This window comes from Mercenaria mercenaria, chromosome 15 (assembly GCF_021730395.1).
Source record: "Mercenaria mercenaria strain notata chromosome 15, MADL_Memer_1, whole genome shotgun sequence".
Classification (NCBI taxonomy): Eukaryota; Metazoa; Mollusca; class Bivalvia; order Venerida; family Veneridae; genus Mercenaria; species Mercenaria mercenaria.
In genome coordinates this window covers 23,843,356-24,131,713 of record NC_069375.1, presented here as the reverse complement: position 1 = coordinate 24,131,713, position 288,358 = coordinate 23,843,356, and the positions used below count along the sequence as shown (strand labels likewise).

General features: G+C 33.4%; 3 protein-coding genes across 3 annotated transcripts; all 3 read left to right on the top strand.

Annotated features, from left to right (window-relative positions):
* The first annotated feature begins 119,707 nt into the window (after window positions 1-119,707).
* Window positions 119,708-277,350, top strand: LOC123548479 (synaptotagmin-1-like). Its single transcript, XM_045335781.2, has 7 exons — window positions 119,708-119,848; window positions 163,629-163,711; window positions 228,758-229,487; window positions 267,653-267,846; window positions 271,232-271,669; window positions 272,371-272,482; window positions 275,222-277,350. The coding sequence occupies exons 3-7, from the start codon at window positions 228,956-228,958 to the stop codon at window positions 275,527-275,529; spliced, it is 1,584 nt and encodes a 527-aa protein (XP_045191716.2). The 5' UTR covers window positions 119,708-119,848; window positions 163,629-163,711; window positions 228,758-228,955; the 3' UTR covers window positions 275,530-277,350.
* Window positions 184,225-186,795, top strand: LOC123548414 (uncharacterized protein K02A2.6-like). Its single transcript, XM_045335702.2, has one exon. It carries the CDS (start codon window positions 184,225-184,227, stop codon window positions 186,793-186,795), a length of 2,571 nt encoding a protein of 856 aa, XP_045191637.2.
* LOC128548736 (heat shock protein beta-1-like) lies at window positions 213,172-213,651 on the top strand. Its single transcript, XM_053524130.1, has one exon. It carries the CDS (start codon window positions 213,172-213,174, stop codon window positions 213,649-213,651), a length of 480 nt encoding a protein of 159 aa, XP_053380105.1.
* Window positions 277,351-288,358: the final 11,008 nt, after the last annotated feature.

Below are 288,358 nucleotides of genomic sequence, written 5' to 3'. Positions count from 1 at the left end.
ATCTATAGAAATACCACTTATAAACGTGCATACAAGCGCTCATTTTTGTTAGAAGGTACACGTACAACAGGCAGAATTTCCCTTAATTTTGTAGCACAATCTTAACTAATATGCCTTTATAACTACTAGCATTTTTAAGAAGGAAAAACTGTTATTTGTTTTTTAAAACTTATTTGTTTTGTACACAATTTGGCACAGCCTTTATAGGTTACTTGCTGGGGGTCTTTTTATTCTGGGTATTCTTACAGATGAAACATCTGCACGTTATTCTCGTTGAAAACACTAGCTTGTGAAAAGGAAATGTGGAAGGAAAATTGATTTTAAACAGTTGTAATATTTAATTTTGTTTGTGTATTCGTATTTTGTGTTCTGCTGGTTTGTATATATGGAAACTGTGTTATGAACAATATGTTCGTTTGAATATTTTTCCTTTTTGTACTTTTATTTTGTTCACAGTTTAATGTTGTGTTTTTCTCTGACTTTCTGTTTTGTGTTTGGTCTTTCGAAATTTCGATTCGTAATATTGTAACTATTTTGAGCAGACGATGATACCATCAGAGTTATATTGTTAATTTTCCATGTTATTCTGTCAGTATGGCTTTCACAAATGTCGATAAAAGCCTTTTTATTTTTGCTATTAATGTATTACATTTACCAGGAAAATACTCTAAGCTATATGAGTGTATTTGAAAAGAAAGAAGCTCCAAAAAGATAATTGAGTTTGGTTTCCCTTCGTTCAGTGTAAAATTTCTACGATAGAAAATAAATTATTTATGTAGACCTAATGGAACCTTCAGCTAAAAGGAAGTTTTGTAGTTACTTATGGAGACGCAGACAAGACTGAAAACTTGGATTAATTTGTTTACATGATCGATGATATGCTGGAGGCAAACGCTTTAGTAAGTAGCTTACAAAAGTTCTCTTAATTGGTTTTACCGAACTTGTACAAAGCATTGAAATATAAAATATAGTTGAAAATATTTCATTATATATTCAATTTCAGCATCAAAGTAACATGAATCAGTGATTATCGAAAAGAAACTAGGGCTGTTTTTTTCTTGAGGCCAGTATAAGTCATTAGATGCAAACTGACATTTGCTATGAATCTTTTGACTACAATTAATTACTTGGACGCGGATAAAGAGTTCTCTGGTTGAATGACGTAGGATGGCGTATATGTGTCAAAAATTAACGAACGCCGACATTTACAATGATTGTAATGATGACCAGTGCTATCATCAAATGTGACATTCTTTATTGTCACTATAATTAGGTTTCACAGTAGCTTGTCAAGCAGGCTAATTGAGCTGACATTCACCATTTTTGTTGGATGTGTATATCAGCAATCTAGAATTTCAGACTGGTCTGCTCAGAATATAAAATGTCAACATGTTCTGATATCTTTAAACTAGTAGGTAGATTTTAAATGTCAGAAAAGTAAATCTATGTTAGTTCGAGAATATATAATAATATTTCATTAATCTGTCGTAGGAAGGATTGATAATTTAACTTTTACGGATACGAATTTGTTAAGAATTATAATTTGCTACGGGCTTTGCAACAGAAAAAATGCTTTCTATAGATTGGAGCGAAAGTTTTGTTTATCATTTTAAAGTAAAAACATTCTCTTCAAACCATTAATTGCCTCTTATATGTGAATTTGAAAGTTCACATGCGCGCCTCGTGAGACCCGACCTAGCACAATCCACTTGAGCCGAATACAGCATCCCAGATCGAGCTTCTGTTATAATAACCCTATTATCTGTCATAATATTTCTGTTCTATATTACTATATGAAGCTAATTACCATTAATGTGAAATAGATATCATTAGATGAAAACGCTAGCTTATTGGGTTTTTGTTATAATCAAAGAGAACTTTTTTTTCTAAAATTGGGTTCTTAGTGTCAAAGGATTAAGTGATGTTGAGGATTTGGACATTTTTTTCTCTTGGCATATGTCAATGTTTCTACTTTCAACTGCCTATTGTTGAATCATTCCCTCAAAAACGATATTGAAGCATTTCTTTGGCATGTTCTGGGCACACCGGTGAAACCGGCAATTTGTTTTAGCTTCCTGGATAGAGAAAGTCCTCATGTGCACTACTCTAGGTACGGGAGGGTATCATGAGAGTCAGAACTTTCAACCGTCCGCAGTCTAGCTGGATTACTTCTTATAAGAATTAACATAACTCCTGTTGAAGTTAGAATAGACATAGGTAAAGGCAAGTGTCCCTTGTTGACACTTTATTGGCTGGTACATTTTTTCACGAAATATACTTGTGACAAAGCTTGAACTTCGTATATCAGGGGATGTTTTTCGAAAGTTATATTAAGTAAGACTGTTTCAGTTTTAAGGTTACACTAATAACACATTTCATAAACAGATATTAAAATTCTGTTTAAAAGCTCTTAATTGTAGAAAGAGCCTTTCACATTAGCTTTCCAACTTGAAATACATCTACTAATATTTGCAAAGCCATTTCTTAGTGTTAAAAAATATGTTCCTGGCCTATAATTCGATTTGAGTAGCAATTTTGAATAACGGCGCTATTTATGGACATCCTTTCATATGTTGCTTGCAGCGTTGCTTAGTGATTCTCAGTACCGACACGTGAATATGTCAGTTTCTATATAAAATGTATGAAATGTATACATTAACAGTTCGTACATCTGCACAATGCCCTTTTATTTCATAAACATTTATAATCATATTTTGTGGTAACCTTAACATAGTTTCCTGTTTTACTGACATGTTGCTGTCACTTAATGTAAGTGATAGATAAAAGTTTTGTAAGTTGATCAAATGGTAATCCGACAAGAAATGTGAGTCTTTCCTACACTACAATGACAACAAACAACAGTATAGATTGCATGACCAGACAGGATACGTTTATTGAAGAGTAAACGAGTAGCCGGAATATGAACATAATCAATGCAAAGGCAATTTATCATACATGAAAATACATATTTCTTCTGTTCGCTTAGTTGAAAATAAGTTTGCCTGGCGACGGACTGAACCTCAAAACGACATTTGTACTATCAATCCAAATTCATATGCCTACAAGTACTAGTCTAGACCCTCCTACGAAATTAATAGCAACTGTCTTACACGATTAATAACAACTGTCAATGGGTTCACTACTTCCGGAGCAGACTGTACCTGAGAAATACACCCTTTGGCTAACAATATTTTTATCTCAGCAGACACAAATTCCAGATTATCTAAAGTAGACTTATTATTCTAATTTCAACAGGCGAGGGTATAGTTTAAAGTGGCAATTTGTACCCATGAACAATAGCGTCGAGAATATACTCAATTTACATGTCTTTTTCCAGTGTGCCAAATTATTCGCCAATACGGAATTTGGAGTTTTGCTCTGCTTTCCTTTTAGCTCACCTGAGCACGAAGTGCTCAAGGTGAGCTTTTGTGATCGCCATGTGTCCGTCGTCCGTCGTCAGTCGTCCGTCGTCAACAGTTTGACTGTTAACATTCTAGGGGTCACAATTTTGGCCCAGTCTTAATGAAACTTGGTCAGAATGTTACCCTCAATAAAATCTTGGACGAGTTTGATATTGGATTGTCGGGGGTCAAGAACTACGTCACAAGGTCAAATCAAAGGAAAAAATTGTTAACACCTTAGAGACCACATTTCTGACAATATCTCTATGAAACTTGTTCAGAATGTTAATCTTGATGATCTTAAGGTCAAGTTTAAATCTGAATTAGGTTGGATCAAAAACTAGGTCACCAGGTCAAATCAAAGGAAAAGCTTCTTAACACTCTAGAGGCCACATGTATCTCTGTATCTTCATGAAACTTGCTCAGAATGTTCATCTTGATGATTTTGTGCTCAAATTCGAATTTCGGTCATGGGGGCCAAAATTAGGTCACCAGGTCAAATCAAAGGAAAAGATAGTTAACACTGTTGTATCTTCATGAAACTTGGTCAGAATGATAATCTTAATGATCTTTAGGTCAAGTTTAAACCTGGGTCAGGTTGGGTTAAAAACTAGGTCTACAGGTCAAATCAAAGGAAAAGCTTGTGAACAATGTAGAGGCCACATTTATGACAATATCTCTATGAAACTTTCTCAGAATGGTAATCTTGATGATCTTCAGGTCAATTTTAAATCTGGATTAGATTGGGTCAAAAACTAGGTCACCAGGTCAAATCAAAGGAAAAGATTGATAGCACTGTAGAGACCACAGTTATAACTGTATCTACATGAAATACTTGGTCAGAATGTCAATCTTGATGATCTTTAGGTCAAGTTTGAATCTGGGTCATGTGGGGTCGAAAACTAGGTCACCAGGTCAAATTAAAGGTAAAGCTAGTTTACGCTCTAGAGGCCACATTTATGACCAAATCTTAATGAACATGGTCAGAATGTTAATCCTGATGTTTTTAAGGTCAAGTTAAAATCTGAGTTAGGAGGGGTCAAGAGCTAGGTCACCAGATCAAATCAAAGGAAAAGCTTCTTAACACTCTAGAGGCCACAGTTTTGGCCTTATCTTAATGAAACTTGCTCAGAATGTTAATCCTGATGATCTTTAGGTCAAGTTAAATCTGGGTTAGGTGCGGTCAAAAACTAGGTCACCATGTAAAATCAAAGGAAAAGCTTCTTAACACTCTAGAAGCCACATTTATGACTGTATCTTCATGAAACTTGGTCAGAACATTAACTTTGATGATTTTTAGGTCAAGTTCGAATCTGGGTCAAGTGGAATGTGACCTACTGAGCTACTCTCTTTTTTTTAAGATACAGCCTTGAAATTTGGAGGACATGTACAGTTTTGCACAACGATCTTAAAACTGACTTTCAGTGACCATGAATATGACCTACTGACCTACTTTCTTGTGTTTTTTTTAAGATACAGCCTTTAAATTTGGATGACATGTACAGTTTAGTACACCATTCTTAAATCTGACTTCCAGTGACCATGAATGTGGCCTACTGACCTACTTTCTCGTTTTTCAAGATACAGCCTTGAAATTTGGATGACATGTACAGTTTTGCATACCGGTCTTAAAACTGACTTTCAGTGACCATAAATGTGACCTACTGACCTATTTTCTTAATATTTTAGCATCAGTTTGACATTTGAAACTTGCAGCTCACATTACTCAGGTGAGCGATCCAGGGTAATCATGACCCTTTTTTTTCTAAAGTCTGGTTTATTACAAATATCTGTGTCTAAATATGTGCGTATTTGTTGAAAGCAAGCATTATAGTTGGGTCTTTGTTGGTGTATGTATATTTTGGTTGATATGTAATATTTTTATAAGGTTTTTAGGATGTACCTACGCCATTTACTTACCGTAATCAGCATTAACTCACTCTTATGTTAAAACAGTTGAGGTAGAGATCAAGCCAAACTCATAATATATATATTCATAGCCTGTTTGACCCACTGGCGCCAGATCAGAAAGAAAATGCCTCTGTACATATTATACCCTACCCCTATAGGTATTCTATAAGAACCATGGTCGTGAACGGGAAAATATACTAACCCGTTTCAATCGCGCATTTCATACCTAAAACACGCAGTGGGGTAAATGTGTACTATGGATATCAAACAAGTGTTAATTTATCTTCCATTGTGTACCGGTCACATTTTTCAATACATCTTATCTTAGAAAAACAACGCGTAGTTTATAGTAATTTCAACATTACACAAAAAAACTTGCTTGAACTTCCCTGGTGAAGTTCCGTTCTAGATTACAAAACCATTCTGATTGGCTGTTGTAAAAATGCATGTCAATCGTCATTTTACTTCACGTGTTCGCTAAAATGTGAAAATGCAGCAAAATGTGCAAAATTAATAAAATATACAGAACAGACGCAGACCAATGTAAGATTTCAAATCAAAGATCATATACAAGATGAATTTCATTCATCATTTCGAGTTTTAGTGTAAAATTTTGATTTTTTTAAAATCTGTTTTTGTTTGTTTACGTTTCGCCAAACATGTGCGCACTGCCGTGACCTCTAGACCGGATGTTCATTAGGGAAGTTCAAGCAAGTTTTTTTCTGTAACGTTGACGAAAGCATAAAATATGTTGATAATCTCAGCAATATAGAATATTGAGACAATGTGACTGGTGCACGATGGAAGATAAATTATCGCTTGTTCAATATACTAGGTACCCATTCACCGAACTGCGCGTTTAAGTTGAGAAATGTACGATTGAAACGGGTTAGTGCTCTTTCCCGTTCATGACCATGGTTCTTATAGAATACCTAGGGATAGGGTATAACATGTACAGAGGCATTTTCTTTCTGATCTGGCGCCAGTGGTTTGACCACTTATGTTGCAGTGACTGTTAATTTTTGAGTATCGAAATATATGATATAATACAATACATTATATCTAAGACTTAGAGTTATTGTCTTTTTATTGGTAAAAAAATCTACATATTTGTACATAACAAACTAACCAATTGGTAGAATTTCATTTTTCTTTCATGTTTTTCCATGAACATGTATTATCAACTCGTGAAGTTGTGTATCCGCACCCTGGTCACACCCACTCCCCCTCCCCACACCCCACCCAACTCACATTTTTGGTTTCATTTTTTTAAAATCTTAACTCTTCCGTGAATACTTATCAACATGCAAAGTTGTACCCTTCCCCACCTCGCACCTCCACCTAGTCACCCCCACCTCCCCAATCATGCACAGCTCCCTCTGCAACCTTTTTATTCCTTTTTTTATTTTCATCAATATTTATGTGAAGTTTTGTTCCCTCACCCGGTCACCTTACACCCCCTCCCCCACCGCCACCCTAAACTCCCAATGTTTTTAAAAATATTTATTTTTTGATTTTTCAAACCTTCCATGAATATTTATCAACATGTGAAGTTGTAAAACCCCACCCCCGTCACCACCCACTTTAAAGATTACTTACTTGATTGTGCTCTCTTAAGGACTTCTGTTCTTTTAAGTTCAAATGCAATGAAATTATTTGCTTCTTAGTAACATCCTAAACATTACATTGGATATATTTCTTTGCCATTTCTCAACACAAACCCATTCGGCGGGGGATACCAATTCATTGAATTTGCTTGTTAAACGTATATTTTAAAGAAAATATTAAAGTTATTCAAAAACATCAATACATGAAGCAACAATACATAGTTTTGCTCTGTTGTTTTTTTACAGTAAATGAAACTATGTAGCATTTGTTGTAACCGTATTAGAATAGATAAAACCAATGTTTTTGGTGATTGTCTTTTTGTGTTTTAGTCCATTTCGTATACAAAATATTTATGATGTCTTACATACTAGTCGTTAGCCTGACTCTTGTCGCGTCCGTGCTTCGTTACAATGATGGCCGTAGATCGCTCACCAGAGAATCAGAACTAAGATAATAAGGTAATACTTTCTGTAAAAATGTCATCTGGAAAACGTTCTGGCATGACTTAGAAAACTTCACTGATGATTCTAAAGAAAATATTAACAAAACCCAGAGAACTATGTAGGGAAAGTTAGCCTCGGCGTCAATCAGCCACGTTTTATGACAATTTAAAATTTCATTAACAGATTAACATTGTGAGAAGAGGGTCATCTAAAATATATTTCAGTGAAACTACTTAAGAATCCAAATGGCAAGAGAAGGCGATGGAAAAGTTTTATCAATTTTAGCTTTGATGGCCATGTTTTTTAGAAATCAGTATCAAAGAATATTACTGTTGCAATCAGCTAACAATAATATTTACTTGAAGTGTTAACAACACAAGCATATTTAATACCATGGTCTTTACACTGTGGAATTGCGCTCAGACGATTTCAATAAAATTTAATGATGTGTTAAGGTAGTTCTGCACGTTTGATTAACCGGAAGTGATGGCTTAACGTCATTTGTCCGGAAAACCTGGAATAAAGCCTGGATTCGGCGTACGGAAATGAAAATCATTTTATGAATTAATAGCAACCTATGAGTAAATTTATTACAAAGGCACTGTTACTGTCTTTCTAAAGTTAAAATATTATATTTAAATATCTAACACGTTAAAAAATCAAAATAATGTCGTAAAATTAGAGTGAAAAGTGCGGTTCACTTTAATCATGGTCAAATATCTCAAAATTAAGCACACGGACCTATTTATTTTATTTCACCACATTATAGGCCATATGTTTATTTACAACTGTGGGAAATTTCATTAAATTCTACATTTTAAAAAAATTTCTATTCGCGAAAATGTTAAGAAAGTTATGATTTTCCCATAGACTTCCATTATGAAAAATTGCGTGAGGTCTATTTTTTCATATCAGTCTAGCAAAAAATCAAGCACACGACCCTATCTTTTTTATTTGCTGAATTTTCTAGACATATTCTGAAGTTTTGAAAAATCAGAGTTTAATCAAAGTCTACATTGTAGAAAAAATTTCGATCCAAACGTGCAGAACTACCTTAATACTTACCAGCGTACCGTTGCAACGCTGAGAGGTGATTTTCAATTTTCTAGATATATATAGGATATTATAGTACATTTCATAATGGCAAGCAAGATGAATAATTCTGTCAGATAAGGAGTATTTCAACTTGCACAAAACTGTAAAGACCATTTTACAGGTAAAAGAGATTTCAAACATTTTATCAACAAAATGTTCATATATTTTTCGGGTTATAAACCGTGTCATCGCTTTTTGATTTCTGCTCTTACTATCGTTTCTAAGTATTAATAATAATTCATATAGGTTAAAAAGGTAACGTATTTCCTTTAACGATGACTATGTTATATGCTACGCTTTGTTTGCTTTTGCCAATAGAGATTTAAGTTGATATCTGGTCAAACTGTATCATCGCTTAATATTCGACGAAGAGGTTACTGCTAAGTAACGTCCTGCATATTTTATTCACGAGGGCGCATGAGTGTCCTGTGAATCCCTTTCCCTTTATGCACCGTGCGGCGAAAACCGATTTGGAGTGTATCAACATATAAACTGGTTTGATTCTATTATATGTTACATGACAGATGCTATCATCTGTGGTAACACCTTTTTGTCGTCTGAGTAAGCCTACGTGACGGAACCGTCGACGTGTATTGTTGTAATTTAACATAATTATACATATTTTAAGACTATCCAGGCAGATTAAACAGAAAAATACCATTACATGTCGCAGTATAAAGCCCGTATACTTCGCCTGCGACAGAAAACATATCTAATCCAAACAAAAGTGTAGATCAGAACTTCATAAAGATCAATTTATTTCATACTGATCTTTCTTTCCCTACTTTGCGTCACTTAAGTATCCAAGTCTAGTATTTTTCCAATTTCTTCCAAGAAATATTTCCTTTTTTTGGTCAGTCAATCAGTCTACAAAATCGAAATCTGCACATCTGTGTTGCGGAGAAAATATTTCTTTGTCCAGTTTGTTTGTTTTCATTTGCGATTGAAAATTTATTTTTCTGCAGTTACCTTCCAAGAAGCCCAAATGTGTTTCAGGGTCCAATGTTATTAAACGAAGTGAATAGCGCAGCCTGAGTTTGCATCTTTGTCATTGGTCAGTTTCAAAACTTAGTTTAGAGTCAATGTTCTATAGCACTGGATCCTAATACCAGTGAAGTGTGCATTAAAGTGACTACATTTTACCAGTTTAAACCAAAGACTGGAATGGCTGTAAATGTGTAAATTTTAATAAAAAATATTTTAACATATTTAGAATATATACGAACTATTCCCCACCACAATATACCAGACCAATTACGACAAAGTGCCTACCAGTACAAACGAACACGCAGATGCCACAGCAAGTCCACTAACCCAAAAAGAATAGTTTCGACGCTGTTTTATATACACGCCCGAATTGTACTAAACATTCATACTGGTTCAACATTTGCATATATATCCACAACTCTGTTTTCATGTCTCATAAATCAGTAGTGACATTTTAGTTTTTTTAACTGATTGGGACCAGAGAACCTATGTTTTCTCTCTCTGTAAGTTAACTGGATCTCGAGGATACATTGAATATATAGAGATAGTTTGCATTAAGGGATATAATAAAATTCAGAACAGCTGACTTTCCCAGACCTGAGATCCGCTAGGATACCAGTTTTAAATAGTACTATTTAAAACTAGCGGCCATTAAAAATAAGAAAAGCGTTATTTAAGCTTTGGTAGTCAGAACAACGTTTGAAGTAAAACTTTTCAAATTTGTATAATGAAAGGCAATTAATCTCCTACCTTGAACATAAACACAAATTGAATGTACACTTTAAACTGAGGGAAAACCTAACCCTACCCATTAGTCAGTATATCATACACTCGATGCGTACATTAAAATTAATTTATTACCGTAGCATGTTTGTTGTGTGTGTGTGGGATGGGGGGGGGGGGGGGGGGCGCGGGGGGCGTAAAATGTCTTCCCGTACAATTAGTCAGAGCTGTTATATTCCGATCACTTCATATAGTTCAGCATGACTTTTATGTTGTGTTAGTGTACAGTTTTTTTCAGATTCAACATTTCAGCAAGGTTGTTCCACTACTCTCCCTTAAATAGCTTTTGGTAATGTGTAATCGTCGCTTTGATATGGTGCCTGCATTATAATTTTGTCTTTGGTAGTTTCTGTGATATGCAGGCTCCATCACCTGAGGTCCTTTCTCTCATTTTTTTCTGCCTATTGCTTTCTCGTTAAAGGTACACATTATTTAACTAAGGACCATACGCCACTTTTCATGGATTTGAACTCTGTGTATCATTAAATATTCCATGTACACCGCCGTATGAATACATTTCATTTCCGGATGTGTCAAATTGTCTTGAAGATCCATATGATGTGGGATAAATTTACGAAAATGTTGACAATTAATCTTAATGAGCAAGTGTTGTCCCAAGTGTATGCCTATATTAGTGTTTTAATTGCACAAACTGTTTTTTTTTCAATTTTGGCTGATTGATTTGCTTTGACGTAGATTGGCATTGAATATTCATATGGTAACGGAAGAATTATCTTCTAATTAGTCTGATACTGAAAATTATGGTGAGGTGATCAAGCGTCTATCGTAGTTTTGATGCAATTTACAATGACAAGTCAAATGGTTTATCGCGGCCAGAAATTTGTACAAAACCGGACAGAAGTTGCAAAATTGTCATTTGTGCAGGAAAGAAGCGTTTACCATAATGTCCAGTACTGGACAGGTATAGTGACATACGTTTAAGATATCATGCTTTCTGTTTATGCAGGTAAACTTGTGTTTGGTTAAATCTCAACAGAGCACAGTTGTCTGAACAGTGTACAAACTCATTACTGTTTTTCAGGCAAGGGTGGAAAAAAAGTGGTAGACAATGAAAGCAGTAACATTTTATTAAAAAAAATAAACAATGAGACAAACATTTCCGACATCTTTGGACGGTTCAAAAATCCCATGTTAAACATACGATAAAGCCCGAAACGCGTGAAATGTTCCGAATGTAAATCGGGTGAAGTAGGCGCTCTATGTATAGAGTTAGATTATGCGTCTTGATACTGTACCAGAAGGGTCGGTCAATTGTGGGTTATTGATTACACTGGGCGAGTCTACTTACTTATTACTTGAGGATGAAAAAAACGTGTTTTTTAAATGTTGCTCTTAAACAAGGGTGGCGGTTGGACTACAAAAAGTACAACAACAGTTAATTCACAACAAATCGTACGGTATGTTTTATAATCAGTAGAAGCTAGTCGTATTTACGCTTATGAGACCTGTTTCACCCATAAGTAAAGAATTCATAGGTCCATCATGAAATATTTCCCCAGCGCGCATATACTTCACCTATTCAATATGATCAGGCCGCGATCAATAATTTGCTATGATTTGAATGTTGGAACATTTGTCGAATATAGTGGATTTCGTGGACATAATGCTCTTTTCAAAGGCTTTATTTGTTGTTATACATATTTTTACGTTTGGAGCAGTTGAGTTAGCAGTGTTAGGTAACATTTTATTGTACTGAATATTTTAGCAATTATTTTTGTTAAATTTCTGAACGAATATGAATCAGTTATAATATTGACATGTTTCTCTGGCTCTAGTGTATTGTTTGTTTTATCGTTTAAATAACCAGTTATATATTTTTGTATCAGAGAATGTTGCACTTCGAAAGAAAGCCTATCAGATCAATACTCTTCACGGTGCAGATGCCAGCAGAGCAGTGGATGGGGTTCGTCGTACAAGTATTTCAGTGGTTCATATGTTGAGCGCAAATAACCAATCTGCGCTATTTACCAAACGCGCAGCGCATATAACAAATTTTTGTACGTTGGTTATATGCGCAACGATTTACCAATCGTTGCGCGGGATAAATTTAACCTGCGCGATTTACCAAATGCGCAGCGCAAATAACAAATATAACTTTATATATCAGATATTTGCATTTCGTGTTAGATAAATCATGCAGTTGGTCAATTTATTAATAAATATAGATGTCAAATGCTGAATATCTTGGTACTTAATTATGTGTCATAAATTTGTTTCTACATCAGTAAATTCACGGCAGTCGGTCACCAGGTTTCAATACCTCCGATCTTATACAACATGCAATAAAACCCAAACATGCGTGAAGGTGTGATATCCTCCAGCTTGCACACGTGGTATGTTTTAGGCTATTTTTATAATTTTCTACTTCACCCGAGCACACACTTAGCAAAATATCGTTTTTATTATATTGAAATATCTTGAAATTTCACAATAATATTCTTTTTACCAACGGGAGCATATCTCTCAACAAGTCTAAGATAAAAGATGAAATAAAAAAGTCACAGAATTAAAAGAAAATTCTTACAGATCTTATCTCTATTATTATTATTATTATTATTATTTATAGTACAAAATCGATTGAATAAAGAGTAGGCCTAATTTTCATCAAAACGTAAACGAAATTTTATATTTTGTAGCTGCACAAGATATGTGTTCGGTGCCCTGCGCTAAATGAAAATCTCGCAATTACTCTGATAACTTGAATATCTTTTATAAATCATATTAACGTTTACTTAGATTTACGATTACAGACTAAAACTATAGTTTTTTTACAAATCTAAATGGATCTATAATGTTACACCTGTAACTTGCGTGGGAGGTCGGTCCTGCGCTAATAGCAAAGTTTGAAATTACACTGTATTTCAAATATACTTCATTCATAAAACACACTATTTATGTAACTTTCAAATGAATACTGTAAAAAATGATTAGAAAAAGAGTGACTTCTGTCATAATGAGAACGAAATATTACATTTTTTTTTATCTGCGCAAGATGTGTGTCTGCGCTAATAATAAATCTGGAAATTACTCTGATAACTTGAATATCTTTTATAAATCATATTAACTTTTAATTTGATTTACGATTACAAACTAAAACTATAATTTTTCTAAATGGATTTATAATGTTACACCTGTAACTTGCGTGGGAGGTCGGTCCTGCGCTAATAGCAAAGTTTGAAATTACACTGTATTTCAAATATATTTCATTCATAAAACATACTATTTATGTAACTTTCAAATAAATACTGTAAAAAATGATTAGAAAAAGAGTGATTTCTGTTATAACGAGAACGAAAACGAATAGAGAAGACGATGTGGCTATCCGAAGGAAATCACACCTTCACGCATGTCTGAGTTTTATTGCATATTGTATCATACTGCAGATATTGAAACCTGATGACCGACTCCCATGAATTTACTGATGTTGAAATAAATTTATGACACATTTTTAAAACCAAGATTTGCAATATCAGTCTTTAATTGTTAAACAATGTAAAAGTTAGCATGGTTTATGGCAGTTATTCATATTATCAGAGTAATTTCCAGATTTTCTATTAGCGCAGGACACATCTTGCGCAGCAACAAAAATTCGTTCACGTTCTGGCGAAAATTACTCTTTTGTACTAGAAAACATTAAAAAAAATATCAATACTATCTGTAAGAAATGATCATTATATATTTGAAATATCGGTGTCATTTCAGGATTTGACATTAGCGCTGGATCGACATCCCGCACAGGCTACGGCGTTTAAAAGTTGAAAAAATATAAAATAAATAAATAAAAAACTTGTGTTATTAAATATACTTTGGATATTTTGCATCATTTTAAAGTTTTTTAACACCTATGACAAATGACTCTTAATACCGTCGTCAACAGAAATTTTTAGTCCATAAACTACCAGGGACGCGAGCATCTCATTGAAATTACCGAATAAATACACTCATTTACTTTAAAAAAAAATATTTTTCTTGTTCTTTACAAATTAAGCACAGTCAATTCACACCTTTACGCGTGCGTGATTACCGTCAGTTTTAAAATTAAACAGTTTTATGTAGGCCTACAAGTCTAACCCTCTAATGATATTCAATTTATCGGGAGATATCATCCATATGTTAAAAGCGCAGACACATTTACCAAGCGCGCAAGACAGTTACCCTGCGCATATAAGAAATATATAAGGTTGCCCGATTTACAAATCGTTGCGCAGATAACAAATTGGTTATTTGCGCTGCGCGATTTACCAAATGCGCAGATTGGCTATATGCGCGTAACACATACACTCACACGCATAATACTACGCATGCCTACTGGGAGGTTGATTTGGATAGAAAATAGTTCATTGACCACGTGACCATCTACAACCGTGTCGATCCGATTAGTAATTTCCTTTTGTATACTTTTGTACTTTGAAATTCTAGTATAACAGGACTTGTTTATTCATTATGATATACTCAAACAGTAACGGCATGTTGGCCTTCTAATAGGAGACCAGGTATTTGATTTACTATATCGTTAAGAAACACAAATGACTCATTGCCTTAAAATGAAATATCATAGCACATTAGTAAAATGCTTTTATAGACTTCTTTTAAATCATTCAGTTGTCGTTCAGTCGGCTGTCTTTCAGAACACCGATTCTAGAGACATCAATTCATAAGATTTTAATGTTTTATGATGTACTAGTTACAAGATCTTTCATTTAATTACATGGATTGACGTGAACACTTTTCTCAAAAATGTATATAGGAAAATCTGAACGTAAGATTAAAATTATTTGCAGACTAGGTTTGACTCAGTATGTTCATGAGTGGTAATGAAGGGAAAATTCCGCTCAGATACCTCTCACTCGACTTCTTTTCTCGTGCGCACGAGATCTTATCTCAAGCGCTCGACATATTATCTCGAACGCTCTACATCTTATCTCGTGCGCACGACAACCTATCTCGTGCGCTCGGCTTCTTATCTCATTCGCACGGCATCTTATCTCGAGCGCGCGGCATCTTATTTCTCTCTATATATATTAAGGCCCTTTGTGTGTATTTAGGTCACGGACAAGTAGATAATTAGAGCCCCGCCTAATCAGACGTTATTTAACCTTCCAACAAGTACAAGTGTATCACATGTCATTTGGAAAAACAACGTACATAATTGGTCATCATTCTTCAAAATTAAACAAACATAATTAATGATACTTACTGCATGTTAGAATAGCAACAATTAGCCGTTCGAATGATAGCATCAATTCGCACATTGTCAGAAAAGTTATGAAACTGCATGCATGCATTAAGGGGAAACGGGGATATTCTTTGATATATACTAAATCATTATTTCGTCAGGGACTTAAATTTATTCCTTTGAGTCATTCATCAGTTTGTGTTTTTAAATTACTAACCCGTGAATAGGTTATAAGTAAAAACGAAACAAAGCAGAAACGGTGGCAGTCGTATGTTTTCACTGAATATCTGCATACACACAATGGACCTTAATGTACAAGAAGTCATACACTCTTGATAAGATGTCAAGCGCTCGAGATAAGATGTTGTGCGCACGGAATATGATGTCGAACGCTCGAGATAGTATGTCAAATGCTCGAGATAAGATGTCGTGCGCACGCGATATGATCTCAAGTGCTCGAGATAAGATGTCATGTACTCGAGATAAGTTGGCTCGGCTCGAGATAAGATGTCGTGCGCTCGAGATAAGATATCATGTGCCTGAGATTAGATGTCGAGCGCATGAGATAAGATGTCGAGCGAGCGCTCGAGATAATATGTCGAGCGCTGGAGATAAGATGTCGTACACACAATATAAGATGTCGTGCACTCGAAATAAGATGTCGTGCGCACGAGATAATTTAATCTTTAAAAAATGAATACATGTCTCAAACATACCACCGTAAAACATTTTAAATATTCCATCAGCTTTTGCACTTTGCCACTCGTTTTGTAGTAAAAAGATACAATTGGATTCACATAATAAAACCTCATCAAAGTTTTCAGCAAAGTTACGTAAATGTTTAGAAAAACAATTGAAAATGTACAATACCCTTGTTAAACAGTATTTCAAAACGACATTAAGACAATCGTAATATAATGAATACATTTTATCTTATAACTTCTCATTATATCTTCAAGTTCTGTTAGAATATTATACATTTTTATTCAGGAAAGATTTGTGTAGGATTACATCGGCATTAAATTGTCTTGTCAAACTTTCAAATGTGATATAATGATACTACTTATTATTGTGCATTTGGTTTATATATGCTTTCTGAATTCCAGCGGAAAGGTTAAGAGATGTAGAGCTATATGTCGGCGTGAAGAAAAGTAATTATCAACGGTATGGTTATCACAAGGGAGTTGGTTTAGTGTATACGTTCAGCTAGCAGAATCCGTCATTAGTCAGTGGGTTCGGATAACACGAATTCCGTCTGTAGTTGACTACTTGACACTTTGCAAGGTTCAGGTGTTTGTATTTAATGCTGCTCAGTGTAAGTGCAACTTTCATAAACTGCATATCAATTGATAATAAATAATTAATGTTTGCACCTTATTTTGTTAATTTTACTAATTATCTTATTTCAGTCTTTATAATAGAAAACTCCTTGAGTGGCACTGAGACATTCATACAAACTTCGACCGAGACGACATCAACCCAGCACTGCGCTTATATATGTCACAAAACAGAGGGATGTGAGGATGCAAGATATCATGAAGATACGCATATGTCTGATCTGTTGACGTCCAATATTACGCAGGAGGCTGTTGGTGGAACAATGTTTATCGCTAACTGAATCACGTTCTAAGATTCTTTAACCATTAGCCTGCTAAATTTCTAAATTATTAAATTTTGGCAATACCATATATTATTCGAAGGGGTGTTTACTTAAAATTTACTAACTGAGTAGCGAACAGTACAGACCATGATCAGACTGCACGGATGTGCAGGCTGATCTTGGTCTGCACTGGTCGGAAAGGTAGAATCACTTGTCACCAGCAAGCTAAAGGTTAAATAATGTTTGGAATGGATGCAGTAGATATTTGCGTTTACAAGTATATACAGTCACAAATATGTTAGGATACATAAGATTATATATAAACCAGACCTTGAAATCAAGTTTTGATAAACATGTGCATTGTACAGTTTGTTCCATGACGGTAATTAAATTGCACAGCCATCAGCTGGTGTATACGTAATAACTGAATATAACTAAATTAAGATATTGGTTTTCACAAAGGGAAATATGATTCGTACTGAGCGTTGCTAGCGTGACATGTCTTAAGGTGTATGTAAATATTACGAAATTTTAAAGTGCTTCTTGGGTTACGTAAAACTAAAAGTAATAAAATCGTTTTATTGTTAGATGTTAGTATGCATTTATAAAATTGCAAAACATATATCAAAAGTGTGTGTGACTGAATAGAAATGGGATGTAAAGGTCAAGGAATTCATTGCGCTTCAATTTTGTTCTGCAGCATTTTCTTTTATGATACTTCTTTCATTTCAAGTTTTAAACTTATAAAATCGCATGATTTTTAGATAGAATGTATTTATAAATTTGCAAAACAGATATCAAAAGCGTGAGTGACTGAACAGAAATATTAACATTTAGAAGGTATTTAAAGCAAAACATGGCGGCCATTTTGTTTTTCTAGATGGCCGCCATAAAAGTGATATGCATGGAAATTTGAGGATGATACTTTTCTTTCTCATGAGAGGTTATACTTTCATAAAAACCCACCTAGAAAATCCAGGAGGATTTAAAAGTCATCCACCATTCACAACCCTCTATATGATGTAAAATAGACAATTTTTATATGCACTATAAACTATACTCATAAAATAGTACTGATGTTTTTAGTATCTACCGTACTTGTATTGGTTTTAAAAAGAAAACATTGTTTCTCATCTAACGACCTATCCATTAAAGGAATATAATGACACGTTCTTTTGTGTTCATTTTATACCCCAACGAAGGCGGAGGGATATAGTTTTGGCGTCGTCCGTCCTTCCGTCCTTGCTTCAGTCCGGAGCCATATCTAGGAAGTGGTTTGGAATATTTAAATAAAACTTCATACACAGTCCACAACGATAGGGAAATGCAGCCTGTCAAGTTTCAGTCAGATTGCCCAAGTAACACTAGAGTTATTGCCCTTAGAAGTTGTTAGTGTTAACTATATAGGGTACTATAAATATGACATTTTCGGCTTCATAACTTGTGACATATTTGACTTAGAACTATGATACTTATATAGAATTTAGATCAACATAATGTGATAGTACACACTCAATTTCTCCAGGAACTCTTAAGTATCTTCAAGTAACTGTTTTTCTTTAATGTAAGATCGAAATTTTCTGAATGATGCAAATACCATACTGGAGTAATGATATATAAAACTACAAAAAATCTTGTACCATCTTACATATCTGATATTTTAACATTTTTCAGCAATGAAAATTATGGCCTTAGATCAGTTGTACATAATGATATTTTAATACCTAAACATCGCACTAATTATATGAAAAGGTCATTTAGCTATATTAGCGCTAAAGTATGGAATATCATTCCACAGAATATCCGTTGTGTGAATTCACTTACTTCTTTCAAAAACAAATATAAAAGATATCTTCTAGGATCTGAATAAGCTACAACTTCTCTCTGTCATTGCTATTTCTTATGCTGAGCTGTTGTATTTTTATTTTACAGAAGTCCACACTGAAACGTAAGATTTGTAATATGTTTTAGAACTGTTATATGTCTTTATGTGTTACCTTCTTTAAATAAAGTAATTATTATTATTATTATTATTATTATAACTATATCATAAATAATACCAGATGCAGTGTTTTCACGAGCTGTGTGGTCATGTGTTAAATTATTAGTTATGGCGCTCAAAAGAGAAAGATGTTTTGATCTTGCACGTTGAACAAACACGTTTTCTTTTCATTCCGTGACTTTTCAAAAGCTTCAACAAAATGTTGACGGTTTTTGTAGTTCGTTCTTTGATTTTGTGACAGTTCAGTTATCAGCTATATTTCAGTCTGATGTTAATTTTATTAATTCAACGAAACTCGTGTTATACAATATATAACGTAAAAATGGTACTAGTGGCGCTCAGCATGAAGAGGATAGTACTAGGACTAGTCAGCCCGGTGTCAGTATAATGTGACTGTGTGGTATCATGTCTCGTGTATACGGCGTGATATTTCAATGCGACAGCACTATAAAGTTGGGCATTGTGCTCACTGCTACAAGTAGACATCGTCGTTTATATGATTGAAACAAATGTCGAAAAAGATGTTAAACACGAACAGACACAGACACACATACTATACAATATATAGCCACTGTGACAGAATCATGATATTGAGTCAATAACTCCACATGAAAAAAATTGCTTATTTCGCTTTATATTTCCCCTAATTTGGCTAGACTTAATCATTAGACGACGCAAAAAGACCTTTGCTTTCAACTCTTAGTGGCAAGTAATTGATTGCTCTCTCTTATTTAGTGGCGTATAATGACATACGCAGCAAAAACCTGTGAATGCTGACATTTGAAACCATTGTAATCATGGCCGCTATAGTCATTATATGAATAGAAAATGTAGGAGTGAGGTCCTTTGTTGCAATTATTTTTAGATTTCACAACAACTAAAGAATGTATTTATGGTTGGAAGTAGGTTTATAGATGCCTTATTCTATGCAGATGATATTGTTTAAGGTATGACCCACCTAATGGTGAATATTTCAAATGTTCAAAACAATGACACAGCAATATACTGTATCCTGTGAGAGACCTGTATGCAAAATTTAAACAACATTTACCGTGCCGCTTTTTATAAATTTTGTATTATTCATATTTCCTCAAGGTCAAGCAGAGACAAAGTCCAAAATGATTGCCACTGTCCAAAACGTTTGCAGAGAATTCATTATACCATTAAGTTTGATGAAAGAAACGTCAAACTATTGGTAAACAATTACAAAACACAAAATAAACTGTGAATATCATTTTTCTAATGTGCCTCAAGTAAAAGGATTTAATGAGACAGAATTTGAACTCTAACATTGAAAAATTAAGGTTGAGTCCTGTGGGAATGTTTTAAAGTTTGCTCACTTCATTCAAAAATAACATTGGAGCAGAAGTAAAACCTACCTACATTTCTCCCACAATATGTAATCTAAAGAGTAAAGGCAAAATAGAGAACTTTTACCGCATGTAACTCAGTATTTTTAAACGTGTCTAACTCTGCCCCCTTCTGTTTCAGGGGTAAATACACTTTGAACAGAATGAAATCACTTATCAAATGAAAAAAATCACTTTTGTACAATAAAGCAATAAGAAGTCTGAACCAAAAAAAGTAAAAACTTACTAGGACAAAACGTAAATAAGGGATAAAAATTTGGTTCCAGTAGGGCTTTAACCTATGTCCCCTGAAAAATTTAAGAAGTAGGTTTATTGTATGAACTGAATACTCTTCAAAAGGTGGTACACTATTACATACCTTTAGATGGATTTCTAGGAATGATACGTCTACGATAATAACTGCAAACACGTTTTGATGTGATGTATATTATCTTGTTTGTTTGTGGTGTTTCTTTCCCTATCCCCTCCCGCCATCACTCCTTGCAATTACTTATATGATTGATGTTAGGTACCCAGATCTTTCTGACCACTGGTCATCCCTGGGTAGTAACCCCACTGAGTTGTTTTTTCATGCTAGTCTGTTTGTTTGCTTCTCAGTGTGTGTGTGTGTGTGTGTACGTGTGTGTACGTGTGTGCTTGTCTCGTGCACGACTGTGTTAGCGCTGCTGTGGTCTGCGGTGTAGGGGGACTGCGTTTTTGGGGCGTGGAAACCCATAAATGAAACAATGATGGTGTCACTTACCAAATCAAATACATTTTATTTTATAGAGACTGACTCGTAGACACATGTATGATTATACACACACTCCTATTGAAAACCTAACAAACTCAGCACCATATTCCAGATGGACCACATTATAAAATTTAACTGCATTCTCGTAAACCATTAGGCTGTCTGGTTTAGTAACAGTAACGTGATCATTCCGTGTCACCTGTAGATGTAGTAAAAACATAAATATTAAAATTTAGGGCGTGCTTTTGTTATAGTAACCGGTATATGGCTTTAGGTGCATAATAGATTAATTGCAATGTATAAAGAAATAGACTGTCCACCTGTCAGAATAAAATTATTGCCATTTCACTACATTAAAGATTGGAATATCTTCTCCATTCGCATGCTAAGTATCTCGAAAGTGTGATAATTGTTACGTTGAATTTGTATTGAAATGCCAAATCTCTTGATGCATCATTTATCTACCCGGGTGATTAAGTTTTCATGTACTAGAATATCTATAAATAAATGAAATGTCGTATCCGTATACTTTAAGTTTAAGTATAGACAATACACATTTGTAATTCAAAACTAGCAAATAAAAGTGCAGAATCTAGTAATGTAACGTTTTAACTTCAAAATTGAAGTGTCGTACCTTAACAAATCGCCAGCAGAAAAAAAATCAACGTTGTACCTGCGTGTTTGGTAAACAGTTGAAATTGTATTGATACGATACTTCTTTTTTTTGAGAAAATTACAAAAATGTTTTACCGTATAATAATGAAAACACAATTTCCACTGCAGCGTTGGATAAATTGTCAAACAATATTCATAATATACGAAAATTTCACCCTGCATTTATCTTTTAAACGTTTGTATAACAGAAAAGTTGTTGCAAGTTTCGTAAAAACTAAACATTCGTAGTTGCGACGTTTACTATTATCTTGTTAGAAATGTCTATTGTTCCGTAGAGCTGTTTAAAAATAGGTAAGTAATTTCCGTCATTTTTTGTAAACATTTTCTATTTCCAACAAATATACACGTACAGGAGCTTTGTTGTCATCAAGTTTACAAAACAGATTGGCTACTGTTGTTATATTTTCTGGTCCTTTGGGACCATGGAGTACAATCGAATTTACTCTTACAGGATATTTGGTTAAGTAAGTGTTACTGGGTGTGAGTGTGTTACGAGGATTGTTCAAATCTAGAACGTTATCTCGCTCAATAATGCGAAAATCACGAGGAAATTAAGATTATTGGGTAGATAAACATGTTAGCTTTACATTGATACCACACCCATTTAAATCCGTTCACTTTAGCTGTGTCTATCGCTCGCTAAACATTGCCAACTCGTGTATACTAATACAAAAATGGTTGGAAGAAGGTCAGCGTACGCCGTTGAAATACGGTCCTATATTAAGAATCGTTGTATTCTTGGCGTAGGATGTAAAGACATTTTTGATGAAATATGTTCTGTTTATGGGCATAATGAAATGTCTTTTTCGACAGTTATTCGTTGGTTTATGAAATTCAAATGTGGGTTAGTTTCAACAGAAAATGCACCACATGGCCGTCGGCCGAAAATAGCAACGTTTGCCAAGATGGTTGCTAGAGTGAAAGAAATAGTTGCTGCTGATGCAAGATACACCTCTAGACAAATAGCTAGTATGTTGTGCTAGATGGATACCCCATCTGTTGACAGATGAGCAGAAAAAGGCACGCGTGCAATGCGCAAAATTGTTGCTTAAACAGTTTCCAAATTACAATGCACGGTCTTTTGCAAATGTCGTCACTGGTGACGAGACATGGGTTCACTTTTTTGAGCCCAAATGAAAGATTCAGAACAAAATATGGGCAACAAACTCTGGCAAAAGACCATGCATTGCAAATCGCACCATGAGTGTCAAGAAGGCAATGTATGCCATATTTATCACAACTCAGGGTCCTGCCATTCAGGTTGCTGTACCTAAAGGCAAATCCGTAAATGCGAAGTTTTACAAGACTAAAGTTCTTCGAAACCTGAATAAATATATCAAAAATCGAAGACCCGCAATTGGTTTGGCCAATGTCAGATTGCTACATGACAATGCATCATCGCACAAGGCGTCTATTTTACAAGACAAGACTTTCTGAAGCAGGAGCCCCATGTGGTTCTGGGACGATCTGTGTCTGAAAAGAATTGGAACCACTGCCTTACCCTTGCATGATCGTAAGAGGCAACTAATAGGGTCTTAACACTTGGATTTGCTGTAACTCTGTGATTCCAGCAGGTATACAAATTTTGATTCCATACCTCATGTTTCTATTTCGATGTAAATGAGATGTGGAACCAAAATTTGTAGTCCTGTTTGGCGCCATATAACCTATACTGTGTTGGTGCGCCATAAAACCCAAATAAATAAATTCTGAAGCAGGAAAAGGTTGTTGTGCTCCCTCACCCTCCTTATTCGCCTGACCTTGCCCCGTGTGACTTTCTGGTCGAAAATTTGTGCAGCGCAAACACCTCGGTTCTGCAATATTCCAGTGTCTTCAAAGTATACCTAGAAAATACTATGAAAATGCCTTCAAGGATTGGATTAAAGACTGACACTTTGCATTTCTGTTGGAGGTGAATACTTGGAGGGGACCAAATAAAAGTTTCTTTGAAATCTATCAAGGATACATTTTTATGTGCTAAGATGCATTCATATTTGAACAATCCTTGTAACTTTTTTTTATAATTGCTCAATATCTCTCATGTCATTATGTTTATGACTTCATATCGTAGGAGGCTACGTTTTTGGTGCGTGGCATTCCCTGTTTGATATTTTTCTTTGTTTTTTTCGATATTTGAAACCTTTATAGAAGACTTTGTTTTATTAAAATAATTAATTTAGTTAAAATGTAAACACATACCATATATTCATTATAGGTACAAATGAATTCGTAGATCATATATCCGAATTTCGTTAAGACGTAATGTAAGAACAGAGTTTTACTAGGTTCGCTATTTTGTTCTGTTTGTTGAGAGTATTGTTATAAGAGGATGACAATTGTAGTGATGTATATCTTTAAACACTGTTACGAAGTCACTAACACCATTTTTATGTTAATCGATAAATAACTCATTCAAAAAAAAAAAGAAAAACAACGAAGTTTCACCAAACCGCTCCCCCGCCTCTCCCCTACACACGAGGACGAAACGAACAATAAAGCAACAAAGTTGGGCATCGGCAGTGGCAAAAGACCACTGGGGAACTTAAACCGGTCTATCTTACCTAAACTTTCCTTACCCCCACAATGTTGTAAAGTCACAGGACAATGTAAATTAAAGCTGCTCCCGCCAGGTGAATCTTTAATACCAGCAATGGCAACAGAAGACATGACATGTAAATTTATATAAAAAGCTACCCGTAACAGCCAGAAACGCATGTACCCAGTACCTTTGCAGAAGATTATGGGAACACCCTTTAGGTCCCAAGGAAACAGGGCAGAACACAGATATCAAAATAGCTCAGTCCCGGTTGGATTTAATAATTACCTATCATAGAGTCCTCCTCCTGTTCTGTAAGACACAAAGAGGCGTAGTGTCAACTGTAAAAGGGTTAAAAACTAAACATGCGGTCTATCTCAAAACAGTCGGGTCTTAACCTCTTTAAATAAGATAGTATTTATAATTTACAATAAAACCTTGTAAAAAGATTCTTAAAATAGTTATTAAACGACATCCATATAAAATTTGGTTTTGATATACCTTCTCGCAGAAATTTCTTTTAATAACTATTAAATTTTAAAACCACATCTGAATTACGACAGTAAAATTTTAAAATTTAGCATAGTATTTACGTAATTTACAACAACGATAGCCTTGCTAAAGAAGATTTTTTGTAATATATAGATTAAGTTCATTGAAAACATGACTACACCTGGCAAATCGAATGAATTGAGAAATATATATCCTATAAAATACATGTTGTCTGGGGTATATTCCCTTCCAAATGGGGAAAATTTATAATACTTAAATTAAAATATTCCCTGTTGTCATAAACTTTGGTAGAATAATATTGTCATAAAGATGGAGAGTTTTGAATCTAAAAATGAAGTTGCATTATTCAAATTGTTAGTTATATTATTAACTGGAGCTCCTTGAGACAAAAAATTATCCACTAACTGAGCTAAAAACGGATTCACTTTATAAGAATATCATCCAGATAGCGTGATGTATTATTTAATACAGTAATAATGTCTGCTTGCGTATCTGGTTTACTTCAGCCACACGCATTTCAGTAAAATGCCAGTAGGGGAATCGAAGCTTCCAAAAGATGTATTCTGTTTTCTTTATCTTTGTTCAGTGTAAAAGTTCTCGGAAAGGTAATAAATTATTTATCTGGAACTAATGGAACATTCGGTTAAAAGTACGAAAAGTACGTTCTGTTGTCTCGTATAGAGGTGATTCAGACTAGCTTAAGCTAGGAGTAGAGATTTATTTGATTGTTGGTATGTTAAAGCTCACCATTTATGTAAGTAGTTTCCTCTCAGCTGACATTTTATTTGATTTATTTATAGTCATAAGAAATTATATATGTTTTGATTTACAAGCAAACAGTGTGGTCCATGATATCTGAAACTGAAACTGAATAATTTGATTAAACGCCTATTTTTATACAATAACATATTCAATATTCAATGGCGTTGTACATAATGATAATAATAATAACAATGTACGACAATAATAATAATAACAATAATAACAGCCTTATTTTAACAAACAGTCATGACCGCAACCCTTCCCCTTGAGGTCAGTATACCCTATTGCGAATACCAGTGCTTAAAGCATTACATGGTACGCCCAGACGAGCTGCATATAGAGGTTCATGGTGCCATCATATACTATTTAAAAAAGAAATACTACACACTTACATACCCATAGAGCCTTACCAACAAGTGCGTTTAATTAACAAACCTTGGAAATATAAATGTTGAAATGTAAAACCTTTTACAAAAATTTAAAAGCTATCACCTGCTCTGTTATCACATAATAAACAGTTATCAAAAATTTTAAAACAATGCCACGAAATCTCTGAAATACAGTGTCTTAAGATTTTTTTTGAATGTGTTGTCAAGTGATTTACTTTTACGTAGTTCTAACAGCAGTTCATTCCAAAGTTTAGGACCAATAGTACAGAAACTTCTATCATTGAATGTTTTGCACGTGTTGTATGGAACAACAATTTTCAGACGATCTCAAACCTTGTCTACTAGGAATATACTCTGTAAGCAATTCTGTTAAATACATAGGTGCTCTGCCAGTGTGACAGCTATACATGAAAGAAAGTATCTTGAAACAAAGGTCTAACAACTGCTTGTTTGTATTTCACAGGGAAAACACCTTGTTGTAATGAGAGATTCACCAATTTAGTGATAATAGAGAGAAGTTCATCTACATGTGATTTCAGAATACGTGTTGGCAAAATATCTAACTCTGAAGAGCTAGTATTCAATTCATTGATGAGCTTTTTCACTTCATCTTGAGTCAATTCAGTAAATTGGTTTAAATTTTGTATATCCTTTACTTCAGGTTCAAAGTTTTGGTATTCACTTAGGGACTGACGTATTTTTTAGATTTTTGCCATGAAAAAGCCAGCAAATTTTTCGGCCAATAAATTATTAGACTCTCCCTGAGGCAGTGGGTTTTCAGATTTGGTACCAGTTAGTTCAGATACCAATCTATACAGAGTCTTGGAATCGCCTTTAGCGTTCTCTGTCTTTTTGCTGTGTTTCTCTTCAGACGTTTGATTTCGAAATTGTATTCATTTCTTACTTGTTTATACGGCTCAAACTGATCTGTTTTACCATAACGCCTCCATGTACGCTCGGACTTTCTAACTTGTTGTTTTAGATGTTGCAATTTTTTATTGAACCACAGTTTGGGTGCTCTCTGAATTATAGTATTTTCGAATTCTTTTAGTGCATCAATAAGCAGATTTCTAACATCACTGACCATGTTTAAAGCATAAAAAGTGCAGTTTTGCAACTTTTTGTTAAAAAGTTGAAAACATATTTTCCAAGGCCATAAACATCTAGGGTCGGGCCAAAAATTTAGGGTAGGTCGGGATACCGGAAACAAACATTTTTTTACGCCTTATCAATGGTTTTGAAGGAGACAAGAAATGCTTTAAAGAGACAAACGGCGTAGAGGTAATAAGGTTCGGCGCATTAGTCAGAATTAAACAGAATATACAGGCAGAAAAATTGGATATGCATATATGAACACACAATTCATTTGCAAATATTTCAACTAATATTTGATTGATCAATAGGTATCCTTTAGTGAATGAAGACGTCCTCTGCTGATTCTGAGATAATTTCGTGTTGGGTCAGAATCCCCGTTAGTAACCCTCTAGCACAATATCTCGGCCCGCATACAATTAGTTGGACAATAAGATGCTAGAGCAGTTGAATTCCTGAAATATAATTAAACCCTAGAAGCTTTTGTATCACTAGTGACCTTGACAATTCTAATTGCTCTATTAAGGTCTCAGTTTTAATAAAACTTAAAACAAAATATCAAGTTGAAGTCAGTGGAACATTTGCAGGTTGGGAGAATTTTTGTAACTGTAGAAATGATTTTTATTTGAGAAAAGTAATAGGTAAATACTTACATATATGATGGAATAGTGATTTTTCAATTTTATTTGCACACAGTTGCTGTTTGCATTATTATTATGAAATTTAAGATTTTTCTCAATTGACCTACTGGCCTAAATTGTCGTTGTTATTATTTTCGTCTGCGCTTACCAGAGCGAGGCTCCAGTGGGGAACGACTACTGGTGTCAAATAATGTAGGGAATGGCTCAGGTTTGGGAAATAATATCAAGGAATTGTTAAATTTTCTGTTTTACTTTCGCGAAGAACATGACTTTATGGGGTGTGCGAAACCGGGTACACTGACTATACAGTTACAACCACTCTAGCCACCACCACTCATTCACCAGTATGCGAGGTACGCAACGGGGGAAGAAGTTTTCTTCTTTTCGATTTATCTTACGATGATAAATTACTAAAGATTTTAAGATAAGAATAAATTACTTTAGTTTTGGGTAACAAAACTACTAAATATCGTTTAATATGTGCCTTCTAATATTCATTGTCATTAAAGACTCGGTTTTTCTTTTCAGCGCGCACCTATTCTGTACCTTGATTACTAAAGAATATAGGTCAAAATCCATGTTATACTGCTACGCCGAAAAAATACCACTATAATTTCGTTTTATGTTATTACACGTTGCAAACTGACCTTTGCTATTGGTAATTTGACGTAGTAATTGAGAACGGTTGCTTTTGTATTATGATGAACGAAGCAACATCTTGTGAACGCTGACATTTGAAATAATTGTTATCGCGGCCGGAGTATTCGTAATTTGAATAGAAAATGTAGGAAAAATATCCTCTATTGTCGATTCATTTTTACAATAAAACACAATAACATGTCAAGAATGCTAACTGAGCTTTCATTTACTGTTAGAAATAAATGTATATACGCAATTATCTTGCGTAGATGGTCTTTTTCGGCTTGAATTACTTTGAATTGTAAGGCAACGGTAATAGACTGACGCGTTTCAACACAGTCTTACAAACTAGTACTTACATTTTAGATTTTTCGAAACACATGTTTATCCGTGGTAGTACAAAATATACATATTACTTCAAATAGCATTAATCGTAGGAAATAAATGAACTGTAATAAAACCAACTACAGAAATATTCTTCCGTTGAAATGTAAAAGTAAGATCGTGATTGAAGTTGATAAATATACATAGCTTTTTTATTCGCCTGTTTACACAGAAAAGTTGTACGTTCTTTCCTTTATGTTATTTTAGTTTTAATCCCGTCTTCTATACAGATTATCGTATGGAAAATCTCTTTTCTTGAACACTTGTTTGGGCAATTTTTATCAAAGTTGAATCTTGACTGGAGTTTGGTTTTGGGTTGAAATGTGTAGATTTTTTAACGTTGAAAATTGTTTTATTTTTCATGAAAATAACAACAGTATTTAGATACTGGTGACGTTTAAATGATTCAGTGAGTGAAACAAATGGGCTTTTCTAAACAAAACTGCTTGTTCAACTTTACATGTTGTGTAGAAGTATTGGGCGTAGTAGTTTTCACTAAAATTAAAAGAAATGATTTATTTGTTATTTTTACTCTGACTGCCGAATCATTAAGCTTATATATATTAATATCAGTTCTTAAGTAAAGAGTTAACGATAACAATTAAATTGACGAATATAAAGTAAACGCCCGGCAGTATACTTTCAGATTATTCGAAATGGACGGCGTTTTAAAGTGGGAGAAATAGATTAAAGGTTAAATGCACCCGAATAGCTTATTCTGGTTTTTTTTGTTTGTGAATACTGCGATTAAAGTTAAGTAATGATAAAGATTCATTATGTCATGTGATGCTGTTCACTTTGTTTAGTTTAAAGGTCCATTACTAAGGGAAAGTGAGTTGGCAATTTTTTTCATAGCCAGTGCATAGACTTCTGCAAGACACTAAATAATGAAGATTGGCAGGTCAAAATTTACAGAAGGTCTTTGGAACTCAAAGAAATGTAAGTGTATTATGTTGAAATTTCAATGAATCGACAGAATGACCCCCAGGTCTTTTTAACTTTCTTCATACTTCATAGAAAAATAATTGTACATATACTGCGATTTATTTCGAATTTCTACATACCAACTTTCATATTCCAATAAAATGAAATAGTTTCTGTGCTTTTTAAAAGAAATTAAAATGTTCACTTTCCTTAGTATTGGACCTTTAAGCAAAAGTTATGTCAAAAGTGCAAATGTCCTCTTGCCTGAACTAGAAGCAAAGCTGGTGACTTGGAGATGTCTTACCAATAAACAAATACATTTTATGGTCATTTGCCACTAGATATAGAGGCTGACCCGTGGGCAGATTTATGACTATATAAACACGTGTGTCAATACACTTCATAAAAAGTTACTATTCCAATTTTGGTTCATAAGTTATTCATTGAACATTCTCACTGTCTGGTTAAGTAACAGTCAACTGATGGATCCATGACACCTATCGATGTTTTTACATATTAACAGTGACCCTGTCAAATCGTGTTCCTTTTGTGCGATTCGGTGGGGAAAACAACAACAAAAATATCAAAATGTGGGAATCTAAAAGTAGTTATTCAACTAAAATAGCCCAGGTAAAGAAAAAAGAAGTCCCGTGGGATTATTTCCTTTAAAATGCACGTTTATGTTGTTGTGAAAATGGTACTCATATGTACATGTATTTATAAGTTATTTTCAAAATGCTGAGAAGTTCTAGATCATTTTACCATCGCGATTAATCGATTTGCAAGTCCCAATGCAGTTTATACCCGCATAACGCACAAAATAGCATTCAATTCTTAAATGTTTTCAAACAGATATAATTAAGAATCTATTCGTATTGGGGGATGTTTTGATTTTATCAAGTGGAGTCCAAATATACACAACAAATACCATACTTGTTGCTCTCGAATGACAGATTGTGTCTTTATTTGAATTTTCGAGTAGGATGGCATGGCTTCAAGACGTTGTGCAAATCAAAACAAAAATGTAAAAGGTCTTGAATTACTTAATTTTTTTATTCGTCAGGGGGTTAAATGGATTTCCTCTTATCTTTACTATTACCGATGAACGTGAAATTCTCTTGATATTTTCTATTTTCCACTTTTCCCTATTTATTATATATTGCTTAACAGTTTTATTAGTAAGTTAAAGAAACACAATTTTGATTCTAGGATTCTCTATAGACTATTTGAATTAGGCTTTCGCAACATCAGATATCTGAAAGTCTTTAATACAAAATCGTGTTTGATTAATCGTCTTAAAAGACAATGCGGTTAACGCAAACGTTTTCCCTAATATCTTCACTTGAAGTGCTTTTCCGAAAGTTTGCGTATATTAAGACAATTGTATTGTGAATATCATAAACAATCCTTAGTAAGTTATGTCTGAGCATTGTTATAATTTTAGTCATTATACATGTGCAAAGGTATATATTTTTCAGCGAATTGTTTTTAAAAGGTACACATCTGTGTCAATTTAAGAAGATTCGCTCACTTAAAGTTACTCACATATACCTTAGATTTATAATGTGAAAATGTTGATACAATAAGTAAGAAAACGACTTTATTTCTAGAGGCTACACATTGGGTTGCCCCATCTACCATGTGGGCCTCAACATATATACAGTATATACACAACATTAAACAAACATTATCACATTATCAAGCATAGAATATCATCAATATAAAATGTACAATACAGGATTTAAACAAGCAAGCCAAAAAAAAAGATATAAAGATTAATTGAAATAACATATCACAGAAACAGCAATGATACAATAAATGGGGTGCTGAAATAATCTCATAATCTCATACTAACATAACAGTATGTTATCCCATACAAACAATAAAAATAGAATAAAAATAATGCATACTTATTTGATTTGGAATAACTGTTTGAGATAGCGATGGTTCCTTTAACTTTTTAAATGAAAAATGCCACTTAATGTATGAACTTTGTAATTTTTTAGCGTTTCTGATTTACGGGTGATAGGCGGTATTTCATTCCATAATTTTGGACCAGAATAGGAAAAAGATTTACGAAAGAATTCTACTTTAGGTTTTGGCACTTTTAGTTCATTATTACTCTTTGAGCGTAGGTTGTGATTGTAAATTTGGTTTTCATTTTGAATTTTTCTTTCAAATAGCCAGGAGTTGTTTCATCATTTATAGATTTATACATAAAGATTGCCTTTTTATATTTAATTCTGTGATCAAATTTCATCCAGTTAAGTTCCTTGAATAAAGCTGCAGATGGGGTGTCAAAACTTTTTTTATCAAGAATTAATCGACCAGCTCGTTTTTGGAATTTAATCATTTCTAAGATTGGATCGTTAGTGCAGTTTCTCCAAATTGTGCAGCAATAGTCCAAGTGTGGAAGTATAAGCATTATAAAATAGTTTTCTTGTATTAAGATCAAGATAGTGTTTGATTCGTTGCAGTAAATATAATTGTGTATTGCATTTCTTAAGTGTTTTTTCTACCTAGCAATTTTTTATTTTCTGTATATTCAATTGGTTGATTTCCTAATTTGAGAGTTGTAATAAGTGAGTTTACTAATTTTGTAGGTCTTGATGACTAGTTCATTGCCTTGGTCTTTTGAACATTTAATAGCATTGCGTTTTCTTAACATCAAATGTTTACACTGTCAAGGTCAACCTGCAGGTTTTCATGGACTTGTTGTGCTGTATAATCTGAATTTGATAAAGTTGTGCCATCTGCAAACATGTCAGTAATTGAAGATTTTACATGTAGCGGTAAATCATTTATGTAAATAACAAAACGGAGGGGTTTCAGAACAGATCCCTGAGGTACTCCAGGCAGGACCTCTACCGGCTCAGATAAAGTTCCTGATACACATACTTTCTGAGATCTGCCTGAGAGATATGATGAGATTAAAGCTACTGTTTCTTGAGATATATGGTAGTATTTCAGCTTTTCAAGTAGAATTTGGTGATTTACCAAATCAAAAGCCTTAGATGGATCAAGGAAATTGGTTCCAACAAGTTTACCATCATTTATTGCTTGAATCCAGTTGTCAGCTACATTTATTAACGTTGAAGGAAATTTTTGTGTCTGGATACTTAAATTGATAATTGTACATAAGGGTTTACATATAACAGGTGAAGCAGTGTTAAGAAATGTAGCACTAATACCATCCAGTCCCGTGGATTTAGTTACATCAAGCGAATCTAATGATTTTTTAAACAAATTTTTCTTCAATATGAGGGATTTTGAATTTTTGTGTGTTACTGCTATGTCTGACTTCCAGATTATTCTTTAAAGCAGATCTTATTCTTTCAGATAAAGATGTTATAGATTCTGTTTTTAAAGAGATTGCAAAGAAGGTATTAAAAGTTTCTGCTGTTAATTTTTGGTTTAATATTGGGTTTCCAATGTCATTTTTAACAGTCAAAGTCTAATGTAGAATGTATCTCTAATAATAGAAAATACCAACAAAAACTGAACTAGTCAGACATTCGCAAATATTTTGACAAATACGCGGGGGTATATAGTGTTTGATCTGTCCGTCCGTCCGTCTATCAGACTTTCTTGCGTACCAAACTACTCCTACACTTTCTTCCTAATTCAAAGGAAACTTGGAATTTATCACCAGTATGAAGAGGACGTGTGCGTATTATGCTTGATTTAAGAATTAATTTATACCAAAAGAGTGCTTTAACACTATTTACGCACGATGGGCGGTTATACGTCGGGCGTAATAATTGCACAAAGGCGCAGCCCGAGTGAAATTATTTGTACGACGTATTACCGCCCGAATGAATGTATAAACAGTGTTAAAACACTCTTGCTATAAATTATTTCGATTCTAATATGCCCTTAATCTAAAACAGTAGATAAAATATAGAAGCGCTCTTTCTTGGTCGCAGCAAAAACTTTGACGTCACCGCATGTTAACGTGACGTCATTCTAGCGTAAGAGTGTTTTGATAGAGACAAGCATATTAGAATTGGGATTTATTTCAATGTATGATATACTGTAAGTAGAATGTTCAAGATTTTATTCCAGTTGACTTTTATTGATCTGTAGTCATAAGCCATCTAATGTAGATTTACCTCATCGATGTGGGTTCGAAACCTCATTTGGGGCGTAGAATTCTTCACGTGAGGAAGCCATCCAGCTGGCTTACGGAAGGTCGGTGGTTCTACCCAGGTGCCCGCTCGTGATGAAATAGTGCACGGAGGGGCACCTGGGGTCTTCCTCCACCATTAAAGCTGGAAAGTCGCCATATGACCTAAAATTGTGTCGGTGCGACGTTAAACCCAACAAAATAAATAAATAAAACTAATGTAGATTTAAGACTTTCATTTTTATGATGTTCAGAGTATGCACTACTATAACTTAATCTTAATGTCTGGATGCAGTTCTGCAGTAGGTCTGCTGTCACGGGATAATGACTTGCATTTTTACATCTACTCTGCTGCGTAGAAAGTTAAGAAATGAAGGTCTAACGTTTAAACATTGGTGTCTTATTCTTGTCTTATATTCTCAACTCTTTAAAGGATTTTCATAATACTGGTGTTGAATTTTCTTCTTAACAGGAAAACAGTATTTTTCAATCTGTTATAGGCTAAGTTCAAGGTCAAGGTCCTGAATGTCAAAGTATGGGCGCGCTTCATTCTCTAGTATCTTCTTATACATTTTGTCACCTATCACAGCAGTTAAAGGTGAACTGTGAACTGTGTCGATTATTTTACGTTTCCTCGTACTTGGACTCATTGTATTATTTTTATGTTTTCTGGTCCTTTTGCAATCATGGAGCCCGCTATTTTTTGTATTATAGAATTCCGCTTAAGCTGGCATAATTGAGTATTACTGCTGTTGCAAACTTCATTACCTGCGATGAACAGAAACAGTTAAAACAAATCTGCTTTTGTTTTGCTTGAAATGTTAATGACTTGGCTTCCAAATGATCTTCTTAATGATTTTATAAACCACTTACCCACAAAAGTGTGAGCTGAATCACACCAACTGCGCATTTACAGTTCCTAATTCCTTAAAATTGTTCATGTAATATATCCTCCTCCTGAAAGTCTGACGACACGTAACTGACATATGCATCTTCATGGTGGGGCACCAATTCAAGGAATAAGCTTGATTCAATACATTCATTTTCCAGCCGCTTTCACTCGCAATCACCCTAACCAAAAAAAAAAAAAAAAAAAAAAATATGATAGGGACGGGGCCTGATTTGCAGTTCATCTAATTCTTCTCGTGAAAATGCATCCTTTCTCCATATGTATCACGAATGTCATAAAAAGGATCATTGTCAAAATAATGAAAGTACTGTTACATTTACTTTTTGTGTTAGAGTGCGTGGTTGTCTTTAAGATATTCTCCTTAGTCTAGAAATGCAACAGGGATATACACATATTTCCCGTATAAATCAGTGAGATTTTTTATCTGCGTGCCATTCTTTTTCGCAGTAATAGCAAATAACGATACTGTGAACTCTACAGTATGAACATTTTAATGGTTGATTTGTATTTCACTTGTCGAAATAAGAGAACATGACATTTTTGGAGCCTTTTCAGCTAAACGACACATCTCAAAATATTGTTTTTTGGCATTTGTATGGTTACATGTAAAAAGTATTAATGTTTAAAGGCAATACAGAAAAAGAAAATGAATCATCCTGTTATAAGCTTGACTAAATATGAGTTCTTTTACAGTAGTGTTGGTATCTTGAGATAATGAAAAACAAATACATTTGCCACGCAAGTATATAAACTTTGCTTTTACTACAGGCTTTGCGTCTGGATTTCCATTGTTTTCCCTGTGAGTTCGTTAAAAGTTCAATGTACACACTGAGCAAAGATTCTTACCGTGTCTTACTGAAAGCAAGCTATATATTTTTTTTTGATATTTTATTGACAATGCATCACAGGTATACTATTACTTTGAAATAATAGATACAATAAGATGTCTTCGTTTCCATTGTTTTCCCTCGTTCGTTAAAAGTTCAATGTACACACTGAGCAGAGAGTCTTGACGTGTCTTACTGAAAGCAAACTATATTTTTTTTTTATATTTTATTGACAATGCATCACAGGTATACAATTACTTTGAAATAATATATACAATAAGTTGTCTTCGTTTTATGTTTACACTTATTCTGGGTGGAATAAATCATTATACGTTGCAAACTGACCTTTGCTATTCATAAATTGAAGGCAAGTAATTAACGACACGCTAATAATGATTTCGCTGCTGTAATATGAACGCTACAACACCTCCCTGTGAAAGCTGACATTTGAAATCATTGTCGTCATGGCCGATGTATTCTTAATATGAATAGAAAATGTAGGAGAGATATTCTTCATTGTCAGTATTTTTTTTATTTCACAATAAGTTGTCGAGAATGCTAATTGAGCTTTCATTCATTGTTAGAAATGGATGTATAGACGCCATTATTCAGCGTAGATGGTCTATTTTCGGCTAGAATTACTTTGAACTGTGCGGCCACGATAATTAAATGAAGTGTTTCTGACAAAGTCTCAACGCAGTATTACAGACTATTACTTACTTTTTCGGTTTTTCGCAACTGATTGGATATAGGTTTTGTAGGTATTGCATTCACCCTTTCCGTAGAGAAGTTACATAATCTTTCCTTGATGATTTTACTTTCACTTTCATTTTATGTACTTTATGAATTATCGTGTGGAAAAGATCCTTTCAATATGTGTGGGCCATTTTTATTAAAGCTGAATCTTGATTGCAGCGTGGTTTTGGTTGAAATGTACCGACTGTTTAACGCTTTTTTTCATGCAAATATTTATATACTGATGACCTTCAAAAGCCCTTTTTAAAAAAGGTTTCCGCCTGTTTTAAAACTTGTTGAGTCGTGTAGGTATATTGGGTGAAGCAGTCTCTAAAACTAAATTAAAACCTTTTCTCGTTACAATTACATGTAGGTTACATTAGGCATAGTTTCCTTAAGGAAACGATGTTCGTTCTCTATACAAGTTCAACCTTGAGTATTGATCGAACACGACGGCTATCATAAAGATGGATATGGAACGCCGCAGCTGTCTTATGTCGGAACATTTGATGTTATCCTGTCATAGCGTGATGTTAACTTGTCAAAACAGTGTCTTATTATGTTTAAAAGCTATGTTATTATGTCAAGATGTGGTGTTAACTTGTCAAAACAGTGTCTTATTATGTTAAAACGCTTTGTTATCTTGTTAAAGTGTCGTGTGATTTTGTCTACTGAGCTTGCTATTATGTTAAATTGCTATGTTATCTTGTCAAATTGTGGTGTTAGCTTGTCTAAATAGTGTCTTATTATGTTAAAACGCTATGTTATTTTGTTATAGTGTCGCGTTATCTTGTCTACTGAGCGTGCTATTATGTTTAAAACCTATGTTATTATGTCAAAGTGTGGTGTTAACTTGTCGAAACAGTGTCTTATTATGTCAAAAAGCTATGTTAATATGGCAATGTGTGGTGTTAACTTGTCGAAACAGTGTCTTATTATGTCAAAAAGCTATGTTATTATGTCAAAGTGTGGTGTTAACTTGTAGAAACAGTGTCTTATTATGTCAAAAAGCTATGCTATATTGTCGAAGTGCGGTGTTAACTTGTCGAAACAGTGTCTTATTATGTCAAAAAGCTATGTTATTATGTCGAAGTGCGGTGTTAACTTGTCAAAACAGCGTCTTATTATGTTGAAAAGCTATGTTAACATGCCAAAGTATGATCTTGTTTGCAGAGTGTGTTACTATGTTAAAAAGCTATGATATCTTGTTAAAGTATCGTGTGATTTTGTTTACCGAGCGTGCTATTATGTAAAAAAGCTATGCTTTCTTGTCAAAGTGTTGTGTTAACTTGTCAAAACAGTGTCTTTTTATGTTAAAATGTTATGTTATCATGTCAAAGTGCGATGTTATCATGTCAAAATGTGGTGTTAACTTGTCGAAATGGTGTCTTATTATGTTAAGTGCTATGTTATTATGTCAAAGTACCATGTGATCTTGTCTACAGAGCGTGTTATTATGTTAAAACGTTATGCTATCATGTCAAAGTACCGTGTGATCTTGTCTACCGAGCGTGTTATTATGTTAAAACGTTATGATATCATGTCAAAGTACCGTGTGATCTTGTCTACCGAGCGTGCTATTATGTTAAAAAGCTATGTTATCTTGTCCAAGTGTGGTGTTAACTTGTCAAAACAGTGTTTTATTATGTTAATACGTTATATTATTATGTCAAAGTGTGATGTTAACTTGTCAAAACAGTGTCTTATTATGTTAAATGCTATGTTATTATGTCAAAATACCATGTGATCTTGTCTAACCAGCGTGCTATTGTGTTAAAAAGCTATGTTATCTTGCCAAAGTGTTGTGTTAACTTGTCAAAACTGTGTCATATTGTGTTAATATGCTATGTTATCATGTCGAAGAGTGATGTTAACTTGTCCAAATAGTATCTTATCATGTTAACTAGTCATGTTGTCTTGTCAAAGTGTTGTGTTAACTTGTCAAAACTGTGTCTTATTATGTTAATATGCTATGTTATCATGTCAAAGAGTGATGTTAACTTGTCCAAATAGTATCGTATTATGTTATTAGTAATGTTATTATGTCAAAATGTGGTGTTAACTTGTCAAAACAGTGTCGTATTATGTCACAAAGCTATGTTATCTTCTTAAAGTATCATTTAATCTTGTCTAGCTTTTGTAACATAATAATACACTCTATAGACAAGATCGCACTGTACTTTGACATATTAACATAGCTGTTGGACATAACAAAACACTATTTGGACAAGTTAACACCACACTTTGACATAATAACATAGCTTTTTGACATAATAAGACACTGTTTTGACAAGTTAACACCATACTTTGACATATTAACATGGCTTTTTGACATAATAAGACACTGTTTTGACAAGTTAACACAATACTTTGACATGATAACATAGTTTTTTAACATAATAAGACACTGTTTTGACAAGTTAAGACCACACTTTGACATGATAACATGAAATGTCCCGACATAAGACAGCTGCGGCGTTCCATAGATGGATCTTTAAATCTTTAAATCATATCAGTTACTTCTCTTCTGTAAACCGAAATGTTAAAGGAACACTATTGTGAATAAAAAAACCCGAATATCAATCGTACTCCAAGCATTTAACATACTGCACCAAGTAATAGAGGGAGATGTGAGATATGTAAATGAGGTACTTTACCATTAGGCTTACTGTGAATACTGCGGTTAAAATTTTATAACAATAAATGTATCACAGCCAGATATGCCCATAATAATTCATTACCTCATATGATGCTAGGTTAGTTTAGTCAAAAGTAAAGACAAAAGTGCAAATGTCATCTTTCGTTATTAATAGCAAAGCTGGTGTCGTTTATCATATCACTCATAAAAAAACAAATAAGTTTATGGTCATATGGCACTGAATATAGAGGTTGACTTGTTTGTTTGTTTGTTTTGGGTTTAACGCCGTTTTTCAACAGTATTACAGTCATGTAACGGCGGGCAGTTAACCTAACCAGTGTTCCTGGATTCTGTACCAGTACAAACCTGTTCTCCGCAAGTAACTGCCAACTTCCCAACATGAATTATCAGAGGTGGAGGACTAATGATTTCAGACACAATGTCGTTTATCAAATAGTCACGGAGAACATGCGCCCCGCCCGAGGATCGAACTCGCGACCCCGCGATCCGTAGACCAACGATCTTACCTACTGAGCTAAGCGGGCGGGCTAGGTTGACTTGTGGACAGATTTATGTCTATATACACACTTCTGTCGGCATACTTCATAAAAAGTTTTTATATCAATTTGCATTCATAAGTATTTCATTGTACAGTCTACTGTCTCGTTTAGTAACAGTCAAGTGATGTTTGACACATATCGATGTTGTATATATATAATACTTGTCCCTGTAACTGATATTCCTTACATGCTATTTTGTAAACAAAGAAATATATGAAATTAGAGGCTATAAAGGTGATATATAAATAAGGTAGCCCCTCCTTTTCGTAACAATTTCAAAAAGACCCATTGAATCAGTTACTTTAAAAAGCATGTTTATGTTGTAGTAGAAAAATCATATCATTATATGTATTTATTAGATATTTTCGAAATGCCGAGACTCTCTACATGGTTTTGCCACAAACATTTCTTTTTTTGTGATTTTGTTATCAGTACATATTGTTTCATTACAATACAATAGTTAAAGATTAGGACTGAAGTGATTATGCAGCTTGACTTGGAACGATCACGTGACTGTTACTAAACCAGACAGCCTGATGGTTCATGAGAATGCAGTGAATTAATATTGCTCTGCATGTTGCGTTCATTTTCAAAGAAATCTAGGAAATCACAACCTGCCCAAAAGTCAAAGTCTATATAAAGTACCAGGACATCCAATTATAAGCCACACTTGTAACGAATTGCTATATTAAGTTGGTTTCGATATGCGTGTATGCAATCACCAGCAAATATTTTCAATTCTTTGAAATAATCTATGCTATGTTTTACCATTGAATGATTTAAAAATAGATTACAGTTCGATGGTCTGTCAGTTTTTGTAAACGCTTACTTTGTCATATACAAGATCTGTTTTCCAACATACATAATTAGTAATCTATTAACACTGGAGCACATTTTGATTTTATGTGGAGTCTAAAAATACACACTAAATACCATATGTATTGCTCTCGAATGACAGTGTATGTTTTTACTGTTTGTTGTAGTTTGTGAATTTAGTGTTTCTGGCTTCAAGATGTTGTGCAAATCAAATGCAAACAGTGGAAACTCCACAGCTCGCTCAACACAACAAAAATGAAAATGTTGTAGGCTCAGTTTGATTAAGCCTGCTTATGGACTGTGGTGAAAATGCATGCTACCGACCACGCCCTCTAGCCCGGGTTGAGCAGTACTCAACATTTACACATGTTACAAGTATCAAAAACAATTTAGAGACATCCGCAGATGTGTTCATACGTGCATATGGAACCTTTAATGATACACTAGTGTGATATTCCATGAAAAGCGGCGTATGGTCCCCAGTTAAAATAATGGGCCTGCCCTTAGGCAGAACTAAACACACTGGAATTAAGAAAGGGGATCTAAGGTTACGGAACTTGCAAATCACAGAAACTGTCAAAAGACAAATAAAAAAAGCAGGCACCATACAATACCAAAAGCTATGAATGCGTGAGTATTGGAACCACTCAAGCCATACCAGTCGTACTGAAAAGATAGAAATATAACAGCTCTGACGAAACAAAAATGAAATAGGTCTCGAATTACTTGTCTTCTTTTTCTTCGTCTTGCGATATCAATTCAACGGATTTGCTCGTGACCGTTGCATGTGAGATTCTGATTTTTCAAGAATGACCTACGTATGTCACGTGAGTTTCTGTTTCTATATATTCCACTTTTCCCTTTCATTAATTTTACATAGCTTTATAAGTAAAAGTAAAAGATAATAGAATCTTCGGATTTTGCAACTTTAGATATCTGAAATTCAATTCAAGATTGTATTTTATTAAACGTCTAGAACATTTAACAAGGCTGCTCACACAAAATTTAGCAATTTGCGAATATCTTAATCGTTACTGGAAGTGCATTTCCGAAATAATGTATATATCAAGACAATTGTATTTTAAATTGCATCAAAAATTTTAGCAAAATATGTCTGAACAGGCTTACATTAAATTTTACTGTTACAGAATTCCGTTTAAGCCGGTGCTAGGGCGCGAGAAAACTGCTGCACAATTCATAACCTTTCATGAATACACAATCAAACTGAGTCTGTTATTATGTTGCATGGTTGCTTCCTGTGCTTCCAAAGTATATTTTCACAGATTTTATTTACAATTTCATTCATTTTACGACCAAACCTGGCATTAATGAGACACAAAACACATAAACGTTTTAATTTTTTTAAACAAGAAAATTCCATTTTAACTTAAACATAAATTTATTTTGTCAAAACAAAGTAAACTTTTTAAGCTTTTTTAAAAGTAACTATCCTTACTTATGTGCATCAATTAAATGATGATGTTTTGCAAATTTAAACATTAATACTGTAAAACTGTTCATATACTCAAAGTAAAAAGTATATCTGATGTTGAAATATACCCAAAAAAGTGGAATCCTTACCAGAAGACTTGTCAGACATACGTACATGTTCATTTTACTAATCACTGTTCAAAAATTATTTTAGGACGTATTGTTCCCATTTTTTAAAATATTTTGACATGAACATTTTCAACTTGCAGATAATTAGACCGGGATACATATTTCTCATATCACCTTCAAAAATAAATGCAGTTTAAAAAATGTTAGTCATAATTGTTAAGTGAGAAAAATGAGAAAGAAAGGTCAATTTTGTAACAAAATTGAACAAAAAATGTTTATGTATCTGTTTCAAAACTTGATATGTTTGTAGATATCTTAGTGGAATCCCTAAAATGAACTTAAATGATTGTTGTGAATCAATTAACAAATATAATCGCATTCCACGCTGTACACAAACAGCGTCCAGCGTACATATGTATATTGAACAGATGATGTTTGAAGATAAGGTATATCATTATGTTTCCTTAGACCCGAATAGGTAAGTTGCGCAAATTGTCAAGTTTTTATATCCAGAATAGTTCATTAAATCATGTGACGCTATTCTTTCATTTCAGTTTAATCCAAAATAAGGTCGAAAATACAAATATCTTCTATTCTTTACAAAGGTATGAGCAACGCCAGTGTCACTTACCAGGTAAGTCATAAATAATCATGTACATTTAATGGTCATATAGGCTGACTCGTTGACACTTGTATGACTATACACAGATTCCTGTCAACAAACTTCACACACAATTAGCACTATATTCCAATTAGACCGCATTATTAAATCACTGCATTCTCATGAACCATCAGGCTGTCTGGTTTAGTAACAGTCACGTGATCGTTCCAAGTCACCTATCGATGTAGCGCAAATATTTAATTGTCTCTTTAAACTAGTAACCGTTCGTTCGAGAACTGATAAATCTGTAATTTTGTTAAAAAGAACATTTTAGCGGTGTGGAAAGGAGAAATTTAAAAGTTGGTACTTAACACAGAATACACCACTATTTAAAAAGGAATTAAGTAGACGCATGGCATTAGTTACGTTAGACTATATGTCTGTGTTGTAGTAAAGAACGGTACAGAATAGACGAAATGAAAATGCATAATATGCATAATCGTGTATTTAAAGTCAATCCCAAAATTCTTGGAAAGGCTCTAGATAATATTTTATCGTAATCATTATCATCAGTATGCATTTTTAGCCCACCATCATCAGATGGTGGGCTATTCAAATCACTCTGCGTCCGTGGTCCGTCGTCCTTCCGTCCGTCCGTCCGTCCGTCAGTCAGTCAGTCCGTCCGTCCTTCCGTCCGTTAACAATTTCTCGTTATCTCATCTCCTCAGAAACTACCAGGGGGATTTGACCAAACTTTGTCAGAATGATGTATTAGTACCCTAGTTGTGTCCCCCTGAAAATCAGACTTGTTCAACAATTTTTTAGTGAGTTATGGCCCTTTGTTTATTTCTATAATTTACATAGATTTATATAGGGAAAATCTTTGAAAATCTTCTTGTCCAAAACCACAGAGCCTAGGGCTTTGATATTTGGTATGAAGCATCATCTAGTGGTTCTCTACCAAGATGATTCAAATTATTTCCCTGGGTTCTAATATGGCCCCGCCCCGGGGGTCACATGGTTTATATAGACTTATATAGGGAAAAACTTTGAAAAACCTCTTGTTCAAAACCGCAGGGCCTAGGGCTTTGATATTTTGTATGTGACATCATCTAATGGTCTTCTACTAAGTTTATTCAAATATTCCCCCTAAGGTCAAGTATGGCCCCGCCCCGGGGGTCACATGGTTTACATAGACTTATATAGGGAAAAAACTTTTAAAATCTTCTTGTCCAAACCACAAGGTCTAGGGCTTTGGCATTTGTAATGTAGCATCATCTAGTGGTTCTCTACCAAGTTTGTTCAAGTTATCCCTCTAGGGTCAAATATGGCCCCGCCCTGGGGGGTCATTGGTTCATATAGACTTATATAGGGAAAAGCTTTTAAAATCTTCTTGTCAATAACCTACAACATTCAAATTTGGACCACATGTATGGTTTTGAGTGGCAAGGTGAACCTTGACATGAGTTGACCTTGATTTTGACCTAGTGACCTACTTTCACATTTCTGTAGCTACAGCCTTCAAATTTGGACCACATGCATAGTTTTGTGCACTGAAAAAAACTTTGATCTTGACATTGATCTAGTGACCTACTTTCACATTTTCGAAGGTACAAGCTTCAAATTTGGACCACATGCATAGTTTTGTGTTCCAAAATGAAATTTGACCTTGATTTTGACCTAGTGACCTACTTTCACATTTCCGAAGGTACAGGCTTCAAATTTGGACCACATGCATAGTTTCGTGTTCCAAAATGAAATTTGACCTCGATTTTGACCTAGTGACCTACTTTCACATTTCTTGAGCTACAGCCTTCAAATTTGGACCACATGCATAATTTTGTGTACCAAAACAAACTTTGACCTTTACATTGACCTAGTGACCTACTTTCACATTTTTGAAGGTACAGGCTTCAAATTTGGACCACAGGCATAGTTCAGTGTTCTGAACTAAAATTTAACCTTGATTTAGACCTAGTGACCTACTTTCACATTTCTCGAGCTACAGCCTTCAAATTTGGACCACTTGCATAGTTTTGTTTACCGAAATGAACTTTGACCTTAAGATTGACCTAGTTGTCTACTTTCACATTTCTGTAGCTACAGGCTTCAAATTCAGACCACATGCATAGGATTGTGAACCGAAACAAACTTTGACCTTGACATTGACCTAGTGGCCTACTTTCACATTTTTGAACATACAGGCTTTAAATTTGGGCCACATGCATAGATTTGTGTTGTGAAGTGTAATTTGACCTTGATTTTGACCTAGTGACCTACTTTCACATTTCTCAAGCTACAGCCTTCAAATTTGGACTACTTGCATAGTTTTGTGTACCGAAATAAACTTTGACCTTAAGATTGACCTAGTGACCTACTTTCAAATTTCTCAAACTACGACCTTCAACTTGATGCACATGCATAGTTTTGTGACCAAAGAACTTTGTCCCTGAAATTGATCTAGTGACCTACTTTCACATTTCTCAAGCTACAGCTTCCGATATACCACATGCACATGAAATTTGACCTTGAGCTAGTCAATAAGTCTTGAAATTTGGAACACTCAAAAATGGCACATTGGTGGGCGCCAAGATCACTCTGTGATCTCTTGTCTTAATTGTAACAATGCCAATGTTAAAGATTAAAGTATAATGTATACCGCATATAAATAGATTTATATTAAGACATGCTGTTGTCATAGTAATCGGTATACGGCTTTCATTGTATGAGAAATGTACAAAGGAATAGACTGTCCACCTGTTAGAATATATAAAAGTATTGGACTTTGATTATTATAAAATAAAAACTGAAACATATTTGTATACATCTGGTAGAATGGTTTGGCATAATTCATAAATATATGAGTGTATGTAATTTGTATCTTCTTCATTCGCATGCTAAGTGTCTCAAGATTGGGATATTTATATCGAAATGCCCCATCTCTGGATGCATCCCATATCTACCTGGTGGTTTGGCTTTCACGTACTAATCCTTGCGTGTATCAGTGCTACACTGTGGGCACGTTAAAGAACCAGGCTGTCTATTCGCAACGAGCTAGGCTAAGTTAGCCGGACAAGCCTGTATCTGATTTCTGATCTCTCTGTCGTGGGGGCTTTGTCTCACTCTGTCCCTCTGGTCAGATCGCTCTGTGTCTGTACTAGTAGAGAATGAATTATGCGCCCTGTGTGGCTGCATTTGAACTATGTAAAGCGCCTTTGAACGTGAAATTGATCATGAAAAGGGCGCTATATAAATCTGGTATAATAATAATAATAATAATACTAAAACATGAATAAAAAATGAAATGTCGTATTTCTGTACTTTTATCTTACATATGAATTACACATAGTTATAATTGAAAACTAGCGAATGACAGTACAGATTCTAATAAAGTGGCAGCTTAAACTTAAGTTCTTGAAGTATAATTCCTTAATAAACCACGAGATGGGAAACAAAGTCGTGTCTGTGTGTTTGTGAACAGGTGAATTGTATAGAAGCGACAATTCGTTTTGTAGAAAATAACAATATTGTTATCCTTTAATAATGAAAGAAATCCTTTCAAAAGAAATATCTACTGCAGCGGAAACAAAACTAATTGTCAAACAATATTCACAATATACAAACATGTTAACTTGCATTTCAGGAATTATTAGATCCTCTATATCATACAATTTGAATCTGTGCATGTCTAACCGAAAACGAGATGTGAGAATTTACGACAACATATACGACAACACATCCTTTTCATATTCATTATTCTGGACAATTACATAAATCTGTCCCTGTTTTGATGCTAAATGGTTAAATAATGCTGACATAGTGAATAAATTACCGCAGAAGTATTAGTGCATTAAAATGACGTCATTAATGTCATGACGTTACGTGTCAGTTAACGCAAACATATTACATCTTTTATCTTCAGGGGTGGTAATGTACATCATCAACAGGTACACGTAACACTTCCCATTGCGGCTCTTTTGAGTCAAAACACATCAATTCAGTGAGTAAACATGCTGTTATTTCATTGATTACGAATCGATTTGGAAATGACAAATGGTCTAAAGTACCCGCATGTGTCTCAAGTTTATCACAGAAATTTGCATTTTTTCAAGAAGGCCTTCAGTTTAAGAGAATATTCGTGCATTTCATGGATGCACTTCCCCATCCACCACACGATGTCGCTTGAACTGCATATTTACTGCATTTCTACTGAAGCAAAGCCTTTTCGAGTGTTCTGTTATTCCAAGCAAAAGTCAGTGAATCCTTGAATAGTTATCGAAACTTAAATTTTTCATGAAATCTATACACTAAAAACTCGCCGTCTTGGTTCTGAATTGAATTGATGCACTTCCCGGCTAACGTCCGTGGGATGTGTGATATCGGCCAAATTGTATTTTATTTGGCATGAATCTACATTTAATAAACTATCAATTTAGTTTAACAGATGGTACTTATAAGTTGCCAAATATAAAATCTAATAATTAGAAACAAAGATTTTTGTCAATAATATGCATGGATGGATAATAGCATTTCCATATACCTTGCGAGTACTATCATAATCCCATATTCACATGGTCTTTTTTAGATCACAATGGAAACACATGAAGTATGACGTAACTGTTAATCATACAGGTAATATGAAGCTAGCAGCAGATGATCTTACTGTTTTCATGGAATACACATGTGTAAATCGCTTTCAGCTGATGTTGGTCAGAAACGTCCAAATGATAGGACAGAAGAAACCAAACCTGCTGTTTTTGTGGATAGATCTGTGCAAAAAATGGTCATAAATGAAGACCACATAAGGATGTGATAGTATGTGCAGACACCGTTTTAATCTGAGAAACCACAGTGAAAACCTTAAACTGCTCACTATTACGTGTGAACACTGCCGCAAAACAACTTGTAATCAAATTGACCTATCTAAATACGTGAAATGAATGGTTGCTGCTCCTAAGGAAATATGTGCTCTTTGCAATAAAAAATGCATCGAAACTAAGTACAATTAACACATGCGGGTACTTAAGACAATGAATGTCATTTCAAAACCTATCCGTTATCAATGAAATAATCGAAAGCTTACTCACAGATTCGGAGTGTTTCTTTCAAAAAGAAAAGCGCATCGGGAAGTGTTACGTGCGCCTGTTGATGATCTTGATTTTCAGAGTTTTATTTTATTTATCACTTTGAACAGCCACTTTTTGCCGAAAATGCTATAATACAAAAAACTGTCCATATTCAGTATAAAAAGTGGTATCGTGAACTAAATTAATGTTACCAAGGAAACGAACCCCACGACCTGTATATTTAACTTCAAAATTAAATGACGTTGACTCTGGCCGATTCAAAGAACACAGTTTTAACTTTGTAACTATATTTCAAAATGGTCTATTGAAATAATAATTGCAAGCACACCTGATTTTTCCATAAAAAGTTCAAACGAGGGATACTGCTGAAGGTATCTTAAGCTTTGATATTTGTTTAAGAAATGGGAAAAAACCTACATGTATTACTTACTTTAAAAATAAAATGCTCTGAAGTTACATGAAATGGGAAAGATAATTTTAATACGGTTTAAAAATAAGACAAAAAGCAAGATACAAGAACTTTTTAAACATACTTGTTGCCATGCTTAACTTTAAAAAAAACGATATGAAACAATGCAAAGTGTTTGATATTCTGTGCAAACATAAACCCTTATATTACATTTAGGTTATAAAGAAAATGGCACTGAAACCGTCGAAAACCCGCTATCAAACATAACTGCTAAAATATGTGAAAATGTGTTACCATGGAAACACCAGCCCGACGACACATACATTATAAACTTATATTAGAAAGCTTAAGCATATACTTACACAATTTATAACAACGCAGACTTCAATGGGTAGGAGTGAAATCGAAATAAGCTGAAAAGTGTTAATTTTTCATATTTTCTTTATTCCTTCAATATGAATTACCTTTAAGTTAGTGTTATTCAAACATGTTTAAAACTTCTACTGAAGGGACAGAAAAGAAACATGATACTTTAGCTGGTAAAAGATTTAATTACACAACGTATAAGGAATAACTATACTTGTGACAAAGTATTCTTCTTTACTGACCTCTTTAAAAAGAAGTTACTGCGAATAAAAACTTATACATTTTGTTTTTATCATCGAACAAACGTAACATGAAAATAATTCTTTGTATGCGATAATCGAAAATCAATATTAACAACTAAACGCATATGTGTTCGATTTTTTAACATAATATAAAAATCGAACATAGACACAAATCTAATGCCATAGCCATTGACTGCGATAATAACACTCTTGTATTCATTTTTTTGTAATGCTTCATACGTAATTTTTGAACACCCCTCGTACATTAGAATATCCGAGCCGGTATTAGGGGGGAGGGGGAGGGGCGTGAGGGTGTTGCACATTTTATTATCTCTCATGAACAGGTGAGTCAAACCGAGGCTGCTTTTATTTTGTGTTCTACGCTTCCAAAGGATCTTTTTATAGGTTTTATTTACTGCCATTTATTGCGATGATAACAATCTTGTATTTATTTCTTTTTGTAACGATTCCTCAGATTGATGTAACCCATATGTTCCTTTTTATTTGTTAAACGTATTGTTATCTGGAGTAAGTTAGATTTTTATGTCGAGATTCTTAATTGAAGTATTTATAATGTATGTTCACGGTTTCACATATTTGAAACATTTTAATTGTAAGTAATTTTCAGAAATAATTATCAGAATCTCAAGATGTAACGTAAAGTTAGCTTTTATCTAAGTTTTGCTATTTTTATTCTGTTTGAGTTTGCTTGTAAATTTTATGTTCTGTTTTGTGTAGGAGTTTTGTGTTCTTTGTACTTGAATTAGTAAATTAAGCTCTTTTCATGTTCCATTTTGTCATTGGTTTCGATTTAAAGCTACTCGCCCACAATTTGAGTGAAAGTTTTCAACATATCCATTTTACCAAGTTTAGTATAGGATGTATATATGACACTAAACAATGATAAAGTGGGTGAAAATAAAAGTTAGACATTGGTAAAATTGCAAGAAGAATGTAAATTTTCTGCATTATTTCAAAAGCGTTGCAACGGTTTACTACTTTCTGTACAATATTTTTGGTTATTTATAAGAATATCTTGCTAAACACTTATGTCAATAAGTTTGTACCACTAGTCACTTTCCGAGTACTCACTTTTAATGGATTTTTGAGAGAAATTAGTGTTCACCTAAAATATGTGGGTTAGTCACTTTAAGCTTTTTTTTCGATTGGTTATATTGTTTTACTTCATGTGAGATTATTGTTATAATATGATGAAAATGAAAGTGTTTATTGATAGTAATGTTTTCATCTGTTACATAAACGTGTATATTTACCAATAAAATACTCAGCAAAGTTTACACCAGCCACTTGCATGGCAATAGAAAATCGAAGCTTCAAAAAGATTTATTCAGTTTTCTTTATCTTTGTTCAGTGTAAGAGTTGTCGCTAAGGTAATAAATTATTTATGTAGAACTAATGGAACCTTCAGTTAGAAGAACGTTCTGTAAAGTAGTATAGAGGAAATTCAGACAAGCTAAGAGTGGGGATTTATTTCATGGATGCTATGTTAAAAGCTCACCATATTTGTAAGTAACTTTCCCTCAGCTGACCTTTTATGATTTATGGTCATTTTCAGTAAATATTGCTATATACATTGTTGTCCGTAATATCGTTATACATACTAAAGAAGTTCTACACTTTAACGTTTTATTGATTTATAGCATGTATATATTTACCTACAATATTAAAATTTCCTTAAAGTGTTGATTTTACAGAATATCCTGAAAATGACTTCTTTTTTTAAATTATTACGATCATCTACTTCTGATATTTTCAATTATTCATGTACCTGTTTCTACAGATATGCTTTGAGTTGTCATTAATTTTAAGTTTATTAATCAGAAGTTGTTACAAGTGTATATTTGTAGACACCAATTTCTCTTTAAAGATCAGATATGTGTGTGAACTTCGGAATTAGTGTAAAAGAATTTCTGTAACACGATACTTATACATATCGTGTTTTTCAACTGGAAGGTAAAAAGATACATGTGATATACCAATGGAATTTCTATGATTACATGTAAAAAGTGTAAATAGTTTTAGGCAATAAAGACATGAGAAAATGAATCACCCTGTATTAAGCTTGAATGTTATTGATTTCTTCTACCGTAACGCTATGAAAAAACATTTTATATCTTTTCACCACACAAGTATTGACTCTTTGATTTTAATTCCTTCATATCCTCCTATGAGACTTCATTTCCAGTGCTTTCTGTAAAGTCGTTAAAAGGTCAGTGTTAGCGGGTATTATTGCAAGTAAATTATAAATTCTAAATATTTTATTGAAGGTATATGACAGGTACACAACTGCTTTAAACAAATAAAAAAGACAAGTATTCTAAGAGTGATTATATTTCAGTTATATACGAAACACGAATCAATGACTTAAAAGGAGAAGTATCGCTACTCCGTTTGAATGTTTCCCGCAGTTGAGGTCAGAATGAACCATTACACGTTGCAAACTGACCTTTGCTATTCATAATATGACATTAGTAATTAATTGTACGTTGATAGTGATTTTTCTTTTGTATAATAATGATGTACTCTTAATATGAATAGAAAATATAGAAGAGATATCCTGTAATGTCGATATGTTTAGATTTCGCAATAATTCACTTTTAGGAATAGATGTATGCACGCCATTATTTACGTAGATAGTCTTTCTTTCGGCTTGAATGTTTTTGAATTATGGGGCCAAGATAATAAACTGAAGCGTTTCTAACTATGTCTCAACGCAATTTTACAAACTACTACATGTACTAGATGTTTTAGATTTTTTAAATCATGTGTTTATCTGAGGTAGTACAAAACATATATATCAAGTCATAAAGTTGGGCATTGTTCTCACTGCTACAAGCAGACACCGTCGTTTGACTGAACAATTGTTGAAAAAGACGTTAAACCCGAACACACACATACATACGCACGCACACACACACACACACACACGCACACGCACACGCACACGCACACGCACAGACGCACAGACACACACACACACACACACACACACAATATTCATCTGCATAAACATATATAAATTATGTTTTTTCCAAAATACATCACTTGGCGGTTTGCTTAACAGAGGTGAATTGAAAAGCATGACAGTTTATAACAAACGTTTATAACAAAGGATGTCATATTAACTTAAATTCATATTTACACATTGCAAAATATACGTATAACATATATACGTTGCAGTTATTTATGAATTTTACTACATGTGTTATTTCAGATTATTTCACACTTTCCGTAGAGAAATTTGCATTTTCTTTCCTTGGCCTTTTTAAACAACATTGCTAAATACCGCTGCTATATAAAACTGTTTGTTAGTCTGTTTTCAAACTTGATGAGACGCGGAGGTATATTTGATAAAGTATTACCTAAAGTTAAATTAAGGATTTTCTCATTAAAGTTAGCTTACATGTAACATATTTTCCTTAAAGAAACTATGTTTGTTCTTTAAATAGTATCTGTTGATGGGATACAAGTTAAATACTTAAGGATGTACGAGCGTTTTTTTCAGGATATCCGCTATTTTGAAAAATGTTTCTCCGAATAGTGCTTTCTAACAAATGTTTTGCCAAACATTAATGATAGATAATTAAAATATGGCTAATAATGTACCATTTAAGCAAATAGATTGTACTTTTGCGAAAAATAATTTTTTCACCCTTATTTTTGGCTGGTATTTGTCTAAAATTGACGTAAGATTTACAATGGGGTAGGGGTAGGTAATGTCAAATATCTATTAAAGTAGATTAGCTTTGGTTTTGAAATTTTCCTGACTGATACATATAATATTGAACTATAATTGTAATAAAAGTTTTCAAAGATAGCACATTATATTATCCAGAAAACATATATTAAAAGAAAAAGAACAAAAAATATCAAAATTCACCAATTTTTAGCAGTTTTTTCTTAATAAATCTCTTAGATGCACGGTGACCCCATTTTTTTTTCTTTCCATTTTGAAGCATTTTTGTGGGTCATTAAAGCTGCAAAATATTTTGAAAATCGTAACGTCAGATTTTTTTTTATAGATCTAAATACGTTTTTTTCCAATGACAATAAAGTGGGTGGGGTAATTATGTCAATATGTGAAAATGAAAGAGAATTGTTAGTGACATTTATGTTTATATAATACTGGCATCACCTTGTATTCATATTAACCTGTTACACCCGAAATCCCTATAACAGTAAGTGGGATGTTATATGTTTTATAAAGTACTACCATTTTTCTAATTTTACAAAATTTCAGAAATCCTTAAGCAGTGGGTGAAGAAAATGCCCTATAAAATTAAAACGAGTTCGGTGACCTATGTTTTTTCTTCTCTTGTTTGTCTTGGAAACAAATGTTCTTCAAGCTCACAGAGTATGAAAATAACTTTACGTTAGAAAAAATTCGCTCCTACATCCTTAAGTTTAATGATAAGATGGTCAGAGAAACGGATCAAACACCAAGGCTATCACAAAGGCTGTCCTAAAAGTACAGTATTGTGTCTTAGAAACAGCCCTTCAATACGTACTTGTAAGGTTTATATCAACAATGCATATTCGCCAGACCGCCAGTTTGAATGCAGTGTGCCCCAAGGCTGTTGCCTTGGTCCTTGGTTGTATCTCACCTATGCTGGAACTCTTTTTGATGTCATCCCCAAATCCATATCAGTCTACGGTTTTGCTGATGACCAAATAACAAATAAAAGATTTGGTCCCACATCTGCTTCCGTAGAATCACATTCGGTCGGAGACCTCGAACGGTGCGCAGTTACAGTCAATGACTGGATGAATAGAAATAAACTGAAAATGAACACTTCAAAAACTGATTTTGTTATGTTTGGTAGCAGACCTTAATTGAACAATTGTTTTACAAATTTGATTTACATTGCTTGTAATGATATCAAACGTGAACACACAAGTAGATATCTTAATGCATTTCTTGGTGAAACCTTAAACTTTAAAGATCATGTAAATCGCAATTAATAATTAATGTCGTACAGCCATGTTGAATTACCATCGAATTGAGAACATCCGAAAATATTTAACCAAAGCAGCCACTGAAATTTTAGTTTTGTCTCTAGTTATTTCACATTTAGATAACTGGCATACTGTATGGTGTAGCTAACGATGCGGTGCGTAAGACGCAACGTATTCAAAACATGTGTGCAAAACGTGTCCTTAACAGGAGGAAATTTGACAGTTACAAACAAGCATTGTATGATTTACATTGGTTGCCGGTGAAAGCAAGGATTAGGTTTAAGATACTTCTTTTCATGTAATGTATATTGGCAGAACGCCTATGTATTTAACAGAACTTAATACAGAGTATGTTCCTTGAAGACAAAGTTTGAGATCGTCAGAAAATTCTGAATGTCGTTATGTTGTTCCATAAAACAAGTGAAAAACATTTAATGACAGAAGTTTCTGTACTATTGGTCCAAAACTGTGGAATGAACTGACGATAGAATTGCGCAAAAATAAAATCACTTGATACATTAAAAAAAATCTTAAGACAGTGTATTTAAGAGACTTCATGGTATTGTTTTATATTTTTTATAATTGTTTATATGTGATAATAACAGGTGTTAACTTTTAATTTTTGTAAGTTATTAATTTTCATCATTGATATTTTAAGGCTTGTTAAATGAAATGTACAACGCCATTGAATATGTCATTGTACAGAAATAGGTGTTTAATCAAATTCATCTGTTTCAGTTTACAGAATTGCATGTTAAAATCTTTAAAAAACACAAGGTACCTCTTTTTGTAATATTTATTGTTAACGGAACAATAGTGTGAACAAAACTGACGAATATAAATCGTACTTCGAGCAGTATACAAAACTGCATCTAGCTTACTGAGTACCCGGACTGGATGGGAGAATAAAGTGGGAGATAGGTAAACACAGTTCTAATGGACCCTCAAAATCAACAAATACATTTTATTGTCATATGACACTGAATATAGAGACTGACTTGTGGACAGATTTATTACTATATATACACTTCTATCGACATATGTCATAAATAGTTATTATGTCAGTTTGGGTTCATAAGTAATTCATTGAACAGTCTCTCTCTCTCTCTCTCTCTCTCTCTCTCTCTCTCTCTCTCTTGTTAGTAAGTCAAGTGATAGATCTATGCCACCTATTGAAGTTGTATAAATATGAAAAAGAGTCCCTGTTAACTGGTATTCCTTGCGTTATATCTGTAAAAAAAAGGGAAAAAATATTGAATTATGAAATTCAAAAGCTGAAATATAAATACGGTAGCGCCTCCTTTTCGTAACAATTTCTTAAGAAATAATTAAGAAGAATCCTTAAAATATATTCTTATGTTGTGAAGATGGTTGTCATGTCATTGTATATATATATATCATTTTATAAGTTATTTCCAAAATGCCTATAGGCTATAGATCATTTTGCCACAAACTTTTCTTTTATATATTTCTACAGTTATTATTATTATTATCAGTTCGTATTGATTTAGTAGTCTAAAAGTTAATGAGTAAAATATGTGAGTATGCAGTATATGAATCGATTTAAGCTGAGGAGGAATGTTGTTATAATTACTCGAACACAGATTATTTCATTCTAAAAGAAATGTCAAAAATACAGACTGCCCAGAAGTCAAAATCTAAGCAAACATGCCAGGATATCCAGTCGATAAGATACACTTAAAGTGGATTTTAAGATTTAGTTAATTTCGATTCTCTAGCAGATAATTTGGTTAAAACTTTGTTGCTACATGTTAGATCTTCTGTCATTTTTTGTAAAAGTTTGATTATTATTCATTTTATAAGAGAATGTTTTCCAACAAACATAATTAAAAATCTATTCATATTAATAGTTATTCATGTTGATGCAATCTTATGATTTATACACTTTTTGAACAAACCCCTTTGAAATATGTCACAGGAAATGGCTTTTTTAAACAGGAAAATTTTAAAAATCGTAAAATATACGATAACACATCTATTTTTAACGAAACTATCAAGAAAAAAGTTAACTTTTGACCAAAGCAAGTGTCCTACACATTTATATCAATTTGATAAGGTTTCGCTCATTCAAAGGTACTCGCATATTCATAAGATGAAATTGTGAAAATGTTCATATATCTAAAGTTTGATGTTACAGTAATAAGTATCTGTAATATTAAAAAATAACAAAAAAAGAAGAAACTGTAAAAAGAAGACTTTTCAGACATACGCAAATTTTCATTTTATTTATCACTTCAAATGTTATTTAGTATAAGTCCCAGTTTTGAAATATTTTTGACATCAACGAGATCAGCTTGCACAACCTCATGCTTGGATATTTTCTCCTGTCACTTCCCGATTAGCTCAGTAGGGAGAGCGTAGGTCTACGCGAGTTCGATCCCCGGGAGGGCGTATGTTCTCCGGGACGATTTGATAAAAGACATGTGTCTGAAATCATTCGTCCTCCACCAGTCTGATTATTTATGTGGGGAAGTTGGCATTATTTGCAGAGAACATGTTTGTACTGGTACAGAATCCAGGAACACTGGTTAGGTTAACTGCCCGCCGTTACATGACTGAAATTCTGTTGAAAAAAAAACGGCGTTAAACCCGAAAACAAACAAAACAAATCTAAAAATGCAGTTTTATATAAATGTTTCAGATAACTAAAATTTACTATAAAATGTGGACGTTTTACTTAACGCATTTTATTTATCGATTCGTAATTTCAACTTTTTCAAAATGGGTTTGTGGTATTAAATTTTGATGATTGCATAACTCGAAATAATGTAGTTGTAATTGAGGCATTTTATGAACAATAGACTTTTACAAATGTTTTTCAATTTTCAAGCACTATTAGAAAAAAACTAAGTGTTGTGTTGGAAGATTGTTAAGTGCTTATGATTTATAAGCGAATTACCATTAGAGAGTATTTTTTTATGAAATTGTTGTCTATTGTTACATTTAAATAGTCATTTCCAAAGATAGTTTCATATTTCTAAAAAAAAATGCGCGATGTTAATAGTGTTTGAATTCTCCATTCGTTTGTTCTTCCGCTAGTATATTCATCCTACTTTATTCTTTACCCAACTACTCATACACTTTCTAAATAATTGCATATTATCAGGGCTTTCATGTTTTTAGTTATGACCCTTTGACTTTGAAATATAAAAATTACATTTGTAACTTTGGAATTCAACATCTCCTACAGTTTCCATCCCATTCAAATGAAACATGATATACATTATCCCCAGTTAAAAAAGTACTGGGAATAAGGTGAATGTATACCTGGGAACAAGGTAATGTTTGCCCGTTCTGATTGGTCAGTCATGTGAACAAACCCAAAAAATGATTTTTTTTTCATAATTGAATATTTTTACTGCATTTACAGTATTTTGTTATACATTTTGACGAAATTTGCTACATTTTGTGTGTATTGAAACAAGATTTACCAAACGAATTTCTCCCGCCATGCCAACGATGTAAACAGGGCGTCATCTCATTCACAGGAAAATTACTCAAATTAAGTGTCACTATTCATATGTTTTTCGTCCGATATTTTGGTGGAACTAAGATAGTTCTTTAAAAAGATGTGATAAAATATACATGTTTCGATTTAGTGAATGTCGTAACACCATAATGTTATAATGGAAGTCTATGGAAAACAATTGGTGTTCTCTTACCTATAAATTTTAACCCTAAAAAAGTGTTATGTATCAATGATATCACAGAAGTGTATGGACGTATTTGTTTAGTGTGTTACATGTGCGTATATAATTATAGAGAAGACTATTGGTAAAATGGAAGTTACAATACATATTCAGTGTTGGTTTTCTTTGTTTAGTGTAAAATATTATGAATTATTTATCTAGAGCTAATGGAACTAGTCTGTTTTATATATTACGGAGAGGCAGACAATGCTAGTATGGGATTTATGTTTATGAATGATATACTGTATTAGAATTTTCAAGATTTTTTTATTTCAAGTTGACATTTTATTGATCTGTAGTCATAAGGTATTATATATATATATATCTATGATGCACTTTTATTTTATGATGTTCAGAGTATGCAGTGCTATGAAACATTTTGAATGTCTGAATGCAATTCTGCAGTAGTTCTTGAGTCGCGCAGTTATAAAACAACAATGTATATCATTTTTACCTCACAGAAAGCTGAGAAACGAAGGTCAAACATTTCTACATCGGGTTTTATGTTCGTTCCTTATCTTCTTAACTCCTAAAAGGATATTTACAATACTGGTATTGTATTGAATTTTCGTCTCACCATAGAAAGAGATTTTTGTATTCCTACTGCGCTAGCCTAAGGTCAAGGTCGCCCATAAAGGTCAAAATATTGAAACGTTTCATTCATTTTGTGCTACACTATAATTGTTTTAAAGCGCTCATTTCACACTTCGTAGACAAAGCTCGACTAGAAATATATTTTATGGATGATATCCTAGGGACAAGAGAGGTGTTGCACATTTCATTACCTCTGATTAACAGATGCCATCAAACCGAGCCTGTATAATTTTGTTTGATTTCTTTGTATGCTTCCAAATTATCTTCTTATTATACTTTATCATTTATTGTAGCAGCAATCCTTAAGTGTCGAACGTTTCCGCTTTCTTGGATTCATGGTTGTTATATTTTCTGGTTCTTTGGGATCATAGAGCCGACTGATTTCTTTGTAAAATTCTGCTTAAGCTAGCATAAGAGATATTACAAATTATATAAGCTGTGATGAACAATCTCAATTAAATGGAGTTCGCTGTTATCTTGTTTATTTATTTCTATGCGCCGAAAAGATCATCTAAAAGATTTTATAAGCGACTTACCCACTATATTGTAAGGCAAGTCATTCGCTATCCTCCTTTCCTTAAAATTATTCCTGGAATATATTTTTCTTACAGGCTGATGACACTAAACTGACAAATAATAATTAACGTTGGAATTCAAGAAACAAGCTTGTTGGGATGTTATTACTTTAAAATCCCCCAAAATGGGTTTCTAGCTAAGGACATGTTTTTTCTGATACGGGGCGTGGTCTGATACTACAATTCATCCGATTCCTTTCCTCGGGAAAACGTATCATTTATGTAGCACGAGTGCCTTAAAAAGAACACTGTCTACATAATGAAAGCAAACGTCTTGCATTAGAAATCTTAGTTGTCACTAAGATATTTTACTGGTGTCAATACGCAGCAATGACATAGAGCCACATTTTAATTGTTGTTTTTACATATTTACATTTTCTCCCATTGTTTATTAAGAGTTAGATTTGCTAGAAAAAGTGTCATTACATTTGAATCCTTAACTACGTTTGAAATTGGGTTGAGTCTGCCTTTATTACATGCACAATTTATCCTAATATGTGGTGTTCCTTTGCTTTGATGTAAACATAAACTACTGGTAATTCCCTTTACACAGCAAATGAAAATAAGATGCATCTGATTATTGATATTTGCTGTCTGGTTTTGGCAAGCGAGGAGATGCAAACGGTTTACAAGATTCTTTTGACGACTGACCTTCCCGAATCTCCCTAGTGTTTGCCCCGTACAAAACGGTGAGACGATTAATCTAAACGTGCCATTCTTCTCCACAATACTTACCACTAATGACAGTCTCACGTGACCGTTAGCGCTACAATTCGAACCTTTAAAGGGTTGCTCATTCAGACCTAACGGGGCATCTGATAAATGATTTGCTTCCCTCGAACGCGAAATATTGGTGAATGAATTTTCTTTCAATATCGCTGGTAGCTCGATTTTTTTGTTTAGTACTTTTTTCGCTTTTGCCTTACCCGATCTTTGTTATAATTGCTTTTAAGTGACAAATTAGAGCATGTGAAGTAGAAATGATAAAGCATTTTTTTCAAACCAGAAGCAGATGTTACATCAGAACGAAATTTATTCAGAAATTCATGTTACTGGCACATATCATTGGGAGTAACAAGAAGTAGGCATATGACACCTTTACTTTCGTTGCTTCATATTCAAATAATGCACACAGATATACATTATCAGCCAGTTCAAGAAGTTGTCAAGAAGGCTCCATGTCAATAACATGCACCTAACGTGTTGGCGACTGATGATATAATTGTTGGTATACAAATGTATTGAATTATTAGCTGGCTGCCATGAAATTATTTTTGCGGTAGCAGTTGCACGCCTAGAGACGGCTTTTACCTGGTAATAATTTGTCTTGAAATCTGTATCGATGATTGCTTCTGTAGCATGTGATACTTCTTAAAGAGAAAACTGTTTCTTATATCAGAACGACAAACATTAAAAATGAAATATGATCTCATTTAAATTGATTAGTAACGTATTCACCAAAACTTGCACAGAATGTACACGTTTATTTCGTTGGCAGCGAATATACGAATAAAAAAGAAAAAAGTTAAGGAACACATTTTTACATTATGACCATTTACTGTAAAAGCAGACGTTTTCGCGATGGTTTAATTTTCGCTATATTCGCGAGGCCCTACATCTCGCGAAAATTAATTCTCGCGTAATATTCACCATTAATATAATTCAAATTCATGTAGGATACTATTTTTACAATTCCGCGAATATTTAACCTCGCGAACATTTTCAAAATTTCAAATTCGCGAAATTTTGACCCAGCAAAAATATGTGCTTTTACAGTATATAAATTGCCTTTTCATAGTTTATGCTGTTGACCGGTCGATAGTTCAACACGAACTTTTGTTAACCTAATTAAAAATTCTGATTCCATGTATTAAAACACATATTGAATTTCTTGTCGGTCCTTTGAGCCACGAGCAATAGTTTCAACTGTTGACCGGCAAACTGTTCAATAGATATATACTATAAAACTTTTGTCTGACTGTAACAAACTTATTGACATAAATCATTGAATGGCTTCGTAGACCATTATATCATACTGACGCAAAATAACTACTTGGGAAATTACAAAACACAGGCTGACATATGAGAGGCAAATAATGGATATTATTTACTTGAATCGGTACTTTAAAAGATCATCCTCTCAATTACCCATTTTAACATTCCAAATCGTCTGCATTTATAAGCGATCACTGCTTTTGCAAAGAACAGCCGCTCTAAAATGTCTCATTTAATTTGTATTTCTGTTGAGTACATTTGCAACAGACATTTGTGGGGCTGTGTTCAATATCTGTTAGGACGGTAAAATTGTTTAAGAGCTACAGATGATCTATAAAAATTTATATAACTTGGAAAGACAGTATATGTATCGTACAAATATATTTCAAGTAAGGTATTTTAATTTTGTTTTGAATCAGAATGTAAACGTTTCGTTTGTATAAATATTACGATATGGTTACAATAAACATACACTGTCAGTTTTTGATATTTTTAATAATATTTATAACTTGTGTTTTAACAGCAGTTAACGAACGATATAGTTGTATGCTTAAATGTCACAAAGTAGAAAGCTAACACAAGTTTGTATTTCTTCTGTAGTATCAACACAGTTGAAATGATTTAAAGGAGAGAAGTTCTTAAAAATAGCACAAAGTTTCCTTAGTTGAAATATAATAAAGCGAGTTTTTTTAGTAAAGTACAATGTTCATACACAGCAGAAAACTATCACTTAGAAACGTAACTTGTAGAAATAAATTTTTTCTGTTCGTCTTGTTTTACAAATACAGTTATCTTTATATACCAGACTTAAGAAACACTCCAGGCGGTGCTTGTCTTGGGCTATACTTCCTACTTTCAAAAGCTTCCCAATCAAAGGTGTAAAAATTGAAATATGACTGCGATCAACCAAGTTGTCAATATTTACTCTTAATGATATATGCCGACTGAGAAAACTTATGATAAAGTAACTACAAAAATGTAACAAGAACAAAGGAAATACTTCAAAATACTTCCCTTTAATCAATCAAAGGTACAATTTTTTTTTACCTAATATCTTATCAAGGCGAGACATGATAAAATCTGCCGTATGATTTATTTAATAACAATAAATACAAATATTGTCACAAATAAATACAGGAACCCTAAAAATAACGAAACAAAAAGAATGAGAAATTTCATATCGATCCAGACTTGAATAGTTCAGCAAAAATGTAAAACTTGATGCCCCAATTTTTGTATTTTCAAGAACCCTAGGAATTAGTCGTCTTGTTGTTGTTTTAGCTTTCGACGAGTGGAATAATATCTGTTTGTAAACATATCTTTGGGTCGTGGTGCCATGAGTACGATCCCTTTATGAAGCATATATTTCTCGAGACGAATTGACAGAAGACTTTGTAACTGAAAGCAGTTTCTTTTTAACTCTGATAAATATGGAGAAGTTGGCCGTAACTTGCTTAAAATAGGTTAGCACTGCAAAATAATCAATGTTAACTGATTAGATTCACCGTTACATTTGTTTGTTTGTTTGTGCTGGGTTTAACGCCGTTTTTTTCAACAGTATTTCAGTCATGTAACGGCGGACAGTGAACCTAACCAGTATTCCTGGATTCTGTACCAGTACAATGTCGTTTATCAAATCGTCACGGAGAACATACGCCCCGCCCGGGAATCCATCTCACGACCCAGCGATCCGTAGACCACCGTTCCATAATTGAGACTGTTCAAACTATGCGCTAAACCGATAACAATAAATTTCAATTGTCTATTCGTCTGATGGGGCTAAAGGTTTAAGGGCAGACTATTACTAATGTCAAACTTCTCCAGAATTTGACATTATAAGAAATCAACTAGCATTTTACAAAAAGTTCTAGAAAATTATTAGCCGTGAAGTTTGTGGGAACTGGCTCTGTAGTAGATGACGTGGGAATAGAGGAATTCAGTTTTTATAATGAAAGAATCCAATTTGCTTTATCAATTTTATTTAAGAGTGATTTTCACGATGTTGACAGTTGTACGAGGGGCATTTCAAAGTAATGCAACTGCAACTGGGGTAATAAAAACGCGCGTTTGATATATTTTAATTTATTTACGCGTCATACCCTCAATGTAATCACCCTTGCTACGTACACAAAGTTTCAAACGTTTTAAACGTTTTATCCAATTTTTAAAGGCATTTTATACTCATTTTGAGGTATACCTAGCGTACACTGATAAACAGCTGATCCCAGGGCCTGTCGGGACCTATAATGTCTACCAGCTAAATTTTTTTTTTTCAGTTTAGGGAAGAAGAAATAGTCACACGGGGCTAGGTCTATGGAATATGGGGCACGTGGAAGAACTCGAACCCTTTTCTTATTCAAAAACAAGGTCACAACAGCAGACTTATGCGCAGGGGCGTTGTCGTGCAGCAGGTATAGGTGCTTAAACCTAGTGTGTGGGCGTCGTTTAAAACATTGTTGTTTAAGTTTCTTCAGCATTTTCTCTTTATAAAATAATCAGTCACATATTTTCTAATGGTACACCTGTTTCATAATCGACCACGTATTAAGAAAATAACAATACATTGGCTTCTAGCACCATCAGCTTTTGGCAATTGAGAGACGGTGGCAGTTTTTGGTAGCCCATATTTTGTTGTCAATTTTCCTAGTAAGCTACATGTCTCATCTACAGAAATAATGTCAGAAAATTGCTTTCTATGGTATTTTGGAAACATCTAAAGCAGATTTCTGGTTGTTTCAAGTCGGACATGTTTCTGCTTGTCCGACAATAAATGAGGGATCCATCTGGCTGTAATGCGTCTCATTTTCAAATTACGTTTTAGTATGCGGAATACACTTTCGGCTGAGATACCAACTATACTAGCTACCTGTTGAACAGTTAGTCTTGCGTCAGACTTAACCACATCGCATACTTTTTCGACCATATTGTTAGAAGTGGCACTACAAGGACGTCCAGGTTTTGGTGCATCATTAATGGAGTCAAAGCCGCTTTAAACTTCTTAACCCACCGCGTGACTATGGCATACGACACTTCACTCTGTCCATGAACAGAACTCAGAAATCTCTTTCGCAGATACGCAAAGCTTGCAGCGAGTCTTTATATAACCTCAAATTTCAGCTGCCTTTACACTTTTCTTGTCAGCCATTTTTTACTATAGTGTCAATGACTATCTGTAGCTTTTATCAGTTTTAGCAATAATACAGTATGCACACATGCAAATGTGTCATATAATTATGTGTAGAGAATGGATTTATCGTTATACCGGTATGCTTTTTATGTGAATCCCGTGCAAAGCAAGGCGGCACTATAATCAGTTGCATTATTTTTTATATGTCGCTCGTAGTGTAACGAACAGACTGCCAAACCGAGGTAGCTCAGAAATTGGCGTCATCTATTCTTGGTTAGTGCGCAAATCAATATAAAATGCCTGACTGCTGATTGATCATGATAAAAATCTTATGTAACAATTCTGGCCAAAATAAGATGATAAAGCTTCTTTTGCGCACGGTATCATGCGCTTGACACTACCTGACCCAAAGCCCTTAAGTGGAAATAAATGCCAAACTAAATGGACGCAGACACAAGAATGCTTGTACTGCTATGATCAGTCTTATGACAGATAAACTCTGTAACTTTGCACATTAAAGGTTGTTTCTTACCTATAAAGCATTTAGCAAAATTGTATCTTTCTTGTGATAGCCAATTTTATAACGTCTAGACAACTTAATGTGAATATCTCATTTAACCCACCACTATTTTGTCCACCTTGCGCATTTGAAAATTTAATTAACCTTTTGAATAAAAAAGCAATATAAATGCAAAAATATCAATATAAAATATAAATAACCTGTAATTAAAATTTAAAACTAACTTTTGTTGAAAAAAGGTGTTTTGAAAATGTCCTTCATTTTACCCACGAACAATATATTATGTTATATTTTAACATAAAAAGCATCCGTAAGTAAAGCGGAATTGAATTTCTTCATATTTATTTTCTTTTGAAGAATATTATGGTATAAAAGCTACTTAAATATTGATAATTCAACAGTTTTACAATTTTCCTTAAATAGATAGCCCAACACATACACCCAATGACGAGAACAAGTTGCAAATAAAAAGTGCAACCTTGTCAGTATTCGATAGCTTTCATACAGTGATGCTGCAAGAAATTTATTTTTCGAGGATCTTGCCAACTTAACTTGCCAGCAGCAAGAATAAAATGATCGTGTTCTGGATATTAAATTGTGATATTGGACACATCTGATATTTTATTAGTATGTTTGTTAGTATGCAAACCACAAACAGAATCTGTAGTGGAAAGATATAGTAGAGTTACGGCTTCAAATTCAATCAATAAGATTATTTCAAGTATATAAAATATGTTGAAAATGGGGATTGGTTAAAAGTGTGTGTTATGTGTGTGTGGGAGGGGAAGGAGGTAAACATATAGGAAGGAGAGGGCTGGGAGGCATAAAAAGTGTAAGGTATTAACGGTATGAACGGAATTAACACTATCAATATTTAAGACGATATAGATGCCAACGGCAGACAAAGGCAAGATGAAAAGGAACACCACCTTTGAACGGCCATAAACCTATATAAAGGACACTGGTATGGGTGGTGTGGACGGGTTGGCAGGAAATAAATGATCAAAAATGAAACTTTAACGTTTTTGTCAATAAGCAATGATCAAACTTAACACTAGTCTATATAGCGAATTTTAACCATTCCACTACCGTTTTCACGGTTGACTGCTGAAAAAATTAGCTTCACATCCTTATAATTTCTCTTGATTAGGTGCGTCATTTTTATGTAAAGTGTTTATTTATTACATTGTCATCCCCTACTGCAATGGCCAGCGAGATACTATGATTATGCATTGAACAGCATTACTTCCCGGTACATATTTTTAAATGCCAGGCAACAGGCGAGTAAAGAAAGCATTGTGAACATAGGTGATTTTGCCTTTGCGAACTGTGCAGACCAAGATCAGACTGATCATAGTCTGCATTGTTCGCTATTAAGTCAGTAAATTTTCAGCGAACACTCTTTGAATAATAAGTGGTACTGCTGAAACAGGGTTAAGGTTAAATAAGCGGTAAAAGGAGCTTCATATTGAGTGGTAATCAATAGTTTCCAAAGAGTGTTATATCCTACGTATATTTACCAGCATATTTAATGCAGCATACGAAGAAGTATATTCTTTTCACGAGGCATTTCACTTTCAGTATACACACAAGGAACATTTATATCAATAATTAATTTCTTCTCAACGCGATATGGTAGAAATAATATTCAAAATAAGTGTGCGTTTGATATATCTGACTGGGAGAAATGTGTTATAGTAATGTAAAGCACCGCCGCAAAAAGCGTTCAGTAATTTTATACGATGTTGTTTGACACGTTAGGATTTGTTAAACAATTGCTAAAGCAGGTCATTCTACAGATACATGTTGAAGAAAACAGAGAGTATTTTAAGGAGAACAGTTGTTTAGGAAATGGTTTTGACGTATTAGGAACATAAAGAAAGTAACATTTGCAAGAAAGTGACATTTGCAATAAATCATTACTAGACAAGACTTTAAAAGGCATTAGTGACGAATAATTAAACGTATGGTGTGCTTGCACGCGGTGTCACACTACGTTCTTTTACTTGTTTTATTTGTTTGTCTTGTTGTATTTGTGTTATTCTTTGTCTATAAGTTTTATGTAACTTTGAGTATTTTGTCCATCATGGTATTCACTGATGTAAAGTTTCGTTTTGGACAGGCTGCAATATTGAAACATGGCTATTTCTTTTGGATCTGTTTTATTGTTGTTAAATTATAAAAATCATCGTTTTTAATAGATTATACATTTTCTACTGCAAAGTGTATTAGCAATGCCTGTGAATGTTTCGTTTTCGTTGTATAAATAAAGTCAGTCCTGATTTCTCTAATTAGTTAAATCGGACACACCAGACTGTTTATTGTTTTAAACGTACATTAAATAGTTAATGCTAATAATAATAAGCTGATCCGATCTTTGTTTCGTTGGAAATATATGTGCAACTTGGTATCTGACATTTGAGAATCTTTCGTCACCTCCAACAAGAGCGACACGAAACTTTTTATATAAGACGCAAAAATTGCTAGAATAGAATTTGTTAGTTCCCTTCACAAATGCTACTGACCTTTCAAAACAAGGTGTCCGTATTTTCAAATTGCTTTTTGTCCATACTATTTCATTTGTTATGTTTGTTGCTTTGCTTTTCCGCTGCGCTGGTAGTGTTTTTCTCTAGTTAGAGCTTTTCTTCTATTAATTCTACATGTATGTTGTAATTTTGATTTTACTGTGATATTTGAAAATTTCATGATTTGATGAGAGAATTTAGGAGGAAACAGGATTGATTGTCTGCTAGATTGATTCAGATAATGACTTTCAATAACTTCGTTGTAAAATTTGCAATTATAATGACACATTAGATGGTTTGCTTTGGCGATATTTCAATAACACTTCTTCTGAATGGCAAGACGGGTTTGTGAAATATTAAAGAATGTGATCAATACATACACCAGTTGTTTGCTTTCAGAAGTAAATGTGTATTAATCATTGTCCAGAGATTTGGTTTGTTTTAGGTTATATTCAGTAATGTGGTAGGTATTTGACAGTCCAGTGCGATCGTCTTATGAACGTTTGTATGATTAGGACTGCATTTCCAATCATGTTAAAAAGAATACTTAATTTTATTGCAAGGTTAAATTTTTCTCATGGGCTGGGGGTTTGGGGGAGGGGGCCTCCGTGGCCGAGTGGTTAAGGTCGCTGACTTCAAATCACTTGCCCCTCATCAATGTGGGTTCGGGCCTCATTCGGGACGTCGAATTCTTCATGTGAGGAAGCCATCCAGTTGGCTTACGGAAGGTCGGTTGTTCTACCCAGGTGCCCGCCCGTGATGAAATAATACATGGAGGGGCACCTGGGGTCTTCCTCCACCATCAAAGCTGGAAAGTCGCCAAATGACCTATAATTGTGTCCGTTCGAGATTAAACTCAACAAAATAAATAAATTAATTAAATTCTTCTCTATTAGCGAAAAGTACATTTTCTTCTCCAAACATATAAACAGAAACGTGTTCTTTGAAATACAATTAGAAGCTCGTCGTAGAGCCATCTGTGTCCTATACTAGCTTCCTAGTATATGTATATTAAGACATACAATAAAATAACAATATGGTATGGGTAAAATATGCACGTTCTATTGATGATTTGCTAATTTGGTCTGCACAGTAATAAAATTACAATGCTGCTATATAGTATTCAGTTATCTCAAGATCATACTTTCCCTGTAGTATTTAGTTTCGGTACTATTCTATTCTTCAAAAGACGATTTTTGTTCAGTAATTCATACATCGGTGTAATTTACAATAGTTTTTATTGTTGATAAGAATCGGATCGTGTTTACCAAATTGTTCATATTGTTTTTAATTTATAATGAAATTCGGTTATTTTATGTTATCTATATGCACATTAAGAGTATGATAAGAAATACCTTTTTTTCTGTTCATTAGCCAAAGGCAAACTAGTGCCAATTTTGCAAATAAACGTTTTCTTTTTGTTTTATATACCGATGTGATTGTTTTTTTTTTAATTTTATAACCGTCTGAAAAAAGTATTTTATAATGCTAATTGTCACAGATACTTCCATTTAACATTAAGGATATTAATTTCCTGACAGCTGTTAATTAAATATCCCCGACAACATAAAACTTTCCAAGAAACCGTGCAGATAACCTTTTATGGACAAGACGGCATTGGTAAAACCTCGTCGAACATGGAGAGTTCGACAGTTTTCATACAGTGACACTGTAAGGAATTGTGAAGGCTTGTTTAACTAATTACCTGGCAGTTTTTTGCTAAATCAATTGCAATAATCGAGAAAGATTTGTAAGAGGATGGGAAGTCAATATTTGACAGATAAGTATATTTGATGTTCATTTTTATATCTCCCACCACACAGTGGTTTGGGAGACATATTGATTTACTCCAGTCTGTGTGTGTGTGCGTGTGTCTGTGTGTGCGTGTCTATCACAAAGCTTGTCCGCACTCTAAGTCGAACATTTCTCATCTGATTTTCACCAAACTTGAACAAAATGTGTTTGACCATGAGACCTCGGCCAAGTTCGATAACTAGCCAAATCGGTCCAGGCGTCTTGGAGTTATGGCCCTTGAATTACCAAAAATCGGTCTTTTTACTCTTGTCCGCACTCTAATTCGAATATTTCTCATCCAGTCTTCACCAAACTTAAACAAAATGTGTTTGATTATGAGACCTCGGCCAAGTTCGATAACTAGCCAAATCGGTCCAGGCATTTTGGAGTTACGGCCCTTGAATTATCGAAAAATCGGCATTTTTACTCTTGTCCGCACTCCAAGTCGAACATTTCTCATCCGATATTCACCAAACTTGAACAAAATGTGTTTGACCATGAGACCTCGGCCAAGTTCGATAACTAGCCAAATTGGTCCAGGCATTTCAGAGTTACGGCCCTTGAATTACCGAAAAAATCCGTCTGTTTACTCTTGTTCGCTCTCTAAGTCGAACATTTCTCATCCCATCTTCACCAAACTTGAACAAAATGTGTTTAGCCATAAGACCTTACCCAAGTTCAATAACTAGCCAACTCCGCCCAGGCACTTTTGATTTATGGCCCTTGAATTACTGATTGGATCCACTCATCCAGACCATCTAATTGGATCCACTCGTCAAAAACATCTAGAGAAACTAACATTTTTCATAGGAGCAGTTGTGGGAGACATGCGCTTTTCTCAAAAGCATCTCTAGTTATGTATTAAAAACCGTAGGTTCTGAAAAATATCATTTGGTTAAGAACTAATAATTTTTATACGCCCGTTTGAAAAACGGGACGTATTATGGGAACGCCCCTGGCGGGTGGATGGGCGAGCGGGCGAGCGGCGTCCACAGACTTTGTCCGGAGCATATCTTCTACATGCATAGAGGGATTTTGATTAAACTTGGCACAGTTGTTCACCACAATGAGACGGAGTGTCATGCGGAAGAACCAGGTCCCTAGGTCTAAGGTCAAGGTCAAACTTAGAGGTCAAAGTTCAAATTCAAGAATGACTTTGTCCGGAGCATATCTTCTTCATGCATGGAGGGATTTTGATGGAAGTTAGCACAGTTGTTCATCATCATGAGACGGAGTGTCAGGCGCAAGAACTAGGTCGACCCTAGGTCTAAGGTCAAGGTCACACTGAGAGGTCAAAGGATACAAGAATGAAAACTTTGTCCGGAGCATTTCTTCTTCATGCATAGAGGGATTTTGACATAACTTGGCACAAATGTTCACCACCACGAGGCGGGGTGTCATGCGCAAGAACCAGGTCCCTAGGTCTAAGGTCAAGGTCACACTTAGAGGTCAAAGGATACAAAAATGAAAACCTTGTCCGGAGGATTTCTTCTTCATGCATAGAGGGATGTTGATATAACTTGGCACAAACCTTCACCACCACGAGAAGAAGTGTCATACGCAAGAACCAGGTCCCTAGGTCTAAGGTCAAGGTCACACTTAGAGGCCAAATGTCAGATACAAGAATGACTTTGTCCGAAGCATTTCTTCTTCATTCATGGAGGGATTTTGATGTAACTTGGCACAATTATACACCATCATGAGATGAAGTGGCATGTGCAGTTCCCTTCTTTAGAATTACTTCCCTTTGTTGTTACTATAAATAGCTTATATTGTAACTTTTTCATTACTAGTCGTAGGGAAAATTGGAGACCACTTTTCTGTAGTACAACATGCATCCTACATCCAATTTTGAGGTGTATTTTGACCAATCTCTACCTAGTAAAGATTTTTGTGTGGACTTACAATATTTTTTTTTGATTTTTGTTTTTAAGATTAACTTCCCTTAGTTGTTACTATAAATAACTTATATTGTAACTTTTTTATAATTGACCGTAGGGAAAAACCAAGACCACTTTTCTGTGGTACAACATAGATATTACTTTCAAATTTTAGGTGCATTTTAAGGTATCTCTACCTGGTAAGGAGGTTTTTTGTGGACTTAGAAAAACAAAAGACTTACAGTGATTTCTTAACAACCACAAAATTAAAATTCATTTACACATACAGGTGCTAGAGTAAAGAAATTTGCTGTGACGGGCGTATATTGTGACATTCTGGCACTCTTGTTATAGAATATTCTTAAGTCAAATGTCGCATGTTTGAATGCCATCAGGAATAGTTTGAAGATCGTTATTAATACTGTAACCATACAAAGCAATAGTTAAGCTTCGTATAAAATGTCACCAACGTGTTCCACCATTATGTAAGTCAATTCAGTCAAAGATTGTTAGATTTGCTGACAGCAAAGATAAGAACTGACTATTTGACAAATGTTCTGATAATGGTTATTATAATAAACAATAACTATCTGATCATTGGTTATCTGGAATTGAGTCAAATAAAATCTGATTGCTAATGAATAACAGATTTGTTTCTTAAAAATCTATACGCTAAAAGCAAATTGATTATCAGTCTCAAGGAAAACGTAGAAGATCAAGTAGATATAGTACCCGGATCACAAACTAAAGCAACCTCTCCAAATGAGCGGCTACTACACATTTTATGGATTATATTGTTGGACCGAGTTATTTATTTTTCCTTCTCGACATTACATATACACAACATCGAATAAAGTTAAATTGTTAAGAAAATATTACTCTTTCGAGCAAATCATTATTTTCTAATTAGATGAAAATTATTGGAGAGAATATACTCATATATTATCTTCAGTGGAAATAAAGGTACAGATAAAACAGCACGATAATTTTTTGTTATACAACTGATAGAGCGAAGTCCATTTTCGCCGAATACGTAATAAGCACGAGCAATATATGTCGTCGCGGATGAAGGAACAAGGTGAAAAGTTACAACGTATCAACAAGACATGAAACGATTTTGGAGAAGGCTTACCGAATTATATGCAATGTTCGACTGTTTTTATACTGTGTCGTTATGTAATCTGAGAAGTTTGTTTTAGCTTATGGCCTGAAAGTAGTGATTGTTATTTCCAGTGTGTGTGTGGGGGGGGGGGGGGTGCGTTGCGCTTTTACAGCTATTTTGTTGTCTGGCTTGTATTTTTTGGAACTATAAAGCGCCAGCAAACAATGAAATTGCTTCTCTATTTAATTAAGTCTGTTTATGACAGGTAATGATTTTAGAAACACCCCTGACGTCTCAGAATCTATCTGTTATATCATTGCTTGAGGGCGTTTTATGTTTCCAAAAGATCAAATTATATATATTCTTAGTTTGTTTATATTATTAATATGAATGAAACCTAATTCCACTACAAATGTCACAGAAAATCATCATTTCGAACCGAGATGCAAATGTATCTTGGTGACTTGAGGAAAATTATTTTGTTTTGCTTATTACATTTTAATATTTCCCTCCCTCTAGCAAAGATACCCGATATTTCATAATCCTGCTTTTGTTTCAGTTTCTATTAGCGGAATACACATTGTGCTACATAATGTATTCTCAGTTCAAGCTTGTCTTTTGTTGTTTGTAATATCACCGGTAAATCAAAACGAAAAGACGACGAAACATACTATTGGCATTGAATTTGCGTAACATTATATAAAACTGACTAATCTGTTTTGTGTTTTTTGTTTCTTTGAAAGTTAATATGCAATGGGATTTCTAGATCAAATACGAACTTGTAAAATCATTTAAATAATTTGAATAACATATTAAGTAACTGTTTATACTAAGACTTTTTGACTAAAGGATGAATGTTTATTATTATGGATCTTAACTCTTCAGTTGTTGTTTAGGAGAATTTAGTGATATTAAGATACTACTGTATTTTTCTTCAGAAATAATTTGATACACAGGATGTTTTATTGGCAGCAATATTTCAGTTACTGTATTCTAGCGACATGTTTATTTTAGAGTTTTTCTTTTATTCAGAGATAATATTTACTGGTTCTTTGGGATCTTTGAGTCCATGCAATGTATCTTTAAAACAAAAACCCGCATAGGCAGGTGCTAATGGGCGTGAGTGGTGTTGAACCATTTCATCGCCTCTCATGAACAGATTTACCCAAGCTGAGTCTGCTATTATTTTTCTTAGTTCCATTCTATGCTTTCAAACGATCTTCTTATAGATTTTATTAATTGTCACAACAACATTCGTGAAGTGTGGAATGGCGGCTATAAAAGGTCTTCCTGTATTTGACTTCAAAGTTGTTATATATTTTTTGAGTAGTCTTTGGGTGTGATGGCTAAAACATGACTTTTGCATATTTAAGCTCAAATTAATGATCACGCGGGAAGTTTAAAATGGACTAAACTGTTTTATAAAATGTAAAATGTTTGACTGCTCAAATACTGAGTTAAAATTAAGAAGCAAATGTTGCAGAGCTACAATGCATGGATACGCTGCATAAGTCAAAACATCTGTGAAAAGAAAAAAAATAATGAAAGGCTAAATCGAAAATTAAAAATTAATCAGCTTGATTGAATTGTCCTTCTAGGCACGTAAGTGATTTGATTGTTGTCATTGTATTGGCAATTTGCATATAACAATCTCCAAAAATGTCGCTTTTGATTTAAACTTAAAGGTGCCTTGTATGTACTTCTGCGACAGACATTTAATGCTATAGCGCTTAAGTGAAAAGTACATGCGTCTAAATGCTCCTAATTTGTAGGAATTTTTATCACCTTAGCAGTTCTAAACGGAATTACACATATAATAAATTGTTAAAACTTTTAATTATTTAAAAGCTTATGTTTACGTAGATGTGGTACATATCTCTTTGTGAAGACCTATTAGTTTTTGTTAGACGTCTTTTGAGACTATTCGGCAGGCAGAAGAGCTCTAAACTGAATTACGAAGTCAAGTTGTTGTATGAGCTTAATTACAAACGACATTCTAGACAATGGTGCTGTTTAGATCTTTTATATTTTGCTAGACTTACGTCTGTCGTAAAGGAATTAAGAAGCATGAACTATGGCATTTTATATTTAATGAAAATGTCCCGTAAGCTATTTGTTCATGAGGAAATTAAAACGCTGTCACGAGCTTTGCGATATGTTGCTGACAATATTGCAGAAGGGCAGAGGTTATGCACCCTTAGTTATCGATACATAAGGGTGCCCATAGATATCTGAAAAAAAGCGTGTCCCAAGATATAGGTACATATGCTTGTCTCTATATGTAGGGACAAAAGTATGTCCCTATATGTAGGTACATAAGCGTGTCCCTATATGTAGATACATAAGCGTGTCCCTATATGTAGGTACATAAGCGTGTCCCTAGATGTAGATACAAAAGCATGTCCCTATGTGTAGGTACGTAAGCGTGACCCTATATGTAAATATGAGCGTACCTATAGATATATAAGCGTTCCCGCAGATGTCGATACAAAAGCATTTCTTATAGAACCTCAGAATATTAAAAGAAGTAGTCTATATACATTTGTTGCCACAAGCTTGCAAAAAGGTTATGGTCAGACAAAGCATATTTATCTTTAATGTGAAAAAAGAGAAAAACAAACCTTTGAATGCCCATCTTTTGACAATTTAAATGTTTTTCAACTTCCTGCCAATAATAGTTTTATATAATTTATAACTTCAGACTTGCGTCATTTGCATCATAAGAGTTAGTAATTATCCAACTAAAGCTCACAAGGTAGGTTTAAAAAAGACTTGATAATAGGCAGAAGATCGTTACATACTTTATATATCGCGACTATTAGCTTTAAACTTTAAAGTGCTCCGACTTGCCTTTTTTCAAACACGGAATAAATATTCAAAACGCAAGTATAATATAGCTCAGGAAAAATGAAGTCTATCGAAACGGTCACCAGAGCTTTGTTGAATTGCTTCCCCAGAAAAATACTATTACCAATCAATTTGACACTGTACACGTAAGATAGTCGTATATTCTTTTGTGTGAAATTCCACTTTCAACAAGTGAACAACGCACGCGAGTATTAATAATTAATTTCTCATCACAAAAAGTCTCGCATACTATTGTAGAAGTGATTTTCTACATTAGTCTGGTCTGATATATGTCTGGCTGGAGGAGAAATATAAGAGTATGATGCATAATGAAATTACTGTTGAGAGGAAATGTATTGTGTTCTATGACATGCCAGGCTTTATTATGTACAAAATTATGTATCAGATACCACAATTTTTCAATCCGCTACATAAGTTTGTCTGTGCAAATAGATAAATAGCGTATTCTTATCTCGAATTGTGCCGATTGGAATGCTATCAAGAGTTTTGAAAGATTGTCTATAGAATCCTGAAACTCACGAAGCTATAACTGAAGATTTATTTCTTTATAAATCCATCTTATGCAAATCAATATAAATAATATAAACAAATAATCTGATATATGATTATATTAATGATAAAAATATTACAATACTGCGTATGAAGTCAAAGCTTCTTATAATAGATAAAAAAATGTTTGGTCGCTGTATATCTTGTTTCGATGAGAATAAGTGCGTTATTGTGGAATGTTCTAAGCTGAAAAAAATGTATGAATCAAAGGCCATTTACTGTCAGGGCCTCCTAAAGAATTGAGATGTTAAAGTATATTTCCTGGAAGCATAGAGTACATCAAACACAGCCAGAGTCACACATCACAAAGAATGCTACTACAAATAGAAACTAAAGTGGAAAAATAAAGCTGATATGTTACTTCAAATATTCATCAGCAAGTCCATTTTAATTGTATGAAATGTATAAAAATTGGGATAGGGTAAAGAAACAGGGTATTATGAGATGTAGAAAACACAAGGATGAATATTCATTTTGAAACCTACGTTTAACAAACAGTGCATCCCTAAACCCAAAACCACAATAGTACTAGTAATAGCACGCACAAGACCAAACACCATGCGCGTTCACAAATGCGCACACACGCAACAAATTCTACATTCTACGCATGCACGCACTCAATCAAACACATTCTAGTATATAAGCAGAAAAGGACTAGCAACCCACAAAAAATTCAAATAGGGGCACCGCTGCGGAACGGTCAGTAACCTAAACAAAGAAATTGGGGGTTTGATTGCTTTTGGGGCATGTCGGTGTCACACTTACCTCTTCTACAGTAAATAAGAAAAGTCAGTGTAGATAATAATTCTCCAGTACAGCTAAATAATAGTCAAATTTTCCAGGACATAGTGAGCGGAATCACAGATCAGATGTATAAAATAAAAATCTGTAGCATTGGTACCATTAAAATGTCAGAACGCCAAAAGACATTATTTTTTGAAACAAGACTAATCTCAAGTCACGTTCCGATCGGCGTATTGAAGCACTTTTGCAAGCAAATTCTACATTCTACAGATTGTTGTTTAGCTCCATGATCTTGGCATGGTGGCAAGGTACATCTCTTTTAATAAACAAAGTACCAGACACTACATTATCAGGTCTTTCTCACTTCTTGGTTTTTCGTATGTTTTGTCTTATGTATTTAAACGAGGATCGGGAATGTAATTCAAAAGGAAGTACTACATATGTATGTAACAGGAAAATCAATAATATATTTTTGGTAACAGAGTCAAAGGTACTGTCAAGGTGATCGGAGAAATTCTGCTTATTTGAGACAATGATAAGGTAGAAATATACATGCTCATCGGAGTTTATGTACAAACTTGTTTTTAAGATCAATTTTGTAAAGAAATGTTTTATTGCAAAGTGTATTCTTTACTACAGTATAACATTATTATTTCAAGAAAAACAAAACTACTGAACTAAACTAACTGGATTTGTGATAAAATGCTGCAGGTGTGGCCGTTCCAGTAAAGCTTTATTCATCAAATTTTATCATTCCGACGAATAAGTTTACATCATTGGTGAATCTGTTGATTTTACAGTTTTCTTTACCTATAAAAAACTTCTATAAAATATAATCCCTTAACACACGTATTTGAGGCAGTTGTATACGTATGTTGAATCCAGTTTCCTACATAAAACGCCAGTAAAATGTGTAATATATGCATATATCCCAAAAGTACTGTTGTTGAACAATACGGACAGACCGCAGGAAAAAGAAGAATGATAATTATATCTACCTAAAAAAAAAAAAAAAAAAGGTTTTCCTTAAGGTAGTTCTGCACGTTTGAGAAATCGGAAGTGATGGCGTAACGTCGTTTATCCGGAAAACGTAGAATAAAGCCTGGATTCGGCGTACGGAAATGAAAATCATTTTATGAATTAATCGCAACCTGTGGGTAAATTTATAACAATGGCACTGTTGCTATATTTCTAAAGTCAAAATATGATATTAAAACATGTGACACATTAAATAATTCAAAACAATGTCTTAAAATTAGCGTGAAATGTCCGGTTCAATTAAATCATGGTCAAATATCTCAAAAAAGATATTTCATCTAATTATAGGTCATGTCTTTATTCACAACTGTGTGAAGTTTCATCAAAATCTACATTACAGAAACATTTCTATTCGCGAAAAAGTTTTGAACTTTATGATTTTCCACTTAGACTCCCATTATGAAATATTACGCGAGGTCTATATTTTTCAAATCAGTCTAGCAAAAAATCAAGGACACGACCCTAACTTTTTATTTGCTGAATGTTCTAGGTATATTCTGAAGTTTTGAAAAAAATAGAGTTTAATCAAATTCTACATTGTAGAAAAAAATCAATCCAAACGTGCAGTACTACCTTAAAAATGTTCTGCTACCGGTCACATGAGTAAAATCACTTTCCGTAAGCCAGCTTGATGGCTGCGTTATATGAAAATTCTACAACTCAAGTTTCTAGTGGCAACTGATTCAAAGTCAGCGACCTTAACCCACTCGTTAACTGAAGACCCACAAAGTATTGTAATAGTTTCTCTGAGCAATATTGAACGCTTATTAGTAGCATTAAAAGATAAAGCAAGTGATTCCTTGAAATGAAATACAAGTGAAAATTCAAACAGCAAAACAAAAGATTATTCAAAATGCGAGTGGAAGTACGGTGATTAGAATGTGATAATATATGAAATTCCATTACATAAGTGATCATGTTAGCTTCATGTTGATTTGTAATCAACGGTCTCTGTGTTTTTCACTAGCAAAGAAGATGTTATTCCATATTTATACGTACCAGCACAGAATACCCAGGTTAGTCGTAAACGCTTTTTACATAGTCTTTCTTTGTCTAGACACGTACAAAGAGCATTATTGTTCATAAATAATTTCTCCAAAATATACTGTAGAAATAATAGTTAACATCCGTCTGCTTTTGGTTTATGTCTGGCTGGTAAGGAAAGATTATATCGTGTATATAATGACATTTCCCCCGCAAAAAATGCTTTGTAATTTCATTTCAAATGTTGTTCTGTGACACAGTTTGCTTTGTTGCCCTATTGATACGGCATGATTAATTAAGAAGAAGTTAGATGTTTGAGAAAATACACTCAATGATGTCGGAACAAAGAAAAAGTACTATTCGCAAGTAATTCTTGAAAACAATATATCGACTAGAACTATTGCAAGCCAAATCTTTAACCGGTGTTGATGAAGAATAACCAAGCTTATGTTGTATTCGAGTGCCTTTATTCTGTGCTGTTGTACAAAAACTAGTAGAAAGTTTGTTTAACTTTTCACATGAAAGTAGCAACTCGTATATCTTAGCAGCAACTTTTGTTGCTAACTTAATTACAATACGCCATCTGCACCTGCTCTAGTATGTCAATTAAGAAACAATGTAACCCAGACAGTGATTTTTCGTTCAATAAAATCAGATGCGAAGGAATTATATCAATATCACGAGGGCGCAGAACGAGTGAAGTAATAATAAGCATCTGAATGACAAACGATTTTATTCAAGAGAAGAATATTACGGTTTGATATATATAATTTTGATTCTTACATGTCGGTGTGACGTTAAACCCAACAAAAACAAAAAGTTAATCAGGAAGACCGACTACATGTATTATTTTTAATCCGACGACAAACAAATGACATAACAAGAGGGTCAGAATGACCCTGGATTGCCTGAGTAATATGAGCCACATATGTTTCAAATGTCAAACTGATGCTAAAATATTAAGGAAGTATATTACATTCATGGTCACTGAAAGTCAGTGTTAAGATCGGTGTGCAAAACTGTAAATGTCATCCAAATTTGAAGGCTGTATCTTAAAAAACAAGAAAGTAATTCAGCAGGTAAAGGTCACGGTCAAGTGACCCCTAACTACTTGGGGTCATTTGGTAATTATAATTAAACAGTATAGGAAATGTGATAAGATAATTTTTAAAGTGTTTTTCCTATATAACTCATATACAAGTGCCCCCAGGTGCGGGGCATCTTTTCACCCCAGGGGCATAATTGGAAAAATCTTGTTAGAGAACTAGTAGGCAATGCTACTCACCAAATATCAAAGGCTTAGGCCTTGAACTTTCAGACAAGAAGATTTTTAAAGTTCTCTAAAGTTCTTTCCTATATAAGTCTATGTAAAACTTGGGACCCCCAGGGCAGAGTCTCTTTTCACCTCAGGGACATAATTTGAACAATTTTGGTAGAGGACCACTAGGCAATGCAACATACCAAATATCAAAAGCCTAGGCCTTGCAGTTTCAGGCAAGAATATTTTTAAAGATTTTGTTCCCTATATAAGTCTATTTAAAACTCTGGACACCCTGGGTGTGGCCTCTCTTCACATCACTTGGGACCCCCAGAGCAGGGTCTCTTTTCACCTCAGGACATAATTTGAACAATCTTGGTCGAGAATTACTAGGCAATGCAACATACCAAACATCAAAAGCCTAGGTCACGTGCTTTCAGACAAGAAGACTTTTAAAGTTTTTCCTATATCAGTCTATGCAAAACTCGGGACCCTCGGGGCCTCTTTTCACCCCAGGGTAATAATTTGAACAAGCTTGGACCACAAGGCAATGATACGTACTAAATATCAAACGCCTAGGTCTTGTGGTTTCAGACAAGAAGATTTTTAAATTATTTCCTATGTTAGTCTATGTAAAACTTGGGACCCCCGGGGCGTGGCCTCTTTTCACCTCAGGGGCATAATTTGAACAATCTTCCTAGAGGATCATTAGGGGATGTCACATGCCAAATATAAAGGCTCTATGCCTTGCGGTTTTGGACAAGAAGATTTTTTAATTTTTTCCTTTCGGTTGCCACGGCAACCAGAGTTCTGTGTGGAATTCAATTCTTTGAATAACTTTGTAACCATTCAAGGAACATCCAGGCAAAGTTTCATTAACTTCCGCCAAATGGTTTCAGAGGAGATGCTGTATAAAGGAAAGTGTGGACGGACGGACGATGGATGGACGAACTCACACCGGACGGTGAGAGATCACAATAGCTCACCCCGAGCACTCTGTGCTCAGGTGAGCTAAAAATCACCACATTGGCTATTTTGACCCTGCTGCATATAAACATACCATTCATTAGGTAGGATATTTCGACTTGCCGGCAAACAAGTAAACTTTGCCATATGAAATGTTTCTAACCTAATGAAAAACTTCAAAACAAGACAAGCAGGAGTTATTTCAAACAAAACTTCTCTGATTGTGTAACAGATGACATATATATTTTTCAGAATATATGATTATAGTGCTTTTGGATAGCATAAAAAGTCCAGGACGATGGAAATGCATTGGTACGTAAATTGGATTCAGATAAAAGCTAGAAAACGTTAACATCATTACCTAGTAAAAGGTTTTCCAGCTGGAATACGAATAAATGCAACTTTTACAAGTTTATTTTTTCTTCTTTTAACCAGAAAGTAATAGAACTATGTGATACATGTATAACACGAATACATGGCTACAGTGAATAATTAAACAAAATGTAATATCATAATACTGGCTGAAACAATATTCAATATCGAGCATGTGTAAATAGAATGCAGATTATTCATAGTTTCTTAAGCCCATTTTGCATATTAATATCTGTTGGAGACAATACATGTTTATTAAACGTCTGTCAGTAGAATTTAAATGTTGTTGACTATTAAAGTAAAATAGATTGCATATGTTTCTAACATTCTGTCAGCATGAAAAAGTCAAAAGTTAACTAAGCTAACGTTAGCAACAACAAAAACAACATTAGTAAAAACAACAACAACACAAATTAAGTGCAAAACTAAAGCCTATTCTGCTATATCATGACATCAGGGTTTTAGCAGTGAGGTAAATATGAGAAACTGTGACAGCCACACCAGCTTCGTTGTTTTGGTGGATTTCCCTACGAAAGGTGTATATTATTTCATTTTAACTTACGCTTGTATCTGTAACAACAGTTCCACAAGATAAGTGCGATTCTGAACGCCATACATCTATACATCTTGAAGAACACATACATCTTGAAGAACCCATACATATTGAAGCAAGCTGTATCTAGGAAAACATATCCGAAATACATGCATACGTTTTCTAGATAACTACTAGTCCTAAGTAGTTATATATATGGGGTTTCTGGCGCAGTTTAACCTAATTTAACATTTAACCCTTGACCTAAACCGACCAATGCTGACCAATTTCAACAAATTTAAAACAAATTTTAACAAATTATTGTTAAAACCTATAGTAAAATATGATTAAAGATAATTTTAAACACTTCCACCAAATATTTGCCAAATCCTGCCAAGTGGCAGCAATGTGGCAGTCGCTGCCAACTTGACAAACTTTTGGCAGAACGTTGGCAAACACAAATTCAACCAATCAAAAGCCTGCCATTTTTCTGCCAAGTGGCAGCAATGTGACAATGTCTGCCAACTTGGCAAACTTTTGGCAAACTTTTGGCAGATTATTTTTATTGATAAAATGTAACTTATTTGATCTTATTTTGAATTAATAACTACATTATTAGTCTTTAAATAATTTTAAATACATTTGATATAGATGAGTTTACAAAATAAAATATATTGTTTGAAAGAAAGAAGATTTACTGATAATATAAATCCTCATTATGTTACAACAAAAAAACGGGAGAAAAATGATAAGGGCTACTTGTTCATCTTGTGGAAAAATGAAATCAAAGTTTGTTAAAAGTACAGGGGGTAATTTAGATATTCACAAAGCAATGTTACCTTTATTACCTAAGAAAGGTTTAACACTTCCAGGATATAATTATTGTGGGCCAGGAAATCCCCTAGATAATGGACCCCCTGTCAATGAACTGGATGCAGTATGTATGGACCATGATTTTTGCTATGACAGTGATGTAAAAAAGGGTACATGTGATAAACAAATGCTTTCCAATTTAAATAAAACTAAATCAAAAACATTTGGAGAAAAGATTGCAAAACATTTAGTTGTGAAACCTATAATTAAAACGAAATACACACTTGGGTTGGGACAAAAACAAAAATCAAAAAACGGGAAAAGGGGGTAGAGTATACCCCCGAAATAAATTGGAGCGATGAATTAGCAGAAGAATTACACAAACCAATTAAAAGAAAATTTAGGAAACGAAGAGTGATAGTTAATGATATTGATGATACTTGGTCAGCTGATTTAGTTGACATGCAAGCTTTTTCAAAATATAATAAAGGAGTAAAGTACTTGTTAACCGTTATTGATATATTTAGTAAATATGCTTGGGTTATTCCATTAAAGAATAAAACTGGAGAATCTGTTACTGAAGCATTTGAAAAAATAATTTCTGAAGGACGAATTTTATAATAAAAAGTTTGAATCATTTTTGAATAAAAATAAAATTAATATGTACCATACATTTAATGAAGGAAAGGCTGTAGTTATTGAAAGATTTAATAGAAGTTTAAAAAGAATAATGTGGAAATATTTTACAGCAAATAATACTTATACTTATTTAAATAATTTGCAGGATATGGTTGATAAATATAACAAAACAAAACATTCTAGTATAAAAATAACACCAACCGAAGCTAGTAAAAACTTAAATAAAGGTACTGTTTACTTTAATTTATATGGTGATTTAAAGATACCAAAGAGCAAAGCAAAATTTAAAATTGGTGATCGAGTTCGTTTAAGCAAACTTAAAAGACATTTTGAAAAAGGATATACACCAAACTGGACAGAGGAAATATTTATAATTTATAAAATTAATAATACAAATCCCAGAACATACACTATTAAAGATTTAAATGATGAAATAATTCAAGGTTCATTTTATGAACAAGAACTTTTACCTACTACACAAGAAGTTTTTAGAATAGAAAAAGTTATTAGACGAGACTATAAGAAAAAACAAGCTTTAGTAAAATGGAAAGGTTACAATGAAAAATTTAATAGTTGGGTACCATTTAGCGATCTTGAACAAATTTAATTTAGAAAATATATTATATAAATGAGCAATAAAAATCTAATTTCTAATAATAATGGAATAGAAACAATAGATCAATTAATTATTCACTTAACTAAACTAGCTGCTGCTTACAGAAAAAGTTATAAATTTTGTGGGAGAGTAAGTACTGGGTTATATATTACAGCAGGTGTTTTTGGTTGCTCAGCTGCATTAGCACTTGTTCCAACTATTCCTATATTTGTAGCAGTTGCTGGCGCTGTTCCATCAGTAATTACCATATTTACTAACAGACTAAAACTTGACGACAAGAAATTTTTTTTTAAATCACATCACCACAAAATAAAACAACTTATAACAAAAGCACGGATTGGAAAAGTAAATAAAGAAGATCCAAATAAAGTTATTCAGGATATTTTTACAATACTATTAGAAATGCAGAAAGAAAAAAATTATTCAACACCTCTTGAAATGCATATGAAGGAATTTAAACTTAACGGATATAAAAGTAAAAAAGATGAAGAGTTATATTAAATTTACGTGTGTTTTTAAAGAATTTTTTCTATAATTATAATTTATATAGATGGTTAATAGAAGGTAATAGAATGATTATGCCAAAATTATCTAGCACTTTAGGATAAAAAATGATCCTAGACAAAAATTCATATAAGAAAGTCTTAAAGAATAAATGTATATTAAATCAAAACTTGATCCAAATAGTTTACGATGAATATAAAAACACGTCATTGATAAATTACAAAAATGATAGATCCTTATCTCGTAAAAGGAACTTTATTTGAAATGGGACTGTGGTTGGTCTAGTTAACTGAAGAAGAAAATGCTGTACCCTCAGTACTAAAACCTCTAGTTTTAAAAAGTTATGTGATTGTCCCAGACCAAATATTATCGAGACAATCCTAATCTAAAATAAATGTTATTGGTAGTAACGTGACTGTGATACTAATGAAGAAAAAACATATAAAAGCACTACAAAGCATCTCAATAATTAGTATTAATGCTGGGTTAATAAAATGTGTTGTGAGGGACAAACAGCGTAAAATGTGGAATACAAAAGTTAATGGAAAAAGATATAAATTTAAATATTTTAATTTCTTCTTAAAGATAATTTAAAACTTTATTTATTTTATTATTTTTTACTTATTTTTTTAATTTATTTTTGCTGAAGATTTTTTTTCTAAAATAATATATGGGGGGAGGGGGGGAGATTGAATCGAGAGATATTCAAACATATTATAAGAAATTTGAAAAATAAAATTACATAAGACAAGATCCCAAAGAAACAATTATATTTCTAAACATAAACGCCTCTTAAGAAATACTTAAATCATGAACTTAAAACTTAAAAGTATAAAAAATAAACGTTTGATTTAAAATAACTTTTGCAATAAATGGATAAAACTGATACAATATAATAAATCAGCTTATTTTCCAATCAAAGGCATTAGAAATTCTTTACACACAAACAAATAAAAACAACTTTACATCAAGCTTTTGATGAAATACTAAAATAAATTGGTAATTGATTGCTACGGAAGGGGGGTCGGAGAATAGAGTCAGTTGATGCGCATTAATTATACATAGAATATAAATAAGTCCATTGGCTGCTTCAAGTTATTTAGAATTACCAAACCATTACAACATCCCATGAAAGGATAATAAATATAAAGAATGATGATAACGAATGTTTTTAGATGTGTCATTTACTTTATAAATTTCCTGTTGAAAAAGACCCTCATAGAGTTTCAAAATAAAAAAAACAATAAACGAATCTGATTATACTGGAATAAAGTTTCCTGTACACATAAATCAAATACCTAAAATGAAGTTTTAAATGCAAAATATCATTTAAATATTGGTTATGAAGAAATAGTATTTATCCATGTGTACCATATCAAAATATCATACGAGAACACTGTGACATGTTCTAAATTACAAATGATAAAATTAAATGATAAAAAAAATGAAAAATAACTGATGATGACTGTAAGCCCCTCAAACTGTAACCAACATTATGTTTGGATAAAAAGAACTTTAATAGATTAAATGTTTAACAAAACAAACATAAAGAAAAAAATATTTCTGTAAAAGTTGTAACAAACATTTTACATATGAAAGAAAATTAAATGAACACATACCAAATTGTTAGCTTTTAATGGTACCCAAGGTGTAAAAATGCCAGAAGAGTGGAAGTAAAGTACAATTTAAAAATTATCATAAAGGTTTAGCATACCTTTTGTATTTAAGCTGATTTAGAATCAATACCTAAAAAAGTTTTTTAACTGCTTTAACCATCAACTGAATCTTCATTTACTGAACCATATCAAAATCAATAGATTGTGGTTACGGCTATAAAGTTATTTGTTGTTAAGATAACATTATACTAAACCAACCCATGATTTATAAGAGGCCCTATGCAGTTTAAAAGTTTATTGAAAAAATGCTTTGAGGAAGTGGAAATTGTAAAGAAATATTTAAAATGAACATTTAACAAAGATTGAGAATGTCTAAAATGATTCAACCGAATTTAAAAAACAAAAGTTTTGTCTATTTAGGAAAAAGAATATATAGAAATTCAAATCAAAGTACTTGACCATTGTCATATAACAGGACAATTCAGAGGAAGTGATACTAGAAGTCATATTAAATTTAAACTAACACAAAAAATTCCTGTTATTTTTCATAATTTAAGAGTTATGACGTCATTTTATTATGCAACAAATAGGAAAAATTTAAAAATAATTAAATGTTATTCCTAACAATATTGGAATAGAATATGGCATTTATATTTCCGACTTGGTTTGTTTATTGATACATTCCATTTATGTCTCAATCATTGGATAACTTAGTAAAAAATATCCAGAATTTAAATATTTATTCAGAAATTGATAAAAATATAGAATTATTAAAAACAAAAGGTGTTTTATCCATAGATTACATGATTCATTTAAAAAATTCAAGAAACAGACATTACCTCTAAAGAAGAGTTTTTATTCAATTTTAATGAAACTAATATTTCTGATAATGAATACGATCATGCAAAATGTTTGAAATAAATTTAAAATTAGAAAACAATGGAGAATATCATTAATCTATATTTAAAACTGAGTAATTACTTTTAGCTGATGTATTGAAAATTTAGAAAAGTTAATGTTGGATACTACAAAGAAGTTAATTACTGGTTCTTGATTTTAGTAGCCCTGGTTAGCTTGGATGCTATTTAAAAATGACTGGAATTAAGGTTAGATTTATATAAACGGATATTGATATGTATCTTTTTTATTGAAAAGGGACTGAGAGAGAATCAGTTTTATAATTCAAACAGATACAGTAAAGCAAACAATAAATTATGGAAAGATTATAATCCAAAAGAAGAAAGCAAATACAGTATGTCCTTGACGCCAATAACCTTTACGGTTGGCTAGTGTCAACCTGTCACCCTCTGGAAACTTAAATTATATCCGAAAAACAATTCAAGAAATAATTGCAAAAGGTAAACTAACTTTATAATTTGAATGTGATCTTGAATATCCAAAAGAATTACTAAAAACCCACAATGATTATCCTTTAGCTCCTGAAAAATTAAAATACCAGACGAATGGCTTTCTGATTATAGTAAAAAATATTAAACCAGAATTTGAAATAGAAAAGTAATGTAAAGAAGTTAGTTCCCGACTTTAATGAAAAAACAAAATTTATGTAGTTCATTTTAAAAATCTTGAACTATATACACAATTAGGGTTAAAAGTAACAAAAATCATAAATATTAACTTTATTGATGAAGTCCTTGTTAAAAAAGTATATTGATTTTAAATACTCAAAAAAGACTAAAGCAAAAAATTCATTTGAAAAAAGGACATTTTTAAGTTAATGAACATTCTGTATTCGGTAAGACGATGGAGAATTTTCGCAAAAGGGTTTAATAATAAATAACACCTGATGAAAATATTTTAATTAAAATACATAGCCAAACCTTCATTTGTTAGTTCAACAATGTTTAACAAGAATTTGTTTGGTATTCATAAAATAAAAGAAAGTTTTTTATTAAACAGACCTTGTTTAAGTTGGAATGTGCATTCTAGATTTTTTATCAAAATATTTAATGTATGATTTTCATTATAATTACTTAAGGAAAATAAGAGTATATCGTAATTATTGTTTACTGCCCCTGATTCATTATGTTATGAAGTTTTATAAAACCAAAGATGCATATCAAGACTTTATAAGGACCAAAGATTTAATTGATAATATGATTACGATAGTAATTCAAAAATTTATTTTGATGAAAATAAAAAAGTAATTGGAAATTTAAAGATGAAGCTGCGCATTCCCATTAGTTAGACATTTGTCGGAATTAAATAAGTAAAATGTATTCTATTTATTAGAAAATGAAGATATTGTTAAAAATGGAAAGGAATACACACTTGTTGTGAAAAAAAACAATAGTTCATAAAAATTACAAAGATAAATTTGATTAAATTCAACCCAAAGTAATCAGCACTTTTAAATTATTCGTTTCTAATAAACACAATCTTTCCAGTTATGTTATAAATAAAACATCTTTATCATGTTATGAACGATAAAAGATAAATTCTTGATAATGGTATTGCTACATTAGCTTATTCTTAAAATTAATTAATTCTTAATTAACTCTTAAATTATTACTTAAAGGTAGGACGGATTTGTAATACTTAATTAATTCTTAAATTAAAACTTAATTAATCTTAAATTATAAGAACACATAAATTGTTAACTGACTATTCATAACCGTTTTTAAAGAGAGTGGTAATAACATAACATCATTTATTTTAAATTCCATTTGCATAATTAATAGAAATAGATTTCATTTTTTTCTTGTTATTTTTTTACATGATTACTTGAAGAATTACATTTTCTTTATTCTATTATTTGTAATTTAGCTTCTCCATTATCTAATTTAATTGCATCAACAAAGAAATAATTCAAATGCAATTAAAAATTAATTGTCACATATTACCATTTGAACTAAACCAGGACTAGCATTTACAGTTTTCCATTGAATATTCCACCATCAGTAGCCTTGTTTAACAAGTTAAAAACAATGGAGGTTTTCTTATTAATTGCTTCTATGTTATTTTACTTTTTCATTTATATTATTGAATATTCCCATTATATTAATATGCCATTAAAATAAAAACACAGTTTTAATAAGTTTAAATAAATGGCCTTATTGGTTTATAATACTTTAATAATAGATTGTTCGTTTACTCTTTGATATTAATTTTTAGTATTTATACAATAAATCATACACGGTACTTTACTTGTAACATTTTATGAAAAATAAACAATAATCTCCGCAAAGCATACTTTGTTTTTGTCTTGTTATTGAACCTTGTTGTATTTTACAATTGGTAAATACTTAACTACTTCTTTTTGGTGGAGGAAAGCCCAAATGATCGAAATACAAAGCATTTCGCAAAAACCTCTGGTTTTATCAAAGTATACAGTATTAAAGTAACAAACCCAATGTGTTTCCAGGACCACAAAGTCCAACCAAATTTATAATTCACACACTCGTCCTTTCTTTAATTTTTGGTAGACCTGTGGTCTCCAAGAGAGGTTCACGTCTTGGTAAGTTAATTCTACTAAATACACCCCTAAATGTTGTTAATTTAATTGGTTTACCCATTGTTCAATTTTCAAAGTTAGAAATTGGTTTGTTTATAAATTTTATTTTTTTTTTTTACTAAAGAATCGTCTGTAAGGTCTCCGTTGTGAATCAATCTGATACCCTGGCCATGTCCTTAACCACTTAACAAAGATGTGCTCAAAGGTATTCCAAGACTAGCACCAACATACCTAAATACCACCGTCTTGTTTTTGTTTTGTGTTTAATCTAATCACTCCGATCCTACTATTGTTTTCTTTGATTAGTGTAAGATATGTGATATCATATTTCTCTTAGCATTAGCAACTGAAAACAAACCCAGTCCAAGTATTTTACTGACACCATTACTGGCCATCCAGAAAGGGCTCCATGCTAAAGGGGCTAATATTTTTGGAGCTATTTTTGCTGCATTGGAAGAAATGTTTTTCACGTAACACACATCTAAAGCTCCTAAAAATCCACCAAATTTGACCTTGACTGGTTCCCCCCCCCCCCCCCCCCCCCCCACATAGGCTTTTTGAACATTGTAATTTTCTAATCCCTTATTATTTGCAACAGCTTTTTATTTGATTAATTGTGTTTTTGGTTAAAAGTAAAGGGAGTTTCCATGTAATTGTTCATGTTTTAATCTAAAAGTATGTGGAATATTTGTTTGTTGAAGGCTTGGGCTAAAATTTTTCTTTGTCCATCTGTAAGGTTAACATTATATTCAATATAATTTGATGTCATTAATATATAAATTAATTTATTTATTTAATTTATATTTATTTTTATTTAAACAATGACAAGTCATTTAAACAAAAACCAAGTTCATTTAAACAATACAAGTTCATTTAACAAAGACAAGTTCATTTAAACAATGACAGTTTCATTTCCGAAAGTATTTATTTCAACTGTTTCCTCATAAAATCCAATTGCGTAAAACACGAACATGTGCTGTCCGCCGAGCAATTAATTTAGCTTTAATGATATCTGCATAGGATCTTCTGTTATTACTTCCTTTTTAATCTTCTAAGATCTCAGAATGAACAAATCCATACAAACTTTTTGATAATTAAATCTAATTAAAAGCTTCCGTATTCTATTATTTTGTTACAAATAATAATTAATTACATCATCATATATTCTTGATATACTTGTGTATCTATTTCTGGATAAAAAACACCATTACCAACTTCAAGACGACAAGAGCTCAAAATACAAGTATTCCTCAGCTCTGCATCTTACTTTAATGTATCAAAAAAAAGTGATTCTGTCTTTGTTGCATTTACTTTTTTCAGGTCGTTGTACATAAACATATACATGTTGTGGTTTTATTACACGATCTGTTATTCTTAAAAGTATGTCCGTCTGTCGTTTAAGTCCGTTGACATGCGTCATCATTCCTAGGTTTGACCATCTCTTTTTTTTAAAAATTTTAAAGTTTTTATAAGTTTTTATTAAGTTTTTATTGAATTATAGAACCATAAATTGTTAACTGAATATTTTTAACGTTTTAAAGAATTAATAGAAATAACATCATTTATTTTAAATTCATTTGCATAATTAATAGAAATAGATTCATTTTTTCTGTTATTTTTTACATCGTAACTTTGAAGAATTACATTTTCTTTATTTTTTAATTGTAATTTAGCTTCTCCTTTATCTAATTTAATTGCATCAACAAGAATAATTAAAATGCAATTAAAATTAATTCTTACATTATTACCTTTTTGAACTAAACCAGGACTAGCATTTACAGTTTTCCATTGAAATAATCCACCATCAGTATCTTGGGTATAACATGTTAAAAACAATGGAGGTTTTCTTATTAACTGTCTTTCTATTTGTTTTTCTATTTTATTTACTTTTTCATTTATATTATTGAATATTCCCATTATATTAATTATTCCAGTTAAATTTCAGTTAAATAAATGTCCTTTTTTATTAAAATAATTTTATAATAGTTTGTTCATTACTCTTTGATTATGAATTTTTAGTATTTTATACAATAAATCATTCACGGTACTTTATCTTGTAACATTTTAATGAAAAATAAACAATAATATCCACAAAGCATACTTGTTTTGTCTTGATATTGACATTGTTGTATTTTACATTTGGTATATACTGAATTACTTCTTTTTGGTGGAGGAAGTCCAAATGGATCAAATACATATTATTTAAATAACAAACCCAATTGTTCCAGGTCCAACAGAGTCGTCCAAATTTTATAATTCCACACTCGTCCTTTTCTTTTATTTTTAATTTTGGTAGACCTGTGGTCTCGAGAGTTTCACTCTTGGTAAATTATTTCTACTAAATACACCCCTAAAGTTTTTAATTTTTAATTGTTTTACCCATTGTTCTATTTCAAAGTTAGATATTGGTTTGTTTATAAATTTTATTTTTTTTTTACTATAGGAATTCGTCTGTAAGGTCTCCGTTGTGAATCAATCTGTAATCCCTTACCACTTAACAAAGATGTAATCAAAGGTATTCCTAGACTAGCAGCCAACATACCTAAAAACCCACCGTCTTGTTTTTGTTTTTGTGTTAATTTAATCATTCCAGATCCTACTAATTGTTTTCTTTGATTAGGTGTAAGATATGGTGATATCATATTTCTCTTATCATTAGCTACTGAAATCATACCATTTCCAAGTATTTTACTAACACCAGTACTGGCTAGTCCAGAAAGGGCTCCAATGCCTAAAGGGGCTAATATTTTTGGAGCTATTTTTGCTGCCATTGGAAGAATTGTTTTTCCTAACAAACCAGCCAAAGCTCCTAAAAATCCACCATTTTGACCTTGACTGGACATTTGTTTCTTTGAAATTGTAATTTCTAATCCCTTCTTATTTGCAACAGCTTTTTTAATTTGATTAATTTGTGTTTTTGTTAAAAGTAAAGGGAAGTTTCCATGTAATTGTTCATGTTTTAATCTAAAAGTATGTGGAATTTTGTTGTTGTAGGCTCGGGCTAAATTTTTCTTTTGTCCATCTGTAAGGTTAATTTTATATTCAATATAATTTGATGACATTATATAATTTATATTTATTTTAATTTATATTTATTTTATTTAAACAATAACAAGTTCATTTCCAATAGTATTTATTTCAACTGTTTCCTCATATAATACAATTGCGTAAATACGATATTTTGCAGCGGGAAGTGCAGTTAACTTAATTGTTAATGTAATCTGCTTAGGATCTTCTGTAGTTACTTCCTTTTTATATTCCAAGTTAAAATGAATAAATCCAAAATATTCATAAAAATTTGATCTATTTAAGAGACTTCCAGTAGTTTTGTTATTTTGTTTATAATAATAATTAATTACATCATCATATATTCTTGATATACTTGTGTATTCTGTTTCTGGATAAAAAACACCATTACCAACTTCAAGACGACAAGAGCTCAAAGTGCAATTTTCATTTGCTGCATTAATTTTAAATGTATCTAATAAATGTGGATTATGTTCTTGTGAATTACTTTTATCAGGCCGTTGTAAATAAACAAATACATGTTGTGGTTTTGTTACACCAGCCGTTATTCTAAAAGTTGTATTAATCTGTTGTGTATCAGTTGATTGCGTCATCATTTCCCTAAGGTATGACCATCTTGCTTTTGTAAATCTTTCAGAAATTAGATTAAGTCCAAATTCATTAAAAACCAAACGTGGAACCCATAGAATTAATTTTGTTACAATTACTCTACCTGGATCAGCAGCATTAGCTCTAAAAATTAATTCATCATCATCTGTCAGCTGCAGTGTTATTTGAATTTGACTTGGAGGTATAATATTAGTTTCTAAACCCTGAAAAAATGAATAATTATTTAATGGAATTTTAGCATTTACCTCATTATTTTTCTTGATTAAATCCTTTCTAATAGCAAACCCCGAATTATCATCAGCAGCAGCAGTAGCAGTAGTATCTAAATAAATAAATTCATTTGTTCCAGTTGATTTTGCATAATCTTCAGATAGTTCAACCAAACTCTTTACATTTATTACTTTGTATAAATTATTACAATCATATACAATTTTTCCATTTTGTTTAACCACTAACTGATCAATTAATGAAGCTGCATTATTAATTAAAGCAATTTGAGCTCCATCATACTCAGCACCATCAGCAAGTTTATTTACTTTAAAACTTACTTCAAAATAACCATTAAACCAATCAAAATATGAACTTCTATCATTAATTGTAAAGTGATATCCGTTTTTTTGTTGTTTAACATTATTTCCCAGGACAGATATTAATGCTGTATCTAATTGAATAGGAGTTAATTCATATCTTTCACAATATTCTTTTGTTCTAAACATGTATATATTATATATTATTTTATTTTTTTATTCTAGTTTTTATTTTAGTTTTTATAAATTAATCTGTTAATACGTTTTTGTTGAGCTAAAGTCCCAGATCCTGACAATATTCTATTTATTCTCATATGAATATCCTCCTCATTATCATTATTATTTTTATTATTTTATTTATTATTCTTTTCTTGTAATTCCTTGGCAATTAAATTACCAACTGCTGGAGCAGGTTTCTTTTTAAGTTTTTTTAACAATTTTAGCTGCAGCTAAATTTCCAACTTCTGTGCCAACCTTTTTTGTTCCACTTTCAAGTGCTGCTTTTCCTGCTGTTTCCAAAGGTTTTTTTCCAGCTGTGCTAATTGAGGATTGAATTAATTTCGTTAAAGTGTCAAAGATACCTGTCCCGTGTATGATTTCTTCTCCTGTGTGAGCATCAACATAAATAAATATTCCTTTATTTTTGTCATAAACTTTTTTGTACATTATATAAAACTAAAATTTATAATTTCATAATAAAAGTTTTAAAACTTTAGTTTTAATTAATTTCTTTTAAAATAAGTGTGAAACTTGTTTCAACCTCATTAAAATTAATTATTCTACCAAATACATCTGTAATATATATTCTAATTGAATTTATAATATATTTATTAATTTCAGAATATCCAACTCTTTGTGGTTCTTTTGTAAATGGATAAGCTCTTGTTAAATCTGCAGTACTTAAAGCATAAATAATATCACTGAAATTACCATCAACAAGTGAATTATCAATAAGATCACAATGAATGTAAATTGTATCCACAGAGTTAGTTATATTTGGTGTTTTAGTTCCCCATTCAGTATTGTCTAATTTTTTTTCTCAAATCCAAGCAATGTATGAAATTTGATATTTCCAAATCCAACTAAAATTATCTGTATTGAAATCAAAATCTTAAAACTACTTAAATCAAATTCCAAACTTATTGGTGCAATTTCTGATTTATCAAATTCATAATCATCATTACTTATTAATGTTTCCCTAATATAATTATTAATATCTGTGTAACTGTAAGAACCATTTGTAAATATGATATCTTTCCATTCTTTACCATTATGATAACGAATTCTTTTATTGTCATATTCATCACTAATATTATGCCAAGAGTAGGTCATAGTGTTAATACTATCCAAACCAACAACATAAGTTTTATTTTTATCTAAAATTAAAGAACGACTAAATCTGATTGTAAAATCACTCGGTTTATTTTTATTATCTTTAACTGTTTCAGAACTTAATACTATTTTTTGTTCCATTTATATATTCAAGAAAAATAATTTTTATATAACATTTCATGTTGTTCTGGTAAAAGAGAATTCATTTTTAATAGTTCATCAATTATTCTAATACCTTCATTTTTTAGTTCTTCATTATTATTTCCAGCATTAATTGAACCACAAATTAACTCCAACTCATTAACCAATTCTTCTGGATTACATGGACAAACGTCATAACCTTGTCCCCTAATTACTTTTTAAATTTCATAGATCTTTTATTGATAGGTAATCCTGACTTTTCTGTTAATTCTTTGAATATTTTTATTGAATGATTTGAATGCTTTTTCTTATTGTTATATCTTTTATTGATCAAATCAATCAAATCATTATCTACTTTAGTGTTAATTACTTCTTTTCCAGTTATTCTATCCTTAGCAATTAACTTATTTTGACTATAAAGTTTATTTAAGTTAATAATTAAATTACCGTATTGTCCATTTGGTAAAACTTTATATGGGTTATGATGTTTTATTCCTTTTCCTTTTTTATATATAGGATCCGTACCAAGAATATAATTTAACCGGTATTTGTACTTTATGAGTTGATCTTGATCATGTTTTAATTCTTTTGCTTTTTCTTGCTTATTTGGATCTTTTGATCTTGATTTGCTTGCTATCGGACCATTTAATTTTTTAATATCTCCAGTAACCTTATTTATTGTAGCTTCAAGATTGTTTTTATATATTTTATCTCGATTAAATTCATCTGCAGTAAAAAAGTCAAACATTTCAGACGGTTTGGAATATCCATATTCTTCTAAAACATCATTATCCAAATCAGCATCTAAATCTACTGTATGTATTTTTTTTCTTTCGGTCTTGCTCCCAATTCTTCTGATTCTTCAAACACATCATCTTCATCATCCAAACCCATATGATCTTCAGGAATTTTTTTTTCTCTGTTATAATAATCTTCCAGTATTTTATCAACCTCTTTTTCGTCTAGTTTTTGTGGTGATAGTTGTAATGGTTGTAATGGTTGTTGTAGTCCCGGAGGTGGTGGTTCTTCTATTATCCCTGTCAATTTTTGTTGTCGTTCTACTTCTTGTATTTTATCAACAAAACTTTTTGGAAGTAACGCTAATTGCTCCTTAATTCCAGGTAATGCTTTTAACTGACTTGATAATTGTTCTTTTTGACTTTCTATTTTTTCAGTAATTGGCTTATAAATTTCAGTATACATATCCCGATTTGTAGCTTTTCTTATTTTTTCTCTCATTATTTCTTCTCTAAGAGCTCTCATCTTTTGCCCAACTAATTTTTTTCTTATTATCATTTCATTAAGTTTTGATTGCATTTATATAATAATATAAGATAATGTAAAATAATGTAAGATAATGTAAGATATTGTAAAATAATGTAATATTATATAAATGGAAATTCCAAATTATGATACAAAATGTGATAAATCCAATAACTTTAAACAATTTTATCATTTTATGCCAGATTCATGTTTTAGAATGTTAATATGTGGATCGTCAGGATCTGGAAAAACAAATACACTAATACATATACTTCGAAAACCTCTTATATATTATGATAAATTATACTTGTATGCTAAAAACCTAGAACAATCTAAATATCAAGATTTAATAAATCACTTAAATGAAATTGCAAAAAAAATTAAAGTAGATCCAAATGAAATACTTGAATATTCAGCTGATCCCGACCAAATTGAACCTTGTGAGAATCTTGAATCAGAAAAACAAAAAGTAGTAATATTTGATGATTTTGTATGTGAAGATAAAAAAGTTCAAAATGAATAACAAAATACTTTATTCAAGGACGTCACAAAAACTGTTGTGTTATTTATTTAAGTCAGTCTTACTATAAAACACCAAAAGATATTCGAATTAACTGTTCACATTATATTTTATTTGAAAGTCCAGGTAAACGAGAAAATGATATGATTTGTAATGAACAAAATATAGATCGTGATACTTTTGCTAATGCAACAAATCAAAAATATGATTTCTTATATATTGACAAACCAAGGAAGTTTTTAAGAAAAAACTTTACTGGTAATATATAATAATTATATAATGGGAGTTTTTAATGATGTAAAACAAATTAATCAACCTGACAGTATAAGTAAAGTTAAATTTGATATTGATTTAAGTGATTATGCTACTAAAAAACAATTCAAAAAGCTTAAAAAGGAAACGGAATCATATCTTCACAGAAATAAGGAACTTGATAACACAATGAATAGAGCATTAGATATGGGAGGTAATGAAATAATCAACCTAGGAAATCCAGATAAACCCAACGATGCAGTTTCAAGACGGTTTGTGTATAAAAAAATTCAAAGTGTAATAGATGACTATAAACTTGAAGACATCAAAGTATAAAACAAACACTAGAAGAAGAAGTAAAGAATATTGAAGAATTAACAAAAGATTTTAAAAAGATTCATTATTAATTAATCAATTACAAGGTAAAATTGAAGAAGAAATGAAAGCTATGGTTGATTCTATTTAAAAAACTTGAAGAGAAATCTGATTTGACAGATGACAACATAAAAGAAGTATTTCGAGTTAATTTAAACATTTTATTCACTCAAGTTCAAGAATTAAAAGATAGTATGATTAAACATGAAGAACCCAAAAGACAAGATTATTGAAGCTGAGAAAAAGTTACAAAATATGTATCAGTTAGAAATCAGAACAGAAATAAATAAACTAAATACTGAAATGGCAAAAGGGAATCAAGATTTACTCGATACATTTTCAAATAAATTTGCAGAATATAAATCTGAATTGGAAAAGGCAGCTTCACAAAGAGGTGATGATCATGATACAGCATTAAATAACCTTAAAAAAGAAATTAATTCTAAAATAGATGACTTTAAAAAACAAATTCGAAATTGGATTAGTATTGTTGACAACCGTCACAATTTAAAATATGCAGAATTAAGTAATATTACAAAAAAATTACAAGAAGATATTAATGAATTTAATGATCAAATTAAAAAAATAACAAATGATTTGGACTCTGTAGTTGAAATATCAGCTAAACAAGAAGAAGCAATTAAGATAATTAATGATAAAATTAATGATAAAATTAAAAAAATAATAAATGATTTGGACTCTGTAGTTAAAATATCAGATAAACAAGGAGAATCAATCACTGCTAATACCCAAGTAATTACTGCTAATACTAAAGCAATAACCGCTAATGTTGAAGAAATTACCACTAATACTCAAGAAATTACAAAAGTAAAAAATGTTTTCTTAAAACAAGAAACACAATTAGCTAGAACAAAAGGTGTTGTTGACAATTTATCTGCTTCTGAAGTTGCCACAACAAAACGAGTTGATGATTTAGCTGAAATAATTCTTAAACTTAAAAAGAAAAACAGGAAAATAGAAGAAAAACTAGAAAAAGTAAAACATGAAGTGTTTCTCTTTGAATACTATAATAAAAATTTTTATGATTATGTAAAAATGAAAAAGTATTTTAACCGTCATGGTGCCTGGATATATTCAACATATGAAGATCTGGGCGGTCTGGGCTATTTAAATATATTTCAATTAAGACCTGGAATTATCGTAGATTATAAAGATTTTATAAACACAAACCAAGAATATAAAATAGCTGTATACATATAACCACTTGGCAGGATTTTGGCAAATATTTGGTGGAAGTGTTTAAAATTATCTTTAATCATATTTTACTATAGGTTTTAACAATAATTTGTTAAAATTTGTTTTAAATTTGTTGAAATTGGTCAGCATTGGTCGGTTTAGGTCAAGGGTTAAATGTTAAATTAGGTTAAACTGCGCCAGAAACCCCATATATATAACTACTGTCCTAGAAGTGTAATATTTCGCTGGATGAAGTATGAACACTTAGTCAGTACAAAAAGAGGTACTCGGTTATAAAGATGTCAATCTAGTCCGAACCTTTTGAAAAAAATATACAACTGGCATATAGTTCTGGCTACTTAAAAGAAACAACAGATATTAAATACTGTTGAGTGATGAAGATATGGTCTGAGTTAGTCCACATTCACCTTCAATTAAAACTGTTTGAACTCGCCAAAGACGTATGCATGTATATTTTGTTTTGTAATCTGGATTTAATCATGTTAGGGACATGCATGCTTTACAAAGAGAATTGGTTTATTGTACAGAAATAATCTAAGGACTATCTGTTTGATCCAAATGTTAATTTCATGCTAGATTAATGGTTTTGTTTAAAGATCCTACAAAATAATTTTCAACACTTTCGTATATTTTGGAGCAGCCGTTTAGTAAATATTCTAAACACACATAAGGACATCTAAATTGAATGCATATATGTGTAGTTAATGATACCCACATGAACTTGTTATATGTATACAGCTCTTTTTTCTTTTATTATTATGACAGCTCCCTTTAATGATGCTAAATCGAATGATATATTTCTGGTTAATATCATTCAAACGGGTGCATAATTTGGCGAAACATGCTAATATTGCTGCATCTCGTGTATTTACAAATAAATTTTCTCAAAGGAGCACGTCCAACACGCAACGAATAACAGCCTCTTCGCCAGTCTTAAATTAGGTGAAAGCATTCATATTTTTGCCATTAATTTCAATTCCTATATGCTGCTGCATAGGCAAAAGTTGATTGAACGTAGTGTGGAAACAAGCCGTAGAGATTTAATAACACAACGGTAAAAACATTCGACATCGAATTAGCTCTATTCTTGTAGTAATGTTTTAAAGAATGAGACAAACGTTATTGCAGTGTTTAGGTGTATGTCTTAAGATGAAAATCAGAGGGCGTTAGCACAGAATCACCATATCTTGTCGTTTCTTTACCGGTTCTGTAATTATTCTAGTACGAAAGCATACCTTTCGTGCTGAAGAGGATTGTTTCAACCTGATGAGATGTACGTTTATAGTACCCGGTTGTATTGCTAGCATGTGCAAGCTTGACCGCATAACATATTTGTGTTAATTGAGTTTAAATGTTGTATACGAATCAACTTACATTAAAGAACTACTTCTAACCATCTGTAACTTTTGCAAAAAGAAACCTGTTACCACTTTACCTTAAAGTTTGTTCGTATGAGTGACATTCACAACTCCTTCTGTCAATCGTAAATTCTTTTCTGGGCACAATCTTAAATCTGATAATCAACTGTGCCCATAAGTCTTAAAATACATGTTACACTCTGTAAAATATCTACAAAAACTATGTACGCAACTTCCTGATTGCATTTAATAACATTATGGAGCAACTTTCGTTTAATTTGGAGTTGTGATCGTTTACCTCTTGCAATTGTGGACTGAAATGTTATAGCTATGTGCAACTTAATGAAATTCCTTTTTCGTAGGCGAAAGAATGTTTTTCGTTAAGTTTATATCAAGGGATGGGCTTTTAAATGACGTAGTCAGTTATTTTCAGCTTCAGGTAGATTCAGAATTAAATTAATGCCAATTAGTGTTTTGCGTGATTTCTGTTTCGTGACATCTAATCTGGGTAATATTAGATATTCAGCCTCATTATTTTGCACGATAACTGCAAAAAGTATTTTTTTTAAACACGGAAAATACAGCTTCATTACAAACAAGCACACCTCCAGATGTAAGGTGCTTTTTCAAGATTTAAAATGTACATTTTTTGTTAGTAATTGTAAAAGAATAATAACGTTCATTCTAGGCAGAATTCATCTACAGTAGGCATTTCCTGGACAAATACATTCCTGCATTTACCATTTTTTTACAGAAACCGCTGCTCGCATGAGCAGAAGAATGGCGAAATAACAGACGATACTACGAGAGTGGATGGTAGTTACGATTGCTACTGCGGGTTCGCGGCCGTTTTCCCTCAAACTATTTTTAGAAATAGAAATTCTAAAGAAATGTTTAGCTTTATAATGTACTATTATAATACATCCGCACAAAATTAAGAATCAGAAGCAATACTAGTTAAGTAAATGATTTTTGACATTTTATCGACGTTGTAATAAACATTTGAGTTTATCATTTATAATGTGATGAACACTTGTGTTTATCTTTGGTACTCTGATTAACACCAGAATTTATCATTGACAATGTGATATACTCTGGTGTGTTGATGAACATTTGAATTTATGATTGACAATGTGATGTTCTCTCGAGTTTATCACCGGTGTTATGATGAAAATCTGAATTTATGATTGACAATTTGGTGTACACTTGAGTTTATCACTGATATTTTGATGAGCATTTATTAATATTGTGATGTACATTTGACGTTATAATTCATATTTTGATGAACATATGATTTCATCCTTTATTTTGTTATGTACATCAGCGTTTCACATAACACTTATTTTCTTGCAAGAACAAAAACGATAACCAATGTCCGTTCATTTGGACCAGTACATCTGTTGTAAAACTGTATCCTATATAAGAAAACGGAGAATTCCTCAAATACTGCAAGCAGACAACAACATTTTCTGGATAACACTTGTAATGGTATCAGTGTAAACTTTACAAGTGTAGATCTGTTCGTCCTTCGATTGTTTTAGATACTGTATGGAAATGCAGGGAATATGTTTAGTTAATTACTTGTAATCAGTAATTGGATTCCTTTCCTAGCTGAAGGCTCTTGTGTCGTTCATTGCAATATTTGTAATGGACTTGTTCGTTTGTGACTTGATTACAGCCGTATTATCATCTGTAAGTATATATTTGTTAATTGTTCTGTAGTTGAACTGGACTTTTTATTAGAATAAATTGCATAGAAAATGAATCATTTATGGTATGCATTTTCGGACCAATTCGTTTTAAAAATGTAGAATTTGATTAAACCCTGATTTTTCAAAACCTCAGAATATTCTTAGCAAATTCGGCTAAAAAATAGAGTCTTATGTTTCATTTTTTGCTAGATTGATTTGAAACGATTGAACTTTGCACAAGTTTTAAAACTCGTTGGTATGGAATCATCCGGTACAAGAACATGTTACAAGAGACGACAGACAAAACAGCAAAACCTTAATCTTTTAACACGCGATTGTAGTGTCAGTCAGTTTAAATAAGGCAAACAAAAAAAACAAAAAAAAAAACAACAAAAAATACTAAATTGGTGCGGTTTCTCTCAGTCAACCATCGGAAAGCAAAACATCAGACTTATACTGCAAGTAAAAGAAATTGCATTGAGCAAAACTATTTTAAGGACACTAGGAATGTACTTTGTGTTAATATCAATGTTTTCAATATGGATTTCCACGTATAAGATGACGTCATTCCTTACTGTTAGTTTTTGAATTTATCAATTATTGCTAGTGATGATTCACGTGACGATTTTAACGTCTCTGCTGGCTTTGCAGTTTTTCGTAATGTTTCTAGTGTTTCTACTTATTATAATCAGCATGATGAACTGACCATCCTTGGAAATCTAATAAACACGAGGATTGTCGTAACTTACCGTGTGAGTGTGTAACACAAAACCTTGTAGGGAGATTAGCTGGAAGTAACCTTCTAATATTTGCAAACAAGTGTGTTATAGATATAATAATGTTTAACGCAGTATCACTGAAAACTTGTAAAACTAATGGAGTATCGACCATCTGTGACACTACTTAGACTGATGGGGAGCGAGTTTTTAGTTTAGCTAAGTACTTGTTACCAGTAATGAATACATTTACCTCGACTGATGGGGAGGATATTTTAATAAAGCTAATTACTTGGTACCAGTAATTAATACATTTTATAGTAACAGATTCCCACTAGATTAATCGCGATACACATGGTAGATTCGCTATTGTGAATTAAGTAAAATGTGACTTTTTAATATAGGTTTTACTCTATGTGATTAAGGACTTCGGACACTTCCTATATGAATTTGCCTACTCCAAGAGTGAAAAATAAACAACTAAGAAATAAGTATTTAATTACATATGCCATAAAAATACATATTTGCGATTATTTCTTAAAGTCAAATTTTCAATATTTGTTTCATAGAACAGAATTACGTACCCTGTTATATAGATATAAAAATGCTTTGCTTTATACAACATTGTTCCCACCCGTGCATCAAAACCATATTTGGCCAGCATATGTAGATATTAATTATACACATTTTCTTTGACTATTGTGTTGATGCAAGGGGTGGAACAGTACTTTTAAACAGAAAATATAACTACAGGGTGTTCTCAAATGTAAAGTAACCAATACTTTATATATTCGTTTGAAATAAATTGATAGTCACATATTTTACATCTGTTTATAACTCAAATACTATACAAATGTTTGAAAGGGTACACATAGGCATTTTATACATGCAAAGAAGTGAAAGAAGCAAATACTGTGAATTAGTTATTATTTGTTGGGTAAAATTTTCATTGCCTTATCCTGGGTGTTTGTTGCAGTAGATTGACAAATATGTGCTTTAACATACTTGCAACACATCAGGTAATCTTCTGCATGCCCCCCCCCCCTCCATCCCCCCCACCCCCCCAGACGCGAAACGAACTAAAAGATCCAACAGATTACATAATATATAAATACGGCTAAACACGAAAACAAACTAAAAGATCCAGCCGAGTTTCAGGTGGATTTTTATGCAGCGACCTAGATACATTTTTATTACATGTTTAAGCCAAATGAGTCGTGCCATGAGAAAACCAGCATAGTGGCTTTGCGATCAGCATGGTTCCAGACTAGCCTGCGCATCTGCGCAGTCTGGTCAGGATCCATGCTGTTCGCTTTCAAAGCCTATCGGAATTAGACCAACCGTTAGCGGACAGCATGGATCCTGACTAGTCTGCGCATATGCACAAGCTGGTCTGGATCCATGCTGGTCGCAATTGCACTATGTTGGTTTTCTCATGGCACGGCTCATTTGGCTTAAACATGTAAAAAAGGTATCCAGGTCGCTGCATAAAAAATCCACCTGAAACTCGACTGGACCTTTTAGTTTGTTTTCGTGTCTAGCCGTATTTATATATTATGTAATCTGTTGGTTTTCTCATGGCGTGGCTCAAATGTTATCTGTACTACTGGTACTTTCATATCCCAAATAAGAACCAACCCTACGGCCTTGATAAGATGACTACCTTTTCTTAGTATTAATGTTATGCTGCACACAACTATCTGCCATCACTTATAACAGAACTATACAGACATGTACATGTACTTAAATAACTACCTGAACCACTGTAGGTAAAACTGGCCGGTCACTTATACATGTATACCTACTCACACATGTAATGCATCAATAACTTTACATTACGAACAGTGTATAGATAAATCAGGTACAGGTTGTTTCAAAAATATCGTTCTTTTTTTATTTATAGGATTTTAATCTTAAAATGTTATTTTTTCCTTAAATAAAATGATTTTGTCACTTTATTCGACTGGAATTCATATATGTAAAACTTCCGTAAAGTGATGACATTATATTTTTACGGAAATTAAACATTTTATTTTTCCAAGAAAATATATCCTGGCCTAGATAAAATAAGAAAAACATCATGACAGGAACAGATACAAACCAGTTTCTGCTGTAATAAGTTAGCTAACACATTGGTTTATCATTGAATTTAAACGATTTGGGTATTGTTTTAATACTTAATGGGAATTTTGCCTTCAAAATATAGGCTAGAAGCGTATGATAGTGTCCGAAGTCCTTTGCGTTTAAATAATGAATAACTTCAATAAACCCGATTAAGATTTTGGATGAAGAGATTTTAGATAAAAATGACATAATACATGTAGTTCGCTGCCACGAAAAACATAAATCCTTAGAAAAAAAACGAATAACAATAAGTGACATTTCAAGAAAGAAATTATTCAATTTTAGTACAGATTAGTCTGTTAGTTTTTGTGTAAATCTCAGTAATTTGCCCATCATGGTATACACTGATGAAGGGTTACGTTTTGGACAGGCTGCAATCTTGGAACATGGCTATTTCTCCTTGTTGTTAAATTATCTGGTTGAAAGTTTGTTCAGCTTATCACTTGATTCTGGTGATTGGTATTGTTCCCTTGCAACAATTGTTTTTTGCTATATTAAACGAGATTGATGTTTTTGTACATGTGATAAGGTGTGAATCAGGTGATAATCACAAAGCAACAGAATGTGTTGAAGAAATATACTTTATCGTCATCATACTTTCATTTGTGTGAAATTCAAATTAAGATTACATCTGTTAGAAGTAGTTGTACAGACGTAATTATATTCTCCCCAATGGTATAGTTTCAGATTTATTTGCTAAGAGTGATACGATCATCTTAACAACTGTAAAATTTTCTTATATTGTCAACGAGGGCATATGAAACAGAAAGTTATGTTTTACCTATGCCAATACTATTTTTCTAAGAAATCATTTTGCGTGATAATCTGCATATATGAGTTATTTTAGTAACAATAAAAATAAAGATATATTTCGCGATAGAGTCAGACGTAACTGAAAATCTTTTCCGAATGATGTAAAACAAGATTTACAAGTCAGAGTACAATACTTTGTGTGCTTGTGTTGGTTATCCAGAGAAGTTCCATGATATCTTCTTCCTGTGATTTTAAAATACATTTTCTGCTGTAAAGTGAATTAGTATTGCCAGTGTGTGTTTCGTGTTCGTTGTTTAAATAACGTCAATCCTGATTTGTCAAATTAGTTAGATTTGTAATTTGTTTTAAATTACATTAAATAGTTAAGCTGATCTGATCTTTGTTTCGTTGGAAATACATGTGTAATTTGGTAATCTTTCGTCATGTCCAACAACAGCGACACGAAACGTTTTATGTAAGACGCATATAATTGCTCCTAGAATTTGTTAGACTAAGTTCCCTTCACAAATGCTACTGACCTTTCCAAACAAGGTGACCATATTTTCAAACTGCTTTTTGGTCATACTATTTCATTTGCTATGTTTGCTGGTTTGTTTTCTTCCGCTGCGCTAGTGGTGTTTTTCTCTAGTTAGCGCAATCCCTCTATTAATTCTATATTTTTTTTTGTAATTTTGATTTTACTGTGATATTTAAAATTTTCATGATTTGATGAGATACCTTAGGAGGCAAAAGGATTGATTGTCTTCTAGATTGATTTAGCAAATGACCTTCAATAACTTCGTTGTAAAATTTGCAATTATAATGATACATTGGATGGTTCGCTTTGCCGATATTTCAATATCACTTCTGAATTTCAAGATGTTTTTGTGAAATATTAAAGAATTTGTTCAGTACATACACCAGTTGGTTCCTTTCAGAAGCAAATGTGTATTAAACGAAGTACAGAGGTTTTGGTTTGATTAAGGTTATATTCGGTAATGTGGTAGGAATTTGACAGTCCTGTGCTGTTGTCTTATGAACATTTGTATGATCAGGACTGCGTTTCCCAATTTGTAGAGTTGCCATGTTAATAGTCATACATGTACTTATTTTCATTGCAAGCTTAAATTCCTCTCTGTTTGCAAAAAGTACATAACCTTCTCCAAACTTTATATAAATAGAAACAGGTTCTTTGAAATGCAATAAGAAGCTCGTCTTAAAGCCAACTGTCCTAAAATAGCTTCGCTTCCTATAATAATAATAATTTATGGGTAAAGTACGCACGTTCTATTGGTGATTTACTAACTTGGTCTGCACAGTAATAAAATTACAAAGCTGCTATAGGGTATTCAGTTATCTTAAGATCATACACGCCATATAGTATTTAGTTTCGGTACTATTTCCTCCAAAAGATGATTCTTGTTCAGAAATTCGTACATCGGTTTGATTAACATTTTTTCTTGTTAATAAGGTGTATTGGATCAATCTACCGAATCGTTCATAATGTTTGTAATTTAAATTTATGAACGGGTAATTTTCTATAATTTATGTGCACTTTAAGAATGTATATGAAATATCCCTTTTTCTGTTCGCTGGTCAAAGGCAAACCATTGCCAGTTGTACAAAAAAGTTTTTCTTCTTGTTTTAATTATACTGAAGTATTTTTTTGCCATTAAATACTTGTCTGAAAAAAGTATTTTTATAATGCCAATTGTCACAGATATTTTCTTTTAGAATTAAGGATATAGATTTCCTGACAGCTGTTTAGTAAATATCACAACATAAAAACAAGTAGTAAACATTTTTTCCAAGAAACCGTGCAGATAACCTTATATGGACGAAACGGCACTGGTAAAACCTAGTCGAACACGGAGAGTTCAACAGTTTTCATACAGTGACGCTGTCAGGATTTGCGGAAGGCTTTGTTTAACTAATTACATGCAACAAGCAATAGACAGTTTCTTGCTTAATCAATTGCAATAAGCGAAACAGATTTGTAAGAGGATGGATAGTCAATATTTGACTTGTAAGTATATCTTGCGTTTATTTTTATGTATCATAAACCGTAAGTTCCAAAAGAAGTATTTTAAGAACTAATAAGATTTTATAGAATATTCGCATATTTGAAAGCCTATCATGAATTGTTTGAAGATTAATTGTTATTAAATATTCTAAACATACAAAGCAATAATTGAGCTTCTTAATTTCAATTTTCTCGTTTAATTAGTCACCGACATTTGCCACCGTTATGGAAAACAATTCAGTCAAAGATTTTTATATTTGCTGACAGCAAAGATAAGAACTGACTATTTGACAAATGTTCTGATAATGGTTAAACAATGACTATCTAGTCATTGGATATCTGGAACTGATTCAAATAAAACCTGATTGCTAATGAATAACAGATTCGTCTCTTATAAATCTATATGCTAAAATCAAATTGATTATGTACAAGTCATTTTCTTGACACAGAGAGCAAACAAGTAGATCAGAGTATTGATGACTGTTTGTGGAGATTAAGTATAAGAATCTGAAACTTCATATTGACAAAAGCATTAGAAACAAGCTAAAACATATATATTTGTACTTAATCGCTCACCTAGTTTGAAGCTTGAATAAATCTCGAGTCAGTATCAAGGTAAACCTAGAAAATCAGGTATATATAGGACATAGAACACAAACTAAAGTAACCTCTCCAAATGAGCGGCTACTTCATATTTTCTGGATTGTATTGTTGGACCGAGTTATTTATTTTTCCTTCCCAACATTACATATACACAACTTCGAATAAAAGTAAATTGTGACGAAAATGTGACTCTTACGAGCGAACTAATTTTTTAAATAATATTGGAGAGAATATATTCCTTTGTTATCTTCAGTGGAAATAAAAGTACAGATAAAACAGCTTTGCTCTAACACGATTATGGAAACACTTCATCCTCAATTATGATATTTGTTGGTATTGTACAATCTAGTGAGGCAAATAAACAGAAAAACTTTAACATATACGTTCCACTGAAGTGTAAACTGAGTAAAGCAATACTATGAACAGTGATAGAACGGTCATTATCAAATACCTAAACCTTGGTTATACAAGCGAGAACAATATGAAGTTTGTCGGTTTTGTTTTAAGGAAGCGGATTTATTTTCTAAATGTTTCGTTAAAATCTATTAGTATTAAAACATACGTTTGCTTCTTTTTAGCATTTATCTGTTAGGATTCTGACTGTCTGAAATAATTTGAAAAAATAGACTAGATAGCAAAGCCGAAAAATCAATTTTAATTCAGCTTTTAGGTGTTAGATTTAGAAAGGCTGTAGTTGAATAAAATGCACTTAGGCACCACAATTTCAATGTAGGCGATATTTCTATTCAGCTTCTGAACAGTTGTCAGGTTATTTCAATGAAGGCGATGTTTCTTTTCAATCTCCTAAACAATTCTAAGTTAATTTCAAAGTATGCGATGTCTCTTTTCACTTTCATAAACAGTTCACAGTTAATTTCAATAAAGGCGATGTCTTTTTTCAATCTCCTAAACAGTTCTCAGTTAATTTCAATATAGGCGATATTTCTTTCCAATCTCCTATACAGTTCTCAGTTAATCTCAATAAAATCGATTTCTCTTTTCAATCTCCTACACAGTTCTCAGTTAATTTCAATATAGGCGATATTTCTTTTTCGATCTCCTCAACAGTTCACAGTTAATTTCAATAAAGGCGATGTCTTTTTTCAATCTCCTAAACAGTTCTCAGTTAATTTCAATATAGGCGATATTTCTTTCCAATCTCCTATACAGTTCTCAGTTAATCTCAATAAAATCGATTTCTCTTTTCAATCTCCTACACAGTTCTCAGTTAATTTCAATATAGGTGATATTTCTTTTCGATCTCCTACACAGTCCTCAGTTAATTTCAATATAGGCGATATTTCTTTTCAATCTCCTACACAGTCCTCAGTTAATTTCAATAAAGGCGATGTCTTTTTTCAATCTCCTAAACAGTTCTCAGTTAATTTCAATAAAGGCGATATTTGTTTTTCGATCTCCTCAACAGTTCACAGTTAATTTCAATAAAAGCGATGTCTTTTTTCAATCTCTAAACTGTTCTCAGTTAATTTCAATAAAGGCGATATTTCTTTCCAATCTCCTACACAGTTCTTGGTTAATTTCAATAAAATCGATTTCTCTTTTCAATGTCCTACACAGTTCTCAGTTAATTTCAATATAGGTGATATTTCTTTTCGATCTCCTACACAGTCCTTAGTTAATTTCAATATAGGCGATGTCTTTTTTTCAATCTCCTAAACAGTTCTCAGTTAATTTCAATATAGGCGATATTTCTTTTCGATCTCCTACACAGTTCACAGTTAATTTCAATAAAGGCGATGTCTTTTTTCAATCTCCTAAAACGTTCTCAGTTAATTTCAATATATGCGATATTTCTTTTCGATCTCCTCAACAGTTCACAGTTAATTTCAATAAAGGCGATGCCTTTTTTTAATCTCCTAAACAGTTCTCAGTTAATTTCAATAAAGGCGATATTTCTTTCCAATCTCCTAAACAGTTCACAGTTAATTCCAATAAAGGCGATATTTCATTCCAATCTCCTAAGCAGTTCTCAGTTAATTTTAATAAAGGCGATATTTCTTTTCGATCTCCTCAACAGTTCACAGTTAATTTCAATATAGGCGATATTTCTTTTCGATCTCCTCAACAGTTCACAGTTAATTTCAATAAAGGCGATGTCTTTTTTTCAATCTCCTAAACAGTTCTCAGTTAATTTCAATATAGGCGATATTTCTTTTCGACCTCCTCAACAGTTCACAGTTAATTTCAATAAAGGCGATGTCTTTTTTTCAATCTCCGAAACAGTTCTCAGTTAATTTCAATAAGGGCGATATTTCATTCCAATCTCCTAAACAGTTCTCAATAAATTTCAATATAGGCGATATTTCCTTTCGATCTCCTCAACAGTTCACAGTTAATTTCAATATAGGCGATATTTCTTTTCGATCTCCTCAACAGTTCACAGTTAATTTCAATAAAGGCGATGTCTTTTTTCAATCTCCTAAACAGTTCTCAGTTAATTTCAATAAAGGCGATATTTCTTTTCGATCTCATCAACAGTTCAAAGTTAATTTCAATGAAGGCGATGCCTCTTTTCAATCTCCTAAACAGTTCTCAGTTAATTTCAATGTAGGTGATATTCCTTTTTAATCTCCTAAACGGTTATCAGTCAATTTCGATATAGGCGATGTTTCTTTTCAGCCTGTTAAACAGTTCTGAAGCAACAGTTTTTGTTACTGGGTTATATTGTAATAATAATGAACTGGGTTGACTTGCTTTCGTACTTGTGATAAATTTTGATTTGATGTGTGATTTATATCCGGCAAGTATTTCATTTGTGATTGATTATATATGTATTTGTACGATGCAGTCTTTTCCATTCGCACCAACTTAATTTTTGTTCAGACACATTTTGGCAGATGTAGTCTTAATGAATATACTAGGTAATTGCATATCGTTTGAGAGAAAATAGTACTTTTTCTGTTTTTTTTTTGTGTGCAAAAACAAATAGACGGGGAAAACACGACCTTTTATCTGTTTACTTTATAAATGAACTGGACATTGCTATTTGAGTAAGGGGCGGATAGGATAGGAGGTGAAACATCTTATGAATGCTTATTCGTATAAAGGCCCTTAAATCATCTAATGCGGGGGGGGGGGGGGGGGGGGGGTGAAGGTGTAAAGCGATGCACTGTTACGGTTAAAAGATTTTTGTTGTATTTCTAGTATAATATAATGTTTAATATGTTTAATAAAGTCAGTTTAAGACAGGTAATGGCTTTAGAAACACACCTGACAGCTCAGAATCTGCTATTTCATTGATTAAGGGCATTCTATGTATCCAAAAGATCACATTATTTGTATTTAGTTTGTTTATATTATTAATATAAATGGAACCAAAATACCAAACGAAAGACACAGGCAATCATCCTGTCGAACTGATGCAGATGTATCTTGAAATTATTTTGTTCTGATTATTCCATTTTAATATTCACCTCGCTCTAGCAAAGATACCCGACATGTCATAATCCTGCTTTTGTTTCAGTTTCTACTTCATGTAATCGCAATGCAAGCTTGTTTTTGTTGTTTATAATATCACCAGCCCTTATTACATGTATAAGGTAAATCAAAACGAAAAGACGAAGAAATAAAAGATTGTCACTGAATTTATGTAACATTATATGAAACTGATTAATCTGTTGATTTTTTTTGTTTCTGTGAAAGTTAATAGTGATTTCTAGATCGAATACGAATATGTAGAATCATTTAAGTAATTCCCGTCTGAAGAAGTTGAGAGGTATTCTTAGCACATGGTTAAGTAACTGTTTATACTTAGACCTTTTGACTAAAAGATGAATGTTTATTATTTGTTTAATACTATAAGTCGTAACTCTGTAATTGTTATCCAAGAGAATTTAGTGGTATTAAGATACTAATGCAATTTTGCTTCAGACATAATTTTTGACACAGGTTGTTTTATTCGCAGCAATATTTCAGTTATTGTATTCTAGCGACATGTTTATTTTAGTTTTTCTTTTATTCAAAGATAGTATTATATCTAATTCTTTGGGATCTTGGTGTCTACGCTCTTTAAAACAGAATTCCGCTTAGACAGGTGCTAGTGGACGTGAGGTGATCGCCTCTCATGAACAGATTTACTCTAACTGAGTTTGCTCTTATTTTTCTTAGCTGCATTCTATGCTTTCAAACGATTTTCTTATAGATTTCATTAATTGTCACAACAACATTCTGGAAGTGTTGAATGGCGGCTATAAAAGGTCTCCCTGTATTTGGCCTCAAAGTTGTAATATAATTTTTAGTCTTTGGGCATAGTGGGTAAGACATGACTTTGGCATATTTGAGCTCTATGTTCCAAAGCTACAATGCATAGATACGCTGCGTAAATAAAAACATTTGTGAAAAAAAAATGAAAGACTAAATCGAAAAATTAAAGTGAATCAGCTCGATTGTATTGTCTAACATTTGAAAGTCTTCTAGCCACGTAAGTGATCGTTGTCATTATATTTGCAATTTACATATAATATTCTCCGGAAAATGTCGCTTTTGATTTAAACTTAAATGTTCTGTCTATATACGTTTGCGACAGACATTTATAAAACTTTGTTCGATACATGCTATAGCGCTAAAGTAAAAAGTACATGCGTCTAAATGCTTTTAATTTGTAAGAACAGTTCTAAACAGAATTACTCATGTAATATATTTTATGAATGTTATTATTTAAAAGCTTATGTTAACGTAGGCGTGGTATATGAAGACCTATTAGTTTTTGGTAGGCGTCTTTTGAGGAATTAAAAAGCACGAAATATACGAAATATGGCACTTTACATTTAATGAAAAAATCGCGTAAGCTATTTGTTCATGAGGAAATTGAAGTGCTCCCATCAGCTTTGCGACATGATGCTGACAATATTGCAGAAGGGCAGAGGTTATAATCCCTTAGTTGTCGCTACATAAGTGTGCCCCTAGATATCTGAAAATAAGCGTGTCCCTGGATGTCGGCACAAAAGCGTGTCCCAAGATATAGGTACCTGAGCGTGTCCCTCTATGTAAATACATAAGCATGCCTCTATATATAAATATGAGCGTACCTATAGATGTTGATATAAAACCCTAAGAATATCAAAATAGTCTATCTACATTTGTTGCTAGAATAGCTTGCAAGAAAGTTATGGTCAGACAAAGCATATTTGTCTTAAATGTGAAAAAAGATAAAAAAACAAACCTTTGAATGCCCATCTTTTGACGTATTTAAGTTTTTCAATTTGCTGCCATTGATAGTTTTACATAATTTATAACTTCAGATTTAAGTCATTTGCGATTTACAGAGTCGTAAGTTGAGCTTATTCAGTTAGTAATGATCCTAAAGCTCACAAGTTAGGTTTAAAAAAGACTTGGTAATAGGCAGAAGATCGTTACATACTTTATATCGCGACTATTAGCTTTAAACTTTAAAGTGCTACGACTTGCTGTTTTTCAAACACGGAACAAATATTCAGAACGCAAGTACAATAGCTCAGAAAAAAATAAGTCTATCAAAGGGGTCACCAGAGTTTCGTTCAATTGCTTCCCTAGGAAAATGTTATTACCAGTGAATTTGACACTGTACACGTAAGATAGTCGTATATTCTTTTGTGTGGAATTCCACTTTCAACAAGTGAACAACGCACGCGAGTATTAATAATTAATTTCTGATCACAAAAGGTCTCGCATACTATTGTAAAAGTGATGTTCTACATTAGTCTGGTCTGATATATGTCTGACTCGAGGAGAAATATAAGAGTACGATGCATAATGAATTACTGTCGAGAGGAAATGTATTGTGTTCTATGACATGCTAGGCTTTATTATGTACAAAATTATGTATCAGATACCACAATTATTCAATCAGCTACATACGTTTGTCTATGAAAATAGATAAATAGCGTATTTTTATCTTGAATTGCGCCGATTGAAATGTTTAACTTATCAAGAGTTTTGAAAGATTGTCTATAGAATCCCTGAAACTCACGAAGCAATAACTGAAGATTTGTTTCTTTTTAAATCCATCTTATGCAAATCAATGTAAAAAATCTAAACAAATAATCTGATATATGATTATATTAATGATAAAAATATTACAATACTGCGTATGAGATCAAAGCTTCTTATAATAGTTAAACATTTTTGGTCGCTGTATATTTAGTTTTGATTAAGATAAATGCGTTATTGTGGAATGTTCTAAGCTGACAAAAACTGTATCAATTAAAGGACATTTACGGTCAGGGCCTCCAAAGGAATTGAAATGTAAAGTATATGTCCTGGAATCATAGGGTATATCAAACACAGCCAGAACCGCACATCTCAAAGAAGGCTACTACAAATAGAAACTGTAGTGGAAAGATAAAGCTGATGGGTTACTTCAAATATCCATCAGCAAGTCCATTTTAATTGTACGAAATGTATAAAAATGGGGATTGGGTAAAAAAAGAGGGTATTGTGAGATGTAGGTAACACAAGGATGAATGTACATTTTGAAACGTACGTTCAACAAACAGTACATCCCTAAACCCAAACCACAATAGGACAAGTATTAGCACGCACAAGACCAAGCACCATGCGCTTTCACAAATGCACACACACGCAACAAATTCTATCAAACAGAAATATAAGCAGACCAGGACTAGCAATCCACAAAAAATTAAAATAGGGGCACTGCCGCGGAACGGTCAGTAACCTAAACAAAGGAAATTAGGGGTTTGATTGCGTTTGGGACATGTCGGTGTCTCCAGTAAGTAAAGTCAGTGTAGATAATAATTCTTAAGTATAGCTAAATAATAATCAAATTTTCCAGGACATAGTAAGCGGAATCACAGATCAGATGTATAAAATAAATAACTGTAAGCACTGTAACCATTAAAATGTCGGAACGCCAAGGAACATTATTTTCCGAACAAGAATGACTTTCAAGTCACGCTCCGATCGGCGTATTGAAGCAATTTTGCAGGCGAGTTCTACATTCTACAGATTGTTGTTTCGCTCCATGATCTTGACATTGTGACAAAGAACATCTCTTTCAATAAACTAAGTACCAGACACAATATAAATATTTATCATTTCTTGGTTTTTCGTATTTTTTTGTCTAATGTATTTACACGAGGATCGGGGAGGTAATTCGGAAGGAAAAACACATATGTACGTAACAGGAAAATAAATAATATATTTTTGGTAACAGAGAGAGTCAAAAGTACTGTCAAGGTGATCGAAAAAATTCTGTTTATTTGAGACAATGATAAGGAAGAAATTTACATGCACTTTCGAGTTTATGTACAAACTTGTTTTTTCAGATCAATTTTGTAAAGAAATGTTTTATTGCAAAGTGTATTCTTTACCAGAGTTCGAGCGATCCCGGGTGTTCGAAAGATCCGAGTTCGAGCCATTGAAGTTCAACTGTATAACATTAAAAACTAAACTACTGGACTAAACTAACTGGATTTATGATAAAATGCTGCAGGTGGGGCCGTTCCAGCAAAGCTTTATTCATCATGTTTTGTCATTCAGACGAATTAGTTTACATCATTGGTGAATCTGTTGATTTTACAGTTTTCTTTACCTATGAAAAACTTCTATAAAATATAATCACTTAACATACGTATGTGAGGCAATTGTATACATTTCCTACATAACAAACGTCAGTAAAATGTGTAATATAGCCATATATCCCAAAAGTATTGTTGTTGAACAATACGGATATATAGGGGGAAAAGGAGAATGATAATTATATCTATCAAACAAAACCGTTTTCCTTAAAACGTTTCTGCTACCGATCACAAGAGTAAAATCACTTTCCGTAAGCCAGCTTGATGGCTTCGTTATATGAAGAATTCTACAACTCAAGTTTCCAGTGGCAACTGATTCAAAGTCAGCGACCTTAACCCACTCGTTAACTGAAGACCCAGAAAGTATAGTAATAGTTTCTCTGAGCAATATATTTTTGGTAACAGAGAGTCAAAAGTACTGTCAATGTGATCGAAAAAATTCTGTTTATTTGAGACAATGATAAGGAAGAAATTTACATGCACTTTCGAGTTTATGTACAAACTTGTTTTTTTCAGATCAATTTTGTACAGAAATGTATTATTGCAAAGTGTATTCTTTACCAAAGTATAACATTAAAAATTCTTGCATAAAAACTACTTTTTTCACTGGATCCGCCCATGTATAAACCGGAGAAAAATCGTGTGCAAACAAGGCAATTCACGTGCTGTTAATACATGATTTTTATTTTTGAAATGCTTTGCCAGGGACGTATGTATGTATTTTTGCGCAGACTGATATTTGGCATCTGCATCTTGTTTCTTCCATAATAACCTCTTCTTGTAGCATTATAGATACATTATAATCCGTAGTATGTTTAGCTGTATCAGTTTCCAACCCCAAACGTACTGCCCCCATCAATGTACGCTCTAGCTTCTCTTAGAGTTTACTCCCTTTACAAAGCGTCTGTTCAGTTATTGTAAATAACTGTGAATAAATAATTACTGCGTGTAACTTGTGCTATTGTCCGTTTTTCTAGGTATTATATTAATGGTTTTTGTTAGTATCAGTCGGTTTGTTTTTACCTAATTGTCCGCAGAATTCATATAATAAACCTCGAAAGCTAGTCACTAGCTTCGTACTCATCCGTACTCTGTTTGTTCGTACTCAAAATAATTCGAATGTAAAGTTGTTATTCTTAAAATAATTGTATTCCTGTTTATCAAATTTTTTAGTTATATGCAAAAATATGTGTAATGTAACGTTTGTAATAACTAAAAATAAAAATAAGATGCTCAAAAACCTTCAAATCACGCTTTTAGTAGTGTTGTTGTTATGTGTGCCCCGGTTATGGATATTTAAAACATGTTTACCGTTTCCAAGAACAACAAGAATGGTAAATAAAAAATGTACCGGAATCGTCAAGTCATCACATATGAAAAAAATGCATTTAGTCGTCGTGTAATGTTTTTTTTATGCAAGAATAAGCGACAATACACGTTTGTTTTGTGTGTGACCTCGACCTTCGGTCTCGGTCACAAACAATCCCGCGGGCTTCTGCAGACGTTAATACACAAAAAAAACCGTGTATTATTCCTACACAAAACTACTGAACTAAACTAACTGGATTTATGATAAAATGCTGCAGGTGGGGCCGTTCCAGCAAAGCTTTATTCATCAAGTTTTGTCATTCAGACGAATTAGTTTACATCATTGGTGAATCTGTTGATTTTACAGTTTTCTTTACCTATGAAAAACTTTTATAAAATATAATCACTTAACATACGTATGTGAGGCAGTTGTATACGTTTCCTACATAACAAACGTCAGTAAAATGTGTAATATAGACATATATCCCAAAAGTATTGTTGTTGAACAATACGGATATATAGGGGGAAAAGGAGAATGATAATTATATCTATCAAACAAAACCGTTTTCCTTAAAACGTTTCTGCTACCGATCACAAGAGTAAAATCACTTTCCGTAAGCCAGCTTGATGGCTTCGTTATATGAAGAATTCTACAACTCAAGTTTGTTTCCAGTGGCAACTGATTCAAAGTCAGCGACCTTAACCCACTCGTTAACTGAAGACCCAGAAAGTATAGTAATAGTTTCTCTGAGCAATATTGAACGCTTATTAGTAGCATTTAAAGATAAAGCAAGTGATTCCCTGAAATGAAATACAGTCAAGTGAAAATTCAAACAGGAAAACAAAAGATTATTCAAAATGCGAGTGGAAGTACGATGATTAGAATGTGATAATATATGAAATTCCATTAAATAAGTGATCATGTTAGCTTCATGTTGATTTATAATCAATGGTCTCTGTGTTTTTCACTAGCAAGGTAGATGTTTTTCCATATTTGTAAGTACCAGTACAGAATACCCAAGTTAGTCGTAAATGCTTTTCACATAGACTTTTAGAGCAAGGATTAACAATACTGCGTATGAGGTCAAAGCTTCTTATAATAGTTAAACATTTTTTGGTCGCTATATATTTAGTTTTGATTAAGATACATTATTGTTAATAAATAATTTCACAAAAATATATTGTAGAAATAATAGTAAATGTCTGTCTGCTTTTGGTTTATGTCTGTCTGGTAAGGAAAGACTATAGCATGTATATAATGACATTTTCGCCACAAAACAATGTTTGGTACATATAATTTCATTTCAAATGTTGTTTGTGACGCACTTTGCTTTGTTGGTACGTCAACAGTGAACCATAATTATCACTAAATGATTAATTGAAGAAATTTGATGTTTTAGAAAATGTACTCAATGATGTCGGAACAAAGAAAAACAATATTATTCGCAAGTAAATTCTTAAAACAACACTAGGCTATAACTGTCTTAACCGGTATTTATGAAGAATATCTAAACATGTGTTGTATCGTTGTTGCACAAGAACTGGTAGAAAGTTTGTTTAGCTTATCACTTAAAAGCAGCAACTCGTATATCTTAGCAGCAACGTTTGTTGCTAACTTAATTACGATACACCATCTGGGCATGCTCTAGTATGTCAATTAAGAAACAATATAACTCAGACTGTGATTTGTCGTTCAATAAAATCATTGTTTGGAGATCAGATGGGAAGGAACTATATCAATATCACGTGGGCGCAGAACGAGTAATGTACATTGTAATAATAAGCATCTGAATTACAAATGGTTATTCAAGAGAAGAATATCACGGTCTGAGATATATAATTTTGATTCTAACACTATATCAAGGATTAATATCTATATCCTTGGCGACATCCACCAAATATTTGTCAGTTTTGTACGGTGTCCCTTTAGGATTATCGTGCTATCACTGTGGCCTCATGTACGCGCGATACTACGGCAATATGATGACGAGATGGTGATGACACGACAGTATGATAGCGCGATGGTGATGTTAAAACGTATAACATTTAATTCATTTTATTATATACAGTTAATCTTCCTCCACCATTAAAGCTGGAACGTTGCCATATGATATGCCTATAAATGTGTCGATGTGACGTTAAACCCAAAACAATAACACAAAGTTAATTAGCAAGACCCACTACATGTACCATTTTAATTCGACGACAAACACACAAATGACATAAAAATCACGACATCGCTGCCGACAAACAACTAACAATTTGCGAGACGAAATATTTCTAACCTCATGAAAACTTATAAAACAAAAGCTTCAAAACAAGTTAAGCCGAAGTTATTTCAAACAAAACTTCTCTTAATATGTGATATATATGTTTCGGAATATATGATTATAGTGCACGTGGATAGCATCAAAAGCCCAGGACGATGGAAATGCACTGGTACGAAAATTGGATTCAGATAAAAGCTAGGCAACGTTAACATCATTATCTAGTAAAAGGTTTTTCCGGCTGAAATACGAATAAATGCAACTTTAAGAAGTTTTTTACTTCTTCATTTAACCATATAGTGATACAAGTATGTGGCACATGTACAACACATATGCATGGCTACAGTGAATATCTAAACATAAGTTTCATATTCATATCGTATTAAATGTAATATTCAATATCGAGCGCGTGTTGCAATTTATTCAGTTTCTTAAGCCTATTTTGCATATTAACTCCCTGGGGCCGAAATGCGACTATAGGCGTTATATTTTCTACCCCCGTAGCGTCGATATCCGCCTTTATTATACCTCACTTTTGTCTACAACGGTAAAATCCCATTACCCGAAAAGGAGATATTTTGACTGTCAGAAACATTTTTAATCTTTTTAACACGTGACCAAGCGAAAGTGATTGTCAGGTCATGTGACCGCGCTGATATTTTGAATGTCATATAAGGGCAAATAACTACTTCAGTTTTTTAGCCATATGATTGCCTCCTTTGTACAGAATATCATATTGTAATGATAATGACGTCGCTGTTCAATGTGTACACAACTGATTACCGCGCTAAAGATGAAACTACTGAATTAAATGAATCAAAAACATATTTATTTTTTTGTGTTTAGTTTTGTTCGGTATAATAAAATAAATACCATATGGCAGCGTGTGTGACATTGATATTGTCAACCCTCGGAACAGAATGTCACCACTCGGCTTTCGCCTCGGGTGACATTCTGCCCACGGGTTGACAATATCAATGTCACACACGCTGCCATATGGTATTTATATAATACTCGCGTTATCAGGACTCCCCAGGACGGCGATTGACGAGTATAGTCGCGGCACCGAGATCATGCTGATTGTGACATGTACTTGTTAATTTTTGATAATCTTGGCAAAAGCAAAATTATTTTGCATACTGGGTATTATTTTTTATAATTAGTGCTAATTAGTTCCCTTGTTGAAATAAGTGTTTGTCATTATGCGGCCATGTAAAAACGAAATCCACTGTGTTTCGTTCATTCTGTATTTCAAAGGAGTAAAATAATGTCGTCTGCCAAAAATCTTTCTTAAAATAAAGAAAATATTCATTATCATGCAGCTTCTGACATATCAGTTCCGTCCGATGATTATTCAGACGATGAAATTCCATTATCAGTTAAATGAATGGTCGGAAAATGTTAAGTTTTAGAAGGCTGAAATATTCGTACACTCACATCAAATACGATACAAACTGAAAAACATGAACACAACAAAACATATTTTATAAAATACAAAAACAATGTGACTACATAAACATACGATTGTAAATTTAATAATCTTTCAAAGGTAAATGTATGTATTACAACTTAACTGTCTCATCGCGTGTCACAAAACGTTTGTGTACATGTATACATCAAAATTAAACAAGGGCATGATCGATATTCACACAAAAACGGGTGTCAATTTTAAGTATGCTTTTGTACAAAGTCTTTGTTAATATTGTATTTCTATTTAATGGAGTTCAATGTCTTTACAGAAACGTTCAAATATTTTCAACGCAGTAGGTTTGTTAAAATTGTGAAATACTTCGAAGTGAAAATATTTTTCTATTTGGATATAGGTTACGGATGAAATAGGATATAAAAATATTTTTTGAAACTTCGAAGGTTTTGTAAGTTTATTTTAATTTATTTGAATCACCAATGATTCCCTGCATGATTTCAATTGACTGTATGTGCGTGAGATCGTGATAATATCAGAAAATGTTCTTCGACGTTAGGTGGTAACTCTTATCTCTCCGCAGCAGATATATTACGATATCGGCCTCAGGGAGTTAATTTCTGTTGGAGACAATACATGTTTATAAATCGTCTGTCTTTAGAATTTAAATGTTGTCGAATGTTAAAGTAAAATAGTTTGCATATGTGAACCTGAAAAAGTAAAAAGTAAACTAAGGCTATGTTAGCAAGAACAATAACAACATAAGCAACAACAAAAACAAATAAGTACAAATCTGCTATATCATGACATCAGGATTTTAGCAGTGAGGTTAATACGAGAAATTGTGACAGCCATACCAGCTTCGTTGTTTTGGTGGATTTCCCTAAGAAAGGCGAATTTTAATTATCTAACACTTGTTTTTGTAACTACAGTTCCACACGATAAATGCTATTCCGAACGTCAAGCAAACTGTATCTAGGAAAACATATCCGAAATCTAGGCATACTTTGTCTAGATAACTACTAGTCCTAGAAGTGTAATAATTTGATGGATGAAGTATGAACACTTAATCACATCATTACAAAAAGAGGTACCCGGGTATAAAGATGTTAATGTAGTTAGAACGCCTTTATACCGATAACTTATCCGTAATATTATCATATGTTGATAAAATGTACATAATTCTTTTCATATCGATATTTTATTCTCCAAAGTGTGTACTCTGAAACACTGTACGAGCAAGTTGCTAGGAAGTTAAAACACTGTGCAAGCGAGTTGCAAGGCAGTTAACGTGTTTGTCAATATTTTGAAAACAAATTCAAACTACACCAAAGCATAGAAAGACAGAGCTAACATAAATGAATTTTGAACTGCATATAAAACATGTATATTACTTTATAAAACGATTGTTAATATTCCGATACATGCATTGAATTCCGGTAAAATACAGCATAAAGGGGTCACACTTTCAAATTGTTCAACGCTTTAAAAACTAACCATATTCAATGGATTGTTACATATCTTTAAACTTTGGAGCATTTATAACGAAGCCCTAGCACCGATATTTCACATAAAAAAGGATTTACGTAGTCTGCAGTTATTGTTTGTTTTCTTAATTTCTTTACAAAAGGTTTTTTCATTTTAAAGGGGTAAATTTGTTTTAGCTTGTTTTGGATATGAAGACGTACGGGACAGTACGGTAAAACACGTATTGGACAGATCAAAGTTTCTTTGGTTAAGTGATGAACTACAAAACCTTAATATACTAGCAGTGTGTAAAGAGAACGAGACGGCCTTAAAAATATGTGCAAACTATCGTTTATTTTACTGAAGTAATTTAAAAGCAGACGTTCGTTTGCAACATATAACTTAATGTAAAATATATATAACTGCATAAACAATAAAGTGACTGTAACAAATGATTGCGTTGATGTGGTTTCGGATATCACTAACTGTTACGATAGTTTTCTTCTCTCAGGTAAATAAGAAGCAGTATGTCGCCCAAATGCATAGATATTTAAACTTTATATACATACAGAGGCTGACGACAGTTGTGTACGGACACCATCATTGAAAAAAAGCATCTATCGTTAAAACATTAGACTTGGCTTGATTGTATTGTAAACGAAAGAGTCTAAAGAAGGCTGTAGCAGAATATTGAAATGTGTGCGCTAAAAATTCCAAGCAAAGAGGTTTTCTGTGAGAGAAAATTTGATGAATTTGCTGTTATGGTACATTTTGAGTTAGTGCAGATAAGTTCCAATATTTATATTCACAATATATCTCATTTAGAAGTATGAACAGGTTTGTTTCAATACTTTAGAATGTATGCATTCACTGCAAAAGTCTTTGATATCTTCAGGCCAGTTTTAGTCAAACTGTATAAGATCACAGTAAAAAACAAATATTCAAAATTCGTAACATCAGTATTCATGTTTTGTTGGGTTTAACGTCGCACCGACACAATATAGGTTATATGGCGACATTCCAGCTTTGCTGGTGGAGGAAGATCCAGGTGCCCTCTCCGTGCATTATTTTATCACAAGCGGGCACCCGAGCACACAGCTGAAGAGGCAATGTTTGCCACATAAAACCCAAATTCATTATTAAACTGCATATAACAGATATCATTAAAAACAAAATTTCACCAAGTAATTTCATCTACTATATTCGAAAAACATAGATGTCGTTTTTCAACTGTTTCATAAATCACATTGCGCGTTTTTCTGTATGTCGGAGCACGTATTTCGACAAATGAAAATATCTATTATACAACGTATGCTTCATGTTTAAAATGTGTCGGACCTTCTGAAAAAATATTCAACTGGCATATTGTTCTGACTACTAAGAGAAACAACAGTTATGAAACACTGTTGAATGATGTAGATATGGTCTAAGTTAGTCCACATTCACCTTTGATCTAGCCAATGCAGCTGTCTTATGTCGGGCCATTTCATGTTATCATGTAAGAGCGTGATGTTAACTTGTCAAACAGTGTCTTATTAAAAAGTTCTGTTATTATTTAAAAGTGTGGTGTGAACTTTGTCTTATTATGTTAACTAGTCGTGTTATCTTGTCAGGTTGTGATGTTAACTTGTCCAGATAGTGTTATTATGTTAATTAGCCATGTTATCATGTCAAAGTATGATTTTGTTTGCAGAGTGCATTAGTATGTTTAAAAGCTATGATATCTTGTTGAAGTATCGTGTGATCTTGTCTACAGAGCGTCTAATTATGTTAAAAATTTATGTGATCTTGTCAAAGTGTTGTGGTAACTTGTCAAAACAGTGTATTATTATGTTATAATGCTATGTTATCATGTCAAAGTGCGATGTTATCATGTCAAAGTATGGTGTTAACTTGTTGAAACAGTGTCTTATTATGTTATGTGCAATGTTATTATGTCAAAAGTACTGTGTGATCTTGTCTACAGAATGCGTGTTATTGTGTTAAACAATTATGTTATCATACCAAAGTACCGTGTGATTTTGTCTACCGAGCGTGCTATAATGTTAAAAAGCCATATTATCTTGTCAAATCTTTATCATTATGACAGCTGACTCAAAATCGAATGAAGTTGGTTCATATCAGTCAAACGGATGCATAATTCGGCGAAACATGCTAATATTGCTGCATCTCGTGTATTTACAAATAAATTTTTCTCCAAGGAGCTCGTCCAACACGCAACGAATCATAGCCTCTTCGCCAATCTTTGATTAGGTGAAATAATTCATATATTTGCCATTAATTTCAATTCCTTTATGCTGCTGTATAGGCAAAAGTTGATGGAACGTAGTGTGGAAACAAGAGGTAGAGATTTGATAACACCGCGGTAAAATAATTACACGGAAAATGGTGACATCGAATTAGCTCAGTTCTCGTAATGTTATAAAGAATGAGACAAACGTTATTGCAGTGTTTAGGTTTATGTCTGTATCTTAACTTATATCTTTGAATATGCGCCGTGATGACGCTGACAGAGTGTGAATCCACGGCCTCCAAGTTGAAAATCAGAAGGCGTATTCACTGTATCACCATATCTTGTCGTTTCTTTACAGGTGTCATTAATTATTATATTACGACAGCATACCCTTCGTGAAGTAGAGGAATGTCTGATGTACGTTTATAGTACCCGGTTTATTGCTAGCATGTGCAAGCTTGATTGCATAACGTATTTGTGGTTATTGAGGGAAGTTGAAATGTTTTATACGAATCATCTTACATTAAATAGCTTCTTTTAACCCTCTTTAAATTTTACCAAAAGAAACAAGCTACCGCTTTACCATTGTTCGTATGAGCAACATTCACAACTGCTTCTGCCAGAACGTTTTCAAAAGCATCATACTATATACTGTTTTATACCCGATCTTTTAAAATTTGTATGATATGAACTTCTAAAAGGAACGATTGAAATGAACATCTTGTTCTATATGAAGAATACTTTTGTGCAATCGTAAATTATTTTGTGTGTGCACAATCTTAAATATTTTAATTAATCAAATGTTTGTCCATAAGTCTTAACATACATGTTACACTCTCTAAAATATCTAGGAAAACGGTCTACGCATTATCCATGATTGAATTTAATGACATAATGGTAAATGTATTACTTTGAAACTCGTTTAATTTGGAGTTGGGATCGTTTACCTCTTGTGGACTGAAATGTAACAGCTATGTGCAATTTAATGAAATTCCTTTTTCGTAGTTCGTTAAATTTATATCAAGGGATGGGCTGTTAAATGACGTATTCAGTTATTTTCAGCTTCAGCTAGATTCAGACTTAAATTAATGCCAATTACTGTTTTGCGAGATTTCTGTTTCGTGACATTAAGTCTGGGTAATTTTTTATGTTAACCTCATTATTTTGCACGGTAACTGCAAACATATTTTGGTTTGGTTTTTTAACACGGAAAAAGCAGCTTCATTACAAACAGGCACACCTCCAGATGTAAGGTGCTTTGTTCAAGATTTAAAATGTACATTTTCGTTAGTGATTGTAAAAGACTGATTACGTTTATTCTAGGCAGAAATTATATACAATCGCCATTTCACGGAAAATAACGTTCTCTCCACACTTGCAGTTTTTACGGAAACCACTTTTACGATTGTTTTCCCTCAAACTATTTTCAGAAATAGAAATTCTAAGAATTATTTAGCTTTACAACGTACTATTTATATATCCGCTCAAAATGAATTATCTGAAGCATTACTAGTTAAGTAAATGATTTTTTGGCATTTTATAGACGTTATGATGAACATGTGAGTTTATCAGTTATAATGTGATGAACACTTGTGTTTATCATTGATACTGTGAATAACACGAGAATTAATCATTGACAATGTGATGTACTCTTGAGTTTATCACTGATGTTTTGACGAATATCTGAATTTATCATTGACAGTGTGGTATGCACTTGAATTTATCACTGGTGTTTAATTTATCATTGACAATGTGATGTACTCTTGAGTTTATCACTTGTGCTTTGATGAACATCTGAATTTATCATTGACAATGTGATGACTCTTGAGTTTTTCACTTGTGTTTTTATGAAAATCTGAATTTATGATTGACATTGCGGTGTACACTTGAGTTTATCACCTATACTGTGTACAACTCCGGAATTGTCATTGATAATGTGATGTATACTTGAATTTATCACTGATATTTTGATGAATATTTTTATTAATATTGTGATGTACATTTGACTTTATAATTCATATTTTGATGAACATATCAGTTAATCATTTATTTTGTGATGCACATCAGCGTTTCACATAACACTTATTTTCTTGCACGGACACAATAAAACCATATCCAGTTTCCTTTTATTTGGAACAAGATATCTGTTATAAAACTGTATACTGTATTAGAAAACAGGGAGAATTCCTGAAATACAGCAAGCAGACAACAACATTTTCTGGATAACACTTGTAATGATATCAATGTAAGTTTGACAAGCGTACATGTGTTCGTTCTTCGATTGTTTTAGATATTGTATGGACTTGCTGGAAATATGTTTACTTAATTAGTTGTAACCAATTATTGGATTTCTTTCCTAGCTGAAGGTTCTTGTTTCGTTCATTTCAATACGCGTAATGGACTTGTTCGTCGTGGCTTGATTACAGCCGTATATCATCTATAAGTACATATTTGTTTATTGCTGTGTAGTTGCACTGGACTTGACTTTTTTGGAATAAATTTCAAAGAAAATTTATCATTTAAGGTAGCTCTGCCCGTTTGGACCAGTTCGGTTTAAAAATGTATGATTTAATTAAACCCTGATTTTTCAAAACCTTAGAATATTCTTAGAAATTTCGGCAAATAGAAATATAGGGGCGTATGTTTGATAGTTTGCTAGTCTAAAGATTGATTTGAAAAAGTTGGACTTTGCACAAGTTTTCAAAATGAGCGCATATAGGAAAAACATTTTCGCTAAAATATTTTTCTGCAATGTAGAGTTTAATGAATATTTCCTCGATCGTATATAAACATATGATCCATAATATGATGAAATAAATTAACAGGTCCGTGTGTTTGTTTTTGAGATATTGCACTTGATTAAAGAGGACTGCACATTGCACGCTGATTTTCAGACATCATTTTGAATTGTATAACGTAACTAGTGTTTTAATATCATATGTTATCTTCAGGAAGATAGTACAGCTTGTGACATATGACCTGTCTTTATTCAACACATTTTTACGGAGCCAAGAAGTCAAACGTTTATAAATAAAACTGTGAAAATTAATTTCTGATCTCATGTTATAAAACACTTATTGTAAGACTTGGCGGTCAATCGTCAAAATATTTGCCGTCGTTTTTTCTGATTTTGGGCAGTAGCTTTGACTGACCACCGGCAAGCCACTCAATAGCCCATTTCACAGGAACTTCGGAATCTATCGGAAATTTTCGTAAAGTCATATCACGTGGAGGCTTATCAGCTGATCGGCTTGACCAATGAAATACTGGTTCTTAATTGTACATGGCTGTTTTGTAATGGCGAGTGCTTCAGCAGCAGACGAGCGTCCTTTTATTGAATTAAAAGACGCTTAATATTCTACTGGAAAACTGCCACAGACTTTCAGAAAATTCAATATTTCTACTATTATTACGTATTTCCTTCACACGCATTCATTTTCGCTCTATCAGAGAAGTTTTTTTCGAGGTGTACACGATTGGACACGTCCGAGTAAATTTATACATGTATATTGGTATTGTAGCGTATGTAGGTCAAGTTCCGAGACAAAGAAAAGTTAGAAATCTAGTTGTGATTTTTTTCCTGCTGGACTTCTGTCCTTGTATTTTCACGTCACTGCTCTCTGGTTAAACGTACTGAATGATAAAATATAGAATAAAGATGTTTTAGATGACGTTCATGTTTTAAAAATAGAATTACGCGGCGCTGTTTACAAGTTTCGTACCCACACTGTTTAGATTTATGTTACTATTTATAGCATATTACGACTGTATTTTGTACAATCATGTATCCTCCAGCATTTGATTGGTCAGACGATTATGTGTTCGGATCATAATCGTTGATATCCGTGGAATCTCGTTCAAAGCTGTAGTGAAATGGGCTATAAGTATGAAATATATGTGAATGGGTCCATGGTGTCCATAAGACACGAGAAGATCTTTATCTAACAATTACTGTGTAAAGTTTTGTTAAGAAACGATATTTGATATCCATTCAAACGTCACAGGTTGTTCATATCCCTTCTGATTTTTTCCCAGATACGCATTCAAGATAAATGTTTCCAACGAGAGATGATTACCTTTGACGCAAAAAAAAATGATACCATACGACTGTCTGAAACATGCAGGTCATTTTAGCTGTCTTCTACTGAATGTGAAAAGTATGAGTAATTTAAGTTTGTTAAATGTTTTCATAGTATGTCTTTTGATACTTAAAGAATCGTAATAGAAATATGACTTTGTATAGAAACTGTAGACGGAAATATCGTCGTATTATTGTCAATATCTCTGATGTTTTAACGTTAGGTGTTTTGAGTCTGTATCATAGAAAAAGAATGTACTGAATTAACCTAGCTGTGCCGTGTCTGTATCAGAGAAAAAGAAGGTACTGAATTAACCTAGCTGTGTCGTGTCTGTATTTTAGAAAAAGAAGGTACTGAATTAACCTAGCTATGTCGTGTCTGTATCATAGAAAAAGAAGGTACTGAATTAATCTAGCTATGTCGAGTCTGTATCATAGAAATAGAAGGTACTGAATTAACCTAGCTATGTCTTGTCTGTGTCATAGAAATAGAAGGTACTGAATTAACCTAGCAATGTCTTGTCTGTATCATAGAAATAGAAGGTACTGAATTAACCTAGCTATGTCGTGCCTGTATTTTAGAAAAAGAAGGTACTGAATTAACCTAGCTATGTCGTGTCTGTATCATAGAAAAAGAAGGTACTGAATTAACCTAGCTATGTCGTGTCTGTATCATAGAAATAGAAGGTACTGAATTAACCTAGCTATGTCGTGTCTGTATCATAGAAATAGAAGGTACTGAATTAACCTAGCTATGTCTTGTCTGTATCATAGAAATAGAAGGTACTGAATTAACCTGGCTATGTCTTGTCTGTGTCATAGAAAAAGAAGGTACTGAATTAACCTAGCAATGTCGTATCTGTATCATAGAAATAGAAGGTACTGAATTAACCTAGCTATGTCGTGCCTGTATCAATGAAACAGAAGGTACTGAATTACCTTAGCTATGTCGTGTCTGTATCATAGAAAAAGAATGTAATGAATTAACCTAGCTATGTCGTGTCTGTGTCATAGAAATAGAAGGTACGGAATGATATAATTGTGTCCAGTCCGTATCATAGAAAAATAAAGCAGTTATTTCGAGTCTATATTTTAGAAAATTTAAGTACTGAGTTAGTATAATTATGTCGTGTCCGTATACATGGAAAATAAAGTACTGAGTTATTGTAGTAATGTCGAGTCTGCTTAATAGAAAATTTTAGAACAGAATTATTACCGTTATGTGGAGTCCGTGTTATTCATAGAAAATTAGGGTACAGAATTATTATAGTTTTGACGTGCCTGTATCTAGAAAATTTCAAGTATTGAATTATTATAGTTATGTCGAGTCTGTATCATAGAAAAATATTACTGAATTATTTCAGTGCGCTTGGGGTTTGACTTCCAGGGTTTATTAGTCTTTTAAATAATACTGTTATGAGATGCAATGGTTTATCTTATGTGATAAGATATTTCATTTTTAAAATTGAAAACGACCTTATATCGATGTTCAGAACTACAGAAGTATTTACAAGTCACCAAGTCGGCTATCAGTAAATCAGTAATGCAACAACATCTGCCATTATTAGTACAATATCTTGTAACACAGTACATTTGATAGAGCACTGCCAATAAATGATATCCAACCAATGACTTTCCGTCGAAGTCAGTGAAGTGATATTTAATAAATTTGTATCAGCATAACTGGTATTGATCATGTTTATACCGATTTAGATAAAGTAATATAAATTGAATTAATTTTATGCTGAACATTTGCAGTCTTGTAAGAGTAGCCTTTTATCGAATGATAATTTTGTCATGTTAAAAATAAAAACATCTGCAAAAAAAAAATCCAATTAATTTTGGAAAACTTAGTACGCATTTTCTAAAATGGAAAGGTTTATGGTTTGGTGCGGTGGTATATTTTTGCAGCCAATTCTCAACATACTTAACATTTCATATAACTAGATGATCTTATAATGTACGCGACGATTATTTGGTTACCTGGTAAAGCAACACGATTAGTTTGAAGATCAGGTAGTAACAACCAACATCAGTTCAGTCCGCATTTTTGCTGTGTAACAGGTGTTTGATTAGCAAAGGAATGCAGTGTGAACCATGTTCCCAACTTGGTATAATATATAACTCGTGTCCATATCTATCTGTGCGTGTGAAACAAATAATGTTGATTTAATTTAAAAGTAAACTGTCAGTGCAATATGCAAACAATAGAAATTTGTCAAAGATTTAGTTTTATGTCGTAAATTTCACCACAAAGCAAAGTCGCAGCTATATTTACTAATACAGAGAGGGCAAAATTTGCTGTTGAGAAAAGTTTGGCCAAGAAATCAAAGAAAGTTGCTTTTTCGTTAAGGTTTTAAGATCTATTTCACTATTTTCTGTTTTGCATATACGATAGTCTTGCATATTTCATTTTTAAGTGCATTTTCGTAATTTGGGATTATAATCATACATTTTCAGACTCATTGCTATGGAATTATCCGATACATTACCATGTTACAACAGACGATAGGCAACGCAGCAAAACCTTCATCTTTTAACATGCGATTGTTGTGTCGGTAGGTTTAAAGAAAGCAAACAGAAAACAAATAATTTCCAGGTTGTTGCGGTTTCTCTCGGTAAACCATCTGAAATCAAACCGATAAGCAACAAAGCATCAGACTTACACTGCAAGTAAAAGAAATTGCATTGAGCAAAATATTTTAAGGATACAAGGGCTGCATTTTGTGTTAATGTCAATGTTTTCCATATGGATTTCCACACATAAGATCACATTATTCTAGTATATTCTCACAAAGCTTAAATTAGATAATATTGTGGAATTTATTACTGTGCTGGTGTTCCTTTCTGAAAGTAAAAACAGTCAAGTTTTGCTAGTGATGATGCGCGCGGTGTTTTTAACTGCCTATTTTTATAGTGTTTCTGGTGTTTCCGTTTGCTGTAATGAGCATGATGAACTGACCATCCCTAGAAATAAAATAAACACGGGAATTGTCGTATCTTACCGTGCGAATAATTAATATTTGCAGACAAGTAAATTCTCGATAATGCTTGACGAAGTATCACTGAAATCTTGTCAAATTGAGTATTCGATTATCGGCCTTCTGTGACGCTAATTAGACTGATAGGGAGGGAGTTTTTAGTTTAGCTAATTACTTGTAACCAGTAATGAATACATTTACCTAGACTGATTGGGAGGAGCTTTTAATGTAGCTAATTACTTGGTACCAGTAATCAGTACATTTCATTGTAACAGATTCCCACCAGATCAATCGCGATACCCAAATTAGACTCGCTAGTGTGAATTAGGTAACATGTGACATTTTAAGAGTCCGTATGTGTACAAGTGTATCTCTATTTTATTAATCTGCGTTAAAATGAATAACTTCAACAAACACGGCTGGATAAAAACATCTTGCTGCCATGAAAAACATAAAGCCTTAGAAAAAGTGAATAACAATAAGTGACATTTTAAGAGGGAAATTATTCAATTTTAATACAAATTACTTACATGAACGCCGAGGCCTCTAATATTATTGAAAACAGTACAATTTTCGATTATCAATGAAGTGATCAAGTAAATTAAGTTCCTACTTAAAAAGTGTGTGACCAAAAGATGTGTATACAGTAATAGTCAATTATTGTAAAATATGATTCTTGAATGGTAAAGAGAGTGTATATCAATGCGGCAAGTAATTTTAAATTGCAGTAGTAGTAGTAGAAACATAGATATCAAAACACTGATGATACGAAATCTAATAATAATAATGATGAACTTGCCCACGTTTTTATAATCTTCTTACTGTAACTGTGACAGTAACAGTATCACAGTATCAAAGTATCAAAAGTAAAAGACGATTGTTTTAAGCTCGATTTCCGAGACAATTTGAAATTAATCGAACCAGTTTTGAGACAGCTTGCTTACGAAAGACAAACTATCTAATCATGGTATACGGATGTTTTTAAGAAAGTTTGCTTACGAAAGGCAAAATATCTAATCATGGTATACGGATGTTTTGAAGAAAGTTTGGAACTCAACGTTAAGGTTGTTACATTTGTGTCCGACTGCCAGTTCGGATGATTCTATGATATACCCAACAAAAACGTGAATAAAGTAAAGTACAAGACACAGCCGACGCCTAATTTAGTAGTTTTGTTTTTATTAAAGGATTAATAAGGTGATTTTCATGTGTACATATACAGTGTGTGCCTGCCATACCTAACGAATGATATCGTAACTCTGAATAAGGAGGGAAATAGGCAAACAGTTGTAGTCATATTCAGTTTATGGACCGGATATTTGAAACTAATTGATAGTTAAATGTCAAACTTCTGTTGTTTTTAAATGACGTTGACGTTGGTCAACGCCAATTAAGCTAAGCATAGAAATATCACTTAGAAAGCGTAAGCAAAATAAACATCCATGAGATTACTTTACTTGCAACAATAAAGCTGGATCAGAAACTCCATGTAAAACTGCAGGGATGATGTCCTTGGCTAAATGTACTCATGCTATAAACCTAAACAGAATACGGTATTACTGTTTCAACTTAATAATCTACGTCTGTTTAGTTCATTTGTTAAGCTTAAAATCTGGAAAGTAGATCCCTCGGAAGCACCAAAAACAATGCAAACAGTGAAAATTGCAGACTCGGTTTGATTGAGTCTGTTCATGAGCAGTAAAGGAAAATGCAACACTGCCCACGCCCACCTAGCACCGGCTTAAGCAGTATTCAATCTTCAAATCTAAATGAGTTGAAATCAATGATCCCGAAGGACCAGAAAATATAACAACACTGAGATGAAGTCGGGGAGACTTTTTACGGCCGCCACACAGCACTTAACATCCGCTGTTGTGAAGTAAATAAAATCTGGAAAGTAGATCCCTCGGAAGCACCAAAAACAATGCAAACAGTGAAAATTGCAGACTCGGTTTGATTGAGTCTGTTCATGAGCAGTAATGGAAAATGCAACACTGCCCACGCCCCCCTAGCAACGGCTTAAGCAGTATTCAGTCTTCAAATCTAAATGAGTTGAAATCAATGATCCCGAAGGATCAGTTTGAATTCGTTGATGAATTGATTCTCTCCTGATTCTCTTATGATAATTAATGAAAGACTAAAGAGTAATTACAATATCAGAAAATACATTACAAAAAGAATACAATATTTTAATATTTGGATGGGACTTGTACTAGTTTCAGTTGTTTTAGAAACATACACATTTTCTACTCAGATTTACAACAATTTCAAATTTCACATAGTGTGATTGACAAAATACGAAGTGACAATAATTGCAACAGTATTTTCTAAAAAGATAGAAAAAGAAAAAAAAAACTATTGGCAACTTTCCAAAAAGCATCCAGGTGGGTACCCTCATGGACACAATTTCACTCAGCGTTCTGTAAGAAGTAGCACTTTTAACTGCTTCCTCACTTGAAAACATGCTAAACCAAGGGCGGAGTTTTGAACCTACTGAGGAGCAAGTGGTGCAAATACAAGGACCTTACCAACTCGGACCTGAATGGTATGTACCAAATCAAGAAATAGTAATTCTGTGTCATAGACTGAATGTCATTAAATATATTTAGGAGTAGGGATGGAATGTGTTCAGATGTAAGCGTTTATATTGTATGTTTAGATATCTTATATCGATAGCTAACAGCATTGTTTGAAATTATATTCAAGCATTTAAGGTATAGTCTTTTAAAAAATATTACAATTTAAGTGATGAATCATTACGTCGAACGGTTCGTGTAATGCAATTAATGTGAGTATTTAGACCTTTTACAGGTTCACACTGGCTTTGATATTTCGGTATATCTTTAATTTTCTTTCAAAACATTGCAAATATTCAACACGGGTGTTTTAGTGGGAAAAGACATTATACGCCTGGTCTAGTGTTTTGTTCTGAGTAAATGATTGTAAACATACTGTGTCTTCCTTTATATATGTTTGTATATAATAAACTGATATTGTATATTATAAGGTTGATAATTCCCCTGCTTTTATACATTGTATTACCTTAGCTGAACTATTTATTTCATAAAACTGAATATAGCCTGTCAATGACGCATGTAACTCCAAATCAGTCTACATCTCGCCAGTATTTGTACATTAGCCAGATTTATCAAATCAAAGTTTCAATTTTACAAAAAAGTCATCGATTCTTTTTTAATTGGTAATTAAAACTACATGTCATTGTTATGTTTATACTGATTGCATTGATTTGTCGCTTATGTGTAACGAAACTCTGGTAACATTTTTTGTAACCTGACAAATGTAGTTACATTTTGAAGGCACTCGCAAATGTTTACAGATTTTTACTGGGATATCCAATTTCACAACTTGTGAAACCAAAGAGAATTGTACCATAAACGAAATGAAAGCTATATGTTCAACTAAAATGACTTTGGTAATTGGAAACGCTTAGGCTTTCTATGTTCTATACATTTTCATCAATATCCCGGTATTTAAAATTTATGATAATCAGTCCGTCTAAAAAATATATGGGGTATTTTGTACAACAAACAAGCCAATAATAATTTACAAAAGCGCTATTTGATACAGAAAACGGGCGGCAAAAAACGTTCAGTGTAAACAACAAAAATAATAAACAAAAATGAAATAAAAATGAAACAAATTGAAATCAAGATCGATGAAATAACCAATGCTGATACAGTATGGCTTTTTGGGCACTTTTACTTTTAATTTGTGTCGTTAGGACAGAAATAGATATGGTTTGTCCTTGGAGTACAATTCAAATTATATTCAGACATTATTATATGTCTCAACATTTAAAGTACAATTCAATTTAGCATACATATTTACAATAAAGTGCTTGCAAACACCTTGCAACAGCTGAAATTTATGTTCTTGCACACCGGACTGGCGTTTCCGGTGATTTTACCCATGCCGGCAAAACCCATCTGGCACCCCCATGCCAGATGACTCTCGTGCTGTTAATGACAACTAGTTGTTCATGCACTGATAAAATATTGTTTATGTAAAAGCACGAAAAATGCAGGTACCTTGATAGTTTCTCTCCGTTCCTTACAGTATATTTCTCGATTCAAAATACGCTAGTTTACCGTAAGAACATAACGTTAAGCTCCAAACGATAAAACTAAAGTGGAACTTTGTTATTGTGCGTAACGCAAAACATCATGACGTCACTTCTGCTTACGGACGTTAATTTCCCGTGCTCTACTATAAGAAAGAGTGCTACAAAGAATTTCTATCTGTTGTTTGTAAAATACGGTATGCAAGAAAAACAATCTGCCAGAATAAAATGCTAACATGTATACGATATGCAAGAAAAAATATCAGTCATGTGTTTACGAATCGGATGGAAACATCCGTCCCTCGGCCACCTGCGCATGGGCGGTAATTCGGCAAGCCTCATTACCGCCCAATGCGCAGGTGCCCTCGGGAGGGATATTTCTATCCGATTCGTAAACACATGACAGATATTATTGTTATTCATCCATTTTCTGACATATCTTATTTCCTCTCATGATAGAGAGTTCTCCAGGTTTGGAATAACATTGTAGGAGATCATCAGAATAAAAGCCTTTATATGTTTCTTTTATTTCAAACGTGACAAAGAAACACGATTTACATTGTATTATCAATTTTAAATTCTTCAATTTATGACTGGTGTGTACATAAAGTTTCATTCTGGCATTTTATATGCCTATTTCCAATCAGTTATTACAAAATTGCTATAACAATACTTTTATCACTAAACTATTTACAGATATTTTAAATATAGAAACAGCACCATGAAGTAGTAGTTTCGTATAAAATTGCAAGTACTAAACTAGCTTGATTATTTTCTTTTGTAATCGAGTATAATTAGTATGTCTGAGTTTAGTTAGTCAATAAAATCATAAAAGTTATCTTAAAAAATCACGAACTTGTTATAATTCAAAGGGAGAATGGTCCTCAATACATGTTTAACATTAACATACCAAAATAATAATGAAATAATAAAATCTTCATTGCAAGAACTGGATCTGAACAGCTCAATATCCGCATGTAGGTTATAAATATGAATTCGAAGCAATATGTAAAATAACAAAACAAAAGGGGATTACCCTACTATGCTATTCTGTAAACGGACAAAGTTGTTCTGATGGTTGAAAGACGTTGGGTTTGAAACATACTTGTATAAGGTCATAAGAAAATATAGGTTGTTTGATTTGATTATTTGTTTGATTTTAAGTTATTTTTTGTTTCAAACAATCATTTCCTTATTACGGTTAAACAAATAAGAAGCAATGGAACTTAAGAAAAAAATATTATTCACATGTTATACCAATAAAAAGACCCTGATAACTTATTAATAAGTACAAATTCATATTGCATATTAAGCATTACAGTCACATTTCCTCACAGAGTGCAGGGACACCACGTATTTTAGGTTTTTGTCAACGTTATCAGAAAAACTTGCATTAGTTTCCCTAGTTCATTTCCCGTTCAGACGACAACAGATATAATTTCGATTGCGTCGTTTCACCTACACGTATATGCTAAAATGTGCATCTGCAACATAGGTTATTAAATAACAAATCAAATGTGTACCGCTGTATGATTTCACATACAAAAACATTTCTAAGACGACCGTCATTCATCGTGTCGAGTTTTATTGTATAGCTGTGTATACAGCAAATTTTGTTTCTGAGATCATTGAGAAAATATGACATATGCTTTGCATAATCGAAGTAAACATTCGATTGTTCAAATATTTGCTGAACTGCGAAATGTGCGATTGAAATGGGGCTTGTATAACATGTATAATGACATTTTCTTTCTGGCTGGTGCCAGTAGTGCTGATTGCACTGTTTCAGATATGTTGAAAGTATAAATCTTTCTTTTACCATCAGAACCCCACATTAATCCACAGCTTTCTTTTAACATCTAAAGATATAACTAGCAATATTAAGACCGTTAATTTACCACGAACCTTTATATAAATTGTGCCCAAATTCTGACAAACCGTATTGAAATTCTCAGATTTTCTTTTTATTGCATGTCTTAATGATGTAAACACTTTTTATAGTCATTTTGTCTGAGCAACGTCAGGTGTGCATAAATGAATAGATTTTGATTTTTCACCGTATGCGCTAGGTGCATTACACAAACAAAGACGGCGCCAAACTGTTTTCATTTAATGGTTTATGAAGTTCCCTTTGCTTTGCTTTGTCCATGCTCTTTTCTGTATAATGAAAATGTTCATACAACAATTTACAATTACAACAATTTTATTGTTTATTAAAGACTTTGTTTACTCTTTAACATACTTTGTCATGTGTAAGAATTCATTAAACTAAAACCGTATGTATTCTGCAGTATAACCTATAATCGACTCACCACAGACATACACCGCCGAATGGTTTCAGTTTGAGAGGCTACGCTGGTATAACGTTTCTTTGTTGGATATCTGTCTTTGTCTAATGTTGCAGAACGGAATTAAATAAACATAAGTCAAAGAATTGCTAGAATAAAATACACATTCTCTAGGCGTAAAAAGGAATGAGAACAATCCGTCGGTTTTAGACTTATGTTTCAAAGTTTTCCCCGAAATAATCGATTGTGTGGGTTATCATACAATTCAAGAGCAAAAGAGAGTACGTAAAATATTTTGAATTTTAGAGATTGCATTTCCCTCTTAGTATTTATTATCAAAAAGTAAATTACACATAAAGTTCAAGGTAAAACGTATTTATAAAACACTCGTCATGCTTGCAAAATGTGTAAAATAAAACCTATGTTCTGTTCTGTTCTGTTCTGTTCTGTACTGTCTGCGTAAGTAGCATTGTAAAAACGAATAAAAAAGAGCAAAAAAGTTTAAGTTTCAATTGAGTAATAATGGTGCATGACTTATGAAAGCATCATTTTTTTTCAGAATTATAAGTACCGGAGACTTATATCTATATCATAAACTTTGCCTTTTATTTTAAACTGTTTATATCTGTTGTTTGTATTTTATTTATTTTTTGTGGGGATGTATTAGTTTGTTTCGTAAAAAGTAATTTCCTTTTCCTCAATAACAGTATTTCTGTCGTTATTGCGTATTCTACTTTAGAAATCAGAAAGAATTATTTACAAATTGTCCTCATACATTTCATGCAGAAAATAACAGTTTCTGGATAACACTTGTAATGGTATCGGTGAAAAGTTTTAGATACTGTATAGGCTTGTGGGAAATTGGTTTGGTTAGTTAATGACTTGTACCCAATTATTGGTTTTATTGCTTGCAACAGCTACTTGCTTAGTTTCATTGCTTTTTGCGTAGCGGACTTGTTGGTGTTTGACTTGGATACAATCTAACATCATATGTAAGTATATTTTTTATCTTTATTCAGTTTAACCGGCTCAAAATAAGATGATTCTGAAAGTTTTAAACATCGGAAAGAATGTTTAACGTTAACATAGAGGAATGTTCGAACACGAATGGATGATAAAATTTGTATTAATTGATCAAACTTGCAACGTTCCTTTCATATACGATCAGACAGTCTGACCCGTGAAAAAAAATCAAAATTTTCTCATACAATCAGCTTGAAATTAGCTGGTCTCTATAAAAAATGAACAATATGTCAACTAACAATTATGAGAGCTCCATTTAAATGTACGTTATAGACATTTCTCTGTAAGCGAAAATCTTATCCAAATTGTACTTTTCTCATGTATATCTACTGCAATTATGAAAATTTGAATGAGGTACATGTATATTTTTATAAATCTTGGAAAAATATCAAATACTCGACCCTATCTTATTTTATTAGTCAAATACTTTCATAAAGTATAATCTTTTGAATTTAGGTTTTTGAAGAAAACTTAATCTAAACAGGCAAAACTACCATTAATACATTTCATCAACTTCTGTAGGATTTTCAGAAAAAAATGTTAACTTTGTTAAAACCGGGAGGTATGATGGCACACATTTTCTGGATCGAACATGTTCTAAATGCAATAGCAGAGCTGTGGGTACTGAGTAGCACTTTTTACTCAAAGACAAAGAAACAACAATTTTCTAGCGAATATTTATTTCTGTTACAGATACTGAACGTTGCTTTCGAAATTTACTTAAATCAAATTCGCCGTGTATTTTGTCAGAAACTTGCAATATGATTTGAACAATACTAACTCAGTTCTAAGTGAATTAATTGACCTGCCTTTACCTTAGTTTATAATCCGCCCACACAGTGTTTACTCCATTCATGAATGATATGCCTGAGTAATTATTTGACCGCAAAAGTAAAGTAAAACTTAGCGCGCGTTAAAAATAGTGCGGTGTAGACGCTATAACTAGAATATATCCCATATGTGACTCACCTTTGACCACATTACTCCAACAGAATTGTAAAGTTCCGCATGATATTCATGACGTCCTATTTTTTGTTGATTCGTTCTTAACTACAATACTTACTATGATTCCTGCTGATTTTCCTCTCCAATTCAATTACACAATATTTGTAAACAACAAATACAACTTTTCTATAATATTTGAAATACTGATTTCTACCTTCTGATGTCATTTTTTTTGTCAGATATTTCAAAGTTTTGACAGTGAGTACAATTGTTCATAAAAATTAATTAAAAGTGAAATTAAAATAGCCAGTTGGTTATAAGAAGTGTAATAATGTCAATAAGTAGGTGATTTCATGTCGGCTCTGATATAGGCCGTGGATCTCCAATGGAAACCAGCATAATTTTTCATGTTCTTTTCTGATTGCTTACTGTACATTTCGTCATGATTTCTTTCAATGGCGGAAAAGTCGATTCGTCCAACTTGTCTCTATTTTACAGGGAAGAGCGGTGCTTGATTCAAAGCCAGTAAAATGTCGATTAAACGAAATTCTTTATAAATTCAAGTTATTCTATCATCCAGTTGCTACCTTTCGACTGAAGCATTTGATGTACTCTTACGTCTTTCGTTAATTCAACATCTTATTGCGGAACAAATTAATAAGGTTACCCATTTACATGGGGCCTAGAAAATTATAAAAAAGAAAATCTTGAGATAATCTCATATAGAGCTACATATATATATAGATAGAGGGCACTCATTTGTTGAGCATCTATTTGTAATAAAATGATATCAGTAAAAAAGCAGAAAAAAATAAGATTGAGTCTATTTTCTTGTCTTGTACAAATGACTTTGGTGAAATTTGTATCGGCTTTGGCCGAGCTGATCAGTCAATCAAATTAAATGAATTTTATATTTGCCCAGCAAATCCTGTTATGATCGAATTGAATGAAAAAACTGCCATCAAACATTGGCAAATGGCAAAGAATGGCGGGTAAAATATCAGCGATTGTGATATTTATGATATTGCTTCAGTTGCTTTGATATTTTGTAGATGTTGTTGTCTTTTCAAGTATCTTGACTTTGTTATGTACACATTTGAGGCACGAACCGATGAGAGACCTTTATGACTTCATTTTTTTTTGCATGAAACCAGGTTCATTGTCAATTGAATGTAAATAAAATCTGTAAAAAAAGTTTCTTTGGAATCAAAGAATGCAACCAAGCATAATAATAGCAGACCCGGTTTAATTGAGACTGTTCATGAGAGGTAATGAAATATGCAACACCTCTCACGCCCCCTAGCACCGGCTTAAGCGAAACTCTTACATCAATTGAATGGACTCCATGATCCCAAAGGACCAGAAAATATAGCAACACTGAATCCAAGTACGGGGATACATTTTACAGCCGCCAAAAGCCATGATATTTTATGAGCATGTTATACTACAACTTGTCATAAAGTAAGGGCAATACTGTTTGTGTCTCTTGTAATAAATCATACAAGTGCGTGTGAGTCTTCGAATTCAAGATAAGCATTTAATACATTTCATTAACGCTATGGGAGTATTGTGTACACGCTTGTTTGTTAAAGAGATATTACAAGAGCATTTGTTTCTATAAAACTTGATTACTGGCCCGGGCTCGGACGCGATTTCAGGCTTGAGAACATCGCACTGGTGGAGAATTATTTCAAGAGTGTGTGAAACATTTCATTCTTGTAGATTTACCTTATACATTGTTTATAATATGACGCCATATTACAAATCATACCAGTTCTAATTAAAGTAAAAACGAGATGAAACATATGCGCAAAAATACGGAGATATACAGAAGTGATTCAGGCGGCTACCAGAAATATGTAAAAATACGAAGCCATCTGCTAAATTAAATATTAGTACAATATATTGTAGCAAAAACACTTTAAACAGGTACTACCCAATCTAACGTTGATAAAGTGACATTAAATAAATATTCAGGAGCATAATTGATATTGATCATATAATTATAAATTTAATAAAAATGGCAATTAATAACGTGGGATTTGAGTATGACGGTAATCGTATTTTGTGTAAATTATATGCTGCTTTTTGACTGGTATTCTGTCATACTAAACACGCTTTATAATCTATGCAGTAATTATCCGGTTATCTTGTTTAAGTATCGCGATACGTTTTAGTTCAGCTCAGTTTAGCTCACAAATGACCCTAGTTATTTTTGCAAAAGATAAGTATCTAGTTACCACATAAATTTTGCGACAGTTACGGGGTTTCCATTTAATTAACATGATAGATTTTCAGTTGAGGTAACTATTGTTACTGGAAACAGGAAATATTGCCCGTAAGTGCCAACAATTGGCGTTGTGAAATAGATGTCTAAGTAGCAAGGGAATGCTATAGAAGCCATGTGTTAGATCGGGTATACTCGAGAAATGATGTATAATTGAACCTGTGAGCGCGTCACAAACAATTTTAGAGGTATTCATATTAGATAAAAGTGAACATTCAGAGCAACTTCAGTGGCTACAAACTTACACACCTAAAAGAGTATTTTAGTCAAGTTTTAATTTAGTTTGGTTAAATTTGCTTTGCTAATATTAAATACAAAAGTAAGTTTCTGACAGGCAGTCAAAGATTGCAGCTATTCGTTGAGGTATTGTGATATGTTTCTCTAATTTAATTGTTGCAAGTGATTGTTTTTGCATAATTCATCATTCCTTAGTTTGAAGTGCAGTTGCGTGATGAACAATTTAGACCTTAGATTTTCAGACTCATTTGTATGGGATTATATGGCATAATACTGAACACGTAACAAAAGAAGAAAGGCAAAACAAAAACCTAAAAATTTTAAACCGCTAGTGTTTTTCGTCAGTGCGTCATAGGAGAAGACAAAGAAGAATATAGTAAAATATAAACTGATCCAATATACCTAATTCAATCTTTAAAAAAGTAAAATTTCAAACTACATGCAAACAAAACATCAGAACTAGACTTACAGAGAAATATATTGCATAATGAAAATATGTAAAAAAAGGAGTTCCTGAGGTAAAAACAGGTGAATTTTCAATATAGGGCTGACGATTTTGCGGCCTCTGTCGGCTTTGTCAAGTTCCTACTTAAGATCACGTTTTGATGTATTGAGTATTATAAACTGAGTCATTAATTTGAACCTGCAGTTGACCATCCTTGCAAATCTTATAAACTGGTCATTTTCATACACAAGTGATCTATGTTACCGCGTAAATGAGTAAAGCGTCTGGACATTCCATAACAAAGTATCGTTACAGTTTGTCGATCCCGTAGAGTGTTCGATTATCTGCCTGTTGTCAGGCTTTTAGATTGATGGAAAAAGTCGGTTACTGCTAATTACCTGTACTCAGTAATTAGTATATTTTCTTTCGACAGTTTCCTGCTAGATAGATTTCTATACGCAAGATTGACATGCACTTGCGTATGTAGTAAATTTTGAATCTGTAATAGTCAGTAGAAAACCTTAATGATACACCTCTTTAACATGACGAAATAAAGTGCACACAACAACAATTTTCTGAGTGCAGTGACACTGCAGCGACAGAGAGTTAAAGTTAAAAATGAATTATTTGTACAACGGAGTTACTTTTTTATAAAACACATAAGGGATGTTTATTTGGCATGTTTGTTTTAGATAACCTGAAATAAAAAGTATTTATTTAGTTCTACGTATACGCACATGCTGTGTTAAGCAATGCTGTAAATATATATTTAGTGAGATATATTTTCATTTTCCTTTTCCAAGCGATTGCAACATCATCATTCGGTACTTTATTCGGTTTTCTATTTACAGATAAGAATAATTGATTAACAAGCTTTGTAACTACGTCATTTTGCACCTGAAAACGGAATTATGTACTGTCAAAGTAATTCATTGTGTTTGCCTGACAGATAGCTTTACAGATACAGTGTAATGAGATAACGTAACGTTCAAATCAATCATTTCAGCGACAAATGGAATCTATAGACAGCTACGATAGGCATGTCCATTTTTGTTATTTTCTATTTGGTACTAAAATTGCTTCACGGTTGGTGAATATCCAGTCCTAATTCTTTGAATGTTCAGAACGCCCATATATTCGGACCTGTGTCCGAGGTATATTACTTAACAAACGAAATCATTTAAGGTATCCGGTCCACAAATTGGTAAAATTTTGATGCCTGATGACCACTTGATTTTTGGTATCATTTGAAAGAGTTGTGTCCGCTGAACAAGAAGGCCATAAATGATACGCAAGTATCATTACAGTCATGTTTTTGACTCCGAAATACACTGTTACAACTGGATTTCTGTTGAAGTATTACTGAAGACTATAAAGTAAATATAAAATAAAAAAATCTATAACATGTTTTTGTCAGGTAATTTGTTTTAACTTTTTCAGTAGACAATACACTTTTAAATGATACCAAAATTATACGGGCTTACCAGGCATATATATTTGATATATTTTAAAAGCACTATTATACCGAACTTGCTTATTTGAGGATCGGATACCTTAACAACAATCAACACCATTTTAAATGTACGAAACTCTAAAATTTCAAATAGAGCCAGAAGTTAGAGAAAAATCTACAATGCTTACAATTAAACAACGTTGATGTTTCAACTGTTTATACATCATATAATATATATCTTTTGTCACATATTTACATCTTGGCTCTTCCTATCTAAATATTTCTTTCAATTAAGATAACAAAAATGAAACAATTTTTGAAAGGTCTCAATATCTTATCAAAATTCAGTATACTATACTGTTCCACTTAGAATAGCTAATCTTTCAAAAAAGGAAAATATGGATGCAGGATAAGTTTTAAGCTCGGTTTATGAGCAAGACTGAAATTAATTAGAACACTTCCGAGTGAGCTTGCTTCAAACAGACAAAACTATTGACATCTAATCGTGGAAAACGATGGCGATTCCAGGGAGTTTTCAACGTTCTTCCTCCAGGTTCGTTTGGCTTTTGTGTCCGGACACCAAGACCAAAAAACTTGCGTATGTTATGTTTTATACTATTATATACTCATTAAAGTCATACAGAAATAAAACAACCATACACATCATATGTCGTAGTTTTTTTTTATCATAAACGTCTGCCTGGTACTCTCCGTGTTATATACAGTATGTGCAAGTCAATAAGGAGAAAATTGGTAAATGAGATAAAATATTTGCAAAAATCTAGAGATTTAGTGAATAACAGTGAGGCGATTCGTCACAGAACATATCCGATTACGTGAAGTTTTATGCTTCCAGTTATTAATTATTTGCCTTTAAGCACTGTGTATCTTGGACATATACTGTTGTACATTACTATGTTTTTATCGACGTATTTACTTAGCAGAACCAAGCACTTGCCTGTTCCTTAGATTGACAGAAATGTGATTATATGTTACATAGTTGTAGACATATACAATGTACATATAAAATGTAGACATATACAATGTACATATAAGGCTAGATCTTAGAATTATTTCATTAGTAATGTCAACGGGTAAAGTTCAAAGGCAACGTATTCTTTGAAAACGGCATTGACATTGATCAGCATTAAAATCATACCATAGAAAACATCATTATTTAGAAATAAGCATGAACAAAGTAAAATCAAACAACAGTGTGATCCTTCTTAACTTACACATATTTAAAAAAATATTTTCGAAATTCAACCAGTAATATCGTAATATATGCTGGCAGATATCCTAAATACAGACAGACTTTTAAGCTAAATTAAAAACAAAAATGCCCAAAATAATTCTATTGCTGGTGTTTAGAGAAATTGTTGTGGTGATTATGAATGTTAATCATACATTCGGGGAAGTATATACGGAAATATTGATAAACAGAGGTAGTCTATTGCGAACATTTCCTTCAACTATCCACATGTTATCATACATGTGAGCTAGGCCTTCTCAGCAATAAACAACTCAAAATAAATTCAGATTACGAGAAACTACATCAGACTTCCTCCAAAATTTTGGTTTCCTACCTTAGTAAGGGTTTGCGAGCAGTCATTCGATTTAAGGTCCCCAATTTTGTTTTTGCCAAAGCGATCGATGTTTTATGCTTCTTATCTGTTCGTTTTACTTTGTCAGTGTGGTATGTTTAACGGGTGTTTTAGTGGCAAAAGACATCATTTGCCTGGCCCAATATCTTTTTCCTGAATAAATGATAAGGTGCATTTTGAAAACATATTGTGTCTTCCATTTATAATGTTTGCATTTAATAAATTTATATTGTATATATAAAGACTGATAATTTCATGAAACTGAATATAACCAGTCAATGACGCCTATAACTCCAAATCAGTCTACATCTGGCCAGTATCTGTAAATTAGCCACACATCATACCCTAGCGTCAGTTTTACATAAAGTCATTGATTCTTTTTTTTAAATTGATAATTAAAACTATATGTCATTGTTATGTTTATACTGGTGGCATTGATTTGTCTCTTAAGTGTAAAGGAAGCTCTGGTAACCTGACAAAGGGACTTACAAATGTTTACACATTTGTACTGGGATATCCAATTTCACAACGTGTGAATACTAAAGAGAATTGTACCATAAGCGAAATGAAAGCTATGCGCTAGGTGCATTACACTAACAAAGACGGTGCCAAACTGTCTTCATTTAATGTTTAATATTGTTCCATTTTCTTTGCTTTGTCTATGCCCTTTTCTGTATAATGAAAATGTTCATTTTCATACATACATCGGCGAATGGTTTCAGTTTGAGCGACTGCGCTGGTAGAACGTTGGATATTTGTCTTTGCTTTATATCGCTAAACTGTACTGATCGTTACTGCGGGATTACATAAACCTAAGACAGAGAATTGCTGGAATAAAATTCAAATTCTCTAAGTGTAAAAAGACTTGAGAACAGTCTGTTTTAGACTTATGTCCGAAATAATCGACTGTGTGGGTTATCATAGGATTCAAAAGGAAAAGATAGTACTAGCAAATACAAACCTACAGTTGCATGTCAAACATTTTGAATTTTAGAGATTACATTCGCCTGTTAGTATTCATTATCAAAAAGTGAAATTAAAGTCACACATAGAGTTCAAAGTAAAACTTCTTTATAAAAAAACTTGTCATGCTTGTAAAATGTGTATGTTCTGTTCTGTTCTGTTAACAATGTATTAATTGCGTACGTAGTATTGTAAAAACGAATAAAAATGTTTTCTCAATTTGTCCGAACTGAGTAATAACGATGCTTGGCTTATGAAACCATCATTTGTCAGAATAATAATTCCTATTGACATTCATCTGTATCATAAACTTTGCATTTTATTATAAAACTGCGTTTATCTGTTGTAATATTTATGTTAGTTGGTTTCGTAAAAAGTAATTTCCTTTTCCTCAAAAACAGTGTTTCTGTCTTTACTGCGTATTCTACTTTAGGAATCAGTAAGAATTATGTACAAGTTATCTTCAAACATTTCATACAGAAAATAACAGTTTCAGGATAACACTTGTAATGGTATCGGTGAAAAGTTTTAGATACTGTATAGGCTTGTGGGTTTGGTTAGTTAATTACTTGTAACCAATTATTGGTGTTATCGCTTGCTTAGTTTCAATGCTTTTTGCGTAGCGGACTTGCTGAAGTTTGACTTGGATAGAATCTGATATCATATGTGAGTATATTTTATTCATCTTTATTTCGTTTAAAAGGCAAAATGTATGGTGATTATGCAAGGTTTAAACACCGGAAACAATGCTGTAATGTTTTTTATCCGTAAAACTTAGAGGAAAGTTAGAATGCGCTTACGAAAGTGTAAATCAAGACACGACTAAATTATTAGACTTCTGTTAATTGATAAAACTTGCAACGTTCCTGTCTTTCTTAAGATTTAATATATGACCAGAAATTCTGAGCCGTGAAAATATCAAAATTTTGTCATACAGTCAGCTTGAAATTAGCTGGTATCCATAATAATTTGCAAATGTCTCAGAAGTAAGCACAGAAGCCTATATATTTTATTTAATTAAAATAATTTAACAATATGTCAATTTACAACTCTGAGGGCTGCATTTAAATTTACGTTACAAAAATTTCTATGTAAGCGTAAATATCATAAAAATTGAGATTTTCCAATGTACTGCAAATATGAAAACTTGACTGAGGTACATGTATATTTATACTAAGCTAGGGAATAATTCAAACGCACGACTCTATCTTTTTATTGGTCAAATACTTTAATAACTTAATCTAAACATGCAGAAATATCATTGATAAATTTCATCAATTTTGTAAGCTTTTTAGCATGAAGTGTTTATTTGGTTAACATCCCACCCCGTCATCTTTTTTATCAGATTTATCAAAAGTTTGATAGTATGTACAATTGTTCATAATAATTATTTAAAAGTGAAATAAAAAAAAGAAGCCAGTTGATTATAAGAAGTGTAATAATGTCAATAAGTAGTTGGTTTCATGTCGGCTTTGTTACTGGCCGTGGACGCTAGAGGTTTTTCATTATATAATTGGGAGGTGAACCTCAAATGAAAACCACCGTTATTTTTCATGTTCCTGATTTGATTTCTACCTGATTTATGGTCATGATTACTTTCAATGACGAAAAAGTCGATTCGTCCAACTTTAATGTTATACTTGTCTGCTATGTTCTATGTTGCAAACTCATCAAAACTCAAAATAAAAGTTTGAGTGCGGGCACTCGTCCCTAACCAAATGGTTAAATTTTACAGGGCAGAGCAGTACTTGATTTAAATACTAAATCCGCTAGCCAGAACAAAATGTTACTTAATCGACACTTTTTCATAAATTCAAATTATTTTATCATCTTATTGTTACCTTTCAACCTAACCATCTGTTGTACACTTACATCTTCCGTTAATTTAACATCTTATGACGGAGAAAATAAGTAGGATTACCCCTTTACAGGGGCCTAAAATTAAAAAAAATATCATCTTGAGAAAATCTCATTTTCATATAGAGATCACTTATTGACTGATCATCTATCCGTAATCAAATAATATCCGTATACAAGCAGAAACTTTAAAATTAAAATTGGGTCTTTTTTTCTTGCCTTGTACAAATCCTGGTATTAACTAAGTGTTTTGAACCAGTCAGAATTTGTATCGACTTTGGCTGAGTTGATCAACCAGTCATAATCTTATATTTGCCGAGTAAATCCTGTAATGGCCGATGAGAATGAAAATATTGCCATCTGACGCCATCAAATACCAAAGTATATCGGCTAATATTACATTGTAAATTAATAATTACATAAACGTTCGTGTACGCTGTAAAATATCGGCGAATGTGATATTAATGATATTGCTTCAGTTGTTTGGATATTTTATAGATGTCGTTATCTATAAAAATGTCTTGATTTTGTAATGAACAATTCTGAGGCACGAACCTTTGAGAGAACTTTATGGCCTTTATGTTTTGCATGAAACCAGTTTCATCATAAACGATGAATGTAAAATAGAAAAAAGTGGGAACTCCACAAGTTGTTCAACACGACAAAAACGAAAATGTTGTAGGCTCGGTTTGATTGAGCCTGTTCATGGACGGTAGTAGAAATGCATGCTACCGTCCACGCCCTCTAGCCCCGGGTTAAGCAGAACTCAACATTTACACATGCTAAAAGTACAAAAAGCGATTTTAGAGACATCCGCAGATGTATTCATACGGCAGTGCACATGGAACCTTCAATGATACACGTGTTGTGGCGGGTAATTCCATGAAAAGCGGCGTATGGTTAGCCATGATATTTTATGAGCATGCTATACTACCACTTTTATAAAGTATGGGCAAGGCTGTTTGTGAACGTTCTTGATTTGATACGCTTTAGGATTCTTCAGCTGGTAGAAGTTATTAAAATGTGACAATTAAAAATGATATCGTAAATAAAAGAAAAATAAGGCAGTAAATAAAAAGTTTACATAAAGGAATAAGGAGCTGAAAATTGCATTATATTTTTATTGTTTCAAATGATAGCTTTTGAGGAAAATAGGAAAAATGTATAAAGAACTTATCCGTTTATGAATAACATTGAATGGGTCAGATTCAAATTAATCCAGGTAGAGTTATCTCTTCACTACCCCTGTCAAATAAGAGGTATTCCTCCAAATTGCTGCATGCCTGAGAGATTATTTACAGTACACTTTCAATGGAAGATTATGCGAAGTGAGTATTGAAAAACTGACCCCTTATCTTTGATGAAGAAACAGTTTGTACTAATTAATATTAATATTAGATTAAGTATCAGTGACAATTTTACTCTTATTTCCGAGAAACAATATGGTTAATTATCGTTGTGTACCACTTTGTAATGGGTTTTGACGATTCTGTTTTACAAAGAATAAAGCATTAAAAGACAAATGGAAGGTAGCTGTGGAGAAAGGATATATGGGCATATTATGGGATCCATCAAAAAATGATATTGTTTGCTATACGCATTTCAAACCAGAAGACTACACAAGAAAAAAAGTAAGTAAACACTTTCTGAATTCATTGTATTAAAGCATAATTTGATAAATATATTTAGTCTTAGAGTCATTGATGTACTAGTATTCTTGAAATTTTATGCTGACATTTGTTTACAAAATTATTCCCGAAGATTATAAGTTATTTAAATTAATTTTCAGACAAATTAATGCGTCTGAAGAATTGAGTAGTTCTGTCTGTCTTATTTGAAAGGATGTACACGCTCACTTGAGAAATTGGAATTGAAAGAGAGACGGAGAGCGAGGGTTGAACAAAGACTTGCCAAATAATTTTGCAGAATGTTCACGACAAAATCCGGATTCGTTGAAAATACGGATGCTGAGATGGAAGTAGAAGTGTCAAGTGAAACAATATCAGAGGAAGTTTTGAACCCCGCAACAACAAATGTTGCCATTCAATGTGATCTGCCAGTAGACTTTGAAGCACCTTTTTTCGGTTGAAAAGTTTAGAAAGAATCCAACTGCTATGGACTATTACACTGGTTTCGACGATTACGAGCACTTAAATATGATGTTTTGTACATGCTTAGGACCTGCAGTTGACCACTTCAATAAGAAGTACAAACTGCAGCCATGTGATCAGCTTTTTGTAACTTTAATGAAATTGCGTCAGAACAAAGATGACTACGAAATTGGATTAATATTTAATTTGAGCAAAACAAGAGTTTCAAGCACGGTTAAATTTTATTAAATTAAATTGATTGGTCGCCTTTTATCGTTATGTATACTAGAAAACTTCAGTAAGAAATTTCCCACTACAAGGGTAATTGTTTTTACTTAATTGTCCAGCTATGGGCATTTCATTGTCGAACTGTTTCGGTTACAAGAAATCTTTTGCATATATTGTTTGAAAAATTAATGTGAAAAATATATGCCGTCGTAGATTTCAGTTCATTTACGTTCTTATTCGTGAGGATGCTGGCACGTGGGTTTTGTAAACAAAGAAAACAGACAAGATGTTAAGAGGGTTTTTGGGTAACTTTCATGAATGATGCGACGTTTATCAGCATTTCATCGCCAAACTAGCATAAAAGATTTATAACAGTCGAAGCACAAGTAACTCTTGATGCACTCCGTGTTATGCACAATAAGCGACTTGATGCTCTGCATCAGAATTTCGCTCGTAGTTTCTTGATATAAATCATACAAGTGGGTGTGAGTGTGCGAATGCGGGGTAAGCATTTAATGCATTTCGTTAACCCTGTGGGGGTATTGTGTACGCATATCTGGTTTGTAAAATTGATTATAAAAGCATCTGTTTATATAAATCTTGTTTCTTATGCAAGGATTGAGAACGCATTGATATGTGAAACTGAAGAATTATTTCAAGATTGTGTGAAACGTTTTATTCTTGTAGATTTACCTTATGTATAATGTGAAGCCATATTTCAAATCATACTAGTTTTAATTTAAGCGAAAACGCGCTAAAACATGTGTGCAAAACTATGGAGATATTCACTAGTCACTCAGGCGGCTACCAGTAAATATGTAAAAAACATAGCCATCTGTCACTATTAGTACAATATCTTGTAGCAGAAACACCGTAAGCAAACAATACCCAAACTGACGTTGATAAAGCGACATTAAATAACTGTTTTCAGGAGCATATGTTATTACAGATTTAATGAAATGTCAATTGATAATGTGGAATTTAAGAATGACGTTAATCAAATTTTAAGTCGACTATTTGGTATTCTGTATTACTAGACACTTTATTATCTACGCAGTAATTATCCGGTTATCTAGTTAAGTATTCGAAACGTTTCAGTTCAGCTCAGTTGACCCTACTTATTTACTTAAAAGACAAGTATCTAGTTGCTACATAAATTTTGCAACAGTTGCGGGGTTTCCATTCAATTAACATGATAAGTTTCCAGTTCAGTTCACTATTGTTATGCGAAACAGGAAATATTGCCCATAAGTGTCCCACAATTGACATTGTATAATAGGTGTTTAATTAGCAAGGGAATGCTATAGAAGCCATGTGTTAGATCCTGTTTACTCGAGAATTGATATATAATTAAACCTGTGAGCGCGTCATAAACAATTAGGTAAAGTAATTAGTAAAGGTTTTCGTATTAAGATATAAGTGAACATTCAGAGTAACTTCATTGGCTACAAACTTTCACATCCAAAAGAATATTTTAGTCAAGTTTTAATTTAGTTTCATAAAATTTGCTTTGCTAATATGAAGTAAGTTTTTGACAGGCAGTCAAAGATTGCAGCTATTCGTTGACATAACTTGATATGTTTCTCTAATTCAGTTGTTGCAAATGATAGTTTTTTCATAATTCATCACTCTTAGTTTGAAGTGCAGTGAGACATTAGATTTTCAGACTCATTTGTATGGGATTATTTGGCATAATGCTGAACATGTGACAACAAAAACCTTATAATTTCATCCCACGATTTTGTTTCGTCAGTGAGTTTATAGTAGAAGATAAAGAAGAAAATAGTAAAATCTAAACTGATGCAATATTCCTAGTTTAACCTTTTAAAAAAAGTAAAATTTCAAACTACATGCAATCAAAACTTAAAGAGAAATATATTGCATAAATAAATGTAAAATATGTAAAAAAAGAGTTACTGAGGTAAAAACAGGTGAGTTTTCAATATAGGGCTGACGATTTTGCGGCCTCTGTTGGCTTATTAAGTTTCAACTTAAGATCACGTTTGATGTACTGAGTATTATAAACTGAGTCATGAATTTGAACCTGCAGTTGACCATCATTGCAAATCTTATAAACTGGTCATTTTCATACAAAAATGCTCTATGTTACCGCGTAAATGAGTATACCGACTGGACATTCCAGAACAAAGTATCGTTACAATTTGTCGATCCCGTAGAGTGTTCGATTATCTGCCTGTTGTCAGGCCTTTAGATTGATGGAGAAAGTCAGTTACTGCTGATTACGTGTACAGTGAGACATTACTCAGTAATTAGTATATTTTTTTTCGACAGTTCCCTGCTAGATAGATTTCTATACGCAAGATTGACATGCACTTGCGTATGTGGTAAATTTTGATTCTGTAATAGTCCGTAGAAAACCTTAATGATATACCTCTTTAACATTACGAAATAAAGTGCACGGAGTTACTTTTTATAAAACACATAAGGGATGTTTATTTGGCATTCAGTAAAAATTGTTTGATTTAGATATCCTGAATTAAACATTAATATTCAGCTCTACGCACATGCTGTGTTAAGCAATGTTGTAAATATATTTGGTGAGATATATTTTCATATTCCTTATCTAAGCGATTGCAACAATGATTTGGTTTTATATTTACAGATAAGAATAATTGATTGACAAGCTTTGTAACTACGTCATTTTACACCAGAAAACGGAATTATGTACTGTCAAAGTAATTCCTTGTGTTTGCCTAATAGATGGCTTCACGGATACAGTGTAATGAGATAACGTAACGTTCAAATCAATCATTTCAGCGACAAATGGAATCCATCTATAGACAGCTACGATAGGCATGTCCATATTTGTCCATGTCGGTCGTACTAAAATTGCTTCACGGTTGGTGAATATCCAGTCTTAATTTATTGAATGTTCAGAACGCCCATATATTTCGATTTATGTCCGAGGTATAATACTTAACAAACGAAAACATTTAATTAACAGCAATCTAGTCGACACTATTCACTAACATTTCAAATAGAGTCATGAAGTAGTTAGAAATCTATGATGCTTACAATTAAACAACGTTGGTGTTTCAACTGTTTATACATTATAGAATATAGACATGCATCTTTTGTCACATATTTACATCTTGGCTCTACCTACCTAAATATTCCTTTCAATTAAGATAACAAATATCAAACAGTTTTTGAAGGGTCTCAATATTTTATCAAACTTCAGTATACTATTACTAAAATATGATAAGTACTTTTATACTGTATCATTTTTGTAGAAATATTCAATTTTTCAAAATCGCTCGTTATCACTCCAAGAAAAATGCTGTGATGGGCATTTGATTTCATATGTTAATAGATAATTTTCTGAAGGCTTTCAATATTTATGCAATAGAAATCAGCTTTAAAAGCTGGTGCAAGGGGGCGCGAGGGGTGTTACACTTTCAGTTCGCTCTCATGAACAGACTCAGTCTTACCGAGTATGCTATTGTAGTGATTGGCTGCATTCTATGTCTCCAAAGGATCTTCTTACAGACCAACACGTAAGAAACGTAGTTTACTGCCTTTTGTAGGAAAAAAAAAGCTTCTGGTCTTTTTCGGTTAGCTACAACGTCTAGCGTTCAAAAACTTGCAGACAATATAAATGTTCTACATAGGAACAATGATCTTTCAACATGAACTTAATAAAATGTCTTCATTTATGGCTAGTTCAAATGAAAGACTAACGAACGCTTTCCAAAGCATTAAAGATAATCGTGAACTGATAATAGAAATGGATCATAGTATTGAATCATTTAGAAATGGATCATAATGTTGAATCATTCGCAGAAACTTTGGCTGAAAAACAATTTTGGTTGTTTGCTAAATTTATACAACTATAACTTCATTAGAGAAAACTTCAAAAATGTAATATCATGTAATTGGTTTTACGACTTTATTACAAGGCAAACTTTACTTATCTACGACTCACAATTATGGAACTCATCTAACATGTTCTTCTCAACAATAGACCAAATTTTAAATTGTTGCACAGAAATCCATCTTTTTACTATGATCTTTCTTATTTTGCAATTCATATCATCGAGCATGCACTTCTTATCACTATTAAATTTCCAATCTTGTCATTGTCACAACTCTTCAAGCTATACGAAGTAATTCAATTTTCAGTCCCCATCAATAACTCTGTTAACCATGCTACAGCAATTGAAGGCTTACCTTCATACATAGCATTCAATAAGGATTTTTATGTGACTTTGCCACAGGAAGTAATTACAGACTGTGATAAAAGTAAAACTTTCATTAACTGTCATATAGATGTTTCAGTAAATTATTTGAAAACTACTTTCAGGCAGCTTAATCAAACACATTTTCTAGCTGCAAACAACTCTCATACACTCGTTTCTTGTGGAGAACACTCCTACTCATTGGCAAAATGTTACTTTTGTTTAGTTCAAATCCCCTGCAACTGTAGTGTTAAAACAGATTATCACAATGTTGCATCCAGTCAATTTGATAATGTTGCAACATTTCTTTGACGAAGATGCTTTAGCTGATATTAAACCCAATACTACATACTATGAACCATTAAACATCACCGTTAAACCTTTTCACTTATATGAACATAAATTTCAATCTGTAATTGTAAACAATGACGCCATTGATTTAAACTTACAAAAATGATAGCATCTGCTTAAGAGGACAAAGCAATTTACAGCAACTTGGACGAACCATTTGAAAATGTATCAAAGGATAATGCGGACATTCATACTGTTGTGACTGTATTATTTTCACTTTCTCTCACAATGGTAATCATTTGGCTACACTTGCACTAAATGGATGCATTCATACAGTATCTTCCTCCACACTACCGTCATTCCATTATTATCAATTATACAGTGCAACCTGCAATTTCAACAACAGCTGCAACATCTCCACTAGAACATTTTCAATCACTTTTCATGGATTTCAATGAATACATCATACTTATACTTGCTATCATAGCGATTGTTTGTTGTACAATATATTCGCAAGTTCAGATCGTACAAATGCCCGTGATTGTACATGGAGATGTCCAATTACAAACATTGCGCAATCTGTCTAATCATGTCTTTACTTAGGTGTTTTCAGAACAGCAAGTTGAAGGGGATACTTTTAAAATTGAACTTTCATTGGACTCATTCAGGATATTCTCTAGACTGAACATTAATTGGGCAAAAATGCACATGACCATATACCCTCCCTTCCCAGGCCAATCAGGTTGAATCCAGTGACTGCTTATTCCATGCGTAGGATCCTGTACAGCAAGAGAGCTTTTACCATTCAGCTATATGTATCCCATTATGACTTACGCATCCCAGTATCCCTTAGTCCACAAAACCTACCCTCCAATATGTGAAGGGGTGATCCAGAGAGACATCCACTTTATCCCACAGTATCCAATGTCCATCATTGTCCGATGTTCTCTTTTACAACTTGTGTTAATGTGGAATAAGTGTATGTCACAACGAGGTTACTGTCACGAAGAGCCGTAGTCGAGTGCCAATCAGATATACCAACCCACTTCGTATTGACGCTGTATTCCAGTCTTCCAGGATCGGTTGCAGATATTATATTATCTTTGATATGTGCGAATTAACTTTATTCTATACCTATTTAATCTATCCAATCGCGAACGTTCATTTGCAACACGTATTACGGTATTTGGATGCACGTGCGTACAAAAATCCTGTATTTTCTGTATTTGGACGCACGCGCGTACAAAAAATCCTGTATTTTCTGTATTTGGACGGTTCAACAGTCCCATGTTAAACATAAGATAAAGCCCGAAACGCGTGAAAATGTTCCGAATGTAAATCGGATGAAGTAGGCGCTCTATGTACAGAGTTTGATTATCCGTCTTGAAATCTAGATTAAATTTGAGTTTTTTTTTTGTTTACAACACACAAAAACGATTCAAGGGATAACAATTCTATCTGATTTTGATATTAAAACGTTCGTTAATAATAAAAAACTTAAAAATACAGTAAAAAGGATCATCAGGTGTTAGAATATTTGAAAGGTCGCTTAAAGAAGCCGTCCCGGACGAAACCTAGAAATTGGTATCAGCCCTGACTGTCTGAATAGCTACCTCAGCAGTTTTTATTTAACGGTTTAGAAACAAAATGGAGAAGATTATGAATGGCAACGGACGGGCGGTCAGCATTCAAAACATGTCTGCTCTATAATTCAGTTTTCGCCGGATCTTCACCAAACTTGCTGACAATGTTCGTGGGCATTACATCTCGTCCAATTTCGATAACCAGCCAAATTGTACCAGACAGTCTTTGATTATAGTCCTTGAATTATTCGAAAAACGGGGAATTTAGCCTTGCAGGCTCTTTTAAGTCGAACAGTTTTCATCCGATCTTAACCAAACTTGCTGACAATGTTTGTGGGCATAATATCTCAGCCAAGTATTATTACCACCCAACTCGCCAAATGGCTGTTGTAGGGAGGTTGCACCATATACTTTTTTTAAAGATGATACGCAGAAAAAAAACAACATTCAATGAATTACGTATATTACGTATGAAGTGAAATAAATATAGAATAAAAAGGTTATTTAAGGTCTAACATTGTTTGTATAATATATATTTGCACTCATACCAAGCTGGGAAAAACTAGAAAAGGCAGGAATACAATATTCCGTGAACCATTTTTAATTTAAACTATTATTATAGTAAAATAAAATAGATATAGAATAAAAAGGTTATTTAACATTGTACTGTACAATACGAGATATATTTGGATCTCCGTATTGTACAGAACAATGTTAAATAACCTAATATTATTACTAACAAAAATAGATAATTGACTCTATTTACTCAAATGAACTTCATATACGAGTTGCTTTACTTCATCAGTATAATCCATGGATTGTGTTCAACATTTTTTCAACATGACTATATGAGATATTTGCACAGTGTATTCACGAACGTCCTGTCGCATTCGAATATTTCATTAAATGAACACTTACTGTTATATACAGTTCCTAGATTTTATTTAGATAATTGCTTAGTACTTAGTGTCTAGAGTATTTTGTCGTTTCTTTCTCGTGTGTCTTAAGATGAAGCCATCTCCAAAAGGGGTGTGATGTAGTAACAGTTCTTGTAGATGATAAGCGGACACTAATGAGCACCAATAAAGCTGATGTTGCATAGACAGGTAACAATAGTGATGTTAATTTGCCAATCACAAGGGATATCTTAACTATCGAGAATAGTTAATACTGTATTGCTGATTATTCTTGCTGCCTTTTATGAATATTATACACTTTCTCTTATAAACAGATAGTAGAATTCATCAAACTGTTAATAATAATGATACTATTGCACAAAGTTGTACTAATGGTGAGATAACTTTCATTATCTGATTAGATGTCTATTGCCACCCAGGAATACATTATTAAAAACAAAACATCTGCCTGTCTGCATCTTGCCTATATAAGCAGAATCCCAGAATTGAACGACAAGTCACATTCATTTATGCAGTTGCATGACTGACTTGTTCCTTGGATTCTGCAGGTAAGATTTTATGTTATGTTTTTGAGAAAATTACTATCATTTTATATAGTTTACTATTTTTTATATTGCGGTAAAAGGGAAAGGCAATGTTGTTATTATGTTGAATCCATCTGGTGGAATTTTTAAATCATTTAAAGAAGTGAAAGAATTGCCAAAATCGGCTTAAAAATAGGAAAGTTATCAGTATTTAAATATTTAGTCAAAATGACGGCCATTCTGTTTCCATGGCAATAAAAAACAAAATGGCGGATTTATAAAATTTCTAGATACATATTTGAACTGTATTTACTTATTTCTGTAAAAAACATTCTTTACTTTTTCCAGTTATAATAAAAGAAATTACCATGTTTTATATCTTACCTTCAAGAAGCATATAAAATTAATCTATTTAAAAGTTTATTTGCTAAATAAAGAATTCAGCACTGTGTAAATGACATCATAAATACACTAAAATTGCTGCCTCCATGAGCAGTCATTTTCTTAAATATCAAAATGCTATATCGTTTTCTGTCAATAGTTGTCCGATTTTAAAGATTCTTTCAGCGTTATGAAAGGCTTGAGAATGGCTTTCATATAAAATTAACTGGCTGTCAGGCATTCCTTGCTCTTTACGTATTATTCGGTATTTAAATGATTTGTTGTATTGTAATTATAATTCATATCCAGTAAATGAAGTGTTTGCTGTAAAGAAATGTATTACGTGTATTTTATGACTGTATATTCTTATTCACATACAGTCAGTCACTTCTTTCCAGAAAATGTACTTTGAATATTCATTTATTTATAATTGAAATTAGATCAGGATAATGCGAGCGGGAAAAGGTAGTTCAAGAAATAAATACAATAACGAATGTCTTACTGATCATTTTGAAAGAACATTATAATGATGATTAATTGCTTATTATTATACGGAAGATCAAACCAGATCTTGTATAGTTGCATAATTTCAGTTATGGTTTGATGTAAATATGATACGAATCGCCATTGCAGATATCTAGATATTATAAGCATCATACCATAATTATTGTTTGCTCGTTATATATTTAGTATTTTTCATGTTTGCCTCATGTTTATTTTTTATTATTTCTTTTCTGTTGGATTTAACGTCGCACCGACACATGATAGGTCATATGGCGACTTTCCAGCTTTAATGGTGAAGGAAGACCCCAGGTGCCTCTCCGTGCATTATTTCATCACGAGCCGGCACCTGGGTAGAACCACCGACCTTCCGTAAGCCAGCTGGATTGCTTCCTCACATGAAGAATTCAACGCCCCGAGTGAGGCTCGAACCCACATCGATGAGGGGCAAGTGATCTGAAGTCAGCGACCTTAACCACTCGGCCACGGAGGCCGTTGCCTCATGTTTATAGATAATTTATGATAAATAAATACCTTTCATTTAACATTCATATTTTACATATACTTGTTCACTGATTACTATTATAGTTTCTACTATAATTGTAACAGTTGTTTTTTTTTGTATAGAATGAAGTCACATTTATGCAGTTACATGACTGACTTGTTCCTTGGATTCTGCAGGTTTTAACCCGGTGGCTTCCGCAACCACGATACGAACGATTACAATGCTGCCAGATTCCCTAAAAACAGACCGAAGTCTGATTATGAATTAAAAATACAAAGTTTAGGGTGGTGGTCATTATGTATGTTAATCATAAATACGGGGATGCATATACGGCAATATTCATAAACAGAAATATAGCGAACATTTCCTTAAATTATCCACAGGTTATCATACATAAGAGATAGGCCTTCTCAGCAATAAACGTCTCAAAATAAATACTACATCAGACTTTCTCCAAAACCTGGTTTCCAACCTTAGTAAGGGTTTGAAAGCAGTCATTCGGTTTAAGTTCCCCAGTTTTGGTTCTGCTATTGGCCGTTCCAAGGCGATGTTTTATTCTCCTTGTGTATTTGTTTTACTTTGTCAGTGTTGTATGTGTATATGTCCATTGTTTACACATACATACATACGCGTTGACCTATTAATATACCCAGTAATATTTAGAAATAGAGATTTCGGTAATTTTCTAAGAGCGATACTGTTTGAAATGAATTATTCCTATAGGTGTTGTTCATTTTAAAGAGGTTTATCATTCTTTAAAAATATAGCCAATATTAATTTGGTATTAAGAGCAGTCAAAACTGTTTGGTTTGGATGACCTCAAATAAAACAAATATTCACGTTTACGCCCTCGACGGGGTGAGGCCAGCTGTAAATATATTAAGGAGGGTAATATCAATTTTCTTTGTTATCTAAACGATTGAAGCATCAACGGAATAGGGTTTTATTTTCTATTTATTAATTTTTTTTATTTCACAACCAGTTTTTCAAACTCATTTTGCACCATAAAATTGTATATGGTACTGGCAACACATTTTGCAGTTGTATGAATTGAATTGGTCTTTCTTATAGGCTTTACAGCCCCAGTGTAACGTAATGAGACGTTGTGTTCACATCAATCATTTCAGCGGCCAAAGGATTTCAAATGCAGACAGTGTCTTAGAGGCAGGTCCACTACTCTCCCATTTCTTACTAACATTGCTTCACGGAGCCGGTAGATGGATTTCAATCCAGATCATCGATCTCAGTAAAAGGAGTAAATCTTAACAAACGAATTCAGTTTAAGCCAGTCCAGACTGCTCGAATGTATGAAACACTAAAAAAGATAAAGTCATGGAGGTAGACAGGTTATAAAATCTACGGCTTATGTTTGATAATTAACTATTTTAATATTGTTGTTTTTTCAATAAGTTAGACATAATAGAATATAGACATGCATCTTCAGTTAAGCGTTTACAACGTCGTGCCAAGGGCGTAAAGTTAGACATTCCTTTTATTTAATCAAATCCAAACAATTTTGACTCTCCATAATGCCTTATCAAAAAGTATGATAGTGTACGTCTGTAGTAGAAATAATCAATTTTTATACTATTTCTCGTTATGAAGTTATCCCTCCCAGAAAATGGCTGTTGTGTGCAACCTTTTTCGATGTTTTACAGGGAACTAGATCTTATACAGCCAGTTTTCTATAAGAAATACTGTTACGAGGAAGGTGATATTTCTTAATGTCATCTGTAAGCAGTTACGTACACCCAGTTCCAAAAGAAAGTGTGCACTAAGTTTTCTGTTATTTTTTCTCGGTTATTTTCATGAAAACTTATAATGTTTGGTACCAAAATTTAAATCAGTTCGTAAACAAATTGGTGTGCATTTTAGATTTTGAGTTATACCTGAGAGTTAGTGTATGAAAAAAATTAAACAAAAACGTCGGGGAATTTTTTGAAATATTTAAACTTAAAAAGTGCACACTTTCTTTTGGAACTGAGTATATGGCGTTTAAATATGTTTGGAATCCATTTCAGAGGAAATTCAATTCATTATACAGTTTGAAATTATATTTATAACTAATATTAGCGGTGAACTTTTAGGATGATAATTCAATCTGACTAAAGTACATCTCCTATTACGTTACGCTTAGGATCTGAGACCGACCTATTCATAGCCTCGTTCTGACGACCCGTTCGCTAGCCAATCAGAACCTAACTTACAACATCTTGCAAACCTACCTTTAGCCTTGACTTTTGATATTTACAATTCTTATGTCGTAATGTACCAGACAGCTGGCTAGCTCAGTCGGTAGGCCACTTGCTTTGTAAGCGAGGGGTCCCGGGTTCGAGCCCTAGAATGACTGCACATTTTTCTTAGTCTTTGACATTCGAACAAGTCGTCTGACTGGATAATATAGAAATAGCAATACTGGAAATCCAAAATATACAGAAGACGAATGTGAATGGGTCGTTCTCAGATCTTCGTTTAAAAGATCAAGTACTTTAGTCAGATTGATGATAATTGTATATCACTGCAGTTGAAAAATTAGAATGCAATGTGTATATACAACGAGGACTTCCAAACAGTTTTTGTAATTATATTAGTGTGAATTTTCAGGCTTTTTGAGTTTCACGATGTCGGAGAAAATGTATATTTATTATTTTAATATTCCTTAAAGTACTTTAAAAACATTGTGAATATTCGGCCCAATTATTCTGGTAACAAGAGCATGTAATAATATTTTGGCCTTGAATCTGAATTAAATGGGTATGTGCATTTAGACAGTATAACCCAATTATGAAATAAATTGCATTTATAATGAACCTAGGGATCAGCAAATTCTTTGTAGCTGGTTGAATTAAGTTTCTGGCTGCAAAGAGTATCCTCACCAAAGAATTCATGCCATTAATGAAAGGGACGATTATCAATTCATTATAAGTATTTATACAAAATTACTTTTCATATGGTCTGTTATTTCCAGTTTAACACCAAGTAGTCAACTAACTTAATCCTAATTTTGATATATTTTTAATTCACTAAATTGCTGTTACAATAATTGGTGAAGTGCATTAATCGATTTTATACATTGTTTAATTTAAACACAGACCTAACTTCGTAGCAATCACGCACGATTAACTGGATATTTAGAGGAAATACATTACAAACAGAACACATTTTAGAGTGACTTGCTTCGGCTTCGATAAATGTTTTATACAGTTTCGTTATGTACAATGTTCAATTTTTACGGCATTTGAATGCAAATCGACTTACTTGTGCACCGCCGTATGAACACATCTGCGAATGTCTCTAATTTTTTGTGTGTGTGTATTTGTAGCATGTGTAAATGTTGAGTTCTGTTCAACCCGGGGCTAGAGGACGTGGATGACAGCATGCATTTCCACTACCGTCCATGGACAGGCTCAATCAAACCGAGCCTGCAATTTTTTCGTTTTTTTTTTTTTCGTGTTGAGCGACCTGTTGAGTTTCCACTTTATCTGTTTTACAATATACATCATAAACGAAGTTACAACACTATTGTCTTCCCTGTTATGTAATTAATACCACAAAGCACACCGTCGCTGTGGTCTACGCTTTTGAATCAAATTTAAAATAATGTTATATTAGGACGCCATAAGTCCTCATACATGGTCCGTTTAAATTTTATTTGTTCTTTTGTCAACAAGCGGCACGGGTAATGCTTTAACAAAGATGCGACTTCGGAATTGAAGTTTGCTTTTTAATGAAGAAATGTATTGCTGACAAATTATATATTTTATGGAGACAAAAAACTATAACGATACTTTATCAAACAAGCTTTCTAGACACTAGAATTTACATACTCAATCAAATAGACAAAAAAGTCGATTGCTTCAAATATCCCAGACTAAAATATGATTTATATAATTGGACACGCATTACTCCTCCTCTGTTTTTCCATCGGTTGCCCAAGTTGTAAAATTTGTCTTTTCTTATGTCTGGCAAGTTAAAAGGGTGAATAAGAATAACGTTTTGCTTTTGCAGTCGTTTTAATTCTGCAAAAGATATAAATAATGATCAAAGGCGTGATTTTGTCAGATCTAGTACGATTCTGTCTTGGCAATTGTCAAAAGTTGATTAAGTGGAGCATTACATAAAACGAGAAACAAAGAGTAAATTGTTCAGTGTAATCCTAACAGCAGCATTCTTTCATCATGGGCGGGCACCTGGGTAGAACCACTGACTTGTAAGCCAGCTGGATGGCTTCCTCACATGAAAAATTCAACGCCCTGAGAAAGACTCAAACCCACATCGGGGAAAGACAAGTGATTCAAAATCAGCGACATTAACCACTCGGCCACGGAGGCCCAAACCTGATTCTGTACTTGTATGTAAGAGCATTTCATTAAGTGAGTAGTTTTAAGTTTGCGAAATCATATTTATCGTAATTATTAGTTTCGTCTAGAATGGAAGGAACGTAAGGTTTCCTTCGTTTGAGTTATTTGAAAGTATCCATCTTTATAAAGAATGTTATTTTATAAAATATATCAACGTGTTATAACTTTGACATTGAAACAATGTTCAAATAATTTAGAGTTTGACTGTAAATGATGCATTCAGCCTACCACTGCTTCCTTAACAAGCATATGAGACGGAAAAGTAGTAACTTCTTCATTGCGTGAATCCTTAAAACACTTACCTATTGAAAAACCGTTTCGCATAATATAATTTGACCTTGCTCTCATGTACAAAATTGTCTGATCCATTTCATGCATCAGGTAACTTATTGCTGTAAAATAAATATAGACTGATTTGGAGAACAAAATACGATGCACATATTTACATATTGCTACAATAAAAGAGTGAAGTTACTGTGACACTGGGGTTGCCTTATCTTTTACAATTTCAGTTTTCCAACATATTTGTTGGAAAGGAACTTGGATAATTGCTCAAACAATGACGAATCCGTGTTTTTTTTTCTAAATCAACGGCAACTCACGGTTTAGTGCATTCTTAAACGCGTGATGAGTTTTGCCAAGCAATTATCATATTATTCTTGCGTTCGTTTTAATTGAATGATAAATAACCAATATACGATATTTTCAGGTTCTACCAGATACTGAGTGTATTTTATTGACAAATCAAGCGGAGGCGATCTGACATCTAGATTATTCTTCAGGAATCATTAGGTGAGACATTTGAATGTATGAACGTTAAAGTAGATTCTGTCACACACAATAGTTGCAGTTAATTAAAATATCAGTTTCAGTTTCAGTTTTTTATTAAGCAAATCACTGGCACCAGATCAGAAAGAAAATGCCTCCGTACGTGTTATACCCTACTCCTAGGTATTCTATAAGAACCATGGTCATGAACGGGAAAGTGCACTAACCCGTTTCAATCGTACATTTCTCAACTTAAACGCGCAGTTCGGTGAATGGGTACCTAGTATATTGAACAAGCGATAATTTATCTTCCATCGTGCACCAGTCACATTGTCTCAATATTCCATATTGCTGAGATTATCAACATATTTTATGCTTTCGTCAACGTTACAGAAAAAACTTGCTTGAACTTCCCTAATGTACATCCGGTCTAGAGGTCACGGCAGTGCGCACATGTTTGGCGAAACGTAAACAAACAAAAACAGATTTTTAAAAAATCACAATTTACACTAAAACTCGAAATGATGAATGAAATTCATCTTGTATATGATCTTTAATTTGAAATCGTACATTGGTCTGCATCTGTTCTGTATATTTTATTCATTTTGCACATTTTGCTGCATTTTCACATTTTAGCGAACACGTGTAGTAAAATGACGATTGACATACATTTTTACAACAGCCAACCAGAATAGTTTTGTAATCTAGAACGGAACTTCACCAGGGAAGTTCAAGCAAGTTTTTTGTGTAATGTTGAAATTACTATAAACTACGCGTTGTTATTCTAAGATAAGATGTATTGAAAAAATGTGACCGATACACAATGGAAGATAAATTACCACTAGTTTGATATCCATAGTACACATTTACCCCACTGCGTGTTTTAGGTATGAAATGCGCGATTGAAACGGGTTAGTATATTTTCCCGTTCACGACCATGGTTCTTATAGAATACCTAGGGGTAGGGTATAACACGTACGGAGGCATTTTCTTTCTGATCTGGTGCCAGTGAAGCAAATCGGCAAGTTATTTGTCTTTGGCCATTAACATAAACAGTACAAATATGGCAAAGACATGACAAAATACAAGCAATTGCAACAAATACAAACTAGTAGATAGCAACTTGATCAACTTAGTTTAAAAAAGATACTTTCTTAACTAAGAAGCAGTTAACCCGGCAAGGGTTTCCTTTCGCAGCTTGAAAGCTTCGTTTATATATTTCGCTACATTTAATATGGTTTTCTTATTTCTAGATGACATAAAAGAAATAAACATATGAATATTCGGCCATGTAGTATTTCTTAAATATTTGTGTCTTTCTGACAAGTATAATTGACAGCACAAAAGAAATTGATATTCGGATTCAATCATATTACATGAACAACTTTACAAATACGTGCCTCTCTTATAGTTCCAGAAAATCTACCAAATTCTATTTCTAAATCATGTGAGCTCAGTCTAAAACATGTTAATTGTTTTCTTAATGCATTATTAGTTACTATATCCAGATAATTTTCATAACAAAAGTTCGATTTAAATTTTCTAAAATATTCTTGCTTAGGCATGGTCTGGATAGTAGCATGCCAGTTTTGGATATATTGATCCCTCAAGCGTTGCTTAATGACAGGAAAATAGTTAACATCTACGTTAAAATCAGTCCATATGTAACTTAATCAAAGTCTCTCTAACAGTTGTTTTACTCTCATTGCCCAGCAATTGTTATCATTACTATTACATTGTTCGATAAAGCATGTATGCATGGGCGAGTCATTACATTTCATCACCTTAAGCCAATGTTTCAAGGCTCTTTCCTTGCAAATTACAGACAAAGTGTATCTGCCTAATTTGCCAAACACGGCCACATTCGGCGTCTGCTGACGAACACCTAGTATATATTTGCAAAATTTGATGTGAAGTTTATCTATTTCTTTAAAATAATATATACCCCAAACATCAGCATTATTTAATAAAATTGGGACCATCATTTTATCAAACAATGAGAGTTTTGTCCGTACTTCTAAGCTTACCCGACTAAATATTGAAATTAAACAATTATAAGCTTTCAGTGCTTGGTCAGATAATGTTCTTATGGCATTTTTTATATTACCTGTATAAGTGAAATTCACACCTAAATAGCAAAATTGGTCTACAATATCTAGTTTTTCTCCATTTATGTACCATTCAAAATCATCAGTATGTTTCCTTTCTCAAAAATACAAATTTTAGTCTTTTTAACATTTACCTTTAGGCCCCATTTTATCGAGTACATATATATATATTATCAAGTTGTGCTTGTAAGCTTTCTGAACTAGTCGTACACAACACTATGTCATCAGCAAACAGCAACAAATACATAGAAAGCTGATCTACATCCGACTCACATAGATGGTTAAAGTCAATACTTTCATTAATGTCATTCACAAATAGAATAAAGAGCAAAGGGGAGAGTGGCTCCCCTTGTTTTAAACCGAGTGTGACGTCAAAAAAGTCTGACATATTCATATATGTAGATAACTTAACACAAGATTTTACATTTGCATAGACTTAAGCATATTAATCATATTACAACTGATGCCTATTTTTAACAATTTTGACCACAGCGCTTCACGTTTAACAGTGTCGAAGGCTTTCTCGTAATCAATAAAGGCACAATATAGTTTGGACTTATTTTTAAGTACTTTTTGGATAACAGAATGTAGCAAAAATATGCAATCTGCTGTACTATGATTGTCCCTAAAACCAAACTGTGAATCATTAAAAATATGTTCTGATTCACACCACTTATTCAGTCTTTTTCTAAGGACAAGAAAAAAATTTATACCCATTACATTTACAAGTGTTTTTCCACGATAATTGGAAGGATTTTCAAAATTCCCCTTCTTGTGTATTGGAACAATTACTCCTTTACACCAGGATTCGGGATAAATGCCTGTATCAAATATTTTATTAAAAACATTAACAAGATATGGTGAGATAAAGTGATTTGTGTCTATGATAAAATCAGCCACATTGTTACAAAAATCACTACTCTTGTTCCTTTTAAGGGAACATATTGTTTTGGAGATTTCTTCATTCGTAAACGGGCAGTCTAACTCATCAATAACTATTTGTTCATGGCGCAAGGTGTCATCATCAATAGTGAACTCACGTTCGGAAGAATTTGAAATCTTTTGAAAATGCTCAGTGAAATCATGCAAACTTACATTGGGCGTACCAAAGTGCCCATTACTCTTGAAATTATTTATATATTTCCAGAATTTTTTAGGGTTCATCCTACTCAAAGAAGTTAACTTTGACTTTTCTTTGAAACTGAATTTACGTCTCGCTCTTCTCTTAACAGAAGCATAAATACTTCTACTGGTCAAAAATTTTGCTCTATTTTCATCCGTAGGGTAAGAATGGAAGATTCGCTTATCTTTATAAAATGCTGATTTGGCACTTTTGCATTGATCATCAAACCAAAGAAACTTTTTAATTCTAGGTCTTCTAGGGCCTCGTTTTATAGATTTGCCATTTACTTTAAAGAAGATATCATATAGTCTTTGAAAAAGAATTTACATATGTATCTATATCAATAGTATTGTTTTCCAATTTATGAGATAGACGGTCAAAAACCTGTCTATTTTCATATAGAATATTGTCAAGGTAATCCTGGTTAATACAATCCCATATGATCTTGTCATATGTCAGTATATCTGTTTCGTAAAATATCATGCTTTCACAATTTAAAGAAAATTCAATAGCAGTGATCTGAAAAGTCCGTTAGATCAAGTATTTCCATGTGCGAAATGCACGGGAAATTACAGTAATTTGTGATCAGATAATCCACTACGCTAGCAGCATGTCTATTTCTAATAACATTGTGACAGGTGTATTTACCGTTTTCTAGACGACCATTTGCAATAATCATATTATTTTCTTCGCAAAGTGTCAATAGTCTATTTCCATAAGAATTTACAATTTTATCATTTGATACACGTGGTGGGAGATCAACCATGTATTCATCATCAATGGGTAGATCAATATAACGGTCGAGATTAATATTTTCGATATAATCCGATCGTTCGCCTGTCCTTGAATTCATGTCACCTGTCAAGTATATATCACCATAATAGCTATATTTTATGATATCACTGTTCAATTGTTCAAAAAAGTCATATTCATATAATGAAGAAGATGTATTCTTATATACAGAAGAGTCTTCTGGTGGAATATAACAAGTACAAAAATATAAATCTTTTGATGTGCCGAAATATTCTTTCAATAATTTAAACCATACAATGCCATTTGGATTTAAATTAACTAGCTCTATTTTATTGAGATATTCCTTTTTAAAGTAACACCACCACTGAATCGCGTAGCCTTCCGGTTAGTTTTAGGTCTTGGACAAGAAAATGAGCAATATCCTTCAATGTGTATATTTGTAAGTTTAGAGTTCCATGCTTCTGTGATTAATATGACATCGTACTTATTGATAATATGTAAAAAATCGTTGTCATCTAGTTTATTGCTCAACCCTTGTATGTTCCATAGCAGAAATTTAAACTGCTTCTCAATAACATCCTACTGAGAACTTGCATCAGGGATAAAGCGTTTGCCGTCTATGAACAACTTATCATAGCTTAACACAGCATGTTTATTTGCTTCTTTTGCCTTGATAAGTTCTGGTATCAGGGCTCTTCTGCGTTCCTTGATGACTTTTGGATACTGGTCTCCGGCTTTTATATGTATTGTCCCGCGTTTTTCGTTTATCTTTTGTTTGATATCATATTTGTCCACAGACGACAATTGGACGAATCTTTCCAATGGCGTAACTGCCTACACGATGAGCACGATCGATTTTGATTGACGTTTGGGCTTCTTGTATTCCAAGGTCTGTTGCAAAAATAATCAAATAACTTTTTGCGACAGTCTTCTGCTTTACGCTCTTCGGGAACCTTACATTCCTAAAGTTGAAAAATAACAAATTGTCTCTCATTCATCTGGATTGCATGTCTAGCATTTCCTCCGATAAACGATTGTTTTCCTGTTTGAGATTATCATAGTCTTTAGCTATTTGTGTGTATTTCCGTGTTTCATCTCTGATCATTTGATCAATGTCGACCTGTTTTGACTTTATTTCATCACATAATTGGCTGTCAAAATGCCTGCTGGCCTCAATTTCTATAAGTTTACTGTTAGTTTCGTTTAATTTGCTCTCTAAAGAAAACAATCTCCTGTCCATTTGGGTCAGTTTTTGTGTCATATCGGTTATTTGATTTTCAATAGAATCAAGCTTTGATAGTTTATTATCCATAGCCTCTAATTTGTTCATAATCATTTGATTACAGTTCATCGAGGTTTGTTGTGTCTGAATGTTCTGTTGTTGTGGGCTTGTCACGAATTGAGGGGGCACTGTAGGGTAAAATTGGCCTGTATATTGTGGAATCTGGGATAAAAACGAAAGCGAACCACCACCGGGGGAACCCTGATCGGCCATCATATATACTGTCCGCTTATCTGGATTTAAAATTTGTTGATTTGGGGACGATTGAGATATAGTCCTCTTTTTGGCGCCCTTCTTGCCACCCATCAAATTTTCAAAATCAGTTCTATTCAGTCAAGATTTGTCAAAATACTAAGCTCTGCATACATACAAACAAACGTTCTCCATATCAAAATTGTCCAGATTATGACAGTAAGTTCATAAAACTTAAGCACATTAAAATCCATTTAATCAATCACTTTAATTTTTGAATTTTCCAAAATTTTCATCGGAACAGAAAAAACATGTCCGCCATATTTGTTACGTGATAACACGTATTACTCATGTATTGCTGAAATTCGGTAGTCAAAAAATTCATCTCTATCGGCATGTTACGAACAATAACACATTTTCTTTTCATTTAAGTATTACGTGTGATTAAGTATAAATTTAAAGTTAGAGGTCCTAAACTTGTAGTGTATGAGGAAGTCCGTACTACATTCTGCATTGTTTGCATTGACGTATATGAGGAAGTCATATACAGAACTACTTTCTTCATTGTTTCGGACATACTGAAAATATGAATCTACTTTTTATTGGATCCGATCAGTAAGATTTGTAAATCGAGAAAATCAATGTCATATGACAACTTTCAAGGTAAAAGAAATACCAAGGTGCCCATGTGGGCATTGTTACATATTTGTAAACATACAAATGAAATCGCTAACATCTGATTGAAATCTTTTTTACGTCATCTTCCTCGAAGACCAAATTTCTAAAGTGTAGTCTAGCCCTCGGTGTCAAATGGGTAAGGTTGCTTACTTCGATTTGTTGTTCTTTTGAAATCCAACTTTTATTAAACTTGCTTGTGGAATGTCGTTGGTTGTACTTAATTGGCAACACGTGCTTGTAACAATGACCACGGGGGCACCTTTGTATTTCTTCTACTACCAGTATCTTGAAGGTGTCATATGACATTGATTTTGTCGGTGTTTCTTCGATTGCTCATTTTCTAATAAAGCATCCAGAAACTAGCTCTTTGTTTGACGATGTAAGCAGTGTTGAGCGAATGAAGTTTCCTTTTACTTTTCGCAGCTTTGCTTCCTAGTTTAAGAACAGAATACGTTTCGTTATTTTGCCGCCAGCTGTTTTTATATCAATAAACTGACCTTTTGGATCATACGAGCGATTGACTTAATAACAGTAGGTGTTTCCATAGTACGTCACTCTTGGAACATTTCCCTAAAAATATAATGCAAAACTTTGAAATTCTCGTTCATGTCTCGCAGAAATTCAGATTTCATCATGTTCAGTTATAAGTTGAACTCCTTTCCTGTGTCGTTTTTACCTTTAAGTTATCTAGAGTTTTTTTTTAAATTAAAATGATTCTTTCTTCAAATCGTTTGAGGGGGTTTAAATCATAAGTGAAATTATTATTATACCAGATTTATATAGTCATCCTCTACTAGTAGACACAGAGCGATCGGACCATGAGGACAACGCGAATAAAAATCCCAAAAGAGAGAGAGAGAGAGAGAGGTCATATTAGATACTGGCCTGCCTGTCTAACTTAGCCTAGCTCTTTGCGAATAGACAGTCTGGTTATCTAACCAGCCCGATACAAGCGAAACTGTCTTTCCTGTGAATAACCAGTACCAGTCTCTTACGATAAAAGCATTCTATTTGTCCCGAGAAAATCTGATTTATATCATCAGTTACATAAAAACCGTCTCTACGATTTATTGTTTTCGGGAGCCAAGAGGTGAAGAAGAAGAATGTTCTTCTTAAAATACAAGCGACTGTTCCGTCATCAAACTGACTTTCTCCGATTTAGTTATGGAACCGTTTTTTTCCACGTCTGTTTCAATTAACTCAAATTACAAGACTTTTGCCATTTTACATCACTTCATTTGATGCCTTTTTTCTGTCTTCTGAAGCCCTACATATGTAATGGTAAAAATTGGTATATCGCAAACTGCCAAGAATAATTTCAGAAAAAAAGAAGAAATGAATGTTTAACTACGCATAAGGATATTTGTAGAGATTATAGAATAATAGAATAATGCTTTTTTCTGTTAATTTTTTAGAAGTTTTTATTGAAATGAAAGATTTGGGTCAAATATTTGCTATGGGTGCAACTGAGATTGTGGATTTTTTATGCATATTTTTAATTGAAAATGTTTATTTCACTTCTGACGAAGTATTTACAAGTGGAATTTTCAACTGACAGCGATAACAGGCAATAATTAAAATGAGCGACAAAGGAAGCATTGAGGCCCAGGAGAGGGAGTTAGTGGTTGACAACATCAAGTGTTACCTTCAAGCATTCTTCTCTTTTATCAAAGCTGTGTTTAGGGTGAGATAGCATTTACTTTTCCGCTTTGGTATGAATAAGCTATAACGTCGATTTCAATTAACTCAAATTGCAAGAAAAGGCATTAGTCTTTCTTGTCTCACGTCGTTTCATATCCTTTTCTGTTTTAAAAAACCTTACAAATGTAATGATAGACCTACGTGTGTCGCGAACTGGACAAAGTAATTACATACATAGGAAGAAATTGGAAGTAAATTTACGCCAAAGAAAGTAATTACACATGATGTTAATTTTACTTCTTTTGGTTATATAAGCATTTTTCTAAACAGCTTGTGACAGGAATGACAGGTTTTGGTAAATTGAAATAAATGCAAGAACACCAAGAATAATGTGGATTAAAAACTTTTATTTGTGCTTCCTTTTTTATCATTTCTCAAGTACAATCATTTTCCTGTGACCCGACTCGCTGTTTGAGGTTTGGGAGGCGTAGGGGTTGTAGGGAATACTTAGACTGCCCCTTTTTTGTACGTCTGTCCCTCCGTCCATCTGTCTCTCTGTTTGTCCAAATTTTGTGCCATTCAAATATCAGAAGTATTGACATTCATCAAACATCCTAAAAGTGATATTCAGTAGTGAAGTTGTGTACCTGTAGTTTTATTTAAGAGTTCATCAAAGAGGACGGCCCTTGACTTAGTCAAAATATGCATTATGACTATAAAGTTTGTGTTACAAGTATCATGAAAATGTTTGACATACAGTGAAGAAACTGTTCGGGAACGTTGTTCAGCATGAGATGTTGCGAACACTGGAATTTGTTTACGATTATCCTTACTCATGAGCCTCCATTCCATTCCAAATTTACTTTTCATTCTTTCAATTTCTTGTACCTTATGTTCCTTGATGAGGTTTACTAGTATCCATATCGCCCAAGGTCATATGAAAGTTTACTTTTGTATTGTCAGCAAGTAACATGTGACCGTATAATGATATAGTGGGCATACTGATATCCTATGGACACACATGTAAATAATCTTAAAGGCACATAATGCCTTTGCTTAAAATGTGGCTGCCACTTTTTTGTTATCAATGTAAAATAAATTAATTTTGTGGTAAATCCTATTTTCAGTATTTTATTTCCTAATATTTGACCAAGGTTTGAACATTGATTGACATAATAGAAAGTTTTGTTTTGTTCATTGATTTTGATTACCTCCCTTTATGGCTATAACTGACAAAGTTCATGTGCAGTATTAAAAGTGGTGTTTTTCTAACTTTGTAATTATGCATACCATCTATTTGGACAGCTATTTCATCTGTTTTTAATTCAAAATATTTATAGGTTATTAGCTTTGTATCGGGTAATGCACGAGTTCTTCAGCGGGAATATTGCGCGACTTTAGGACCGCAATATTCTTCCGCCGAAGAACGAGTGCATATTTGCCGATGCAAAGATAATAACCTTTCTATTACATACTCTTCTACAGGTATAGATATAATGTAAATATTATGAATTAGTTCAATAGCCTGAATAGGATTGACAATACTGGACTAGACAAAAAATAGTGCAACAACACGTCACGCACCCAATTTGAAATTCAGGCGTCAGTGTATGGAAAAATATTGACGTTTCCGGTACCAGTGTAACTTAACGGGGAATAGAAACGAGTATGTAATAAAAAGCCTTATGGAATTTTAAATATGTTTTGCTAACGTATTTAGTTACTATTTACGACTTACGATATTTTCTTGAATGATGAATAATACGTGATTTCAACGATAACTTGCGTGACCTGACCAGAATGAAATCCCTAAACTCACCACCTGTCATGTTTCAGACAAAACCAACTTTAGTAAAATATTATATAAAAAGTATTGTATGCATGCAGTTTCATTCGAATATCTAAACACCTGGGCTTATTCTATAGAGATCATTAAACAGTATAGTAGTATGGTAACAAGTGATTAATAATATATGAGCGTACTACTATAAAGTAAAAATATAAAATTGTTTCTTAACATTAAATGTAAGAGTTAGTCATGAAATGAGGTATTTAATATTATTCTTGTTTCATTTTTACTGAATAATTATAAAGATAATGTTAAATGCTCAGTACTTTGTTTAATGTCAACAAATTAATGCTTCGAATATTTTAATGCTCATTTCTTTGTTCATTCAAAGCCTGTTATAAGCACTTAAGAAATGTAGGCTACTTCGATTAAGGAGGTATCTGAAGCATGTTGGGATACATCAATATTGAATTTTAACATAAACATGTATTCGTAATCAAATGAAAAACACGAACCGTGATCTATGTGTGTGTGTTCGGGTTTAACGTCTTTTTCAACATTTTTCAGTCATATAAACGCCGGTGTCTACTTGTAGCAGTGAGCACAATGCCCAACTTTATAGTGCTGCCTCCCTGGAATATCACGCCGTAGACACGTGGCATGATACCCCACCCAGTCACATTATACTGACACCGGGCTGACCAGTCTTAGCACAATCCCTTTAATGCTGAGCGCCAAGCGAGGAAGCTGCTAGTACCAATTTTTTACGTCTTTGGTATGACGCGGCTGCGGATCGAACCCACGACCCCCCGCACTCGAAGCGGACGCTCTACCACAAGGCTACCGAGGCGGTTATGAACCGTGATCTAATTCAAATGAAACATTTGCAGGCATTTATGTTGAGTTAATTGATTCAGTATTCAATCTGTGAAACGACACAAACGGCTGTTAGAATTATAAATAATTGTAACTATGCGTCACAACACACGGTTTTAATGGACAACGTTCTGTTTAACATACGCGTCTCACATCACAATGTGACGTTATACACAAATATGGCGAACTGGGCAATGTATCACCTTCTGTATCAGTAGGTGTGGTTTGATTTGAATGCATAGAAGAATGTAAGTTTATCTAAGAAACGAGTGTGTACTAATGTACCTGTAACATAGCACAAAAATGTTGTTTTTGAGTCACTCATCTCTACCAGCATGGTACAAAAATAATATACATGTAGTTACTTTCCATCCTCATAAACAGTGGAGTGCGGGAACATTGGAGAACACTTTTATGTAACTAGATGCCAGTAATTGCATCAATGCAAACTCGGTATCGTTACCTATCTAGAGCTAACAGCAGATCTTAAGCACTAAGTTTCCGAACAACTTAAAACACTCTGAATGAACTAAATTAAATTCTTCATTCACAGGAAATACGAGTACGTTACTGTCAAAAGACTAACATGATTTGGGCCTGTACAATTTAATTAAATGATTAAGAAATTTTGTAAGTCTGTTGTTGGTTGGTTTTCCATAATTATTTTGTCTTTTATTTCTGTAAATGTGCAAAGTTTGTAAACGCAATGGATGGAGAATAAAAATCAAATTACATTGCTGCTTAAAGACGGGCTTACCTAAAGTACTCGGGTTATTGAAGTTAGCATAGTCTTTGCAGTTATTTTACTCCTTATGTGACAGACTATGCCAATGTTCTGGTTTTTTAATACAAACCCCGAATTGTTTCTGGAAAATATTTGATTCGCTCTTTTGATAATTCGTTCTTAGAACAACATCAGTAAGTTTTATGCTAATATGGAGTGTATCTGTTCTTCTCTGAAGCAATGACAATGCGACGGGAGATTTAAAATGAATATGTTATGATGTATTTCTCCACAGGCGTTGTATGAGAATGATGTTGTAATCATAGGCGGAATGACGTCCTTGGCAGCTTTATCTTCATCCTAGACAAAAAGTGATATATATATTATTAGTCACGCAAAAGCCGTCCTATGATTTATACTTTTCCAGGAAAATCCAGTCATTTTAAATTTAAGGCTATTTATTTCGGACTATTTTAAACGTTTTAAGAAGTATTACGTGAAAAAAAAGAACATTCTGTTTTGTTTTGGAAGGATTATGGTCCATAATACACTGAAGAGACATCCTTTAATCCACAGAAAATTTTCTGGTAGTGAACATGAATTATTTATTATGTAAAAATAAATTCATATGCATAGATAGAGGTTTTATTGTAAAAACGACTGACATTTTCAAATAGCATGGACGAGACATGTTATAATCACTTGAAAAACTAAAGGAATTTCTAGAAAATTTGGAAAAGATCGCAGAAATGATAATCACAAAAAAGCCGTATGCAGTGCATGCAATTAATTCAAGGAAAATATGAATGCCATTAATTTAAAACAAATATGAATGCAATTAATTCAAAGAAAAAATCGTTTGCAATATCATGAAGTAATTATTCGTAAAATTATTTGCAAATATCGTTTATAACCATAATATAATATATTAACATTGAACATTTTTCTATACAACATACGTCTAAGTTATAGAATAAATCAGACGGAAAATATAACCTAAATAGTACAAGGCAGTTTTTCAACCGAAAGTTGTTTACAACCGGTAAGTTGTGACGATCCCGGAAATGCTTGTAACCTTTAAGGTATAACTTAGTATGCTTATGTTGTTTTCCACAATAATGATGCTAGGAGAAATGTGTTTGATGTTACAAAGGATACATCATACCTGATATTCAAACGTCTGTTCCTCATAAAATATTTAAATTAATATTTCCCCGATTTGATAGAGTCTCGTTCTTTTAAAACAAGGAAGATGACGGCACAGGTACGAGAAAGATTCAGAAGACAGTTTAGCTGCAACCGCAGCGATTGAGACTTCTACTAAAACTTTTAAATATAATATGTTTCAAGTAAGTTTTTATATTTTCTGGACCTTTGGGATCATGTAATCATTCAATAAATGTGTAACAGAGTTTCGCTAGGGGGATTGATAGGTTTTTCACATTTCATTACCTCTCATGAACAGACTCAATCAAACCAAGTCTGCTGTTATTCCTTTTTGGTTGTATTCTTTGCTTCCAAGGGATCATTGTGCAGAGTTCATACCAGTATCGTTTGTAACTGAAACTTTTAATGTTATAGATTGTTATTTCCAACATTGTTTACAGTTAACAGTGTATCAATAGCAAGTGAATGACCTCAGCGTTTAGGCAAGTCGTTGTTGAATAAAATGGGTCCGTTTAGAAAGCATATATCTTTGTTTTATTAATGATGATTTTATCTATACGGATTGATGTGAATAACTGAATCCCGTTAATAAGTAATGTATTGAGCATCAGGTTTCCAGGCTTTATAGGGCCTGAATGTATTAAGCTATTTATGCTTTTGTAAGTAGAAATATTTTGCAGCTTTATCACGTGATACTGTATGATTTCTCCAGCGGATAAGTATGTTCATCGTTTTTGTAACATTAATGATGATAATGCGTACTAAACCAAAACATGAAGTGGGTTTGACCATGTTTAGTTTCATTCAACTACTGATGTTTTTCTTGTAGCCAATATTTGTAGATTTAGCAAGCAGGCAGCTTAAAAGTAAGCATAAGAGAAAGAGAAATTGTCCAGGTATATGAAATAGAAAACCTGTAAAACAATTATTGTCTAGATATATGAAAACATACTATTTATATTGTCAAAGCACAGGATAAGATAAGAAAAGAAATTGTGCATTATAGTGACTTGTGCATTCATTAAAATACAAAATAAAATCAATACAATAAAGCACCCTACACAATGGGCCTATAAGTCACCTTACTTCAACAATGAATTTTAGAATGTACTTTCAAATTGATAAAATAGACATAAATATAGATGGCAGACAAGCAATGTATTATTAGGAAAAAGTCAGATAGGTAAGGCAAATCACATGAAATAACTTCAGGCTATAATTACAATACGGTACGGGTCGCTTTCGTTGAGTAGTCCTTTATTATTAACCTTTAGCCTGCTGGCGGCAAGTGATTCTGCCTTTGCGATCAGTGCAGACCAAGATCAGCCTGCAGGCTGATCATGGTCTGCACTGTTCGCTATTCAGTCAGTAAATTTGTAGTAAACACCCTTTCAAATAATAAATGGTACTGCCCATATTGAATGATGGACCAATCCATTTTAGAAATTTAGCAGGCTAAAGGTTAAACACTGGTATTTTAATATGGCATCGAAGATGGAAATATACTTTATGCAAGGGTTTTCCACTAATTTGGATGCTCCGAAATATACGAATATTTAACACAATTTCATAACAATGTCCAGTTTCACGGCATGTTAATACAGAATAGACGACATTCATTAGCAAAATGTTAGCTTTGGCAACAATATTTCCTTTCCAGACTGAAAAATGACACGCAAACCGAACCGTAATGTATAATTTTTCCAACAAATTCTAATTTGCTGCAATTAATGATGCTCCTTTCGTTTGAAGACGCCGAAGAAGATGTTATTTGCGTTTCAAAAAAATAACACAATTGTCGGTGTTGGGCAGACAAGTATTCTAAAGCAGCATAATTTTGAATGGAAAATCGCAGATAATACTTCGGCAGTTAACGAGAGTTGATTACGTCAAACCGAATCAAATGTATGAAGCGAATTGTGCTAACAGCAAGTGTATTTCATAAAAATACGTCCTCTCATCTTTACGAAACGTGTAGCATGTCCTCTGTCCAACGTAATACAGAAAACTAAAGAATGTTCCTAAAGTAAACTTAATTAACTGGTAAAAGCTAATTTTCTATCACTTCATGCTATAAAGTTTCCGTCTTCGAAAGCCCCACAAGTGTAGTAATAAACATTAATTTATCGCAAATTTGGGAAAGGCATTACAAAAACAAGATGAAAAATGTTCAGTTAACACCAAGGAAAAAATAAACTTAGAAAATGATTAACTGTTGTTGGTGTTTTAACTTATACAGTTATTTGTCATTTGGCTGACATCTTTGGCGTAAAGATTGAATTATCTTATATGCAAGTGTATCTCAGTTTATAGCGAATGTGCTTGCAGTACAAATACAGCTGGAAAGTATTGTCAGTATCTCTTGCATTCTGTATGTATATAGACTTATAATTGATTATTCTTACTCCTCTTTTTGTCATTTTGAAAATTATCTTATCCCAATGCTTATTCATTAGTACGAGCAACTAGCTACACGATAACATCAGTAAAACTTACGAAAACCTGTAAATGTTTGATGTTGAGTTGACTATATTAAAGACCATTTACATACTTATGGAAGATGTTTAAGAAAACAAGTAACGAAGTACACTGTATTCAATGTCATGAGACATGTCCACCTGCTATTGTTGATGTTTACACCTGAAACAGCCGACAGTACCACGACAGTCTCATGGCTAATAAAATGGAAATTGAACTTAACTAAGCAAAAGTTTTGAAACAATTTCACAAATATGAATTAATTTGAAATTTGTGCTTTTATATTATTCACTTTATAAAAACACTATTTTTTTTCTGACGAAAGTCAGTAATTATCTACTGGTACATTGTTACATGTAAAAATGTAGAAGACTCATTACTGTGTTTATCGTAAGCCTATTGTGAACATTCTCACACATGGGAAAGACTTACACTTGCCTTTCTTAGTTTTGAAAATCATAACTTTGTAGAACGTTGAACCATGAATTTTAAATGCCAGCCGCGTTGTCATGCACTTGCCACATACATAAATATAACAGTACAGATCAATGTTTTATTATGAATTGAACAAGTTTCAAACAGTAGAACTGCATTTTTGTGAGTAAATTGGAGTAAATAGAGCGCTTACAGTCACGACATAATTTTGGCAACTTTTAGAGATGTTTTATTTCATAGCAGAGATGCTTCACCTGAAAAAGTATCCATTTATTTCATTATTTCATTTATTTCTTGTTACAGTTCTAACTCCTCTGGGCACGTAGCCATGCAGCTTTTAAATTAATGAACGGGCCTTTATTATGGACCGCGATGTGATTAACACCAGCACGTGGGTCACGATGTCATTAACTTCTTTTTTTTGAAACAGAAATACCTAATCTTTATGACTTGCTTCGATATATGCAGAAGGAATGTATTATTATAAGAAAAATGTGCCATATAGCCGTTTTACTGGCAGCACAATCCATTATATTGTAGACGGCTGTTACGATGTCATGTATTATTTGAAACATAGTAACAAATAAAGCAATTGCGTGAAACGGTACATTATATTAAGCACAATCGAACAATCTAATACCAGAATACATCGGTTTGGTAAACTGTTTTTAATCAATGACAGTCAATGAATCATAATTACCTGACTCATATGATATAGTTTTTGTCATGTTTTATTTTTTCGCTCAGTTATACAAAAATACTACAGCAGTCAAATAATACAGAATACTTAATGATTAAGGTCAAGCATGGCATGCAAAACAGCGTTTTGTTTAAACCAGCGTTGAAGGTTTTAAAAAACAAGTACAAAAACATATAATTACGATTAAGAAATATGAATTTATTATCTTAACTACAACCCAAGTCAAAATACATCCATGCTTTCACAGGATAGATAAGTATAAACATTCCCTTTGCACAGAAAGTAGATTCCTTTTGATTCGGGGTCAGAATTGTGATATTAATATATGTTCGGTTAATATACAACAGAACAATGTCACATTTCAGCCAATAACTCTTATTCTTCAATTGTACAAGTTCAATAATGAAAATGCGTGAGAATACTGATTATAAAATAAATTTTGTTGGTTTTGTCAGATAAATTGCCATTTTTATCACATATCAGTTAAATGCTGTACTTCTTGAAGAACAGATCTCGAACTTTAAGCAATGGTCACCTTTATTAATCAATAACTAAAAGAAGTTTTCACTACTCGGTCCATGTTATCACGTAATACCACTTTGCAGTAGAAACATGTTCTCACGTATCAAATTCAGATTTCGCACACTTCTGAAAATCTGCTGCAATGTTTCTGATTAAGCACCAGCAAACAATCGCAGTTTCTTTTTTTTTAAACCATACGTGACACAGTATTCAGAAGAGACATGTCTTTGAAAAGATTGCCAAAGATAATGCTCCAACAGTGATCGAGAATTAAAAATAAGTGAATCTAAATCGATATACATGAATGGATTTTATGGTAATCAGTACTGAAATGTCAAATATAACAATTTGATTGTAAGTATGCTATCTGTGTTTCCTACAACTATTCAAAGCTAAAAGCCATATGTAGGTGTAGTAATCAATGCAAAGCCTACTGTAAAAGCTTTTTAAAATACCATGAAACATTTATTTTCATAAATATTTTTGCTACAAAAGTATAAATTGTCTGAATTGCATCCTCGCGTAAATGTATTTGAACACGAATATTTTCACCTTAGACAAATGACAAAACAAAATATATATATAATCGTAAAGTATATGGCAATGTCCAGCCATATTGTTGTTTATAAGACGTATATCAAATCGGTAGGTTGTTCATTGGCCGCGACAATTTCAATTGCAATGTTAGTTTTTACCTGTGTATTAGTGTTCCTGGCTTCCTTACATTCAAACTGTTAACGTGTATAGCTACGTTTTTACTGGAAATTAATCAACTGGACCATTTGCTCAAAACGTATTTCAATGTGCTCGTTTATTTTAATGCTTGATTGTGAAATAGGGCATATCTGAGAAAATTATAGCTACGACCTGAGTCATTTTTGCGAATGATGATACTATACAACAGTTTAAACTTGAATCTAATCCATTTACTAGTAGTAATGTCATCAATACATTCACATGAATGTTTAAAGTATAAAAGGGCGCTTTCTGTAATCCCATCGATTTAAGAATATGTCCTTCGTGTTGCCGTTTTTGTTTTCAAAAATGAAAAAGAGTTATGTTTGCCTCGCTAAAACAGACGGAATTGTTTTCTGGGAAGGATTATGACGCCAACTATTCAAAAGTGGCATGCCCACTGATAAATACACGCTACGTTAACATAGTAAACATAAAACGTGTTTACATTACATCCTGTGTATTTCGTAGAAGCGTGCATCCATTCTTTTCAAACCGATTTTCTTCACAGTGGAATATTAAATCCTGATTTAATACAGATAACATTAGAATTTCTTTTTCAATAAGCTGAACTTGACTTGACTTTTTCGACTCTTCATTTCACACGTTTCTTGTCTTAAGAAATCCTACAAGTGTAATGATTGGGGAAAGTAATTACAGATACAAGGACAAAGCGGCGGTTCATTGACACCATAGAAAGATAAATTTGACTGAATTGTATTATGAAGACATTTAATGAAGAGTTTTCGTTACAGGGATGACAGAATCGGGTCACAAATTAGTAAGAGATACATTTTTAATTGTTCTCTTATATTTTTTCTTTAAAAGTGAAGACCCGTTTCTTGCGTACACGTATCAAATTCTAAAGGAAACGTACAAGCGGTGATTGCATTTTTTGATGTTTATGTCTTTCATTCCATTGATGATTATAGCACACTTGTCACAGAATAAAGTGGTAAAGGATTTTTTTTTTCAAAACCAGTAACAGATAAAGCTTACAAGAGCTTTTACATTACTTTGTTTTTGGTCAAACCATTCATTTTACTTTTAAAAATGTCACTAAGATTATCAAGCTATTCATTTTACTCAGAATAAAACCATACTAATAAGTTGGTTTCAGCATACATTGTTAGTAAAAGACAGTGTCTCCGATAAGACAGAATTTTCAGTAGTTACTGGAGGTGGGCTTATGTAAATCAATCGATCGGACCATACAATATAAATGTCTGTCATCAATACCTCATCAACAGGAACGTCTATAACATTGAGTTATTTTATCCGAAATTAATTATCCAGATACTAGTACATAAATGTTCTTGAAGGTATAGACACCCCAGAGAGAGCTTATCACATTTTGACGCGTACGAATGTGATAGAAGCGAGAACGGGCGTTCTAAACCATTTTAATGTTGCTTTCAGAATTAATTAAAATTTATTCATATCTCACAGGATCAGGCTGCATGTATATATACTTAAACACACGTCTCTATATTTCAATTTCTGACTTATTAAAAGGTTGCATGAAATGATCTGGGCTGCGCATGAACAATTTAATGATTGGCACCCTTTTTAACATTAAACAAGACCAATACTCTTATCAATTAATACTAAAACTCTATCATTATCTGATACAAATGTGCACGTATTGTCATCCAACAAATCAGCGGCGCATAATAACATGACAGGATTTAGCAGGAAATCAAAGGTAGAAGAAAATATTATACGGGCAGCGTGGCGGAATCAAAAAAAGGCAGGGCAGGTCACCCCGCTACGTCGCTACAGAAATAATATTTATAGTGTTACATTATAGGCTAGTCCACTGGCGAATCACAGCTATCAGGTCTACTGATAAGCACCGCCAGCTGACCACTCTCTTACTTGTATGTTTGTTGTACATAGAATATTCATTCTTATAGATTAAAGCTTAGAAAACAGTTGTGTCTCCTTTATATCCACCAACATTATTACATGGTGTCAGAAGTAAAGTGACTTTATTCTGTGCCTAATTATTACTGACGGATTAAACAATTAAATATTCTGCGGACTATTGTTTTGTATAAAAAAAGAAAACCCATTGTTAAGATGGAAACACAAAGCAATCCCAGGATGGATTGGGAATCAAATGATTTGCCAAATGCATTTAAGCGTTTTAAAGAGCATGCCGAATTTATGTTTGGTGGACCCCTAGAAAAGAAAACCGAGAAATCAAAATGCAATTATCTAATGCTGTGGGTAGGGGAAAAAGGACGGCAGATATTCTCAACATGGAACACTGACGCAGAAGCAAAGAAGTTATTGCAAACATATTATGATCGTTTCGCAAACTACTGTACACCAAAGTCAAACCACATATACAGCAGATACAAATTTAAATCGCGAATTCAGCAAGAAGGAGAAGTCTTTGAACAATTTGTAACAGAACTGAAAATCCTTATTAAGGACTGTGGCTATACAGACACAATCATTGACGAAATGATCAGAGATCACATAGTGTTTGGAATACGCTCGCACAAGATACGAGAAAAACTCATAAGCGAAGGATCGGGACTGACACTTGAAAAGTGCATGGATATAGCACGGACTTATTAGTTGAGTCAAACTCAGGTCAAGGACATTAATTGTCAATCACAGTCAGTGAATGCAGTCGGACGAAACCCAATGTACAGGGCAGCGCAGAAGAAAACACGGAGTACAATGCAACAGACTTATTCCAGAAACCCCCAACAGAGACCATTTCAAGGGAAACAACAAGGTGCACAATATGATACACATAGGACTAGCAATTTCTGTGATAATTGTGGGAATTCAAAGCATGGATATAATGACATGTGTCCCGCTAAAGGGAAATTTTGTGATTATTGTACAAAACCCAATCATTTTGCCAAAGTATGCAGAAGGAGAAAGCTTAACAACAACAAAATCAATGAGGTAACACATTTTGATACTACATCTGATCTTGAATATTCCTCCCTTGACACCCCTTCCCATGATGATGAATTCTATGTCAATACAGTTGAGCATGATCATATCACAAATCAAGCATTTGCCACAATCACAATTGGTTCAACACCAATTTGCATGAAAATTGATAGCGGTGCATTGATAGGTAAACTGCCTTCCAAGGTCTGTTTATGCATCTCTTAAGATTGCAGGCCCACTAACGCCTAATCAGAAGCGTTTTACAGGCTATGACGGAAAGCCGTTAAAGGTAGATGGTATCATCAAATTGCCATTAAAATACAATGGGCAAACATTTTATGAGGAGTTCTATATAATAGATAATACCAGATCACAACCCATAATAGGTTTACAAACATGTTTGAAACTTAATATCATGAAGTCGGTCCTAGCTGTGGGCTCAGACTCACATCAAACAAAAGAGTCAGTACTAGGTCAATACCCGGATATATTTCAAGGTATAGGGCAACTACCTGGTGAATGTCAAATACATTTACGCGAGGATGCAACTCCAGTTATACATCCTCCACGAAAAGTGCCCATAGCAATTAAGGACAAGCTCAAGGCAGAGCTCGACCATATGGAATCCCAGGACATAATCGTTAAGGTCACAGAGCCAACTGTATGGGTCAACAGTCTTGTCACTGTTGAAAAATCTAATGGATCTCTAAGAATCTGCTTAGACCCGAAAGACCTGAACAATGCCATTAAGAGACCACACTACCCAAACAAGACTCTTGATGACATACTTCCTGAATTGTCACATGCTACAGTGTTCTCTAAATTTGACGCTCGTAGTGGTTACTGGTCCATAAAACTTACAGAGGAGTCTTCATACCTTACATGCTTTAACACGCCATTTCAAAGATATCGTTTTCTACGGTTACCCTTTGGAGTTTCATGTGCAAATGATTTGTTTCAATCAAAAATGGATCAGTGCCTTGAAAATCTGCCAGGTGTAACGACAATTGTTGATGATATTGTGGTTTATGGTAAAGACCACACTGAACACAACACAAATCTCCACATGTTCATGCAAAGATGTCGAGAAATGGGCATCAAACTAAACCCAGATAAGACAGAGATAGGGAAAAGTGAAATACCCTTTTTCGGTCACCTTCTCACATCTAAAGGTTTAAAAATGGACACATCCAAAGTTAAAGCTATTGAACAGATGCCTTCACCCACAACAAAGTCAGAACTTCAAACAGTACTTGGGATGGTAACATATCTGCAAAGATTTGCACCTAACCTATCAGAAATAACTACCCCTTTAAGACAACTTTTGTCTAGAGATGTTGAATTCAGATGGGATACACCCCATGAAGATGCATTTCAAAAGGTCAAACAGCTCATTACGCAAAGCCCAGGTCCTATCCTCGCATACTTTGACCCAAAACAAAAGGTTACCCTGCAAGTCGACGCTTCCAAATATGGCCTTGCCGCAGTTCTCATGCAAAATGACAAATCAATCTCATTTGCATCAAAAGCATTAAAACCCACAGAGGTCAATTATGCGCAGATCACAAAAGAGCTATATGCTATACTATTTGGCTGCAAGCGCTTTCACCAATATACATACGGTAGACGTATCACATGCCAAACAGACCACAAGCCACTCCTTGCTATCTGGGAGAAAGACTTGCACTCTGCACCTCCTCGCCTACAGCGCATGCTGTTACAGCTGCAGCAATATGATATAGATCTGGTATTCGTGCCGGGAAAAAACATCCCCCTGGCAGATACTTTATCTCGCAAATTTTTACCTGATAAATATCCAGAAATTGCAGATGACTTAGAGTATCATGTACACACAGTCATGTCCAACTTACCTGTGAGTGACAGTAAAATGCAATTAATCAGGTCAGCAACTCAATCAGATTCACAAATGCAACATCTGTCCAAGGTCATTTTAGATGGTTGGCCAAATGACAGAGCCAATTGCCCCAGTCAGGTATTAGAGTTTTGGAATTATAGAGACGAACTATCTGTGATTGATGGCATCATCTTGAAAAGATCAAAAATTTTGATTCCAAAACAATTAAGGCCAATGATGCTTGAAAAAATTCATGACTCACACTTAGGTGTAGACAAATGTACACAGCGTGCCAAAGAAATACTTTTCTGGCCTAGTATGTACAAAGACATGACAGCAAAAGTACTAAGCTGCCCAATATGTATACAACACAGGTGTTCAAACATTAAAGAACCTCTGCAACCCACAGAAATTCCCGACAGGCCATGGCAAGTTTGCTCTACAGATTTATTTTACTGGAACAACAACGATTACATACTGCTAGTCGATGCATACTGTAGGTATTTAGAGGTCAGTCAGCTTTCTAGTACAAGGTCAAAATCTGTGATTGATAAACTCAAAAGTTATTTTAGCCGCCATGGTATTCCGGAAGTGTTATACTCAGATAATGGGCCTTGTTACGATAGTTCAGAGTTCAAAGAGTTTTCACACGCATACGATTTTTCTCATGTCACTTCCTCCGCAGGTCACCAGTCAGGAAATGGATTAGCAGAAATCACTGTGAAAACAATCAAGGCACTCCTTACAAAAGCAAAACAAGCTGGAAAGGACCCATATCTTTCACTTTTAGAGTACCGCAATTCCCCACTGGCATGTGGTAAATCGCCAGCTCAGTTATTAATGAGCAGACAGCTCAGGTCAACACTTCCTGTAATTTCTGAGAAACTAAATCCCAATGTGCCTGACCAACAAATGATCAAAGGCAACCTACAGAGATCAAAACAAATCTCAAAGGGTTACTATGATATGTCCACAAACAAGCTCAGACCATTAGAAATTGGAGAAGGTGTAAGGCTCCAACAAGGAAAACAATGGTTACCTGCTATAGTTGAGAAAAAAGTACATGATAGGTCATATATTGTCACAACTGAAATGGTGGCAGCTATAGAAGAAATAGGCAGCATCTTCTGAAGTCAAACGAAGCCATTCACAGATCATGAACTAAGCACAGCACCTTTCCCTTTACAAACAACACAAATAATTCTACAGAGAGTTCCAAACAAATTGAGTCTAACATGTCTCAAGCTCAGTATTCTACCCCACCCTCGCTGGAACAATCTACACAGCAATCTCCGCAAAAAACACAATCCCCACAAACAACAGTAACTGATTCGCCCCAGGCCAGTCCAGCCATTTATAGAACAAGATCAGGTCATAGTATTAAACCACCTCAAAGGTTGTCTTTTTGATCAATATGATAATTAATATTTACAGTTATAAGGTGATGAAATAGCTCGCAATGTATGTGTATATGTATATATTGGTGATATAGTGAATGATGCTCAAGATAAGTAAATGAAATATAGTTGATTACTTAGAGCTATATTATTAGAGTGATGATCTTACAGCTTTGAAACAGACAGAGATCTTTGATTGTAAATGAGCCGTGAAGTGATAAACATTCGAATGTAACAGAACTATAACTTGATAGTCTACCTGGAATACATTAATCAGTCTCTAGCAGAAGGCTGAGCTTTCATGAGACTGTTATTGCTTTGAACTGACAGTTGCTGGAGCTAATTAACTGTTTGATGTGTTTCATTTTTTTTATGAAGAAGGGAGATGTTACATTATAGGCTAGTCCACTGGCGAATCACAGCTATCAGGTCTACTGATAAGCACCGCCAGCTGACCACTCTCTTACTTGTATGTTTGTTGTACATAGAATATTCATTCCTATAGATTAAAGCTTAGAAAACAGTTGTGTCTCCTTTATACCCACCAACATTATTACATATAGAAAACGAGAAATGACACAATGAGCGATTCGTATTCAATAGCACATTTTCAGATTACAGGTATCACTACGTCACACTCAATGCGGTCATCCCTATTATTAGTAACAAACACTCGTGGCAGAGAGATTTTCGGACAGTAGAATTCTATAGCACATAGAGTTAATTAGTGTAAGGATTGCATTTGCACATTCTTATCTCACAGTAAATGATGTACCTGGCCAGTGTTGCAAAATTTATTTATATTTAAGGCACTAAAATGCATATTAACTGAGATGGTTGAATATTTGGAGCATTTTGTTCATATCTTTTAATATAATCATGAATGGAATATACATGATCATGTATACATATCTATGAGACTTATTCTTAGTAAAAAAAAATGCTTATAAAATGTCTTAACAATTGGCGAAATGGGCAGTTAAAATCAGAACATCTGCATGATTTTTATATATACGATAGTTTAACTTAAAAAATCAATGGGTTGTAATTTTATAGCCCATTTTAAGCTACTTAATTAATGTACCTAGTAAAGGTACTGGACACACTTTTAAACTATTATTTTCCACGAAGTTATTAGATGATATCATTCTGTTAATTGTATTTTGTAACAATCTCTGCTTTTGTTTAAGACGGAAATTTAAATTCGAATTTAGTAACTTTTACACATAATAATTATTTATATAATCTTAATGATAGTAAAAAATGCAGAAAAATGTATTGTTTTTAATTTTTGTTACATAATAAATTTGTAACATTTGTTCTGACAGATTCTACTTGTTTTTTTTTCTTTATTGTTTGTTGCAGCATTACTATCGTTTTAGTTCTATTTAGGCTATATATCATGAGTCTCTGAAGTAATGTAAAACAACTTCCCCACAAAATTTGGATCCAGAACAAAATATTTCTTATTTACTCTCTCTAGCCAAATTGTCACCGAGATCAAACTCGCAACATCTGAATTGGTCACACTGAGTTGGCTAAAAAACTGAATATGTTTTAGTTTAAACAAAAAATAATAATTTTCGTACAAAGTTAAGACGGTTGTTCATGATCTCCCCACTCTGGTTCTCAAAAAAGAGAAAATTGTTTTATACTGACAGATCACATTATGTAACTTTTATATTAATATGTATTTTTTATTGATATAGATTTCAATCTAAGGCTTCAATAACAGATGGTTTATTTTCCTATCGGTGTCATCTGTTGTTTACATTCACCAATGATAATACAGAACAATATGTCATTTGATTTTATGATAATCTTAGTTTAGTCAATTTTTAATGTTATTTCTTATTCATCAAGTTTTCCTGAGTTATTATTTGTTATAACTAATGTCATAGCTCTCAGTATAGTCAATCTAATTAAATTTCAACACAAATAAGATATACTAGTGATCTAATTTGGTGTGAAAACAGTTTACTGCATGTTATAATAACATCAGGTAAAATAGATGTCAACAGAGTTCTATGACATGTCTGAATCCATTTAAGTTCTTAAACAGAAAAATAATGTGTAAAACAATATTCAACCATCACATAACATTCATTGAGTCTATATAAATAACACACATCTCTCTGAATGTTTGTCCGAATTCTGAAACCATACAGGTCATTCTAAAAATAGGCACAGGGGTTGATTAGAGAATGTGCTATTAGTTCGTATATTTCAGGCATTCATTTTGCTAAAATTGATCCAGTCTTGCGTACATTGGAAGTTAAACACATTTACCAGTAAATTATCTTCGTTAACGTAATGCTAAGTGGTTGAAAAATGAGTGAGTGGTGGACAGAATGGGAAAAATGACGACTTATTGATTAAAAGCTTTGTGTCATTCCGTTATCATTACTCCTTCTAGGGTGATCGATCACTACCAAATAAAATGTAAGCCTCCCAAGGTCCAAATGTATATAGCGCTGATCTTTCTTCCTTTCCTCGTGCCCTTTATTATGGTGGCTGATTTCTGCCATTTCGCGTTTTTGCCCCGCGACCCCGCCAAGCGAAAACACGAGAATTAACAAGTTAAAATGGCGGGGGCGCGGGGCGAAAACTCGCTATTTAGCGGGGCGCGGAGCGAAAACACGATAATTAGCGGGGTCGCGGGGCGAGAGTTAGTAACTGGTATGTCGGGGGCGCGTGGCGAAAACACGATAATTAGCGCTGCTTAAACGCCGAGTTTTCGCACCGCACACCCGACATTCCAGTTCCTAAATCTCGCCCCTCGACACCGCTAATTATCGTGTTTTCGCTTCGCGCCCCTACTAAATAGCGAGTTTTCGCCCCGCGACCCCACCGAGCCAAAACACGAAAATTAACAAGATAAAATGGCGGGGGCGCCAGGCGAAAACTCGCTATTTAGCGGGGGCGCGAAGCGAAAACACGATAATTAGCAGGGGCGCGGGGCGAGATTTAGTAACTGGATGTCGGGGCGCGGTGCGAAAACTCGACGTTTAAGCAGCGCTAATTATCGTGTTTTCGTCTCGCGCCCCCGACATACCAGTTACTAAATCTCGCCCCGCGACCCCGCTAAACAGCGAGTTTTCGCTCCGCGCCCACGCTAAATAGCGAGTTTTCGCCCCGCGCCCCCGCTATTTTAACTTGTTAATTCTCGTGTTTTCGCTCGGCGGGGTCGCGGGGCGAAAACGCGAAATTGCAGAAATCAGCCACCATACTTTCTCAATAGCATCGTGTTTTCATTTACTGTACCGCGCTTCTGTATATATGTACGCATGATAGGTAAGTTTTTTTTTGTTAGAATGCTCTATGCAACGCTGTATTGAAAAGAGATAAGTATCACCATATCTATTAACACTGCTGCTTTCATTTCTTTTGTATTATTGCTGACGTATTGTTTCAGATTGCATGACAGATCCTATATGAGCTGTGTATTTAATTACATTGTACTTGCGTGATCCATAATGGCAAACTAAAATTCTCAAACTGATTATTTTGTACTTTTCAGGGAAAGACTGAATTATAGATAAAATGTTATATTAAATATCATTAAAGTGAAAGGTATAAGAAAATTATGAGGTAGTCCACACACACTGCAATGACATAATATCTTACTGTTAAAGAACATTAAAGAGTTAGGTTGCAAGAAATGTTATCAAAGAGTTCTATTTATGGTGTTTGTAAATCATTAAACAAACTACTTATGTTTAAAATGTGTCATTCTGATAATATAGTTATTATTACTTTATCATATTCATACTTTATTATATCTATCACCCTATTTAGGTACGTTTGTATAATAGATAATAAAATAACAGACTTTCATTCTGACGAAAAGGTTTTCACGACATGTTGCCATGGAATTCGTGCCAAAATTGTTGACGAGTATTTACTTTATTTCCGTCAGTCGATTATAAAAATACTATCAAACTAATGAATTATTGTATCAAGAATTTGTTTTTTACAACTAAATAAATTTACATTAAATCAAGAACTCGACCTGATCAATCAGAAAGCCGCATGCTTTGCTACTTGCAAATATAAATACAACAGTACTTAAACTATATCATAAGAGCAGACGCAATGCGGCAGCGGTACCACTTGACTGTCTACGAAACCATAGGTCGTGAGTTCGATAACATGCTCATACAACTAAGTTTAACTGTCACATTCGGATAAGAGTGCCATTTTGGATGCATCACACACGCGCACACACATAAGCGCGCACACACACGCACGCAGACTTCATTTAATTTACTGCCTGATCAACCTTCTCCATAACACATTGTTTCTCATGAAATCTGAGACAACACCATTCATATTGTGCATCATGCCCAGTCAATGTTGCTAATACAAAATCATATACCTTGATTAGTTTTCAAAGTATAGTAAAAGAGCGAGTTTAATGCAGATACTTGATTTATGAATCACATTTTTTTTTTGTAATCTGACACGTTCAGAAGATACCAATATAAATTAATATTGAATTGGAAATATGGAACACAAGTGAAATATGTGACAAATGGGTTTTCACACCACGCTCATTGATATGTTACTTGGTAATGGAGCACTGGCATTGTGAGAGCAACAGTTTGGAAGGGACGAACATTTGTTGAATGCTTTAGATACACACTTGTTTTACACCATTTTGCTATAAAAGAATGGAAATAACTTCGTCTAAAGGAAACTCACACTGCTAAAAGTTTCCTGAGCCACTATTACCTAATAAAGAAGATTCCCACTAAGTCTCCATGCAGTCTAGGCATATTTGACATTGCAAAATGAAAATTTAGTATTTTAAAGACAAAGTTTCAGACTTGTGAATTCGTGCCCAGATCACGCTTCGAGAGATTTCATACAGGAAGTTACAAGTATTTCCAGACTAAAATGTGATTTATATTTCTAGTCACGCAAAGCCCACCCTATGTTCTGTACTTTTCCATCAAATTCCAATAATTGCTGTGTTCGTTAAAAAAAGTGAAACTTGCTTGATTCAAGGGAAAGAAATAGGTGTAATATATTCGTCGCAATTTATTAAGGCGTTATAAAAATATTTTCGCACGTTATATTTCTAACACAAGTAAGTTAACACTACTCCAAAAGATGGTAAAAACAAAGGGATAATGCCATTTGACATACAGAACTTTGTAAGTCGGTAGTAAGGGTTGTAAATTTTGGAAACGCCTGTTATATCAACGAACAGTTGAAAAATCAGTTGTCATGAGAGACATTTAAAATTCATAGATTAAAACATATATATTTCACGTATCTCTACCATTCAGAGTTTCAGAGTGTATGATAATGAGCGGAGGTAGTGGATTTAATGAGGAACAATTGTAACTATAGTCATTCTTTTCTTCCATCAAATTATCGGTCTTCGTAATAGGGCAGCATTTTTCTTCCCGATGCCAAGGCATAGGCAGACTAAACTGAATATACATGAAGACCCGACCTGCAAATGGGCCGAAGGGCATAATCCCCAGGGAAACTGATTGTCTAAATTTTTTGAAGGAGCGTTACACGACATATCTAGGACCAAAATACACGTTTTGAAAACCTACATATGTAAACTGTATACGCAGGCCGGGGTCTAAAGTACCCAGATGGAGCACATGGATTTTTAAGAGATAGTCTAAAATATAGAAACCAATAAACTCAAATTACGAGGAGAGTGAATAAATATATTCCTTTAGGAAAGGAAACGGACGTCACAAATCGGAGAACGTAATTACAGGAACAAGAGGAAATGAAGGTTCAATTACACTGGAAAAGAATAATTACAGAGATGTGAAATCGACTAACACTTATTCTTTCAGCCTTTTTGAAGAGAAATGAAAGATTGTTGTAAAATATATAGCTAGGGTTTTTTTCATGCATGATTACTCTTAACTTGAACTCTCCTCGCTTTCAGAGTAACAGTGAAATCAATTTTGAATTGTTAGTGTAATCAGTATATATAAACTACGGTGTGCTTGCAAATATATCTTGAAATATGAACACTTAAACCTATGCTTTGAGGACCGAATAATTGAAAATTGAACAAATCCAATTTATCGGTCAAACAAAGTTAAACATGTTGTGCTTTCTCGGTCATTTTTGTCTTTTACTAGCTTGCATATTGACTGCGGTTACGTAATCTAAGACAGCAATCTTTAACTTTAGACTATCTTACCGTATTGTATGTGTGTATAATTTATTTATTTATTCGTTATTTAATGACAACTTTGTACTCTCATAAAGTTGCGTTCATGATAGTTTGATTGTCTGATAAATGTTAAGTTCATTTAAATAAATATGTCTTACAAAAATAATAAAAGTATTGTTTATTATTTTTTATTACAGATAATAATCGCTTTTATCATTTTACATTACAAGGTGTCTACAAATATGTATTTTGTCGAATTGATTTAATATAGGAGGAAATAGTCATGCATTATGAACATTTTATTGCCTCGTTTGATGATTTTTGAAATAAATGATCAGGACGATGTACATATTATTTCTGGGGTTTAGTTTTTTTTTTAAGTTTTCTAATATGACTAATTATGAAAGGTATACCTTAAGATACAATATCCATTTGCTTCTTGATACATATAAGATATCTGGTTGTTTCTTTTACCGTTTGATTATCAGATGCAATAGTCCACTCATGAAAGTGTAAAATAAGGTATTCACCGATAAAAGATATTTTGATCTTACATTTGAGAAAAAAAGAATTCTTTTTGTTTCATTTCTCTGAAATGGAACTTTAACATTTTACCAATGTGTCCGCTAAAAGTAGTGTGCTCACTCAATATGTTAATCCAAACAAATGATGCTGCATACGTATTATAATGTGAACAAATTTATATACTGGAAAAAGTGACAAAAACATTTATCTTCCCAGACTAAAACTGATCTATATTAGAAGTCACGCACGACGGACTAGAGTTTTCTATCAAAGTATGCTAATTTGATTTAAGAATCTACCATAATCTTCTGTCTATAGCTGGGTTTTGTCCTACTTAATTTTAAACAATATGGTAGTCTAGACTGAAAGACGCGGACGTATACGTCTTATGTGTTTTAAACCCTTATACTAAATCATAAGCATCTGCTGTAATTACGTGAAACATTTTAGTCCACCTTCCCGTATATGAAGATCTAAGAATAAAAAAATTAAGCATTAAAGTTACTGCAACATGCAAATCTACACCATTTGGAACTTCAGGTTTACGTTTTACAAGTAAATTTTGAGCCTATCACCCAAACTTCAGTACAATGTTTTGTTTTGTAACACTTCATTAACGCTTTTTTTACAAACAAAGAATCACAAGTTCTGGGAGTTTTGAGCAATGATAATGCACATCATTTTGTTTTTGTTAAGCCGTTATTTTAATTATGTCAATGTTTATAAACATCAGTTACACAGTAAGCATTTGTGTAACACTTTTAAAAAAGACATTTTCACCGATTAGCTTTTTGTGTAATTTACTCCTAACACTATTTAACCAGTGGAAGACTGCCATGGAAATTAATCTAACTTACAATTTACTCTTATGTATGGAATATCCTCCTAAATTAATCTAGATGAAAGAGTGCTTACATGTCACTAACGCAACGACCACCATTTGTCAAAAAGGATTCTCTGTTGATTTGTGGGAAAGAAGATTCTTAATTAATAGACATGATTGCAAAATAAATTAACAATACCTCCAAACATTGCCCGCCCGCTTAGCTCACAAGCGAGAGCGCAGTTCTACGGATCGCAGGGTCGTGAGTTTGGTCCACGGGCGAGGCATATGCTCTCCAGGATGAATTGATAATTTTTAAGACATTGTGTCTGAAATCTTTCATCTTCCACCTCTGATTTATACAATTGGGGATGTTGGTAGCTGTACTGGAACACTGGTTAGGTTAACTGCCAGCCGCTACATAACTGAAATACTGTTGAAAAACCGCGTTAAACCTAAAACAAACACATACACCAACTCAGTTTGAACATCCAGAGAAGGGAGGCAACACTCAAGGATATTGTTTTAGACCACTCCCGTGATTGTCTAACTTATATACATTATTTTTTAACGCACTAGTTATTGGAGAAGTTAAGATTTTAAACATTACTGAATTATCTGCTAAAAGTGTCCATTAATAATACCAAACGACTCCTGCACATAAATCTACAGTTTTGAAACTAAAAAAATGAATTTTACATTTGAACCAAATGCAGTGTTCTAAATGTTGACATAGCGGGTGCTTATCTAAACACATGATCCAAGTCCCTGTGCAAGTATGACTATCATCCAATTAATTTAAAAAAAAAAAAAGAGTGAAATTCGATGTTTCTTTCCACGATTGAAGTGCAATCTTAACCACCTTTTTGTGACTGTGTTTGAACCCAGCAACTCAAGGTTTAAGAAGAGAATCTTACATACTGGCCACATTATCTCTTCCATGGATTTGTGTTATAAACTTCCAACATTCCTGTATAAAATGAAAAATATACTTTCAGATTCGAACAATCAAAGTAACATACTTGTCTCGACAATGTATATATATCTTGATTAAATTAGAATTTTAATAAAATTTTGCGATATGTAGTGCATGAATAAAACTTTCCAACCTCCCAGTATGTGCTACAATCAACGCAATGAAGTGCATTTTGTACACTGCCAAAACTCCATACTAATAAGTGTGGAATGGGAAACAACTCGGGAAATTGTCAGTTGACATTCATTTTCATGGTTGTCCAACTTACACAATAAATCTATAATATAATTATTGAGTTATCAGAGAGCCTGAGAAAACGATACTTTATCTTATCATTATTACGTGGTTCTATATATAAATCGTCGGTACTCAGTTTGTGCTGTTGACCGGTCTATAGTTCGATATTAAATTTTGCTGGGTTAACGTCAACACTCACTTTAAGAAAAAAAATGGGTATATACTCTGATGTCATGTAATAAAACACATTGAATTCAGACCTCGGGCAATAGTTTTGACTGTTGACCGGCAAGTCATTCAAAATGTGTATACTAAATGAAAGGACTGCAGGTCAATTATCAAATTATTTGCCCTCGGTCAGGCATCAGGATTACATATAAGTGTTTTCTCAATTTTAACAAAATAAACCTCACTGTTAAAAATATTTTCAAAACATAAAACCTTAAGTAATCTACATTTATGCACTGGTTTTTGCAGAAGGACAATGTTTGGTTGGCTTTCAGTGTTGTTATACTTTCTGGTCGGAATAGAGTTCCGCTTGCGGGTGCTAGGAGGGTGAGGTGTTGCACATTTCATAACCTGTCATGAACAGACTCAATCAAACCGAGTCTGCTTTTCTTCTTTGTTGCATTATATGCTTCCAACGGATCGTTTTGAAGGTTTTATCTTCAACTGTATAAAAGGTTGGTAAGAATTATTTCTTGAACACAACTTGATGTCCAGAGATAGATTCAGCGCTGTTTGCTTTAGATGTCGATGATAATTTTGTGTTTCTAGAATGATTGTTCTAATAGGCCTAGTGTGGTAAATATTTTCCCAGAAGGCCATGTGATGATGCTGTAGGATGTGTACATCAACATCAACACGATTGTAAGCCATTTTATGAAAATAAAGACAGCCAACTAAATTGTCTTGTAGATCGAAAGGATTTCCATTTCAAACAATTCAGTTATTTGATAATGCGCCTGGGAATCTTGATATATGTGCTAGTAGGTAATCTGGAAGCGTGTCTAACATTTTCATTTTTCTTGTGCTGAGCGGCATGTGGAGTTTCCACTTTTTCTATTTTGAACATTTTCCATTATTACATGGCTCCTTATACAAATCGCCTTCTCGTAGTCTGTGCTGTATGACCGGTCTATATTTAACACAGGTTTATTGGACTTATAAGACAAAAAGATAAAAGTATAATTCGGACCTCGGGCAATAGGTTTGATTATTGATCGGCAAACCATTCCGTGAGTGTATAGTATATCAATATGGCTTTCAAGACATGGATCTTAGACTATATACTAGTTTTCTAATGTAAAAGAACTTTGGAAAATATTCTATTGCAGTGTAGTATGCCACGCAATTGTATCAGATTCAACCACGGAAGATGGTGTATGTCAGAAGCATGGTATATGGTTGAAACAAGTTAATGTTGATTCAAAGCAATCCCATAATTCTTGTACACTCGTACTATGAAGCTTAATTAATGACCAATTCTTCAATACAGTCCTATTTGACTTAACTCACTAAACACTATTGCTTGTCTCTTTTTAGATTGACTAAAATGGAATGTAATGGTCACTTAAACAAGGACTAATCTTCACTTCTTGCAAGATAGAAGGATTTGACATATACGCAATTTCTTGTACCAATAATTGTGTAAGGCAATAAGAGTCTACAAAATAACACATTTTCTGGATGCAGGGATTACTTTGCCAATTAATGTCACATGGATTGAGGTTCCCTCTAATAAGAGCCGTACGAGATCTAATTAATTGTTTTGTAAGTCTCATTGTAAGTTCAATGACATTTTTACATCAGTTTTACATGTGAAATCTCTGTCGGGCTGTATATGTAACGGACGCGTATTCGTGTTTATCTTTTAATGTTATGTTTACCCAGACTTCAGACTCAGGTTTAAGCTCAGGTGGTGAATGACTCAAACATTTTAGACTTCAAAACAAAACAATATACCTACATCCCCTTACCGTCCTTTAAATAACATCAGAACCATAGAATAATACTCCAGAAAACCTTGAATTTGTCGTTGGACTTCACAATAATTAATTCCATCAAACAACATAAGATTTGAAATAGCAGCGTAGATATTAGTACTGCGTTGTATTAGTACTGCGTTGTATATGATGATGATGGGTGTGACACGTTGCATATTAACTGTTAGCAGTATAAAAGTTGTCAGTACTGGTGAATGAGAGCGATCAAGAAAATTGTGATCGTTTGAAATAGAAAAAGTCTGTTTTGCATACTTTACCACTTTTATAATTGTTAAGCTTCTTTCTTCAGTTTGCACTTTATCAACATCATTTAAGTACGGATACGTGTTTGAACACAGATACCATTATATACTAGACAGATTATGACTACCTAAAAAATTACCTTAAGGTGAATCTTATCATTCATTTCCAGTATTGGTTCAACATGGTCCCGCGTTTGATTATTTCGATCAATATCAAAAGAAGTCACATCTTTGAAATGTGGTTGGATTGTCTTGTGCGTCTGGGAACAAATTCTTGCGAAAAAGCCGTTAATAAGCTAGAATGTCAAACTCTATATTGCGTCCTCTCAGATTTGAACAGTATATATAATATGTATCTGTTGCTTTCAAATATATGGACGTTATCAGTATGTAACCCAAACGCCTTTTAATGTAGTATAATGTACATCAATTATTGTACAAGAACTATCAAGACCCGAAACGGCAAAACTAGCAAACGGATTGGGAGCAAGCAGAAGTCTTCTTTCCCCGCCTTAGACAAAGGGCTGACGACTGGAGGCTGATGCAAAGTTATAATTCAAACGTGTTATTTATTTAAAATAATTAATTTAACTTTACGGTAAAATGCTACTATCTCATGTCCTCGTGTTAATGCGTGGCATCCACACAACACAAGAGAAAATATGTCGTTCATCGTTCTATTTTTGTCGTGTTCTCGAGCTTACGTGCAGGCAGGAGCACCAATGTAAGACCACGACATGGTTGAAACGAGCCATCATCTTTGAAACTGTTTAAAAAATAAATCTAATAGAAAGGGGCAAGGTACCTCCTGTTGAGTACTGACTTGTGAAACTGTTTGATTTTAGTCAGCTGTTGATTTGAGTTCAGCGATTGATGTGTTTGTAATGTGTTTGTAATTATCACGGTTACAACATTGTTACATTTTTCACAATTGTTGGGTTGCTTATAATTTGCACTTCATTATAATTCCGTCCGTTTAAGAATAGCTCTGTGGAACTCTGAACGTTCAGAAGACTTCCCTTGTAATGCTGTAGGTTTATTAGGACTGTCGGGTTTAGCAGAACTGCCAGTGAAGGTCTGATGGTTTAATTGGACATTCAGTGGTATTCTGAAAGTTGCATTTGACTTTAAATGATATTCTGAGGTTGAACTTTCCGTTGAATTCTAAGAATCCACTTGGACTTTCAGGTTAAGTAGAATTTTTCGCTGAATTTTGAAAGTTGAATAGGACTTTCCGTGACATTCTGAAGGTTGGAAGGTTAATTATTTGCACAGAATACTAAATAGCACGTCCTGAAATTGTCCTCATTTGTTTTTTTAAGGATTGAAGACAGAAAAAAACGTTATTACTCGGCTTTAGACAGTTATCTACAGTACATATGAGAAATGGCTGCGTTAAATTTGAAGGTTTTATATATTTTGTTACTTTTAAATTTTGTTGACATTATCAGTTACCCAAGTAAAAGGATTGTCTGTAAATGTGGGACGTGATCCGTCAAATGTGGTAGAAGATCTATCAAGAAAAGGCCATCAGACGAATAATTTCAAGTTTCAAGTTTCAAGTTTATTAGCAATCGGCAAAACATTTGCCTTTGGCCATTTACAATAGTGATATCTTATGGCAAAGACAAAAAATATATACACAAGACAATTTACAAACAGCAAAAGCACATAAACGCACAAATACAATCATCGATCAGTAGACATATCAAAATCAGTTTTCAAGAGTATTTTTACGTAAGCATAGCGCTTCTTTCACAAATCTTGCAATATTTAGCAACCGTGTTCTATTTTGTGTTGACATTAATGCATTGAATTTTTGTATGCTAGGCCAGGAACATCGACTTAGATACTTTAATCTGACACATTGATACAGAGGGCAGCATAACATAAAATGGTATTCAGATTCTATCATATTTTGTGAACATAATTTGCACAATCTGTTTTGTCTGTCAACATTATTGTATCTACCTATTTCAATTTCTAAAGAGTGTGAAGATAATCGTATACATGTTAATTGTTTTCTTAATTTATCGTTTGCTATAACATCGAGATATTTTTCGAAACAAAAATCATTCTTATATTTACAATAATAATCTAATTTTGGCATAGAATTAATACAGTCCCTCCAGTCTTGGACAAATTGATCTCTTATCCTTAATTTAAACAAGTTGTCATAGTTCATACTTCTATCAAAACTGGGTCTAACATTTGCAAAACCAAGGTGATCAACAATTGAATTTAATCTACTTGCCCAGCAAACAGTAGTAACATTATTACATAAATCATTATACATTGAATACACAGGTGCGTTATTATTTTTCATCATCTTTATCCAAAATTTAATAGCCCTTTCCTTACAAATAACAGACAAAGGAAATCTACCAAGTTCGCCTAATACAGCATAGTTTGGAGTTTGGTATTTTACACCAAGAACGTATTTACAAAAACGTATATGTAATTTATCAACATCTTTGTAATTAGAAATACCCCATACTTCACAGGCATATGTTAAAATAGGAACGATTATTGAATCAAAAAGTGATAGCTTAGTTTTAATATCAAGTTGTAATTTATCAAATACACACAACAGATTATTGTACACCCTAAGGGCTTGATCGTGTAATGTTCTAACCGCATTTGCCATATTTCCAGCGTACGTAAATTTAACACCAAGATATACAAAATTATCAACAATGTCAACTTTTTTTCATTATTTATGTAAAATTCTGGATAAACATTTTGTTTTCGTTTTTCAAAAACACAAATCTTAGTTTTATTCACATTGATTTTAAGTCCCCATTTGAATAATGATGCACAGCATCTATCTGAGCTTGTAAACTACCAGGATCAGTGGTAAACAGAACTATATCGTCGGCAAATAAAATCATATACATGGATAACAGATCATAATCTTTGTCAGTTAAGGTACTAAAATCAATATTTTCAGCAATGTCATTGATGAACAATATGAAAAGTAAGGGTGATAATGGTTCGCCGTGTTTTAATCCAATTGTTACGTCAAAAAAATTGGACATATTCATAGAACTAGACATTTTAACACATGCTTGTACATTTTATATCATTTTTATGTCATTTTATCATATTGTGTAAGTTTTACAACTAATTCCGATTGTATAAAGTTTTGTCCACAGTGCATCTCTATTAACGGTAATCAAAGTCTATCTTTGATTGTCAATAAAGAATGCACCACAGTTTAGACTTTTTTGAATAACACTTTTTGTAGTAAACAGACATGTAATATGAAAATAGCATCTGCCGTAGACCGACCATCACGAAAGCCATATTGGCTATCATTAAATATATGTTCCCTTTCGCACCATTTATTGATACGGTTTCTTAATATCAACGAGAAAATGTTTCCAATAACATTTACTAAGGTAATTCCTCTGTAATTTGAGAGGATATTTTTATCACCCTTTTTGTAGATTGGACAGATGACACCCTTAGACCATGCCTCAGGATATATACAATTACCATAAATGTAGCTGAACATTGTACATAAAAATGGCGATATTACACTATTTGCATCTTTAAAGAAATCAGAAACATTTTTATCCAAGTCACAGCTTTTATAACGATTCAGAAGACGTATAGTTTTTTCTACTTCTTCGATAGAAATAGTTCTATCGAGACATTCAATATTAACAGGCTCATCACGTACATTGTTTAACACATCATCATTCACATGGCCCTGATTTTTATTGGATAAATTTTCGAAATGATTTTTAAACTCCTCTAGACTAACACTGGAATCAAGACTATTAGTAGATTTATACTTTTTAACATACTTCCAGAATTTACGTGGTGCTTTTTTACTCAAATTAGCCATATTTGCTTTTTCTTTATTATAGAATTTATATTTAGCATCTCGTTTAACCTTTGAATATTCATTTCTACACTCAAGCATATATAATCTGTTTTCATCAGATTTTACAGTAGATAGTCGACGTTTAGCATCATAAAATTTATTTTTAGCAATTTTACAATCATAGTTAAACCATAGCGACTTCCGCTTCTTTGGTTTTGGACTATTACTGAAAATTTTACCATAGCACGAATAATGAAACGAACTACCTGACGGAGAAAAGCACAAGCCTGCCCCTGTCCCAGTCCCTGCACCTCTACCTGCTTTGGAGGGACCAAGAGAAAACGTATCAATATAAAATAACACGAAACTGCGAGTCTCAGAACAGATTTTCTGGACAGCTGAATTGTGTCAAGAAAGTTTAATGAATTACGTACGTAATGCGTCTTACGTAGAGGATTTTTTTAATAAACAACACTCTTTTGTTTATTTATGTCAGTATTCAATTTTTTGGATATAATGATACATTATTATAATTGTAGCAAGCGAATGTTTTATCACTTCTAGAAAATTATTTGTACAAAAAAGTAATGAAACTACAATAGTAAATAATGCAGTTTATGTAAATAATGCAGTTCATGTTTTTATAACAAGGGTGAGGGTATAATTCAACGTCAATAAGTGAGGCGTGACTTTCCCGCTATCCTCGGCGTTTACCGCAATATTGTTATGAGCTAAAAGTGCAGACACGCCTCGATACATAAATCTATAATATGTATCATTTTTGTCGGACTGAACTCCATGCCATGTAAAAAGAAGTAAAATAAAAAAGCTAAGTTTAAAAATTGGAAACTTTCTAAAGGAATCAGAGGTCTGTTGTTTGACAGGATATTTTGTTTTGACATTTTAATTTTTATGACCAGGAGTATCTTCTTTAATGTGTGCTTATTTGTAACTGGAAAGTTAAGCATTTTTAATTGTACACAATGGCCTTAGTTTTTGGTTTTATAAAGTAAAGTGACACAATAAATGAATGAGAAAAGAATGTTTATTACTAAGTGAGTGAACGTAAATGTCATAAACGTAATTCAGGAAATAAATTGGCAATGTGATATAACCTGTGGATGACATTCTATTTCATTGTACTGGACAGGTTAATATATGGTAAAATAATGAAATAACAAGGGGAAAAGATATTTGAGCCGTGCCTTTGGAAAACCAACATAGTGGGTTTGCGACCAGCATGGATCCAGACCAGCCTGCGCTTTAACAGTTTCTCTAATTGCAATAGGCTTTAAAAGCGAACAGCATGGATCCTGACCAGGCTGCGCAGATGCGCAGGCTGGTCTGGATCCATGCTGGTCGCAAACGCACTATGTTGGTTTCCTCATGGCGTGGCTCATTCAATGTTTGGCGTAGTTTTGATGACATAAAGAGCCAAAGTGTGACTTTAAATTAGCAAACTGTTTGAGAGTAGGCAGGGAGTAAGCAGAAGTCTGTTCCGCCTTAGACAAAATAGACGATTGGAGGCTGATGGAAAATAATAGTCCAAACGTGATATTTATCCAACATTATTACATCAATTTTACGGTAAAATAATCCTTCTTGTCGCGTGGCGTCCACACAAGCACGAGGACACGACAAAACAGGCTGTCGAGAGAAAATATGTCGTGTCATCGTTCTACTTTTGTCGTGTACCCGAGCTGTCGTGCAGATAAGAGCGCAAACATGAGAGCACGACATTGTTGAAACAAGCCGCTATATTTGGAACTGTTTAAAAAATAAATATTATAGAAGTGATCAAGGTACCTCTTGTAGAGTACTGACTCGTTAAATTGTTTGATATTAGTTAACTGATAATGATAATTCACATATTTGATGAGTTTGTAATAAACACGAATCACATCAACATGCTGTACCATTTTTTCACAATTGCTGGGCTCTTATAATTTACACTTCATCATAATCATTAAAGTGCATGTTCTTGTTATTTCGCATTGATAGGGAGATCACGTTAACCTGTGGAAATAACCGTTATGTTAAATTTGATAAACATAACTATCTGGTTGGAGTGAAACCAGTTCCTAAATGCCATAGTAGTTTGAGGAAAGAGAAGATGTGTGGCAAAGTTCTACTTTCTATGACATCTGAAAGTTGATTATTTGCGCTAAATGAACATATTAAAATATATATTTTTTGTTTTAATGACTAAGAAAGATAACTTAAATAGCAAGCTTGGTTATAAGATAATCTCTTCTAAGACTTCAACAGTTAACATTAAGAAATGGCTGGAACAGATTTTAGGATTTTATGGTTGTTCTTGCTCTTAAAACTGTGGACAATGTCTGTACGTCAAGTCAGAGGATCACCTGTTAATGTTGTACATGATCAGTCACGACAAAAACGTTTATTATTGACGAGCAGGACAAAACAAATGTCTAAACCCACCCCTGTACAAAATGACTTGTACAAATGACTTGAGACTGACGGAAAACTTCCTCGTGGAAAAATCCGATCCAAACCCTCGATGACGGAACAAGAAAATGTATTTTACAATTTGACGTACGTCAATTTAAACCGGAGGAGATTCAAGTTTGGACGTCTGGAAACTCTCTGATTAGTGATAAAGCTAACGGGACAGATGTAAACAAATCTGTCTTCAGGGAGTACACGAGGTCGATTGTGTTGCCGAAAGACATCAGTCCGGAACGTGTAACATCTAAGTTAAGCAGTGACGAAGCACCTCTACCTGATTTGAAAAACGTATCTTCGTAAACACAACTTCATCTGAAAAAATCATTTTATGAAACCGACTCGTGATAGTTAAAATGACAAATGCATTCGATACAAACATGTAGTAAAGCAATTCTGTATTTAAAATTTCTAGTGAGCTGCGGTTATCGTTTCTTTAAAATATAACGAAAGAAGGTATTTTTAAAGTTTAGCTTTGTGATGTCATTAGTATTTGCCATTGAAAAGAAAAAAAAATATTTTAAAACGCGAAGGACCAATCCGGGTTGTATAGAAAAGCTTTCCATATGATTCTTATCGTCAAGATGAAAACCAAATGTGTTTTGCAAAATGCACTGGTGTTAATTCATGTTTGGCAACTTATAAAGAGTAGACAAAACTGAAAGATCAAGATAAAAATCAAGTTAGATATTCATAAAGCTTTGTTTGTTTGCAGTCTTAAAAAGACCTTGGTTGGTGTGGAACAAAACCGTTTCACAGTAGGTATAATAAAAAGAATTTTAGAAGATGAGCTACAAAACATACATAAGACGGTTTTACGTGATGCGCAATGACTCGATACGGTACGTTGTATCGTACCGTCGCACGTCGTACAGTTCCGTCTCTCATCCCGTCTTTTATTTTATTACATACTAGACAAATCCAAAATTAACTTAACTTGTATGGAATAAATCAATTGCTTGTCGATCACCTTACGTCATCTCACCTAAGTCTAAAAGGCATTTAACGAATTACGCATACATCCCACCGTATGACGCTCTCGAAGAACATTATTCGGATGGGAGCGTAATGCGATGATACAACCGACGTAAACAACAATCACTGGGGCGTTATTCTAAGGTAGAGTTGTATAGTCGTACGCTGCATGTACATAGAGGATATTACATGAATGTTTTTTTTCATATTGAATTTATTAAACGAGTTGAATAAAATGATAACATGTGAGGCTCTGCGTTTTATTCAACGAGTTTAATAATAATGTATTTTTTTATCACATACTAGTTTTTCATGCCAAAATGTAAAATATTCTTCTTTATTTTATGCTTATTGGTGAAATACTGGAAAATAGCAGTGAGATATAAATCTATATCACTCACAGTGCCGAACTTCTTTTTTTCCAGATAAATTATCTCCCTTGAAATATTTTCTTTAATTACCTCCCTTTGCTGCCTTTAAAATTACTGGATTATACTAATATTAAGCCATACACGAGGCATGAACTGCTAGACAATCGTATATAGAACTGGCTAGCTATAATTAAATTTGCAAAAGAAATAATGTTACCTTTGTCAGCTTGGTTGCTTGGCCTTGCCATTCATGTAGCTACAGATCTGTTTCCTCTACTTTTTTTCTATTGGTTCACTATCGTATGGTAGATTTTACTGGCGACAGCACATTTAGTTGGTTGTTGTCTTAGTTAATTATCACAAGACATCAATTCAACCTTACGTAATATGCCAGCATTTTCGTCGAAGTGCTTTCCCACTCCAAGCCCAGCCAGTTGTGTTCCAACTTCCATCCATTTTGTTATGCTATGCATCTCCTAGATCAATATTTCCTAGCTATTTCCATTGAATCCATGATGATATTTAATTCTGCAGCTTGATATTTCAAGGACTTACGCATATTCCACAGTTGTTTAGATTTTTCGTGTTTTTTTTTTAATCTGTTTTGGTAAACAAAGCAAGCTTCCGGTTATTCAACAAACTGACGGATTGACCCGAAAAGTTTTAAATATGCTTCTACTTAACTATCGGCATTTGTCAATGTCTCTGTTAGCCGCGGTGTGTATTTTTTACACAAAATATTTAAATGCAGTTTTTGTTTTTAAAAACAAAATGGCGTCGTGTTGATTTAATGAACCTAATCACTAATATTCGATATTAATGTGCCTAAGTGTCCATGGTAATTTAGCGGATGTATCATATTTAACACGGTAGCTTAAATAAATCCGAATTTCGTCATGAAATATTGGATTTATATGAACATTTATGCACATAATAAACAGAAAATTCGTTGATCTTCACAAACTAGCATAAAATAAAAAGAAAATTTGTTTGTTTGCAGTGAGATATCGAAATATATCATCACCGATAAGGGAGACAATTCTGATATTTTCACTCAGGCTCCGCCTTCGTGAAAATATTCAATTGTCTCCCTTATCGGTGATGATATATTTCGATATCTCACTGCAAACAAACAAATATCCTCTATTTCTTTAGCTATTATAAACAAGTAATAGACGTCAAACATGTGATAAACATAATATAAACGTGACGTATTTATAAACTTATGTATGGACTTTTCCCACAAACATTGGAAACTGGCACTGTAAGGGACTTACATTGCCCGTGTTTAGTAAAAAAAAATGTCGTCTCCTTAACAGAAAATAATGACATTCAAATCAATTTTGAAACTCCTCATTTCTGACAATGAGATGAGAAATTATACACACCAAATGAAAAATAATAACAGAAAGGCAAATATAAATTCAATAATGAATGTATACATACATACACGTGATATAAGAAACAGTCTATTTGCAGATACATTGAAAGGTGACGTTGTAACAGAAAACAGATACTTGCATGTGTGTTATACCAAAATAAGCATTAGCAAACATATTTAAGATATTTTTTTCATATATTATACTGTCCAAACGTGGTAACTATCTAAAATAATTGCCTGAAGTTTACGGTAAAATGCTACGTTTTCGTGCCCTCGTGTAAATGCGTGGCGTTCACACAAGCACGAAGAAACGACAAAATAGACCGTCAACATGAGCTGTGTCATCGTCCTACTCGAGCTGTCGTGCAGACAGGAGGTCGTACTTGTTACCAAAAGACATCAATCCGAAACGTGTAACACATAAGTTAAGCAGTGACGGGATATTGACAATCGAAGCACCTCTACCTGCACTGAAAAACATTTCCCCGTATAACTTCATCTGTCAAAGCTGAAGAGTGGTAGTTAAGAACGTTCTGCGGACTACAGAATGTGGGCGTCATAAAATGACAAATACTTGCTGGCTTTTTTTCTGTTTTTTTTTTAAATATCTAGTGAGCTACGGTTATCGTTTCTTTAAACTATTGCGAAAGTAAATATTTTTAAAATTTCTGTTTTGAAATGCAGTTGGTATTTAGGATAGAAAAGAAAAATACAAAATTCTGTTTAGACGCGAATGATCAATCCGGTTTGTATGGAAATGCTTTAATTTCATATATTTCTTATCGTCAAGATAAAATCCAAATGTATTTTGCTAAATGCGCTGATACTTAGTCATATGTGGCAACTTTAACTAAAGCAATTATAAAGAGTTGACAAAACTGAAAGATATATATACCAAAGGCTAGATAATATAATAATGTTTTGTTTGTTTGCAGTCTTAAATAGACATTTGTTAGTGCGTTTAACAATAGTTGTAATAAAAAAAGATTTTAAGAAGATGAGCTACAAAACATACATAACGGTGCGTTGTATCGTACCGTCGTGCATCGTACCGTTCTGTCTCTTTTATTTAATTACATGCCAGACAGATCTAAAATTAAATTGTATGGTCCCAGGAATAAATCATTTGCTTATCAATCACCTTACATCATCTCGCCAAAGCTTAAAAGCATTAATTAAACGGATTATCCGTATGGCGCTCCCGAACAACATTATTCGGATGGGAGTGTGTTGTGGTGCTACAACCGGCGTATAAAACTATCCATTGAGTGTTATTCTGAGGGACCATTGTACAGTCCTACGTTGCATATACACATACATAAACGTCACGTATTTCAAAAATTATTCATTGCTTTTTCCCACAAACATTGAGAAATGTCACTGTAACGTACAGACAAAGGATATTTGTCCGTGTTTAGTAAACAAAATGTCGTCTAAACAGAAAATGAAATTTGAATAAATTTTGAAATTCATCATTTTTAACAATGGGATGAGAAATAATACAAACAAAATGAAAAATAATAGGAGAAAGGTAAATATAGATCCAATAATTAATGTATACATACATACACGTGATGTTAGAACAGTCCCTTTTCCGATACTCTGAAAGGTGACGTTATACTTGTACGTGTGCAGTACCAAACTAACCTTTAGCAAACATATTTAAGATACTTTTCTCAAATATTTAAATGACTTTTTACAGTAAGAATTTCTAATTTTGTCATCGCTACGTTTTAACGTCAAATATTTGCACTGACATGGCTAATTATTGCTTAAAAAATAACATTTATCATTAAAAGGACTTTAAGATAGTCTTCTTATTAACGTAATGTGCACTGTATCCAATAGTATATAGATGATAAATAATGTCATTTTATTTTGTAATGTGTCAACCCAGAACCCTTTAACTTTTGTCGAAATAGAGAAAAAACAGAAATGATATAGGCCTCACTACATCAATGGTAAAAAAGTCAGGTAATGGACCCGTGATGACAAGTGATTATGTTTTCTCGTTAGGCAATGTGTTCAATGTGCACAGGGCTTTACGGAAAGAAAACGGAGAGTACCGAAATCGCAATCAGAAAATATATATTTTCCGTCCACTACCTTAACTATCATATAATCTAGAATAAAATATGCATCTAGTAAATAAAACGAATCATGTAATGTTGTTACTGAAATGCTTAATGCACACATGCTGCAATGTAATGATGTGACCTTGTGTCTGATTTGAGGAGTTGTCAGTACTGATGGGTGAAACTGTTTGTTTTTTTTTTTGTGTTAATTACCGTGCACTGTTCAGTGAATGATGCATTGAGAAATTTGTTTTGATGTGGTTCTAATTGACATGATCGTGTCGACTTGCTTTACTTTTTTATGATTGCCTATTTGTTTCTTTCTCAATTTGCGGTTTATCATAATTATTAAGGTACAAATTCGAGTTCATTTATGTAATTGTAATGAATGATTAGAAAAAAGAGTAAATTTATTGTTGTGTTGAACCTATTTGGACTAAACTATATGGGATATATCAGTTCAATCGCCCGGAAATCACAGTAGTAGACGTCTAAGTTTCTTTTCAATATTTTTTTTCCGTAAGCGCTTTCAATGTTAAACACATATTCAGGCAGATACATTTCGAAGAAGATAATTTTAATTTTACTCTTTTTATTTCAAAATGTAACTGCCTGGAGATATGTTCAACATACTATAAGTTATTCTGAGCCTATTATTTTATGTCTTTATCAGCTTTCTTTTAGCTCGTTTTAACTAGCTACAAGTATCGGTGGCTAATCCGCCGTCCATAGCTTATCATCGACTTTTCTCTCATAATCTCAGCCTGTTCGTAGTTTGTGCTATATAACGGGTCTATATTCAACACAGGTTTACTGGGCTAATAAGACAAAAAAATAAATAAAAGTATAATTCGGACCTCGGGCAATAGTTTTGATTATTGACCGGTAAGCCATTGAATGAGTGAATAGACGCTTAATCGCCTGTTCCTTGTTGGTCTATATTCAACACAGGTTTACTGAGCTAATAAAACAAAAAATAAAATAAAATAAAAGATATAATTCGGACCTCGGGCAATAGTTTTGATTATTGACCGGTAAGCCATTCAATGAGTGTATAGTATATTAATATCGCTTTGAAGACATGAATCATAGACTATATACCAATTATTTAATGTTGGTTTAAAAATAGTGTTAAAATCTTACGACATGTAGGGAACAAGATAAAGTTGAAGTTACTTCAATGTCCAGATAAATAATTTAACTGGCAACAGACAGAAAAAGATTATGTTGAGTTTAAACAGTGGTAACTGGCTGTTTGCCCTTGGTTTTTGTATATTGTGGTTATCTGCTAACATGATGATATTGTGTCATGGACTTGCTACCTAACCACTATCAAAAGATTTACTAAAAAAAAGTGCAAACAATTTACACAATCTTTTGAAACTCAAACTTAAGACCGATCTGGACCTGCAGTCGTATGCGGATTTAGGGTTAAAAGTAAGAATTAGACATATAATCATAGGGTCTAGATGCAAGATCTTGAAGAACTTGTTATACTGTGTTGATGCGCCGTAAAACCCAAATAAATAACATAAATAACTTATTAGGGGACAATGTTGAAAATTGAAGACTTTTATTCAGAATAGTTTCATTTTATTATCGTTTTCACACACTTCTTTGACTTACAATAAAACTTTAGAAGAGTTGGTTGTACCTTGCAAATGGTCAGTTTATCTCACAAAAGTTGATCATATTGTCAGACTAAAAATTACTTAATTTGAATTTGAGCTTTGACGTTTTAAGTTTTGAAAAAAATAAAATGCTCTTTTGCTTTATATTCTCCCATGCAATTGTTTTAGGTTCAACCACGGAAGATACTGTTTGCCAGCAGCATGGTATATGGTTGAAACAAGTTAATGTTGATTCAGATCAATCCCATAATTCTTGTACACTCGTACTATAAAGCATGATTAATGACCAATTCTTCAATACAGTCTTATTTGACTTACCTAATTAAACACTATTGCGTGTTTCTTTTAGACTGACTACAAATAAAATGTAATGGTCACTAAAACAAGGACTTACCTTCACTACTTGCAACACAGTAGGATTTGACATAAATACGCAATTTCTTGTACCAATAATTGTGTAAGGCAATAACGGTCTAAAGAATAATATACTTTCTGGATGCGAGGATTACTTTGCCAGTTAATATCACTAGGATTGAGGTTCCTTCTAATAAGAGCCATACTAAATTAATTGATCTGTACGTCTCATTTTAAGTTCAATGACATTTTTACATGTGAAATCTCTGTCAGGATGTATGTTTATGGACGTTTATACATGTTTTTCTTTTAATGTTATGTTTACCCAGACTTCAGACTCAGACTTAAGCTCAGGTGGTGAATAAATTCAGCTTTTTAGACTTCAAAACAAAAACTAAAGTTACATTCCCTAGCAGTCCTTTAAACAACATCGGAATCATAGAATAATACTTCAGGTTATGACTAGCTTAGAAATTACCTTTGCGTAAAACTTATTATTCTCATCCAATAGCGGTTCAACATTGTCCCGTGTCACATTACTTCGATCAATTCCAAAAGTAGTCACATCTTTGAAAATTGGTTGGATTGTCTAATGCGTCTCGTAAGAAATCCTCGCGAAAAAAACTTCAATAACCTGAAATATCAAACTATATACTTTGGCCAGTTGAAAATGAAATGTGCAAGTGGTTACACCATAGAACCATGATAGACGTCTTGAATGCAAAAATGTAAATCTATTGGACTAGACTATCTGGTGTATTACAAAAATAAATGAAACCGTCCTCTAATTGCCATGAGGGCAGGGGATCATTATATGATTAAACATACATGAATGATAATATATACTGTCTGCAATAGTTTGGGACACCTTTTCAGCTCGAAAGAGTGAAAAAGTTAAAACTTCCCTTTGGAGGTTTGTTAAAATTAATTTAGAGTAGTTGCTTTCAATAACAGAAGATAGAAAACCTATTTAGTCAGCTCAATCATAAGACAATATCCACTCAGATTTGAACAGTATATTTATCAAGAAATAGCGTTGACAGATTTAAAGATTTCATAATTTAATTGCTGTTAAATATATGGACATTATCAATACATAACACAAACGCCTGCTTATATGGTACATAAAAATATTGTAAAAGATCTATAAGGAGGACGATAAAATTAGCAAACTGATTGGGAGTAAGCAGAAGACTGCCCCGCCCTAGACAAAAGCTAACGACTGGAAGCTGATGGAAAATTCTAGTCCAAACGAGGTATTTATCTAAAATAATTACCTGAAGTTTACGGTAAAATGCTACGTTTTCGTGCCCTCGTGTTAATGCGTGGCGTTCACACAAGCACGAGGAAACGACAAAATAGACCATCAACATGAGTTGTGTCATCGTCCCACTTTTGTCATGTACTCGAGCTGTGGTGCAGGCAGGAGCGCCAGCATGACAGCACGACATGGTTGAAACGAGCCACTATATTTGAAACTGTAAAAAAATGTTATAGAAGTGTACAGGCTACCTCTTGTAGAGTACTGACATGTGAAACTGTTTGATCTTAGTTAACTATTAATGAGAGTTCACAGATTGATAGGTTTGCAATGTGTTTTTAATTAACACGATCACATTAACATACTTTACCATTTTCAAAATTGCTGGGCTGCTTATAATTTGCACTTCATCATAGATATTAACGTATAGGATTTTTTAATTCGCAGTAATAAGGAAGATCACGTTAACCTGTGAAAATAACCGCTATTATAAATCTATGAATCAAAGTACTTGGTTCACCCATACTTTGGAGTGAAACCAGTTCCTAAATACCATGGTAGTTTGAGGAAAGAGAAGATGTGTGACAAAGTTCTACTTTCTATGACATCCGAAAGTTGATTATTTGCGCTAAACGGAACATATTAAAATAAATATTTGTTGTTTAATGACAAAGAAAGATTTCTTAAATAGCAAGCGTGAACATAAGATAATCTCTTCTTAGACTTCAACAGTTTAAATTTTTTAGTCTTCAACAGTTTAAATCAAGAAATGGCTGGAACAGATTTTAGGATTTTATGGTTGTTCTTGCTCTTAAAACTGTGGACAATATCTGTAAGTCACTCAGAGGATTACCTGTAAATGTGGAACATGATTCATTACGACAAAAAACTCAAATTATTGGCGAGCAGGACAAAACGAAAATGTCTAAACCCGCTCCTGTACAAAATGTTGATAACTGGAGACTGACGGAAAACTTCCGCATGCAAAATCCGATACAAACCCTCGATGACGGAACAAGAAAATTTATTTTGCAATTTGACTTACGTCAGTTTCTACCGGTCCGGGAGGAGATTCAAGTTCGGACGACTGGAAACTCTCTGACGGTTAGTGCTAAACATATCGACACAGATGCAAACAAATCTGCCGCCAGGGAGTACAGGAGGTCGTACGTGTTACCAAAAGACATCAAGCTGGAAACACTAACATCTAAGTTAAGCAGTGGAACATTGACAATCGAAGCACCTCTACCTGCATTGAAAAACTTTTCCCCGTAAACCTTCATCTGTGAAAGCTGAAGAGTGGTAGTTAAGAACGTTCTGAGGACTACAGAATGTGGATGTCATAAAATAACAAATAATTGCTGGCATTTATTTCTGTATATAAAATTATTTCTAGTGAGATGCGGTTATCGTTTCTTTAAAATACTGCAAAAGAAAATATTTTTAAAATTTCTGTTTTGTTATGGAGTTGGTATTTAGCACTGAAAAGAAAAAAACAATTTCTATTCAGACGCGAAGGACCAATCCGGTTTGTATAGAAAAGCGCATCGTACCTTTCCGTCTCTCATCTCGTCTCGTCTTTTATTTAATTACATACCACACAGATCCAAAATTAACTTGTATGGAACAGATTATTTGCTTCTCTATCACCTTACTTCGTCTCACATAAGCTTAAAAGGCATTTAACGGATAACGTATAAATCTCCTCCGTATGACGCTCCCGAGGAGCGTTATTCGGATGGTAGCGTAATGCAGTGATAGAACCGACGTAAACAATTATTCTTGGAGCGTTATTTTGAGGGACCGTTATACAGTCCTACGCTGCATGTACACCTACATAAACGTACCAAATTTATAAAATTATTTATGGCCTTTTCCCACAAACATTGAATGTGTTTAGTTAAAAAAATGTCGTCTCCTTAACAGAAAATAATGACATTCAAATTAATTTTGAAACTCATCATTTCTGACAATGAGATGAGAAATTATACAAACCAAATGAAAAAATAATAACAGAAAGGCAAATATAGATTCAATTATTAATGTATACACACATACACGTGATATAAGAATGTATCTCTTTGCACATACATTGAAAGGTGACGTTGTACCAGAAAACAGATACTGGTATGTGTATAGTACCAAACTAACCATTAGCAAACATATCTAAGATACTTTTATAAAATATTCAATTGACAGTAATGATTTCTCATTTTGTCAACGCTACGTTACAACGTCAAAGATTTGCACTGGTATTGCAAATAATTGCTTAGAATTAACATTGATTATTAAACGGACTTTTAAGAAAAGTCATCTAATTAACGTAATGTGCACTGTATCTGGTAGTATATAGATGATAAATAATGTCATTTTATTTTCTAATGTGTCAGCCCAACACCCTTTATCCTTTGCTGCAAGAGAAAAATACAGAAATACTACATGCCTGTAAAGTTGAACTATGCCGGAAGCAAAAGGTAAAGGAAGTCAAACAATTAACCTGTAATGACACTTGGCTATCTCCTTGTGGTTATGTTTTCCCGCATGTTTCGTACGTGAAAGTAGGTCAAGGTGCACAGGGCTTTTCGGAAGAAACGGAGAATGCCGAAGTCGCAAACAGAAAATACGACTAACCGATTGTCATTGCGGGTCCACTACCTTAAGGAGGTAGGTTACCTTAATATTTGTATGTGCGCATGCCCAACCGGAAGCTAACGTGACGATTTACGACGACTTTTACGACAAACTAGATATGTTTGTATATCAATTCTTCAGAAAATAAATCATAACCTGTCTCCGATCTGATGCTTATGGTTTAATAATGCTGAAATAATGCAGAAATGCTTCAAAACATTGTTGCCTTAAAATGACGTCATTGACGTCATGACGTTACGTGTCAGTTACCGCGCAAAACTGAAAGCTTTTATTTTGAAAGTACGTAATTCTGTGCATTTTCTTTATTTTAACTACTTTTATACAGCCATTATTTGCTGAAATATATTTATGAGTCTTTCACTCTGAATAATGATCAATATTTCCCTTCTTTTATGTAGTTATATTGAAATGTTATGTGGAATGTAAGAAAATGGATAATAGTAACTGATGTTATTGGGAATATAGTTGTGTGAAAGGTTGATTATTACGACCATTTTCAAATACATATTGGGCAGTTTGATTTGTAATACCTATATTTCAGTTTCCGTTGATAATTTGTTACTTATATACTAAACGTAAGCTCTAAAATTGTTCAAATTTCAGTAGAAAATTGCGGTTTCCTGAATTAAATTGATGTTACCATGGAAACAAAGCCCGTGACCTATATGTAAAATTCAAAAGCGTTGACACTGGTCTATTTAAGGAATATAGCTTCGGTTTTTTATTTGCATTTCAACAATATTCATGAGAATAATATCAGCATGCATAACGATTTTTCCATAGAAATGTCAGCCGAGGGGTACTGCTGTAAGTATTTTAAGCTGTGAAATTTGTTTAAATAAATGCAAATAACACGAAAATATTACTTACGTTAGAAATAAGATGTTTTAAAGCTACATTAACAAGAAAGACAATTTTATTTAATATTTTTTGAAAGAAATTACGATAAAAAGCAAGATATAAGCTATTTTAAACATCTCTGTTGCCATGGTTACTTTAAACTTTACGAAAAATAGGGTACCATGTAAAGTGCTTGGTATTTTGATAATAATAATACCCAAATATTTCATGTCGGTCATTAACAGAATGGCACTGAAGCCGTCGAAAAACCCGTTTTTATACATAGTTATTTAAAAATGAGAGAAAATGCGTTACCATGGAAACACGAGCCCCGCGACATTTTAAGCTTATATTAGAAAGCTAACGCGCAAACTAGCAACATTATCAATTATGCAGACTTCTACGGATAAATGAAACCAAAATACATTAAAAAATGTTAAATATCCGTTTCAATATAAAATACCTTTGGAGGGTCATGTACTTCAAACCTGGCTAAAAATTGTACTTAAAGGGACAGAGATTGAAATTGAGATTGTAGCAGTCAAAACATTTAATTACACAAAATACAAAATATTGCTGCGGTTAAACTAATTTGAATTTACCCTGGTAAAAAGGTAACCTACCTCCTTAACTGTCATATAATCTAGTAGTAAGAAAGACTTAATACACGCGTTCTACAGTGCGATGGTGTGACCTTGTGTCTGATTTGATGAATTGTCGGTACTAAGAGATGAAACTGTTTGATTTTGGTAATTACTGTGGACTGTTTAGTGAATGATGCATTGAGATATTTGTTTTTGATGTGTTTCTAATTGATAGGTTTACTTTTATATGATTGCCTATTACATTTTGTTTCTTTCTCAATTTGCGATTTATCATAACAATTAAGGTACAGATTTGCGTTCATTTAAGTAATTGTAATAAATGATTAGAAAAAAAGAGTAAATTTATCGTTGTGTTGAACCTATTGGACTAAACTATATGGTATATATATCAGTTCAATTGCCAGGAAATAACAGCTGTAGACTTCTGAGTTTCTCTTCTATATTTTTTTTTCTGCAAGCGCTTTCAATGTTGAACATATCTTCAGGCAGATACATTTCGAAAAAGATATTTTTACTCCTTTTTTTTCAAAACATAATTTGCTTGCAACCAGCTCTAAAAAATGGATCTTCTGTACACTTTTTTTGTGAATATTTTTATTGACTTTTCTAAAGTTTTTTGCAACGTTTTGCTGACGCCTTATGTGACCATGACCTTTTGATATGACGTCTCATTTAGGCAAACTTTTTGCCAAATAATGCCTCTAAAAGGTACAACAGAAAGCGTGACAATCCGTTTAATTGCAAGATAACCTTCTTGCATGTCTAAGTTACGCTCCAGACAAGATCTTGCAAAATCTTTAACCAAAAGCTATGACCTTGACCTCTGACATAAGTACCTTGTCGTGCGTGCGACACGCCGTCTCGTTCAGACAGACAATTCAGCGACATAAAAGAGACAAGAAATACATTTCTGAAAAGTGAAAAGGGAATGTTATGTACAGGGGAACGGGGTAGAAGAAGACAATGCTGGATATCTATATCGTGGAAACAAGATAAAAAATATACTCAAGATGCAAGATAAAACTCAGGGGTCTATAAAACGATAAATTGGAATTATTATAATAGTATCTGTTATGTGTTTACGAATTGAAATATCCGTCCCGAGTGTACCTGCGCATTGGGCGGAAACGAGACTATGCGATTCGTAAACACATGACTAATATTTTTTTCTTGCGTGTCGTATACATAATTATAAGTTTTTTATATTGATAGATTATTTTTCTTGCATACCGTATTTTAAAAATAATAGAATAAATAAAGCAAATAGAAATAACACTCTTTCTTATAGTAGAGTATGTACACTAAGCGCGGGAAATGAACGTACGTAAACAAAAGTGACGTCATGACGTTTTAGTGACGCACAATAGCAAAGTTCCACTTCAGTTTTTTGGTTAGTAGCGTAACGTTAGTTTCTTGTTGTAAAATAACGTATTTTGAATCGAGAAATATGCTATAATGAACGGAGAGAAACTGTTAAGGTACATGAATTTTTCGTATGTTACATAAACGATATATAGGCCTAATCGGTGCATGAATTGTTAGTTGTCATTAAAAGCACGAAAGTCATCTGGCATAGGATTCCAGATGAATTTTGCCAGCATGGGTAAAAATCACCGGAAACTCCAGTCCGGTGCAAGAATATCCTTTCCGTGCATCCGTAATTGTAAAATCGTTTAAGTGATGCACAACTGATACGGTTAAAGGCATCTCTATAATTGTAGACTGCGCATGCCTTTAAGCTTGTGTCAGTTTAATAAACAAATGATTTGCCAACATGCCATGGTAACATATTGCGGACGAATTTATATACGGAAATTGCTTTAGGCCGTTTCTTGTAGAACGAATAGATATTACATTAATTGACAGTTACGTACTGCATTTGACTGTTGAAAATGTCAACTGTATTTGTGAGACAAGTGTTAATTTCCTGGAAAACAAAGCCAGATCCATTATTGTCCGAATGCTATTAACGTTGTATGTATTTGCGTACACTGCCATAAGACTGTTATCAAGACTATTTAACTTGAGTTGCCCTGTAACGGCCTACTCCAAGTCAGAAAAGCTTAACCTGAATAAGAGTCGTAGCTGAATGAGAAAATATGGAGCAAAATAGGAAAAGAAATCTACAAGTTGCGTAGATCATTCACTTTTACCCGAGGAACTATATCGCGAACTCTCGTCCATAAAATGTAAAATGAGAAGAAGTCTTTTGAGCCGTGCCATGAGAAAACCAACATAGTGGGTTTGCGACCAGCATGGATCCAGACCAGCCTGCGCATCCGCGCAGTCTGCTCAGGCTCCATGCTGTTCGCTTTTAAAGCCTATTGGAATTGGAGAAACTGTTAGCGAACAGTATGGATCCTGACCAGACTGCACGGATGCGCAGGCTGGTCTCGATCCATGCTGGTCGCAAACCCACTATGTTGGTTTTCTCATGGCGCGACTCATATTTCTTTTATCCAGAAAAATGCCACAATGAAGGAAGTTTAATTATACTTGTGCTAGAAATTAAAATTTCATTCTTGTTCAATTATTTCATTAAATCAACGTTTACTTCCCCTTTAGTACTTAAGAGCCGCTCTATAAAATATAGTAACCCTCCAGATGAAAATGTTTTTGAACTTAATAACACAGCGTCTATGAAACCTCTTAAATCTGTAACATGTATTAAGTGTTCTTGGAGTAAAATTCTTGGAGTAAAATTAATATCTACTATTTCACAGCACACTTTAATGCGTGTCAAAAGCTTTTCTATGCCAGTTTCACAGTACAGATCAGCGAGTGTTTTATAAATTAACACTTTAATAGTCTGTTTTTCGATTTATAAACATATGTCCATTTAAACGTACCTGGAACTAGAAAAAAAAACAGAAACATGATTTTTGAGAGTACATTTTTTGTTCCCTGCTTTTTTTCTGTACAGCTCTCTGAATGAATTCCTTGTCCTCACAGAAACCAAGATTCTTCTGAAGATTGTATGGTTCAATTATCTAATGACAAACGGAAATAGTAGGAAACAATTTTATAATCACGTAGAATACGACATTGATTAAGCTCAGTTCGAGTGTAAATTTTTAAATGAGTGAAATTGAGAGAGAAAAATGAAATTGTACTTAGTTAATGTGTCATCTGGCAAATGGTAGTAGGGAAGAGTAATTGAGGTAGCGTTGGTTAATCCATAGCCTGGCTCCCTGGCCGCATGGTTATTTTTATATAAATACTGGAAACGTTTTATAAGAAAATTTTAAGCCTCTAAAATAGCACAATTTTATCTGATTGCTGAACCATGCCTCCTATGTTTGGAACCAGGGGCAATAAAAAGTGTCAATGTAGAAACAACCTTCTGGAGTTACTTCCCTCGTAGTAAAAGAATAAGAACAAACATAGGGACGGGAGCAGGTCTAGTTAATTCAAATCCTATTCAAGCTACAGTATGTGATTTTCCGAAGTGTCAAGGTAAAATGCAGTTTATACAGAATAATTTAATGACGAGCTCTAATTTTGATAGATACATATTTTCGCGATCTAAAGTATCGTACTCTGGCGATTTGAAAGTGATTTAACTTTTTTATTAAAATATAGATTGTAGATAATTTATTGACCTTCTAATGAAATCAAGTGTACAGAATACCAGCACATGTAATATTTCATATGCTAATTATTCGTTTGATTGGTTCTGCTTATAATGCTGATTAATGTTGAAATTTCCGGAGATAACTGGGTAGTCATCAAATATTGCGTATTCGTCATGTGTTCACTTTTTTACAAGACCCAAATAACAAACTCTTTATCGTTCTAAAATACGGATTTCCATATAGAAAACGCTGGCGCGATGTTTTCTTGTATATTACAGCGAACAATGTTTGTTTTTTTTTGTTTCTCCGTATACTGTACATTGCTTGACTGTCGCTTCGGTGAAGAATAAAACAAAATTGGGAAAGGTTGTTAACTTGGTTATGTTACTGTTTCAACAGTAACGACGGCAATTAACCTTAAATTTGTATGATTTGTTCTACATACTGAAAAAAACGAGTATATGTATGACGCTCCACTAGAATGAATTAACCAGTTTGCGAAAATCGCGCAGTCAGCGAAAGACACTTTTCAATGGATCACCAGCCTGGTTGCGACATTGAGCAGTCATATTTAATTATCTTAGGTGGTTTGGGAATAAGCGGCAGTCGAGAATTAATGGAATGGCAATTATTGGACGATGGATGACCAATATAAAATAAGTGTCTAATTAAGTGAAGAGAATAAATGAATTATTAATAATTTTCAGCTTAGGGCGACACTGCGACAGATTTTCGATCCGTGGGGGCGCAGCATCTGGGAATTCTAGCAACATTTGGTATAAATCGTTAAATACGTACACGAATATATTTGAAAGATGGATGTGTTGTCACCAGAGGCTTATTCCAATTGTAGACTTGTGTTCCTATTGTGACGATATTCTATAACGCGTTTTTGCGTTATATATATATATATATATATATATATATATATATATATATATATATATATATTAAAAAAGTCAGTAAAATCCTTGTGCAGGTATAAAATATATAAAAGTTCAATTTGTAAGGAATAAACAGCAGCAGACTTCTGTGTTTTACAATTATTTTAATAAAGAATTATATATATATATATATATATATATATATATATATATATATATATATATAAAGAAAAAATAAACAACATTACATGAGTAATTACTCATGTAATGTTGTTTATTTTTTCTTTATAATATACTTGATCCGGTACAAACTTTTACATTTTATATATATATATATATATATATATATATATATATATATATATATACCAATCATTTCAACTATATAATCATTCTTATTAGATTAAATAGAAAGATGGAGTCTAAACGAAAGACATAAATACGAACAAAATAATGTGTGAGCACCGCAGGGTAATCGTTGCGTTCAAAATGCTTTGAAGTAAGCGGGTCGTGATTAATATTAATACAATAGTTAAACACCAGCAGAAAAAATGGAGACGCGTAATCCTTTACATGCTTTGAATTCGTGCGTATCTATATATCTTCAAACAATAAAGCGGAAGTTGTTTTTTTGCATTGTCATTGCAGTCATGGATAATATCTATTGCGCGCGTGATATAGTTAATTATTAATCAATAAAGATAAGTAGGCTAAGATTCATCAATGTCTTTGTGACAATTAACTCAGTTAAATTTTTTACAATACCTCATATTACATGCAGCGTAATTATATAGACTGAATATAGACTGCCATTAGAAAGGTTCATGTTTTGTACTTTTGCGGGTTCGTGTAGGATTTCGTTCTTTATTTCAATAAGAGTCCGAGATCAATGCAAAACGCAGTTGTTTCCAAGGACTTGGTTTTTTTGACAACTAAACCTCGGATAAAAATGAAATATCAGATTGATAACACGTCTACAAACTTATTTTAGTTATATCTGCTCTAGTAGCAGCAGCAGCAACAACAACAACAACAACAGTATTAATGAATGAAATGGAAATTGAAAAAGCGAGTTCTCTTGATAATTCGCTTGATGCTATAAATCATGCGTAAATTTTAAAGATACCTCTGACAATTACCATAGACACTGTGTCCATAACAAGCAACCTTGATAAGAACTCAAGCCAGTATTCTTCCACCTGTTTAACTCGTCTTGCATACACGCCTTTTATGAATATACGAGTAGCCAAATATTTGTCAGAGTTTTGCAAACATTTGATGATTTCCAGTCTGTTGCTGCAGGAGTTACGGCCCATTGTTTATTCTTAATATTAACATGGCCAAGAAAATAGTTTGCATTTGGATCTAGCTTTTGTCATTTTATAACAGAGAAGTTTATGTTCTCTTGTCAACTAAATTAATGTTTTTTGTTAGAAGGCACGTAAAGCTTTAATTTCTGTTATTATTTCAATCTTGTCCATATAATGTTAATCAATATCACCCACGTGCAGTTATCACGGTCTCTTTATATCTAAAACCGGTTCATTCATTCATTACTAACTCAGCAGGCAAGTCGGCAACTGTGTAAAAAAGGACCCATCCTTCTCACCAAAGAATTTCTGTAGCCGTACAAATATAAATTCAGCGTTAACACACCAAGTCAAAACACATACTGTCACACCTTTTTAATAAACCAAAAACTTCCCAGAATATACTAAAGTGTAGGCAGGCATCGTGATGGTTTCCCTGCAGCTAAAAAGATTAAAAGACACTTGATATTAACTGTGCAATTATACATTAAGTACAAACGTCCTTTCGCGTGTGTGCAACAGTACACTTGTTTATTTTGCTGCAATGCCTCGTCATTCTTTAATCAAGATAGCTTAAAAATAATTTTAAAGATTTTCGTTTCAGTTGACAGTTGTGACGTGACTTTTGTTTTCATCATGGCTGATGCATTACTGCATAAACGTTGCTGAAAAATCGCTCAATAAACAAAATTAATACTGGAGTAGTTGCATTCTACTGTGGCAATATTTTTCTAACTTACACATTAACCGATGTTCGTTCGTTACAAGTGAGCTTCTAAATAAATATGATTCACACAATTGACTTGCCTTTAAAAGGCTTTTGATATAGCGGTTGTGCCGCAAAAGTTCAAACTCACTTCCTAGGTTGGTTACTAGTCTAAGATTAGTATTCTAATTTTAGCGGTCGACTGGCCTTCAGTTATCATTGGTGTTAAGGACAAGCGTTCTTAACCTTAAGAGTGAACCTTGATCTAAATACTCGGCCGTTCGGCAGCTGCTGAAGTCCTCGAAATGACAGTTACTTAGTTAGAACTCTTCGGTCAATTGATCTGTGATCCGTCGAAAGCTGAAAAAAGCAATGTATCTATAAGTCAATACATATGCTATATATAATATATTTGTGGATCACTTTGCTACAAACTTCTAACACTTGGGTCTGTTGAAACAGACATAACCTAGCAACCGGATTCTCTATATACAATTATTACAAGGATGAAACATGATATAAATGTATAAAATACAAATGATATTTTTTGCAAACACAATTTCAGTGTTCAAAAATGTATTCTCCTGAACCTGCATTGGATTCATATTTTGTTTTCTTTTTAAGACATCATCATTATGTTGAAAATTCATTGTGCATTCAGCCTTGGATTTTCCGTAGCTGGACTTGCCTAGCACTTTGCATTCTACTTGAATGGACTATTGTACACTTGCTTATCATGATAGTTTCGGAGTCATAGCGTTTTCTATTTTGTTTCTATGCATTTTAGCTAGATACTATCATTTCACACTGCCTTTCCTTTCATCGATTATGTACAATATGCCTTGGTATATTATTAATTTTCTGTAATAATATTTTATTTTATGCTTATTGGTGAAATACTGGAAAATAGCAGTGAGATATAAATCTATATCACTCACAGTGCCGAACTTCTTTTTTTTTCCAGATAAATTATCTCCCTTGAAATATATTCTTTAATTACCTCCCTTTGCTGCCTTTAAAATTACTGGATTATACTAATATTAAGCCATACACGAGGCATGAACTGCTAGACAATCGTATATAGAACTGGCTAGCTATAATTAAATTTGCAAAAGAAATAATGTTACCTTTGTCAGCTTGGTTGCTTGGCCTTGCCATTCATGTAGCTACAGATCTGTTTCCTCTACTTTTTTTCCATTGGTTCACTATCGTATGGTAGACTTTACTGGCGACAGCACATTTAGTTGGTTGTTGTCTTAGTTAATTATCACAAGACATCAACTCAACCTTACGTAATATGCCAGCATTTTCGTCGAAGTGCTTTCCCACTCCAAGCCCAGCCAGTTGTGTTCCAACTTCCATCCATTTTGTTATGCTATGCAGCTCCTAGATCAATATTTCCTAGCTATTTCCATTGAATCCATGATGATATTTAATTCTGCAGCTTGATATTTCAAGGACTTACGCATATTCCACAGTTGTTTAGATTTTTCATGTTCTTTTTTTTAATCTGTTTTGGTAAACAAAGCAAGCTTCCGGTTATTCAACGAACTGACGGATTGACCCGAAAAGTTTTAAATATGCTTCTACTTAACTATCGGCATTTGTCAATGCCTCTGTTAGCTGCGGTGTGTATTTTTTACACAAAATATTTAAATGCAGTTTTTGTTTTTAAAAACAAAATGGCGTCGTGTTGATTTAATGAACCTAATCACCAATATTCGATATTAATGTGCCTAAGTGTCCATGGTAATTTAGCGGATGTATCATATGTAACACGGTAGCTTAAATAAATCCGAATTTCGTCATGAAATATTGGATTTATATGAACATTTATGCACATAATAAACAGAAAATTCGTTGATCTTCACAAACTAGCATAAAATAAAAAGAAAATTTGTTTGTTTGCAGTGAGATATCGAAATATATCATCACCGATAAGGGAGACAATTGAATATTTTCACGAAGGCTCAGGCTCCGCCTTCGTGAAAATATTCAATTGTCTCCCTTATCGGTGATGATATATTTCGATATCTCACTGCAAACAAACAAATATCCTCTATATAATACTAAGTCATGGCCTTATCCAGTTTAATCAGCATTTGTTATTTATTTGTAGTACTCAAAGTGTCAGGCCACGGTTTAAATCTAGGTCACTTCTCATGTAGTTAAAACAAGATGCCTTTAAGAGCAAGGACGTGTCTGTCGCTTCTTGTATTCGTGTTCTACTGATGCAGTAACATCCAGACTTTGGACGTAACAATTAAATGGGAAATGCATGTTATCCCCTATAAATATGCCAAGTTTCATCAACAAAGTTTGCGTACTTCTGAAAGTATCGCAGGTTCCACTACTTGTGACGGACGGTTTGACAGTAGAAGTATTTCCTTTAACTTCTTTTGATAGTTAATGTTTATGGAATTAACCAGTATATTACTCTTTTTAATTAGAAAAAGGTTGTCTTTAGTTTTAAAAACGAATTTTCCTGAAGTTCCCCATTTTTATTTGTGCTTACTTCAACCAATAACGCAATTTTGAAATGGTTTCATACTTTCTATACAAAGTAATCTGTAACTAGCACTGTGTGTAATTATGATTTATTTCACTTGATTTTATTAAATATCCAGTAATATATTAAAAATGCACAACAGAAGAAAACTGAAATTCTGTTTTATAAACGTTTTAAAAAGACGTCAAAACTGCAAAGTCAGGTGTTTCTTGCATATTTTTATTTTGGATGCAACCTGTATCAACACAGTAAAAGTCATCATTCAGTTTTATTACATGACTGTATTCTATTGTTTCTCTGATTGGCTGAAAACGGTTCGAAAAGTAATGAGTACATAGCATATCAATTTATCTTGGGTTATAAATAGTACGAAAATAAAAATAGATCGAAGTAGGTGCTTGGAAAACCAATATCAACCTGATTTGGTCTGAATTTATTAAAGATACAGTTGTAATAACAAGACTGACCATACATTTATTTATGTAATAAAACAATTATTGACTTTTTCATAGGTTGATATCAGGATTTATCCTTCGGCTCGGTGAATATAACCCTTTTCGGGTTGATAAATTCTGATATCAACCTATGAAAAAGTCGATAATTGTATAATAAGACTAAGAAGATTATTAGCGATATTCCCGTGAACTCCGTGCATGCTGCACATTAGTTGCTGCCGATTCACAAAATATAGTTTCAATTATCATGAAAGTGTCATTTATAATAGATTTGTTGATGTAAATGTGACTGCTACATATCTTGTATGAACATAGAACATAATAATTTCTTGTTATTTCCTATTTTCGGTAATTTTCATATAAGGTAATTGCAATGAATATAAATATTTGGTTAACCTGGTAAATTATTCTACCAGATGTATATAGCGTGCAATTGATTCGATTGCTCTTGAATATCTCCCATACGACGGTACGACTTTATGGAATCACGAGCACGACTTACTTAATAATGTAATTGCGCATATTCTCTGTCTGGACACCAATTGTTTTATCACAAATAAAATAGCATTATGGAATTTAAGAATCACGTACAAGAGCTTAAAAGGCGGTCAAATGCATGCAAATGGAAATCTGTCTGAAAGGTTCGCTTGGAATACAGGTCTCCCTATTTTAATGCACTGCAAAAAGCATGTGCATGACATCCACGAATTCTAAATGGCAGCGATAATATTTTTAATGTAAATCCTACATCGCTGGAGACAATATTTCAACTACAAATGGTAAGTGTTCGTGTTACGCACAATGTGTTTCTGATTCTCCACGTCCAGAAGTGCAACTAAAGAGACTTTATTCTAAGGAAAGCCCAATGCTGGAAGTCAAAGACTGCATAGGTGTCTTTTTCTGTATAACGAAGACAATCTACATGTCATTTAATTATTCTCCCACTCCCACATACAGTGTATGTAGTTGAAAAACGTGACTAGAAGTCTACCAAAACTGATATGAGGGGATTGGAGAGTTTAATGAAGCTGGTTTCTATTCTGAAATTAGCATACATGAAAAAATGCTATTGCGAGAAGCCAGAATGATTAAATCACCTCTTAAAATCGCAGAAAGATTGTTTTTATAGTGCTTTAGCGACCAGTGCAGTCTGATCAAGATCTGCACTGTTCGCTATTCCGTCAGTATCTGTTTGGTAAGCACCCCTTTTAAACAGCTAATGGTACTGTCCAAATTGAAGGATGGACAAGTTCATCATAGGAATTTAGCTAGGTAATAGTTAAACTACGACAGAGCATAAGTGTTAGTTCTATGTTATTTATCAACTCGACATTTCGAGATACTAAGTACCATATTATACGTAGATACATAGGTCATTTCCAATATTAGATACCTTGTGTAGCCCTCAGATAACTCTCGGTAGGGTAATCCTCTGGAAACCCTAGAGGGTTATATAAGATGGCCTGACAGCGTTCGCTCATTATTTCCTCAATGTTTATGTCTGGAAGGTTTTCGACCTAGTTTGAGCCAACATGACAAGGAAATATAGACATACCCTACACGAACATGTAGTTATGAGTCCGACCAAGATCAGGTCCGTGGGTAGCTTTGATTTTGAGGAGAAGTCAAAGAAGGTGACCTGGTAGTGCTCGAACTAAGAACTTTTCGCTATCTATACTATATCTGGATGTTTTGAGCTAGTTCGAGCCCCTACCACCAGAACATACTATGCATGTAAAAGTAGGTACATGTATGTATCTTGGATACCGTTTAAAATATGGAGTAGCTCTGAAGGCTCTAGTATGCCATATATCGATGTAGGGTAGTATATGTTCAAGTCTCTAGAGTACAGTGTTTAAATGTGTAAGTAGATGTATCCGTTCTTCGTTTCATTACATAAAAGTCAGTAGAAGTATCACGTTAATATTTTGGCCTTTGACAGACGGGCAGACGCTCAAATTATGCGGATAAAAGGCAAAATACTAAATGAATAACTCGAAGTCTCTTGTTTCGTTTCTCGAAATTTCGAATTAATAGATATTACGCACCTGCTCTTCCGTATTGAACAGACAAACAATTAATGGAAAAAATACATTATTTTTAATTATGTCATGGTACAGAGCTTTATTTAAAAAATCGGGGGAAAATGTGTATTCAGACCAGTGGCCAGCTGGCAGAGCATCTAAAGGCCATTTCGAAGTTTGATTCCCTATATTTACTGCATCTTTTTCTCAAGCAAGACAAGAATAATATATAAATAACAGTACGAGTCCTTCCGGTAATGGCAAACGCAGATGATTACAATCCTGCAAGTGTGTTTTAATTTCGAAAATGATTTTATTCTTGGTTTTATGCATGTATACATTTGCAAAATAAATTTGCTCATCATTTTGCAAATGTCAGTTATGCAGCGAAAACAATTCAAATTCAATTATCAAGGTTCTAATTTCTCGATAAAAAAAATCGATTTTTTTTTCTGAATTCTAGTCAAAGCTTTGACCACTGTATAGGTAATGATAAAAACTAAGACAAAAGGCAGTCAGATGGTTATTAAGTTTCGTCTAAAAATGTCTATCAGTAGTATTATGTGTGAACTTCAAGTAAAAATTCTGACCAAAATGTCATGTCCGACTAATTAAATTTCTTGTTACGAGCGAAGTTGGGAGTTCTGTATTAATATTTGCAAAACCCACTATGCCACTTTTCCTTCCGTCAAATAAAAGTACAATACTGACTGATAACAATGACACAAAATCGATGACACCCCAAAACAACATGTTTTTCCTTATCGGCACAAAAAAAAAAGCAATTAACTTCTTAACACTGACCATTTTTATTATTTCAGAACGTAGACAGGGGCTAACAAGGAAACAACGGAAGAATTTACATCAATCTGGAAAATATATTGAAATGCAAGTCACGGACAGCTGTTATCTAAACAAAATCCTGTAAATGTTTATCGCATGTGACAAGCCTTTTATTTGTCGCGATCAATTTCCGACCTTATAATTGACCCAATCGCCTATCGGACTTTTTTTCCAATATGGAATTGGAAAGTAAGGAGAACGCCAATTATTTAATAGCGATATATATTGCTGCACCGATCGCTACAGTGGTATTGCTATTGGCGTGTGTTTATGTCTACTGTTACCGCCGATCCAGACTGAATTGGTATGAAAAGTATTTATTGGAAGAACATCAGCGACAGTCGGCTGCTGGGACGACAGAAAACGCGGGAAGTAGTAATAAGCGAGGGATTACCGGTGTTACTAGAAATAAGAATTATAGGAGACGGAATTGTTTTGGAAATTTGAAACCACTAAAACCAATCGTGGAGGTCATTAAAAGTTTGAAGAAGTTGACAACGAGGCTTAAGTCCTCGAGTGAAAATGGTTCAAGGGATTGTGAGAATAAAACAGAGTGGATAGTTTGTTCCAGAAAGAGAATGGGATCTAGTCCAAGTTCGCCTGTACATGATCCGGCGGAAGAGAAGTTTTGGGTACCGCCGGCAGTTTTGGACAGAAAGAGGGCACAGAGTCTTATTCCGACGACGACACAAACTGAGAGTGAGGAAGGTCAGTAGTTAAGTTGTAGTACAGAAAATATGGACGTCTATATAATTATACTTTTTTTTTCAAATTTAATATTTTATAATATCTACTATTTTATAATTAAGTTACACAATTATATAATAAAACTATTATAACCATTTAATTTTATTTAGAATTACAGATTCATATATTTTAACAACGAAAACGAAACAATGTTTGCATAAAAATGTATACAATTCAAGTGATGAGTAAGTTTTAAAGTACAGTCATGTACTTCTGTAAAAGGTGGAAAATGCTCATTTTTATAATTATTTAAAATACATTTAAATGTAATTAGAATTGATATCAATAATTAATGCGATAGGTATTTCAACAACAACACGTATTATGTATAGGTTTTTTTTATCTCATCAACGTTTCGGCTAACGCCTTCATCAGGATAATACACATACAAATATAAACAACAGACGTGACGTAAAACTGATAACGTAACGTCAAATGGCGGGAAAACGTTAATCAAAATATCAAAATGCAAATACATATAATTATATACATATAATTAGTACAAGGTACTATCCCGGATATGAAAATACCAAAAATTTCCTATAGTAAGATTACATAAAAAAAAATTTTTTTATCAATAATTAAAAAATATAAATAAAACGTATTTGAAGACTATATTTTCATAATTTTAAAGTACGTATTGTATATGCACACCTACAAAGTACATATTTTGCATATTTCAGCATATGTAAGTAGAATCTACTCTAAGGCTTATTTAAAACAAATAAAGCAGTAACAACAGATTTTGAAGGAACCTCATTTTCCTATCTTCTAGTTTTATTCTCGGTTCGAATCAAAAGATGATTGACTTCCGATATTGAAAACTATTTCTTCTTGCTGGCTTCCTGTCGTCGCAGGCTTCTCAATGTCTCTGTAACGCATATCTCAAATAATTTCGATTATGTATCTGTGGAAAAGACAGATTTGATTAGGGCAAAATCCCTCCTGACAATTACAGAAAATTGTAGGCAACAACATGCAATTTCATAAATATTTTCGTTACCGAGATGGAATTGTTTCTCGTCTGCTCCCCTAAGGGTATAAAGATACGTCAGTTTGGAGAGTCTCGACAATTCAGCAATTTTAATTAAAAACATTAAAATCTTTACAAATTTAAATTGCAGACGTTTCCAACAGTTGAAACATTTTTATAAAATTTATGGTTCAGTCATATGATATGTCTAAATCATGTCGTTAAAAACTGTTTTTGTTTATGATAGTATTTCCGGCAACCCAGTGAAATTTCATTTTAAATTAGTACAACTTGATCAATTCATTGGATTTTGATCTGCCATAAATGTAGCCACCTCATAGGAATTTACGTATAAATTGTTCATTTTTTTTCGTTAAATGTTGATAAAAAGATATAAAAAGATGTGGCCGTACAAGATATTTCTTAGAATATTAGAATGTAATTATTATCTTGTACAAAAATGAGTAGATAGTCTGCTGACTATATTTTTCACATCAGAATGCAGTCGATCTCATCAGAAAGAGTCAGTTATATCCGTGAGACAAGAACATGCTTTATACTGACCAGTGTGTCTCATTTGAGAAGGAGGTAAATAAAGTACAAGTCAAATGGTTTATCGCGGCCAGAAATTTGTACAAACCGGACAGAAGTTGCGAAATTGTCATTTGTGCAGGAAAGAAGCGTTTACCATAATGTCCAGTACTGGACAGGTATAGTGACCATGCACGGACACAGCCAATTTTCTCAGAGGGGGTCCGATCACCTGCCCCCCCCCCCCCCCCCCCCTCCCACCCTGGAAATTTTGAAATTTAGAACTTCATTTTTTGCATTCTGGGACAGTTTTATGGACTAACCTGTTAAATTTGGGAAAAATGATAAAATCAAGCTTTCTTGAAGGTAAAATTCTTAGTTTCTTTTAGATAAAAAATATGAATTATGTCGGGGTCGTATGTAGCAGCAGCCGCATATACTTTACATGCGGTCCTAATGTTGCCTTTTTCGAAAAACATTTTCTTTCCTTCTTGTCTTCTTTCCTTTTTTAAAGATTTTCCAGAGGGGGTCCGGCCCCCGGCCCCCCCCCCCCCACTCTGGATCCGCGCATGGTGACATATCATGCTTTCTGTTTATGCAGGTAAACTTGTGTTTGGTTAAATTTCAACAGAGCACAATTGTCTGAATAGTGTATAAACTCATTACTGTTTTTTTCAGGCAAGGGTGGAAACAAAAGTGGTAGAAAATGAAAACAGTAACATATTTATTAAAAAAAAAATAAATAATGAGACAAACATTTCCAACATCTTTGGACGGTTCAAAAATCCCATGTTAAGGCATACAGACACTAAATAGAAAAATGGCGCGAAAAAAAATGGTAGTCGCATAATGGCGGACACAAATAGTCCTCAGTTTTTTTGCTCTGTAGGGCTATTTTCCTTATTTTCTTTGCATTTTTTTTGCTAAAATCACATGACAGATCTATGCTTGACATGTAGGTAGCATTTTCATAATGAAATAACAACATGACAAAATTTTTCATGGAAACTTAGATCATACACCACCAGTATAATTTGGGGTCTCATTTTTTAGCTGATTTTGCAGTTTGTGTGTTTGACTGAAATTATTTTTCTTGCATCAAACATGACCCCCACTTTTCTTTTGATTTTTAGTTAGAACTGACAATGTTCTTCAAGAAAATGTAAGTTACAGAAATTTAAAATGGGTCCTGATGTGTGCTGCGGTCATTGGAAATGGGTCAGTTTCATATAGAATAAAGAACAACAACTATTCAGTGTGTTATAACCTTAAACATACGATAAAGCCCGAAACGCGTGAAAATGTTCCGAATGTAAATCGGATGAAGTAAGCGCTCTATGTATGCGTCTGGATTGATTAAACTGGGCGAGTCTACTTACTTATTACTTGAGAATGAAAAATACGTGTTTTTAAATGTTGCTCTTAAACAAGGGTGGCGGTTGAACTACTAAAAGTACAACACCAGTTAATTCACAACAAATCGTACGGTATGTTTTATAATCAGTAGAAGCTAGTCGTATTTACGCTTATGAGACGTGTTTCACACACAAGTAAAGAATTCACAGGTCCATCATGAAATATTTTTCCCAGCGCACATATACTTGTCCTATTCAAAATGATCGCGGCCTCATCGGCCGCGATCAGTAAAGGTGTTTCTTATAAGTGACCACCGATTGTTATAGCATTCCTATATTTTTCATCTATATTCAAATTCTATAAGAGTTACACCTGCTTTTTGTGTTTTAATACGTTTTTAGTTATCACTATCCTGTATATTTACGCAACATGTATAACAAAATAGAAACTAAATACCCCAAAAAAAGGAGAATGGGTGTTGGGGCTTTTTAGAGCGTGCGTTTTGATATCAATATCTTAGAAGATAAAATAGAAAAAGCTCAGTGGAAAAGATCGAAACACTAACGAGCACTTACTTGTCCGTGTAGAACTGTCTTCAACAGAATACCAGTTCGTGTTAGCTGTCTCATATGTAGCAGGGATCTCAATTTTGACCTTTTTTGGCAGACTTGCTTTCGCGTAAAAACTAAAAATACTATAACATGATGTATCGTTTTTCCCATTGCAGTGTTACAGATCTTTTTATTACGAGTTAAACAATTTTTTTTTTGGAGCCTAGGGAAAAAATGAAAATGGCAAATGCAGTTTCGTAAATTGATATCAGATTGAAAGAAATTATCAATTATTCTTTGTTGTTCATTTGGGTATTCTCTAACTTTATAAATCAGCCGTATTTCAGGGTTTTGTAATGTAATTTTCTAAATTAAATATTGCTAATTCCTAATGTTTATGCTACATAATAACATTTTAATTTATTTATTTACTAAAGATTGGCTCGCCTTGTAATTTAACAAATGACTTGAACTCTTTTTTATGAATAATGTTGACGTCAGTGCAACGAGGTGTGCCTTTTCCGTACTGAAATATAGTTTATTGTAACATTGTTCATAATCTATTGATAAACTACAAAGTAGATAAAATACAGTCACAACCTTAGACAAGACCTTAAAATGAAAAATAACATTTGTTTACCTTACAACATGAAAGATTAATGTTTATTATATATCTACGAATTTTCTGTCTAAAATGAGGAATTATTTTACTTACGAATACAAAATCCTGTATTCAATTCCGACCGGATACGGAAAAGATATTCAATGCAGGGACTACTGCTTCAGTAGCAACGTCAAATATGACGTAAGAAATGAATGACGTAATTGTGGCGTATCGACGTTCTATGCGTCAAAACGTTTGCCATTTCAAACAAGCTTTCCGACTTATTTAACTAAAGTGTATATAATCAAACGTCATTTAAACGGTACCTTGATCATTTATTTAAAGAAAACAGTATGGTTTCTATAAATGGGTAGAGATTTCATGGTCATAGCCAATTTCCATACGTAACTTACCGTTGTTTTTTCATTATTTTTTTGTTCACTGTTTATTCATCAAGCTGCTAAAATGTGCCACCGTTTTGTGCAGTAAAAAAAGCAATTCCATGTTTACCCTCATTATTCAAATTATGTTTAATTTACATTTTTTCTGCAGACATGCAAGGTAAAAATATCATTACTATAGTAGAAATTATATGGTTCTTGGTTTTATAAGCTTTCAGCACAATTGTCCTCTAAGCAAATCAGAATATCTGGTGAACAGTCTGAATACACTTGATTGCATGTATGATATAGGTATGCCTGTGAATGAACTTTGGAAGCTTTTATCTGCCTGGTTAAGATCAAAAAGCCTGTCATATATCAATTCATTAACTAATGGTGACGTGCGATCTGTTAAGGGTTAGGTCTTTTGTGAAACATTAATAGCACCACACGGTACATACTGGATTGTCTTTTCGTCTCCAATGTCTCGTAAAGTTCAACCAACCCAGAGTAATTGAAATTTCCTCAAGCTTTGATTTGTACAATTAGATCTTTATCGTAATTACTGATCAAAGAATTTAGTTCCTAAGTCTATTGTGCAAACGTACATATGATGCTTGGATTTAATATCGACCTTTTCTAACAATTTTACCCTTTTTTGTTGGATTAGTGTTTTGAGTATATAGTGAGCATTATGTATCAAATAGTGCCCTTGAGTATGAGTTATTCTAGTATAAACCTTTTTCTGAGGCTGTATCAACGAGTGAGTGGAGAGATGCTCAGCCTCACTCTAGCGTGCTGGTATCATACTTTTGACTGTGACTAAAAACAGATCTGATATATTACAGACTCCGGTATATAACGGATTCAAACGATATCTTTAATGCAATGGTGATACTAACACTAACCTTTAGTCAGTATATTACACATATTATAAATGCGTGCTGACATGCAAAAATTTGCGTAACTTTGTCGTGCGCTCCATTTGATAACATTTCCGGACATGTGCAGAACGACCGCACCAGATCTGTAACGAGAAATACCGCATACTTTTTACATATGTTCCGTCATGGTCAAACGTTCACGTTTCACGACACTTTAATTGATAATTCAAAAGGAAATGACGTAAGCTGGTATTACTGCGCTTTTCATGGACATTTAATGACGTTGTATAAGGATGAAGGATACTTGTAAGCACGGTTGATTCAACTTTTTTTATCTGTAGCAATTCATGACACTTTGTGTTATTAAAAGTTTTTGCTTTTTGCTTGTCTATGTCCATTCAAGTAAAAACATGTAAACAGGATTGAAGTACATGACCCTCTAAGAAAGAACAAAGAAATTATGGATATTTAACAGTTTTAAGTAACTTCGGGTTTACTATTACACGTAATTTTTAACTCTGTGTTGTTGATAATTTGTGTGCTTGTAATTATCATTCCAAAGATTTTGAAATGCAGTTAAAGGCTGAAACTGTGTTTCTTAAATAGGCCAGTGTCAAAGTCTTTACTTTCAATTTACCTTTTATAAACAAACGTCTTCTATACTTAGAGCGACATTTAACGTCACTCTGTTTTTACAAAAGTAACGACTTTATTTCACTCCCATGGCGTCAAACATATGGTACAAGGTAATACATATTGTATTATGTAATACATATTGAATTATACAGGTAGGACAAAGGCCTAAATAAAAAAAAAATGAAATAAAAAAATCAGTTATGTTTAGAAATGTGTGAGAAAAACTGTTTGGTGAAGATTGATTTGCACCAAGCTGTAACAAACTGTAGACACTATTATAAAAAGCGTAGCCACATACAATGACATTTAGCTGTCATTATTTGGAAATTATGCGTAATACTTGTATGATTATGATGTACATAGTTTTCACAGATAGCAACGATACAATAGACATACCATACTTGACAGTTATATTGTGAGACTTGATTAACGTTCTGCGTTCTGTGTCATCAGAAAACTGATTTGTACGCCATCTTGTTAAATATTCAGTCAGACTGCGTTAATTGTACATCTCGCTATTCAGAAACGCACTTATTTCATGTTATATTCCAATATCGGTGATCATACGTTTATGATTATAATAAGAATATATTCGTATAAGAATTGTATATAGATTTAAAAGTATAAGCGCTTTCAGTGGCCTGGTGTTTTTCATTCGTATGAAACTGGGAGATATTGGTTGTTAACAAAACTAAATTATCCAGAGTAAATAAAGCTTGATTTTAATTTTTATAACATAAATATTCAATAGTCTCTATTTATACACCAATATTTATTACACAGAGTGATAGATATGTAAAATTATTTGTTTTCGAACAGGTTAGTTGACTGCAGGTCATTTAATTTCTTTAGAATATAAGTGCAATGAGGCCCCTTTTAGTCGTAATAAAACACCGCTTTCTCAAATAGAAAAATATATTTTTTGTTCACCTTTTCACAGTTCGTTTGTTCACAGTTGCAATACTCTTTGTCATTGTAAAATGTTATCGTGCAGAGAAAGTATATCTGATTGCAATTATTACTGAACAATATTGAAATTATGTTTATATACACCAGGGGTTTCTGATCAATTGAATTTGCAATACTGGAAGAAACTATGCTTCTTGCTCAGCAAAGAAGTGCTATACATGAAGTCATACTAGCTTTCATGGTATAGATCTTAGGAACACATTTATTCCGTCTGGTAAAGATCAAATGCCTTTCATATATGAAATCATTATTTAATGGTGATACGTGATGTGCTAAGGGTTAGGTCTTTTGTGAAACATTAGTAGCACCTCGCGGTGCATGGTGACATGTACTTTCGTCTCCAATGTGTGATGTTCCACCAATTTAAAGTAACTGCAATTCCATCGAGCTTTGATGTACAAAATAAAATCTTTATCAAAGAAACTAACACTGTGTAAACGTAAATAAGATGTTGGGACTTAGTGACAAAAAATTTCGGCATAGTTTTACCGTGTACATTTGGATTAACAAATAATGACCATTGTAATAATGTGTAATTGTTGCATAATATATAAATCAATGTTATTTTCATTGCATATGATATGTTATAGACCCTAGGCAAACCTTTTGCTTTTTCGTTATCTTTCAAATTAAGATGATTACATTTTTTCTTGCTAACCCCCATATTGTTTAGAGATGGGAGTTCTGCCGTTGTCCGCTTCTGTCCGTACGTCCGTCTTACAAAAGTGTATGACCTATAGGCATCGAACTTATCACTGGGAATGCTGTTCAGCATGTGAATTGTGTACCTTGTTTTCAGAAACATAATTATTTATATTAGACATAAAATGAGTGCATCACTGTGTTCTTTATATAGTTGAGCATCACCTAAACAGCTGATGACCATTTACTGTCTTACAGGCGTGGCAGGGACATATTAGTGAGGGCTTTAGGGTCATGTGAACGCATATCTAGTTGAAAATGGGCGTACTGTAGTTATTTCATTGAAATTTCAACAAAAATAAAGGCTGATGAAAAAAAAAAAAAAAAAAAAAAAAAAACACTTTTGTGTTTAGAAGAATATGAGAAAACTAGTGGAAAACCTGCTTCAGCATTAAGCTGTAGCCAACAGTAGACACAATATATAGAAAACCGTAGTTACATACAATGGCATTAAGCTTGGTAATATGCATAATACTATTATTTTATACACCATTTGCAGATATTATAGCGAGGAACGTTTAGAATTTACCTTTATACGAGACGAAATTATAATTTCGTTCAGTTTATTTTGAATGTAAGCATCGCTCGGTGATAGATCTCGCGACCCTCGATTCGTAGATCCGCGCTTTTTTGTATTGAGGTAGGCGGGCGACCAAATTCTACATTGTAGAAAAAAGACCTATGCAGAACTACCAAAAAATCAAATATACTTTTTATCATACTTGTAGGTCGGTGGTTCTACCCAGGTGCCCGCTCGTGATAAAATAATGCACGGAGGCGCACCTGGGGTCTTCCTCCATCATTAAAGCTGGAAAGGCGCCATATGACCCATCAAGTGTCGGTGCGACGTTAAATCAAAACAAGAAATATCTTTAAAAATGATGGTCGGCGAATTGTAATAAGGAAAGAAGTTTTTGAATTTTTCATCTAACATTTTTCAAATTGCAAAACTAAACACCGCACTTTAACAATTTAAATGGTTCTCTTTTAATTTTTCGCAAATGTTTCGTAGGGTTGCAATTTTGTTTCGTTTATCCTTAGACGAATAGTTACAGCAGTAGTTTGATGAAGATTCATGAAGCGGTTCATGAGAAGAGGTCATTAAACGTGTTTATAGTTTTAGCTAAATTGGTCTCTATCCCCATTTGTAACTAAATAGCAGGAGACCTTACGATATTGTTACACATCGAGTTTGATAAAAATCCATTACATTTTAGTGGTTAATGCGAAGAAAGGCATATCTTCTTTTAGCTATAAGTTCCTATATAAATAAATTTGGAAGAGGACCTTATAATGATGCTCCAGACCAAGTATGAACAAGATCCACCAAGCTGTTCATGAGACGCTGTATAAAGGCATTTCTAGTTTTAGCTCTAGCAGCCCCTAAACGGGGTCAAATGTCCCAGCTGAACAAAGTTGGCTGCGGGCCTAATAAAGATACTACAAATCAAGTTTGATTACAATACATGAGAATAAATCAATTAAAGGATTTTTTTATTTATTATTTTTATTTATTTCTTAAATAGGCCAACTGATCCCGATTTAACAAATGCATATTCGCTATTCATGAATCTTTAGATAATGACGTCACACCTATAAAAAAGTGAAGGTCAAGCAAAACATACAATTGTAATTATTTCAATATTTCTGTTTCATAAGCAAAGTTTGACCGTAGTCGTATCACATAGATGAACTGTATGCAGCGTACCTTCATTTCAGTGTAATGAGATTCAGTCATTATAGAGTATATATATAATGAAACAGATTTCAACTGAGTTCAATATTTGCATACAATACTAAAGAAAAATATTCATATATAATAAATCAGTTAAATAATTTATAACAAATATATCAAAGTAAACAAGTACTCATTTTAATATGCAATCTGAATAAGTCACAAGAGCAAGAAACCTTTTCATATACAGACGACAATTGTAACAAGGAAAATCTTTTAAAAAGCACTTCTCTACATAAAAGACTCTTATTACACCCTTATTCATGTGATACGCAGACCGTATTCAGCTCTTTTTTTTTAATTTGATATATGTTGGTATTTGAACAGGTTTTTATCATATTTATTAAACTTACTTATCATTTTGAGATATATCAATATTCTTGCTAAATATACTGAGCCAAAGTTAGCTTTAAAACTATGAACACCGTCGTTTAGGATAAACGCTTTGTCTACATTTCACTCAGCGTAGCACAATCAACAGAGTGAAAGAAATTGACACTCTCGTCCAATCAGACAGAGTGTTGCATAAATTTCCATTTTGATAAATTATCTATAATGCGTTATCAAGTAGTTTGATTGCAACAAACACATTTTAATATGCGTGGGGTATTTTGAAAGTTATGATACTAGCCTTTTAACAGACTTTTCCATTGATGTATCTTGCCCATGATTTCGATCAGTTATAACAATGCAAATATATAATATATTATATAATTGAATAAAATAAATAGATCCGTGCGAACATTTTTAGGATATTTGCTTGTGATTTAAGACATCCTCATATTGCATAAATGACGTTACACCATTACTTTCGGTGATCTACCTTGATAGCGATGACATTTGATTTAATAGTTTGACATTTTACATAATACTAATAATATACATTTTTACAGCGATAAAATCGCGGAACATTTACAATTGCCATACCATATATGACCTTTCCTATTTGTATGAGACTCGATTAACTTTCCATCATTACATGTTATCCGAGTACATCGATTAGTTTTTCAGATTCCTTTACTGTCTATACCAGTTGCATACGCCAATCCGTTTAATATACACTCAGACTATGCTAATTTGATACTGAAAAGCTTGACCTAATGTTGCATGTAGATCGCCGTATGAACACATCAGCGGCGGATGTCTCTAAATTGTTGAGTTCTTCTCTCGGCTTCTCGGCTAGAGAGCGTGGACGGTAGCAAGCATTTCCTTTTCCGACTATGGACAGGCTTAATTAGACCGAGCCGGCAGCATTTTCGTTTCTGTTGTGTTGGGCGACTTGTAGAGTTTCCATTTTTTCTAGTTTACCTACTAACATACTAACATATATATATTCCATAGAATGTTTATATACCAGTCCTTATACTACAGAGCTATAAGTATGTTTGATAATTTGTTTCAGAACAACACAGTCCACTGCAGGTTGTTTCCATGTGTAGGTACTTTTTCTTAGAAGACATAGTTAATGTAAATGGAACGGATAATAACAACAAGATCCTTTCCTATTTCAATCAGTCATTGTTTTCTCAAATTACAACTATTTTGTTTTTGTTCACTTTGCACCTAGTTGCAAAAGTCTTCGCCACCGTTCTGTAATGTATTATCCGTGCGGTGGAAATGGCTTTATAAAGCATGGTTAAACAATAGTATTAAAATTATGATAATATTTAAGAGAGACGATTGTTGAACATTTCTTCACCAAAACCTGGTTAACCCTTATCATGCTGGCCACGAATGATTCTGCCTTTGCGACCAGTTTAGATCGCATTCAGTCAGTATCTTTTGCGTAAGCACCCTTTTTAACAATTAATGGTACTGTCCAAATAGAAAGATGGACAAGTTCATTATAGAAATTTAGCAGGATAAGGGTTTATTCAGTTTCCATTACAAGTAGAAAGCAGCATACTACGTTATATTAAGCTTACAATACAACTTTCCTCTACGCAGAAATTAACTCTGATGCGTAATCAGAATACTCTAGATTTCATGATATAGATTTGTATGTGAATGAACTTTGGACATCATTTATTCTGTCTGTTGAAGACCAAATGACCTGTCATATATCAAGCTATTAATCAACGTTGACATGTGGTCAGATTAGGCGTTTGCCTTTTGCGAAAACTTAATAGCACCACGTGGTGCAAAGTGATTTGCCTTTTTGTCTCCAATGTCTTGTGACGTTCCACCGACTCGAAGTAATTGCAATTTCTGCAAGCTTTGATGTATACAATAAGATCTTGATGGTATTTGCTGATCAATGAAAATAGTTCTTACGTCTGCTGTATAAACGTAAATAAGATACGTTGATTTAAGGACTTAATAACGCCATTTTTCAACATTTACTTGACAGGATGCCGACAAAATTGTCCTTAATCGTATTATATGCGTATAAAAACGAAATAATGTTATACTCTTAACAAATATCTAACAAAACGGTTGACAGTTTACCTAGAGCTTTTGAATAATAGAGTATGGACCTATGTCAACAAATTTGTTCGAAAAGCAAGGATGAATATCCAGTAGGGACGCCGCGGTCCAAATTCCCCAAACCGCAACTGTAAGGTACTATAAAGAGGAAAAGCGCTTATTTGTTTGATAACGGACACAACTTCTATGTAAATTCAATATCATATTATTCAAAAAGGAAATCCGCCCGTTTAGTAAAAACAGAATATGTAATACTTTTGACTTTCGAGAAAAGCTGTAGTTGTAACATTAATTATTTAAAATTTTGAATTTATTTGATATTTACATTCTTAATATAAACTTCTAAAATACTTTAAAGTAAAAAAATCATATATACAAACATAACTGGTGATTAAAAGTATCTTTTAAAGGCTGGCGGACTGAAGATAAGGCTAAAGATACAACTTAAAGAACAGAATTGAAAAGCTTCGCACGTGCAAAAATAACACGAACAAGAAATTGCATGTTTGATAAAATGTAAAAATATAACGAAGTTGCTTACACACAATGACTGATTTAGTATTCACATCTTGATAAGTTTGTTCTCCTGCACCATAACTTTTTGTGTAACATGTACGAGCATGTCATCATACCATAGTTTTAACAGGAAGTCATGGTACAATAGCATTTCATTTAGCAATTGTTTAAGGCTACTGCTTAATGAATTGGTATAGTTTGAACTTATATAACCTAACACAACTTATAATAATTATTTAAAAATATAGCTTTCTTTCCGTTTGCCGTCAGGAATAAACAAGGTGGGCATATTGGGAATAGTCTGTACACTGTTCAAAATGTACATGCACATATATAACAGCTAATTGTCTCTAACGTTCGGTTGGAAAAAATTTAAGCCAGGTTTTCAATGCAGATTGTCAGTTTAAAAATGAAGGTGATAATCGTATCCCGAGTTGGACTATAGCTTCATCCTTACTCCAACCATCTTTGCTCTGCCTGTATTTATCAGTATCAGTTACATTCTAATCATTTTAAATCGTACAATGTAACCATTTTGTGATAAAAGATATATCTGTCGTCTAGCTATTCTTTATGCAGTTCCCTTTTTAAATATACAAGCTTTTACTAGAAATTTTGAATTTTGATTTTTAAAACGAACTCGTCTTACTTCTACATTCTTTTGTATACAGTGAGCTGTAGGCATTTTAAGTTTTAATACTCTATAAATTTTGGTCATTCCGTGATAAATACTTTTAAGTAAGACAATTTATCCCCGGATGCTTGTACATCCAGACACAACACCTCGTTTTCCTCAATTTCTTTTGTTAGACGTTATCTTAAAACTGGAATAGATAGTTTTGATAGTAAAGATCGTATCGCAGTTGTCATATCAGCTGTTGCATAGATATATTGCATTAACTGTGAAAAGAGAAAGTAATCTTTGGAGACAATGCGGAGACATATGTCATCTGGTTACGTCATAGTTATTCTGAAATGATCGTACTTTACGAATCAAGCAGGTCTGGAATACACAGGGTTGACGACCAAACGATTCGAAGCCGGAAACATTGATGTCGGGTTCACGGAGGCCCCTTTTATTTCACGGAGTTTCACAGTTTCAAACAACTTTTTCAGGCAATCACAAGTTAACAGACACTGTAATGAAATTCACAAAAATGTTATTATAATTAAAAGAAACAGTAGCATGATTTGATGGGCTTGCGAAATGCATATATTTATTAATTTAATGAACCACTCATTTTATACATTTTAAAAATATCATTTTATGTTTAGAATTGAAAGTTAAACAGTTACAAAATTAAAAACAAATATTTGAAATGCGCATGCGCTGCAAACTAGAATTTAAAATGATTGAATATTTTTCCAGCCAGTATTACTAGTATATTGGAATGCAAGTACCCCAGCCGACAGACGGAAGAAAGTCAATAAAAACACTACTGACTGCCTTAGCCAAGCTGTTTAACTACAGAATGAATCACAATGTCATATACTTTAACATATAGAATTTTCCAATAGACTGTAATGTTAATTATAACAAATTGATATCACCCAGGTTTTGCAATAGTAATTACATTTTAATGTAAAATTCATGTAATGCAAACGCGGCATGCACGCACTATGTCTGCTGTCATTTAATTACTTTTCCAGACGCATCGTTATCATCCAATGCAGTCTACAAATTACAAAGTTCTAAATACAAGCTAACATGAAAATAAAGGTAGAGTTGGACATCTATACGAGGAGTGTTCGATATGAATTGCTTATTGTCCTCTAGCTCGATATCCATGTGGGGCACGATAAAAACCAATACCTACCTGTATAGGGTTATTCAGTATCTACACAACGGTGTATAAATGTACATGTTAGACTAAGTGTAAGACATAAAATTTGCCATTTGAATACACGCAATCATTGACCACTGTATTAAAAATGGTTGGTAGAAGCATCGACAAGAAAGGTGAAATACGGGCTTACATCAAAGCTCGCTCAAAACTTGGTTGTTCTTTGAAGCAGCTGATGACTGAACTTTCTACTGCTTATGGACCTTCTTGTGTGTCTTATGACACAGTTGGCGGTGGCAAAAGAAATTTGAGTCTGGTGTAGAGTCCATCAAAAATGCACCGAAATCAGGTAGGCCAAAATCTGCATCTCGTAAAGAAATCGTTTCCAAAATAAAGGAAATCATTGAAGGAGATGCCAGATTTACAGTTCGTGATATTGCACGAAAGGTAGGCATATCACTATCAACGGTTCACCTTATTTTGCAGAAGCATTTGAAAGTCAGAAAGATTTCTGCTAGATGGGTGCCACATCTGTTGACTGATGAGCAAAAGATGCAACGGGTTAAAGTGGCCAAAAAGCTGCTTCAAATGTTTCCAAAATATGACTAAAAGCAGTTTGCCAATGTCGTCACAGGTGATGAAACCTGGGTCCATTATTTTGAGCCCGTCAGAAAGGTTAGCAATAAGATCTGGGCCACTAAACACAGCAAACGCGCAATAATTGCCAAACGTTCTTTGGGTGCAAAGAAGGTTTTGTATGCAATCTTCTTCTCTGGTGAAGGAGTCGCAATAAAAATGCCCGTGAAAAAGGGCAAAAGCATCACCGGAAAGTACTACAAAGACGTAGTACTGAAGAAACTGAAAAAGTATTATCAGAAACTACGCCCTGCCACTGGTTTTAAACATGTCTGTCTTCTACATGACAATGCCCCCGCTCATACCTCCGCAATAGCTACGGCGTTTTTGAAGAAAGAAAACGTAACTGTTTTGCCTCACCCCCCGTATTCCCCAGACCTTGCCCCATGTGATTTCTTTTTGTTTCCGAAATTAAAATCATTCCTTGCTGGGCGGAAATACCAGTCCCGACAGGCACTTGGATCTGCCATTCATTAGTACCTTATTACTGTGCCCAAATCAGCGTACCGTGACGCCTTCAAGAAGTGGATACATCGGCTGAAACTTTGCATTTCTAGCCACGGGGAGTACTTCGAGGGCATGAAATGAGCCCTTTTGGACTAACTTGAAATTTGAAGTCTCCAGATAGAAATAAGCAATTCATTTCGAACATCCCTCGTAGTTTTGTCACGATCTTTGAGGAGAAATATAACAGATATGACACAAAAATTCCGTCGTAGGCAACTATTTTCATTACAAACATTTCATGGTTACCTTTCATGTGTAGGTCACGTCGATTATTACAACCAACTGATCTCCAGTTTACTGTTGCATTATGCAAGAGGCAATCACCAAAAATGACGGCTCTTGGTAAAGAAAAAAAAATAACATTCTTACATATGACTATGACTGAATTGTCAGCTGATTGATACAGTTGCAAGGGTACATTTTCAATTTCCGTAACGGTTTTTGTTGCCTTACAACAAACAAATGCCATAAAAATCTGGCCGCGTGATATTAATAGCCCCGTATAAATAATTTCGTTTTAGACTGAGCCTGAAAATAATTTTGCAAGGTGATATAAGCTCACATACTAAGAGCTTATTTACCATCATCTATGAAAACCTGTCCTCACTATACATGCCGTTGTGTATTAAACAACTGCAAATAAATAAAGTTATTTTGTACGATATTGTGCTATACAGTTTTTGTATAAAACAATATCTTAGCAACGAAAAAGAAAATGCGCGCTGTTTTGTACATGTTATCTGTTTTTCAAGCTAGCACAAAGGTTGAAGAAAATTATAAAAATCAACATGTTGTTTGCAAAACTTGTTATCAAAAATAAATGATGATTAAACGACCCGAGTGACGCTCGAATCCACATCAGTGAGGGTGGGGGTTGGGGGAGGGGGGTGATTGATTCGAAGTCAGCAACCGTAACCACTAGGCCACGTAACCCCCTATCTCATGATAACATTTAAATCATATCAGTCATATTATCTGAACCTCCGATCTTAATAAAAATCGGACCTGCACGGGCAAAAAATACAACAAAGTCACCATAGTTTGCTGAGGAAAGCACGCAGATGGCAGTATGAAACCAGTTTCTGTTTTTTATTACCTTCCTATGACAATTTACATGCACTTTATTAAATAATGCTCTATTCAACATCAAAATGTTAATGTTTTGTATTAAATTTTACGACGACGTCCTATGCATTTTGAATTGGTATGGCGTCAATTTCAAAACTCGTGTACTAAAAAGTTCACTAAACTAAATTAGTCGCAAACTTGAAACAGGGAGTATTCATACCCATGATTCAGACCTAAATTTTTATTTGAGTTTATAAATTTGATGTTAAACACCCCGTGTATGGGAAATTCAATACAATTTTTATCAGATTTAAAGAATTTGATAGTTTATCTGAAATTTTAATCTGATATTGTACATTTACTGACAATCATCTTTACTATTATCATACATTTTAAAAGCCTTGTAAAAGCCATTTTTGACATTCAAGTGTATTCGAAGGCAGAAAGTTTGTATAACTATGTTTATACAGAATAGAGAAATATTTCGTATACCATTTAAATTATAACAGTACATTTGTATTGATGTATCTTGTGCGCTATCTCTGGCTATTATCTTGTAACATTCTTGTTTATCACCAGCCACACACGTTCTTCACACGATATTAATTTATTGTCTTTCTAAATGTAAATTCACGGTATGGGTTGCGCATAAGCTGTTACAGACGAGTTTTATCACTGTATCAAGTGTTCCTGATTGATATAGACATATGCCGTCCTGAGTTGCTGTAATAATAATAGTCTGCCAAATATGGATGTTCAGTTATGACCGCAAGTTCATGCATTAGGCGAGGCTAAAGCGTAGCGTCCTTTGACCTACACATTATTTCACATCCGAACATGCTATTAATTCTAATACTAATTTTTCAGCTTTAAAAGTTACGTACGCCATTTAGTTGAACTAATCATGTAGATGATGCACGATTCAGCGCATCTGATTGCATCGCTTTATACAGTAAAACAATTGCTTTATTAGCACGTGTATTCCGTATATAGGCATTGCTTACAGGGACAAATATGTGCACATAGAACATATAATTCTCTTTGTAACGTTGCGACTCATATTTTACATTGAATTTCGGTTTAACTTCGTTTTTTATATTTTATAATTTTGAATTTGATGTTATAGCCATCTTAGATCATTAGATTTGTAAAACCGCGATTCATATTCAGTCTGTTCTTGCCAATACAGAAGCAGTCCTAATATTTTTAAATTATTGTTGTATTGGGTTGTTTATCACTAATGTTATATCTGCGGTCATTATCTTGTATTGTGAACATTTATACCAATATGATTCGACCTACATACTGTCAGTCAAATGTTATTTTTTATTGATTTTATTGTTCTTGATTTTATATAAAGAGATTCAAAAGTGTTGCTTAATTTTACATAGTTCTGTATCTTATGCTGTTAATCTAGCACCTAACACGTGACCATTATATGATCACCATGTTATAAACTCTTTTGTTTTTTCTTTTTATATGACTGAAAAAGTGTTGAAAAAGAGTTAAACCCGAACACACACAAAGTTTCTTCTTTGATTTAAGTATAAAAACAAATTCAATATAGCAACATTATGTTGACATGCCATTACTTGCCTATAAATCATTAAATGCTAAATTAACTGAGATCGAAAAAAGAAATATGATATACTGAAACATTTATTTCAATAAGAATGAGTATTTTATCGCTCATTTGTGCCTTTTAACTTTTACGATGGGAAGAGTTGAGAGAGTTTTCGACGACCATTTTGCACTCAGATACGAAAAGATTTCATTTTGTTAAGTGCCACAATACATAAAATAACAATAAATTCAAGAAACAACTTGTCTCATATAATACATTTCATTTGTAATTAAGAGATTATACGGATTGACAATATTGCGTTATTAGCGCTGTGAAAGACAAGAAACTGAAGATGCTCTACAGATAGTTGTAATAGCCATTAAACACTGTGCCAGAGCTTTCACAATGACATAAGACAGCTTAGGAAAATGGGAAGTGTGAAGATGTATTGTCAGCAGGTAAAGCGCATTAAAGATACTGCATATTTCAAGTTTACGTCAAAATGCAAAAAAAGTTAAATTTTCTTCCAACAATATAATTTGTTTAGATCAAAGTTTGAACGGAATTCAGTTTGAATTATTTCTAGAATTATCTTTGAATTATTTCCGCTGCCCATCATTTGTTTTACAAAGACGTGAACTTTTTAACAACACACGGACTTATCACCCTTTAAGTACTTTTAAATTACTTTTTGGAATAGAAAACCAAAGTTATGATGTGAATGCGTTAATATTTAAGGCGGTACAAAATTACATAAAAAACACCAAGAGATTTTCTTGAATAATTAAATAATTTTCAGTATTAAACGTGGTATATTTCTGTCTAAACACACCTAGAATAGGGACTGGAGGGGCGCGTGGGGAATCCGGGGTGGCTGCAACCTTGTAGGAAGCGTACAAATTGTAATCTCCTTTGTTTGTTTTTGTGGTTAATATGTTGTTTGTGTTAACAATTTTTTTGGAAGCCAATATTTACTTATTTTCTTTACCATTCAGTATGAATGAATACTTTACAGTGCTATGTATCCTTTGCCTTTTTAGATTCATTCCAATATTTTTGTCTTTTCATTTTTAGAACTTTCTTTTTTACATTTTCTGCTATTATAACGTATAAATAGCCTGACTACAATACAAAAATCTTTTAAGTCTTGTTCCTTATGTCTGACTATAGGGAAGGGCCGTCCGCTAATGTTGGTATAACTTGTGGCCCAACCAGTTTGTTTTTGATATTCGCGTTATTACTACATGTCTTTATTCTTCGTTTTGTTTGTTTGCTGATTTATTTGCATGTATTGTATAGAATTGTATTGCCGTATTTCTTAAGCAATAAAATATGATTAAACTAATTATTTCTAGACAGTATTTTCCCAAGTTTTCCATAGACCTCAGTCTTATACAATCTAGAACGACACAAATAACCAATCTTCATCTACTTTAACACTGTCAAGTCTTCATGCATGTTGTCTCCAATTCTAGTCTTTTGTAGCAAGTGTGTTAATGTATTATATCAAACATATACGAGAAGTTTACTGGTATAAACTCCTCAGTAAATGTTATGTGTGCTATAGGTCGCCCAACCGTTTCGTTTGTCATTTTGCCTTCGTTTTCTGTATGTGTAATTGGTTATTCAGAACTATGTAATGCTAGTAAAGTGTCAATCTCTCTCTATCTGAAAGTAGACAGAATATCTCTTTGTGACGTCTTAAGTGCAACAAATATGATTATTTACCATTTATTCAGACAACAAAATTGGTGTCGCGTAAAGACTGCGTGGGACTTGATATATGGATAAACGAATATTGTTTGCTAAAGTATGTACGTGTTTTTATATTTTACGTTATATTGTAGAAGCCTTCGCAAACAGTTACTTTTTTCACCATTTCATTCTTAAAAGGTGAGGCAATAAATTTATTGAATTTAATGCCAACAATTTAACATTTTTATTTTACTTGTTTCCATCTTTTCCCCATTTGTTTCTGACTGTATTGACTGGAACATTCCACACCTAACATGTTTTGTTAACTAATAAAGTACAAATGCATTATAATGTATTTTTGGGCTTTATACTTTGAATAATTATATGAATTACGTTACAGGAAGCAACATATATTAACAGAAAATCATTTTGAAGCGCTTGTTAAGACCTTAAACCTCATATGTCTAGTCACGGACAGTGAAATAATACTTCTTAATGCAGTTTTTTCCAGGTTGCTTAAAGTCATTTTAAACAGTCATTGCCTTAAGTCAGATAGTTCAATCCTACTTCTTCATGTGAAGAAGCCATCCAGCTGGGTTATATGGAAGGTCGGTGAGACCAGAGAGTCGTCTGGCATCAAAAGCTGAAAAAGTCTCCAAATGACCTAAATGCTGTTGGCATGATTCTAAACTCAGTAAAACAAACAAGCAACAAAAAAACTTCAAACTAATGTATGAGTTAAAGTTGTACACTGAATACACTTGTCTTGAATGTATATCATTATGGAATTTACAAATGTGTGCAGTCTTATGTTGTATTTTTACCGGGGTGTATTTTGAAAATCGATTTAGAACATTGCACCATTTACCAAATTACTAGGTCCTATCAGTAAATACTGCTTTTAAATGCTATTCCCTAAAATTACGCTCGCGCGTTCTGAATCAGCAAGCATGCAAATTATTATTAAAACAGGATTTATGTACAGGATTATGTTTAGATTTACCGAAAAGCTTTGTTGCAACATAGACCGTAAAAGAATTAATATTTAGCCAAACAATTATATGCTATACCTTTTCTATTTTAATATTTAATGTTCCCGCTAACATGTCAAGAAGTGCAATTTGACATTACGACTGTCTCGATAATACGATTGACTCCGTGTCTACTTTTTCCATTAGAATAGTAGTTATTGGAATGTCGGTGATGTTCGTAGTCCTAGATGTTTGCTTCTGACCCGTGTACAATTTATTTAATTATGCAGAATAAAATATTTGAGCCGTGCCATGGGAAAACCAACATAGTGGCTTTGCGACCAGCATGGATCCAGACCGTCTGCGCATCCGCGCAGTCTGGTCAGGATCCATGCTGTTCGCTTTTAAAGCCTACTGCAATTAGAGAAACCGTTAGCGAACAGCATGGATCCTGACCAGACTGCGCGGATGCGCAGGCTGGTCTGGATCCATGCTGGTCGCAAAGCCACTATGTTGGTTTTCCCATGGCACGGCTCATTTACCTTTAAGTCAGAGAATGAACAAATGCCAATGATAACTTTCTGCGGAAATGGCAATGACAAGTTGATAATTAAGCATACGTGATCGTTTTTTGAGCTGATCTGATTCCATTTATTTAAAAGTCTACCGAAAAGTATTGGTATTTCTTAGTCGACCCCCTACAAAATTCCATTAGATTATTCTGTTTCTTTAAAACACATGGCCGCGAAGTGGAAGGTCTACAAAAAATTCCTACATGGCTGTATGGAAATATTTGAAAATCTTCTCTGAAACCGCTGGCTCCATTTCAAAATAATTTTGCATTGATTCAAACCAGTCTGTTTTGTAATAAAACATTACTTATATGAGTAGGGGCCAGTTTTTCCACTTCGGCTAAATGGAAAACTTATTTTGCTCTGTGTGGGGGGGGGGGGGGGGGGGGGGGGGGTTACAATGTAGCAGATTCCTTCAAGCCGTGTTATTTGGTTAAAACAATTGGCTTTATTTGATCCGGCCTTATTTCACCCTCTATGGCTACATTGAAAATCTGAAAATCTCCTCCGAGACTCTTGCTCGGAGTCAAGGTAGTGTCTGACAAATGTTCCTTTCGTGACCCTCTACGAAATCCCTTAACACCCCTGCCCACAATACCGATAAACCCCTCCCCCGCCCTCCACCCCCTCACACCACACACACAAATATACTTTGTTTTAGTTTCTTGTGTTTTTGTGTTTCTATACATTGTCTCTTAATATCACGTTGGCACCCCGTCCATATTAACGCCCCCTCCATGGAAATATTGTTTTACAATTTCTTGATATTGTCTCTAAGTTCTAAGTACACTCCTCCACATTATGCGCTCGTATTTAATGTCTGTAAATGCCAGACTTAAGCAATGAATAATGGAAACACTGTTCTTGCATTAGAGTTTCAAATTAATTTATTTAATCACTATTTATTTGTCTAGCTGAATCTAGAATAAAGCGATTAGGTAGCAGTTAATTACTGCAGTGATGGAGCTAAACTGACGTGAAATCAAAATACTGATAAATTGGATTGCTTAGATTTCACGATACCATACAGGGTCCTAATGACGTAACGAAGGAAAAAAGACGATGTCTTATGTAATGTTAATCAATATTATATATATATGAACGATCTAGTGGTAAAGGACCACAAGTACATCCAGAGGTTCAAGTGGGGACTACGTGAGAACTTCTAAATAAATCGATTCAGATGTTTTACTGATTGGTCTTGAGTGTGGTCACCATTGCCATAGGATGATTGATATAATTTTTCTCCTCCTGATCTGTAACTTATATACATGTCACGCTACATAATTATGTAACCATTTGACATCTGTATACATGTCAGAAGTCTAACACGAGGCTAAGAAACACACAAGCCAGTCCAATGGAAATCGTTTTATTTACCAATATTTTTGTCATCTAAATATCGGCTACTAATATAACCGATTCCATGGAATCTTCACGCGACACCAATCTCTTTGTGACACTAAATGCTTATTGGCCATATATGTTACTCTTCAGAGGTCACAGAGAAATATTTTTTTCACATTCAGATTGATAGAGCTGCCTCATTACATATATTACATTGCTCTGAATGTCCAAATGACACACACACTTATCAGATCTTCTGACGCAACACTGGAATTTGGCCAATGTTCGTTTGCGATTCTTTTTATTAGACCCTCGAAACAATAAAATATGGTGTGATTAACACATAAACTTTCAGGACAGTTGAATCATGCAATGACTTTAAATCACAAAACTACACAATCTGGTGTTTTATTTGATGAATGAATATTCTGTATGAGAAAACGGGGGTATAACAAGCAGACAGAAATTAAATGGTTTTCAAAGATATTGCACGACAACGACGTTAGTTTATTTTTGTTATCACGTTCTTCTCGATAATAAATATGGGTATTTTTGTGACGTGAAAAAGAGGTTAAATGGCAAAATATATGTACTATTGAGTTGAGATGTTGATAGGTTAATGCATATCACGTATTGTTCTAATAGTATGCTAGATTTGTACAGATGTACCTTACCTTACGTAAGTTTTAAGATTTTTGAAAAATAGCATCAATTGTTTAAAGAAAGATGGTAGAATATACCAGTACATTTTAGAAGGGTTGTCTGGTAAGGCTACCAGTAGAAATGCGGAGAACACATTTGTCTCAACTCTTCAGTACCACATATGTTGTTTCATTATATCTATAAATCTTCACTCACTGCTTGTATACTTTGATATTTTTTAATTTTACGATAATACATTATGTGTGGTGGAAGTCAACGTCTGATTTTGAAAGAAATGCAGTACAAATAAAATGCATAATACTCTATTATAATTAGGAAATCTTTGTATCAAATTCTATCAAGGTGTTCTTTTTATTCAGGCAGATTTTGGATTAAAATCATTTAATTACGCAAATGAAAACTTCTACCTATTACTGGCTTTATTTCTAAAATGGTAGTATATATGCCAATTGCAATTTATGCAGTAATAGGCATGACTTCGTAAACGATAAATAATATATAAATCAAATCAGGACAAAGGGTCAGTCCAGGATCAGTTTGCAATTAAACGTAATGAGCAACGGGGCTGAACAATCTATTAATTAAAATATATTAAAACTGGTGTACATCGGCACCAAAATTAAATTCGTTTATACGCAGCTACTAGAAAGATTTAAACATTGAAAAAGATACATTAAAATACAAGGAATACAATGATGATATATAGAGCTATTATTGCAATGCTTTTTACGAAAACTGGTGATTTTTTTTTTTTGGATTTTTCAAAATAACCTGTGGCTTTCTGTAGGGGAAAGTATAACATAATGAATCCCAAAAGTGGAAGATCCAAGTCATTTGATTTTCATGTTAACAGGCACAATACCAGTTTGCAAGAAATGATGCCAATGTCCTTATGGCTTTAGCACCAGATGAGAAGTAAACACAGTTAGTGTGACATAATTATCGGTCCATAACAGCTGCATAAGCAATATGGGGATAAATATAGAGAATGCTGTCTGTCGTAAAATCGTTCACTATGCCTATTACGCAGTATTTCTTTAATTTTCAAGGGGAAAATATGACCTTCTGTAGGGGAAAATATAACAGTTTTAAGGGAAAATATAGGCATTGTTTGCTGGGGAAACAGTCGAAAATTTAGCTGTAAAAATAGTAAAAAATCTCACTGACTGGAATCGGCTTTTATTTACTTTTTAATTTTGGAGTAGGGCGTTAAAGTCCTAAGACATAATATTGAGGATAAGAATTACAGTACGAACAGATTTTGTTCGCATTTTTTTGGTAATCCTTTACCCAAGGTACGAGGATCCCGGGCGTAGGCACCAAGTACAGTTGATTTAATTTACTTTACAAAGGATGTTAATTGAAAAAGTGTCATTTCAGCAGAGTATGGCATATTTAAAAGCGTTGTAAATACTGCAGAAGTTTTATGGAATCACCGCTGTGGTTTCATTCGATATGGGGAACCTTCGTTCGAAGTAACATGCTTAATTCCGTGCTAAATTAGCCCCATTACACAATTTTCAGATGAATTTATATTAGTAATATTTACAAATTCAAGAAGATAATGTGCCTTTGGAACGCATTAAACTTTGTAAGAAATAAATACAAAATTGTTCAGGAATTTGAACAAGCTATTTGTTTCACATTGTCTGTCCTTTCCCGTTCTATTAATTTACACACAAAGCGCCATGTATATATTTCACGTCTGTGGCGGAAATAATGTAATATAGTCAGATGCACTTGGCGTGTGAGCTGTCCAAAGCAGTTGTGAAAGATATCCATTAAGTAATGAAACATTGTGGAAATTTCTGGGCGACGGAGGAAGAAATATAAATATAACTGACAAATACTCAGGTAAATGTTCTGTTTTACAAATGTTCTAATCGGTTGCAAGTAATATTTGTGGGTCAGGCAAAAATTACAACAATGAATACTGAGTTTATCAAATTAATTAGTTACAAAAGGTAGGAAGATAAATCAAAACAACAATATTTAGAGGCAACACAGAATAAAAACAAATAAAAATACAAAAAGAAAATTGTTTCTGTTTAAAAGATCGTTCTTTCTTATTGGAAAATACCATCCCTTGTTACAGTTTTACTTGATTCTAATTATTGCCTCGTCGGTAATCATTTTATTTAACATTCTGAAATAAAAGCTGCCACCAGTGACCTCCTCTTTCATTTCATACCTAGACAATTATTGCTAGTAGTCCTTTCCTTTGATGTTTCCATACGTTTTTGTAAACTTTGTAAATAGATCTAACAAGAAAATGCATATAGCTTAAATGTACTAGAGGGAATAATAGCTTTTTTCTCGCCCTTTTTTTTTATCAACATTCATACCTATTTCATATTTCAAATTGAGTTGGAATTATTGTCAATAATAAGAAAAAGATAATCCATATACCCTGCGAGGATGTGTTTTAAGACCCGTTTTGATGTATAGTCAGTAAGAAGAGAATTCACATAAAATGTTTCACTGGTTATATGAATCCCCTAACCTATACTAAGTTTACTTAGCAATCATGAAATGCGACTGACACATGAAAAGTAACTTGACTTTTTCTATCATGATTATTTTCAGAGGAAAACGCAAACTAATTATTAACGCTTTTTACTGTATGTCTATCTATATGTGTATTCTTACTGCATAAAAGTACAATATATTTGTATCACTTTCTGCAGGGATTGACGACGCTTGGAATAACATACTATATTTGATATTTTCCTACGGAACAAGCAGCGCCATTAATTCTATATTTCTGACATCTATATTTTAAAGCAATTTCTTAAGTGCATGTGAACAAAGTCTCAAAGATATAATTATAGGAATTTAGGAAGTTAAACTGAAAGTATGTCTAGGCATAAAAAGCATTTATTTTGGAACAACACCGAAAATCGAACAGCCCATTATCTCCAGACCAAAATCCTACAGCATTGTACGTATGGAAGTTTACAGAATTAAGATGTATACAAAAAAGAAGAAAGTAAAACTTGCAGGCAACCTTAATTAGACAGATACCAGAACAGCGGGTTATTATACCGTATGAGGGGGCTAACTCGCCCCCTTACCGTTGTGGGTTCGAAACCCATCAGCTGACTTGTAAGAAAGGCGGTGGTCCTAATGCCTGAAATAATAGCCTGTTTAATCTATTGTTACTGCTACGTTAGCTTAATATAACTAATCGACTTTATTAGTGCACTGATACCTTAGGTTGGGCCGGTTTGAATGTGTTTTTCCACAAATGGGCGTTTGGCTACCAATCTGCGTGGAATTAAACAATTCCTAAAGCGCTCTCTCAAATAACAGTTTGATGTTTTCCTGTACTGTTTATTTGTCGTCTGGTTGTTTTGTTAAAACACAGCGCTTGTTTTAAAATGTATCTAGCTCGTGGTTATACAAAGAAACCATTTAAAACATTAGATTGTCTATTCATGTGTTGTCCTTTTTGTGTTCATCGAATTTACACTTTACTGCTTATATCGACTCTGTGGTGACCTATTTTTGTCTATCTGAATGATTCAGCAGCATCTCTTAATCATCATAAAAGGAAGACTTGTTAAATCCAATTAGGAATGTCTTTTTGACGGTAGAATAAAATAAATGATTCAGATTCAGAACAAGATCTTTGCATTTAGACGTGACAAAGCATACTGTTAATTTTACAAATGATACTTGCACGATTTAGTTAAATATTGGATATATATAAAATTGCAGATCAAGCATAAAACCCATTTTTGAGTCGGCTAAACGCTGAAAGCGTTTTGACGAGTCCTTGCTGTTCAGCGATTCTCTAAATGGACCAAATAACACAGTGAAGGGATGTAGTTCCATTAGATTTCTCAAACTTCAAACAGTTCACTGCATGAATAAAGTTAAGTTGTGTCAATTCCCTTTGCTATGATCAATATACGATGTAATCTGTCATATTTGTGACTTGTAATTGTGCAATACTCGAATGTAACTCATTAAGCATAAATGTGCATTTTATGAATTGCGCAGGCTTACAAAGCTTGCGTAACATCCAGCGAAAGACAAAAAATAGTTCCACAGGGCTCCAGATAAGATGCGTATTAGCGTAAATTACGTATAGAAATAATGCATATACGCATGTCTAATAATTTCTAAGCGTATAAAAACGTATATAAAATTACAGAAATGCACACAATGCTTTTTTAAAAACAAAATCTGAATCGTCTGGATGCGTTAGGTAACATAGCCGATCAGCCTTAATTCTTCCACATTGAACGTATACACGCATCGTATGATTTCTATAAACTTTGCGTGGGTTGAATTTTGAAGTCAGTAAACGGATAAATTATCGGAAGAAGAAGCTCTTACTGGTTTGTTAAGTTAATCCCCCGCCGTGGCGGAGGGATTATAGGAATGGTCTGCGTCCGTCCTTCCGTCCTTCCGTTCAATGTCAAGGTCACAACTCAAGGTCAAAGGTTTGAGCCTGCCATTTTGTGTCCGCTCTATATCTCCTAAACCCCTTGAAGGAATTTTATAAAACTTGGGTCAAATAATCACCTCATCAAGACGATGTGCAGAACCCATGAGTCAGTCATGCCGGCTCAAGGTCAAGGTCACAACTTAGGGTCAAAAGTTTGAACCTTCCATTTTGTCTCCGCTCTATATCTCCTAAACTCCTTGAAGGATTTTCATCAAACTTGGGTCAAACGATCACCTCATCAAGGCGATGTGCAGAACTTATGAGTCAGCCATGTCAGCTCAAGGTCAAGGTCACAACTGAAGGTCAAAGGTTTGAGCCTTCCATTTCGTGTCCACTCTATATCTCCTAAACCCCTTGAAGGAATTTTATAAAACCTGGGTCAAACGATTACCTCATCAAGATGATGTGCAGAAATTATGAGTCAGCCATGCCAGCTCAAGGTCAAGGTCACAACTAAGGGTCGAAGGTTTGAGCCTTCCATTTGGTGTCCACTCTGTATCTCCTTAACCCCTTGAAGGATTTTCATCAAACTTTGGTCAAATAATCACCTCATCAAGAACTCATGAGTCAGCCATGTCAACTCAAAGTCAAGGTCACAACTGAAGGTCAAAGGTTTCAGCTCTGTATCTCCTAAACCCCTTAAAGGATTTTCATGAAACTTTGGTCAAATGATCACCTCATCAAGACGTTGTGCAGAATTCATGAGTCAGCCGTGTCAGTTCAAGGTCAAGGTCACAGCTAAAATCAAAGGTTTTACCTTTTCACTATCCATAGCAGTGGCGGGGGATTTAGCTGTCTTTCAGACTGCCTTGTTACTACAGATATTAAAAATGATTTTAATTCTTATTTTTCGAGAAATAAACAAATCGGCGAAACATTAAATTGTATTTTCTTGTAGTTTTTGAAATCGAAAGTAGATCGTCTACTGGTACTGATGATAAACCCGGACAGATGATAAAGTCGACTACCTTGGAAATATTTGATTGCAATCGGTTATTTATAAAATTGAACACACCATCTAATAGTTTCCATTTACTTGGTAAATATTCTGTTTAAATAAATGACTTATATTAATCTGTATAAAAATATTTATCCAAAATTACTCGGGAAGAGGGTGTTTTTTTGCACATGCTCACTGTCGCCACATGGAGGCCTGACATTGGTCACTTTTTATTACTTGATCAGGAATGACTGTTGCAGTTTTTTGGGGAAAGTTTCAATATAATACTATGAAGAAAATTTTGTAAATGACAAAGTGTTCGAATTTATCATCAGTCAACCTGCTTACAGTCCCCATTTTACTAACCCCTTTCAGGGCCTCACATCGTGTGAGTTTGCTAACTAAATATAAATTTGAATTATGTGAAGTTTTCAGCAAATGTTAAGCTTTCTTTTGATACCAACCATTGATTACAAATTGCAGAAATAAAAAAGTTACAGGTAAAAAACCTCATTTTCTGTTCGGGTTTATCATCAGTACCAGTATGTTTGGCTGCTTTCACGAAACGAAACAACTTTTTTATGAAAAGATTTAAATAAGAGGTAATTTAACCGTAAACTTCAATGTCAGATACTGCCAATTGCTGCTAAATGTCTTCGTATCATCACAATTTGTAAAATATATTGTTGAAACTTGAGAAAAGTGTAATCGTATCCGGATATAATATTTTGGGTAAATATCGAGATGTGTTATGAAATTTCAAGAAAAAAACTAAATACAAACTGAAACTGGTAGACTATACTGTCAGTACATTAATCATTAGCCGACTCAGGCCCTTCAGGCCTTTGATTAGAATTTTTTAACACGAACAATTTATCCAAAACATCAAGTGAAACAGAAACTCTCAGTTTATTTTTGTTTTATGCTTTATGCATTTGCGTGCATTTCGGTCCAAAGACACAGCATTCTGACTACATTATGTCCCTTTTTCCTTATTATCTGTACTTGCAATAACGGTTATCGTGAACTTTAGGCTTTAGAGACAGTTTATATATAAATTTTTCCGAAGCACTTGCTGCTATTCGGATATGCAAGGAGAAAAGAAATCGAAACTTCTTCAAATAAGATATTATGAAATGTTTAATAGAAGTTCTGTCACATTGCTTTATGCCAAATTAACATTTACCAATTGTAATAATGCAAACAGTAAAATTTCTAAGGAAATATCTGAACATTATCAAGTAACTCTATGTTTGTAGTTCAGTGATAGCCCATTTCACTACGGTTTTTAACGAGAATCCACGAAAAACGGCGATCATGATCCGAACATCTAATCGTCTGACCAATCAAATGCTGGAGGATACATGTACAAAATACGCTTTGAATAGTAACATAAATTATAAACAACGGCGCGTATTTACTTTTTGAAATATGGATTTTATTGTAAAAACGTCAACTGAAACTACTTCATTATTTATACAATCACTCAGTGCGTTTAACCAGAGAGTGGTAATGTGAAAAAAGGACAAAAGTCCAGCAGGAAAAACTTCACAACTGACTTTTCTTTGTCTTGGAACATGACCTACATACGCTACGATACCAGTACATGTATAATTACTCGGACATGTCCGTTCGTGTAGTGCTCGTAAGAAATTTCCCTGATTGAGCGAAAATCGGAATGCGAATTAGGAAATAAGTAATAATAGTAAGAATATTGAATTTTCTGAAAGTCTGTGGCAGTTTTCTAATAGAATAAGAGTCTTTTAATTCAATAAAAGGGTGCTCGACTGCTGCTGAAGTACTCGCCATCACAAAACAGTCATGTAGAATTAAGAACCAGTATTTCATTGGTCGAGCCGATCAGCTGATAAGCCTCCACGAGATTTGATTTTACGAACATTTCCGATAAATTCCGAAGTTCCTGTGAAATGGGCTATTGCATGGGACAAAATACTAGCTGAATTGTAAAATTAGGCAGACATTTTCCAAAGCTATAGAACGTATATCGCTTTAAGAATTTATCATTGATATATTATAAAGCATTTTCTATATTTTGATCCAGGCTCACTCCATTCAATAACGTACCAAACGAAAGGTGTTTGGAGCCGCAAATGTACTTAGTGAGTAGGTTATAGGAAAAAGATGTTTCCTTTTGTGAAGAAAGCACCAAACTTTGTATGTAACTATTTTGAAGTATGCTGAATCCAAAAAAAAGGAGGAGACACGCTGTTCGCTAACCTCAATTAGCTTAAAATGAGGCCCCAAAAAGGGACCTATATTCTATGTGTTTTAATCATATATTTTTGTAAGCAATGTCCAAAGGGTTAATTTATAACCTAGATAAGTAACTATTATTGACATAATATTTATTTAGTTACATTTTATACACATTTAATATATAGGACACTGACAAATGACATAGATGAGGCCCTAAAAGGGGGAAAATCGTTTAAAAATTTCATTTACAGGATGACTTTATTTTTTAGTGTGAATTATTTATCACTCTTGTAAACAAAACTTATTTTAGTATTTTTAAAATTATATCAAAATATTATTTAAACATTCTTTACATTTTGAGGTTCATTAAGGGTATTTTATAAAACAAGTTCACATATAGGTACATACTGTAATTCATATAATCAACTTAAGTTTACAGTACTTATACTTTACATGGAGTACCGATAGTTTAATTTCCCTATGAATATTATTATTAAGCATTCAAAAGAGTAGCTAAAGAAGGGGTTATTTTGTGTTTTTCTTGTAAATTCAATAACTAATGTAAATTCATGTAAAACGTATTATACAAAACATAATTTCTATGTTTTTCAAGACAATTAATGACTTCAAGCTAAAGAATACGATCATCCTTATGCTTTCTTCACAACAAAAGAATATGGAATGTGAGCTAAATGTATTGTTGTATTTATTATTGCTAATTTATACTATATTCAATGATTTTAGTTTATTTGAATTTGATTAAGATTTCAAGTTTTAGAATCAGTCTAAATTCCGCTTTCTTAAAAATAGCACTGGTATTGTATGATAGATTAACCTTTATACGGTTTGAACCAACGACCTTCCTATTGATCTGACACACTTTTACCACTAGACGGTCTCTCTCACTGAACCACTCCAAAGAGCAGTGATTTCCTGCAGACACCACAAGAACGCAAATAGTTACATATCAAAATATGTTTAAGATGAAAATATGATACAGAAATAAAGAAAGTCATACCAAATAGAGTTAGATGTAAATTTTTTAAGGTAAAGATTAATCGATTAGTTTATAAACAATGTCTCCTTAAAATGTACTGAGCTACAGTTATTTTGCATATTAAGCCTTCTGATAAATAACGAAATAGTGTATTTTCTGTCTTAGGTTCCAAATCAGCCCATATAGTAATAATATGTATCTGATAAACTTACAAAAGTTGAAAGAAAAGTTACGACCAGGATACCCTAAACAAACAGCTTTTAATTTTAAGTGTAACAACCCTTTCAATATTTAACTAAAACTGTAATTTGCCAGTATTTCACTCTCTAGCACACATGCCTTCAAAATGTCTAAGTACACAGGATTGGCTTGATGCATTTATATCTGACTTTGTATGTATTCTTGTAGTTACAGTGATGAGTTTCCTCCAACTTATAGCAGCTAATTATGAAGCATATTGCATAATTAAAGCTAAGTACCAGTTCTCTTGACCATTTCCAGTTGACAGGATTAGCAATGTCAATGCATGCTATAAATGCCTGTCTACAACCTGCTTGATATAATGTTATTTGCTGCATACGTGAACATCTCTCAGGGGTTTGCTTTCATTACGTCTAATTGCTTAAGAAAATATGTTCTCTGGCTTCATTTTGATATTTCTTTGCATGATAGAACAACCTATCCTTCCAGATGTCATGTGCGTTTCTTGAATCTTTAAAAACGGCATAACCATAAGTAAAGATATCCTATGCCTTGCAAACGTATTGAGACAGTATCACAACAAGATAATGCATTATAAAGAATGTTAGCTTTAAGTCTATGTTCTTGGATGTGTCTTTTCCTGTTGGATTTTTGTCCTTGTTTTTATGCCAAAAAGACGGCTTGCTACGGAATTAGTCAGCATGTACTAGAACTGTTTGGAACAGTCAAATGAAGCTACAGCTTACAACTAGCAAACTGTTTTACTATAGAAAATACCAGTGTGTATCAGTATTGGTTGCTCGTAAAATTATCCCCTTGTGGTTTTGTTTTTATGCATCTGTGGCAAACAAATGTGTACCTTGTCGCACGCATACCAGCTAGTGCACCACATGTTGTGACTTCAAACTTTTGGAACAATACATGATCATGTTATAAACAAAGGTATCAAGCTGTAAGTCAGTAAATGGTGCCAGATACCATTCTAGTTCCAAAAGGAAATAGACAGCATGAAAATATCTAAATTACCTGATGTTCACATTTCTAATATTTATATACGAAGCCATGTTTGGGGAAAGACATTAAGGTATGAACATACTAAATAGCTGGCCTTCTATATTCTAGATAAGGTTGACAAATTTCAAATGGCTACAGCACAGAGCAGGACCCGTTTTAAATGTCTGTAGCTTATATTTTTACATTTTCTTAAAGAATATTGTCAGTGCTGGAAAAATAACATCAAAAGAAAATTGGGGCTCATGTACTTCGATCAAACAAACAAACTACAATATCATCTAAAAATGATACTCCAAATTGTATGACCTACATTTCCATAATAAATCTGTCATGCTATCATATTGTTGCGAAAATGCTTCCTATATGTCAAGGATAGATCTATTATGTAATTCAGCAAAAATATAAAAAAGGAAGGAAAAAAGCTCTACAGAGCAATGTAGGAGGACTTTTTGCATGCGCCATTTTGCGATTACCATTATATTTTTTTTCCGCGCCAGTTTTCTATCTAGTTTCTGTATACCATAAATGTGACCCTTGCATTGCTTAATTCTGTTGAATCTGGATTGACCAGTAATGACACTTCACTTTCATTACTATGTACACTTCATAGAACCATCAAATGCCAGTGCAATAACACATTCATGAAAATATAAATTTGTCAAACAAATGTATTAGAGAAGAACTGGAAAGCCTATTAGAATTCTTAGATATCTATTGAATGGGTGTAAATATAAGTTTCTTTTATTTTATGGGTTTTTGGATGAGTCATTTGATTTGAAAACATGATTATTTCATATACTGTTATGTAACATAAAAAATGGTCCATTGAAAGGCCTCTCTTTTTTAGATAAATCTATTGCCCTAATAAATCCAGATATATAGGTTACCTCGAGGACCTAAACATATGAATAGTTTTACTTTTTTGATATTTTATATATAAGATCCATGAATTGTGTTTCTTTACTTATGTTAAGTTCAGTAATATGATATTTTAACAAATGAAATAATAATTTGCCCTTAAAATATGACTTTTAACAATTTTCCCTTGAAGGACCTCGTATTGTTTTTCCTGAGTCATGTGTATTGAATGCTTATAAAATCTAATTGAATAAATTTTGTTTCAAGGGTTATAATTGGTTAAGGTAATGAATAAACATTTTTGAAATTGTTCTAGATATATTTAATAGAAATAAAAAAGGTAGTTCCCCTTTGGGGCCTCATGTTTTGGTCTATTCAAGCCAACAAATCGTATGTGTAGTCCATTCCTGATCCAGTATACTTTATAATACTTAAATACAAACTTTCATTCTTTCTTCGTAAGAAACATCTTTTCACTCGCAGTTTTGAAATTAAACATACAGTAAAATCTGATTACCTCCCTTTTTAGTATGTATCTTGAAAAATAAGAGTATTCTGTAGTAAACTTTGTATATTTGTCAATACCAAATGGTTGTTTGTCTATGCTAGTGATATGTTATCCATGTTTAGATCATATGAAACATTACTTTATAGATAAATTTCAATTCAAAAGTAAAAAAATATTTTTTTCAAGACATTTTTACCTCCCTTTTATAAACTGATTTAAAAGGAGGTTCCAGGGCAGATATAGCGTGTCTCCTCCTCTTGTAGGATTTGGGATACCTTAAAGTAATTTCATGCAAAATTTGGTGCTTTCTTCACAAACGGGAACATCTTTGCCATTTTTTGTTCCATATCTTACTCGCTAACTGAGGAAATTCCCATTGAAACATCAATTTCGTTTTCCGTATAGACAAATTGCTATTCAATTATATTATAATGGCATTTGACAGAAGACACTGTCCGCGCCTAAGAACGTATCAACGGTTTTTGCAGCTCACTAATTGGTTTATAAAGACAAAATTATGGTTGACAATCTAAAAGTAGATAATTATCTAATTTTACCTAACCATTTCCGAGAGAGTCGTCTTACTAATAGACGTTAATTGTTTCGAAGATCGAATTGTTGTGGCTTACACAGCATTAAACACATTCTAAAAGAAAATTTCTCTTTCATCTGGTTAAGCATATTTACTGCTGTTTAATCTACATTTTCCGTCACAAGATCCTTCATAGACTATTATGTTTCCATTGTGATTATAACTGAGCCGCACCATGAGAAAACCAACATAGCATCCGCGCAGTCTGGTCAGAATCCATGCTGGTCACTTTCAAAACCTATTGCAATTAGAGAAACCGTTAGCGAACAACATGGATCCTGACCAGACTGTGCGGATGCGCAGGCTGGTCTGGATCCATGCTGGTCGCAAAACCACTATGTTGGTTTTCTCATGGCGCGGCACATATGTCGTTCTAAATAACTCCGAAGCTGAAAACAGTATCTCTTTTAATTTTCAAAACATCTTTTAAATAGTCTGAAATTTTTAAACAAAAAAGAAGAGAACGATTTTGGCTGGTTAGTTTCCACAGTAAATTGTGATCATTTTGAACACAAGAATTTAAAATCAGACTTTGTTTTAATTTGTCGACGGATTGCTTTGAAACTTTCAAGATATCTTAGTTAGTATAAAAATCAACATTCCCATAATTTCTAAACAAAAAAATTTCAAATGTTGATTTAAAAAGATTTTATTAGCATCCTCGGAAAGCTTAAGAATGATGTATGGATTATATCTTGATTATATCTTGCAAGATAAGCTGCAGTAACTGTTCCTGTCCAGGACTGTGTGGATCAGACTGTAGTACTAAAAACGACTGGCAAAACTTGTAAACATATTTTCAATTTAAAATTAACTCATAGCATTTTCGTATATTCAATCAATGTTGCTTTAAACATATTTCTAGACTAGAAAGGAAAGTTCGTGCTAAATGAACAGTCCGGGACCATGATAAAAATTCCAAAACAAATAAGACTCAAACAAATGTAACGAAAACTTGTTTCAACGTTTATCAATCAAATCAGTCGAAATATAAGAAAACTAGTAGTTGTTTGTAATGACATGCATGGAATAAGTCTAAGCAAGAACGAACCCGAGCACAGCAAATTACAGTAATAAATGAAATGTCATATAGTTGCCCAAGAAGGTGAAAGAAAGCACTTAAGTTTTGTAGGATTTCAACTTGATGTTTAAATGTTTTAATCTCACACGAATTTTATCTTAAGGGTAAAAACAATAAAACTCATTAATTAACAATTCTGCGAAACACAAAGAAGAAATTCACGAACATTTTATGTACGTCAATAGAAGGATCAGAGTGTGTTTGGGCGTGAGAAAGCCCAGCCCTAATTTTTATGCCCCCTAAGGGAGGCATGTAGTTTTTGAACCGTCTGTCCGTCTGTCGGCCTGTCGGTCTGTCCGCAATTTTCGTGTCCGGTCCGTATCTTTGTCATCCATGGATGGATTTTCAAATAACTTGGCATGAATGTGTACCACAGTAAGACGACGTGTCGCGCGCAAGACCCAGGTCTGTAGCTCAAAGGTCAAGGTCACACTTAGACGTTAAAGGTCATATTTCATGTGCATTGATGGGCGTGTCCGGTCCATATCTTTGTCATGCATGGATGGATTTTCAAATAACTTGGCATGAATGTGTACCACAGTAAGACGACGTGTCGCGCGCAAGACGCAGGTCCGTAGCTCAAAGGTCAAGGTCACACTTAGACGTTAAAGGTCATTTTTCATGATAGTGCATTGATGGGCGTGTCCGGTCCATATCTTTGTCATCCATGGATGGATTTTCAAGTAACTACGCATAAATGTGTGGCACAGTAAGACGACGTGTCGCGCGCAAGACCCAGGTCTGTAGCTAAAAGGTCAAGGTCACACTTAGACGTTAAAGGTCATATTTCATGATAGTGCATTGATGGACGTGTCCGGTCCATATCTTTGTCATCCACGAATGGATTTTCAAATAACTTGGCATGAATGTGTACCACAGAAAGACGACGTGTCGCGCGCAAGACCCAGGTCCGTAGCTCAAAGGTCAAGGTCACACTTAGACGTTAAAGGTCATTTTTAATGATAGTGCATTGATGGGCGTGTCCGGTCCATATCTTTGTCATCCATGGATGGATTTTCAAGTAACTACGCATAAATGTGTGGCACAGTAAGACGACGTGTCGAGCGCAAGACCCAGGTCTAGTTATTTCAAAATCCATCCATAAATGACAAACTTATACTAACTCAAGGTCAAGGTCACACAAAATACCCATTTTTGATAAGTCTTTCCCACTGACAGATAATTTTATGATGTTGACCCCTGAAAGACCTTAATCTTGAAGATCCAATTGTCCTAATCTCTAACATCGGCCATAACTATTCATTCAAAGTGCCATCGGGGGCATGTGTCATCCTATAGAGACAGCTCTTGTTTGCTTCTTTTTAAGTACAGTTTGACCTTTAAGAAACAATTAAAGCTGGCTGTATTAATGATGATGGGAGATTCAGGAGACTGCTTATAATATGAAAGGCAGTCGTTTGATAGATATACTATCTGACATTCCACAATAAAGTCAATAAAGATCACAACAGAGATGAGCCTTTCACAGACTTAGTCTTTTTTTTTGTCAGACAAAGTGTGCTGTACTTGTACAGCCACCCTCTGATCTGAATTCAATGAAATAATGTTGCCTATTTTCTCTTAGGGTTAAAACTGTTTTTAAAATCTGTGCTTTTGTTTTAGAAATTCACATACGAAATTGATGTAATCGGACCTACAGTATAAATCGTCGTCGTTTCTTTTCTATTTCTGTTGCCTTTTGATTTGTGTGTCAAACCTAAACAAAATACATACAGCCTTATGTTTAATTGTACTGAAAGTTCAATATATTTTCAAGATTAGTGAATACTGCATATGTTTTAAGTATATTAACCTGAAACCTTCTTCTTGACAATTTGGTGGCGTCGTAAAATTTATTAAAACATTTTATTCTGTCAGATTGTTATAACAATTTTGTACGTGCATTATAATTCATTCATGAAATCGTATTATTATTATTATTATTTTTCACTGACCTCATTCCTTTTACATTATGTAACTTGTGCACATCTTAGTTGCGAGATGTTTTACTTTAAGATAATTTTTCATTGCTGTCATCACGTATCTGATCATCAAAAGTACTTGAAATGTTTACACATTTCGAATGCAATAGCTTTATGCAAGGAATGCAGTGGTTAAGGTGATCTTTCAAGATGTATTTTACAGGTATATACACATGTCGAAAATGGCGAATATCCTTTTACTTTTTCAGATAACAGCTCTGGCACGACAACACCGGCATCAATCGGAGGTCTTCGTGAGTTTACGTACACCTTTCAGTCTACACCCCTAATCAGTTCAGACGGCTTGCCCTCTCCAATCCCCCCGGGTAACAGACAACGCCGTGCTTCAATGCAAGACGCCATAGACTTTCGTAAAATAGATTCGAAGCTCTATGATAGAAGGGTAATTTTCTTTTTAAGCAGTATGGATAATAAAAAACCCAACCTTCCTATTGCAAAACAAATTCACTTAAAATATTAAAAACGCAACATCCAAATTGTGATATTCAATAATGGTTATTATTTTTGCTGAAATATGATCTAAATAGGTTATTTCTCCGCGACCACTATCACTTTTACAGTTGATGCTTATGCTTGTTTTACATGCTATACAAAATTCAAATCGTACATTTACAAAAACCAAATATTATTACATATTGAAGTAGATTTTTGACTCATGAAACGTTTTTCTCTAAAGTTTGGCGAATGTTTTTTCTTCTTATTAAATCGTGATTCGCTTTTTGTCAGTAGTAGGCGTATCTTTCAATTATTCGATGAAGCTTTATAACTTCACACGACCAAGTATCATACAGTCATTTCGGTACGAAGAACCGTGAACACTGTTACGTGACATCATCTCCTCAGCGATTTAACGTACTTAAAACGGCATTTATTTGATATTCCTTATCTACGGCCGAATACAAATCTAACAAGACTTATGGGAATACGAGGTTTACTAGAAATAGTCATGCACAGAAGAATTGCCATTGTTACCTTTATTTATTATGCATATGTAATTAATATGCACGTTAGAAAACTCTTCCCGGAACAAATGAACCGTTTTTTAAAGTCCTTGAGTGCATATCAGGGTTAACTTGTTTTCTTATAAATGCACTTTGGATGTAATTTTGAATTTAATCTTCTTTTATTATAATAGATAATTAATTTAAAGATTTATTCAATTTTGGTGCAAAGCGAATTACATATAATCGAATGATAAATGCTTAATCTATTCTAAGAACCTGATTCAAAACGTAATGACAGACAGGCCAGCTTTGATCAAACTACACCTTAATTTAAATGCTTTCCTGTCCCAGAGAATATCTGACAAAAGACATGTCAGTGTTAAACCGTATCCTAATTTGTTGACAACAAATATAAAGTAGAATCGTTTTTATATTTTATATACATTGTATGAGGAGGACAGTTCTTTCGTGTGTAAATTAAAAAAACGGAAGCGTTTAAAATAAGTTTTATAGTCATTTTACATTAAAGTTTATGTCCACTGCTATCCTTTTGTCATCTGCATACCGCTTTTCTACAAATATGTAATCAAACGTTATGCATTTACACAATATATTCAGTTAACATAATGTGCTCTAAATTGTTGTGGGTGTTCATATATATAATTTTACAGCTGTGCTTTGTAATAATAAAAGCATTACAAGATTTTAATTGCTATTTGTCTGTTCATATATTACCAAAACTGATTTCCATCTGCAAAACTATCCTAAAATAGCTTTAGCTGGCCAAGTTGTTAGCTATGGAATACAAGTATAAACGTTATTTTATAACCTGTTTTCTGTAAATTTCTAAAATATCCACTATATTGTTTGCTACGGACCTACTGTTTCTCAGCGGACCTATTTACCAGTGCATTTACTTATTTCGAGTTTTACTTTAAATAAAAACAATTGAAGGTTATATAAAGGCATTTTTAGCCCACCATCATCAGATGGTGGGCTATTCAAATCACTCTGCGTCCGTGGTCCGTCCGTCCGTTAACAATTTCTCGTTATCGCATCTCCTCAGAAACTACTGGGGAATTTTGACCAAACTTTGTCAGAATGATGTATTGGTACCCTAGTTGTGTCCCCCAGAAAATCAGACTGGTTCAACAATTTTTGAGTGAGTTATGGCCCTTTGTTTATTTTTATAATTTACATAGATTTATATAGGGAAAAACTTTGAAAATCTTCTTGTCCAAAATCACAGAGCCTAGGGCTTTAATATTTGGTATGTAGCATCATCTAGTAATCCTCTACAAAGATGATTCAAATTATTTCCCTGGGGTCAAATATGGCCCCATCCCGGGGGTCACCTGGTTTATTAGACTTATATAGGGAAAACTTTGAAAAACCTCTTGTCCAAACCAAGCGCCTATGGGCTTGTTTAATATTTATTTTGTAATTTTGAATCACAAAGTGATTTTGTATTAGCATTTGTTTCAATTTTAATTATCCCCTAGGCAAATATGGCCCGCCCGGGGGTCACATGGTTTACATAGACTAATATAGAGAAATATTTTGAAAATCTTCTTGTCCAAAACCACACAGCCTAGGGCTTTGATATTTGTAATGTAGCATCATCTAGTGGTTCTCTACCAAGTTTGTTCAAATTATCCCCCTAGGGTCAAATATGGCCCAGCCCCGGGGGTCACATGGTTCATATAGACTTATATAGGGAAAAACGTTTAAAATCTTCTTGTCCATAACCTACAACATTCAAATTTGGACCACATGTATAGTTTTGAGTGGCAAGATAAACTTTGACCTGAGTTGACCTTGATTTTGACCTAGTGACCTACTTCTACGTTTCTCAAGCTACAGCCTTCAAATTTGGACCACATGCATAGTTTTGTGCACGGAAAACAACTTTGACATTGACATTGACCTAGTGACCTATTTACACATTTTTGACCACATGCATAGTTTTGTGTTCAGAAATGAAATTTAACCTTGATTTTGACCTAGTGACCTACTTTCACATTTCTCAAGCTACAGGCTTCAAATTTGGACCACATGCATAGGTTTGTGCACAGAAAAAACTTTGACCTTGACATTGACCTAGTGACCTATTTACACATTTTTGAAGGTACAGGCTTCGAATTTGGACCACATGCATAGTTTTGTGTTCCGAAATGAAATTTGTCCTTGATTTTGACCTAGTGACCTACTTCCAAATTTCTCAAGCTACAGCCTTCAAATTTGGACCACATGCATAGTTTTGTGTACCAAAATAAACTTTGATCTTGAGATTGACTTAGTGACCTACTTTCACATTTCTGAAGCTACAGTCCAAATTTGGACTAATGCATATTTTTGTGTACCGAATTGAAATTTGACGTTGATTTTTACCTAGTACCTACTTTCACATTTCTCAAGCTACAGCCTCCAAATTTGAAGCACATGCATAGTTTTGTATACCAAAATGAACTTTGATCTTGAAATTGATCTATTGACCTACTTTCACATTTTTCAAGCTACAGCTTTCAAATTTGGACCACATGCATGGACCACATGCACAGTGTTGTGTACCGAAATGAAATTTGACCTTGATTTTGACCTTGAGCTCGTCTTGAAATTTGGAACATTTAAAAATGGCTCAATGGTGGGCGCCAAGATCACTCTGTGATCTCTTGTTAATTTTCCAGTTGTTACACATTTTATGCTTAACAAATGCAGCACATTTTATGCTTAACAAATGCAATGACATTTTTTAATTTTCCAGTTCTTGCCTCTAGATTAATGGATCTTTATGCTAATATAAAGGTATTTTTAATATTCCAGTTGTTGCAACGACAACAGTCAGTCGCCAGCATTGAAGAGGATCCACTCGGAAGCATAAATTTTAGTGTAGAATTTAATTCTGAAACCAGTTTGCTCACAGTCTATCTTGTAGAAGCCGAGAATCTTGTGTCACGTGACTTCAGTGGAACTTCTGACCCATACTGTAAAGTGTGCGTTCTTCCTGATCGCCGAAATCAGCTTAAAAGTAAAATTCATAGAAAAACTACAAATCCAGTTTTCGACGAAGAATTTATTTTTGAAATTGATCCAGATATGTTACAAACTATGACACTAGAGTTGCTCATTTTCGATTATGACCAGTTTTCGCGACATGACTGTATTGGACAGGTTAAATTGCCATTTGAGAATGTTGATTTTTCTCAGCGACAGACATTCTGGAAGCCTATTGCCAAGCGAGAACAAAAAGGAATAACATCGGTAAGCATAGCTATGTATATCAGCCTCAGTAACTATGAATAGTAACACAAATCAAATATTAGATTGTTTCGTATTCATTTAGAAAAAAAAACCTGACAGGCCACATACCTAATTATTTTATTCATGATTTGATACATAACTATCATACTGCATATATGTTTTAAGGATTCATAAATAATATGTATAAACATTTAAAGTCCAATAAGATTTTATGTTAAAACATAAATGCATGTTTAGAAAGCTTGAGTAGTCTTTGCACATGAACATAATTATACGGTCAGAGACATAAAGGAAGATAAACAAAACAATGGATTCAGTACTGCTTTCTACTATGTGTACCAAATATTGAAACCTTTGAAGTATGTTTTAGAAAAAATTGGAATTTAACAAGATATTGATATATTTAATATTCATCGCCAATTATGTGGCAGCCATATTAAATACAAAGTCATTATGGCCTTTTAAGTTTAACTGTCGGAGGCAACTATTGACCTCAGTTGTCAGTGTCAGAAACCCAACCAAATAAAATGTAGTGAAATCATCCAATGGTAGTCCTTGATTATTGTCAAATGAAAAACCACGAGAAAGTCGTGTTGTTAAATTTGGGATTGTTAACGTTCTTTTTATCGGACTGGTTACCTGAATACTTCTACATCTAGAGTACTCTACTAAAAATTAACATGTGTTTTGTTTTATTTCAGAATGGCGACTTGATATTTTCTTTGGGATACCTGTCGAGTGCAGAACGACTTACTGTTGTAGTCATGAAAGCCAGAAATTTACGACATACGGAAGAGGGCAAAATTACAATGGGTAAATGAATTTCTTTTAACCATGTTTAACTAAAGTCACAAACAGGTTTTCTGTTCCAAGTATATGGGGGAGCGGGGCTATTTTGTAGTCACGCATGAATACATCTGTCCGCTAATCCGATCGTCCCTCAAAAAAACGTCTTAACTGCCGGGAATGTTTTCATAAAATTTGTATCTGTTATAAATCTCATTAAGATAGTGTTCGGAACGCATAACCCCAGTCATGAGTCAATTTGGAAATTATATTGTTTAATTTCGTGTCCGCTCCATATTGTCTGAACTGCTTTTAAACCTTCCATGAAACTAACATCAATTATTAATTGGAAACGCAAAACCCAGGTCACTTAGTCCAAGGTCGTGGCCATAGAGACCCAAGGTCAAACAGCTTAACTTAATGTCTGCTATTGATCTTTCAGTCGCTGGTAAGACTGTCATAAAACTAGCATGGGTAATTTACTTCATTAAGACGACGTGCAGTGTGTGATAATATTCAGTTGGTATACAATATGAATAATATCATGAATAGTTTAGGTTTGTGCACCCGGTTTATTACTATTGGTACACTAATCATAGGGCGTTTTATACCTGGGTTACTTCATTGCAATCGTTGCAGCTTAATGAACCAAAGTGCGAATGTTTTCGCTGACATGTTTTGATAAAATAAATTGATACCTTAACATTGACTTCAGTTGTCACAAGAGTTTACCATATGTTACAAAGGATATGCAGCAAGTTGTTTAGTATACATTATTGATAATATGTCTTTCATAATGAATCTTATCAACATGTAAACATCAAAGTGATGTAGAAATAAGGCTTTATGAATTTTCACTTTAAATAAAGTCTTAAGCAAGCAACATCTGTTCCAACTGACTTTTAAAGATATAAATAGCAGATACATCTGTTCGCTAGGTAAATACTGTAAAATCAGTAATATTCGTAGGGGATGAATGCTCGTGGATTTCATTTCTGTGCCAATTCACGAAAATAAATCCCAAGGAACGAGTAGACTTCACATCCATTTTAAGTACAAAAATACATGAATGTCTTTTCACGAGAACTCACGAAACAGCCATTCTGACCAAAACCACGACATTTTGCGCCCACACAAACGATTTCATAGTGGTTCAGTTGTTAAGGCAATTTTCCCGAAAAAACTTCGAGGCAGACATGTGAAAGCCAGTAATGAGTTTTGTAAACACTTGAAAATCTCTGGCGGCAACATTGATGTAGCCCTGTTTGATTTGTCTTATGCCGTCTCAGACCAGATAATCTAGAAAATTGTTTCCCAACACATTATTGGATTTTATTGTTTAAATAAATAATATGATGACATTGATCATTTTTCGTCGACACCAGTCAGTTGCTGCATAGTTATATTAAAAAGTTTTTTTCACAAGCCACAATGTTTGCAGTTTTCATTAGTCTTCTCGAAGAAAATTCTGCGGTCTTTTATCAACGATCGTAGATTCACACTGGTGACATATCTTAAAATGCTTTATCGGTTATAGATCCTAGATTTTTTATATAATTTGTTTGACAAATAACGTACTTTTGATATAAAAATTGTTGTAGTATTTGATAAATTATGTCGAATTAAAGAGTCGACATTGGTAGAACAAGAAACATTATCTCGGTCAATCCGTATTTGTAACAAAGCGGATTGACTTAATTAAGGCAGGAACTGTCTTAAAATCCACCTGTACTTAGAAACACTTGATGCGGTTGATCATTCTCGCAAAACGATCTGTTGCTGAAGAAATTTTGTTTATCCCGTAAGCTATTCAGTACACAAACTAAACTTTTTGGTATATGGATTTGCTATAAAAAAAAATACACACAAAACGAAACATTATCATGTCAAACCAATTATCTATGTAGTATTTCATTGAATACAGCAAATAATACACATTTGCCGACGGCATTCTTATCACGTACTTAATACGTCTATTTCCGGACTTTTTTCTTATATTTCTTTATCAGATTCGATCTCTGGGAGATTCCTCCGATGATACAAAGTAACCTATATCTTAAGCAGCAATGACATGAAAAATTGATGCACTTTTAAAAGTTCACGAAAATAATGCTTACTGTGTCTTTTGTTGATATATGACCGTACATATGACCGTAGTACAATTTGTAAAGCAACAGTGTTTAAAGGCAAACCTCTAAATTAAAAGCAATTCATTGGGCATGATAGCACCTTTGAAAACTATTCCTTTTAATATTTTGAATAATTTGATCTGTTTAAAGTTATTATCATTTTATTTCATTTTAAAAATTGAAGTATTCGTACTAGGTTTATGAAAACAAAACTGACCGTAATTTAGTCAGGTTTTGCTCTTCTCTTTTAATAGCATATGGAAACTGTATACTTTTTTATTCTTGAACTTTGAACAGTTTACATGTTTTTTTAAATGTACAGTGGTTTTATATGAGTGACTATATTGTATAAGAATGATTTTAAATGGTCTGTTATCTTCTATATTTATGATTGTCTCGGATTTGTAGAAATGTGTTTACAAGAGTTTGATATTAACACATTTAGAAATTTACAATTTTTTAAACATCACATTGCTTTTTTATTGGGCAGAAATATTGTCAACATCTGGAAAAATATTTCCATCATCGTCTCCGCATCAGCTGACAGTTTCAACTTATAAAAATAGGTAGTTATACAATATAATAAAATAATGCAAAGACTAAAAATACAAAATATTTGCGTTTCTATGTATTACAGACCCCTATGTGAAAGTATTGCTCAGCTTCGGAAACGGTAAAAAATCAAAGAAGAAAAAGACATCAACGAAACATAATGTGCTCACACCTGTTTGGAATGAAGCTTTGACCTTCAATTTGCCAAAAGACTACTTGAACTCTGTTTCCCTTGAGTTTCATGTGTGTCATGATAATAAAATGGGGAACGACGAAATTCTAGGACGTACCAGGATCTCGAAAGAATCAACCGGGGATGAAAGACTGCATTGGGATGAAATGGTAAACTGCAGAAGCGCCGTGGCTAGATGGCATACACTGTCCATATTGTGACATCAAAAAAATATCTGAAGTCGACAGCAAAAACAAAATGTTTACGAATACTTCGTGATAGTGATGTTTGTAACACTATAGCCGTAACAAAAATATGTTTGTGATTGTAGGATACCGTTCTACAACACATACGTTGTTGGCCTATACATGCATATTATTATTGTCTAAAAGGTTGTAACAGCTTTCTATATATGATTAATTAAATACATAAACGCCTTGTATTGGAGTGGGACAAATAACCATGCTTTCACTTTATAAACACATTAGATGGAAACACGATATTTCTACATAGCAAATTTTGTATTCATTCGATAAATTATTCAAACATTTCGTCTAAATCTGGAAATTCAATGATTTTTGAGTCGGCTAAAGGCTGAAAGCCTTTTGACGAGTCCTTGCTATCCAACGATTCTCTAAATGGACCGAATAACATGTGAAGGGATGTAGTTCCATTAGATTTCTCAAATTTCAAACAGTTCACTGCATGAATGAAGTTAAGTTGTGTCAATTCCCTTTGCTATGACCAATATACGATGTAATCTGTCATATTTATGACTTGTAATTGTGCAATTCTCGAATGTAACTCATTAAGCATAAATGTGCATTTTAAGAATTGCGCAGGCTTACAAAGCTTGGGTAACATCCAGCGAAAGACAAAAAATAGTTCAGCAGGGCTCCAGATAAGATGCGTATTAGCGTAAATTACGTATAGAAATAATGCAAATACGCATGTCTAATAATTTCTAAGCGTATAAAAACGTATATAAAATTAAGAAGCACAGAAACGCACACAATGCTTTTTTAAAAACAAAATCTGAATCGTCTGGATGCGTTAGGTAACATAGCCGATCAGCCTTAATTCTTCCACATTGAACGTAAACACGCATCGTATGATTTCTATAAACTTTGCGTGGGTTGAATTTTGCAGTCAGGTAAACGGATAAATTATCGGAAGAAGAAGCTCTTACTGGTTTGTTTAGTTACTACTGATATCAAAAATGATTTTAATTCTTATTTTTCGAGAAATAAACAAATCGGCGAAACATTAAATTGTATTTTCTTGTAGTTTTTGAAATCGAAAGTAGATCGTCTATGTTTGGCGAAACGAAACAACTTTTTTATGAAAAGATTTAAATAAGATGTAATTTAACCGTAAACTTCAATGTCAGATACTGCCAGTTGCTGCTAAATGTCTTCGTATCATCACAATTTGTAAAATATATTGTTTCAAACTGGAGAAAAGTGTAATCGTATCTGGATATAATATTTTGGGTAAATATCGAGCTGTGTTATGAAATTTTAAGAAAAAAACTAAAAACAAACTGAAACTGGTAGACTATACTGTCAGTACATCAATCATTAGCCGACTCAGGCCATTCAGGCCTTTGATTTTTCAATTTAATACCATTATTTAATCTTTGACGTAAGTATTAAATTCAAAAACTTGTTCCGTTCATTCGCGCACTGCAGCACAGTACCTAACAGATGTGTCTATCGCAGCAGCCGACAAATAAACTTACTCACTGCATTATACAAGGGTGGCGGGAAAATCCAAAACCGCGCATTCAGTTTTCATTGATACTACGTTTTATTTATATACATGTATTATTTTATCATAAAATCTCTAAAGTCTGCGCTAATATGGAGAAATTCGAATGACAAATGATTTAGTCATGTTTTGTAAAAATGTGTTGTAGTTTACCGAATGATTCATATATTTTATACATTCCTAAAATTTTTCTTTCTTCATAAAATGCAGCCATATCAAACAGAATGGACTATATTAACCATGTATCATAAATTAAAGTTGTATCAAATATTGTTGGAGTTTCCATTTTATGTTCTCATAATGGTCATAAAATTTTGAATCCTATGAAAAGCAGATTATACAAAAAAAAAACTCCAAGTGAGCGGACGGAGTGGTCCAGTGGTAACACTGTTTGACTACGAACAAGGGGTCGTAGGTTCGAGGCCCCGCTACTCCATCTAAACTTACTTACATCAGGATAAGAGTCCCGTATATGGGTGCTTTACAACTGATACGCTAAAGAACATGGGAAGCTTCTGAAAGTTGGTAGTATTCTGTATCTTGGACTATTTGTCCGCTAGAAATTACTTGCCGATTGTCATTGCTGGTCTACTGCTTTAAGATTTAATTGAAACATATTTTATAAAGTGCTCCAAAATGAAATGAAAAATGACGCCTTTCTTTGAGACTATACTTTCGTCTGAAATTATGTTGCGTCCGAATACTTTTAAGTCGTTTAGTTTGATACTTTCATAAGAAGACTATGCTATGAGATTAACATGCACAAAAAGGTACAAATTCATCGAATTTGAGATAGGTTTATTTGATAAAGTGCATTTTCGCTATATTGCTGGATGACTGGAGTGACTCTCCTGCTGTAAACGACGTATATCATACGAACCAAACTGCATATATATGTAAGTAGTTTAGTTTGGTTATGGCTTTCACAGTTACCCTAGAAGCAAGTTTTCCAATTTCTTTGCATAACAATCTTTTTTATTCGTGGCCGCACTACTCGTGAAATATTTTATTTTATTTTCATACCATTCGATGAAAAAAAACCATATTCATGAACAAAAAAACTTGAATATCCTCTATTTATTTTCTGTATACCAATTAATATAACCAAACGACAAGTCAAATATTTTGATTTTTCGTCTCTATAATAAAAAGCTACTTCCGTGTGTAAACTTGCCCGTGCTTTATTGGATTAATAAAATAAGACATAACTCATTGCTGTGACAGAACTGATCAGTGAAGGAATGTCTTTCTTTGATTTCCTGATGCCTGCATTCAAGGTTTTATCATCTGATGCAAAAATGCAACATGTGCCTATTTCACGCCGATATAGAATTCAACGCTTTATCAACTGATGCTGAAATGCAACATGTGCCTATTTCACGCCTATAATAGAATTATGCGAAAAGTAATCGCGTACATTCCACGTGTCAGCTGTTACAATATTAGCGGTGTTAGTTAACCTATATATATGTAAAGACTATTACAATGAAAATACATGTAAGTTTCACAACGCTTACAAATATGGACTCGGATCTACACAAAAACAAGCATAATATCCAGCAGAAATAGTCACGTTCCGAGACGCAGGCTCCCCAATTCACGCACACGCACGCACGCACGTACGTACACGCACAGAGATCTATAAATTATGCTACACTTTAACACATAGTCTGTAATCAGACCGTATGTTAAGTTCAAAGGAAATAACTCCTTATGCAATTTATAGGAGAAAAACAATTGAAATACAATAAAAAAGGTTTTATTATCAAGAGCAAGACCCACACATAAAACAATATACAAAAATATGCAAACAAAAAATAAAACAAAAAACTAAGAACATGCTTTTCAAACACGAAATAGCGGTTTCAAATATAAGTCGGGTTTAAATCCTCCAGTTTCCTTTATATAAGTTACTGACAGTTCCAAGGCGGTGCCCCTATTTTCAGCTTGTCTGTCCGTCTCGTATTTTGTGTTGCGTATGTTATCTTGTTTGTTGTTGGCGCTCCAGTCCTCTTTCTGTCCGCTACCCTCTACCCCTTCCTTTGCACCCCCTCTCCTTTTACTTCTGTCGTGCCTACCATAATGTTGGCCGCCGGCGCCCAACTGTGGTGTTTCCTGCTTATGTGTGTGTTTGTGTGCATCTCTATGTCTTTGGGCGGTGCCCCACTGTGTTGTTTTTCCTTACTTGTCTGTTTGTTTATCTGTGTATGTGCGTGTCTTGTCTGCGCTGCTGTGGTTTACGGTGTAGGGAGACTGCGTTTTAGGAACTTGGCTTTCCTTGTTAAATATTCATCATTGCTCTCCTTTCCCAATGCCAGATCCTTTTATCTACCCCATTACCCTCACCCCCTCACACACCTTTTATTTTGTTGTTTTTGCATATCATTAAATGTACTTGTTGATGGATTTTTGAAGTTTACAATGTTTTTCCGTTACAGTTTCCTTCTGTTGTGAGCCTACTTTGCGAAGCATGGCTCTACGGCTAGTTTGTGTGTTCTGTGCTTTCATAGTACTCAGCCCAGTTGCGTTAATGCAATGAACACCCTGCGCAAATGATCATTATTCAATGATCTTTTCCCAACCATTATTTCTCTTCAGGCATACTCGGCACGCTGTCTATCCATAAATGTCTCATGTATTATGCCGAATTTGACAAAATATACCAGTACACTTGATAAAGTGCATTTTTGCTACATTGTTGGATGACTCTGGAGTGACCCTCGAGCCGGAAATGACGTCTGTCTTACCAGACAAACTGCATATACATATAAGTAGTTTAGTCTTGTTATGACTTTCCCAGCTTGATCTAACAACACATTTGCGATATATTTGTAATCTTATAATAACCTATATCTGTAATAGTGCTTTTTGTGAAGAGATTTAATAAGAACATGAATGTCTTAAGAAGATCTAACGACATGGTAACATTATATTGCTGGCGAATTTCTCACTTGACAATGCCAAGCGGTAAATAAAATAGAAATGGTGGAAAACTATAGGTCGCCTAACACGACATAAACGAGAATCTCTCTCGTAAATGCATTTCTTCTAAAGCTTAAACCTGATAGTTACTGAAGAAGCTTTCGTGTTTACGGACTCTCCTAAGAAAATATCTCCACTTATTTAGCTTTACTATTATCTGGTCATTTGACATCATAGAATCCCTTCAATTTTTCTATATAACAGAATTCCGTTGAAGCCAGTGCTAGTTGAGTGAGAAATATTGCAATAATCAAATCGTGTCTGCTAAACTTTTGCTAATATTGTGTCTAAAATGATATCGGTAACAATATAAACCTTTAATTGGCCGTTAAAATTCTTGGACTCAATCTTGCTACATGTATATTGTTTCCCTCAATATTTTGCCAATGTTTTCACATTACACATTACAAATTACAAAGAGTATATATATATTTAAGAATAAGCGTACCTTTTCAGCAGTATGCTCTAAATTGTAATTACATGAATTTCAGCGAAATCAGAGCATGCCAGAAGTATTTCGTTGACGTTATTTAAAAGTTGATATTTTCGCAAAGGATATCCGCCCGTTCATTGAAAGGGATATACAAGTGGAAAAATTTAAATCGTTTCTAAATGTTACAAAAAAAAACGATATTTATAACGTTATTAAAGATCATGCATTATTTTTTACTTTGATATAATTAACGATTTTACCAACCAGACTTGCCTATTCCAGGATACGATAACACCTAAAACTAGTATAAAATACTATATTATTTACCGCAGACAAATGATTAGAACATGATGCTCTGGTTCATTGTCACGTTTTCGCGGCTCCACATAAAGTCATATTACGATGATTATAGCCATATTTAGTTCATAAAACGACATATTTTCCTGTCCTGTAATTGACTAGGTAAAACGTATGTATAAGTAGGTCATGATTTTATTTCATAAAAATGTTTAAATACTTAATACCAATACATGTAAACAGATGTGTTATGTTTTAAGCTATTAAAATGAGGTGGAATATGAATAGAATTTTGTATAACATTAAAAATTCATTTTTTAAAACTGAAAACAACATCGGATATTACCAAAATATTTTTCTAAACTTTCATTTCGGGAAATAGTTTTTAAAATATTTGAAATGAAAAATAAACAAGGATATTTGTTAAGCAAAAATAATTATACATAGGTACTCTTGTTCGAGTATGATAATATGTCAACGGTGGAACGGGGAGAAACAACTTTGACAGTTCGGTATCTGTTACAAAGTAAAATGCATTAAAATGTATGTGCCATTACCGTCCGACAGTGATTGAACACTGTGATCCAGTAACAAATGTTATTTGCCTCTCCCAATCGTTATAATTTGAGGTTTGACTGCATATAGTCAAATGATTTTGAACACAATATAAACTTCCCGACAGACTCTAGTGTTAATTAATAACAAAGGAATATGACCCTAGATTTGTAGCTATAGTTTACTTTAATGTAGGACGATGCAAATGCAAATGCACAATCCGCTTGATATGTCTGCCATTAGAATTTTCAATGGATGCCTATATGTCTGCTTTAGAATTTTCATTGGGTGTCAATATGTCTGCTGCTGAACTTATTTTCCTTGGATGCCGATATGTTTGATCTTTTAATTTTCATTGGACGCCGATTGTCAGCTGTTGGAATTTCCATTGGATGTCGATATGTCTGCTGCTGGAATTATTTTCATTGGATGCCTACATGTTTGATGTTGGAACTAAACAAGTACATCTAGATGTAAAGAAGATTTTCAAAGCAAGAACAACAACGTGTCTGACATCAATATTATTGCCAAATAGTAAACGGCTGAGACAGACAGTCTATATATGGCAATAGGTTCATGTCCTTCGTATTCCCTCGGAAAAAGTTGTTGTTAAACTGCATGAACGCATTATTGCCAGTCATATGACACAAACGTTTCCTCAAATATTGTTATTTTATGTATGGACCACTTAAAATATAATGCCTCTCTGTAACCATTTGAAAAGCATGCCTCGTATGCCAGATCCATCAATTTTTTTTTGAAAAATGCTTGAAGCCCTTAACTTCCTCTTTACAAGAGGAAACATTAAAACAATTCTAAAACTGAATACATATTTGATTTGAAAACAAGAACAAAGTCACCGGGCACCATACGTTCCCCTACATTTTTGATTATAACCATTTCCAATTCATCCCGTCGTAAAAGTTAGAATATCAGAATGACTAATAAAATACGCAATGCCATCGCAATGGATTTTTGGTGTAATTGTAATTAACGGCATTCTTCCGTCTCACTGATTCAAGTATTAAACGGTTTATTAGACGGTAATAATTAGGCTCTGATTGCGTGAGGACATGCTATTGCTTAATTAAAATTGTTATTACAGTACACAAGGTTAAATCAATAAGGATGCTTTTTTTGGTAATAACAACAATTACCAAAGCCTGCTTTAACACAAAATTTAACCATTTTCCTTTAACTTTTTATGTCCATATTGATTTCTTTTTCTGAAAAATCTACACAGTTCTAGATAGCATATGCTTCACCTCCGTATCTATACAGAATAAACAGTCTCATTAATTAGTGCAGACATGTGGTCTGATCTGGGATATGTTTTTTTTGTAAAATTTTATTAACACCACGTGCGGTTAATAAATTGTCATATCGTAAAATTCATTTAATTTGGAATTAAAGTACATATAATTTCCTCAACATTTCAGATATACAGAAATATTTCTTAAGACAAGCCTCAAAGCTCTAGTATATTATATTTTGTTCATTAAAACAAAGAATAATCGGTTTAAGTTTTGCATGTGTATAGGTTTCCCAAAACCTACCAAGCTGAATGCTAGCATTCTTCCAGTGTGTGAAAGAAACAATATTCATTATGCATTCAATAGAAGCTTTGTAGCACACTTACATTATATACTTTGTAGAATACAACGTACGTGTTATTAATTTATTCGCTGTAAACACTACGTTGCACTGTAATGCATTGCAAATTTAGAGAGTAGCTAACGTTTGCCGTTCTTTGTCTATTTGCATTCAAAAGTCCACCAAGCTGACATCTTATCCTTAAGTACTTTAATGTACCATTGACTACATAGGATCTACATGTTCGGGTAGTAGATCTAGGTTATACCTATAGCTAGTGCCATTTTTTCACAATAATGATGAAACTAGTTGAAAAGACAAAAAAGTAATTTATCTCTTCTACATTATAATACGGTTCCATTGTCGCAATACCGCGAGGGGAGTAGGGGCGAGAAGGGAAAATGTAATAAAAATAGTCCCTTGTTAATGCCAGCGTAAATTACATATTAATACTCCAATGATCATTAACACTAGAGTTACACTCTGTCTGTGCGGTTGTCCTCTGAGCCTCGTGTCAACTTTTAGGATAGGCTTCTTTATCTTTAAGATATCGCAGCGTTTATTCACAAACAAATCTTTTCCGATGATGTTTATTCATCAGTTGTTTAGATTGTGTGTAGTATATAATATGTAACTGAAACTGGCAAAATTTTATATATACTGGTATTTTCCTTAGAAAATAGCGAAAAACAAGGCAAAACATTACATATACTGGTATCATGGTATGTTTCTTAGAAAATAGCGAGAAGCAAAGTAAAGTATCATATACAATGGTAATGATTTTCAACTTGGCGGCCATTGTAAATTGACAATTTGTTATGAAGTAACGCGTTATCTGTTACGTCTTACGAGTTAGTCCGGGCGTCGATTGTAACGAATAATCTGCTCCTTAGGATTTTACTTTAATTTTATTGGAGTGTCATATGAAAACACATTTCAGTCGGAAAGTCGTCAGTTCGCTTTTGCGGCGAAACGCAAGTTTATGTACACACGGTCTTCTAAGGCAAACGAATAGATATCCTTCTGGACAAGACCGACATTTCCTATACAACAATAATTTAAAGTCATCAGATCTACATGATCTAATTAACTAGGTTCCCGTTTGGTTTCATTATGGTCTTTATTAGATTTGAGGGATTTTATGTAATTGATCCATGCCCACAAAATGGAGATGTCTCCTACTTATAGTTAATGCATGACTAGCCAATAGGAGACACATTGTCTTCACATTTGAGTTTCATAATAATCGTATTTGATGAATTTGTAATCGTGTTGTTGAATTTAGAATAAAACGATTATGTAGAAATTAATGGCTTTATGGATGCAGTTTTGCCGTCGTGCCGCTTTATTTTGATAAATTGAAATTTTACATTTCATAATACCACGCTTGTTTTTAATAACGTAAAGAAAGACGCTCCCTCTAATACTGTTAGTGATATCCTAATAGTTAAGGACCATAGCAATGATCTTAGTTCGCCAGGCTGTCCTTCTGTTAGCTATTTAAGAAATAATATATCTCATTTAGTGATTTGTCGCTATATAAATCATTGTTTGGAGTTCAGATGCGAAGGAATTATATCATGAGGGCGCAGCCCGAGTGATATAATAATACGCATCTGAACGACAAACAATGATTTTATTCAAGAGCAAATCACTAAATGAGATATATTATTTCGATTCTAACATGTTACCAAGGACTTCAAAATACATCCTTGACGGCATTCATTGTAGGGATAATACACGTTTTTTGTGTATTAACGCCTGCAGAAGCCCGCGGGATTGATTGTGACCGAGACCGAAGGTCGAGGTCACAAACATATCCCAAGGGCTTCTGCAGACGTTAATACACAAAACAAACGTGTATTGTCGCTATTCTTGCATAAAAACAATACACGACGACTTTATGTATTGTTTTCATATGTGATGACTTGACGATTCCGGTACATTTTTTATTTACCATTCTTGTTGTTCTTGGAAACGGTAAACATGTTTTAAATATCCGTATCCAGGGCCCAGAAATAAACAACAGTATCAAAAGCGCACCCTGAAAGATTTTAAACCATTTTTTTTTATCTCTCGTTATTACAAATATAAAATTACCAATAACTGTTCATATCACTTCACAATTTGGCGCACTCGATCACAATTTCAAGAATAATAACTTTACATTCGAGTTATATTGAGTACGGACACAGTTTGGAGTACGGATGAGTACGAACGTAGTGTCAAGCTTCCAAGCTGTTTATATAAATTCTTCAAGAAATTAGATAAAAACATACCAACTGATACTTACCAAAATCATAAATATGATTCCTAAAAACAAAGAATCGCACAGGTTACACGCGATTCTTTAATATTTACGGTTGTCTACAAAATCTGAATCGACGCCGAGTTCTGAAAGGTGAGTAAACAAGGGAAGAAACGAGTACGAACATTGTTGGGGACAGCGCATTTGGCGTTAGTTACTGAGACAGCAAAACATTCTATGGTTTAAATTGCAATTTTTATGCTTCAAGAAGATTTTTTTATGAAAGAAACAAGACGCAGATACCTGATGTCAATCTGCGCAGAAATACATATACGTCCCTGGGAAAGCATTTCAAAAATAAAAATCGGATATTAACAGCACGTGAATTGCCTTGTTTGCACACGATTTATCTCCCGTTAATATATGGGCGGATCCAGTGAAAAAAGTAGTTTTTATGCAAGAATAAATAATTGCTCATTTTTTATCGGTTTCTTTTCCAGCGCGCCGCTATGCCGTTTGACGCCATGACGTAATGATTGTGACGTCAGAATAGTGAATTGTTGCATAAAAAATCACTGTTTTCAACCTTCTTTGTTTAATAGGAAAATGAATCGGATCGTGTTAGAATAAAAGGGAAATTAAAGCGTTCAGATGTTGAACTCAACATAACCATGTGTCAAATGCAAGTGCCTGGTCTTTAGTTGCATCGCCATCACAGGGAGATAGAATTTTCCTTTTGTTCGTTTAGTAACTTATAGATATTTTTTCTACATATCTAATAATGATATTGGACGTAACATAAGCAAATGACGAGACTATGAACATCTCTGCCAGTCCAATTAAGAAAGAAACCGTTTTTTCAAATTTCTAGAATTAGCCATATTGTTGTGACAGCCAAATGCTTATAGTAGTCACAGAGACAAAATATTTCCGAACGGTCTATGGTGACATGAAGTCTCTTCCTACTAAAATGAAGTATGCAAACCGTTGACAAAATATGAGAAAACAATTATGAAAAACAGTATTTAACAAAATGTTAATGTATTTTATGTTTGTAACAGTAAAGTTCGCATGCCTGCTGATTCAAGTCACGGAAACTCAATTTCCTTGCACAGGGTTTAAATAGAACATTTTCTGATAATATCTAGTACTTTCAGAAATAATGCAAAATTTCCGAGACAATTTCCAATATATCCTCCAGTTAAATTGCACAATAACGTGCACACTTTTTACAAGTTCCATTATCGTTAAATATACAAGGCAAGTGAATTAAGTGTGCAATTTTAAATTCCTGTTTTGTCTTTCTAATTGAATTTATTTAAAGAGTTTAGAAACGAGTTTGTTCACAACGTAATGTTGTTAAGTTAAATAGGATTAACATAATTGATCTTCAAATTGCGTAAGGTTGAATGTTTAAATAGGAGTAACTCGGTTTTCTAAACAAAAAGTGCAAATCAACTTTCATACTTTTTTCGCAGGCTGTAACGTGATATGTTACGTTTCATAAATTGAGCCGCACCATGAGAAAACCAACATAGTGCGTTTTGTGACCAGCATGGATCCAGACCAGCCTGCGCATGCGCGCAGTTTGGTCAGGATCCATGCTGTTTGCTTTCAAAGCCTATTGCTATTAGAGAAACCGTTAAAGCTTTTAATCAAACTTGTTCAAATGTTAACTCAACATAACCATGTGTCAAATGCAAGTTTCTGGTCTTTAGTTGCATCGCCATCACAGGGAGCGCAGGCTGGTCTGGATCCATGCTGGTCGCAAATGCACTATGTTGGTTATCTCACGGTGCGGCTCATTTAATATATGCTACTATTTTTAACAACATCGAAATTATATTTTGCCCTGAACACAGCGGAAATTGTTCTACAGAATTAATGCGTATTCAAAAGTTACAACAAAAACAAGAAGAACTGAAATACCGCGGATAGATGATATGTGGAAAATATTTCGCAGAGACCGTTTCACATAATGCAAGAAAAAACTTACAACTGCTAAAAAAGAGAAAAGGAAAAACGAAATACAAGTAACAGCTGAAACTAATATGTTTCACAACAGATTTAGTGACTTTCACATTTTATTCAGTTACTAATAAATATGAATTGGTTGGACAAAATAAACAAAAACTGTTAGTAAAGGTCTTGTGTAATATAATGTAAATTATAGAAAAGACTTCTTGTCACCCAAACATTGGTTATCAATAGACTGAACCATTCCCACGCAATAGTTACCAATTTCGTTGTCACAATAAATCTGTAATAACCGTATTTGTTTCACTTAAGATGTCACAGAAAAATGTTTTGTTTTGCACTGAGATAGAATAAACAGGACGTTTAACCGGCATTAGCAGTATCTTTAAATACGTCATACTTCCATAAGTTGTTATGCTTGTAATATGTTTCGTTCCACGTAGATCTGATCAACGCTATGTTTGTAGAAGATTAAATGGTTATAAAAGGCAAGGCGCTGTGCCTTATTTACCTATTGTTTGTTAATATATGATCAATTGAAATACTGTCATGTGCTTAATTGTCGTCTAGCAGTACTAAAGTTCGTTGTTTAAAAAAGATAATATGTAACATTTACAGATGTAATTATTTTCCGTTTTTCATTAAGAAAAATACAGAGTTTAGTACCTGACTGCACATGGTTTAGTTTCTGTCCGCTGCATTATTTAGTTATCTTTTCTAGACACATGTGTCGTTATGGAATTTTCAGGATTTGCAGCTTTTAGTCAAACTGTAAAGATTCTTCACTACATTTAAACATTTGGTTCAACCCAAACCATTAAACCCTTTAGTGAAGTCAGGTAAATAGGGTAAGACTAACTTTAAATTGTAACAAAATGTAATTTAAATGAAATTGAAAGAAAAACTTACTAAGCTAGAACAGCCAGTTCTAAAAAGTTTGTTGTCCGCTAGCGCACCCGATATTTAAAAAAAAAACAACAATATAAAATGTCTATCGGGGCTTTATATGTGAAAACATGTTTTATACTAAAAGCAGATTGTGGAAAGGCATCAAACAGAAAAATCCCGTTCAAAGCACACAGGCATCCTAGAATAATGTACTGTTTGTAAAGATTTCAAGGATATGTGTTTTATATATATATATATATATATATATATGTATACTATAAGAACTCAATTCCTTCAAATCATTACT

Coding starts and splice junctions, on each gene's coding strand:
- LOC123548479 (XM_045335781.2), top strand. CDS start 228,956: ATGGAATTGGAAAGTAAGGAGAACGCCAATTATTTAATAGCGATATAT. Junction 271,670..272,370: donor AACAAAAAGGAATAACATCG/GTAAGCATAGCT, acceptor GTTTTATTTCAG/AATGGCGACTTGATATTTTC. Junction 272,483..275,221: donor AGAGGGCAAAATTACAATGG/GTAAATGAATTT, acceptor TATGTATTACAG/ACCCCTATGTGAAAGTATTG.
- LOC123548414 (XM_045335702.2), top strand. CDS start 184,225: ATGAAGTCGGTCCTAGCTGTGGGCTCAGACTCACATCAAACAAAAGAG.
- LOC128548736 (XM_053524130.1), top strand. CDS start 213,172: ATGGTTGTTCTTGCTCTTAAAACTGTGGACAATATCTGTAAGTCACTC.